This window comes from Schistocerca gregaria, chromosome 11 (assembly GCF_023897955.1).
Source record: "Schistocerca gregaria isolate iqSchGreg1 chromosome 11, iqSchGreg1.2, whole genome shotgun sequence".
NCBI lineage: Eukaryota > Metazoa > Arthropoda > Insecta > Orthoptera > Acrididae > Schistocerca > Schistocerca gregaria.
Genome location: NC_064930.1, coordinates 6029564 through 6291263, shown reverse-complemented (window position 1 = coordinate 6291263; position 261700 = coordinate 6029564). Strand labels below are relative to the sequence as shown.

General features: G+C 49.6%; 89 non-coding genes across 89 annotated transcripts; all 89 read left to right on the top strand.

Moving 5' to 3' along the window:
• Nucleotides 1-44236: 44236 nt before the first annotated feature.
• On the top strand, nucleotides 44237-44312 carry Trnaa-agc (transfer RNA alanine (anticodon AGC)). The gene has a single exon. It is a non-coding gene; the product is annotated as a tRNA-Ala (tRNA).
• A 4588-nt stretch (nucleotides 44313-48900) lies between these two features.
• Nucleotides 48901-48974, top strand: Trnaa-agc (transfer RNA alanine (anticodon AGC)). Its single transcript has one exon. It is a non-coding gene; the product is annotated as a tRNA-Ala (tRNA).
• Nucleotides 48975-52030: 3056 nt separating this feature from the next.
• Nucleotides 52031-52104, top strand: Trnaa-agc (transfer RNA alanine (anticodon AGC)). The gene has a single exon. It is a non-coding gene; the product is annotated as a tRNA-Ala (tRNA).
• A 1493-nt stretch (nucleotides 52105-53597) lies between these two features.
• On the top strand, nucleotides 53598-53671 carry Trnaa-agc (transfer RNA alanine (anticodon AGC)). Its single transcript has one exon. It is a non-coding gene; the product is annotated as a tRNA-Ala (tRNA).
• Nucleotides 53672-55153: 1482 nt separating this feature from the next.
• Nucleotides 55154-55227, top strand: Trnaa-agc (transfer RNA alanine (anticodon AGC)). The gene has a single exon. It is a non-coding gene; the product is annotated as a tRNA-Ala (tRNA).
• A 1487-nt stretch (nucleotides 55228-56714) lies between these two features.
• Trnaa-agc (transfer RNA alanine (anticodon AGC)) lies at nucleotides 56715-56788 on the top strand. The gene has a single exon. It is a non-coding gene; the product is annotated as a tRNA-Ala (tRNA).
• A 3054-nt stretch (nucleotides 56789-59842) lies between these two features.
• On the top strand, nucleotides 59843-59916 carry Trnaa-agc (transfer RNA alanine (anticodon AGC)). Its single transcript has one exon. It is a non-coding gene; the product is annotated as a tRNA-Ala (tRNA).
• A 3046-nt stretch (nucleotides 59917-62962) lies between these two features.
• On the top strand, nucleotides 62963-63036 carry Trnaa-agc (transfer RNA alanine (anticodon AGC)). The gene has a single exon. It is a non-coding gene; the product is annotated as a tRNA-Ala (tRNA).
• Nucleotides 63037-69222: 6186 nt separating this feature from the next.
• Trnaa-agc (transfer RNA alanine (anticodon AGC)) lies at nucleotides 69223-69296 on the top strand. The gene has a single exon. It is a non-coding gene; the product is annotated as a tRNA-Ala (tRNA).
• Nucleotides 69297-72347: 3051 nt separating this feature from the next.
• Nucleotides 72348-72421, top strand: Trnas-aga (transfer RNA serine (anticodon AGA)). The gene has a single exon. It is a non-coding gene; the product is annotated as a tRNA-Ser (tRNA).
• A 9309-nt stretch (nucleotides 72422-81730) lies between these two features.
• Nucleotides 81731-81804, top strand: Trnaa-agc (transfer RNA alanine (anticodon AGC)). Its single transcript has one exon. It is a non-coding gene; the product is annotated as a tRNA-Ala (tRNA).
• A 1490-nt stretch (nucleotides 81805-83294) lies between these two features.
• Nucleotides 83295-83368, top strand: Trnaa-agc (transfer RNA alanine (anticodon AGC)). The gene has a single exon. It is a non-coding gene; the product is annotated as a tRNA-Ala (tRNA).
• A 1491-nt stretch (nucleotides 83369-84859) lies between these two features.
• Trnaa-agc (transfer RNA alanine (anticodon AGC)) lies at nucleotides 84860-84933 on the top strand. The gene has a single exon. It is a non-coding gene; the product is annotated as a tRNA-Ala (tRNA).
• A 4608-nt stretch (nucleotides 84934-89541) lies between these two features.
• Nucleotides 89542-89615, top strand: Trnaa-agc (transfer RNA alanine (anticodon AGC)). Its single transcript has one exon. It is a non-coding gene; the product is annotated as a tRNA-Ala (tRNA).
• A 3061-nt stretch (nucleotides 89616-92676) lies between these two features.
• On the top strand, nucleotides 92677-92750 carry Trnaa-agc (transfer RNA alanine (anticodon AGC)). The gene has a single exon. It is a non-coding gene; the product is annotated as a tRNA-Ala (tRNA).
• Nucleotides 92751-94235: 1485 nt separating this feature from the next.
• Trnaa-agc (transfer RNA alanine (anticodon AGC)) lies at nucleotides 94236-94309 on the top strand. The gene has a single exon. It is a non-coding gene; the product is annotated as a tRNA-Ala (tRNA).
• Nucleotides 94310-95800: 1491 nt separating this feature from the next.
• Trnaa-agc (transfer RNA alanine (anticodon AGC)) lies at nucleotides 95801-95874 on the top strand. The gene has a single exon. It is a non-coding gene; the product is annotated as a tRNA-Ala (tRNA).
• Nucleotides 95875-98952: 3078 nt separating this feature from the next.
• On the top strand, nucleotides 98953-99026 carry Trnaa-agc (transfer RNA alanine (anticodon AGC)). Its single transcript has one exon. It is a non-coding gene; the product is annotated as a tRNA-Ala (tRNA).
• A 1502-nt stretch (nucleotides 99027-100528) lies between these two features.
• Nucleotides 100529-100602, top strand: Trnaa-agc (transfer RNA alanine (anticodon AGC)). The gene has a single exon. It is a non-coding gene; the product is annotated as a tRNA-Ala (tRNA).
• A 1502-nt stretch (nucleotides 100603-102104) lies between these two features.
• Nucleotides 102105-102178, top strand: Trnaa-agc (transfer RNA alanine (anticodon AGC)). Its single transcript has one exon. It is a non-coding gene; the product is annotated as a tRNA-Ala (tRNA).
• Nucleotides 102179-103680: 1502 nt separating this feature from the next.
• On the top strand, nucleotides 103681-103754 carry Trnaa-agc (transfer RNA alanine (anticodon AGC)). The gene has a single exon. It is a non-coding gene; the product is annotated as a tRNA-Ala (tRNA).
• Nucleotides 103755-105256: 1502 nt separating this feature from the next.
• Nucleotides 105257-105330, top strand: Trnaa-agc (transfer RNA alanine (anticodon AGC)). The gene has a single exon. It is a non-coding gene; the product is annotated as a tRNA-Ala (tRNA).
• Nucleotides 105331-106832: 1502 nt separating this feature from the next.
• On the top strand, nucleotides 106833-106906 carry Trnaa-agc (transfer RNA alanine (anticodon AGC)). The gene has a single exon. It is a non-coding gene; the product is annotated as a tRNA-Ala (tRNA).
• A 1502-nt stretch (nucleotides 106907-108408) lies between these two features.
• On the top strand, nucleotides 108409-108482 carry Trnaa-agc (transfer RNA alanine (anticodon AGC)). Its single transcript has one exon. It is a non-coding gene; the product is annotated as a tRNA-Ala (tRNA).
• Nucleotides 108483-109983: 1501 nt separating this feature from the next.
• On the top strand, nucleotides 109984-110057 carry Trnaa-agc (transfer RNA alanine (anticodon AGC)). Its single transcript has one exon. It is a non-coding gene; the product is annotated as a tRNA-Ala (tRNA).
• Nucleotides 110058-111559: 1502 nt separating this feature from the next.
• On the top strand, nucleotides 111560-111633 carry Trnaa-agc (transfer RNA alanine (anticodon AGC)). Its single transcript has one exon. It is a non-coding gene; the product is annotated as a tRNA-Ala (tRNA).
• Nucleotides 111634-113124: 1491 nt separating this feature from the next.
• Nucleotides 113125-113198, top strand: Trnaa-agc (transfer RNA alanine (anticodon AGC)). The gene has a single exon. It is a non-coding gene; the product is annotated as a tRNA-Ala (tRNA).
• A 1502-nt stretch (nucleotides 113199-114700) lies between these two features.
• On the top strand, nucleotides 114701-114774 carry Trnaa-agc (transfer RNA alanine (anticodon AGC)). Its single transcript has one exon. It is a non-coding gene; the product is annotated as a tRNA-Ala (tRNA).
• A 1502-nt stretch (nucleotides 114775-116276) lies between these two features.
• On the top strand, nucleotides 116277-116350 carry Trnaa-agc (transfer RNA alanine (anticodon AGC)). The gene has a single exon. It is a non-coding gene; the product is annotated as a tRNA-Ala (tRNA).
• A 1502-nt stretch (nucleotides 116351-117852) lies between these two features.
• On the top strand, nucleotides 117853-117926 carry Trnaa-agc (transfer RNA alanine (anticodon AGC)). Its single transcript has one exon. It is a non-coding gene; the product is annotated as a tRNA-Ala (tRNA).
• A 1487-nt stretch (nucleotides 117927-119413) lies between these two features.
• Nucleotides 119414-119490, top strand: Trnaa-agc (transfer RNA alanine (anticodon AGC)). Its single transcript has one exon. It is a non-coding gene; the product is annotated as a tRNA-Ala (tRNA).
• A 1491-nt stretch (nucleotides 119491-120981) lies between these two features.
• On the top strand, nucleotides 120982-121055 carry Trnaa-agc (transfer RNA alanine (anticodon AGC)). The gene has a single exon. It is a non-coding gene; the product is annotated as a tRNA-Ala (tRNA).
• A 1501-nt stretch (nucleotides 121056-122556) lies between these two features.
• Nucleotides 122557-122631, top strand: Trnaa-agc (transfer RNA alanine (anticodon AGC)). The gene has a single exon. It is a non-coding gene; the product is annotated as a tRNA-Ala (tRNA).
• Nucleotides 122632-124122: 1491 nt separating this feature from the next.
• Trnaa-agc (transfer RNA alanine (anticodon AGC)) lies at nucleotides 124123-124196 on the top strand. Its single transcript has one exon. It is a non-coding gene; the product is annotated as a tRNA-Ala (tRNA).
• Nucleotides 124197-125687: 1491 nt separating this feature from the next.
• Trnaa-agc (transfer RNA alanine (anticodon AGC)) lies at nucleotides 125688-125761 on the top strand. Its single transcript has one exon. It is a non-coding gene; the product is annotated as a tRNA-Ala (tRNA).
• Nucleotides 125762-127252: 1491 nt separating this feature from the next.
• Trnaa-agc (transfer RNA alanine (anticodon AGC)) lies at nucleotides 127253-127326 on the top strand. The gene has a single exon. It is a non-coding gene; the product is annotated as a tRNA-Ala (tRNA).
• Nucleotides 127327-128819: 1493 nt separating this feature from the next.
• Nucleotides 128820-128893, top strand: Trnaa-agc (transfer RNA alanine (anticodon AGC)). Its single transcript has one exon. It is a non-coding gene; the product is annotated as a tRNA-Ala (tRNA).
• A 1493-nt stretch (nucleotides 128894-130386) lies between these two features.
• Nucleotides 130387-130460, top strand: Trnaa-agc (transfer RNA alanine (anticodon AGC)). Its single transcript has one exon. It is a non-coding gene; the product is annotated as a tRNA-Ala (tRNA).
• A 7754-nt stretch (nucleotides 130461-138214) lies between these two features.
• Nucleotides 138215-138288, top strand: Trnaa-agc (transfer RNA alanine (anticodon AGC)). Its single transcript has one exon. It is a non-coding gene; the product is annotated as a tRNA-Ala (tRNA).
• A 1479-nt stretch (nucleotides 138289-139767) lies between these two features.
• Trnaa-agc (transfer RNA alanine (anticodon AGC)) lies at nucleotides 139768-139841 on the top strand. Its single transcript has one exon. It is a non-coding gene; the product is annotated as a tRNA-Ala (tRNA).
• A 1491-nt stretch (nucleotides 139842-141332) lies between these two features.
• Trnaa-agc (transfer RNA alanine (anticodon AGC)) lies at nucleotides 141333-141406 on the top strand. Its single transcript has one exon. It is a non-coding gene; the product is annotated as a tRNA-Ala (tRNA).
• Nucleotides 141407-142898: 1492 nt separating this feature from the next.
• Trnaa-agc (transfer RNA alanine (anticodon AGC)) lies at nucleotides 142899-142972 on the top strand. Its single transcript has one exon. It is a non-coding gene; the product is annotated as a tRNA-Ala (tRNA).
• A 1492-nt stretch (nucleotides 142973-144464) lies between these two features.
• Nucleotides 144465-144538, top strand: Trnaa-agc (transfer RNA alanine (anticodon AGC)). The gene has a single exon. It is a non-coding gene; the product is annotated as a tRNA-Ala (tRNA).
• A 1480-nt stretch (nucleotides 144539-146018) lies between these two features.
• Trnaa-agc (transfer RNA alanine (anticodon AGC)) lies at nucleotides 146019-146092 on the top strand. Its single transcript has one exon. It is a non-coding gene; the product is annotated as a tRNA-Ala (tRNA).
• A 1492-nt stretch (nucleotides 146093-147584) lies between these two features.
• Nucleotides 147585-147658, top strand: Trnaa-agc (transfer RNA alanine (anticodon AGC)). The gene has a single exon. It is a non-coding gene; the product is annotated as a tRNA-Ala (tRNA).
• Nucleotides 147659-149138: 1480 nt separating this feature from the next.
• Nucleotides 149139-149212, top strand: Trnaa-agc (transfer RNA alanine (anticodon AGC)). Its single transcript has one exon. It is a non-coding gene; the product is annotated as a tRNA-Ala (tRNA).
• Nucleotides 149213-150714: 1502 nt separating this feature from the next.
• Trnaa-agc (transfer RNA alanine (anticodon AGC)) lies at nucleotides 150715-150788 on the top strand. The gene has a single exon. It is a non-coding gene; the product is annotated as a tRNA-Ala (tRNA).
• A 1467-nt stretch (nucleotides 150789-152255) lies between these two features.
• On the top strand, nucleotides 152256-152329 carry Trnaa-agc (transfer RNA alanine (anticodon AGC)). The gene has a single exon. It is a non-coding gene; the product is annotated as a tRNA-Ala (tRNA).
• A 1476-nt stretch (nucleotides 152330-153805) lies between these two features.
• Trnaa-agc (transfer RNA alanine (anticodon AGC)) lies at nucleotides 153806-153881 on the top strand. Its single transcript has one exon. It is a non-coding gene; the product is annotated as a tRNA-Ala (tRNA).
• A 1490-nt stretch (nucleotides 153882-155371) lies between these two features.
• Trnaa-agc (transfer RNA alanine (anticodon AGC)) lies at nucleotides 155372-155445 on the top strand. Its single transcript has one exon. It is a non-coding gene; the product is annotated as a tRNA-Ala (tRNA).
• A 3055-nt stretch (nucleotides 155446-158500) lies between these two features.
• Nucleotides 158501-158574, top strand: Trnaa-agc (transfer RNA alanine (anticodon AGC)). The gene has a single exon. It is a non-coding gene; the product is annotated as a tRNA-Ala (tRNA).
• A 1489-nt stretch (nucleotides 158575-160063) lies between these two features.
• On the top strand, nucleotides 160064-160137 carry Trnaa-agc (transfer RNA alanine (anticodon AGC)). Its single transcript has one exon. It is a non-coding gene; the product is annotated as a tRNA-Ala (tRNA).
• A 1489-nt stretch (nucleotides 160138-161626) lies between these two features.
• Nucleotides 161627-161700, top strand: Trnaa-agc (transfer RNA alanine (anticodon AGC)). Its single transcript has one exon. It is a non-coding gene; the product is annotated as a tRNA-Ala (tRNA).
• A 1489-nt stretch (nucleotides 161701-163189) lies between these two features.
• Trnaa-agc (transfer RNA alanine (anticodon AGC)) lies at nucleotides 163190-163263 on the top strand. Its single transcript has one exon. It is a non-coding gene; the product is annotated as a tRNA-Ala (tRNA).
• Nucleotides 163264-164752: 1489 nt separating this feature from the next.
• Nucleotides 164753-164826, top strand: Trnaa-agc (transfer RNA alanine (anticodon AGC)). Its single transcript has one exon. It is a non-coding gene; the product is annotated as a tRNA-Ala (tRNA).
• A 1489-nt stretch (nucleotides 164827-166315) lies between these two features.
• Nucleotides 166316-166389, top strand: Trnaa-agc (transfer RNA alanine (anticodon AGC)). The gene has a single exon. It is a non-coding gene; the product is annotated as a tRNA-Ala (tRNA).
• A 1502-nt stretch (nucleotides 166390-167891) lies between these two features.
• Nucleotides 167892-167965, top strand: Trnaa-agc (transfer RNA alanine (anticodon AGC)). Its single transcript has one exon. It is a non-coding gene; the product is annotated as a tRNA-Ala (tRNA).
• A 1489-nt stretch (nucleotides 167966-169454) lies between these two features.
• Nucleotides 169455-169528, top strand: Trnaa-agc (transfer RNA alanine (anticodon AGC)). The gene has a single exon. It is a non-coding gene; the product is annotated as a tRNA-Ala (tRNA).
• Nucleotides 169529-171030: 1502 nt separating this feature from the next.
• On the top strand, nucleotides 171031-171104 carry Trnaa-agc (transfer RNA alanine (anticodon AGC)). The gene has a single exon. It is a non-coding gene; the product is annotated as a tRNA-Ala (tRNA).
• Nucleotides 171105-172594: 1490 nt separating this feature from the next.
• Trnaa-agc (transfer RNA alanine (anticodon AGC)) lies at nucleotides 172595-172668 on the top strand. The gene has a single exon. It is a non-coding gene; the product is annotated as a tRNA-Ala (tRNA).
• A 1491-nt stretch (nucleotides 172669-174159) lies between these two features.
• On the top strand, nucleotides 174160-174233 carry Trnaa-agc (transfer RNA alanine (anticodon AGC)). Its single transcript has one exon. It is a non-coding gene; the product is annotated as a tRNA-Ala (tRNA).
• A 1489-nt stretch (nucleotides 174234-175722) lies between these two features.
• Nucleotides 175723-175796, top strand: Trnaa-agc (transfer RNA alanine (anticodon AGC)). The gene has a single exon. It is a non-coding gene; the product is annotated as a tRNA-Ala (tRNA).
• Nucleotides 175797-177288: 1492 nt separating this feature from the next.
• On the top strand, nucleotides 177289-177362 carry Trnaa-agc (transfer RNA alanine (anticodon AGC)). Its single transcript has one exon. It is a non-coding gene; the product is annotated as a tRNA-Ala (tRNA).
• A 1489-nt stretch (nucleotides 177363-178851) lies between these two features.
• Nucleotides 178852-178925, top strand: Trnaa-agc (transfer RNA alanine (anticodon AGC)). Its single transcript has one exon. It is a non-coding gene; the product is annotated as a tRNA-Ala (tRNA).
• A 1489-nt stretch (nucleotides 178926-180414) lies between these two features.
• Nucleotides 180415-180488, top strand: Trnaa-agc (transfer RNA alanine (anticodon AGC)). Its single transcript has one exon. It is a non-coding gene; the product is annotated as a tRNA-Ala (tRNA).
• Nucleotides 180489-183542: 3054 nt separating this feature from the next.
• Trnaa-agc (transfer RNA alanine (anticodon AGC)) lies at nucleotides 183543-183616 on the top strand. The gene has a single exon. It is a non-coding gene; the product is annotated as a tRNA-Ala (tRNA).
• Nucleotides 183617-185109: 1493 nt separating this feature from the next.
• On the top strand, nucleotides 185110-185183 carry Trnaa-agc (transfer RNA alanine (anticodon AGC)). Its single transcript has one exon. It is a non-coding gene; the product is annotated as a tRNA-Ala (tRNA).
• Nucleotides 185184-186673: 1490 nt separating this feature from the next.
• Nucleotides 186674-186747, top strand: Trnaa-agc (transfer RNA alanine (anticodon AGC)). The gene has a single exon. It is a non-coding gene; the product is annotated as a tRNA-Ala (tRNA).
• A 1492-nt stretch (nucleotides 186748-188239) lies between these two features.
• On the top strand, nucleotides 188240-188313 carry Trnaa-agc (transfer RNA alanine (anticodon AGC)). The gene has a single exon. It is a non-coding gene; the product is annotated as a tRNA-Ala (tRNA).
• A 1491-nt stretch (nucleotides 188314-189804) lies between these two features.
• On the top strand, nucleotides 189805-189878 carry Trnaa-agc (transfer RNA alanine (anticodon AGC)). The gene has a single exon. It is a non-coding gene; the product is annotated as a tRNA-Ala (tRNA).
• A 1491-nt stretch (nucleotides 189879-191369) lies between these two features.
• Trnaa-agc (transfer RNA alanine (anticodon AGC)) lies at nucleotides 191370-191443 on the top strand. The gene has a single exon. It is a non-coding gene; the product is annotated as a tRNA-Ala (tRNA).
• Nucleotides 191444-196064: 4621 nt separating this feature from the next.
• On the top strand, nucleotides 196065-196138 carry Trnaa-agc (transfer RNA alanine (anticodon AGC)). Its single transcript has one exon. It is a non-coding gene; the product is annotated as a tRNA-Ala (tRNA).
• Nucleotides 196139-197639: 1501 nt separating this feature from the next.
• Nucleotides 197640-197713, top strand: Trnaa-agc (transfer RNA alanine (anticodon AGC)). Its single transcript has one exon. It is a non-coding gene; the product is annotated as a tRNA-Ala (tRNA).
• A 1491-nt stretch (nucleotides 197714-199204) lies between these two features.
• Trnaa-agc (transfer RNA alanine (anticodon AGC)) lies at nucleotides 199205-199278 on the top strand. Its single transcript has one exon. It is a non-coding gene; the product is annotated as a tRNA-Ala (tRNA).
• Nucleotides 199279-205468: 6190 nt separating this feature from the next.
• Nucleotides 205469-205542, top strand: Trnaa-agc (transfer RNA alanine (anticodon AGC)). Its single transcript has one exon. It is a non-coding gene; the product is annotated as a tRNA-Ala (tRNA).
• A 1491-nt stretch (nucleotides 205543-207033) lies between these two features.
• On the top strand, nucleotides 207034-207107 carry Trnaa-agc (transfer RNA alanine (anticodon AGC)). Its single transcript has one exon. It is a non-coding gene; the product is annotated as a tRNA-Ala (tRNA).
• Nucleotides 207108-208598: 1491 nt separating this feature from the next.
• On the top strand, nucleotides 208599-208672 carry Trnaa-agc (transfer RNA alanine (anticodon AGC)). Its single transcript has one exon. It is a non-coding gene; the product is annotated as a tRNA-Ala (tRNA).
• Nucleotides 208673-210163: 1491 nt separating this feature from the next.
• Trnaa-agc (transfer RNA alanine (anticodon AGC)) lies at nucleotides 210164-210237 on the top strand. The gene has a single exon. It is a non-coding gene; the product is annotated as a tRNA-Ala (tRNA).
• A 1491-nt stretch (nucleotides 210238-211728) lies between these two features.
• On the top strand, nucleotides 211729-211802 carry Trnaa-agc (transfer RNA alanine (anticodon AGC)). The gene has a single exon. It is a non-coding gene; the product is annotated as a tRNA-Ala (tRNA).
• A 1496-nt stretch (nucleotides 211803-213298) lies between these two features.
• On the top strand, nucleotides 213299-213372 carry Trnaa-agc (transfer RNA alanine (anticodon AGC)). Its single transcript has one exon. It is a non-coding gene; the product is annotated as a tRNA-Ala (tRNA).
• A 1491-nt stretch (nucleotides 213373-214863) lies between these two features.
• On the top strand, nucleotides 214864-214937 carry Trnaa-agc (transfer RNA alanine (anticodon AGC)). Its single transcript has one exon. It is a non-coding gene; the product is annotated as a tRNA-Ala (tRNA).
• A 4619-nt stretch (nucleotides 214938-219556) lies between these two features.
• On the top strand, nucleotides 219557-219630 carry Trnaa-agc (transfer RNA alanine (anticodon AGC)). Its single transcript has one exon. It is a non-coding gene; the product is annotated as a tRNA-Ala (tRNA).
• Nucleotides 219631-221121: 1491 nt separating this feature from the next.
• On the top strand, nucleotides 221122-221195 carry Trnaa-agc (transfer RNA alanine (anticodon AGC)). Its single transcript has one exon. It is a non-coding gene; the product is annotated as a tRNA-Ala (tRNA).
• A 1491-nt stretch (nucleotides 221196-222686) lies between these two features.
• Nucleotides 222687-222760, top strand: Trnaa-agc (transfer RNA alanine (anticodon AGC)). Its single transcript has one exon. It is a non-coding gene; the product is annotated as a tRNA-Ala (tRNA).
• Nucleotides 222761-228946: 6186 nt separating this feature from the next.
• Trnaa-agc (transfer RNA alanine (anticodon AGC)) lies at nucleotides 228947-229020 on the top strand. Its single transcript has one exon. It is a non-coding gene; the product is annotated as a tRNA-Ala (tRNA).
• Nucleotides 229021-230510: 1490 nt separating this feature from the next.
• Trnaa-agc (transfer RNA alanine (anticodon AGC)) lies at nucleotides 230511-230584 on the top strand. Its single transcript has one exon. It is a non-coding gene; the product is annotated as a tRNA-Ala (tRNA).
• A 3055-nt stretch (nucleotides 230585-233639) lies between these two features.
• On the top strand, nucleotides 233640-233713 carry Trnaa-agc (transfer RNA alanine (anticodon AGC)). Its single transcript has one exon. It is a non-coding gene; the product is annotated as a tRNA-Ala (tRNA).
• Nucleotides 233714-241455: 7742 nt separating this feature from the next.
• Nucleotides 241456-241529, top strand: Trnaa-agc (transfer RNA alanine (anticodon AGC)). Its single transcript has one exon. It is a non-coding gene; the product is annotated as a tRNA-Ala (tRNA).
• Nucleotides 241530-252434: 10905 nt separating this feature from the next.
• Nucleotides 252435-252508, top strand: Trnat-agu (transfer RNA threonine (anticodon AGU)). The gene has a single exon. It is a non-coding gene; the product is annotated as a tRNA-Thr (tRNA).
• Nucleotides 252509-261700: the final 9192 nt, after the last annotated feature.

Genomic DNA, 261700 nt, shown 5'->3' with positions numbered 1-261700 from the left:
TAAGTGTTGGTCGCGGCGAACATAAAGGCACGCAAGAAGTTGCAAAATCAGCGTCACAGACTGATATGATGTATAGTGTCATCAGGAGTGCCAGATGTAAGTGTGGGGACCGGCTGTTATCGAGGTGTCATCGAGTGCAGATCTGTCTTAGGTATCACGGCATAACGTCATTGAAGTCTAGAGAGTGGACAACACGTTCGTCTTACTCAGAGCGGTGTCCGAACTCTATTTTCGACGTTATGCGTGCCACTTTCATTGTGGCCAACTACGATTCGATACAGAATGCACGAAACCTGAAAGACACCCTCACTGATACATAGAAAGTGTCGTTTGTCTGCGGAATAATGGGAGTGCAAGGGTCTGTGACGTTGATATGGCTGTATGTAGCACTATTAGTCAACGGGGGGGTGGGCGTAGCTCAGATGGTAGTAGAGCTTAGCGTGCGAGAGTTACTGTGATCGATACCCAGCGCCTCCAGAATTTTTAACACACCTACAAGCGCACCTTGCCATGCAAGTGGAATAATTCCCAACCAGCAGAGGTGTCTAGGCAGATACAAGCGAACGATTAGCATCCACAATTGTCAAGCGTGCTTTTATTCGTGCGCAGGAAGCACCCTCCTCCCACACCTACACTTAATTTAGAAACAGTACAAATGTTCCCATAAGATTCTCAAGCCTACGTCGGAAAGATCTGCCTTGCGCCGAGTTCACGTAAATCCCACTGCACGTTCCCATTCTTTGCGTGCAGTCGGCTGCTACTGGTGTTGCTGGTTGTGACTGCTGATAACAGATGCCGTAGCAATCAATTCATGGAGTGAGTTGTATGTTTTGCGATAGTCTGTCTCTGACAAGCAAGCACAGGTGATATAGGTGCGAACACAGGAAGCTTGCAGCCCCTCGTTGCCTGCAGACACAGAGCAGCCACACTAGGAGAGCGGCCTAAGCCGTAGGCGAAATGTGCTCATTCGCTTTGGTGCGAGGTCGAACTATAAATAAGGCTGTCACTACCGTGAGCGTCGTGTAAAGTCGGAAAAGTTGGCTGCAGGGGTGATTGCCAAGTTTGGGCAGCGTTTCGTAGTATATCAGTGCAATGAAGACGTGTCCCAGTGTTTCGCAGTTGGACGACAAGAGTTTTACACAGTAGCAAAGAGCGAGGCACTGAGTTGGCATGAGCAATGGAGAGCACAATGGGGCTCGAGATGTGCTTGTTACCTCAGGTGCTGTGTGATTGTCGACAAGGAGTGAAATGGACCAATTTGTGACCGCCCTTTCAATTTAAGACGTTAAAAACAGACGGAATTTGCATTCGTAATACCAGAGCATCGGAACTACTTGGAACTCTTGTGTATATGAACGTGTCCGCGCCTTTGTACTCTGGTACCTTCGCCGCTACAAACCAACCAACCATCGTGCCCGTGCACAACAGAGTCGCAAAGAATGGAGAATAGCCAGGCTTGGTCGTGTGTGCAGCCGTAGCTCAATTGGCAGATCGTTCGCTTAGCGTATGAATGGTCTCGGCTTCAATCCCCGGCTCCTCCATGTTTTGTGGTCAGTGCATGGTAAGTGTTGGTCGCGGCGATCATAAAGGCACGCAAGAAGTTGCAAAATCAGCGTCACAGACTGATATGATGTATAGTGTCATCAGGAGTGCCAGATGTAAGTGTGGGGACCGGCTGTTATCGAGGTGTCATCGAGTGCAGATCTGTCTTAGGTATCACGGCATAACGTCATTGAAGTCTAGAGAGTGGACAACACGTTCGTCTTACTCAGAGTGGTGCCCGAACTCTATTTTCGACGTTATGCGTGCCACTTTCATTGTGGCCAACTACGATTCGATACAGAATGCACGAAACCTGAAAGACACCCTCACTGATACATAGAAAGTGTCGTTTGTCTGCGGAATAATGGGAGTGCAAGGGTCTGTGACGTTGATATGGCTGTATGTAGCACTATTACTCAACGGGGGGGTGGGCGTAGCTCAGATGGTAGAGCTTAGCGTGCCAGAGGTACTGGGATCGATACCCAGCGCCTCCAGAGTTTTTAACACACCTACAAGCGCACCTTGCCATGCAAGTGGAATAATTCCCAACCAGTAGAGGTGTCTAGGCAGATACAAGCGAACGATTAGCATCCACAATTGTCAAGCGTGCTTTTATTCGTGCGCGGGAAGCACCCTCCTCCCACACCTACACTTAATTTAGAAACAGTACAAATGTTCCCCTAAGATTCTCAAGCCTACGTCGGAAAGATCTGCCTTGCGCCGAGTTCACGTAAATCCCACTGCACGTTCCCATTCTTTGCGTGCAGTCGGCTGCTACTGGTGTTGCTGGTTGTGACTGCTGATAACAGATGCCGTAGCAACCAATACATGGAGTGAGTTGTATGTTTTGCGATAGTCTGTCTCTGACAAGCAAGCACAGGTGATATAGGTGCGAACACAGGAAGCTTGCAGCCCCTCGTTGCCTGCAGACACAGAGCAGCCACACTAGGCGAGCGGCCTAAGCCGTAGGCGAAATGTGCTCATTCGCTTTGGCGCGAGGTCGAACTATAGATAAGGCTGTCACTAGCGTGAGCGTCGTGTAAAGTCGGAAAAGTCGGCTGCAGGGGTGATTGCCAAGTTTGGGCAGCGTTTCGTAGTATATCAGTGCAATGAAGACGTGTCCCAGTGTTTCGCAGTTGGACGACAAGAGTTTTACACAGTAGCAAAGAGCGAGGCACTGAGTTGGCATGAACAATGGAGAGCACAATGGGGCTCGAGATGTGCTTGTTACCTCAGGTGCTGTGTGATTGTCGACAAGGAGTGAAATGGACCAATTTGTGACCGCCCTTTCAATTTAAGACGTTAAAAACAGACGGAATTTGCATTCGTAATACCAGAGCATCGGAACTACTTGGAACTCTTGTGTATATGAACGTGTCCGCGCCTTTGTACTCTGGTACCTTCGCCGCTACAAACCAACCATCGTGCCCGTGCACAACAGAGTCGCAAAGAATGGAGAATAGCCAGGCTTGGTCGTGTGTGCAGCCGTAGCTCAGTTGGCAGATCGTTCGCTTAGCGTATGAATGGTCTCGGGTTCAATCCCCGGCTCCTCCATGTTTTGTGGTCAGTGCATGGTAAGTGTTGGTCGCGGCGAACATAAAGGCACGCAAGAAGTTGCAAAATCAGCGTCACAGACTGATATGATGTATAGTGTCATCAGGAGTGCCAGATGTAAGTGTGGGGACCGGCTGTTATCGAGGTGTCATCGAGTGCAGATCTGTCTTAGGTATCACGGCATAACGTCATTGAAGTCTAGAGAGTGGACAACACGTTCGTCTTACTCAGAGCGGTGTCCGAACTCTATTTTCGACGTTATGCGTGCCACTTTCATTGTGGCCAACTACGATTCGATACAGAATGCACGAAACCTGAAAGACACCCTCACTGATACATAGAAAGTGTCGTTTGTCTGCGGAATAATGGGAGTGCAAGGGTCTGTGACGTTGATATGGCTGTATGTAGCACTATTAGTCAACGGGGGGGTGGGCGTAGCTCAGATGGTAGTAGAGCTTAGCGTGCGAGAGGTACTGGGATCGATACCCAGCGCCTCCAGAATTTTTAACACACCTACAAGCGCACCTTGCCATGCAAGTGGAATAATTCCCAACCAGCAGAGGTGTCTAGGCAGATACAAGCGAACGATTAGCATCCACAATTGTCAAGCGTGCTTTTATTCGTGCGCAGGAAGCACCCTCCTCCCACACCTACACTTAATTTAGAAACAGTACAAATGTTCCCATAAGATTCTCAAGCCTACGTCGGAAAGATCTGCCTTGCGCCGAGTTCACGTAAATCCCACTGCACGTTCCCATTCTTTGCGTGCAGTCGGCTGCTACTGGTGTTGCTGGTTGTGACTGCTGATAACAGATGCCGTAGCAATCAATTCATGGAGTGAGTTGTATGTTTTGCGATAGTCTGTCTCTGACAAGCAAGCACAGGTGATATAGGTGCGAACACAGGAAGCTTGCAGCCCCTCGTTGCCTGCAGACACAGAGCAGCCACACTAGGCGAGCGGCCTAAGCCGTAGGCGAAATGTGCTCATTCGCTTTGGCGCGAGGTCGAACTATAAATAAGGCTGTCACTAGCGTGAGCGTCGTGTAAAGTCGGAAAAGTCGGCTGCAGGGGTGATTGCCAAGTTTGGGCAGCGTTTCGTAGTATATCAGTGCAATGAAGACGTGTCCCAGTGTTTCGCAGTTGGACGACAAGAGTTTTACACAGTAGCAAAGAGCGAGGCACTGAGTTGGCATGAACAATGGAGAGCACAATGGGGCTCGAGATGTGCTTGTTACCTCAGGTGCTGTGTGATTGTCGACAAGGAGTGAAATGGACCAATTTGTGACCGCCCTTTCAATTTAAGACGTTAAAAACAGACGGAATTTGCATTCGTAATACCAGAGCATCGGAACTACTTGGAACTCTTGTGTATATGAACGTGTCCGCGCCTTTGTAGTCTGGTACCTTCGCCGCTACAAACCAACCATCGTGCCCGTGCACAACAGAGTCGCAAAGAATGGAGAATAGCCAGGCTTGGTCGTGTGTGCAGCCGTAGCTCAGTTGGCAGATCGTTCGCTTAGCGTATGAATGGTCTCGGGTTCAATCCCCGGCTCCTCCATGTTTTGTGGTCAGTGCATGGTAAGTGTTGGTCGCGGCGAACATAAAGGCACGCAAGAAGTTGCAAAATCAGCGTCACAGACTGATATGATGTATAGTGTCATCAGGAGTGCCAGATGTAAGTGTGGGGACCGGCTGTTATCGAGGTGTCATCGAGTGCAGATCTGTCTTAGGTATCACGGCATAACGTCATTGAAGTCTAGAGAGTGGACAACACGTTCGTCTTACTCAGAGCGGTGTCCGAACTCTATTTTCGACGTTATGCGTGCCACTTTCATTGTGGCCAACTACGATTCGATACAGAATGCACGAAACCTGAAAGACACCCTCACTGATACATAGAAAGTGTCGTTTGTCTGCGGAATAATGGGAGTGCAAGGGTCTGTGACGTTGATATGGCTGTATGTAGCACTATTAGTCAACGGGGGGGGGGGGGGGGGGGGTGGGCGTAGCTCAGATGGTAGTAGAGCTTAGCGCGTGCGAGAGGTACTGGGATCGATACCCAGCGCCTCCAGAATTTTTAACACACCTACAAGCGCACCTTGCCATGCAAGTGGAATAATTCCCAACCAGCAGAGGTGTCTAGGCAGATACAAGCGAACGATTAGCATCCACAATTGTCAAGCGTGCTTTTATTCGTGCGCAGGAAGCACCCTCCTCCCACACCTACACTTAATTTAGAAACAGTACAAATGTTCCCATAAGATTCTCAAGCCTACGTCGGAAAGATCTGCCTTGCGCCGAGTTCACGTAAATCCCACTGCACGTTCCCATTCTTTGCGTGCAGTCGGCTGCTACTAGTGTTGCTGGTTGTGACTGCTGATAACAGATGCCGTAGCAATCAATTCATGGAGTGAGTTGTATGTTTTGCGATAGTCTGTCTCTGACAAGCAAGCACAGGTGATATAGGTGCGAACACAGGAAGCTTGCAGCCCCTCGTTGCCTGCAGACACAGAGCAGCCACACTAGGAGAGCGGCCTAAGCCGTAGGCGAAATGTGCTCATTCGCTTTGGCGCGACGTCGAACTATAAATAAGGCTGTCACTAGCGTGAGCGTCGTGTAAAGTCGGAAAAGTCGGCTGCAGGGGTGATTGCCAAGTTTGGGCAGCGTTTCGTAGTATATGAGTGCAATGAAGACGTGTCCCAGTGTTTCGCAGTTGGACGACAAGAGTTTTACACAGTAGCAAAGAGCGAGGCACTGAGTTGGCATGAGCAATGGAGAGCACAATGGGGCTCGAGATGTGCTTGTTACCTCAGGTGCTGTGTGATTGTCGACAAGGAGTGAAATGGACCAATTTGTGACCGCCCTTTCAATTTAAGACGTTAAAAACAGACGGAATTTGCATTCGTAATACCAGAGCATCGGAACTACTTGGAACTCTTGTGTATATGAACGTGTCCGCGCCTTTGTACTCTGGTACCTTCGCCGCTACAAACCAACCAACCATCGTGCCAGTGCACAACAGAGTCGCAAAGAATGGAGTATAGCCAGGCTTGGTCGTGTGTGCAGCCGTAGCCCAGTTGGCAGATGGATCGCTTAGCGTGTGAATGGTCTCGGGTTCAATCCCCGGCTCCCCCATGTTTTGTGGTCAGTGCATGGTAAGTGTTGGTCGCGGCGAACATAAAGGCACGCAAGAAGTTGCAAAATCAGCGTCACAGACTGATATGATGTATAGTGTCATCAGGAGTGCCAGATGTAAGTGTGGGGACCGGCTGTTATCGAGGTGTCATCGAGTGCAGATCTGTCTTAGGTATCACGGCATAACGTCATTGAAGTCTAGAGAGTGGACAACACGTTCGTCTTACTCAGAGTGGTGTCCGAACTCTATTTTCGACGTTATGCGTGCCACTTTCATTGTGGCCAACTACGATTCGATACAGAATGCACGAAACCTGAAAGACACCCTCACTGATACATAGAAAGTGTCGTTTGTCTGCGGAATAATGCGAGTGCAAGGGTCTGTGACGTTGATATGGCTGTATGTAGCACTATTACTCAACGGGGGGGTGGGCGTAGCTCAGATGGTAGAGCTTAGCGTGCGAGAGGTACTGGGATCGATACCCAGCGCCACCAGAGTTTTTAACACACCTACAAGCGCACCTTGCCATGCAAGTGGAATAATTCCCAACCAGTAGAGGTGTCTAGGCAGATACAAGCGAACGATTAGCATCCACAATTGTCAAGCGTGCTTTTATTCGTGCGCGGGAAGCACCCTCCTCCCACACCTACACTTAATTTAGAAACAGTACAAATGTTCCCATAAGATTCTCAAGCCTACGTCGGAAAGATCTGCCTTGCGCCGAGTTCACGTAAATCCCACTGCACGTTCCCATTCTTTGCGTGCAGTCGGCTGCTACTGGTGTTGCTGGTTGTGACTGCTGATAACAGATGCCGTAGCAATCAATTCATGGAGTGAGTTGTATGTTTTGCGATAGTCTGTCTCTGACAAGCAAGCACAGGTGATATAGGTGCGAACACAGGAAGCTTGCAGCCCCTCGTTGCCTGCAGACACAGAGCAGCCACACTAGGAGAGCGGCCTAAGCCGTAGGCGAAATGTGCTCATTCGCTTTGGCGCGAGGTCGAACTATAAATAAGGCTGTCACTAGCGTGAGCGTCGTGTAAAGTCGGAAAAGTCGGCTGCAGGGGTGATTGCCAAGTTTGGGCAGCGTTTCGTAGTATATGAGTGCAATGAAGACGTGTCCCAGTGTTTCGCAGTTGGACGACAAGAGTTTTACACAGTAGCAAAGAGCGAGGCACTGAGTTGGCATGAACAATGGAGAGCACAATGGGGCTCGAGATGTGCTTGTTACCTCAGGTGCTGTGTGATTGTCGACAAGGAGTGAAATGGACCAATTTGTGACCGCCCTTTCAATTTAAGACGTTAAAAACAGACGGAATTTGCATTCGTAATACCAGAGCATCGGAACTACTTGGAACTCTTGTGTATATGAACGTGTCCGCGCCTTTGTACTCTGGTACCTTCGCCGCTACAAACCAACCAACCATCGTGCCCGTGCACAACAGAGTCGCAAAGAATGGAGAATAGCCAGGCTTGGTCGTGTGTGCAGCCGTAGCTCAGTTGGCAGATCGTTCGCTTAGCGTATGAATGGTCTCGGGTTCAATCCCCGGCTCCTCCATGTTTTGTGGTCAGTGCATGGTAAGTGTTGGTCGCGGCGATCATAAAGGCACGCAAGAAGTTGCAAAATCAGCGTCACAGACTGATATGATGTATAGTGTCATCAGGAGTGCCAGATGTAAGTGTGGGGACCGGCTGTTATCGAGGTGTCATCGAGTGCAGATCTGTCTTAGGTATCACGGCATAACGTCATTGAAGTCTAGAGAGTGGACAACACGTTCGTCTTACTCAGAGTGGTGCCCGAACTCTATTTTCGACGTTATGCGTGCCACTTTCATTGTGGCCAACTACGATTCGATACAGAATGCACGAAACCTGAAAGACACCCTCACTGATACATAGAAAGTGTCGTTTGTCTGCGGAATAATGGGAGTGCAAGGGTCTGTGACGTTGATATGGCTGTATGTAGCACTATTACTCAACGGGGGGGTGGGCGTAGCTCAGATGGTAGAGCTTAGCGTGCGAGAGGTACTGGGATCGATACCCAGCGCCTCCAGAGTTTTTAACACACCTACAAGCGCACCTTGCCATGCAAGTGGAATAATTCCCAACCAGTAGAGGTGTCTAGGCAGATACAAGCGAACGATTAGCATCCACAATTGTCAAGCGTGCTTTTATTCGTGCGCGGGAAGCACCCTCCTCCCACACCTACACTTAATTTAGAAACAGTACAAATGTTCCCCTAAGATTCTCAAGCCTACGTCGGAAAGATCTGCCTTGCGCCGAGTTCACGTAAATCCCACTGCACGTTCCCATTCTTTGCGTGCAGTCGGCTGCTACTGGTGTTGCTGGTTGTGACTGCTGATAACAGATGCCGTAGCAATCAATTCATGGAGTGAGTTGTATGTTTTGCGATAGTCTGTCTCTGACAAGCAAGCACAGGTGATATAGGTGCGAACACAGGAAGCTTGCAGCCGCTCGTTGCCTGCAGACACAGAGCAGCCACACTAGGAGAGCGGCCTAAGCCGTAGGCGAAATGTGCTCATTCGCTTTGGTGCGAGGTCGAACTATAGATAAGGCTGTCACTAGCGTGAGCGTCGTGTAAAGTCGGAAAAGTCGGCTGCAGGGGTGATTGCCAAGTTTGGGCAGCGTTTCGTAGTATATCAGTGCAATGAAGACGTGTCCCAGTGTTTCGCAGTTGGACGACAAGAGTTTTACACAGTAGCAAAGAGCGAGGCACTGAGTTGGCATGAACAATGGAGAGCACAATGGGGCTCGAGATGTGCTTGTTACCTCAGGTGCTGTGTGATTGTCGACAAGGAGTGAAATGGACCAATTTGTGACCGCCCTTTCAATTTAAGACGTTAAAAACAGACGGAATTTGCATTCGTAATACCAGAGCATCGGAACTACTTGGAACTCTTGTGTATATGAACGTGTCCGCGCCTTTGTACTCTGGTACCTTCGCCGCTACAAACCAACCATCGTGCCCGTGCACAACAGAGTCGCAAAGAATGGAGAATAGCCAGGCTTGGTCGTGTGTGCAGCCGTAGCTCAGTTGGCAGATCGTTCGCTTAGCGTATGAATGGTCTCGGGTTCAATCCCCGGCTCCTCCATGTTTTGTGGTCAGTGCATGGTAAGTGTTGGTCGCGGCGAACATAAAGGCACGCAAGAAGTTGCAAAATCAGCGTCACAGACTGATATGATGTATAGTGTCATCAGGAGTGCCAGATGTAAGTGTGGGGACCGGCTGTTATCGAGGTGTCATCGAGTGCAGATCTGTCTTAGGTATCACGGCATAACGTCATTGAAGTCTAGAGAGTGGACAACACGTTCGTCTTACTCAGAGTGGTGCCCGAACTCTATTTTCGACGTTATGCGTGCCACTTTCATTGTGGCCAACTACGATTCGATACAGAATGCACGAAACCTGAAAGACACCCTCACTGATACATAGAAAGTGTCGTTTGTCTGCGGAATAATGGGAGTGCAAGGGTCTGTGACGTTGATATGGCTGTATGTAGCACTATTAGTCAACGGGGGGGTGGGCGTAGCTCAGATGGTAGTAGAGCTTAGCGTGCGAGAGGTACTGGGATCGATACCCAGCGCCTCCAGAATTTTTAACACACCTACAAGCGCACCTTGCCATGCAAGTGGAATAATTCCCAACCAGCAGAGGTGTCTAGGCAGATACAAGCGAACGATTAGCATCCACAATTGTCAAGCGTGCTTTTATTCGTGCGCAGGAAGCACCCTCCTCCCACACCTACACTTAATTTAGAAACAGTACAAATGTTCCCATAAGATTCTCAAGCCTACGTCGGAAAGATCTGCCTTGCGCCGAGTTCACGTAAATCCCACTGCACGTTCCCATTCTTTGCGTGCAGTCGGCTGCTACTGGTGTTACTGGTTGTGACTGCTGATAACAGATGCCGTAGCAATCAATTCATGGAGTGAGTTGTATGTTTTGCGATAGTCTGTCTCTGACAAGCAAGCACAGGTGATATAGGTGCGAACACAGGAAGCTTGCAGCCCCTCGTTGCCTACAGACACAGAGCAGCCACACTAGGAGAGCGGCCTAAGCCGTAGGCGAAATGTGCTCATTCGCTTTGGCGCGAGGTCGAACTATAAATAAGGCTGTCACTAGCGTGAGCGTCGTGTAAAGTCGGAAAAGTCGGCTGCAGGGGTGATTGCCAAGTTTGGGCAGCGTTTCGTAGTATATGAGTGCAATGAAGACGTGTCCCAGTGTTTCGCAGTTGGACGACAAGAGTTTTACACAGTAGCAAAGAGCGAGGCACTGAGTTGGCATGAACAATGGAGAGCACAATGGGGCTCGAGATGTGCTTGTTACCTCAGGTGCTGTGTGATTGTCGACAAGGAGTGAAATGGACCAATTTGTGACCGCCCTTTCAATTTAAGACGTTAAAAACAGACGGAATTTGCATTCGTAATACCAGAGCATCGGAACTACTTGGAACTCTTGTGTATATGAACGTGTCCGCGCCTTTGTACTCTGGTACCTTCGCCGCTACAAACCAACCAACCATCGTGCCCGTGCACAACAGAGTCGCAAAGAATGGAGAATAGCCAGGCTTGGTCGTGTGTGCAGCCGTAGCTCAGTTGGCAGATCGTTCGCTTAGCGTATGAATGGTCTCGGGTTCAATCCCCGGCTCCTCCATGTTTTGTGGTCAGTGCATGGTAAGTGTTGGTCGCGGCGAACATAAAGGCACGCAAGAAGTTGCAAAATCAGCGTCACAGACTGATATGATGTATAGTGTCATCAGGAGTGCCAGATGTAAGTGTGGGGACCGGCTGTTATCGAGGTGTCATCGAGTGCAGATCTGTCTTAGGTATCACAGCATAACGTCATTGAAGTCTAGAGAGTGGACAACACGTTCGTCTTACTCAGAGCGGTGTCCGAACTCTATTTTCGACGTTATGCGTGCCACTTTCATTGTGGCCAACTACGATTCGATACAGAATGCACGAAACCTGAAAGACACCCTCACTGATACATAGAAAGTGTCTTTTGTCTGCGGAATAATGGGAGTGCAAGGGTCTGTGACGTTGATATGGCTGTATGTAGCACTATTAGTCAACGGGGGGGTGGGCGTAGCTCAGATGGTAGTAGAGCTTAGCGTGCGAGAGGTACTGGGATCGATACCCAGCGCCTCCAGAATTTTTAACACACCTACAAGCGCACCTTGCCATGCAAGTGGAATAATTCCCAACCAGCAGAGGTGTCTAGGCAGATACAAGCGAACGATTAGCATCCACAATTGTCAAGCGTGCTTTTATTCGTGCGCAGGAAGCACCCTCCTCCCACACCTACACTTAATTTAGAAACAGTACAAATGTTCCCATAAGATTCTCAAGCCTACGTCGGAAAGATCTGCCTTGCGCCGAGTTGACGTAAATCCCACTGCACGTTCCCATTCTTTGCGTGCAGTCGGCTGCTACTGGTGTTGCTGGTTGTGACTGCTGATAACAGATGCCGTAGCAATCAATTCATGGAGTGAGTTGTATGTTTTGCGATAGTCTGTCTCTGACAAGCAAGCACAGGTGATATAGGTGCGAACACAGGAAGCTTGCAGCCCCTCGTTGCCTGCAGACACAGAGCAGCCACACTAGGAGAGCGGCCTAAGCCGTAGGCGAAATGTGCTCATTCGCTTTGGCGCGAGGTCGAACTATAAATAAGGCTGTCACTAGCGTGAGCGTCGTGTAAAGTCGGAAAAGTCGGCTGCAGGGGTGATTGCCAAGTTTGGGCAGCGTTTCGTAGTATATCAGTGCAATGAAGACGTGTCCCAGTGTTTTGCAGTTGGACGACAAGAGTTTTACACAGTAGCAAAGAGCGAGGCACTGAGTTGGCATGAACAATGGAGAGCACAATGGGGCTCGAGATGTGCTTGTTACCTCAGGTGCTGTGTGATTGTCGACAAGGAGTGAAATGGACCAATTTGTGACCGCCCTTTCAATTTAAGACGTTAAAAACAGACGGAATTTGCATTCGTAATACCAGAGCATCGGAACTACTTGGAACTCAAGTGTATATGAACGTGTCCGCGCCTTTGTACTCTGGTACCTTCGCCACTACAAACCAACCAACCATCGTGCCCGTGCACAACAGAGTCGCAAAGAATGGAGAATAGCCAGGCTTGGTCGTGTGTGCAGCCGTAGCTCAGTTCGCAGATCGTTCGCTTAGCGTATGAATGGTCTCGGGTTCAATCCCCGGCTCCTCCATGTTTTGTGGTCAGTGCATGGTAAGTGTTGGTCGCGGCGAACATAAAGGCACGCAAGAAGTTGCAAAATCAGCGTCACAGACTGATATGATGTATAGTGTCATCAGGAGTGCCAGATGTAAGTGTGGGGACCGGCTGTTATCGAGGTGTCATCGAGTGCAGATCTGTCTTAGGTATCACGGCATAACGTCATTGAAGTCTAGAGAGTGGACAACCCCTTCGTCTTACTCAGAGCGGTGTCCGAACTCTATTTTCGACGTTATGCGTGCCACTTTCATTGTGGCCAACTACGATTCGATACAGAATGCACGAAACCTGAAAGACACCCTCACTGATACATAGAAAGTGTCTTTTGTCTGCGGAATAATGGGAGTGCAAGGGTCTGTGACGTTGATATGGCTGTATGTAGCACTATTAGTCAACGGGGGGGTGGGCGTAGCTCAGATGGTAGTAGAGCTTAGCGTGCGAGAGGTACTGGGATCGATACCCAGCGCCTCCAGAATTTTTAACACACCTACAAGCGCACCTTGCCATGCAAGTGGAATAATTCCCAACCAGCAGAGGTGTCTAGGCAGATACAAGCGAACGATTAGCATCCACAATTGTCAAGCGTGCTTTTATTCGTGCGCGGGAAGCACCCTCCTCCCACACCTACACTTAATTTAGAAACAGTACAAATGTTCCCATAAGATTCTCAAGCCTACGTCGGAAAGATCTGCCTTGCGCCGAGTTCACGTAAATCCCACTGCACGTTCCCATTCTTTGCGTGCAGTCGGCTGCTACTGGTGTTGCTGGTTGTGACTGCTGATAACAGATGCCGTAGCAATCAATTCATGGAGTGAGTTGTATGTTTTGCGATAGTCTGTCTCTGACAAGCAAGCACAGGTGATATAGGTGCGAACACAGGAAGCTTGCAGCCCCTCGTTGCCTGCAGACACAGAGCAGCCACACTAGGAGAGCGGCCTAAGCCGTAGGCGAAATGTGCTCATTCGCTTTGGCGCGAGGTCGAACTATAAATAAGGCTGTCACTAGCGTGAGCGTCGTGTAAAGTCGGAAAAGTCGGCTGCAGGGGTGATTGCCAAGTTTGGGCAGCGTTTCGTAGTATATGAGTGCAATGAAGACGTGTCCCAGTGTTTCGCAGTTGGACGACAAGAGTTTTACACAGTAGCAAAGAGCGAGGCACTGAGTTGGCATGAACAATGGAGAGCACAATGGGGCTCGAGATGTGCTTGTTACCTCAGGTGCTGTGTGATTGTCGACAAGGAGTGAAATGGACCAATTTGTGACCGCCCTTTCAATTTAAGACGTTAAAAACAGACGGAATTTGCATTCGTAATACCAGAGCATCGGAACTACTTGGAACTCTTGTGTATATGAACGTGTCCGCGCCTTTGTACTCTGGTACCTTCGCCGCTACAAACCAACCAACCATCGTGCCCGTGCACAACAGAGTCGCAAAGAATGGAGAATAGCCAGGCTGGGTCGTGTGTGCAGCCGTAGCTCAGTTGGCAGATCGTTCGCTTAGCGTATGAATGGTCTCGGGTTCAATCCCCGGCTCCTCCATGTTTTGTGGTCAGTGCATGGTAAGTGTTGGTCGCGGCGAACATAAAGGCACGCAAGAAGTTGCAAAACCACCGTCACAGACTGATATGATGTATAGTGTCATCAGGAGTGCCAGATGTAAGAGTGGGGACCGGCTGTTATCGAGGTGTCATCGAGTGCAGATCTGTCTTAGGTATCACGGCATAACGTCATTGAAGTCTAGAGAGTGGACAACACGTTCGTCTTACTCAGAGCGGTGTCCGAACTCTATTTTCGACGTTATGCGTGCCACTTTCATTGTGGCCAACTACGATTCGATACAGAATGCACGAAACCTGAAAGACACCCTCACTGATACATAGAAAGTGTCTTTTGTCTGCGGAATAATGGGAGTGCAAGGGTCTGTGACGTTGATATGGCTGTATGTAGCACTATTAGTCAACGGGGGGGTGGGCGTAGCTCAGATGGTAGTAGAGCTTAGCGTGCGAGAGGTACTGGGATCGATACCCAGCGCCTCCAGAATTTTTAACACACCTACAAGCGCACCTTGCCATGCAAGTGGAATAATTCCCAACCAGCAGAGGTGTCTAGGCAGATACAAGCGAACGATTAGCATCCACAATTGTCAAGCGTGCTTTTATTCGTGCGCGGGAAGCACCCTCCTCCCACACCTACACTTAATTTAGAAACAGTACAAATGTTCCCATAAGATTCTCAAGCCTACGTCGGAAAGATCTGCCTTGCGCCGAGTTCACGTAAATCCCACTGCACGTTCCCATTCTTTGCGTGCAGTCGGCTGCTACTGGTGTTGCTGGTTGTGACTGCTGATAACAGATGCCGTAGCAATCAATTCATGGAGTGAGTTGTATGTTTTGCGATAGTCTGTCTCTGACAAGCAAGCACAGGTGATATAGGTGCGAACACAGGAAGCTTGCAGCCCCTCGTTGCCTGCAGACACAGAGCAGCCACACTAGGAGAGCGGCCTAAGCCGTAGGCGAAATGTGCTCATTCGCTTTGGCGCGAGGTCGAACTATAAATAAGGCTTTCACTAGCGTGAGCGTCGTGTAAAGTCGGAAAAGTCGGCTGCAGGGGTGATTGCCAAGTTTGGGCAGCGTTTCGTAGTATATCAGTGCAATGAAGACGTGTCCCAGTGTTTCGCAGTTGGACGACAAGAGTTTTACACAGTAGCAAAGAGCGAGGCACTGAGTTGGCATGAACAATGGAGAGCACAATGGGGCTCGAGATGTGCTTGTTACCTCAGGTGCTGTGTGATTGTCGACAAGGAGTGAAATGGACCAATTTGTGACCGCCCTTTCAATTTAAGACGTTAAAAACAGACGGAATTTGCATTCGTAATACCAGAGCATCGGAACTACTTGGAACTCTTGTGTATATGAACGTGTCCGCGCCTTTGTACTCTGGTACCTTCGCCGCTACAAACCAACCAACCATCGTGCCCGTGCACAACAGAGTCGCAAAGAATGGAGAATAGCCAGGCTTGGTCGTGTGTGCAGCCGTAGCTCAGTTGGCAGATCGTTCGCTTAGCGTATGAATGGTCTCGGGTTCAATCCCCGGCTCCTCCATGTTTTGTGGTCAGTGCATGGTAAGTGTTGGTCGCGGCGAACATAAAGGCACGCAAGAAGTTGCAAAATCAGCGTCACAGACTGATATGATGTATAGTGTCATCAGGAGTGCCAGATGTAAGTGTGGGGACCGGCTGTTATCGAGGTATCATCGAGTGCAGATCTGTCTTAGGTATCACGGCATAACGTCATTGAAGTCTAGAGAGTGGACAACCCCTTCGTCTTACTCAGAGCGGTGTCCGAACTCTATTTTCGACGTTATGCGTGCCACTTTCATTGTGGCCAACTACGATTCGATACAGAATGCACGAAACCTGAAAGACACCCTCACTGATACATAGAAAGTGTCTTTTGTCTGCGGAATAATGGGAGTGCAAGGGTCTGTGACGTTGATATGGCTGTATGTAGCACTATTAGTCAACGGGGGGGTGGGCGTAGCTCAGATGGTAGTAGAGCTTAGCGTGCGAGAGGTACTGGGATCGATACCCAGCGCCTCCAGAATTTTTAACACACCTACAAGCGCACCTTGCCATGCAAGTGGAATAATTCCCAACCAGCAGAGGTGTCTAGGCAGATACAAGCGAACGATTAGCATCCACAATTGTCAAGCGTGCTTTTATTCGTGCGCAGGAAGCACCCTCCTCCCACACCTACACTTAATTTAGAAACAGTACAAATGTTCCCATAAGATTCTCAAGCCTACGTCGGAAAGATCTGCCTTGCGCCGAGTTGACGTAAATCCCACTGCACGTTCCCATTCTTTGCGTGCAGTCGGCTGCTACTGGTGTTGCTGGTTGTGACTGCTGATAACAGATGCCGTAGCAATCAATTCATGGAGTGAGTTGTATGTTTTGCGATAGTCTGTCTCTGACAAGCAAGCACAGGTGATATAGGTGCGAACACAGGAAGCTTGCAGCCCCTCGTTGCCTGCAGACACAGAGCAGCCACACTAGGAGAGCGGCCTAAGCCGTAGGCGAAATGTGCTCATTCGCTTTGGCGCGAGGTCGAACTATAAATAAGGCTGTCACTAGCGTGAGCGTCGTGTAAAGTCGGAAAAGTCGGCTGCAGGGGTGATTGCCAAGTTTGGGCAGCGTTTCGTAGTATATGAGTGCAATGAAGACGTGTCCCAGTGTTTCGCAGTTGGACGACAAGAGTTTTACACAGTAGCAAAGAGCGAGGCACTGAGTTGGCATGAACAATGGAGAGCACAATGGGGCTCGAGATGTGCTTGTTACCTCAGGTGCTGTGTGATTGTCGACAAGGAGTGAAATGGACCAATTTGTGACCGCCCTTTCAATTTAAGACGTTAAAAACAGACGGAATTTGCATTCGTAATACCAGAGCATCGGAACTACTTGGAACTCTTGTGTATATGAACGTGTCCGCGCCTTTGTACTCTGGTACCTTCGCCGCTACAAACCAACCAACCATCGTGCCCGTGCACAACAGAGTCGCAAAGAATGGAGAATAGCCAGGCTGGGTCGTGTGTGCAGCCGTAGCTCAGTTGGCAGATCGTTCGCTTAGCGTATGAATGGTCTCGGGTTCAATCCCCGGCTCCTCCATGTTTTGTGGTCAGTGCATGGTAAGTGTTGGTCGCGGCGAACATAAAGGCACGCAAGAAGTTGCAAAACCACCGTCACAGACTGATATGATGTATAGTGTCATCAGGAGTGCCAGATGTAAGAGTGGGGACCGGCTGTTATCGAGGTGTCATCGAGTGCAGATCTGTCTTAGGTATCACGGCATAACGTCATTGAAGTCTAGAGAGTGGACAACACGTTCGTCTTACTCAGAGCGGTGTCCGAACTCTATTTTCGACGTTATGCGTGCCACTTTCATTGTGGCCAACTACGATTCGATACAGAATGCACGAAACCTGAAAGACACCCTCACTGATACATAGAAAGTGTCTTTTGTCTGCGGAATAATGGGAGTGCAAGGGTCTGTGACGTTGATATGGCTGTATGTAGCACTATTAGTCAACGGGGTGGTGGGCGTAGCTCAGATGGTAGAGCTTAGCGTGCGAGAGGTACTGGGATCGATACCCAGCGCCTCCAGAATTTTTAACACACCTACAAGCGCACCTTGCCATGCAAGTGGAATAATTCCCAACCAGCAGAGGTGTCTAGGCAGATACAAGCGAACGATTAGCATCCACAATTGTCAAGCGTGCTTTTATTCGTGCGCGGGAAGCACCCTCCTCCCATACCTACACTTAATTTAGAAACAGTACAAATGTTCCCATAAGATTCTCAAGCCTACGTCGGAAAGATCTGCCTTGCGCCGAGTTCACGTAAATCCCACTGCACGTTCCCATTCTTTGCGTGCAGTCGGCTGCTACTGGTGTTGCTGGTTGTGACTGCTGATAACAGATGCCGTAGCAATCAATTCATGGAGTGAGTTGTATGTTTTGCGATAGTCTGTCTCTGACAAGCAAGCACAGGTGATATAGGTGCGAACACAGGAAGCTTGCAGCCCCTCGTTGCCTGCAGACACAGAGCAGCCACACTAGGAGAGCGGCCTAAGCCGTAGGCGAAATGTGCTCATTCGCTTTGGCGCGAGGTCGGACTATAAATAAGGCTGTCACTAGCGTGAGCGTCGTGTAAAGTCGGAAAAGTCGGCTGCAGGGGTGATTGCCAAGTTTGGGCAGCGTTTCGTAGTATATGAGTGCAATGAAGACGTGTCCCAGTGTTTCGCAGTTGGACGACAAGAGTTTTACACAGTAGCAAAGAGCGAGGCACTGAGTTGGCATGAACAATGGAGAGCACAATGGGGCTCGAGATGTGCTTGTTACCTCAGGTGCTGTGTGATTGTCGACAAGGAGTGAAATGGACCAATTTGTGACCGCCCTTTCAATTTAAGACGTTAAAAACAGACGGAATTTGCATTCGTAATACCAGAGCATCGGAACTACTTGGAACTCTTGTGTATATGAACGTGTCCGCGCCTTTGTACTCTGGTACCTTCGCCGCTACAAACCAACCAACCATCGTGCCCGTGCACAACAGAGTCGCAAAGAATGGAGAATAGCCAGGCTTGGTCGTGTGTGCAGCCGTAGCTCAGTTGGCAGATCGTTCGCTTAGCGTATGAATGGTCTCGGGTTCAATCCCCGGCTCCTCCATGTTTTGTGGTCAGTGCATGGTAAGTGTTGGTCGCGGCGAACATAAAGGCACGCAAGAAGTTGCAAAATCAGCGTCACGGACTGATATGATGTATAGTGTCATCAGGAGTGCCAGATGTAAGTGTGGGGACCGGCTGTTATCGAGGTGTCATCGAGTGCAGATCTGTCTTAGGTATCACGGCATAACGTCATTGAAGTCTAGAGAGTGGACAACACGTTCGTCTTACTCAGAGCGGTGTCCGAACTCTATTTTCGACGTTATGCGTGCCACTTTCATTGTGGCCAACTACGATTCGATACAGAATGCACGAAACCTGAAAGACACCCTCACTGATACATAGAAAGTGTCTTTTGTCTGCGGAATAATGGGAGTGCAAGGGTCTGTGACGTTGATATGGCTGTATGTAGCACTATTAGTCAACGGGGGGGGTGGGCGTAGCTCAGATGGTAGAGCTTAGCGTGCGAGAGGTACTGGGATCGATACCCAGCGCCTCCAGAATTTTTAACACACCTACAAGCGCACCTTGCCATGCAAGTGGAATAATTCCCAACCAGCAGAGGTGTCTAGGCAGATACAAGCGAACGATTAGCATCCACAATTGTCAAGCGTGCTTTTATTCGTGCGCGGGAAGCACCCTCCTCCCACACCTACACTTAATTTAGAAACAGTACAAATGTTCCCATAAGATTCTCAAGCCTACGTCGGAAAGATCTGCCTTGCGCCGAGTTCACGTAAATCCCACTGCACGTTCCCATTCTTTGCGTGCAGTCGGCTGCTACTGGTGTTGCTGGTTGTGACTGCTGATAACAGATGCCGTAGCAATCAATTCATGGAGTGAGTTGTATGTTTTGCGATAGTCTGTCTCTGACAAGCAAGCACAGGTGATATAGGTGCGAACACAGGAAGCTTGCAGCCCCTCGTTGCCTGCAGACACAGAGCAGCCACACTAGGAGAGCGGCCTAAGCCGTAGGCGAAATGTGCTCATTCGCTTTGGCGCGAGGTCGAACTATAAATAAGGCTGTCACTAGCGTGAGCGTCGTGTAAAGTCGGAAAAGTCGGCTGCAGGGGTGATTGCCAAGTTTGGGCAGCGTTTCGTAGTATATCAGTGCAATGAAGACGTGTCCCAGTGTTTCGCAGTTGGACGACAAGAGTTTTACACAGTAGCAAAGAGCGAGGCACTGAGTTGGCATGAACAATGGAGAGCACAATGGGGCTCGAGATGTGCTTGTTACCTCAGGTGCTGTGTGATTGTCGACAAGGAGTGAAATGGACCAATTTGTGACCGCCCTTTCAATTTAAGACGTTAAAAACAGACGGAATTTGCATTCGTAATACCAGAGCATCGGAACTACTTGGAACTCTTGTGTATATGAACGTGTCCGCGTCTTTGTACTCTGGTACCTTCGCCGCTACAAACCAACCAACCATCGTGCCCGTGCACAACAGAGTCGCAAAGAATGGAGAATAGCCAGGCTTGGTCGTGTGTGCAGCCGTAGCTCAGTTGGCAGATCGTTCGCTTAGCGTATGAATGGTCTCGGGTTCAATCCCCGGCTCCTCCATGTTTTGTGGTCAGTGCATGGTAAGTGTTGGTCGCGGCGAACATAAAGGCACGCAAGAAGTTGCAAAATCAGCGTCACAGACTGATATGATGTATAGTGTCATCAGGAGTGCCAGATGTAAGTGTGGGGACCGGCTGTTATCGAGGTATCATCGAGTGCAGATCTGTCTTAGGTATCACGGCATAACGTCATTGAAGTCTAGAGAGTGGACAACCCCTTCGTCTTACTCAGAGCGGTGTCCGAACTCTATTTTCGACGTTATGCGTGCCACTTTCATTGTGGCCAACTACGATTCGATACAGAATGCACGAAACCTGAAAGACACCCTCACTGATACATAGAAAGTGTCTTTTGTCTGCGGAATAATGGGAGTGCAAGGGTCTGTGACGTTGATATGGCTGTATGTAGCACTATTAGTCAACGAGGGGGTGGGCGTAGCTCAGATGGTAGTAGAGCTTAGCGTGCGAGAGGTACTGGGATCGATACCCAGCGCCTCCAGAATTTTTAACACACCTACAAGCGCACCTTGCCATGCAAGTGGAATAATTCGCAACCAGCAGAGGTGTCTAGGCAGATACAAGCGAACGATTAGCATCCACAATTGTCAAGCGTGCTTTTATTCGTGCGCAGGAAGCACCCTCCTCCCACACCTACACTTAATTTAGAAACAGTACAAATGTTCCCATAAGATTCTCAAGCCTACGTCGGAAAGATCTGCCTTGCGCCGAGTTCACGTAAATCCCACTGCACGTTCCCATTCTTTGCGTGCAGTCGGCTGCTACTGGTGTTGCTGGTTGTGACTGCTGATAACAGATGCCGTAGCAATCAATTCATGGAGTGAGTTGTATGTTTTGCGATAGTCTGTCTCTGACAAGCAAGCACAGGTGATATAGGTGCGAACACAGGAAGCTTGCAGCCCCTCGTTGCCTGCAGACACAGAGCAGCCACACTAGGAGAGCGGCCTAAGCCGTAGGCGAAATGTGCTCTTTCGCTTTGGCGCGACGTCGAACTATAAATAAGGCTGTCACTAGCGTGAGCGTCGTGTAAAGTCGGAAAAGTCGGCTGCAGGGGTGATTGCCAAGTTTGGGCAGCGTTTCGTAGTATATCAGTGCAATGAAGACGTGTCCCAGTGTTTCGCAGTTGGACGACAAGAGTTTTACACAGTAGCAAAGAGCGAGGCACTGAGTTGGCATGAACAATGGAGAGCACAATGGGGCTCGAGATGTGCTTGTTACCTCAGGTGCTGTGTGATTGTCGACAAGGAGTGAAATGGACCAATTTGTGACCGCCCTTTCAATTTAAGACGTTAAAAACAGACGGAATTTGCATTCGTAATACCAGAGCATCGAACTACTTGGAACTCTTGTGTATATGAACGTGTCCGCGCCTTTGTACTCTGGTACCTTCGCCGCTACAAACCAACCAACCATCGTGCCCGTGCACAACAGAGTCGCAAAGAATGGAGAATAGCCAGGCTTGGTCGTGTGTGCAGCCGTAGCTCAGTTGGCAGATCGTTCGCTTAGCGTATGAATGGTCTCGGGTTCAATCCCCGGCTCCTCCATGTTTTGTGGTCAGTGCATGGTAAGTGTTGGTCGCGGCGAACATAAAGGCACGCAAGAAGTTGCAAAATCAGCGTCACGGACTGATATGATGTATAGTGTCATCAGGAGTGCCAGATGTAAGTGTGGGGACCGGCTGTTATCGAGGTGTCATCGAGTGCAGATCTGTCTTAGGTATCACGGCATAACGTCATTGAAGTCTAGAGAGTGGACAACACGTTCGTCTTACTCAGAGCGGTGTCCGAACTCTATTTTCGACGTTATGCGTGCCACTTTCATTGTGGCCAACTACGATTCGATACAGAATGCACGAAACCTGAAAGACACCCTCACTGATACATAGAAAGTGTCGTTTGTCTGCGGAATAAGGGGAGTGCAAGGGTCTGTGAAGTTGATATGGCTGTATGTAGCACTATTAGTCAACGGGGGGGTGGGCGTAGCTCAGATGGTAGAGCTTAGCGTGCGAGAGGTACTGGGATCGATACCCAGCGCCTCCAGAATTTTTAACACACCTACAAGCGCACCTTGCCATGCAAGTGGAATAATTCCCAACCAGCAGAGGTGTCTAGGCAGATACAAGCGAACGATTAGCATCCACAATTGTCAAGCGTGCTTTTATTCGTGCGCGGGAAGCACCCTCCTCCCACACCTACACTTAATTTAGAAACAGTACAAATGTTCCCATAAGATTCTCAAGCCTACGTCGGAAAGATCTGCCTTGCGCCGAGTTCACGTAAATCCGACTGCACGTTCCCATTCTTTGCGTGCAGTCGGCTGCTACTGGTGTTGCTGGTTGTGACTGCTGATAACAGATGCCGTAGCAATCAATTCATGGAGTGAGTTGTATGTTTTGCGATAGTCTGTCTCTGACAAGCAAGCACAGGTGATATAGGTGCGAACACAGGAAGCTTGCAGCCCCTCGTTGCCTGCAGACACAGAGCAGCCACACTAGGAGAGCGGCCTAAGCCGTAGGCGAAATGTGCTCATTCGCTTTGGCGCGAGGTCGAACTATAAATAAGGCTGTCACTAGCGTGAGCGTCGTGTAAAGTCGGAAAAGTCGGCTGCAGGGGTGATTGCCAAGTTTGGGCAGCGTTTCGTAGTATATCAGTGCAATGAAGACGTGTCCCAGTGTTTCGCAGTTGGACGACAAGAGTTTTACACAGTAGCAAAGAGCGAGGCACTGAGTTGGCATGAGCAATGGAGAGCACAATGGGGCTCGAGATGTGCTTGTTACCTCAGGTGCTGTGTGATTGTCGAAAAGGAGTGAAATGGACCAATTTGTGACCGCCCTTTCAATTTAAGACGTTAAAAACAGACGGAATTTGCATTCGTAATACCAGAGCATCGGAACTACTTGGAACTCTTGTGTATATGAACGTGTCCGCGCCTTTGTACTCTGGTACCTTCGCCGCTACAAACCAACCAACCATCGTGCCTGTGCACAACAGAGTCGCAAAGAATGGAGTATAGCCAGGCTTGGTCGTGTGTGCAGCCGTAGCTCAGTTGGCAGATCGTTCGCTTAGCGTGTGAATGGTCTCGGGTTCAATCCCCGGCTCCTCCATGTTTTGTGGTCAGTGCATGGTAAGTGTTGGTCGCGGCGAACATAAAGGCACGCAAGAAGTTGCAAAATCAGCGTCACAGACTGATATGATGTATAGTGTCATCAGGAGTGCCAGATGTAAGTGTGGGGACCGGCTGTTATCGAGGTGTCATCGAGTGCAGATCTGTCTTAGGTATCACGGCATAACGTCATTGAAGTCTAGAGAGTGGACAACACGTTCGTCTTACTCAGAGCGGTGTCCGAACTCTATTTTCGACGTTATGCGTGCCACTTTCATTGTGGCCAACTACGATTCGATACAGAATGCACGAAACCTGAAAGACACCCTCACTGATACATAGAAAGTGTCGTTTGTCTGCGGAATAATGGGAGTGCAAGGGTCTGTGACGTTGATATGGCTGTATGTAGCACTATTAGTCAACGGGGGGGTGGGCGTAGCTCAGATGGTAGTAGAGCTTAGCGTGCGAGAGGTACTGGGATCGATACCCAGCGCCTCCAGAATTTTTAACACACCTACAAGCGCACCTTGCCATGCAAGTGGAATAATTCGCAACCAGCAGAGGTGTCTAGGCAGATACAAGCGAACGATTAGCATCCACAATTGTCAAGCGTGCTTTTATTCGTGCGCAGGAAGCACCCTCCTCCCACACCTACACTTAATTTAGAAACAGTACAAATGTTCCCATAAGATTCTCAAGCCTACGTCGGAAAGATCTGCCTTGCGCCGAGTTCACGTAAATCCCACTGCACGTTCCCATTCTTTGCGTGCAGTCGGCTGCTACTGGTGTTGCTGGTTGTGACTGCTGATAACAGATGCCGTAGCAATCAATTCATGGAGTGAGTTGTATGTTTTGCGATAGTCTGTCTCTGACAAGCAAGCACAGGTGATATAGGTGCGAACACAGGAAGCTTGCAGCCCCTCGTTGCCTGCAGACACAGAGCAGCCACACTAGGAGAGCGGCCTAAGCCGTAGGCGAAATGTGCTCATTCGCTTTGGCGCGAGGTCGAACTATAAATAAGGCTGTCACTAGCGTGAGCGTCGTGTAAAGTCGGAAAAGTCGGCTGCAGGGGTGATTGCCAAGTTTGGGCAGCGTTTCGTAGTATATCAGTGCAATGAAGACGTGTCCCAGTGTTTCGCAGTTGGACGACAAGAGTTTTACACAGTAGCAAAGAGCGAGGCACTGAGTTGGCATGAACAATGGAGAGCTCAATGGGGCTCGAGATGTGCTTGTTACCTCAGGTGCTGTGTGATTGTCGACAAGGAGTGAAATGGACCAATTTGTGACCGCCCTTTCAATTTAAGACGTTAAAAACAGACGGAATTTGCATTCGTAATACCAGAGCATCGAACTACTTGGAACTCTTGTGTATATGAACGGGTCCGCGCCTTTGTACTCTGGTACCTTCGCCGCTACAAACCAACCAACCATCGTGCCCGTGCACAACAGAGTCGCAAAGAATGGAGAATAGCCAGGCTTGGTCGTGTGTGCAGCCGTAGCTCAGTTGGCAGATCGTTCGCTTAGCGTATGAATGGTCTCGGGTTCAATCCCCGGCTCCTCCATGTTTTGTGGTCAGTGCATGGTAAGTGTTGGTCGCGGCGAACATAAAGGCACGCAAGAAGTTGCAAAATCAGCGTCACAGACTGATATGATGTATAGTGTCATCAGGAGTGCCAGATGTAAGTGTGGGGACCGGCTGTTATCGAGGTGTCATCGAGTGCAGATCTGTCTTAGGTATCACGGCATAACGTCATTGAAGTCTAGAGAGTGGACAACACGTTCGTCTTACTCAGAGCGGTGTCCGAACTCTATTTTCGACGTTATGCGTGCCACTTTCATTGTGGCCAACTACGATTCGATACAGAATGCACGAAACCTGAAAGACACCCTCACTGATACATAGAAAGTGTCGTTTGTCTGCGGAATAATGGGAGTTCAAGGGTCTGTGACGTTGATATGGCTGTATGTAGCACTATTACTCAACGGGGGGGTGGGCGTAGCTCAGATGGTAGAGCTTAGCGTGCGAGAGGTACTGGGATCGATACCCAGCGCCTCCAGAATTTTTAACACACCTACAAGCGCACCTTGCCATGCAAGTGGAATAATTCCCAACCAGCAGAGGTGTCTAGGCAGATACAAGCGAACGATTAGCATCCACAATTGTCAAGCGTGCTTTTATTCGTGCGCGGGAAGCACCCTCCTCCCACACCTACACTTAATTTAGAAACAGTACAAATGTTCCCATAAGATTCTCAAGCCTACGTCGGAAAGATCTGCCTTGCGCCGAGTTCACGTAAATCCGACTGCACGTTCCCATTCTTTGCGTGCAGTCGGCTGCTACTGGTGTTGCTGGTTGTGACTGCTGATAACAGATGCCGTAGCAATCAATTCATGGAGTGAGTTGTATGTTTTGCGATAGTCTGTCTCTGACAAGCAAGCACAGGTGATATAGGTGCGAACACAGGAAGCTTGCAGCCCCTCGTTGCCTGCAGACACAGAGCAGCCACACTAGGAGAGCGGCCTAAGCCGTAGGCGAAATGTGCTCATTCGCTTTGGCGCGAGGTCGAACTATAAATAAGGCTGTCACTAGCGTGAGCGTCGTGTAAAGTCGGAAAAGTCGGCTGCAGGGGTGATTGCCAAGTTTGGGCAGCGTTTCGTAGTATATCAGTGCAATGAAGACGTGTCCCAGTGTTTCGCAGTTGGACGACAAGAGTTTTACACAGTAGCAAAGAGCGAGGCACTGAGTTGGCATGAACAATGGAGAGCACAATGGGGCTCGAGATGTGCTTGTTACCTCAGGTGCTGTGTGATTGTCGACAAGGAGTGAAATGGACCAATTTGTGACCGCCCTTTCAATTTAAGACGTTAAAAACAGACGGAATTTGCATTCGTAATACCAGAGCATCGGAACTACTTGTAACTCTTGTGTATATGAACGTGTCCGCGCCTTTGTACTCTGGTACCTTCGCCGCTACAAACCAACCATCGTGCCCGTGCACAACAGAGTCGCAAAGAATTGAGAATAGCCAGGCTTGGTCGTGTGTGCAGCCGTAGCTCAGTTGGCAGATCGTTCGCTTAGCGTATGAATGGTCTCGGGTTCAATCCCCGGCTCCTCCATGTTTTGTGGTCAGTGCATGGTAAGTGTTGGTCGCGGCGAACATAAAGGCACGCAAGAAGTTGCAAAATCAGCGTCACAGACTGATATGATGTATAGTGTCATCAGGAGTGCCAGATGTAAGTGTGGGGACCGGCTGTTATCGAGGTGTCATCGAGTGCAGATCTGTCTTAGGTATCACTGCATAACGTCATTGAAGTCTAGAGAGTGGACAACACGTTCGTCTTACTCAGAGCGGTGTCCGAACTCTATTTTCGACGTTATGCGGGCCACTTTCATTGTGGCCAACTACGATTCGATACAGAATGCACGAAACCTGAAAGACACCCTCACTGATACATAGAAAGTGTCGTTTGTCTGCGGAATAATGGGAGTGCAAGGGTCTGTGACGTTGATATGGCTGTATGTAGCACTATTAGTCAACGGGGGGGTGGGCGTAGCTCAGATGGTAGTAGAGCTTAGCGTGCGAGAGGTACTGGGATCGATACCCAGCGCCTCCAGAATTTTTAACACACCTACAAGCGCACCTTGCCATGCAAGTGGAATAATTCCCAACCAGCAGAGGTGTCTAGGCAGATACAAGCGAACGATTAGCATCCACAATTGTCAAGCGTGCTTTTATTCGTGCGCAGGAAGCACCCTCCTCCCACACCTACACTTAATTTAGAAACAGTACAAATGTTCCCATAAGATTCTCAAGCCTACGTCGGAAAGATCTGCCTTGCGCCGAGTTCACGTAAATCCCACTGCACGTTCCCATTCTTTGCGTGCAGTCGGCTGCTACTGGTGTTGCTGGTTGTGACTGCTGATAACAGATGCCGTAGCAATCAATTCATGGAGTGAGTTGTATGTTTTGCGATAGTCTGTCTCTGACAAGCAAGCACAGGTGATATAGGTGCGAACACAGGAAGCTTGCAGCCCCTCGTTGCCTGCAGACACAGAGCAGCCACACTAGGAGAGCGGCCTAAGCCGTAGGCGAAATGTGCTCATTCGCTTTGGCGCGAGGTCGAACTATAAATAAGGCTGTCACTAGCGTGAGCGTCGTGTAAAGTCGGAAAAGTCGGCTGCAGGGGTGATTGCCAAGTTTGGGCAGCGTTTCGTAGTATATGAGTGCAATGAAGACGTGTCCCAGTGTTTCGCAGTTGGACGACAAGAGTTTTACACAGTAGCAAAGAGCGAGGCACTGAGTTGGCATGAGCAATGGAGAGCACAATGGGGCTCGAGATGTGCTTGTTACCTCAGGTGCTGTGTGATTGTCGACAAGGAGTGAAATGGACCAATTTGTGACCGCCCTTTCAATTTAAGACGTTAAAAACAGACGGAATTTGCATTCGTAATACCAGAGCATCGGAACTACTTGGAACTCTTGTGTATATGAACGTGTCCGCGCCTTTGTACTCTGGTACCTTCGCCGCTACAAACCAACCAACCATCGTGCCCGTGCACAACAGAGTCGCAAAGAATGGAGTATAGCCAGGCTTGGTCGTGTGTGCAGCCGTAGCTCAGTTGGCAGATCGTTCGCTTAGCGTGTGAATGGTCTCGGGTTCAATCCCCGGCTCCTCCATGTTTTGTGGTCAGTGCATGGTAAGTGTTGGTCGCGGCGAACATAAAGGCACGCAAGAAGTTGCAAAATCAGCGTCACAGACTGATATGATGTATAGTGTCATCAGGAGTGCCAGATGTAAGTGTGGGGACCGGCTGTTATCGAGGTGTCATCGAGTGCAGATCTCTCTTAGGTATCACGGCATAACGTCATTGAAGTCTAGAGAGTGGACAACACGTTCGTCTTACTCAGAGTGGTGTCCGAACTCTATTTTCGACGTTATGCGTGCCACTTTCATTGTGGCCAACTACGATTCGATACAGAATGCACGAAACCTGAAAGACACCCTCACTGATACATAGAAAGTGTCGTTTGTCTGCGGAATAATGGGAGTGCAAGGGTCTGTGACGTTGATATGGCTGTATGTAGCACTATTACTCAACGGGGGGGTGGGCGTAGCTCAGATGGTAGAGCTTAGCGTGCGAGAGGTACTGGGATCGATACCCAGCGCCTCCAGAATTTTTAACACACCTACAAGCGCACCTTGCCATGCAAGTGGAATAATTCCCAACCAGCAGAGGTGTCTAGGCAGATACAAGCGAACGATTAGCATCCACAATTGTCAAGCGTGCTTTTATTCGTGCGCGGGAAGCACCCTCCTCCCACACCTACACTTAATTTAGAAACAGTACAAATGTTCCCATAAGATTCTCAAGCCTACGTCGGAAAGATCTGCCTTGCGCCGAGTTCACGTAAATCCCACTGCACGTTCCCATTCTTTGCGTGCTGTCGGCTGCTACTGGTGTTGCTGGTTGTGACTGCTGATAACAGATGCCGTAGCAATCAATTCATGGAGTGAGTTGTATGTTTTGCGATAGTCTGTCTCTGACAAGCAAGCACAGGTGATATAGGTGCGAACACAGGAAGCTTGCAGCCCCTCGTTGCCTGCAGACACAGAGCAGCCACACTAGGAGAGCGGCCTAAGCCGTAGGCGAAATGTGCTCTTTCGCTTTGGCGCGACGTCGAACTATAAATAAGGCTGTCACTAGCGTGAGCGTCGTGTAAAGTCGGAAAAGTCGGTTGCAGGGGTGATTGCCAAGTTTGGGCAGCGTTTCGTAGTATATGAGTGCAATGAAGACGTGTCCCAGTGTTTCGCAGTTGGACGACAAGAGTTTTACACAGTAGCAAAGAGCGAGGCACTGAGTTGGCATGAACAATGGAGAGCACAATGGGGCTCGAGATGTGCTTGTTACCTCAGGTGCTGTGTGATTGTCGACAAGGAGTGAAATGGACCAATTTGTGACCGCCCTTTCAATTTAAGACGTTAAAAACAGACGGAATTTGCATTCGTAATACCAGAGCATCGGAACTACTTGGAACTCTTGTGTATATGAACGTGTCCGCGCCTTTGTACTCTGGTACCTTCGCCGCTACAAACCAACCAACCATCGTGCCCGTGCACAACAGAGTCGCAAAGAATGGAGAATAGCCAGGCTTGGTCGTGTGTGCAGCCGTAGCTCAGTTGGCAGATCGTTCGCTTAGCGTATGAATGGTCTCGGGTTCAATCCCCGGGTCCTCCATGTTTTGTGGTCAGTGCATGGTAAGTGTTGGTCGCGGCGAACATAAAGGCACGCAAGAAGTTGCAAAATCAGCGTCACAGACTGATATGATGTATAGTGTCATCAGGAGTGCCAGATGTAAGTGTGGGGACCGGCTGTTATCGAGGTGTCATCGAGTGCAGATCTGTCTTAGGTATCACTGCATAACGTCATTGAAGTCTAGAGAGTGGACAACACGTTCGTCTTACTCAGAGCGGTGTCCGAACTCTATTTTCGACGTTATGCGTGCCACTTTCATTGTGGCCAACTACGATTCGATACAGAATGCACGAAACCTGAAAGACACCCTCACTGATACATAGAAAGTGTCGTTTGTCTGCGGAATAATGGGAGTGCAAGGGTCTGTGACGTTGATATGGCTGTATGTAGCACTATTAGTCAACGGGGGGGTGGGCGTAGCTCAGATGGTAGTAGAGCTTAGCGTGCGAGAGGTACTGGGATCGATACCCAGCGCCTCCAGAATTCTTAACACACCTACAAGCGCACCTTGCCATGCAAGTGGAATAATTCCCAACCAGCAGAGGTGTCTAGGCAGATACAAGCGAACGATTAGCATCCACAATTGTCAAGCGTGCTTTTATTCGTGCGCAGGAAGCACCCTCCTCCCACACCTACACTTAATTTAGAAACAGTACAAATGTTCCCATAAGATTCTCAAGCCTACGTCGGAAAGATCTGCCTTGCGCCGAGTTCACGTAAATCCCACTGCACGTTCCCATTCTTTGCGTGCAGTCGGCTGCTACTGGTGTTGCTGGTTGTGACTGCTGATAACAGATGCCGTAGCAATCAATTCATGGAGTGAGTTGTATGTTTTGCGATAGTCTGTCTCTGACAAGCAAGCACAGGTGATATAGGTGCGAACACAGGAAGCTTGCAGCCCCTCGTTGCCTGCAGACACAGAGCAGCCACACTAGGAGAGCGGCCTAAGCCGTAGGCGAAATGTGCTCATTCGCTTTGGCGCGACGTCGAACTATAAATAAGGCTGTCACTAGCGTGAGCGTCGTGTAAAGTCGGAAAAGTCGGCTGCAGGGGTGATTGCCAAGTTTGGGCAGCGTTTCGTAGTATATCAGTGCAATGAAGACGTGTCCCAGTGTTTCGCAGTTGGACGACAAGAGTTTTACACAGTAGCAAAGAGCGAGGCACTGAGTTGGCATGAACAATGGAGAGCACAATGGGGCTCGAGATGTGCTTGTTACCTCAGGTGCTTTGTGATTGTCGACAAGGAGTGAAATGGACCAATTTGTGACCGCCCTTTCAATTTAAGACGTTAAAAACAGACGGAATTTGCATTCGTAATACCAGAGCATCGGAACTACTTGGAACTCTTGTGTATATGAACGTGTCCGCGCCTTTGTACTCTGGTACCTTCGCCGCTACAAACCAACCATCGTGCCCGTGCACAACAGAGTCGCAAAGAATGGAGAATAGCCAGGCTTGGTCGTGTGTGCAGCCGTAGCTCAGTTGGCAGATCGTTCGCTTAGCGTATGAATGGTCTCGGGTTCAATCCCCGGCTCCTCCATGTTTTGTGGTCAGTGCATGGTAAGTGTTGGTCGCGGCGAACATAAAGGCACGCAAGAAGTTGCAAAATCAGCGTCACAGACTGATATGATGTATAGTGTCATCAGGAGTGCCAGATGTAAGTGTGGGGACCGGCTGTTATCGAGGTGTCATCGAGTGCAGATCTGTCTTAGGTATCACTGCATAACGTCATTGAAGTCTAGAGAGTGGACAACACGTTCGTCTTACTCAGAGCGGTGTCCGAACTCTATTTTCGACGTTATGCGTGCCACTTTCATTGTGGCCAACTACGATTCGATACAGAATGCACGAAACCTGAAAGACACCCTCACTGATACATAGAAAGTGTCGTTTGTCTGCGGAATAATGGGAGTGCAAGGGTCTGTGACGTTGATATGGCTGTATGTAGCACTATTAGTCAACGGGGGGGTGGGCGTAGCTCAGATGGTAGTAGAGCTTAGCGTGCGAGAGGTACTGGGATCGATACCCAGCGCCTCCAGAATTCTTAACACACCTACAAGCGCACCTTGCCATGCAAGTGGAATAATTCGCAACCAGCAGAGGTGTCTAGGCAGATACAAGCGAACGATTAGCATCCACAATTGTCAAGCGTGCTTTTATTCGTGCGCAGGAAGCACCCTCCTCCCACACCTACACTTAATTTAGAAACAGTACAAATGTTCCCATAAGATTCTCAAGCCTACGTCGGAAAGATCTGCCTTGCGCCGAGTTCACGTAAATCCCACTGCACGTTCCCATTCTTTGCGTGCAGTCGGCTGCTACTGGTGTTGCTGGTTGTGACTGCTGATAACAGATGCCGTAGCAATCAATTCATGGAGTGAGTTGTATGTTTTGCGATAGTCTGTCTCTGACAAGCAAGCACAGGTGATATAGGTGCGAACACAGGAAGCTTGCAGCCCCTCGTTGCCTGCAGACACAGAGCAGCCACACTAGGAGAGCGGCCTAAGCCGTAGGCGAAATGTGCTCATTCGCTTTGGCGCGAGGTCGAACTATAAATAAGGCTGTCACTAGCGTGAGCGTCGTGTAAAGTCGGAAAAGTCGGCTGCAGGGGTGATTGCCAAGTTTGGGCAGCGTTTCGTAGTATATCAGTGCAATGAAGACGTGTCCCAGTGTTTCGCAGTTGGACGACAAGAGTTTTACACAGTAGCAAAGAGCGAGGCACTGAGTTGGCATGAACAATGGAGAGCACAATGGGGCTCGAGATGTGCTTGTTACCTCAGGTGCTGTGTGATTGTCGACAAGGAGTGAAATGGACCAATTTGTGACCGCCCTTTCAATTTAAGACGTTAAAAACAGACGGAATTTGCATTCGTAATACCAGAGCATCGGAACTACTTGGAACTCTTGTGTATATGAACGTGTCCGCGCCTTTGTACTCTGGTACCTTCGCCGCTACAAACCAACCATCGTGCCCGTGCACAACAGAGTCGCAAAGAATGGAGAATAGCCAGGCTTGGTCGTGTGTGCAGCCGTAGCTCAGTTGGCAGATCGTTCGCTTAGCGTATGAATGGTCTCGGGTTCAATCCCCGGCTCCTCCATGTTTTGTGGTCAGTGCATGGTAAGTGTTGGTCGCGGCGAACATAAAGGCACGCAAGAAGTTGCAAAATCAGCGTCACAGACTGATATGATGTATAGTGTCATCAGGAGTGCCAGATGTAAGTGTGGGGACCGGCTGTTATCGAGGTGTCATCGAGTGCAGATCTGTCTTAGGTATCACTGCATAACGTCATTGAAGTCTAGAGAGTGGACAACACGTTCGTCTTACTCAGAGCGGTGTCCGAACTCTATTTTCGACGTTATGCGTGCCACTTTCATTGTGGCCAACTACGATTCGATACAGAATGCACGAAACCTGAAAGACACCCTCACTGATACATAGAAAGTGTCGTTTGTCTGCGGAATAATGGGAGTGCAAGGGTCTGTGACGTTGATATGGCTGTATGTAGCACTATTAGTCAACGGGGGGGTGGGCGTAGCTCAGATGGTAGTAGAGCTTAGCGTGCGAGAGGTACTGGGATCGATACCCAGCGCCTCCAGAATTTTTAACACACCTACAAGCGCACCTTGCCATGCAAGTGGAATAATTCCCAACCAGCAGAGGTGTCTAGGCAGATACAAGCGAACGATTAGCATCCACAATTGTCAAGCGTGCTTTTATTCGTGCGCAGGAAGCACCCTCCTCCCACACCTACACTTAATTTAGAAACAGTACAAATGTTCCCATAAGATTCTCAAGCCTACGTCGGAAAGATCTGCCTTGCGCCGAGTTCACGTAAATCCCACTGCACGTTCCCATTCTTTGCGTGCAGTCGGCTGCTACTGGTGTTGCTGGTTGTGACTGCTGATAACAGATGCCGTAGCAATCAATTCATGGAGTGAGTTGTATGTTTTGCGATAGTCTGTCTCTGACAAGCAAGCACAGGTGATATAGGTGCGAACACAGGAAGCTTGCAGCCCCTCGTTGCCTGCAGACACAGAGCAGCCACACTAGGAGAGCGGCCTAAGCCGTAGGCGAAATGTGCTCTTTCGCTTTGGCGCGACGTCGAACTATAAATAAGGCTGTCACTAGCGTGAGCGTCGTGTAAAGTCGGAAAAGTCGGCTGCAGGGGTGATTGCCAAGTTTGGGCAGCGTTTCGTAGTATATCAGTGCAATGAAGACGTGTCCCAGTGTTTCGCAGTTGGACGACAAGAGTTTTACACAGTAGCAAAGAGCGAGGCACTGAGTTGGCATGAACAATGGAGAGCACAATGGGGCTCGAGATGTGCTTGTTACCTCAGGTGCTGTGTGATTGTCGACAAGGAGTGAAATGGACCAATTTGTGACCGCCCTTTCAATTTAAGACGTTAAAAACAGACGGAATTTGCATTCGTAATACCAGAGCATCGGAACTACTTGGAACTCTAGTGTATATGAACGTGTCCGCGCATTTGTACTCTGGTACCTTCGCCGCTACAAACTAACCAACCATCGTGCCCGTGCACAACAGAGTCGCAAAGAATGGAGAATAGCCAGGCTTGGTCGTGTGTGCAGCCGTAGCTCAGTTGGCAGATCGTTCGCTTAGCGTGTGAAAGGTCTCGGGTTCAAACCCCGGCTCCTCCGTGTTTTGTGGTCAGTGCATGGTAAGTGTTGGTCGCGGCGAACATAAAGGCACGCAAGAAGTTGCAAAACCAGCGTCACAGACTGATATAATGTATACTGTCATCAGGAGAGCCAGATGTAAGTGTGGGGACCGGCTGTTATCGAGGTGTTATCGAGTGCAGATCTGTCTTAGGTATCACGGCATAACGTCATTGACGTCTAGACAGTGGACAACACGTTCGTCTTACTCAGAGCGGTGTCCGAACTCTATTTTCGACGTTATGCGTGCCACTTTCATTGCGGCCAACTACGATTCGATACAGAATGCACGAAACCTGAAAGACACCCTCACTGATACATAGAAAGTGTCGTTTGTCTGCGGAATAATGGGAGTGCAAGGGTCTGTGACGTTGATATGGCTGTATGTAGCACTATTAGCCAACGGGGGGGTGGGCGTAGCTCACATGGTAGAGCGCTCGCTTAGCGTGCGAGAGGTACTGGGATCGATACCCAGCGCTTCCAGAATTTTATACACACCTACAAGCGCACTTTGCCATGCAAGTGGAATAATTCAAATCCAGCAGAGGTGTCTAGGCAGATACAAGCGAACGATTAGCATCCACAATTGTCAAGCGTGCTTCTATTCGTGCGCAGGAAGCACCCTCCTCCCACACCTACACTTAATTTAGAAACAGTACAAATGTTCCCATAAGATTCTCAAGCCTACGTCGGAAAGATCTGCCTTGCGCCGAGTTCACGTAAATCCCACTGCACGTTCCCATTCTTTGCGTGCAGTCGGCTGCTACTGGTGTTGCTGGTTGTGACTGCTGATAACAGATGCCGTAGCAATCAATTCATGGAGTGAGTTGTATGTTTTGCGATAGTCTGTCTCTGACAAGCAAGCACAGGTGATATAGGTGCGAACACAGGAAGCTTGCAGCCCCTCGTTGCCTGCAGACACAGAGCAGCCACACTAGGAGAGCGGCCTAAGCCGTAGGCGAAATGTGCTCATTCGCTTTGGCGCGACGTCGAACTACAAATAAGGCTGTCAATAGCGTGAGCGTTGCTAGAGCGTCGTGTAAAGTCGGCTGCAGGGGTGATTGCCAAGTTTGGGCAGCGTTTCGTAGTATATCCGTGCGATGAAGACGTGTCCCAGTGTTTCGCAGTTGGACGACAAGAGTTTTACACAGTAGCAAAGAGCGAGGCACTGAGTTGGCATGAACAATGGAGAGCACAATGGGGCTCGAGATGTGCTTGTTACCTCAGGTGCTGTGTGATTGTCGACAAGGAGTGAAATGGACCAATTTGTGACCGCCCTTTCAATTTAAGACGTTAAAAACAGACGGAATTTGCATTCGTAATACCAGAGCATCGGAACTACTTGTAACTCTTGTGTATATGAACGTGTCCGCGCCTTTGTACTCTGGTACCTTCGCCGCTACAAACCAACCAACCATCGTGCAAGTGCACATCAGAGTCGCAAAGAATGGAGAATAGCCAGGCTTGGTCGTGTGTGCAGCCGTAGCTTAGTTGGCAGATCGTTCGCTTAGCGTGTGAAAGGTCTCGGGTTAAATCCCCGGCTCCTCCATGTTTTGTGGTCAGTGTATGGTAAGTGTTGGTCGCGGCGAACATAAAGGCACGCAAGAAGTTGCAAAACCAGCGTCACAGACTGATATGATGTATACTGTCATCAGGAGAGCCAGATGTAAGTGTGGGGACCGGCTGTTATCGAGGTGTTATCGAGTGCAGATCTGTCTTAGGTATCACGGCATAACGTCATTGAAGTCTAGACAGTGGACAACACGTTCGTCTTACTCAGAGCGGTGTTCGAACTCTATTTTCGACGTTATGCGTGCCACTTTCATTGTGGCCGACTACGATTCGATACAGAATGCACGAAACCTGAAAGACACCCTCACTGATACATAGAGAGTAGTGTTTGTCTGCGGAATAATGGGAGTGCAAGGGTCTGTGACGTTGATATGGCTGTATGTAGCACTACTAGTCAACGGGGGGGTGGGCGTAGCTCAGATGGTAGTGCGCTCGCTTAGCGTGCGAGAGGTACTGGGATCGATACCCAGCGCCTCCAGAATTTTTAACACACCTACAAGCGCACCTTGCCATGCAAGTGGAATAATTCCCAACCAGCAGAGGTGTCTAGGCAGATACAAGCGAACGATTAGCATCCACAATTGTCAAGCGTGCTTTTATTCGTGCGCAGGAAGCACCCTCCTCCCACACCTACACTTAATTTAGAAACAGTACAAATGTTCCCATAAGATTCTCAAGCCTACGTCGGAAAGATCTGCCTTGCGCCGAGTTCACGTAAATCCCACTGCACGTTCCCATTCTTTGCGTGCAGTCGGCTGCTACTGGTGTTGCTGGTTGTGACTGCTGATAACAGATGCCGTAGCAATCAATTCATGGAGTGAGTTGTATGTTTTGCGATAGTCTGTCTCTGACAAGCAAGCACAGGTGATATAGGTGCGAACACAGGAAGCTTGCAGCCCCTCGTTGCCTGCTGACACAGAGCAGCCACACTAGGAGAGCGGCCTAAGCCGTAGGCGAAATGTGCCCATTCGCTTTGGCGCGACGTCGAACTATAAATAAGGCTGTCACTAGCGTGAGCGTCGTGTAAAGTCAGAAAAGTCGGCTGCATGGGTGATTGCCAAGTTTGGGCAGCGTTTCGTAGTATATCAGTGCAATGAAGACGTGTCCCAGTGTTTCGCAGTTGGACGACAAGAGTTTTACACAGTAGCAAAGAGCGAGGCACTGAGTTGGCATGAACAATGGAGAGCACAATGGGGCTCGAGATGTGCTTGTTACCTCAGGTGCTGTGTGATTGTCGACAAGGAGTGAAATGGACCAATTTGTGACCGCCCTTTCAATTTAAGACGTTAAAAACAGACGGAATTTGCATTCGTAATACCAGAGCATCGGAACTACTTGGAACTCTTGTGTATATGAACGTGTCTGCGCCTTTGTACTCTGGTACCTTCGCCGCTACAAACCAACCAACCATCGTGCCCGTGCACATCAGAGTCGCAAAGAATGGAGAATAGCCAGGCTTGGTCGTGTGTGCAGCCGTTGCTCAGTTGGCAGATCGTTCGCTTAGCGTGTGAAAGGTCTCGGCTTCAATCCCCGGCTCCTCCATGTTTTGTGGTCAGTGCATGGTAAGTGTTGGTCGCGGCGAACATAAAGGCACGCAAGAAGTTGCAAAACCAGCGTCACAGACTGATATGATGTATACTGTCATCAGGAGAGCCAGATGTAAGTGTGGGGACCGGCTGTTATCGAGGTGTTATCGAGTGCAGATCTGTCTTAGGTATCACGGCATAACGTCATTGACGTCTAGACAGTGGACAACACGTTCGTCTTACTCAGAGCGGTGTCCGAACTCTATTTTCGACGTTATGCGTGCCACTTTCATTGTGGCCGACTACGATTCGATACAGAATGCACGAAACCTGAAAGACACCCTCACTGATACATAGAGAGTAGTGTTTGTCTGCGGAATAATGGGAGTGCAATGGTCTGTGACGTTGATATGGCTGTATGTAGCACTATTAGTCAACGGGGGGGTGGGCGTAGCTCACATGGTAGAGCGCTCGCTTAGCGTGCGAGAGGTACTGGGATCGATACCCAGCGCCTCCAGAATTTTTAACACACCTACAAGCGCACCTTGCCATGCAAGTGGAATAATTCCCAACCAGCAGAGGTGTCTAGGCAGATACAAGCGAACGATTAGCATCCACAATTGTCAAGCGTGCTTTTATTCGTGCGCAGGAAGCACCCTCCTCCCACACCTACACTTAATTTAGAAACAGTACAAATGTTCCCATAAGATTCTCAAGCCTACGTCGGAAAGATCTGCCTTGCGCCGAGTTCACGTAAATCCCACTGCACGTTCCCATTCTTTGCGTGCAGTCGGCTGCTACTGGTGTTGCTGGTTGTGACTGCTGATAACAGATGCCGTAGCAATCAATTCATGGAGTGAGTTGTATGTTTTGCGATAGTCTGTCTCTGACAAGCAAGCACAGGTGATATAGGTGCGAACACAGGAAGCTTGCAGCCCCTCGTTGCCTGCAGACACAGAGCAGCCACACTAGGAGAGCGGCCTAAGCCGTAGGCGAAATGTGCCCATTCACTTTGGCGCGACGTCGAACTATAAATAAGGCTGTCACTAGCGTGAGCGTCGTGTAAAGTCAGAAAAGTCGGCTGCATGGGTGATTGCCAAGTTTGGGCAGCGTTTCGTAGTATATCAGTGCAATGAAGACGTGTCCCAGTGTTTCGCAGTTGGACGACAAGAGTTTTACACAGTAGCAAAGAGCGAGGCACTGAGTTGGCATGAACAATGGAGAGCTCAATGGGGCTCGAGATGTGCTTGTTACCTCAGGTGCTGTGTGATGGTCGACAAGGAGTGAAATGGACCAATTTGTGACCGCCCTTGCAATTTAAGACGTTAAAAACAGACGGAATTTGCATTCGTAATACCAGAGCATCGGAACTACTTGGAACTCTTGTGTATATGAACGTGTCCGCGCCTTTGTACTCTGGTACCTTCGCCGCTACAAACCAACCAACCATCGTGCCCGTGCACATCAGAGTCGCAAAGAATGGAGAATAGCCAGGCTTGGTCGTGTGTGCAGCCGTAGCTCAGTTAGCAGATCGTTCGCTTAGCGTGTGAAAGGTCTCGGGTTCAATCCCCGGCTCCTCCATGTTTTGTGGTCAGTGCATGGTAACTGTTGGTCGCGGCGAACATAAAGGCACGCAAGAAGTTGCAAAACCAGCGTCACAGACTGATATGATGTATACTGTTATCAGGAAAGCCAGATGTAAGTGTGGGGACCGGCTGTTATCGAGATGTCATCGAGTGCAGATCTGTCTTAGGTATCACGGCATAACGTCATTGAAGTCTAGAGAGTGGACAACACGTTCGTCTTACTCAGAGCGGTGTCCGAACTCTATTTTCGACGTTATGCGTGCCACTTTCATTGTGGCCAACTACGATTCGATACAGAATGCACGAAACCTGAAAGACACCCTCACTGATACATAGAAAGTGTCGTTTGTCTGCGGAATAATGGGAGTGCAAGGGTCTGTGACGTTGATATGGCTGTATGTAGCACTATTAGTCAACGGGGGGGGTGGGCGTAGCTCAGATGGTAGAGCGCTCGCTTAGCGTGCGAGAGGTACTGGGATCGATACCCTGCGCCTCCAGAATTTTTAACACACCTTCAAGCGCACCTTGCCATGCAAGTGGAATAATTCCCAACCAGCAGAGGTGTCTAGGCAGATACAAGCGAACGATTAGCATCCACAATTGTCAAGCGTGCTTTTATTCGTGCGCAGGAAGCACCCTCCTCCCACACCTACACTTAATTTAGAAACAGTACAAATGTTCCCATAAGATTCTCAAGCCTACGTCGGAAAGCTCTGCCTTGCGCCGAGTTCACGTAAATCCCACTGCACGTTCCCATTCTTTGCGTGCAGTCGGCAGCTACTGGTGTTGCTGGTTGTGACTGCTGATAACAGATGCCGTAGCAATCAATTCATGGAGTGAGTTGTATGTTTTGCGATAGTCTGTCTCTGACAAGCAAGCACAGGTGATATAGGTGCGAACACAGGAAGCTTGCAGCCCCTCGTTGCCTGCAGACACAGAGCAGCCACACTAGGAGAGCGGCCTAAGCCGTAGGCGAAATGTGCTCATTCGCTTTGGCGCGACGTCGAACTATAAATAAGGCTGTCACTAGCGTGAGCGTTGCTTGAGCGTCGTGTAAAGTCGGCTGCAGGGGTGATTGCCATGTTTGGGCAGCGTTTCGTAGTATATCAGTGCAATGAAGACGTGTCCCAGTGTTTCGCAGTTGGACGACAAGAGTTTTACACAGTAGCAAAGAGCGAGGCACTGAGTTGGCATGAACAATGGAGAGCACAATGGGGCTCGAGATGTGCTTGTTACCTCAGGTGCTGTGTGATTGTCGACAAGGAGTGAAATGGACCAATTTGTGACCGCCCTTTCACTTTAAGACGTTAAAAACAGACGGAATTTGCATTCGTAATACCAGAGCATCGGAACTACTTGGAACTCTTGTGTATATGAACGTGTCCGCGCCTTTGTACTCTGGTACCTTCGCCGCTACAAACCAACCAACCATCGTGCCCGTGCACAACAGAGTCGCAAAGAATGGAGAATAGCCAGGCTTAGTCGTGTGTGCAGCCGTAGCTCAGTTGGCAGATCGTTCGCTTAGCGTGTGAAAGGTCTCGGTTTCAATCCCCGGCTCCTCCGTGTTTTGTGGTCAGTGCATGGTAAGTGTTGGTCGCGGCGAACATAAAGGCACGCAAGAAGTTGCAAAACCAGCGTCACAGACTGATATGATGTATACTGTCATCAGGAGAGCCAGATGTAAGTGTGGGGACCGGCTGTTATCGAGGTGTCATCGAGTGCAGATCTGTCTTAGGTATCACGGCATAACGTCATTGAAGTCTAGAGAGTGGACAACACGTTCGTCTTACTCAGAGCGGTGTCCAAACTCTATTTTCGACGTTATGCGTGCCACTTTCATTGTGGCCAACTACGATTCGATACAGAATGCACGAAACCTGAAAGACACCCTCACTGATACATAGAAAGTGTCGTTTGTCTGCGGAATAATGGGAGTGCAAGGGTCTGTGACGTTGATATGGCTGTATGTAGCACTATTAGTCAACGGGGGGGTGGGCGTAGCTCAGATGGTAGAGCGCTCGCTTAGCGTGCGAGAGGTACTGGGATCGATACCCTGCGCCTCCAGAATTTTTAACACACCTTCAAGCGCACCTTGCCATGCAAGTGGAATAATTCCCAACCAGCAGAGGTGTCTAGGCAGATACAAGCGAACGAGGTACTGGGATCGATACCCTGCGCCTCCAGAATTTTTAACACACCTTCAAGCGCACCTTGCCATGCAAGTGGAATAATTCCCAACCAGCAGAGGTGTCTAGGCAGATACAAGCGAACGATTAGCATCCACAATTGTCAAGCGTGCTTTTATTCGTGCGCAGGAAGCACCCTCCTCCCACACCTACACTTAATTTAGAAACAGTACAAATGTTCCCATAAGATTCTCAAGCCTACGTCGGAAAGATCTGCCTTGCGCCGAGTTCACGTAAATCCCACTGCACGTTCCCATTCTTTGCGTGCAGTCGGCAGCTACTGGTGTTGCTGGTTGTGACTGCTGATAACAGATGCCGTAACAATCAATTCATGGAGTGAGTTGTATGTTTTGCGATAGTCTGTCTCTGACAAGCAAGCACAGGTGATATAGGTGCGAACACAGGAAGCTTGCAGCCCCTCGTTGCCTGCAGACACAGAGCAGCCACACTAGGAGAGCGGCCTAAGCCGTAGGCGAAATGTGCTCATTCGCTTTGGCGCGACGTCGAACTATAAATAAGGCTGTCACTAGCGTGAGCGTTGCTTGAGCGTCGTGTAAAGTCGGCTGCAGGGGTGATTGCCAAGTTTGGGCAGCGTTTCGTAGTATATCAGTGCAATGAAGACGTGTCCCAGTGTTTCGCAGTTGGACGAAAAGAGTTTTACACAGTAGCAAAGAGCGAGGCACTGAGTTGGCATGAACAATGGAGAGCACAATGGGGCTCGAGATGTGCTTGTTACCTCAGGTGCTGTGTGATTGTCGACAAGGAGTGAAATGGACCAATTTGTGACCGCCCTTTCAATTTAAGACGTTAAAAACAGACGGAATTTGCATTCGTAATACCAGAGCATCGGAACTACTTGGAACTCTTGTGTATATGAACGTGTCCGCGCCTTTGTACTCTGGTACCTTCGCCGCTACAAACCAACCAACCATCGTGCCCGTGCACATCAGAGTCGCAAAGAATGGAGAATAGCCAGGCTTGGTCGTGTGTGCAGCCGTAGCTCAGTTGGCAGGTCGTTCGCTTAGCGTGTGAAAGGTCTCGGGTTCAATCCCCGGCTCCTCCATGTTGCATGGTAAGTGTTGGTCGCGGCGAACATAAAGGCACGCAAGAAGTTGCAAAACCAGCGTCACAGACTGATATGATGTATAGTGTCATCAGGAGAGCCAGATGTAAGTGTGGGGACCGGCTGTTATCGAGGTGTCATCGAGTGCAGATCTGTCTTAGGTATCACGGCATAACGTCATTGAAGTCTAGAGAGTGGACAACACGTTCGTCTTACTCAGAGCGGTGTCCGAACTCTATTTTCGACGTTATGCGTGCCACTTTCATTGTGGCCAACTACGATTCGATACAGAATGCACGAAACCTGAAAGACACCCTCACTGATACATAGAAAGTGTCGTTTGTCTGCGGAATAATGGGAGTGCAAGGGTCTGTGACGTTGATATGGCTGTATGTAGCACTATTAGTCAACGGGGGGGTGGGCGTAGCTCAGATGGTAGTAGAGCTTAGCGTGCGAGAGGTACTGGGATCGATACCCAGCGCCTCCAGAATTTTTAACACACCTTCAAGCGCACCTTGCCATGCAAGTGGAATAATTCCCAACCAGCAGAGGTGTCTAGGCAGATACAAGCGAACGATTAGCATCCACAATTGTCAAGCGTGCTTTTATTCGTGCGCAGGAAGCACCCTCCTCCAACACCTACACTTAATTTAGAAACAGTACAAATGTTCCCATAAGATTCTCAAGCCTACGTCAGAAAGATCTGCCTTGCGCCGAGTTCACGTAAATCCCACTGCACGTTCCCATTCTTTGCGTGCAGTCGGCTGCTACTGGTGTTGCTGGTTGTGACTGCTGATAACAGATGCCGTAGCAATCAATTCATGGAGTGAGTTGTATGTTTTGCGATAGTCTGTCTCTGACAAGCAAGCACAGGTGATATAGGTGCGAACACAGGAAGCTTGCAGCCCCTCGTTGCCTGCAGACACAGAGCAGCCACACTAGGAGAGCGGCCTAAGCCGTAGGCGAAATGTGCTCATTCGCTTTGGCGCGACGTCGAACTATAAATAAGGCTGTCACTAGCGTGAGCGTCGTGTAAAGTCGGAAAAGTCGGCTGCAGGGGTGATTGCCAAGTTTGGGCAGCGTTTCGTAGTATATGAGTGCAATGAAGACGTGTCCCAGTGTTTCGCAGTTGGACGACAAGAGTTTTACACAGTAGCAAAGAGCGAGGCACTGAGTTGGCATGAACAATGGAGAGCACAATGGGGCTCGAGATGTGCTTGTTACCTCAGGTGCTGTGTGATTGTCGACAAGGAGTGAAATGGACCAATTTGTGACCGCCCTTTCAATTTAAGACGTTAAAAACAGACGGAATTTGCATTCGTAATACCAGAGCATCGGAACTACTTGGAACTCTTGTGTATATGAACGGGTCCGCGCCTTTGTACTCTGGTACCTTCGCCGCTACAAACCAACCAACCATCGTGCCCGTGCACAACAGAGTCGCAAAGAATGGAGAATAGCCAGGCTTGGTCGTGTGTGCAGCCGTAGCTCAGTTGGCAGATCGTTCGCTTAGCGTGAGAAAGGTCTCGGGTTCAATCCCCGGCTCCTCCATGTTTTGTGGTCAGTGCATGGTAAGTGTTGGTCGCGGCGAACATAAAGGCACGCAAGAAGTTACTAAACCAGCGTCACAGACTGATATGATTTATACTGTCATCAGGAGAGCCAGATGTAAGTGTGGGGACCGGCTGTTATCGAGGTGTCATCGAGTGCAGATCTGTCTTAGGTATCACGGCATAATGTCATTGAAGTCTAGAGAGTGGACAACACGTTCGTCTTACTCAGAGCGGTGTCCGAACTCTATTTTCGACGTTATGCGTGCCACTTTCATTGTGGCCAACTACGATTCGATACAGAATGCACGAAACCTGAAAGACACCCTCACTGATACATAGAAAGTGTCGTTTGTCTGCGGAATAATGGGAGTGCAAGGGTCTGTGACGTTGATATGGCTGTATGTAGCACTATTAGTCAAGGGGGGAGTGGGCGTAGCTCAGATGGTAGAGCGCTCGCTTAGCGTGCGAGAGGTACTGGGATCGATACCCAGCGCCTCCAGAATTTTTAACACACCTACAAGCGCACCTTGCCATGCAAGTGGAATAATTCCCAAGCAGCAGAGGTGTCTAGGCAGATACAAGCGAACGATTAGCATCCACAATTGTCAAGGAAGCACCCTCCTCCCACACCTACACTTAATTTAGGAACAGTACAAATGTTCCCATAAGATTCTCAAGCCTACGTCGGAAAGATCTGCCTTGCGCCGAGTTGACGTAAATCCCACTGCACGTTCCCATTCTTTGCGTGCAGTCGGCTGCTACTGGTGTTGCTGGTTGTGACTGCTGATAACAGATGCCGTAGCAATCAATTCATGGAGTGAGTTGTATGTTTTGCGATAGTCTGTCTCTGACAAGCAAGCACAGGTTATATAGGTGCGAACACAGGAAGCTTGCAGCCCCTCGTTGCCTGCAGACACAGAGCAGCCACACTAGGAGAGCGGCCTAAGCCGTAGGCGAAATGTGCTCATTCGCTTTGGCGCGACGTCGAACTATAAATAAGGCTGTCACTAGCGTGAGCGTCGTGTAAAGTCGGAAAAGTCGGCTGCATGGGTGATTGCCAAGTTTGGGGAGCGTTTCGTAGTATATCAGTGCAATGAAGACGTGTCCCAGTGTTTCGCAGTTGGACGACAAGAGTTTTACACAGTAGCAAAGAGCGATGCACTGAGTTGGCATGAACAATGGAGAGCACAATGGGGCTCGAGATGTGCTTGTTACCTCAGGTGCTGTGTGATTGTCGACAAGGAGTGAAATGGACCAATTTGTGACAGCCCTTTCAATTTAAGACGTTAAAAACAGACGGAATTTGCATTCGTAATACCAGAGCATCGGAACTACTTGGAACTCTTGTGTATATGAACGTGTCCGCGCCTTTGTACTCTGGTACCTTCGCCGCTACAAACCAACCAACCATCGTGCCCGTGCACATCAGAGTCGCAAAGAATGGAGAATAGCCAGGCTTGGTCGTGTGTGCAGCCGTAGCTCAGTTGGCAGATCGTTCGCTTAGCGTGTGAAAGGTCTCGGGTTCAATCCCCGTCTCCTCCATGTTTTGTGGTCAGTGCATGGTAAGTGTTGGTCGCGGCGAACATAAAGGCACGCAAGAAGTTGCAAAACCAGCGTCACAGACTGATATGATGTATACTGTCATCAGGAGAGCCAGATGTAAGTGTGGGGACCGGCTGTTATCGAGGTGTCATCGAGTGCAGATCTGTCTTAGGTATCACGGCATAACGTCATTGAAGTCTAGAGAGTGGACAACACGTTCGTCTTACTCAGAGCGGTGTCCGAACTCTATTTTCGACGTTATGCGTGCCACTTTCATTGTGGCCAACTACGATTCGATACAGAATGCACGAAACCTGAAAGACACCCTCACTGATACATAGAAAGTGTCGTTTGTCTGCGGAATAATGGGAGTGCAAGGGTCTGTGACGTTGATATGGCTGTATGTAGCACTATTAGTCAACGGACGGGTGGGCGTTGCTCAGATGGTAGAGCGCTCGCTTAGCGTGAGAGAGGTACTGGGATCGATACCCAGCGCCTCCAGAATTTTATACACACCTACAAGCGAACCTTGCCATGCAAGTGGAATAATTCCCAACCAGCAGAGGTGTCTAGGCAGATACAAGCGAACGATTAGCATCCACAATTGTCAAGCGTGCTTTTATTCGTGCGCAGGAAGCACCCTCCTCCCACACCTACACTTAATTTAGAAACAGTACAAATGTTCCCATAAGATTCTCAAGCCTACGTCGGAAAGATCTGCCTTGCGCCGAGTTGACGTAAATCCCACTGCACGTTCCCATTCTTTGCGTGCAGTCGGCTGCTACTGGTGTTGCTGGTTGTGACTGCTGATAACAGATGCCGTAGCAATCAATTCATGGAGTGAGTTGTATGTTTTGCGATAGTCTGTCTCTGACAAGCAAGCACAGGTGATATAGGTGCGAACACAGGAAGCTTGCAGCCCCTCGTTGCCTGCAGACACAGAGCAGCCACACTAGGAGAGCGGCCTAAGCCGTAGGCGAAATGTGCTCATTCGCTTTGGCGCGACGTCGAACTATAAATAAGGCTGTCACTAGCGTGAGCGTTGCTTGAGCGTCGTGTAAAGTCGGCTGCAGGGGTGATTGCCAAGTTTGGGCAGCGTTTCGTAGTATATCAGTGCAATGAAGACGTGTCCCAGTGTTTCGCAGTTGGACGACAAGAGTTTTACACAGTAGCAAAGAGCGATGCACTGAGTTGGCATGAACAATGGAGAGCACAATGGGGCTCGAGATGTGCTTGTTACCTCAGGTGCTGTGTGATTGTCGACAAGGAGTGAAATGGACCAATTTGTGACCGCCCTTTCAATTTAAGACGTTAAAAACAGACGGAATTTGCATTCGTAATACCAGAGCATCGGAACTACTTGGAACTCTTGTGTATATGAACGTGTCCGCGCCTTTGTACTCTGGTACCTTCGCCGCTACAAACCAACCAACCATCGTGCCCGTGCACAACAGAGACGCAAAGAATGGAGAATAGCCAGGCTTGGTCGTGTGTGCAGCCGTAGCTCAGTTGGCAGGTCGTTCGCTTAGCGTGTGAAAGGTCTCGGGTTCAATCCCCGGCTCCTCCATGTTGCATGGTAAGTGTTGGTCGCGGCGAACATAAAGGCACGCAAGAAGTTGCAAAACCAGCGTCACAGACTGATATGATGTATAGTGTCATCAGGAGAGCCAGATGTAAGTGTGGGGACCGGCTGTTATCGAGGTGTCATCGAGTGCAGATCTGTCTTAGGTATCACGGCATAACGTCATTGAAGTCTAGAGAGTGGACAACACGTTCGTCTTACTCAGAGCGGTGTCCGAACTCTATTTTCGACGTTATGCGTGCCACTTTCATTGTGGCCAACTACGATTCGATACAGAATGCACGAAACCTGAAAGACACCCTCACTGATACATAGAAAGTGTCGTTTGTCTGCGGAATAATGGGAGTGCAAGGGTCTGTGACGTTGATATGGCTGTATGTAGCACTATTAGTCAACGGGGGGGTGGGCGTAGCTCAGATGGTAGTAGAGCTTAGCGTGCGAGAGGTACTGGGATCGATACCCAGCGCCTCCAGAATTTTTAACACACCTACAAGCGCACCTTGCCATGCAAGTGGAATAATTCCCAACCAGCAGAGGTGTCTAGGCAGATACAAGCGAACGATTAGCATCCACAATTGTCAAGCGTGCTTTTATTCGTGCGCAGGAAGCACCCTCCTCCCACACCTACACTTAATTTAGAAACAGTACAAATGTTCCCATAAGATTCTCAAGCCTACGTCGGAAAGATCTGCCTTGCGCCGAGTTCACGTAAATCCCACTGCACGTACCCATTCTTTGCGTGCAGTCGGCTGCTACTGGTGTTGCTGGTTGTGACTGCTGATAACAGATGCCGTAGCAATCAATTCATGGAGTGAGTTGTATGTTTTGCGATAGTCTGTCTCTGACAAGCAAGCACAGGTGATATAGGTGCGAACACAGGAAGCTTGCAGCCCCTCGTTGCCTGCAGACACAGAGCAGCCACACTAGGAGAGCGGCCTAAGCCGTAGGCGAAATGTGCTCATTCGCTTTGGCGCGACGTCGAACTATAAATAAGGCTGTCACTAGCGTGAGCGTCGTGTAAAGTCGGAAAAGTCGGCTGCAGGGGTGATTGCCAAGTTTGGGCAGCGTTTCGTAGTATATCAGTGCAATGAAGACGTGTCCCAGTGTTTCGCAGTTGGACGACAAGAGTTTTACACAGTAGCAAAGAGCGATGCACTGAGTTGGCATGAACAATGGAGAGCACAATGGGGCTCGAGATGTGCTTGTTACCTCAGGTGCTGTGTGATTGTCGACAAGGAGTGAAATGGACCAATTTGTGACCGCCCTTTCAATTTAAGACGTTAAAAACAGACGGAATTTGCATTCGTAATACCAGAGCATCGGAACTACTTGGAACTCTTGTGTATATGAACGTGTCCGCGCCTTTGTACTCTGGTACGTTCGCCGCTACAAACCAACCAACCATCGTGCCCGTGCACATCAGAGTCGCAAAGAATGGAGAATAGCCAGGTTTGGTCATGTGTGCAGCCGTAGCTCAGTTGGCAGATCGTTCGCATAGCGTGTGAAAGGTCTCGGGTTCAATCCCCGGCTCCTCCATGTTTTGTGGTCAGTGCATGGTAAGTGTTGGTCGCGGCGAACATAAAGGCACGCAAGAAGTTGCAAAACCAGCGCCACAGACTGATATGATGTATACTGTCATCAGGAGAGCCAGATGTAAGTGTGGGGACCGACTGTTATCGAGGTGTCATCGAGTGCAGATCTGTCTTACGTATCACGGCATAACGTCATTGAAGTCTAGAGAGTGGACAACACGTTCGTCTTACTCAGAGCGGTGTCCGAACTCTATTTTCGACGTTATGCGTGCCACTTTCATTGTGGCCAACTACGATTCGATACAGAATGCACGAAACCTGAAAGACACCCTCACTGATACATAGAAAGTGTCGTTTGTCTGCGGAATAATGGGAGTGCAAGGGTCTGTGACGTTGATATGGCTGTATGTAGCACTATTAGTCAACGGGGGGGTGGGCGTAGCTCAGATGGTAGAGCTCTCGCTTAGCGTGCGAGAGGTACTGGGATCGATACCCAGCGCCTCCAGAATTTTTAACACACCTACAAGCGCACCTTGCCATGCAAGTGGAATAATTCCCAACCAGCAGAGGTGTCTAGGCAGATACAAGCGAACGATTAGCATCCACAATTGTCAAGCGTGCTTTTATTCGTGCGCAGGAAGCACCCTCCTCCCACACCTACACTTAATTTAGAAACAGTACAAATGTTCCCATAAGATTCTCAAGCCTACGTCGGAAAGATCTGCCTTGCGCCGAGTTCACGTAAATCCCACTGCACGTCCCATTCTTTGCGTGCAGTCGGCTGCTACTGGTGTTGCTGGTTGTGACTGCTGATAACAGATGCCGTAGCAATCAATTCATGGAGTGAGTTGTATGTTTTGCGATAGTCTGTCTCTGACAAGCAAGCACAGGTGATATAGGTGCGAACACAGGAAGCTTGCAGCCCCTCGTTGCCTGCGACACAGAGCAGCCACACTAGGAGAGCGGCCTAAGCCGTAGGCGAAATGTGCTCATTCGCTTTGGCGCGACGTCGAACTATAAATAAGGCTGTCACTAGCGTAAGCGTTGCTTGAGCGTCGTGTAAAGTCGGCTGCAGGGGTGATTGCCAAGTTTGGGCAGCGTTTCGTAGTATATCAGTGCAATGAAGACGTGTCCCAGTGTTTCGCAGTTGGACGACAAGAGTTTTACACAGTAGCAAAGAGCGATGCACTGAGTTGGCATGAACAATGGAGAGCACAATGGGGCTCGAGATGTGCTTGTTACCTCAGGTGCTGTGTGATTGTCGACAAGGAGTGAAATGGACCAATTTGTGACCGCCCTTTCAATTTAAGACGTTAATAACAGACGGAATTTGCATTCGTAATACCAGAGCATCGGAACTACTTGGAACTCTTGTGTATATGAACGTGTCCGCGCCTTTGTACTCTGGTACCTTCGCCGCTACAAACCAACCAACCATCGTGCCCGTGCACAACAGAGTCGCAAAGAATGGAGAATAGCCAGGCTTGGTTGTGTGTGCAGCCGTAGCTCAGTTGGCAGATCGTTCGCTTAGCGTGTGAAAGGTCTCGGGTTCAATCCCCGGCTCCTCCATGTTTTGTGGTCAGTGCATGGTATGTGTTGGTCGCGGCGAACATAAAGGCACGCAAGAAGTTGCAAAACCAGCGTCACAGACTGATATGATGTATACTGTCATCAGGAGAGCCAGATGTAAGTGTGGGGACCGGCTGTTATCGAGGTGTCATCGAGTGCAGATCTGTCTTAGGTATCACGGCATAACGTCATTGAAGTCTAGAGAGTGGACAACACGTTCGTCTTACTCAGAGCGGAGTCCGAACTCTATTTTCGACGTTATGCGTGCCACTTTCATGTGGCCAACTACGATTCGATACAGAATGCACGAAACCTGAAAGACACCCTCACTGATACATAGAACGTGTCGTTTGTCTGCGGAATAATGGGAGTGCAAGGGTCTGTGACGTTGATATGGCTGTATGTAGCACTATTAGTCAACGGGGGGGTGGGCGTAGCTCAGATGGTAGAGCGGTCGCTTAGCGTGCGAGAGGTACTGGGATCGATACCCAGCGCCTCCAGAATTTTATACACACCTACAAGCGAACCTTATCATGCAAGTGGAATAATTCCCAACCAGCAGAGGTGTCTAGGCAGATACAAGCGAACGATTAGCATCCACAATTGTCAAGCGTGCTTTTATTCGTGCGCAGGAAGCACCCTCCTCCCACACCTACACTTAATTTAGAAACAGTACAAATGTTCCCATAAGATTCTCAAGCCTACGTCGGAAAGATCTGCCTTGCGCCGAGTTGACGTAAATCCCACTGCACGTTCCCATTCTTTGCGTGCAGTCGGCTGCTACTGGTGTTGCTGGTTGTGACTGCTGATAACAGATGCCGTAGCAATCAATTCATGGAGTGAGTTGTATGTTTTGCGATAGTCTGTCTCTGACAAGCAAGCACAGGTGATATAGGTGCGAACACAGGAAGCTTGCAGCCCCTCGTTGCCTGCAGACACAGAGCAGCCACACTAGGAGAGCGGCCTAAGCCGTAGGCGAAATGTGCTCATTCGCTTTGGCGCGACGTCGAACTATAAATAAGGCTGTCACTAGCGTGAGCGTTGCTTGAGCGTCGTGTAAAGTCGGCTGCAGGGGTGATTGCCAAGTTTGGGCAGCGTTTCGTAGTATATCAGTGCAATGAAGACGTGTCCCAGTGTTTCGCAGTTGGACGACAAGAGTTTTACACAGTAGCAAAGAGCGAGGCACTGAGTTGGCATGAGCAATGGAGAGCACAATGGGGCTCGAGATGTGCTTGTTACCTCAGGTGCTGTGTGATTGTCGACAAGGAGTGAAATGGACCAATTTGTGACCGCCCTTTCAATTTAAGACGTTAGAAACAGACGGAATTTGCATTCGTAATACCAGAGCATCGGAACTACTTGGAACTCTTGTGTATATGAACGTGTCCGCGCCTTTGTACTCTGGTACCTTCGCCGCTACAAACCAACCAACCATCGTGCCCGTGCACAACAGAGTTGCAAATAATGGAGAATAGCCAGGCTCGATCGTGTGTGCAGCCGTAGCTCAGTTGGCAGATCGTTCGCTTAGCGTGTGAAAGGTCTCGGGTTCAATCCCCGGCTCCTCCATGTTTTGTGGTCAGTGCATGGTAAGTGTTGGTCGCGGCGAACATAAAGGCACGCAAGAAGTTGCAAAACCAGCGTCACAGACTGATATGATGTATACTGTCATCAGGAGAGCCAGATGTAAGTGTGGGGACCGGCTGTTATCGAGGTGTCATCGAGTGCAGATCTGTCTTAGGTATCACGGCATAACGTCATTGAAGTCTAGAGAGTGGACAACACGTTCGTCTTACTCAGAGCGGTGTCCGAACTCTATTTTCGACGTTATGCGTGCCACTTTCATTGTGGCCAACTACGATTCGATACAGAATGCACGAAACCTGAAAGACACCCTCACTGATACATAGAAAGTGTCGTTTGTCTGCGGAATAATGGGAGTGCAAGGGTCTGTGACGTTGATATGGCTGTATGTAGCACTATTAGTCAACGGGGGGTGGGCGTAGCTCAGATGGTAGAGCGCTCGCTTAGCGTGCGAGAGGTACTGGGATCGATACCCAGCGCCTCCAGAATTTTTAACACACCTACAAGCGCACCTTGCCATGCAAGTGGAATAATTCCCAACCAGCAGAGGTGTCTAGGCAGATACAAGCGAACGATTAGCATCCACAATTGTCAAGCGTGCTTTTATTCGTGCGCAGGAAGCACCCTCCTCCCACACCTACACTTAATTTAGAAACAGTACAAATGTTCCCATAAGATTCTCAAGCCTACGTCGGAAAGGTCTGCCTTGCGCCGAGTTCACGTAAATCCCACTGCACGTTCCCATTCTTTGCGTGCAGTCGGCTGCTACTGGTGTTGCTGGTTGTGACTGCTGATAACAGATGCCATAGCAATCAATTCATGGAGTGAGTTGTATGTTTTGCGATAGTCTGTCTCTGACAAGCAAGCACAGGTTATATAGGTGCGAACACAGGAAGCTTGCAGCCCCTCGTTGCCTGCAGACACAGAGCAGCCACACTAGGAGAGCGGCCTAAGCCGTAGGCGAAATGTGCTCATTCGCTTTGGCGCGACGTCGAACTATAAATAAGGCTGTCACTAGCGTGAGCGTTGCTTGAGCGTCGTGTAAAGTCGGCTGCAGGGGTGATTGCCAAGTTTGGGCAGCGTTTCGTAGTATATCAGTGCAATGAAGACGTGTCCCAGTGTTTCGCAGTTGGACGACAAGAGTTTTACACAGTAGCAAAGAGCGATGCACTGAGTTGGCATGAACAATGGAGAGCACAATGGGGCTCGAGATGTGCTTGTTACCTCAGGTGCTGTGTGATTGTCGACAAGGAGTGAAATGGACCAATTTGTGACCGCCCTTTCAATTTAAGACGTTAAAAACAGACGGAATTTGCATTCGTAATACCAGAGCATCGGAACTACTTGGAACTCTTGTGTATATGAACGTGTCCGCGCCTTTGTACTCTGGTACCTTCGCCGCTACAAACCAACCAACCATCGTGCCCGTGCACAACAGAGTCGCAAATAATGGAGAAAAGCCAGGCTTGGTCGTGTGTGCAGCCGTAGCTCAGTTGGCAGATCGTTCGCTTAGCGTGTGAAAGGTCTCGGGTTCAATCCCCGGCTCCTCCATGTTTTGTGGTCAGTGCATGGTAAGTGTTGGTCGCGGCGAACATAAAGGCACGCAAGAAGTTGCAAAACCAGCGTCACAGACTGATATGATGTATACTGTCATCAGGAGAGCCAGATGTAAGTGTGGGGACCGGCTGTTATCGAGGTGTCATCGAGTGCAGATCTGTCTTAGGTATCACGGCATAACGTCATTGAAGTCTAGAGAGTGGACAACACGTTCGTCTTACTCAGAGCGGTGTCCGAACTCTATTTTCGACGTTATGCGTGCCACTTTCATTGTGGCCAACTACGATTCGATACAGAATGCACGAAACCTGAAAGACACCCTCACTGATACATAGAAAGTGTCGTTTGTCTGCGGAATAATGGGAGTGCAAGGGTCTGTGACGTTGATATGGCTGTATGTAGCACTATTAGTCAACGGGGGGGTGGGCGTAGCTCAGATGGTAGAGCGCTCGCTTAGCGTGCGAGAGGTACTGGGATCGATACCCAGCGCCTCCAGAATTTTTAACACACCTACAAGCGCACCTTGCCATGCAAGTGGAATAATTCCCAACCAGCAGAGGTGTCTAAGCAGATACAAGCGAATGATTAGCATCCACAATTGTCAAGCGTGCTTTTATTCGTGCTCAGGAAGCACCCTCCTCCCATACCTACACTTAATTTAGAAACAGTACAAATGTTCCCATAAGATTCTCAAGCCTACGTCGGAAAGATCTGCCTTGCGCCGAGTTCACGTAAATCCCACTGCTCGTTCCCATTCTTTGCGTGCAGTCGGCAGCTACTGGTGTTGCTGGTTGTGACTGCTGATAACAGATGCCGTAGCAATCAATTCATGGAGTGAGTTGTATGTTTTGCGATAGTCCGTCTCTGACAAGCAAGCACAGGTGATATAGGTGCGAACACAGGAAGCTTGCAGCCCCTCGTTGCCTGCAGACACAGAGCAGCCACACTAGGAGAGCGGCCTAAGCCGTAGGCGAAATGTGCTCATTCGCTTTGGCGCGACGTCGAACTATAAATAAGGTTGTCACTAGCGTGAGCGTCGTGGAAAGTCGGCTACAGGGGTGATTGCCAAGTTTGGGCAGCGTTTCGTAGTATATCAGTGCAATGAAGACGTGTCCCAGTGTTTCGCAGTTGGACGACAAGAGTTTTACACAGTAGCAAAGAGCGAGGCACTGAGTTGGCATGAGCAATGGAGAGCACAATGTGGCTCGAGATGTGCTTGTTACCTCAGGTGCTGTGTGATTGTCGACAAGGAGTGAAATGGACCAATTTGTGACCGCCCTTTCAATTTAAGACGTTAAAAACACACGGAATTTGCATTCGTAATACCAGAGCATCGGAACTACTTGGAACTCTTGTGTATATGAACGTGTCCGCGCCTTTGTACTCTGGTACCTTCGCCGCTACAAACCAACCAACCATCGTGCCCGTGCACATCAGAGTCGCAAAGAATGGAGAATAGCCAGGCTTGGTCGTGTGTGCAGCCGTAGCTCAGCTGGCAGATCGTTCGCTTAGCTTGTGAAAGGTCTCGGGTTCAATCCCCGGCTCCTCCATGTTTTGTGGTCAGTGCATGGTAAGTGTTGGTCGCGGCGAACATAAAGGCACGCAAGAAGTTGCAAAACCAGCGTCACAGACTGATATGATGTATAGTGTCATCAGGAGAGCCAGATGTAAGTGTGGGGACCGGCTGTTATCGAGGTGTCATCGAGTGCAGATCTGTCTTAGGTATCACGGCACAACGTCATTGAAGTCTACAGAGTGGACAACACGTTCGTCTTACTCAGAGCGGTGTCCGAACTCTATTTTCGACGTTATGCGTGCCACTTTCATTGTGGCCAACTACGATTCGATACAGAATGCACCAAACCTGAAAGACACCCTCACTGATACATAGAAAGTGTCGTTTGTCTGCGGAATAATGGGAGTGCAAGGGTCTGTGACGTTGATATGGCTGTATGTAGCACTGTTAGTCAACGAGGGGGTGGGCGTAGCTCAGATGGTAGAGCGCTCGCTTAGCGTGCGAGAGGTACTGGGATCGATACCCAGCGCCTCCAGAATTTTTAACACACCTACAAGCAAACCTTGCCATGCAAGTGGAATAATTCCCAACCAGCAGAGGTGTCTAGGCAGATACAAGCGAACGATTAGCATCCACAATTGTCAAGCGTGCTTTTATTCGTGCTCAGGAAGCACCCTCCTCCCACACCTACACTTAATTTAGAAACAGTACAAATGTTCCCCTAAGATTCTCAAGCCTACGTCGGAAAGATCTGCCTTGCGCCGAGTTCACGTAAATCCCACTGCACGTTCCCATTCTTTGCGTGCAGTCGGCTGCTACTGGTGTTGCTGGTTGTGACTGCTGATAACAGATGCCGTAGCAACCAATACATGGAGTGAGTTGTATGTTTTGCGATAGTCTGTCTCTGACAAGCAAGCACAGGTGATATAGGTGCGAACACAGGAAGCTTGCAGCCCCTCGTTGCCTGCAGACACAGAGCAGCCACACTAGGCGAGCGGCCTAAGCCGTAGGCGAAATGTGCTCATTCGCTTTGGCGCGAGGTCGAACTATAGATAAGGCTGTCACTAGCGTGAGCGTCGTGTAAAGTCGGAAAAGTCGGCTGCAGGGGTGATTGCCAAGTTTGGGCAGCGTTTCGTAGTATATCAGTGCAATGAAGACGTGTCCCAGTGTTTCGCAGTTGGACGACAAGAGTTTTACACAGTAGCAAAGAGCGAGGCACTGAGTTGGCATGAACAATGGAGAGCACAATGGGGCTCGAGATGTGCTTGTTACCTCAGGTGCTGTGTGATTGTCGACAAGGAGTGAAATGGACCAATTTGTGACCGCCCTTTCAATTTAAGACGTTAAAAACAGACGGAATTTGCATTCGTAATACCAGAGCATCGGAACTACTTGGAACTCTTGTGTATATGAACGTGTCCGCGCCTTTGTACTCTGGTACCTTCGCCGCTACAAACCAACCATCGTGCCCGTGCACAACAGAGTCGCAAAGAATGGAGAATAGCCAGGCTTGGTCGTGTGTGCAGCCGTAGCTCAGTTGGCAGATCGTTCGCTTAGCGTATGAATGGTCTCGGGTTCAATCCCCGGCTCCTCCATGTTTTGTGGTCAGTGCATGGTAAGTGTTGGTCGCGGCGAACATAAAGGCACGCAAGAAGTTGCAAAATCAGCGTCACAGACTGATATGATGTATAGTGTCATCAGGAGTGCCAGATGTAAGTGTGGGGACCGGCTGTTATCGAGGTGTCATCGAGTGCAGATCTGTCTTAGGTATCACGGCATAACGTCATTGAAGTCTAGAGAGTGGACAACACGTTCGTCTTACTCAGAGCGGTGTCCGAACTCTATTTTCGACGTTATGCGTGCCACTTTCATTGTGGCCAACTACGATTCGATACAGAATGCACGAAACCTGAAAGACACCCTCACTGATACATAGAAAGTGTCGTTTGTCTGCGGAATAATGGGAGTGCAAGGGTCTGTGACGTTGATATGGCTGTATGTAGCACTATTAGTCAACGGGGGGGTGGGCGTAGCTCAGATGGTAGAGCGCTCGCTTAGCGTGCGAGAGGTACTGGGATCGATACCCAGCGCCTCCAGAATTTTTAACACACCTACAAGCGCACCTTGCCATGCAAGTGGAATAATTCCCAACCAGCAGAGGTGTCTAGGCAGATACAAGCGAACGATTAGCATCCACAATTGTCAAGCGTGCTTTTATTCGTGCGCAGGAAGCACCCTCCTCCCACACCTACACTTAATTTAGAAACAGTACAAATGTTCCCATAAGATTCTCAAGCCTACGTCGGAAAGATCTGCCTTGCGCCGAGTTCACGTAAATCCCACTGCACGTTCCCATTCTTTGCGTGCAGTCGGCTGCTACTGGTGTTGCTGGTTGTGACTGCTGATAACAGATGCCGTAGCAATCAATTCATGGAGTGAGTTGTATGTTTTGCGATAGTCTGTCTCTGACAAGCAAGCACAGGTGATATAGGTGCGAACACAGGAAGCTTGCAGCCCCTCGTTGCCTGCAGACACAGAGCAGCCACACTAGGAGAGCGGCCTAAGCCGTAGGCGAAATGTGCTCATTCGCTTTGGCGCGACGTCAAACTATAAATAAGGCTGTCACTAGCGTGAGCGTCGTGTAAAGTCGGAAAAGTCGGCTGCATGGGTGATTGCCAAGTTTGGGCAGCGTTTCGTAGTATATCAGTGCAATGAAGACGTGTCCCAGTGTTTCGCAGTTGGACGACAAGAGTTTTACACAGTAGCAAAGAGCGAGGCACTGAGTTGGCATGAACAATGGAGAGCACAATGGGGCTCGAGATGTGCTTGTTACCTCAGGTGCTGTGTGATTGTCGACAAGGAGTGAAATGGACCAATTTGTGACCGCCCTTTCAATTTAAGACGTTAAAAACAGACGGAATTTGCATTCATAATACCAGAGCATCGGAACTACTTGGAACTCTTGTGTATATGAACGTGTCCGCGCCTTTGTACTCTGGTACCTTCGCCGCTACAAACCAACCAACCGTCGTGCCCGTCCACATCAGAGTCGCAAAGAATGGAGAATAGCCATGCTTGGTTGTGTGTGCAGCCGTAGCTCAGTTGGCAGATCGTTCGCTTAGCGTGTGAAAGGTCTCGGGTTCAATCCCCGGCTCCTCAATGTTTTTTGGTCAGTGCATGGTAAGTGTTGGTCGCGGCGAACATAAAGGCACGCAAGAAGTTGCAAAACCAGCGTCACAGACTGATATGATGTATACTGTCATCAGGAGAGCCACATGTAAGTGTGGGGACCGGCTGTTACCGAGGTGTCATCGAGTGCAGATCTGTCTTAGGTATCACGGCATAACGTCATTGAAGTCTAGAGAGTGGACAACACGTTCGTCTTACTCAGAGCGGTGTCCGAACTCTATTTTCGACGTTATGCGTGCCACTTTCATTGTGGCCAACTACGATTCGATACTGAATGCACGAAACCTGAAAGACACCCTCACTGATACATAGAAAGTGTCGTTTGTCTGCGGAATAATGGGAGTGCAAGGGTCTGTGACGTTGATATGGCTGTATGTAGCACTATTATTCAACGGGGGGTGGGCGTAGCTCACATGGTAGAGCGCTCGCTTAGCGTGCGAGAGGTACTGGGATCGATACCCAGCGCCTCCAGAATTTTTAACACACCTACAAGCGCACCTTGCCATGCAAGTGGAATAATTCCCAACCAGCAGAGGTGTCTAGGCAGATACAAGCGAACGATTAGCATCCACAATTGTCAAGCGTGCTTTTATTCGTGCGCAGGAAGCACCCTCCTCCCACACCTACACTTAATTTAGAAACAGTACAAATGTTCCCATAAGATTCTCAAGCCTACGTCGGAAAGATCTGCCTTGCGCCGAGTTCACGTAAATCCCACTGCACGTTCCCATTCTTTGCGTGCAGTCGGCTGCTACTGGTGTTGCTGGTTGTGACTGCTGATAACAGATGCCGTAGCAATCAATTCATGGAGTGAGTTGTATGTTTTGCGATAGTCTGTCTCTGACAAGCAAGCACAGGTGATATAGGTGCGAACACAGGAAGCTTGCAGCCCCTCGTTGCCTGCAGACACAGAGCAGCCACACTAGGAGAGCGGCCTAAGCCGTAGGCGAAATGTGCTCATTCGCTTTGGCGCGACGTCAAACTATAAATAAGGCTGTCACTAGCGTGAGCGTCGTGTAAAGTCGGAAAAGTCGGCTGCATGGGTGATTGCCAAGTTTGGGCAGCGTTTCGTAGTATATCAGTGCAATGAAGACGTGTCCCAGTGTTTCGCAGTTGGACGACAAGAGTTTTACACAGTAGCAAAGAGCGAGGCACTGAGTTGGCATGAACAATGGAGAGCACAATGGGGCTCGAGATGTGCTTGTTACCTCAGGTGCTGTGTGATTGTCGACAAGGAGTGAAATGGACCAATTTGTGACCGCCCTTTCAATTTAAGACGTTAAAAACAGACGGAATTTGCATTCATAATACCAGAGCATCGGAACTACTTGGAACTCTTGTGTATATGAACGTGTCCGCGCCTTTGTACTCTGGTACCTTCGCCGCTACAAACCAACCAACCGTCGTGCCCGTCCACATCAGAGTCGCAAAGAATGGAGAATAGCCATGCTTGGTTGTGTGTGCAGCCGTAGCTCAGTTGGCAGATCGTTCGCTTAGCGTGTGAAAGGTCTCGGGTTCAATCCCCGGCTCCTCAATGTTTTTTGGTCAGTGCATGGTAAGTGTTGGTCGCGGCGAACATAAAGGCACGCAAGAAGTTGCAAAACCAGCGTCACAGACTGATATGATGTATACTGTCATCAGGAGAGCCACATGTAAGTGTGGGGACCGGCTGTTACCGAGGTGTCATCGAGTGCAGATCTGTCTTAGGTATCACGGCATAACGTCATTGAAGTCTAGAGAGTGGACAACACGTTCGTCTTACTCAGAGCGGTGTCCGAACTCTATTTTCGACGTTATGCGTGCCACTTTCATTGTGGCCAACTACGATTCGATACTGAATGCACGAAACCTGAAAGACACCCTCACTGATACATAGAAAGTGTCGTTTGTCTGCGGAATAATGGGAGTGCATGGGTCTGTGACGTTGATATGGCTGTATGTAGCACTGTTATTCAACGGGGGGTGGGCGTAGCTCAGATGGTAGAGCGCTCGCTTAGCGTGCGAGAGGTACTGGGATCGATACCCAGCGCCTCCAGAATTTTTAACACACCTACAAGCGCACCTTGCCATGCAAGTGGAATAATTCCCAACCAGCAGAGGTGTCTAGGCAGATACAAGCGAACGATTAGCATCCACAATTGTCAAGCGTGCTTTTATTCGTGCTCAGGAAGCCCCCTCTCCCACACCTACACTTAATTTAGAAACAGTACAAATGTTCCCATAAGATTCTCAAGCCTACGTCGGAAAGATCTGCCTTGCGCCGAGTTCACGTAAATCCCACTGCACGTTCCCATTCTTTTTGTGCAGTCGGCTGCTACTGGTGTTGCTGGTTGTGACTGCTGATAACAGATGCCGTAGCAATCAATTCATGGTGTGAGTTGTATGTTTTGCGATAGTCTGTCTCTGACAAGCAAGCACAGGTGATATAGGTGCGAACACAGGAAGCTTGCAGCCCCTCGTTGCCTGCAGACACAGAGCAGCCACACTAGGAGAGCGGCCTAAGCCGTAGGCGAAATGTGCTCATTCGTTTGGCGCGACGTCGAACTATAAATAAGGCTGTCACTAGCGTGAGCGTCGCGTAAAGTCGGCTGCAGGGGTGATTGCCAAGTTTGGGCAGCGTTTCGTAGTATATCAGTGCAATGAAGACGTGTCCCAGTGTTTCGCAGTTGGACGACAAGAGTTTTACACAGTAGCAAAGAGCGAGGCACTGAGTTGGCATGAACAATGGAGAGCACAATGGGGCTCGAGATGTGCTTGTTACCTCAGGTGCTGTGTGATTGTCGACAAGGAGTGAAGTGGACCAATTTGTGACCGCCCTTTCAATTTAAGACGTTAAAAACAGACGGAATTTGCATTCGTAATACCAGAGCATCGGAACTACTTGGAACTCTTGTGTATATGAACGTGTCCGCGCCTTTGTACTCTGGTACCTTCGCCGCTACAAACCAACCAACCATCGTGCCCGTGCACATCAGATTCGCAAAGAATGGAGAATAGCCAGGCTTGGTCGTGTGTGCAGCCGTAGCTCAGTTGGCAGATCGTTCGCTTAGCGTGTGAAAGCCTCGGGTTCAATCCCCGGCTCCTCCATGTTTTGTGGTCAGTGCATGGTAAGTGTTGGTCGCGGCGAACATAAAGACACGCAAGAAGTTGCAAAACCAGCGTCACAGACTGATATGATGTATACTGTCATCAGGAGAGCCACATGTAAGTGTGGGGACCGGCTGTTACCGAGGTGTCATCGAGTGCAGATCTGTCTTAGGTATCACGGCATAACGTCATTGAAGTCTAGAGAGTGGACAACACGTTCGTCTTACTCAGAGCGGTGTCCGAACTCTATTTTCGACGTTATGCGTGCCACTTTCATTGTGGCCAACTACGATTCGATACAGAATGCACGAAACCTGAAAGACACCCTCACTGATACATAGAAAGTGTCGTTTGTCTGCGGAATAATGGGAGTGCAAGGGTCTGTGACGTTGATATGGCTGTATGTAGCACTATTAGTCAACGGGGGGGTGGGCGTAGCTTACATGATAGAGCGCTCGCTTAGCGTGCGAGAGGTACTGGGATCGATACCCAGCGCCTCCAGAATTTTTAACACACCTACAAGCGCACCTTGCCATGCAAGTGGAATAATTCCCAACCAGCAGAGGTGTCTAGGCAGATACAAGCGAACGATTAGCATCCACAATTGTCAAGCGTGCTTTTATCCATGCGCAGGAAGCACCCTCCTCCCACACCTACACTTAATTTAGAAACAGTACAAATGTTCCCATAAGATTCTCAAGCCTACGTCGGAAAGATCTGCCTTGCGCCGAGTTCACGTAAATCCCACTGCACGTTCCCATTCTTTGCGTGCAGTCGGCTGCTACTGGTGTTGCTGGTTGTGACTGCTGATAACAGATGCCGTAGCAATCAATTCATGGAGTGAGTTGTATGTTTTGCGATAGTCTGTCTCTGACAAGCAAGCACAGGTGATATAGGTGCGATCACAGGAAGCTTGCAGCCCCTCGTTGCCTGCAGACACAGAGCAGCCACACTAGGAGAGCGGCCTAAGCCGTAGGCGAAATGTGCTCATTCGCTTTGGCGCGACGTCGAACTATAAATAAGGCTGTCACTAGCGTGAGCGTTGCGTGAGCGTCGTGTAAAGTCGGCTGCAGGGGTGATTGCCAAGTTTGGGCAGCGTTTCGTAGTATATCAGTGCAATGAAGACGTGTCCCAGTGTTTCGCAGTTGGACGACAAGAGTTTTACACAGTAGCAAAGAGCGAGGCACTGAGTTGGCATGAACAATGGAGAGCACAATGGGGCTCGAGATGTGCTAGTTACCTCAGGTGCTGTGTGATTGTCGACAAGGAGTGAAATGGACCAATTTGTGACCGCCCTTTCAATTTAAGACGTTAAAAACAGACGGAATTTGCATTCGTAATACCAGAGCATAGGAACTACTTGGAACTCTTGTGTATATGAACGTGTCCGCGCCTTTGTACTCTGGTACCTTCGCCGCTACAAACCAACCAACCATCGTGCCCGTGCACATCAGAGTCGCAAAGAATGGAGAATAGCCAGGCTTGGTCGTGTGTGCAGCCGTAGCTCAGTTGGCAGATCGTTCGCTTAGCGTGTGAAAGGTCTCGGGTTCAATTCCCGGCACCTCCATGTTCTATGGTCAGTGCATGGTAAGTGTTGTTCGCGGCGAACATAAAGGCACGCAAGAAGTTGCAAAACCAGCGTCACAGACTGATATGATGTATACTGTCATCAGGAGAGCCAGATGTAAGTGTGGGGACCGGCTGTTATCGAGGTGTCATCGAGTGCAGATCTGTCTTAGGTATCACGGCATAACGTCATTGAAGTCTAGAGAGTGGACAACACGTTCGTCTTACTCAGAGCTGTGTCCGAACTCTATTTTCGACGTTATGCGTGCCACTTTCATTGTGGCCAACTACGATTCGATACAGAATGCACGAAACCTGAAAGACACCCTCACTGATACATAGAAAGTGTCGTTTGTCTGCGGAATAATGGGAGTGCAAGGGTCTGTGACGTTGATATGGCTGTATGTAGCACTATTAGTCAACGGGGGGGTGGGCGTAGCTCAGATGGTAGAGCGCTCGCTTAGCGTGCGAGAGGTACTGGGATCGATACCCAGCGCCTCCAGAATTTTTAACACACCTACAAGCGCACCTTGCCATGCAAGTGGAATAATTCCCAACCAGCAGAGGTGTCTAGGCAGATACAAGCGAACGATTAGCATCCACAATTGTCAAGCGTGCTTTTATTCGTGCGCAGGAAGCACCCTCCTCCCACACCTACACTTAATTTAGAAACAGTACAAATGTTCCCATAAGATTCTCAAGCCTACGTCGGAAAGATCTGCCTTGCGCCGAGTTCACGTAAATCCCACTGCACGTTCCCATTCTTTGCGTGCAGTCGGCTGCTACTGGTGTTGCTGGTTGTGACTGCTGATAACAGATGCCGTAGCAATCAATTCATGGAGTGAGTTGTATGTTTTGCGATAGTCTGTCTCTGACAAGCAGGCCCAGGTGATATAGGTGCGAACACAGGAAGCTTGCAGCCCCTCGTTGCCTGCAGACACAGAGCAGCCACACTAGGAGAGCGGCCTAAGCCGTAGGCGAAATGTGCTCATTCGCTTTGGCGCGACGTCGAACTATAAATAAGGCTGTCACTAGCGTGAGCGTCGTGTAAAGTAGGAAAAGTCGGCTGCAGGGGTGATTGCCAAGTTTGGGCAGCGTTTCGTAGTATATCAGTGCAATGAAGACGTGTCCCAGTGTTTCGCAGTTGGACGACAAGAGTTTTACACAGTAGCAAAGAGCGAGGCACTGAGTTGGCATGAACAATGGAGAGCACAATGGGGCTCGAGATGTGCTTGTTACCTCAGGTGCTGTGTGATTGTCGACAAGGAGTGAAATGGACCAATTTGTGAACGCCCTTTCAATTTAAGACGTTAAAAACAGACGGAATTTGCAATCGTAATACCAGAGCATCGGAACTACTTGGAACTCTTGTGTATATGAACGTGTCCGCGCCTTTGTACTCTGGTACCTTCGCCGCTACAAACCAACCAACCATCGTGCCCGTGCACATCGGAGTCGCAAAGAATGGAGAATAGCCAGGCTTGGTCGTGTGTGCAGCCGTAGCTCAGTTGGCAGATCGTTCGCTTAGTCTGTGAAAGGTCTCGGGTTCAATCCCCGGCTCCTCCATGTTTTGTGGTCAGTGCATGGTAAGTGTTGGACAAGGCGAACGTAAAGGCACGCAAGAAGTTGCAAAACCAGCGTCACAGACTGATATGATGTATACTGTCATCAGGAGAGCCAGATGTAAGTGTGGGGACCGGCTGTTATCGAGGTGTCATCGAGTGCAGATCTGTCTTAGTTATCACGGCATAACGTCATTGAAGTCTAGAGAGTGGACAACACGTTCGTCTTACTCAGAGCGGTGTCCGAACTCTATTTTCGACGTTATGCGTGCCACTTTCATTGTGGCCAACTACGATTCGATACAGAATGCACGAAACCTGAAAGACACCCTCACTGATACATAGAAAGTGTCGTTTGTCTGCGGAATAATGGGAGTGCAAGGGTCTGTGACGTTGATATGGCTGTATGTAGCACTATTAGTCAACGGGGGGGTGGGCGTAGCTCAGATGGTAGAGCGGTCGCTTAGCGTGCGAGAGGTACTGGGATCGATACCCAGCGCCTCCAGAATTTTTAACACACCTACAAGCGCACCTTGCCATGCAAGTGGATTAATTCCCAAGCAGCAGAGGTGTCTAGGCAGATACAAGCGAACGATTAGCATCCACAATTGTCAAGCGTGCTTTTATTCGTGCGCAGGAAGCACCCTCCTCCCACACCTACACTTAATTTAGAAACAGTACAAATGTTCCCATAAGATTCTAAAGCCTACGTCGGAAAGATCTGCCTTGCGCCGAGTTCACGTAAATCCCACTGCACGTTCCCATTCTTTGCGTGCAGTCGGCTGCTACTGGTGTTGCTGGTTGTGACTGCTGATAACAGATGCCGTAGCAATCAATTCATGGAGTGAGTTGTATGTTTTGCGATAGTCTGTCTCTGACAAGCAAGCACAGGTGATATAGGTGCGAACACAGGAAGCTTGCAGCCCCTCCTTGCCTGCAGACACAGAGCAGCCACACTAGGTGAGCGGCCTAAGCCGTAGGCGAAATGTGCTCATTTGCTTTGGCGCGACGTCAAACTATAAATAAGGCTGTCACTAGCGTGAGCGTCGTGGAAAGTCGGAAAAGTCGGCTGCAGGGGTGATTGCCAAGTTTGGGCAGCGTTTCGTAGTATATCAGTGCAATGAAGACGTGTCCCAGTGTTTCGCAGTTGGACGACAAGAGTTTTACACAGTAGCAAAGAGCGAGGCACTGAGTTGGCATGAACAATGGAGAGCACAATGGGGCTCGAGATGTGCTTGTTACCTCAGGTGCTGTGTGATTGTCGACAAGGAGTGAAATGGACCAATTTGTGACCGCCCTTTCAATTTAAGACGTTAAAAACAGACGGAATTTGCATTCGTAATACCAGAGCATCGGAACTACTTGGAACTCTTGTGTATATGAACGTGTCCGCGCCTTTGTACTCTGGTACGTTCGCCGCTACAAACCAACCAACCATCGTGCCCGTGCACAACAGAGTCGCAAAGAATGGACAATAGCCAGACTTGGTCGTGTGTGCAGCCGTAGCTCAGTTGGCAGATCGTTCGCTTAGCGTGTGAAAGGTCTCGAGTTCAATCCCCGGCTCCTCCATGTTTTGTGGTCAGTGCATGGTAAGTGTTGGTCGCGGCGAACATAAAGGCACGCAAGAAGTTGCAAAACCAGCGTCACAGACTGATATGATGTATACTGTCATCAGGAGAGCCAGATGTAAGTGTGGGGACCGGCTGTTATCGAGGTGTCATCGAGTGCAGATCTGTCTTAGTTATCACGGCATAACGTCATTGAAGTCTAGAGAGTGGACAACACGTTCGTCTTACTCAGAGCGGTGTCCGAACTCTATTTTCGACGTTATGCGTGCCACTTTCATTGTGGCCAACTACGATTCGATACAGAATGCACGAAACCTGAAAGACACCCTCACTGATACATAGAAAGTGTCGTTTGTCTGCGGAATAATGGGAGTGCAAGGGTCTGTGACGTTGATATGGCTGTATGTAGCACTATTAGTCAACGGGGGGGTGGGCGTAGCTCACATGGTAGAGCGCTCGCTTAGCGTGCGAGAGGTACTGGGATCGATACCCAGCGCCTCCAGAATTTTTAACACACCTACAAGCGCACCTTGCCATGCAAGTGGAATAATTCCCAACCAGCAGAGGTGTCTAGGCAGATACAAGCGAACGATTAGCATCCACAATTGTCAAGCGTGCTTTTATTCGTGCGCAGGAAGCACCCTCCTCCCATACCTACACTTAATTAAGAAACAGTACAAATGTTCCCATAAGATTCTCAAGCCTACGTCGGAAAGATCTGCCTTGCGCCGAGTTCACGTAAATCCCACTGCACGTTCCCATTCTTTGCGTGCAGTCGGCTGCTTCTGGTGTTGCTGGTTGTGACTGCTGATAACAGATGCCGTAGCAATCAATTCATGGAGTGAGTTGTATGTTTTGCGATAGTCTGTCTCTGACAAGCAAGCACAGGTGATATAGGTGCGAACACAGGAAGCTTGCAGCCCCTCGTTGCCTGCAGACACAGAGCAGCCACACTAGGAGAGCGGCCTAAGCCGTAGGCGAAATGTGCTCATTCGCTTTGGCGCGACGTCGAACTATAAATAAGGCTGTCACTAGCGTGAGCGTCGTGGAAAGTCGGAAAAGTCGGCTGCAGGGGTGATTGCCAAGTTTGGGCAGCGTTTCGTAGTATATCAGTGCAATGAAGACGTGTCCCAGTGTTTCGCAGTTGGACGACAAGAGTTTTACACAGTAGCAAAGAGCGAGGCACTGAGTTGGCATGAACAATGGAGAGCACAATGGGGCTCGAGATGTGCTTGTTACCTCAGGTGCTGTGTGATTGTCGACAAGGAGTGAAATGGACCAATTTGTGACCGCCCTTTCAATTTAAGACGTTAAAAACAGACGGAATTTGCATTCGTAATACCAGAGCATCGGAACTACTTGGAACTCTTGTGTATATGAACGTGTCCGCGCCTTTGTACTCTGGTACGTTCGCCGCTACAAACCAACCAACCATCGTGCCCGTGCACAACAGAGTCGCAAAGAATGGAGAATAGCCAGGCTTGGTCGTGTGTGCAGCCGTAGCTCAGTTGGCAGATCGTTCGCTTAGCGTGTGAAAGGTCTCGGGTTCAATCCCCGGCTCCTCCATGTTTTGTGGTCAGTGCATGGTAAGTGTTGGTCGCGGCGAACATAAAGGCACGCAAGAAGTTGCAAAACCAGCGTCACAGACTGATATGATGTATACTGTCATCAGGAGAGCCAGATGTAAGTGTGGGGACCGGCTGTTATCGAGGTGTTATCGAGTGCAGATCTGTCTTAGGTATCACGGCATAACGTCATTGAAGTCTAGAGAGTGGACAACACGTTCGTCTTACTCAGAGCGGTGTCCGAACTCTATTTTCGACGTTATGCGTGCCACTTTCATTGTGGCCAACTACGATTCGATACAGAATGCACGAAACCTGAAAGACACCCTCACTGATACATACAAAGTGTCGTTTGTCTGCGGAATAATGGGAGTGCAAGGGTCTGTGACGTTGATATGGCTGTATGTAGCACTATTAGTCAACGGGGGGGTGGGCGTAGCTCACATGGTAGAGCGCTCGCTTAGCGTGCGAGAGGTACTGGGATCGATACCCAGCGCCTCCAGAATTTTTAACACACCTACAAGCGCACCTTGCCATGCAAGTGGAATAATTCCCAACCAGCGGAGGTGTCTAGGCAGATACAAGCGAACGATTAGCATCCACAATTGGCAAGCGTACTTTTAACCGTGCGCAGGAAGCACCCTCCTCCCACACCTACTCTTAATTTAGAAACAGTACAAATGTTCCCATAAGATTCTCAAGCCTACGTCGGAAAGATCTGCCTTGCGCCGAGTTCACGTAAATCCCACTGCACGTTCCCATTCTTTGCGTGCAGTCGGCTGCTACTGGTGTTGCTGGTTGTGACTGCTGATAACAGATGCCGTAGCAATCAATTCATGGAGTGAGTTGTATGTTTTGCGATAGTCTGTCTCTGACAAGCAAGCACAGGTGATATAGGTGCGAACACAGGAAGCTTGCAGCCCCTCGTTGCCTGCAGACACAGAGCAGCCACACTAGGAGAGCGGCCTAAGCCGTAGGCGAAATGTGCTCATTCGCTTTGGCGCGACGTCGAACTATAAATAAGGCTGTCACTAGCGTGAGCGTCGTGTAAAGTAGGAAAAGTCGGCTGCAGGGGTGATTGCCAAGTTTGCGCAGCGTTTCGTAGTATATCAGTGCAATGAAGACGTGTCCCAGTGTTTCGCAGTTGGACGACAAGAGTTTTACACAGTAGCAAAGAGCGAGGCACTGAGTTGGCATGAACAATGGAGAGCACAATGGGGCTCGAGATGTGCTAGTTACCTCAGGTGCTGTGTGATTGTCGACAAGGAGTGAAATGGACCAATTTGTGACCGCCCTTTCAATTTAAGACGTTAAAAACAGACGGAATTTGCATTCGTAATACCAGAGCATAGGAACTACTTGGAACTCTTGTGTATATGAACGTGTCCGCGCCTTTGTACTCTGGTACCTTCGCCGCTACAAACCAACCAACCATCGTGCCCGTGCACATCAGAGTCGCAAAGAATGGAGAATAGCCAGGCTTGGTCGTGTGTGCAGCCGTAGCTCAGTTGGCAGATCGTTCGCTTAGCGTGTGAAAGGTCTCGGGTTCAATTCCCGGCACCTCCATGTTCTATGGTCAGTGCATGGTAAGTGTTGTTCGCGGCGAACATAAAGGCACGCAAGAAGTTGCAAAACCAGCGTCACAGACTGATATGATGTATACTGTCATCAGGAGAGCCAGATGTAAGTGTGGGGACCGGCTGTTATCGAGGTGTCATCGAGTGCAGATCTGTCTTAGGTATCACGGCATAACGTCATTGAAGTCTAGAGAGTGGACAACACGTTCGTCTTACTCAGAGCGGTGTCCGAACTCTATTTTCGACGTTATGCGTGCCACTTTCATTGTGGCCAACTACGATTCGATACAGAATGCACGAAACCTGAAAGACACCCTCACTGATACATAGAAAGTGTCGTTTGTCTGCGGAATAATGGGAGTGCAAGGGTCTGTGACGTTGATATGGCTGTATGTAGCACTATTAGTCAACGGGGGGGTGGGCGTAGCTCAGATGGTAGAGCGCTCGCTTAGCGTGCGAGAGGTACTGGGATCGATACCCAGCGCCTCCAGAATTTTTAACACACCTACAAGCGCACCTTGCCATGCAAGTGGAATAATTCCCAACCAGCAGAGGTGTCTAGGCAGATACAAGCGAACGATTAGCATCGACAATTGTCAAGCGTGCTTTTATTCGTGCGCAGGAAGCACCCTCCTCCCACACCTACACTTAATTTAGAAACAGTACAAATGTTCCCATAAGATTCTCAAGCCTACGTCGGAAAGATCTGTCTTGCGCCGAGTTCACGTAAATCCCACTGCACGTTCCCATTCTTTGCGTGCAGTCGGCTGCTACTGGTGTTGCTGGTTGTGACTGCTGATAACAGATGCCGTAGCAATCAATTCATGGAGTGAGTTGTATGTTTTGCGATAGTCTGTCTCTGACAAGCAGGCACAGGTGATATAGGTGCGAACACAGGAAGCTTGCAGCCCCTCGTTGCCTGCAGACACAGAGCAGCCACACTAGGAGAGCGGCCTAAGCCGTAGGCGAAATGTGCTCATTCGCTTTGGCGCGACGTCGAACTATAAATAAGGCTGTCACTAGCGTGAGCGTTGCGTGAGCGTCGTGTAAAGTCGGCTGCAGGGGTGATTGCCAAGTTTGGGCAGCGTTTCGTAGTATATCAGTGCAATGAAGACGTGTCCCAGTGTTTCGCAGTTGGACGACAAGAGTTTTACACAGTAGCAAAGAGCGAGGCACTGAGTTGGCATGAACAATGGAGAGCACAATGGGGCTCGAGATGTGCTTGTTACCTCAGGTGCTGTGTGATTGTCGACAAGGAGTGAAATGGACCAATTTGTGACCGCCCTTTCAATTTAAGACGTTAAAAACAGACGGAATTTGCATTCGTAATACCAAGGCATCGGAACTACTTGGAACTCTTGTGTATATGAACGTGTCCGCGCCTTTGTACTCTGGTACCTTCGCCGCTACAAACCAACCAACCATCGTGCCCGTGCACATCAGAGTCGCAAAGAATGGAGAATAGCCAGGCTTGGTCTTGTGTGCAGCCGTAGCTCAGTTGGCAGATCGTTCGCTTAGCGTGTGAAAGGTCTCGGGTTCAATCCCCGGCTCCTCCATGTGTTTTGGTCAGTGCATGGTAAGTGTTGGTCGCGGCGAACATAAAGGCACGCAAGAAGTTGCAAAACCAGTGTCACAGACTGATATGATGTATAGTGTCATCAGGAGAGCCAGATGTAAGTGTGGGGACCGGCTGTTATCGAGGTGTCATCGAGTGCAGATCTGTCTTAGGTATCACGGCATAACGTCATTGAAGTCTAGAGAGTGGACAACACGTTCGTCTTACTCAGAGCGGTGTCCGAACTCTATTTTCGACGTTATGCGTGCCACTTTCATTGTGGCCAAGTACGATTCGATACAGAATGCACGAAACCTGAAAGACACCCTCACTGATACATACAAAGTGTCGTTTGTCTGCGGAATAATGGGAGTGCAAGGGTCTGTGACGTTGATATGGCTGTATGTAGCACTATTAGTCAACGGGCGGGTGGGCGTAGCTCAGATGGTAAAGCGCTCACTTAGCGTGCGAGAGGTACTGGGATCGATACCCAGCGCCTCCAGAATTTTTAACACACCTACAAGCGCACCTTGCCATGCAAGTGGAATAATTCCCAACCAGCAGAGGTGTCTAGGCAGATACAAGCGAACGATTAGCAACCACAATTGTCAAGCGTGCTTCTATTCGTGCGCAGGAAGCACCCTCCTCCAACACCTACACTTAATTTAGAAACAGTACAAATGTTCCCATAAGATTCTCAAGCCTACGTCGGAAAGATCTGCCTTGCGCCGAGTTCACGTAAATCCCACTGCACGTTCCCATTCTTTGCGTGCAGTCGGCTGCTACTGGTGTTGCTGGTTGTGACTGCTGATAACAGATGCCGTAGCAATCAATTCATGGAGTGAGTTGTATGTTTTGCGATAGTCTGTCTCTGACAAGCAAGCACAGGTGATATAGGTGCGAACACAGGAAGCTTGCAGCCCCTCGTTGCCTGCAGACACAGAGCAGCCACACTAGGAGAGCGGCCTAAGCCGTAGGCGAAATGTGCTCATTCGCTTTGGCGCGACCTCGAACTATAAATATGGCTGTCACTAGCGTGAGCGTTGCGTGAGCGTCGTGTAAAGTCGGCTGCAGGGGTGATTGCCAAGTTTGGGCAGCGTTTCGTAGTATATCAGTGCAATGAAGACGTGTCCCAGTGTTTCGCAGGTGGACGACAAGAGTTTTACACAGTAGCAAAGAGCGAGGCACTGAGTTGGCATGAACAATGGAGAGCACAATGGGGCTCGAGATGTGCTTGTTACCTCAGGTGCTGTATGATTGTCGACAAGGAGTGAAAAGGACCAATTTGTGACCGCCCTTTCAATTCAAAACAGACGGAATTTGCATTCGTAATACCAGAGCATCGAAACTACTTGGAACTCTTGTGTATATGAACGTGTCCGCGCCTTTGTACTCTGGTACGTTCGCCGCTACAAACCAACCAACCATCGTGCCCGTGCACATCAGAGTCGCAAAGAATGGAGAATAGCCAGGCTTGGTCGTGTGTGCAGCCGTAGCTCAGTTGGCAGATCGTTCGCTTAGCGTGTGAAAGGTCTCGGGTTCAATCCCCGGCTCTTCCATGTTTTGTGGTCAGTGCATGGTAAGTGTTGGTCGCGGCGAACATAAAGGCACGCAAGAAGTTGCAAAACCAGCGTCACAGACTGATATGATGTATACTGTCATCAGGAGAGCCAGATGTAAGTGTGGGGACCGGCTGTTACCGAGGTGTCATCGAGTGCAGATCTGTCTTAGGTATCACGGCATAACGTCATTGAAGTCTAGAGAGTGGACAACACGTTCGTCTTACTCAGAGCGGTGTCCGAACTCTATTTTCGACGTTATGCGTGCCACTTTCATTGTGGCCAACTACGATTCGATACAGAATGCACGAAACCTAAAAGACACCCTCACTGATACATAGAAAGTGTCGTTTGTCTGCGGAATAATGGGAGTGCAAGGGTCTGTGACGTTGATATGGCTGTATGTAGCACTATTGGTCAACGGGGGGGTGGGCGTAGCTCAGATGGTAGAGCGTTCGCTTAGAGTGCGAGAGGTACTGGGATCGATACCCAGCGCCTCCAGAATTTTTAACACACCTACAAGCGCACCTTGCCATGCAAGTGGAATAATTCCCAACCAGCAGAGGTGTCTAGGCAGATACAAGCGAACGATTAGCATCCACAATTGTCAAGCGTGCTTTTATCCGTGCGCAGGAAGCACCATCCTCCCACACCTACTCTTAATTTAGAAACAGTACAAATGTTCCCATAAGATTCTCAAGCCTACGTCGGAAAGAACTGCCTTGCGCCGAGTTCACGTAAATCCCACTGCACGTTCCCATTCTTTGCGTGCAGTCGGCTGCTACTGGTGTTGCTGGTTGTGACTGCTGATAACAGATGCCGTAGCAATCAATTCATGGAGTGAGTTGTATGTTTTGCGATAGTCTGTCTCTGACAAGCAAGCACAGGTGATATAGGTGCGAACACAGGAAGCTTGCAGCCCCTCGTTGCCTGCAGACACAGAGCAGCCACACTAGGAGAGCGGCCTAAGCCGTAAGCGAAATGTGCTCATTCGCTTTGGCGCGACGTCGAACTATAAATAAGGCTGTCACTAGCGTGAGCGTCGTGTAAAGTAGGAAAAGTCGGCTGCAGGGGTGATTGCCAAGTTTGGGCAGCGTTTCGTAGTATATCAGTGCAATGAAGACGTGTCCCAGTGTTTCGCAGTTGGACGACAAGAGTTTTACACAGTAGCAAAGAGCGAGGCACTGAGTTGGCATGAACAATGGAGAGCACAATGGGGCTCGAGATGTGCTTGTTACCTCAGGTGCTGTGTGATTGTCGACAAGGAGTGAAATGGACCAATTTGTGACCGCCCTTTCAATTTAAGACGTTAAAAACAGACGGAATTTGCATTCGTAATACCAAGGCATCGGAACTACTTGGAACTCTTGTGTATATGAACGTGTCCGCGCCTTTGTACTCTGGTACGTTCGCCGCTACAAACCAACCAACCATCGTGCCCGTGTACATCAGAGTCGCAAAGAATGGAGATTAGCTAGGCTTGTCGTGTGTGCAGCCGTAGATCAGTTGGCAGATCGTTCGCTTAGCGTGTGAAAGGTCTCGGGTTCAATCCCCGGCTCCTCCATGTTTTGTGGTCAGTGCATGGTAAGTGTTGGTCGCGGCGAACATAAAGGCACGCAAGAAGTTGCAAAACCAGCGTCACAGACTGATATGATGTATACTGTCATCAGGAGAGCCAGATGTAAGTGTGGGGACCGGCTGTTATCGAGGTGTCATCGAGTGCAGATCTGTCTTAGGTATCACGGCATAACGTCATTAAAGTCTAGAGAGTGGACAACACGTTCGTCTTACTCAGAGCGGTGTCCGAACTCTATTTTCGACGTTATGCGTGCCACTTTCATTGTGGCCAACTACGATTCGATACAGAATGCACGAAACCTGAAAGACATCCTCACTGATACATAGAAAGTGTCGTTTGTCTGCGGAATAATGGGAGTGCAAGGGTCTGTGACGTTGATATGGCTGTATGTAGCACTATTAGTCAACGGGGGGGTGGGCGTAGCTCAGATGGTAGAGCGCTCGCTTAGCGTGAGAGAGGTACTGGGATCGATACCCAGCGCCTCCAGAATTTTTAACACACCTACAAGCGCACCTTGCCATGCAAGTGGAATAATTCCCAACCAGCAGAGGTGTCTAGGCAGATACAAGCGAACGATTAGCATCCACAATTGTCAAGCGTGCTTTTATCAGTGCGCAGGAAGCACCCTCCTCCCACACCTACACTTAATTTAGAAACAGTACAAATGTTCCCATAAGATTCTCAAGCCTACGTCGGAAAGATCTGCCTTGCGCCGAGTTCACGTAAATCCCACCGCACGTTCCCATTCTTTGCGTGCAGTCGGCTGCTACTGGTGTTGCTGGTTGTGACTGCTGATAACAGATGCCGTAGCAATCAATTCATGGAGTGAGTTGTATGTTTTGCGATAGTCTGTCTCTGACAAGCAAGCACATGTGATATAGGTGCGAACACAGGAAGCTTGCAGCCCCTCGTTGCCTGCAGACACAGAGCAGCCATACTAGGAGAGCGGCTTAAGCCGTAGGCGAAATGTGCTCATTCGCTTTGGTGCGACGTCGAACTATAAATAAGGCTGTCACTAGCGTGAGCGTCGTGTAAAGTCGGCTGCAGGGGTGATTGCCAAGTTTGGGCAGCGTTTCGTAGTATATCAGTGCAACGAAGACGTGTCCCAGTGTTTCGCAGTTGGCCGACAAGAGTTTTACACAGTAGCAAAGAGCGGGGCACTGAGTTGGCATGAACAATGGAGAGCACAATGGGGCTCGAGATGTGCTTGTTACCTCAGGTGCTGTGTGATTGTGGACAAGGAGTGAAATGGACCAATTTGTGAACGCCCTTTCAATTTAAGACGTTAAAAACAGACGGAATTTGCATTCGTAATACCAGAGCATCGGAACTACTTGGAACTCTTGTGTATATGAACGTGTCCGCGCCTTTGTACTCTGGTACCTTCGCCGCTACAAACCAACCAACCATCGTGCCCGTGCACATCACACTCGCAAACAATGGAGAATAGCCAGGCTTGGTCGTGTGTGCAGCCGTAGCTCAGTTGGCAGATCGTTCGCTTAGCGTGTGAAAGGTCTCGGGTTCAATCCCCGGCTTCTCCATGTTTTGTGGTCAGTGCATGGTAAGTGTTGGTCGCGGCGAACATAAAGGCACGCAAGAAGTTGCAAAACCAGCGTCACAGACTGATATGATGTATACTGTCATCAGGAGAGCCAGATGTAAGTGTGGGGACCGGCTGTTATCGAGGTGTCATCGAGTGCAGATCTGTCTTAGGTATCACGGCATAACGTCATTGAAGTCTAGAGAGTGGACTACACGTTCGTCTTACTCAGAGCGGTGTCCGAACTCTATTTTCGACGTTATGCGTGCCACTTTCATTGTGGCCAACTACGATTCGATACAGAATGCACGAAACCTGAAAGACACCCTCACTGATACATAGAAAGTGTCGTTTGTCTGCGGAATAATGGGAGTGCAAGGGTCTGTGACGTTGATATGGCTGTATGTAGCACTATTATTCAACAGGGGGGTGGGCGTAGCTCAGATGGTAGAGCGCTCGCTTAGAGTGCGAGAGGTACTGGAATCGATACCCAGCGCCTCCAGAATTTTTAACACACCTACAAGCGCACCTTGCCATGCAAGTGGAATAATTCCCAACCAGCAGAGGTGTCTAGGCAGATACAAGCGAACGATTAGCATCCACAATTGGCAAGCGTGCTTTTATCCGTGCGCAGGAAGCACCCTCCTCCCACACCTACTCTTAATTTAGAAACAGTACAAATGTTCCCATAAGATTCTCAAGCCTACGTCGGAAAGATCTGCCTTGCGCCGAGTTCACGTAAATCCCACTGCACGTTCCCATTCTTTGCGTGCAGTCGGCTGCTACTGGTGTTGCTGGTTGTGACTGCTGATAACAGATGCCGTAGCAATCAATTCATGGAGTGAGTTGTATGTTTTGCGATAGTCTGTCTCTGACAAGCAAGCACATGTGATATAGGTGCGAACACAGGAAGCTTGCAGCCCCTCGTTGCCTGCAGACACAGAGCAGCCATACTAGGAGAGCGGCTTAAGCCGTAGGCGAAATGTGCTCATTCGCTTTGGTGCGACGTCGAACTATAAATAAGGCTGTCACTAGCGTGAGCGTCGTGTAAAGTCGGAAAAGTCGGCTGCAGGGGTGATTGCCAAGTTTGGGCAGCGTTTCGTAGTATATCAGTGCAATGAAGACGTGTCCCAGTGTTTCGCAGTTGGCCGACAAGAGTTTTACACAGTAGCAAAGAGCGGGGCACTGAGTTGGCATGAACAATGGAGAGCACAATGGGGCTCGAGATGTGCTTGTTACCTCAGGTGCTGTGTGATTGTCGACAAGGAGTGAAATGGACCAATTTGTGAACGCCCTTTCAATTTAAGACGTTAAAAACAGACGGAATTTGCATTCGTAATACCAGAGCATCGGAACTACTTGGAACTCTTGTGTATATGAACGTGTCCGCGCCTTTGTACTCTGGTACCTTCGCCGCTACAAACCAACCAACCATCGTGCCCGTGCACAACAGAGTCGCAAAGAATGGAGAATAGCCAGGCTTGGTCGTGTGTGCAGCCGTAGCTCAGTTGGCAGATCGTTCGCTTAGCGTGTGAAAGGTCTCGGGTTCAATCCCCGGCTGCTCCATGTTTTGTGGTCAGTGCATGGTAAGTGTTGGTCGCGGCGAACATAAAGGCACGCAAGAAGTTGCAAAACCAGCGTCACAGACTGATATGATGTATACTGTCATCAGGAGAGCCAGATGTAAGTGTGGGGACCGGCTGTTATCGAGGTGTCATCGAGTGCAGATCTGTCTTAGGTATCACGGCATAACGTCATTGAAGTCTAGAGAGTGGACTACACGTTCGTCTTACTCAGAGCGGTGTCCGAACTCTATTTTCGACGTTATGCGTGCCACTTTCATTGTGGCCAACTACGATTCGATACAGAATGCACGAAACCTGAAAGACACCCTCACTGATACATAGAAAGTGTCGTTTGTCTGCGGAATAATGGGAGTGCAAGGGTCTGTGACGTTGATATGGCTGTATGTAGCACTATTATTCAACAGGGGGGTGGGCGTAGCTCAGATGGTAGAGCGCTCACTTAGAGTGCGAGAGGTACTGGGATCGATACCCAGCGCCTCCAGAATTTTTAACACACCTACAAGCGCACCTTGCCATGCAAGTGGAATAATTCCCAACCAGCAGAGGTGTCTAGGCAGATACAAGCGAACGATTAGCATCCACAATTGGCAAGCGTGCTTTTATCCGTGCGCAGGAAGCACCCTCCTCCCACACCTACTCTTAATTTAGAAACAGTACAAATGTTCCCATAAGATTCTCAAGCCTACGTCGGAAAGATCTGCCTTGCGCCGAGTTCACGTAAATCCCACTGCACGTTCCCATTCTTTGCGTGCAGTCGGCTGCTACTGGTGTTGCTGGTTGTGACTGCTGATAACAGATGCCGTAGCAATCAATTCATGGAGTGAGTTGTATGTTTTGCGATGGTCTGTCTCTGACAAGCAAGCACAGGTGATATAGGTGCGAACACAGGAAGCTTGCAGCCCCTCGTTGCCTGCAGACACAGAGCAGCCACACTAGGAGAGCGGCCTAAGCCGTAGGCGAAATGTGCTCATTCGCTTTGGCGCGACGTCGAACTATAAATAAGGCTGTCACTAGCGTGAGCGTTGCGTGAGCGTCGTGTAAAGTCGGCTGCAGGGGTGGGTGCCAAGTTTGGGCAGCGTTTCGTAGTATATCAGTGCAATGAAGACGTGTCCCAGTGTTTCGCAGTTGGACGACAAGAGTTTTACACAGTAGCAAAGAGCGAGGCACTGAGTTGGCATGAACAATGGAGAGCACAATGGGGCTCGAGATGTGCTTGTTACCTCAGGTGCTGTGTGATTGTCGACAAGGAGTGAAATGGACCAATTTGTGACCGCCCTTTCAATTTAAGATGTTAAAAACAGACGGAATTTGCATTCGTAATACCAGAGCATCGGAACTACTTGGAACTCTTGTGTATATGAACGTGTCCGCGCCTTTGTACTCTGGTACCTTCGCCGCTACAAACCAACCAACCATCGTGCCCGTGCACATCAGAGTCGCAAAGAATGGAGAATAGCCAGGCTTGGTCGTGTGTGCAGCCGTAGCTCAGTTGGCAGATCGTTCGCTTAGCGTGTGGAAGGTCTCGGGTTCAATCCCCGGCTCCTCCACGTTTTGTGGTCAGTGCATGGTAAGTGTTGGTCGCGGCGAACATAAAGGCACGCAAGAAGTTGCAAAACCAGCGTCACAGACTGATATGATGTATACTGTCATCAGGAGAGCCAGATGTAAGTGTGGGGACTGGCTGTTATCGAGGTGTCATCGAGTGCAGATCTGTCTTAGGTATCACGGCATAACGTCATTGAAGTCTAGAGAGTGGACAACACGTTCGTCTTACTCAGAGCGGTGTCCGAACTCTATTTTCGACGTTATGCGTGCCACTTTCATTGTGGCCGACTACGATTCGATACAGAATGCACGAAACCTGAAAGACACCCTCACTGATACATAGAAAGTGTCGTTTGTCTGCGGAATAATGGGAGTGCAAGGGTCTGTGACGTTGATATGGCTGTATGTAGCACTATTAGTCAACGGGGGGGTGGGCGTAGCTCAGATGGTAGAGCGCTCGCTTAGCGTGCGAGAGGTACTGGGATCGATACTCAGCGCCTCCAGAATTTTTAACACACCTACAAGCGCACCTTGCCATGCAAGTGGAATAATTCCCAACCAGCAGAGGTGTCTAGGCAGATACAAGCGAACGATTAGCAACCACAATTGTCAAGCGTGCTTTTATTCGTGCGCAGGAAGCACCCTCCTCCCACACCTACACTTAATTAAGAAACAGTACAAATGTTCCCATAAGATTCTCAAGCCTACGTCGGAAAGATCTGCCTTGCGCCGAGTTCACGTAAATCCCACTGCACGTTCCCATTCTTTGCGTGCAGTCGGCTGCTACTGGTGTTGGTGGTTGTGACTGCTGATAACAGATGCCGTAGCAATCAATTCATGGAGTGAGTTGTATGTTTTGCGATAGTCTGTCTCTGACAAGCAAGCACAGGTGATATAGGTGCGAACACAGGAAGCTTGCAGCCCCTCGTTGCCTGCAGACACAGAGCAGCCACACTAGGAGAGCGGCCTAAGCCGTAGGCGAAATGTGCTCATTCGCTTTGGCGCGACGTCGAACTATAAATAAGGCTGTCACTAGCGTGAGCGTCGTGTAAAGTCGGAAAAGTCGGCTGCAGGGGTGATTGCCAAGTTTGGGCAGCGTTTCGTAGTATATCAGTGCAATGAAGACGTGTCCCAGTGTTTCGCAGTTGGACGACAAGAGTTTTACACAGTAGCAAAGAGAGAGGCACTGAGTTGGCATGAACAATGGAGAGCACAATGGGGCTCGAGACGTGCTTGTTACCTCAGGTGCTGTGTGATTGTCGACAAGGAGTGAAATGGACCAATTTGTGACCGCCCTTTCAATTTAAGACGTTAAAAACAGACGGAATTTGCATTCGTAATACCAGAGCATCGGAACTACTTGGAACTCTTGTGTATATGAACGTGTCCGCGCCTTTGTACTCTGGTACGTTCGCCGCTACAAACCAACCAACCATCGTGCCCGTGCACATCAGAGTCGCAAAGAATGGAGAATAGCCAGGCTTGGTCGTGTGTGCAGCCGTAGCTCAGTTGGCAGATCGTACGCTTAGCGTGTGAAAGGTCTCGGGTTCAATCCCCGGCTCCTCCATGTTTCGTGGTCAGTGCATGGTAAGTGTTGGTCGCGGCGAACATAAAGGCACGCAAGAAGTTGCAAAACCAGCGTCACAGACTGATATGATGTATACTGTCATCAGGAGAGCCAGATGTAAGTGTGGGGACCGGCTGTTATCGAGGTGTTATCGAGTGCAAATCTGTCTTAGGTATCACGGCATAACGTCATTGAAGTCTAGAGAGTGGACAACACGTTCGTCTTAATCAGAGCGGTGTCCGAACTCTATTTTCGACGTTATGCGTGCCACTTTCATTGTGGCCAACTACGATTCGATACAGAATGCACGAAACCTGAAAGACACCCTCACTGATACATAGAAAGTGTCGTTTGTCTGCGGAATAATGGGAGTGCAAGGGTCTGTGACGTTGATATGGCTGTATGTAGCACTATTAGTCAACGGGGGGGGTGGGCGTAGCTCAGATGGTAGAGCGCTCGCTTAGCGTGCGAGAGGTACTGAGATCGATACTCAGCGCCTCCAGAATTTTTAACACACCTACAAGCGCACCTTGCCATGCAAGTGGAATAATTCCCAACCAGCAGAGGTGTCTAGGCAGATACAAGCGAACGATTAGCAACCACAATTGTCAAGCGTGCTTTTATTCGTGCGCAGGAAGCACCCTCCTCCCACACCTACACTTAATTAAGAAACAGTACAAATGTTCCCATAAGATTCTCAAGCCTACGTCGGAAAGATCTGCCTTGCGCCGAGTTCACGTAAATCCCACTGCACGTTCCCATTCTTTGCGTGCAGTCGGCTGCTACTGGTGTTGCTGGTTGTGACTGCTGATAACAGATGCCGTAGCAATCAATTCATGGAGTGAGTTGTATGTTTTGCGATAGTCTGTCTCTGACAAGCAAGCACAGGTGATATAGGTGCGAACACAGGAAGCTTGCAGCCCCTCGTTGCCTGCAGACACAGAGCAGCCACACTAGGAGAGCGGCCTAAGCCGTAGGCGAAATGTGCTCATTCGCTTTGGCGCGACGTCGAACTATAAATAAGGCTGTCACTAGCGTGAGCTTCGTGTAAAGTCGGAAAAGTCGGCTGCAGGGGTGATTGCCAAGTTTGGGCAGCGTTTCGTAGTATATCAGTGCAATGAAGACGTGTCCCAGTGTTTCGCAGTTGGACGACAAGTGTTTTACACAGTAGCAAAGAGAGAGGCACTGAGTTGGCATGAACAATGGAGAGCACAATGGGGCTCGAGACGTGCTTGTTACCTCAGGTGCTGTGTGATTGTCGACAAGGAGTGAAATGGACCAATTTGTGAGCGCCCTTTCAATTTAAGACGTTAAAAACAGACGGAATTTGCATTCGTAATACCGGAGCATCGGAACTACTTGGAACTCTTGTGTATATGAACGTGTCCGCGCCTTTGTACTCTGGTACGTTCGCCGCTACAAACCAACCAACCATCGTGCCCGTGCACATCAGAGTCGCAAAGAATGGAGAATAGCCAGGCTTGGTCGTGTGTGCAGCCGTAGCTCAGTTGGCAGATCGTACGCTTAGCGTGTGAAAGGTCTCGGGTTCAATCCCCGGCTCCTCCATGTTTCGTGGTCAGTGCATGGTAAGTGTTGGTCGCGGCGAACATAAAGGCACGCAAGAAGTTGCAAAACCAGCGTCACAGACTGATATGATGTATACTGTCATCAGGAGAGCCAGATGTAAGTGTGGGGACCGGCTGTTATCGAGGTGTTATCGAGTGCAAATCTGTCTTAGGTATCACGGCATAACGTCATTGAAGTCTAGAGAGTGGACAACACGTTCGTCTTAATCAGAGCGGTGTCCGAACTCTATTTTCGACGTTATGCGTGCCACTCTCATTGTGGCCGACTACGATTCGATACAGAATGCACGAAACCTGAAAGACACCCTCACTGATACATAGAAAGTGTCGTTTGTCTGCGGAATAATGGGAGTGCAAGGGTCTGTGACGTTGATATGGCTGTATGTAGCACTATTAGTCAACGGGGGGGTGGGCGTAGCTCAGATGGTAGAGCGCTCGCTTAGCGTGCGAGAGGTACTGGGATCGATACCCAGCGCCTCCAGAATTTTTAACACACCTACAAGCGCACCTTGCCATGCAAGTGGAATAATTCCCAACCAGCAGAGGTGTCTAGGCAGATACAAGCGAACGATTAGCAACCACAATTGTCAAGCGTGCTTTTATTCGTGCGCAGGAAGCACCCTCCTCCCACACCTACACTTAATTAAGAAACAGTACAAATGTTCCCATAAGATTCTCAAGCCTACGTCGGAAAGATCTGCCTTGCGCCGAGTTCACGTAAATCCCACTGCACGTTCCCATTCTTTGCGTGCAGTCGGCTGCTACTGGTGTTGCTGGTTGTGACTGCTGATAACAGATGCCGTAGCAATCAATTCATGGAGTGAGTTGTATGTTTTGCGATAGTCTGTCTCTGACAAGCAAGCACAGGTGATATAGGTGCGAACACAGGAAGCTTGCAGCCCCTCGTTGCCTGCAGACACAGAGCAGCCACACTAGGAGAGCGGCCTAAGCCGTAGGCGAAATGTGCTCATTCGCTTTGGCGCGACGTCGAACTATAAATAAGGCTGTCACTAGCGTGAGCGTCGTGTAAAGTCGGATAAGTCAGCTGCAGGGGTGATTGCCAAGTTTGGGCAGCGTTTCGTAGTATATCAGTGCAATGAAGACGTGTCCAAGTGTTTCGCAGTTGGACGACAAGAGTTTTACACAGTAGCAAAGAGAGAGGCACTGAGTTGGCATGAACAATGGAGAGCACAATGGGGCTCGAGATGTGCTTGTTACCTCAGGTGCTGTGTGATTGTCGACAAGGAGTGAAATGGACCAATTTGTGACCGCCCTTTCAATTTAAGACGTTAAAAACAGACGGAATTTGCATTCGTAATACCAGAGCATCGGAACTACTTGGAACTCTTGTGTATATGAACGTGTCCGCGCCTTTGTACTCTGGTACGTTCGCCGCTACAAACCAACCAACCATCGTGCCCGTGCACATCAGAGTCGCAAAGAATGGAGAAAAGCCAGGCTTGGTCGTGTGTGCAGCCGTAGCTCAGTTGGCAGATCGTTCGCTTAGCGTGTGAAAGGTCTCGGGTTCAATCCCCGGCTCCTCCATGTTTTGTGGTCAGTGCATGGTAAGTGTTGGTCGCGGCGAACATAAAGGCACGCAAGAAGTTGCAAAACCAGCGTCACAGACTGATATGATGTATACTGTCATCAGGAGAGCCAGATGTAAGTGTGGGGACCGGCTGTTATCGAGGTGTTATCGAGTGCAGATCTGTCTTAGGTATCACGGCATAACGTCATTGAAGTCTAGAGAGTGGACAACACGTTCGTCTTACTCAGAGCGGTGTCCGAACTCTATTTTCGACGTTATGCGTGCCACTTTCATTGTGGCCGACTACGATTCGATACAGAATGCACGAAACCTGAAAGACACCCTCACTGATACATAGAAAGTGTCGTTTGTCTGCGGAATAATGGGAGTGCAAGGGTCTGTGACGTTGATATGGCTGTATGTAGCACTATTAGTCAACGGGGGGTGGGCGTAGCTTAGATGGTAGAGCGCTCGCTTAGCGTGCGAGAGGTACTGGGATCGATACCCAGCGCCTCCAGAATCTTTAACACACCTACAAGCGCACCTTGCCATGCAAGTGGAATAATTCCCAACCAGCAGAGGTGTCTAGGCAGATACAAGCGAACGATTAGCAACCACAATTGTCAAGCGTGCTTTTATTCGTGCGCAGGAAGCACCCTCCTCCCACACCTACACTTAATTAAGAAACAGTACAAATGTTCCCATAAGATTCTCAAGCCTACGTCGGAAAGATCTGCCTTGCGCCGAGTTCACGTAAATCCCACTGCACGTTCCCATTATTTGCGTGCAGTCGGCTGCTACAGGTGTTGCTGGTTGTGACTGCTGATAACAGATGCCGTAGCAATCAATTCATGGAGTGAGTTGTATGTTTTGCGATAGTCTGTCTCTGACAAGCAAGCACAGGTGATATAGGTGCGAACACAGGAAGCTTGCAGCCCCTCGTTGCCTGCAGACACAGAGCAGCCACACTAGGAGAGCGGCCTAAGCCGTAGGCGAAATGTGCTCATTCGCTTTGGCGCGACGTCGAACTATAAATAAGGCTGTCACTAGCGTGAGCGTCGTGTAAAGTCGGAAAAGTCGGCTGCAGGGGTGATTGCCAAGTTTGGGCAGCGTTTCGTAGTATATCAGTGCAATGAAGACGTGTCCCAGTGTATCGCAGTTGGACGACAAGAGTTTTACACAGTAGCAAAGAGCGAGGCACTGAGTTGGCATGAACAATGGAGAGCACAATGGGGCTCGAGATGTGCTTGTTACCTCAGGTGCTGTGTGATTGTCGACAAGGAGTGAAATGGACCAATTTGTGACCGCCCTTTCAATTTAAGACGTTAAAAACAGACGGAATTTGCATTCGTAATACCAGAGCATCGGAACTACTTGGAACTCTTGTGTATATGAACGTGTCCGCGCCTTTGTACTCTGGTACGTTCGCCGCTACAAACCAACCAACCATCGTGCCCGTGCACATCAGAGTCGCAAAGAATGGAGAATAGCCAGGCTTGGTCGTGTGTGCAGCCGTAGTTCAGTTGGCAGATCGTTCGCTTAGCGTGTTAAAGGTCTCGGGTTCAATCCCCGGCTCCTCCATGTTTTGTGGTCAGTGCATGGTAAGTGTTGGTCGCGGCGAACATAAAGGCACGCAAGAAATTGCAAAACCAGCGTCACAGACTGATATGATGTATACTGTCATCAGGAGAGCCAGATGTAAGTGTGGGGACCGGCTGTTATCGAGGTGTTATCGAGTGTAGATCTGTCTTAGGTATCACGGCATAACGTCATTGAAGTCTAGAGAGTGGACAACACGTTCGTCTTACTCAGAGCGGTGTCCGAACTCTATTTTCGACGTTATGCGTGCCACTTTCATTGTGGCTGACTACGATTCGACACAGAATGCACGAAACCTGAAAGACACCCTCACTGATACATAGAAAGTGTCGTTTGTCTGCGGAATAATGGGAGTGCAAGGGTCTGTGACGTTGATATGGCTGTATGTAGCACTATTAGTCAGCGGGGGGGTGGGCGTAGCTCAGATGGTAGAGCGCTCGCTTAGCGTGCGAGAGGTACTGGGATCGATACCCAGCGCCTCCAGAATTTTTAACACACCTACAAGCGCACCTTGCCATGCAAGTGGAATAATTCCCAACCAGCAGAGGTGTCTAGGCAGATACAAGCGAACGATTAGCAACCACAATTGTCAAGCGTGCTTTTATTCGTGCGCAGGAAGCACCCTCCTCCCACACCTACACTTAATTAAGAAACAGTACAAGTGTTCCCATAAGATTCTCAAGCCTACGTCGGAAAGATCTGCCTTGCGCCGAGTTCACGTAAATCCCACTGCACGTTCCCATTCTTTGCGTGCAGTCGGCTGCTACTGGTGTTGCTGGTTGTGACTGCTGATAACAGATGCCGTAGCAATCAATTCATGGAGTGAGTTGTATGTTTTGCGATAGTCTGTCTCTGACAAGCAAGCACAGGTGATATAGGTGCGAACACAGGAAGCTTGCAGCCCCTCGTTGCCTGCAGACACAGAGCAGCCACACTAGGAGAGCGGCCTAAGCCGTAGGCGAAATGTGCTCATTCGCTTTGGCGCGACGTCGAACTATAAATAAGGCTGTCACTAGCGTGAGCGTCGTGTAAAGTCGGAAAAGTCGGCTGCAGGGGTGATTGCCAAGTTTGGGCAGCGTTTCGTAGTATATCAGTGCAATGAAGACGTGTCCCAGTGTTTCGCAGTTGGACGACAAGATTTTTACACAGTAGCAAAGAGCGAGGCACTGAGTTGGCATGAACAATGGAGAGCACAATGGGGCTCGAGACGTGCTTGTTACCTCAGGTGCTGTGTGATTGTCGACAAGGAGTGAAATGGACCAATTTGTGACCGCCCTTTCAATTTAAGACGTTAAAAACAGACGGAATTTGCATTCGTAATACCAGAGCATCGGAACTACTTGGAACTCTTGTGTATATGAACGTGTCCGCGCCTTTGTACTCTGGTACGTTCGCCGCTACAAACCAACCAACCATCGTGCCCGTGCACATCAGAGTCGCAAAGAATGGAGAATAGCCAGGCTTGGTCGTGTGTGCAGCCGTAGCTCAGTTGGCAGATCGTTCGCTTAGCGTGTGAAAGGTCTCGGGTTCAATCCCCGGCTCCTCCATGTTTTGTGGTCAGTGCATGGTAAGTGTTGGTCGCGGCGAACATAAAGGCACGCAAGAAGTTGCAAAACCAGCGTCACAGACTGATATGATGTATACTGTCATCAGGAGAGCCAGATGTAAGTGTGGGGACCGGCTGTTATCGAGGTGTTATCGAGTGCAGATCTGTCTTAGGTATCACGGCATAACGTCATTGAAGTCTAGAGAGTGGACAACACGTTCGTCTTACTCAGAGCGGTGTCCGAACTCTATTTTCGACGTTGTGCGTGCCACTTTCATTGTGGCTGACTACGATTCGACACAGAATGCACGAAACCTGAAAGACACCCTCACTGATGCATAGAAAGTGTCGTTTGTCTGCGGAATAATGGGAGTGCAAGGGTCTGTGACGTTGATATGGCTGTATGTAGCATTGTTAGCCAACGGGGGGGTGGGCGTAGCTCAGATGGTAGAGCGCTCGCTTAGCGTGCGAGGGGTACTATGATCGATACCCACCGCCTCCAGAATTTTTAACACACCTACAAGCGCACCTTGCCATGCAAGAGGAATAATTCCCAACCAGCAGAGGTGTCTAGGCAGATACAAGCGAACGATTAGCAACCACAATTGTCAAGCGTGCTTTTATTCGTGCGCAGGAAGCACCCTCCTCCCACACCTACACTTAATTAAGAAACAGTACAAATGTTCCCATAAGATTCTCAAGCCTACGTCGGAAAGATCTGCCTTGCGCCGAGTTCACGTAAATCCCACTGCACGTTCCCATTCTTTGCGTGCAGTCGGCTGCTACTGGTGTTGCTGGTTGTGACTGCTGATAACAGATGCCGTAGCAATCATTTCATGGAGTGAGTTGTATGTTTTGCGATAGTCTGTCTCTGACAAGCAAGCACAGGTGATATAGGTGCGAACACAGGAAGCTTGCAGCCCCTCGTTGCCTGCAGACACAGAGCAGCCACACTAGGAGAGCGGCCTAAGCCGTAGGCGAAATGTGCTCATTCGCTTTGGCGCGACGTCGAACTATAAATAAGGCTGTCACTAGCGTGAGCGTCGTGTAAAGTCGGAAAAGTCGGCTGCAGGGGTGATTGCCAAGTTTGGGCAGCGTTTCGTAGTATATCAGTGCAATGAAGACGTGTCCCAGTGTTTCGCAGTTGGACGACAAGAGTTTTACACAGTAGCAAAGAGCGAGGCACTGAGTTGGCATGAACAATGGAGAGCACAATGGGGCTCGAGATGTGCTTGTTACCTCAGGTGCTGTGTGATTGTCGACAAGGAGTGAAATGGACCAATTTGTGACCGCCCTTTCAATTTAAGACGTTAAAAACAGACGGAATTTGCATTCGTAATACCAGAGCATCGGAACTACTTGGAACTCTTGTGTATATGAACGTGTCCGCGCCTTTGTACTCTGGTACGTTCGCCGCTACAAACCAACCAACCATCGTGCCCGTGCACATCAGAGTCGCAAAGAATAGAGAATAGCCAGGCTTGCTCGTGTGTGCAGCCGTAGCTCAGTTGGCAGATCGTTCGCTTAGCGTGTTAAAGGTCTCGGGTTCAATCCCCGGCTCCTCCATGTTTTGTGGTCAGTGCATGGTAAGTGTTGGTCGCGGCGAACATAAAGGCACGCAAGAAGTTGCAAAACCAGCGTCACAGACTGATATGATGTATACTGTCATCAGGAGAGCCAGATGTAAGTGTGGGGACCGGGTGTTATCGAGTGCAGATCTGTCTTAGGTATCACGGCATAACGTCATTGAAGTCTAGAGAGTGGACAACACGTTCGTCTTACTCAGAGCGGTGTCCGAACTCTATTTTCGACGTTATGCGTACCACTTTCATTGTGGCCGACTACGATTCGATACAGAATGCACGAAACCTGAAAGACACCCTCACTGATACATAGAAAGTGTCGTTTGTCTGCGGAATAATGGGAGTGCAAGGGTCTGTGACGTTGATATGGCTGTATGTAGCACTATTATTCAACGGGGGGTGGCCGTAGCTCAGATGGTAGAGCGCTCGCTTAGCGTGGGAGAGGTTCTGGGATCGATACCCAGCGCCTCCAGAATTTTTAACACACCTACAAGCGCACCTTGCCATGCAAGTGGAATAATTCCCTACCAGCAGAGGTGTCTAGGCAGATACAAGCGAACGATTAGCAACCACAATTGTCAAGCGTGCTTTTATTCGTGAGCAGGAAGCACCCTCCTCCCACACCTACACTTAATTAAGAAACAGTACAAATGTTCCCATAAGATTCTCAAGCCTACGTCGGAAAGATCTGCCTTGCGCCGAGTTCACGTAAATCCCACTGCACGTTCCCATTCTTTGCGTGCAGTCGGCTGCTACTGGTGTTGCTGGTTGTGACTGCTGATAACAGATGCCGTAGCAATCAATTCATGGAGTGAGTTGTATGTTTTGCGATAGTCTGTCTCTGACAAGCAAGCACAGGTGATATAGGTGCGAACACAGGAAGCTTGCAGCCCCTCGTTGCCTGCACACACAGAGCAGCCACACTAGGAGAGCGGCCTAAGCCGTAGGCGAAATGTGCTCATTCGCTTTGGCGCGACGTCGAACTATAAATAAGGCTGTCACTAGCGTGAGCGTCGTGTAAAGTCGGAAAAGTCGGCTGCAGGGGTGATTGCCAAGTTTGGGCAGCGTTTCGTAGTATATCAGTGCAATGAAGACGTGTCCCAGTGTTTCGCAGTTGGACGACAAGAGTTTTACACAGTAGCAAAGAGCGAGGCACTGAGTTGGCATGAACAATGGAGAGCACAATGGGGCTCGAGACGTGCTTGTTACCTCAGGTGCTGTGTGATTGTCGACAAGGAGTGAAATGGACCAATTTGTGACCGCCCTTTCAATTTAAGACGTTAAAAACAGACGGAATTTGCATTCGTAATACCAGAGCATCGGAACTACTTGGAACTCTTGTGTATATGAACGTGTCCGCGCCTTTGTACTCTGGTACGTTCGCCGCTACAAACCAACCAACCATCGTGCCCGTGCACATCAGAGTCGCAAAGAATGGAGAATAGCCAGGCTTGGTCGTGTGTGCAGCCGTAGCTCAGTTGGCAGATCGTTCGCTTAGCGTGTGAAAGGTCTCGGGTTCTATCCCCGGCTGCTCCATGTTTTGTGGTCAGTGCATGGTAAGTGTTGGTCGCGGCGAACATAAAGGCACGCAAGAAGTTGCAAAACCAGCGTCACAGACTGATATGATGTATACTGTCATCAGGAGAGCCAGATGTAAGTGTGGGGACCGGCTGTTATCGAGGTGTTATCGAGTGCAGATCTGTCTTAGGTATCACGGCATAACGTCATTGAAGTCTAGAGAGTGGACAACACGTTCGTCTTACTCAGAGCGGTGTCCGAACTCTATTTTCGACGTTATGCGTACCACTTTCAATGTGGCCGACTACGATTCGATACAGAATGCACGAAACCTGAAAGACACCCTCACTGATACATAGAAAGTGTCGTTTGTCTGCGGAATAATGGGAGTGCAAGGGTCTGTGACGTTGATATGGCTGCATGTAGCACTATTATTCAACGGGGGGTGGACGTAGCTCAGATGGTAGAGCGCTCGCTTAGCGTGCGAGAGGTACTGGGATCGATACCCAGCGCCTCCAGAATTTTTAACACACCTACAAGCGCACCTTGCCATGCAAGTGGAATAATTCCCTACCAGCAGAGGTGTCTAGGCAGATACAAGCGAACGATTAGCAACCACAATTGTCAAGCGTGCTTTTATTCGTGCGCAGGAAGCACCCTCCTCCCACACCTACACTTAATTAAGAAACAGTACAAATGTTCCCATAAGATTCTCAAGCCTACGTCGGAAAGATCTGCCTTGCGCCGAGTTCACGTAAATCCCACTGCACGTTCCCATTCTTTGCGTGCAGTCGGCTGCTACTGGTGTTGCTGGTTGTGACTGCTGATAACAGATGCCGTAGCAATCAATTCATGGAGTGAGTTGTATGTTTTGCGATAGTCTGTCTCTGACAAGCAAGCACAGGTGATATAGGTGCGAACACAGGAAGCTTGCAGCCCCTCGTTGCCTGCAGACACAGAGCAACCACACTAGGAGAGCGGCCTAAGCCGTAGGCGAAATGTGCTCATTCGCTTTGGCGCGACGTCGAACTATAAATAAGGCTGTCACTAGCGTGAGCGTCGTGTAAAGTCGGAAAAGTCGGCTGCAGGGGTGATTGCCAAGTTTGGGCAGCGTTTCGTAGTATATCAGTGCAATGAAGACGTGTCCCAGTGTTTCGCAGTTGGACGACAAGAGTTTTACACAGTAGCAAAGAGCGAGGCACTGAGTTGGCATGAACAATGGAGAGCACAATGGGGCTCGAGACGTGCTTGTTACCTCAGGTGCTGTGTGATTGTCGACAAGGAGTGAAATGGACCAATTTGTGACCGCCCTTTCAATTTAAGACGTTAAAAACAGACGGAATTTGCATTCGTAATACCAGAGCATCGGAACTACTTGGAACTCTTGTGTATATGAACGTGTCCGCGCCTTTGTACTCTGGTACCTTCGCCGCTACAAACCAACCAACCATCGTGAACGTGCACATCACAGTCGCAAAGAATGGAGAATAGCCAGGCTTGGTCGTGTGTGCAGCCGTAGCTCAGTTGGCAGATCGTTCGCTTAGCGTGTGAAAAGTCTCGGGTTCAATCCCCGGATCCTCCATGTTCTATGGTCAGTGCATGGTAAGTGTTGGTCGCGGCGAACATAAAGGCACGCAAGAAGTTGCAAAACCAGCGTCACAGACTGATATGATGTATACTGTCATCAGGAGAGCCAGATGTAAGTGTGGGGACCGGCTGTTATCGAGGTGTTATCGAGTGCAGATCTGTCTTAGGTATCACGGCATAACGTCATTGAAGTCTAGAGAGTGGACAACACGTTCGTCTTACTCAGAGCGGTGTCCGAACTCTATTTTCGACGTTATGCGTGCCACTTTCATTGTGGCTGACTACGATTCGACACAGAATGCACGAAACCTGAAAGACACCCTCACTGATACATAGAAAGTGTCGTTTGTCTGCGGAATAATGGGAGTGCAAGGGTCTGTGACGTTGATATGGCTGTATGTAGCACTATTAGTCAACGGGGGGGGGGGGTGGGAGTAGCTCAGATGGTAGAGCGCTCGCTTAGCGTGCGAGGGGTACTGGGATCGATACCCAGCGCCTCCAGAATTTTTAACACACCTACAAGCGCACCTTGCCATGCAAGAGGAATAATTCCCAACCAGCAGAGGTGTCTAGGCAGATACAAGCGAACGATTAGCAACCACAATTGTCAAGCGTGCTTTTATTCGTGCGCAGGAAGCACCCTCCTCCCACACCTACACTTAATTAAGAAACAGTACAAGTTTTCCCATAAGATTCTCAAGCCTACGTCGGAAAGATCTGCCTTGCGCCGAGTTCACGTAAATCCCACTGCACGTTCCCATTCTTTGCGTGCAGTCGGCTGCTACTGGTGTTGCTGGTTGTGACTGCTGATAACAGATGCCGTAGCAATCAATTCATGGAGTGAGTTGTATGTTTTGCGATAGTCTGTCTCTGACAAGCAAGCACAGGTGATATAGGTGCGAACACAGGAAGCTTGCAGCCCCTCGTTGCCTGCAGACACAGAGCAACCACACTAGGAGAGCGGCCTAAGCCGTAGGCGAAATGTGCTCATTCGCTTTGGCGCGACGTCGAACTATAAATAAGGCTGTCACTAGCGTGAGCGTCGTGTAAACTCGGAAAAGTCGGCTGCAGGGGTGATTGCCAAGTTTGGGCAGCGTTTCGTAGTATATCAGTGCAATGAAGACGTGTCCCAGTGTTTCGCAGTTGGACGACAAGAGTTTTACACAGTAGCAAAGAGCGAGGCACTGAGTTGGCATGAACAATGGAGAGCACAATGGGGCTCGAGACGTGCTTGTTACCTCAGGTGCTGTGTGATTGTCGACAAGGAGTGAAATGGACCAATTTGTGACCGCCCTTTCAATTTAAGACGTTAAAAACAGACGGAATTTGCATTCGTAATACCAGAGCATCGGAACTACTTGGAACTCTTGTGTATATGAACGTGTCCGCGCCTTTGTACTCTGGTACCTTCGCCGCTACAAACCAACCAACCATCGTGCCCGTGCACATCAGAGTCGCAAAGAATGGAGAATAGCCAGGCTTCGTCGTGTGTGCAGCCGTAGCTCAGTTGGCAGATCGTTCGCTTAGCGTGTGAAAGGTCTCGGGTTCAATCCCCGGCTCCTCCATGTTTTGTGGTCAGTGCATGGTAAGTGTTGGTCGCGGCGAACATAAAGGCACGCAAGAAGTTGCAAAACCAGCGTCACAGACTGATATGATGTATACTGTCATCAGGAGAGCCAGATGTAAGTGTGGGGACCGGCTGTTATCGAGGTGTTATCGAGTGCAGATCTGTCTTAGGTATCACGGCATAACGTCATTGAAGTCTAGAGAGTGGACAACACGTTCGTCTTACTCAGAGCGGTGTCCGAACTCTATTTTCGACGTTATGCGTGCCACTTTCATTGTGGCCGACTACGATTCGATACAGAATGCACGAAACCTGAAAGACACCCTCACTGATACATAGGAAGTGTCGTTTGTCTGCGGAATAATGGGAGTGCAAGGGTCTGTGACGTTGATATGGCTGTATGTAGCACTATTAGTCAACGGGGGGGTGGGCGTAGCTCAGATGGTAGAGCGCTCGCTTAGCGTGCGAGAGGTACTGGGATCGATACCCAGCGCCTCCAGAATTTTTAACACACCTACAAGCGCACCTTGCCATGCAAGTGGAATAATTCCCAACCAGCAGAGGTGTCTAGGCAGATACAAGCGAACGATTAGCAACCACAATTGTCAAGCGTGCTTTTATTCGTGCGCAGGAAGCACCCTCCTCCCACACCTACACTTAATTAAGAAACAGTACAAATGTTCCCATAAGATTCTCAAGCCTACGTCGGAAAGATCTGCCTTGCGCCGAGTTCACGTAAATCCCACTGCACGTTCCCATTCTTTGCGTGCAGTCGGCTGCTACTGGTGTTGCTGGTTGTGACTGCTGATAACAGATGCCGTAGCAATCAATTCATGGAGTGAGTTGTATGTTTTGCGATAGTCTGTCTCTGACAAGCAAGCACAGGTGATATAGGTGCGAACACAGGAAGCTTGCAGCCCCTCGTTGCCTGCAGACACAGAGCAGCCACACTAGGAGAGCGGCCTAAGCCGTAGGCGAAATGTGCTCATTCGCTTTGGCGCGACATCGAACTATAAATAAGGCTGTCACTAGCGTGAGCGTCGTGTAAAGTCGGAAAAGTCGGCTGCAGGGGTGATTGCCAAGTTTGGGCAGCGTTTCGTAGTATATCAGTGCAATGAAGACGTGTCCCAGTGTTTCGCAGTTGGACGACAAGAGTTTTACACAGTAGCAAAGAGCGAGGCACTGAGTTGGCATGAACAATGGAGAGCACAATGGGGCTCGAGATGTGCTTGTTACCTCAGGTGCTGTGTGATTGTCGACAAGGAGTGAAATGGACCAATTTGTGACCGCCCTTTCAATTTAAGACGTTAAAAACAGACGGAATTTGCATTCGTAATACCAGAGCATCGGAACTACTTGGAACTCTTGTGTATATGAACGTGTCCGCGCCTTTGTACTCTGGTACCTTCGCCGCTACAAACCAACCAACCATCGTGCCCGTGCACATCAGAGTCGCAAAGAATGGAGAATAGCCAGGCTTGCTCGTGTGTGCAGCCGTAGCTCAGTTGGCAGATCGTTCGCTTAGCGTGTTAAAGGTCTCGGGTTCAATCCCCGGCTCCTCCATGTTTTGTGGTCAGTGCATGGTAAGTGTTGGTCGCGGCGAACATAAAGGCACGCAAGAAGTTGCAAAACCAGCGTCACAGACTGATATGATGTATACTGTCATCAGGAGAGCCAGATGTAAGTGTGGGGACCGGGTGTTATCGAGTGCAGATCTGTCTTATGTATCACGGCATAACGTCATTGAAGTCTAGAGAGTGGACAACACGTTCGTCTTACTCAGAGCGGTGTCCGAACTCTATTTTCGACGTTATGCGTACCACTTTCATTGTGGCCGACTACGATTCGATACAGAATGCACGAAACCTGAAAGACACCCTCACTGATACATAGAAAGTGTCGTTTGTCTGCGGAATAATGGGAGTGCAAGGGTCTGTGACGTTGATATGGCTGTATGTAGCACTATTAGTCAACGGGGGGGGGGGGTGGGCGTAGCTCAGATGGTAGAGCGCTCGCTTAGCGTGCGAGGGGTACTGGGATCGATACCCAGCGCCTCCAGAATTTTTAACACACCTACAAGCGCACCTTGCCATGCAAGAGGAATAATTCCCAACCAGCAGAGGTGTCTAGGCAGATACAAGCGAACGATTAGCAACCACAATTGTCAAGCGTGCTTTTATTCGTGCGCAGGAAGCACCCTCCTCCCACACCTACACTTAATTAAGAAACAGTACAAGTTTTCCCATAAGATTCTCAAGCCTACGTCGGAAAGATCTGCCTTGCGCCGAGTTCACGTAAATCACACTGCACGTTCCCATTCTTTGCGTGCAGTCGGCTGCTACTGGTGTTGCTGGTTGTGACTGCTGATAACAGATGCCGTAGCAATCAATTCATGGAGTGAGTTGTATGTTTTGCGATAGTCTGTCTCTGACAAGCAAGCACAGGTGATATAGGTGCGAACACAGGAAGCTTGCAGCCCCTCGTTGCCTGCAGACACAGAGCAACCACACTAGGAGAGCGGCCTAAGCCGTAGGCGAAATGTGCTCATTCGCTTTGGCGCGACGTCGAACTATAAATAAGGCTGTCACTAGCGTGAGCGTCGTGTAAACTCGGAAAAGTCGGCTGCAGGGGTGATTGCCAAGTTTGGGCAGCGTTTCGTAGTATATCAGTGCAATGAAGACGTGTCCCAGTGTTTCGCAGTTGGACGACAAGAGTTTTACACAGTAGCAAAGAGCGAGGCACTGAGTTGGCATGAACAATGGAGAGCACAATGGGGCTCGAGACGTGCTTGTTACCTCAGGTGCTGTGTGATTGTCGACAAGGAGTGAAATGGACCAATTTGTGACCGCCCTTTCAATTTAAGACGTTAAAAACAGACGGAATTTGCATTCGTAATACCAGAGCATCGGAACTACTTGGAACTCTTGTGTATATGAACGTGTCCGCGCCTTTGTACTCTGGTACGTTCGCCGCTACAAACCAACCAACCATCGTGCCCGTGCACATCAGAGTCGCAAAGAATGGAGAATAGCCAGGCTTGGTCGTGTGTGCAGCCGTAGCTCAGTTGGCAGATCGTTCGTTTAGCGTGTGAAAGGTCTCGGGTTCAATCCCCGGCTCCTCCATGTTTTGTGGTCAGTGCATGGTAAGTGTTGGTCGCGGCGAACATAAAGGCACGCAAGAAGTTGCAAAACCAGCGTCACAGACTGATATGATGTATACTGTCATCAGGAGAGCCAGATGTAAGTGTGGGGACCGGCTGTTATCGAGGTGTTATCGAGTGCAGATCTGTCTTAGGTATCACGGCATAACGTCATTGAAGTCTAGAGAGTGGACAACACGTTCGTCTTACTCAGAGCGGTGTCCGAACTCTATTTTCGACGTTATGCGTGCCACTTTCATTGTGGCCGACTACGATTCGATACAGAATGCACGAAACCTGAAAGACACCCTCACTGATACATAGAAAGTGTCGTTTGTCTGCGGAATAATGGGAGTGCAAGGGTCTGTGACGTTGATATGGCTGTATGTAGCACTATTAGTCAACGGGGGGGTGGGCGTAGCTCAGATGGTAGAGCGCTCGCTTAGCGTGCGAGAGGTACTGGGATCGATACCCAGCGCCTCCAGAATTTTTAACACACCTACAAGCGCACCTTGCCATGCAAGTGGAATAATTCCCAAGCAGCAGAGGTGTCTAGGCAGATACAAGCGAACGATTAGCAACCACAATTGTCAAGCGTGCTTTTATTCGTGCGCAGGAAGCACCCTCCTCCCACACCTACACTTAATTAAGAAACAGTACAAGTGTTCCCATAAGATTCTCAAGCCTACGTCGGAAAGATCTGCCTTGCGCCGAGTTCACGTAAATCCCACTGCACGTTCCCATTCTTTGCGTGCAGTCGGCTGCTACTGGTGTTGCTGGTTGTGACTGCTGATAACAGATGCCGTAGCAATCAATTCATGGAGTGAGTTGTATGTTTTGCGATAGTCTGTCTCTGACAAGCAAGCACAGGTGATATAGGTGCGAACACAGGAAGCTTGCAGCCCCTCGTTGCCTGCAGACACAGAGCAGCCACACTAGGAGAGCGGCCTAAGCCGTAGGCGAAATGTGCTCATTCGCTTTGGCGCGACGTCGAACTATAAATAAGGCTGTCACTAGCGTGAGCGTTGCGTGAGCGTCGTGTAAAGTCGGAAAAGTCGGCTGCAGGGGTGATTGCCAAGTTTGGGCAGCGTTTCGTAGTATATCAGTGCAATGAAGACGTGTCCCAGTGTTTCGCAGTTGGACGACAAGATTTTTACACAGTAGCAAAGAGCGAGGCACTGAGTTGGCATGAACAATGGAGAGCACAATGGGGCTCGAGACGTGCTTGTTACCTCAGGTGCTGTGTGATTGTCGACAAGGAGTGAAATGGACCAATTTGTGACCGCCCTTTCAATTTAAGACGTTAAAAACAGACGGAATTTGCATTCGTAATACCAGAGCATCGGAACTACTTGGAACTCTTGTGTATATGAACGTGTCCGCGCCTTTGTACTCTGGTACGTTCGCCGCTACAAACCAACCAACCATCGTGCCCGTGCACATCAGAGTCGCAAAGAATGGAGAATAGCCAGGCTTGGTCGTGTGTGCAGCCGTAGCTCAGTTGGCAGATCGTTCGCTTAGCGTGTGAAAGGTCTCGGGTTCAATCCCCGGCTCCTCCAAGTTTTGTGGTCAGTGCATGGTAAGTGTTGGTCGCGGCGAACATAAAGGCACGCAAGAAGTTGCAAAACCAGCGTCACAGACTGATATGATGTATACTGTCATCAGGAGAGCCAGATGTAAGTCTGGGGACGAGGTGTTATCGAGTGCAGATCTGTCTTAGGTATCACGGCATAACGTCATTGAAGTCTAGAGAGTGGACAACACGTTCGTCTTACTCAGAGCGGTGTCCGAACTCTATTTTCGACGTTATGCGTGCCACTTTCATTGTGGCTGACTACGATTCGACACAGAATGCACGAAACCTGAAAGACACCCTCACTGATACATAGAAAGTGTCGTTTGTCTGCGGAATAATGGGAGTGCAAGGGTCTGTGACGTTGATATGGCTGTATGTAGCACTATTAGCCAAGGGGGGGGGGGGGGGGGGGTGGGCGTAGCTCAGATGGTAGAGCGCTCGCTTAGCGTGCAAGGGGTACTGGGATCGATACCCAGCGCCTCCAGAATTTTTAACACACCTACAAGCGCACCTTGCCATGCAAGAGGAATAATTCCCAACCAGCAGAGGTGTCTAGGCAGATACAAGCGAACGATTAGCAACCACAATTGTCAAGCGTGCTTTTATTCGTGCGCAGGAAGCATCCTCCTCCCACACCTACACTTAATTAAGAAACAGTACAAGTTTTCCCATAAGATTCTCAAGCCTACGTCGGAAAGATCTGCCTTGCGCCGAGTTCACGTAAATCCCACTGCACGTTCCCATTCTTTGCGTGCAGTCGGCTGCTACTGGTGTTGCTGGTTGTGACTGCTGATAACAGATGCCGTAGCAATCAATTCATGGAGTGAGTTGTATGTTTTGCGATAGTCTGTCTCTGACAAGGAAGCACAGGTGATATAGGTGCGAACACAGGAAGCTTGCAGCCCCTCGTTGCCTGCAGACACAGAGCAGCCACACTAGGAGAGCGGCCTAAGCCGTAGGCGAAATGTGCTCATTCGCTTTGGCGCGACGTCGAACTATAAATAAGGCTGTCACTAGCGTGAGCGTTGCGTGAGCGTCGTGTGAGGTCGGAAAAGTCGGCTGCAGGGGTGATTGCCAAGTTTGGGCAGCGTTTCGTAGTATATCAGTGCAATGAAGACGTGTCCCAGTGTTTCGCAGTTGGACGACAAGAGTTTTACACAGTAGCAAAGAGCGAGGCACTGAGTTGGCATGAACAATGGAGAGCACAATGGGGCTCGAGACGTGCTTGTTACCTCAGGTGCTGTGTGATTGTCGACAAGGAGTGAAATGGACCAATTTGTGACCGCCCTTTCAATTTAAGACGTTAAAAACAGACGGAATTTGCATTCGTAATACTAGAGCATCGGAACTACTTGGAACTCTTGTGTATATGAACGTGTCCGCGCCTTTGTACTCTGGTACGTTCGCCGCTACAAACCAACCAACCATCGTGCCCGTGCACATCAGAGTCGCAAAGAATGGAGAACAGCCAGGCTTGGTCGTGTGTGCAGCCGTAGCTCAGTTGGCAGATCGTTCGCTTAGCGTGTGAAAGGTCTCGGGTTCAATCCCCGGCTCCTCCATGTTTTGTGGTCAGTGCATGGTAAGTGTTGGTCGCGGCGAACATAAAGGCACGCAAGAAGTTGCAAAACCAGCGTCACAGACTGATATGATGTATACTGTCATCAGGAGAGCCACATGTAAGTGTGGGGACCGGCTGTTATCGAGGTGTTATCGAGTGCAGATCTGTCTTAGGTATCACGGCATAACGTCATTGAAGTCTAGAGAGTGGACAACACGTTCGTCTTACTCAGAGCGGTGTCCGAACTCTATTTTCGACGTTATGCGTGCCACTTTCATTGTGGCCGACTACGATTCGATACAGAATGCACGAAACCTGAAAGACACCCTCACTGATACATAGAAAGTGTCGTTTGTCTGCGGAATAATGGGAGTGCAAGGGTCTGTGACGTTGATATGGCTGTATGTAGCACTATTAGTCAACGAGGGGGTGGGCGTAGCTCAGATGGTAGAGCGCTCGCTTAGCGTGCGAGAGGTACTGGGATCGATACCCAGCGCCTCCAGAATTTTTAACACACCTACAAGCGCACCTTGCCATGCAAGTGGAATAATTCCCTACCAGCAGAGGTGTCTAGGCAGATACAAGCGAACGATTAGCAACCACAATTGTCAAGCGTGCTTTTATTCGTGCGCAGGAAGCACCCTCCTCCCACACCTACACTTAATTAAGAAACAGTACAAATGTTCCCATAAGATTCTCAAGCCTACGTCGGAAAGATCTGCCTTGCGCCGAGTTCACGTAAATCCCACTGCACGTTCCCATTCTTTGCGTGCAGTCGGCTGCTACTGGTGTTGCTGGTTGTGACTGCTGATAACAGATGCCGTAGCAATCAATTCATGGAGTGAGTTGTATGTTTTGCGATAGTCTGTCTCTGACAAGCAAGCACAGGTGATATAGGTGCGAACACAGGAAGCTTGCAGCCCCTCGTTGCCTGCAGACACAGAGCAGCCACACTAGGAGAGCGGCCTAAGCCGTAGGCGAAATGTGCTCATTCGCTTTGGCGCGACGTCGAACTATAAATAAGGCTGTCACTAGCGTGAGCGTTGCGTGAGCGTCGTGTAAAGTCGGAAAAGTCGGCTGCAGGGGTGATTGCCAAGTTTGGGCAGCGTTTCGTAGTATATCAGTGCAATGAAGACGTGTCCCAGTGTTTCGCAGTTGGACGACAAGATTTTTACACAGTAGCAAAGAGCGAGGCACTGAGTTGGCATGAACAATGGAGAGCACAATGGGGCTCGAGACGTGCTTGTTACCTCAGGTGCTGTGTGATTGTCGACAAGGAGTGAAATGGACGAATTTGTGACCGCCCTTTCAATTTAAGACGTTAAAAACAGACGGAATTTGCATTCGTAATACCAGAGCATAGGAACTACTTGGAACTCTTGTGTATATGAACGTGTCCGCGCCTTTGTACTCTGGTACGTTCGCCGCTACAAACCAACCAACCATCGTGCCCGTGCACATCAGAGTCGCAAAGAATGGAGAATAGCCAGGCTTGGTCGTGTGTGCAGCCGTAGCTCAGTTGGCAGATCGTTCGCTTAGCGTGTGAAAGGTCTCGGGTTCAATCCCCGGCTCCTCCATGTTTTGTGGTCAGTGCATGGTAAGTGTTGGTCGCGGCGAACATAAAGGCACGCAAGAAGTTGCAAAACCAGCGTCACAGACTGATATGATGTATACTGTCATCAGGAGAGCCAGATGTAAGTGTGGGGACCGGCTGTTATCGAGGTGTTATCGAGTGCAGATCTGTCTTAGGTATCACTGCATAACGTCATTGAAGTCTAGAGAGTGGACAACACGTTCGTCTTACTCAGAGCGGTGTCCGAACTCTATTTTCGACGTTATGCGTGCCACTTTCATTGTGGCTGACTACGATTCGACACAGAATGCACGAAACCTGAAAGACACCCTCACTGATACATAGAAAGTGTCGTTTGTCTGCGGAATAATGGGAGTGCAAGGGTCTGTGACGTTGATATGGCTGTATGTAGCACTATTAGTCAACGGGGGGGTGGGCGTAGCTCAGATGGTAGAGCGCTCGCTTAGCGTGCGAGAGGTACTGGGATCGATACCCAGCGCCTCCAGAATTTTTAACACACCTACAAGCGCACCTTGCCATGCAAGTGGAATAATTCCCTACCAGCAGAGGTGTCTAGGCAGATACAAGCGAACGATTAGCAACCACAATTGTCAAGCGTGCTTTTATTCGTGCGCAGGAAGCATCCTCCTCCCACACCTACACTTAATTAAGAAACAGTACAAGTTTTCCCATAAGATTCTCAAGCCTACGTCGGAAAGATCTGCCTTGCGCCGAGTTCACGTAAATCCCACTGCACGTTCCCATTCTTTGCGTGCAGTCGGCTGCTACTGGTGTTGCTGGTTGTGACTGCTGATAACAGATGCCGTAGCAATCAATTCATGGAGTGAGTTGTATGTTTTGCGATAGTCTGTCTCTGACAAGGAAGCACAGGTGATATAGGTGCGAACACAGGAAGCTTGCAGCCCCTCGTTGCCTGCAGACACAGAGCAGCCACACTAGGAGAGCGGCCTAAGCCGTAGGCGAAATGTGCTCATTCGCTTTGGCGCGACGTCGAACTATAAATAAGGCTGTCACTAGCGTGAGCGTTGCGTGAGCGTCGTGTGAGGTCGGAAAAGTCGGCTGCAGGGGTGATTGCCAAGTTTGGGCAGCGTTTCGTAGTATATCAGTGCAATGAAGACGTGTCCCAGTGTTTCGCAGTTGGACGACAAGAGTTTTACACAGTAGCAAAGAGCGAGGCACTGAGTTGGCATGAACAATGGAGAGCACAATGGGGCTCGAGACGTGCTTGTTACCTCAGGTGCTGTGTGATTGTCGACAAGGAGTGAAATGGACCAATTTGTGACCGCCCTTTCAATTTAAGACGTTAAAAACAGACGGAATTTGCATTCGTAATACTAGAGCATCGGAACTACTTGGAACTCTTGTGTATATGAACGTGTCCGCGCCTTTGTACTCTGGTACGTTCGCCGCTACAAACCAACCAACCATCGTGCCCGTGCACATCAGAGTCGCAAAGAATGGAGAATAGCCAGGCTTGGTCGTGTGTGCAGCCGTAGCTCAGTTGGCAGATCGTTCGCTTAGCGTGTGAAAGGTCTCGGGTTCAATCCCCGGCTCCTCCATGTTTTGTGGTCAGTGCATGGTAAGTGTTGGTCGCGGCGAACATAAAGGCACGCAAGAAGTTGCAAAACCAGCGTCACAGACTGATATGATGTATACTGTCATCAGGAGAGCCAGATGTAAGTGTGGGGACCGGCTGTTATCGAGGTGTTATCGAGTGCAGATCTGTCTTAGGTATCACGGCATAACGTCATTGAAGTCTAGAGAGTGGACAACACGTTCGTCTTACTCAGAGCGGTGTCCGAACTCTATTTTCGACGTTATGCGTGCCACTTTCATTGTGGCCGACTACGATTCGATACAGAATGCACGAAACCTGAAAGACACCCTCACTGATACATAGAAAGTGTCGTTTGTCTGCGGAATAATGGGAGTGCAAGGGTCTGTGACGTTGATATGGCTGTATGTAGCACTATTAGTCAACGGGGGGGTGGGCGTAGCTCAGATGGTAGAGCGCTCGCTTAGCGTGCGAGAGGTACTGGGATCGATACCCAGCGCCTCCAGAATTTTTAACACACCTACAAGCGCACCTTGCCATGCAAGTGGAATAATTCCCTACCAGCAGAGGTGTCTAGGCAGATACAAGCGAACGATTAGCAACCACAATTGTCAAGCGTGCTTTTATTCGTGCGCAGGAAGCACCCTCCTCCCACACCTACACTTAATTAAGAAACAGTACAAATGTTCCCATAAGATTCTCAAGCCTACGTCGGAAAGATCTGCCTTGCGCCGAGTTCACGTAAATCCCACTGCACGTTCCCATTCTTTGCGTGCAGTCGGCTGCTACTGGTGTTGCTGGTTGTGACTGCTGATAACAGATGCCGTAGCAATCAATTCATGGAGTGAGTTGTATGTTTTGCGATAGTCTGTCTCTGACAAGCAAGCACAGGTGATATAGGTGCGAACACAGGAAGCTTGCAGCCCCTCGTTGCCTGCAGACACAGAGCAGCCACACTAGGAGAGCGGCCTAAGCCGTAGGCGAAATGTGCTCATTCGCTTTGGCGCGACGTCGAACTATAAATAAGGCTGTCACTAGCGTGAGCGTTGCGTAAGCGTCGTGTAAAGTCGGAAAAGTCGACTGCACGGGTGACTGCCAAGTTTGGGCAGCGTTTCGTAGTATATCAGTGCAATGAAGACGTGTCCCAGTGTTTCGCAGTTGGACGACAAGAGTTTTACACAGTAGCAAAGAGCGAGGCACTGAGTTGGCATGAACGATGGAGAGCACAATGGGGCTCGAGATGTGCTTGTTACCTCAGGTGCTGTGTGATTGTCGACAAGGAGTGAAATGGACCAATTTGTGACCGCCCTTTCAATTTAAGACGTTAAAAACAGACGGAATTTGCATTCGTAATACCAGAGCATCGGAACTACTTGGAACTCTTGTGTATATGAACGTGTCCGCGCCTTTGTACTCTGGTACGTTCGCCGCTACAAACCAACCAACCAGCGTGCTCGTGCACATCAGAGTCGCAAAGAATGGAGAATAGCCGGGCTTGGTCGTGTGTGCAGCCGTAGCTCAGTTGGCAGATCGTTCGCTTAGCGTGTGAAAGGTCTCGTGTTCAATCTCCGGCTCCTCCATGTTTTGTGGTCAGTGCATGGTAAGTGTTGGTCGCGGCGAACATAAAGGCACGCAAGAAGTTGCAAAACCAGCGTCACAGACTGATATGATGTATACTGTCATCAGGAGAGCCAGATGTAAGTGTGGGGACCGGCTGTTATCGAGGTGTTATCGAGTGCAGATCTGTCTTAGGTATCACGGCATAACGTCATTGAAGTCTAGAGAGTGGACAACACGTTCGTCTTACTCAGAGCGGTGTCCGAACTCTATTTTCGACGTTATGCGTGCCACTTTCATTGTGGCTGACTACGATTCGACACAGAATGCACGAAACCTGAAAGACACCCTCACTGATACATAGAAAGTGTCGTTTGTCTGCGGAATAATGGGAGTGCAAGGGTCTGTGACGTTGATATGGCTGTATGTAGCACTATTAGTCAACGGGGGGGTGGGCGTAGCTCAGATGGTAGAGCGCTCGCTTAGCGTGCGAGAGGTACTGGGATCGATACCCAGCGCCTCCAGAATTTTTAACACACCTACAAGCGCACCTTGCCATGCAAGTGGAATAATTCCCTACCAGCAGAGGTGTCTAGGCAGATACAAGCGAACGATTAGCAACCACAATTGTCAAGCGTGCTTTTATTCGTGCGCAGGAAGCACCCTCCTCCCACACCTACACTTAATTAAGAAACAGTACAAATGTTCCCATAAGATTCTCAAGCCTACGTCGGAAAGATCTGCCTTGCGCCGAGTTCACGTAAATCCCACTGCACGTTCCCATTCTTTGCGTGCAGTCGGCTGCTACTGGTGTTGCTGGTTGTGAATGCTGATAACAGATGCCGTAGCAATCAATTCATGGAGTGAGTTGTATGTTTTGCGATAGTCTGTCTCTGTCAAGAAAGCACAGGTGATATAGGTGCGAACACAGGAAGCTTGCAGCCCCTCGTTACCTGCAGACACAGAGCAGCCACACTAGGAGAGCGGCCTAAGCCGTAGGCGAAATGTGCTCATTCGCTTTGGCGCGACGTCGAACTATAAATAAGGCTGTCACTAGCGTGAGCGTTGCGTAAGCGTCGTGTAAAGTCGGAAAAGTCGGCTGCACGGGTGACTGCCAAGTTTGGGCAGCGTTTCGTAGTATATCAGTGCAATGAAGACGTGTCCCAGTGTTTCGCAGTTGGACGACAAGAGTTTTACACAGTAGCAAAGAGCGAGGCACTGAGTTGGCATGAACGATGGAGAGCACAATGGGGCTCGAGATGTGCTTGTTACCTCAGGTGCTGTGTGATTGTCGACAAGGAGTGAAATGGACCAATTTGTGACCGCCCTTTCAATTTAAGACGTTAAAAACAGACGGAATTTGCATTCGTAATACCAGAGCATCGGAACTACTTGGAACTCTTGTGTATATGAACGTGTCCGCGCCTTTGTACTCTGGTACGTTCGCCGCTACAAACCAACCAACCATCGTGCCCGTGCACATCAGAGTCGCAAAGAATGGAGAATAGCCGGGCTTGGTCGTGTGTGCAACCGTAGCTCAGTTGGCAGATCGTTCGCTTAGCGTGTGAAAGGTCTCGGGTTCAATCTCCGGCTCCTCCATGTTTTGTGGTCAGTGCATGGTAAGTGTTGGTCGCGGCGAACATAAAGGCACGCAAGAAGTTGCAAAACCAGCGTCACAGACTGATATGATGTATACTGTCATCAGGAGAGCCAGATGTAAGTGTGGGGACCGGCTGTTATCGAGGTGTTATCGAGTGCAGATCTGTCTTAGGTATCACGGCATAACGTCATTGAAGTCTAGAGAGTGGACAACACGTTCGTCTTACTCAGAGCGGTGTCCGAACTCTATTTTCGACGTTATGCGTGCCACTTTCATTGTGGCTGACTACGATTCGACACAGAATGCACGAAACCTGAAAGACACCCTCACTGATACATAGAAAGTGTCGTTTGTCTGCGGAATAATGGGAGTGCAAGGGTCTGTGACGTTGATATGGCTGTATGTAGCACTATTAGTCAACGGGGGGGTGGGCGTAGCTCAGATGGTAGAGCGCTCGCTTAGCGTGCGAGAGGTACTGGGATCGATACCCAGCGCCTCCAGAATTTTTAACACACCTACAAGCGCACCTTGCCATGCAAGTGGAATAATTCCCTACCAGCAGAGGTGTCTAGGCAGATACAAGCGAACGATTAGCAACCACAATTGTCAAGCGTGCTTTTATTCGTGCGCAGGAAGCACCCTCCTCCCACACCTACACTTAATTAAGAAACAGTACAAATGTTCCCATAAGATTCTCAAGCCTACGTCGGAAAGATCTGCCTTGCGCCGAGTTCACGTAAATCCCACTGCACGTTCCCATTCTTTGCGTGCAGTCGGCTGCTACTGGTGTTGCTGGTTGTGAATGCTGATAACAGATGCCGTAGCAATCAATTCATGGAGTGAGTTGTATGTTTTGCGATAGTCTGTCTCTGTCAAGAAAGCACAGGTGATATAGGTGCGAACACAGGAAGCTTGCAGCCCCTCGTTGCCTGCAGACACAGAGCAGCCACACTAGGAGAGCGGCCTAAGCCGTAGGCGAAATGTGCTCATTCGCTTTGGCGCGACGTCGAACTATAAATAAGGCTGTCACTAGCGTGAGCGTTGCGTAAGCGTCGTGTAAAGTCGGAAAAGTCGACTGCACGGGTGACTGCCAAGTTTGGGCAGCGTTTCGTAGTATATCAGTGCAATGAAGACGTGTCCCAGTGTTTCGCAGTTGGACGACAAGAGTTTTACACAGTAGCAAAGAGCGAGGCACTGAGTTGGCATGAACGATGGAGAGCACAATGGGGCTCGAGATGTGCTTGTTACCTCAGGTGCTGTGTGATTGTCGACAAGGAGTGAAATGGACCAATTTGTGACCGCCCTTTCAATTTAAGACGTTAAAAACAGACGGAATTTGCATTCGTAATACCAGAGCATCGGAACTACTTGGAACTCTTGTGTATATGAACGTGTCCGCGCCTTTGTACTCTGGTACGTTCGCCGCTACAAACCAACCAACCAGCGTGCTCGTGCACATCAGAGTCGCAAAGAATGGAGAATAGCCGGGCTTGGTCGTGTGTGCAGCCGTAGCTCAGTTGGCAGATCGTTCGCTTAGCGTGTGAAAGGTCTCGGGTTCAATCTCCGGCTCCTCCATGTTTTGTGGTCAGTGCATGGTAAGTGTTGGTCGCGGCGAACATAAAGGCACGCAAGAAGTTGCAAAACCAGCGTCACAGACTGATATGATGTATACTGTCATCAGGAGAGCCAGATGTAAGTGTGGGGACCGGCTGTTATCGAGGTGTTATCGAGTGCAGATCTGTCTTAGGTATCACGGCATAACGTCATTGAAGTCTAGAGAGTGGACAACACGTTCGTCTTACTCAGAGCGGTGTCCGAACTCTATTTTCGACGTTATGCGTGCCACTTTCATTGTGGCTGACTACGATTCGACACAGAATGCACGAAACCTGAAAGACACCCTCACTGATACATAGAAAGTGTCGTTTGTCTGCGGAATAATGGGAGTGCAAGGGTCTGTGACGTTGATATGGCTGTATGTAGCACTATTAGTCAACGGGGGGGTGGGCGTAGCTCAGATGGTAGAGCGCTCGCTTAGCGTGCGAGAGGTACTGGGATCGATACCCAGCGCCTCCAGAATTTTTAACACACCTACAAGCGCACCTTGCCATGCAAGTGGAATAATTCCCTACCAGCAGAGGTGTCTAGGCAGATACAAGCGAACGATTAGCAACCACAATTGTCAAGCGTGCTTTTATTCGTGCGCAGGAAGCACCCTCCTCCCACACCTACACTTAATTAAGAAACAGTACAAATGTTCCCATAAGATTCTCAAGCCTACGTCGGAAAGATCTGCCTTGCGCCGAGTTCACGTAAATCCCACTGCACGTTCCCATTCTTTGCGTGCAGTCGGCTGCTACTGGTGTTGCTGGTTGTGAATGCTGATAACAGATGCCGTAGCAATCAATTCATGGAGTGAGTTGTATGTTTTGCGATAGACTGTCTCTGTCAAGAAAGCACAGGTGATATAGGTGCGAACACAGGAAGCTTGCAGCCCCTCGTTGCCTGCAGACACAGAGCAGCCACACTAGGAGAGCGGCCTAAGCCGTAGGCGAAATGTGCTCATTCGCTTTGGCGCGACGTCGAACTATAAATAAGGCTTTCACTAGCGTGAGCGTTGCGTAAGCGTCGTGTAAAGTCGGAAAAGTCGGCTGCACGGGTGACTGCCAAGTTTGGGCAGCGTTTCGTAGTATATCAGTGCAATGAAGACGTGTCCCAGTGTTTCGCAGTTGGACGACAAGAGTTTTACACAGTAGCAAAGAGCGAGGCACTGAGTTGGCATGAACGATGGAGAGCACAATGGGGCTCGAGATGTGCTTGTTACCTCAGGTGCTGTGTGATTGTCGACAAGGAGTGAAATGGACCAATTTGTGACCGCCCTTTCAATTTAAGACGTTAAAAACAGACGGAATTTGCATTCGTAATACCAGAGCATCGGAACTACTTGGAACTCTTGTGTATATGAACGTGTCCGCGCCTTTGTACTCTGGTACGTTCGCCGCTACAAACCAACCAACCATCGTGCCCGTGCACATCAGAGTCGCAAAGAATGGAGAATAGCCGGGCTTGGTCGTGTGTGCAACCGTAGCTCAGTTGGCAGATCGTTCGCTTAGCGTGTGAAAGGTCTCGGGTTCAATCTCCGGCTCCTCCATGTTTTGTGGTCAGTGCATGGTAAGTGTTGGTCGCGGCGAACATAAAGGCACGCAAGAAGTTGCAAAACCAGCGTCACAGACTGATATGATGTATACTGTCATCAGGAGAGCCAGATGTAAGTGTGGGGACCGGCTGTTATCGAGGTGTTATCGAGTGCAGATCTGTCTTAGGTATCACGGCATAACGTCATTGAAGTCTAGAGAGTGGACAACACGTTCGTCTTACTCAGAGCGGTGTCCGAACTCTATTTTCGACGTTATGCGTGCCACTTTCATTGTGGCTGACTACGATTCGACACAGAATGCACGAAACCTGAAAGACACCCTCACTGATACATAGAAAGTGTCGTTTGTCTGCGGAATAATGGGAGTGCAAGGGTCTGTGACGTTGATATGGCTGTATGTAGCACTATTAGTCAACGGGGGGGTGGGCGTAGCTCAGATGGTAGAGCGCTCGCTTAGCGTGCGAGAGGTACTGGGATCGATACCCAGCGCCTCCAGAATTTTTAACACACCTACAAGCGCACCTTGCCATGCAAGTGGAATAATTCCCTACCAGCAGAGGTGTCTAGGCAGATACAAGCGAACGATTAGCAACCACAATTGTCAAGCGTGCTTTTATTCGTGCGCAGGAAGCACCCTCCTCCCACACCTACACTTAATTAAGAAACAGTACAAATGTTCCCATAAGATTCTCAAGCCTACGTCGGAAAGATCTGCCTTGCGCCGAGTTCACGTAAATCCCACTGCACGTTCCCATTCTTTGCGTGCAGTCGGCTGCTACTGGTGTTGCTGGTTGTGAATGCTGATAACAGATGCCGTAGCAATCAATTCATGGAGTGAGTTGTATGTTTTGCGATAGTCTGTCTCTGTCAAGAAAGCACAGGTGATATAGGTGCGAACACAGGAAGCTTGCAGCCCCTCGTTGCCTGCAGACACAGAGCAGCCACACTAGGAGAGCGGCCTAAGCCGTAGGCGAAATGTGCTCATTCGCTTTGGCGCGACGTCGAACTATAAATAAGGCTGTCACTAGCGTGAGCGTTGCGTAAGCGTCGTGTAAAGTCGGAAAAGTCGGCTGCACGGGTGACTGCCAAGTTTGGGCAGCGTTTCGTAGTATATCAGTGCAATGAAGACGTGTCCCAGTGTTTCGCAGTTGGACGACAAGAGTTTTACACAGTAGCAAAGAGCGAGGCACTGAGTTGGCATGACGATGGAGAGCACAATGGGGCTCGAGATGTGCTTGTTACCTCAGGTGCTGTGTGATTGTCGACAAGGAGTGAAATGGACCAATTTGTGACCGCCCTTTCAATTTAAGACGTTAAAAACAGACGGAATTTGCATTCGTAATACCAGAGCATCGGAACTACTTGGAACTCTTGTGTATATGAACGTGTCCGCGCCTTTGTACTCTGGTACGTTCGCCGCTACAAACCAACCAACCATCGTGCCCGTGCACATCAGAGTCGCAAAGAATGGAGAATAGCCGGGCTTGGTCGTGTGTGCAACCGTAGCTCAGTTGGCAGATCGTTCGCTTAGCGTGTGAAAGGTCTCGGGTTCAATCTCCGGCTCCTCCATGTTTTGTGGTCAGTGCATGGTAAGTGTTGGTCGCGGCGAACATAAAGGCACGCAAGAAGTTGCAAAACCAGCGTCACAGACTGATATGATGTATACTGTCATCAGGAGAGCCAGATGTAAGTGTGGGGACCGGCTGTTATCGAGGTGTTATCGAGTGCAGATCTGTCTTAGGTATCACGGCATAACGTCATTGAAGTCTAGAGAGTGGACAACACGTTCGTCTTACTCAGAGCGGTGTCCGAACTCTATTTTCGACGTTATGCGTGCCACTTTCATTGTGGCCGACTACGATTCGATAGAGAATGCACGAAACCTGAAAGACACCCTCACTGATACATAGAAAGTGTCGTTTGTCTGCGGAATAATGGGAGTGCAAGGGTCTGTGACGTTGATATGGCTGTATGTAGCACTATTAGTCAACGGGGGGGTGGGCGTAGCTCAGATGGTAGAGCGCTCGCTTAGCGTGCGAGAGGTACTGGGATCGATACCCAGCGCCTCCAGAATTTTTAACACACCTACAAGCGCACCTTGCCATGCAAGTGGAATAATTCCCTACCAGCAGAGGTGTCTAGGCAGATACAAGCGAACGATTAGCAACCACAATTGTCAAGCGTGCTTTTATTCGTGCGCAGGAAGCACCCTCCTCCAACACCTACACTTAATTAAGAAACAGTACAAATGTTCCCATAAGATTCTCAAGCCTACGTCGGAAAGATCTGCCTTGCGCCGAGTTCACGTAAATCCCACTGCACGTTCCCATTCTTTGCGTGCAGTCGGCTGCTACTGGTGTTGCTGGTTGTGACTGCTGATAACAGATGCCGTAGCAATCAATTCATGGAGTGAGTTGTATGTTTTGCGATAGTCTGTCTCTGACAAGCAAGCACAGGTGATATAGGTGCGAACACAGGAAGCTTGCAGCCCCTCGTTGCCTGCAGACACAGAGCAGCCACACTAGGAGAGCGGCCTAAGCCGTAGGCGAAATGTGCTCATTCGCTTTGGCGCGACGTCGAACTATAAATAAGGCTGTCACTAGCGTGAGCGTTGCGTGAGCGTCGTGTGAGGTCGGAAAAGTCGGCTGCAGGGGTGATTGCCAAGTTTGGGCAGCGTTTCGTAGTATATCAGTGCAATGAAGACGTGTCCCAGTGTTTCGCAGTTGGACGACAAGAGTTTTACACAGTAGCAAAGAGCGAGGCACTGAGTTGGCATGAACAATGGAGAGTACAATGGGGCTCGAGATGTGCTTGTTACCTCAGGTGCTGTGTGATTGTCAACAAGGAGTGAAATGGACCAATTTGTGACCGCCCTTTCAATTTAAGACGTTAAAAACAGACGGAATTTGCATTCGTAATACCAGAGTATCGGAACTACTTGGAACTCTTGTGTATATGAACGTGTCCGCGCCTTTGTACTCTGGTACGTTCGCCGCTACAAACCAACCAACCATCGTGCCCGTGCACATCAGAGTCACAAAGAATGGAGAATAGCCGGGCTTGGTCGTGTGTGCAGCCGTAGCTCAGTTGGCAGATCGTTCGCTTAGCGTGTGAAAGGTCTCGGGTTCAATCTCCGGCTCCTCCATATTTTGTGGTCAGTGCATGGTAAGTGTTGGTCGCGGCGAACATAAAGGCACGCAAGAAGTTGCAAAACCAGCGTCACAGACTGATATGATGTATACTGTCATCAGGAGAGCCAGATGTAAGTGTGGGGACCGGCTGTTATCGAGGTGTTATCGAGTGCAGATCTGTCTTAGGTATCACGGCATAACGTCATTGAAGTCTAGAGAGTGGACAACACGTTCGTCTTACTCAGAGCGGTGTCCGAACTCTATTTTCGACGTTATGCGTGCCACTTTCATTGTGGCCGACTACGATTCGATAGAGAATGCACGAAACCTGAAAGACACCCTCACTGATACATAGAAAGTGTCGTTTGTCTGCGGAATAATGGGAGTGCAAGGGTCTGTGACGTTGATATGGCTGTATGTAGCACTATTAGTCAACGGGGGGGTGGGCGTAGCTCAGATGGTAGAGCGCTCGCTTAGCGTGCGAGAGGTACTGGGATCGATACCCAGCGCCTCCAGAATTTTTAACACACCTACAAGCGCACCTTGCCATGCAAGTGGAATAATTCCCTACCAGCAGAGGTGTCTAGGCAGATACAAGCGAACGATTAGCAACCACAATTGTCAAGCGTGCTTTTATTCGTGCGCAGGAAGCACCCTCCTCCCACACCTACACTTAATTAAGAAACAGTACAAATGTTCCCATAAGATTCTCAAGCCTACGTCGGAAAGATCTGCCTTGCGCCGAGTTCACGTAAATCCCACTGCACGTTCCCATTCTTTGCGTGCAGTCGGCTGCTACTGGTGTTGCTGGTTGTGAATGCTGATAACAGATGCCGTAGCAATCAATTCATGGAGTGAGTTGTATGTTTTGCGATAGTCTGTCTCTGACAAGAAAGCACAGGTGATATAGGTGCGAACACAGGAAGCTTGCAGCCCCTCGTTGCCTGCAGACACAGAGCAGCCACACTAGGAGAGCGGCCTAAGCCGTAGGCGAAATGTGCTCATTCGCTTTGGCGCGACGTTGAACTATAAATAAGGCTGTCACTAGCGTGAGCGTCGTGTAAAGTCGGAAAAGTCGGCTGCAGGGGTGATTGCCAAGTTTGGGCAGCGTTTCGTAGTATATCAGTGCAATGAAGACGTGTCCCAGTGTTTCGCAGTTGGACGACAAGAGTTTTACACAGTAGCAAAGAGCGAGGCACTGAGTTGGCATGAACGATGGAGAGCACAATGGGGCTCGAGATGTGCTTGTTACCTCAGGTGCTGTGTGATTGTCGACAAGGAGTGAAATGGACCAATTTGTGACCGCCCTTTCAATTTAAGACGTTAAAAACAGACGGAATTTGCATTCGTAATACCAGAGCATCGGAACTACTTGGAACTCTTGTGTATATGAACGTGTCCGCGCCTTTGTACTCTGGTACGTTCGCCGCTACAAACCAACCAACCATCGTGCCCGTGCACATCAGAGTCGCAAAGAATGGAGAATAGCCGGGCTTGGTCGTGTGTGCAGCCAAAGCTCAGTTGGCAGATCGTTCGCTTAGCGTGTGAAAGGTCTCGGGTTCAATCTCCGGCTCCTCCATGTTTTGTGGTCAGTGCATGGTAAGTGTTGGTCGCGGCGAACATAAAGGCACGCAAGAAGTTGCAAAACCAGCGTCACAGACTGATATGATGTATACTGTCATCAGGAGAGCCAGATGTAAGTGTGGGGACCGGCTGTTATCGAGGTGTTATCGAGTGCATATCTGTCTTAGGTATCACGGCATAACGTCATTGAAGTCTAGAGAGTGGACAACACGTTCGTCTTACTCAGAGCGGTGTCCGAACTCTATTTTCGACGTTATGCGTGCCACTTTCATTGTGGCCGACTACGATTCGATAGAGAATGCACGAAACCTGAAAGACACCCTCACTGATACATAGAAAGTGTCGTTTGTCTGCGGAATAATGGGAGTGCAAGGGTCTGTGACGTTGATATGGCTGTATGTAGCACCATTAGTCAACGGGGGGGTGGGCGTAGCTCAGATGGTAGAGCGCTCGCTTAGCGTGCGAGAGGTACTGGGATCGATACCCAGCGCCTCCAAAATTTTTAACACACCTACAAGCGCACCTTGCCATGCAAGTGGAATAATTCCCTACCAGCAGAGGTGTCTAGGCAGATACAAGCGAACGATTAGCAACCACAATTGTCAAGCGTGCTTTTATTCGTGCGCAGGAAGCACCCTCCTCCAACACCTACACTTAATTAAGAAACATTACAAATGTTCCCATAAGATTCTCAAGCCTACGTCGGAAAGATCTGCCTTGCGCCGAGTTCACGTAAATCCCACTGCACTTTCCCATTCTTTGCGTGCAGTCGGCTGCTACTGGTGTTGCTGGTTGTGACTGCTGATAACAGATGCCGTAGCAATCAATTCATGGAGTGAGTTGTATGTTTTGCGATAGTCTGTCTCTGACAAGCAAGCACAGGTGATATAGGTGCGAACACAGGAAGCTTGCAGCCCCTCGTTGCCTGCAGACACAGAGCAGCCACACTAGGAGAGCGGCCTAAGCCGTAGGCGAAATGTGCTCATTCGCTTTGGCGCGACGTCGAACTATAAATAAGGCTGTCACTAGCGAGAGCGTTGCGTAAGCGTCGTGTAAAGTCGGAAAAGTCGGCTGCACGGGTGACTGCCAAGTTTGGGCAGCGTTTCGTAGTATATCAGTGCAATGAAGACGTGTCCCAGTGTTTCGCAGTTGGACGACAAGAGTTTTACACAGTAGCAAAGAGCGAGGCACTGAGTTGGCATGAACAATGGAGAGTACAATGGGGCTCGAGATGTGATTGTTACCTCAGGTGCTGTGTGATTGTCGACAAGGAGTGAAATGGACCAATTTGTGACCGCCCTTTCAATTTAAGACGTTAAAAACAGACGGAATTTGCATTCGTAATACCAGAGCATCGGAACTACTTGGAACTCTTGTGTATATGAACGTGTCCGCGCCTTTGTACTCTGGTACGTTCGCCGCTACAAACCAACCAACCATCGTGCCCGTGCACATCAGAGTCGCAAAGAATGGAGAATAGCCGGGCTTGGTCGTGTGTGCAGCCAAAGCTCAGTTGGCAGATCGTTCGCTTAGCGTGTGAAAGGTCTCGGGTTCAATCTCCGGCTCCTCCATGTTTTGTGGTCAGTGCATGGTAAGTGTTGGTCGCGGCGAACATAAAGGCACGCAAGAAGTTGCAAAACCAGCGTCACAGACTGATATGATGTATACTGTCATCAGGAGAGCCAGATGTAAGTGTGGGGACCGGCTGTTATCGAGGTGTTATCGAGTGCAGATCTGTCTTAGGTATCACGGCATAACGTCATTGAAGTCTAGAGAGTGGACAACACGTTCGTCTTACTCAGAGCGGTGTCCGAACTCTATTTTCGACGTTATGCGTGCCACTTTCATTGTGGCCGACTACGATTCGATAGAGAATGCACGAAACCTGAAAGACACCCTCACTGATACATAGAAAGTGTCGTTTGTCTGCGGAATAATGGGAGTGCAAGGGTCTGTGACGTTGATATGGCTGTATGTAGCACTATTAGTTAACGGGGGGGTGGGCGTAGCTCAGATGGTAGAGCGCTCGCTTAGCGTGCGAGAGGTACTGGGATCGATACCCAGCGCCTCCAGAATTTTTAACACACCTACAAGCGCACCTTGCCATGCAAGTGGAATAATTCCCTACCAGCAGAGGTGTCTAGGCAGATACAAGCGAACGATTAGCAACCACAATTGTCAAGCGTGCTTTTATTCGTGCGCAGGAAGCACCCTCCTCCCACACCTACACTTAATTAAGAAACAGTACAAATGTTCCCATAAGATTCTCAAGCCTACGTCGGAAAGATCTGCCTTGCGCCGAGTTCACGTAAATCCCACTGCACGTTCCCATTCTTTGCGTGCAGTGTGCTGCTACTGGTGTTGCTGGATGTGAATGCTGATAACAGATGCCGTAGCAATCAATTCATGGAGTGAGTTGTATGTTTTGCGATAGTCTGTCTCTGACAAGAAAGCACAGGTGATATAGGTGCGAACACAGGAAGCTTGCAGTCCCTCGTTGCCTGCAGACACAGAGCAGCCACACTAGGAGAGCGGCCTAAGCCGTAGGCGAAATGTGCTCATTCGCTTTGGCGCGACGTCGAACTATAAATAAGGCTGTCACTAGCGTGAGCGTTGCGTAAGCGTCGTGTAAAGTCGGAAAAGTCGGCTGCACGGGTGACTGCCAAGTTTGGGCAGCGTTTCGTAGTATATCAGTGCAATGAAGACGTGTCCCAGTGTTTCGCAGTTGGACGACAAGAGTTTTACACAGTAGCAAAGAGCGAGGCACTGAGTTGGCATGAACGATGGAGAGCACAATGGGGCTCGAGATGTGCTTGTTACCTCAGGTGCTGTGTGATTGTCGACAAGGAGTGAAATGGACCAATTTGTGACCGCCCTTTCAATTTAAGACGTTAAAAACAGACGGAATTTGCATTCGTAATACCAGAGCATCGGAACTACTTGGAACTCTTGTGTATATGAACGTGTCCGCGCCTTTGTACTCTGGTACGTTCGCCGCTACAAACCAACCAACCATCGTGCCCGTGCACATCAGAGTCGCAAAGAATGGAGAATAGCCGGGCTTGGTCGTGTGTGCAGCCAAAGCTCAGTTGGCAGATCGTTCGCTTAGCGTGTGAAAGGTCTCGGGTTCAATCTCCGGCTCCTCCATGTTTTGTGGTCAGTGCATGGTAAGTGTTGGTCGCGGCGAACATAAAGGCACGCAAGAAGTTGCAAAACCAGCGTCACAGACTGATATGATGTATACTGTCATCAGGAGAGCAAGGTGTAAGTGTGGGGACCGGCTGTTATCGAGGTGTTATCGAGTGCATATCTGTCTTAGGTATCACGGCATAACGTCATTGAAGTCTAGAGAGTGGACAACACGTTCGTCTTACTCAGAGCGGTGTCCGAACTCTATTTTCGACGTTATGCGTGCCACTTTCATTGTGGCCGACTACGATTCGATAGAGAATGCACGAAACCTGAAAGACACCCTCACTGATACATAGAAAGTGTCGTTTGTCTGCGGAATAATGGGAGTGCAAGGGTCTGTGACGTTGATATGGCTGTATGTAGCACCATTAGTCAACGGGGGGGTGGGCGTAGCTCAGATGGTAGAGCGCTCGCTTAGCGTGCGAGAGGTACTGGGATCGATACCCAGCGCCTCCAAAATTTTTAACACACCTACAAGCGCACCTTGCCATGCAAGTGGAATAATTCCCTACCAGCAGAGGTGTCTAGGCAGATACAAGCGAACGATTAGCAACCACAATTGTCAAGCGTGCTTTTATTCGTGCGCAGGAAGCACCCTCCTCCAACACCTACACTTAATTAAGAAACATTACAAATGTTCCCATAAGATTCTCAAGCCTACGTCGGAAAGATCTGCCTTGCGCCGAGTTCACGTAAATCCCACTGCACTTTCCCATTCTTTGCGTGCAGTCGGCTGCTACTGGTGTTGCTGGTTGTGACTGCTGATAACAGATGCCGTAGCAATCAATTCATGGAGTGAGTTGTATGTTTTGCGATAGTCTGTCTCTGACAAGCAAGCACAGGTGATATAGGTGCGAACACAGGAAGCTTGCAGCCCCTCGTTGCCTGCAGACACAGAGCAGCCACACTAGGAGAGCGGCCTAAGCCGTAGGCGAAATGTGCTCATTCGCTTTGGCGCGACGTCGAACTATAAATAAGGCTGTCACTAGCGAGAGCGTTGCGTAAGCGTCGTGTAAAGTCGGAAAAGTCGGCTGCACGGGTGACTGCCAAGTTTGGGCAGCGTTTCGTAGTATATCAGTGCAATGAAGACGTGTCCCAGTGTTTCGCAGTTGGACGACAAGAGTTTTACACAGTAGCAAAGAGCGAGGCACTGAGTTGGCATGAACAATGGAGAGTACAATGGGGCTCGAGATGTGCTTGTTACCTCAGGTGCTGTGTGATTGTCGACAAGGAGTGAAATGGACCAATTTGTGACCGCCCTTTCAATTTAAGACGTTAAAAACAGACGGAATTTGCATTCGTAATACCAGAGCATCGGAACTACTTGGAACTCTTGTGTATATGAACGTGTCCGCGCCTTTGTACTCTGGTACGTTCGCCGCTACAAACCAACCAACCATCGTGCCCGTGCACATCAGAGTCGCAAAGAATGGAGAATAGCCGGGCTTGGTCGTGTGTGCAGCCAAAGCTCAGTTGGCAGATCGTTCGCTTAGCGTGTGAAAGGTCTCGGGTTCAATCTCCGGCTCCTCCATGTTTTGTGGTCAGTGCATGGTAAGTGTTGGTCGCGGCGAACATAAAGGCACGCAAGAAGTTGCAAAACCAGCGTCACAGACTGATATGATGTATACTGTCATCAGGAGAGCCAGATGTAAGTGTGGGGACCGGCTGTTATCGAGGTGTTATCGAGTGCAGATCTGTCTTAGGTATCACGGCATAACGTCATTGAAGTCTAGAGAGTGGACAACACGTTCGTCTTACTCAGAGCGGTGTCCGAACTCTATTTTCGACGTTATGCGTGCCACTTTCATTGTGGCCGACTACGATTCGATAGAGAATGCACGAAACCTGAAAGACACCCTTACTGATACATAGAAAGTGTCGTTTGTCTGCGGAATAATGGGAGTGCAAGGGTCTGTGACGTTGATATGGCTGTATGTAGCACTATTAGTTAACGGGGGGGTGGGCGTAGCTCAGATGGTAGAGCGCTCGCTTAGCGTGCGAGAGGTACTGGGATCGATACCCAGCGCCTCCAGAATTTTTAACACACCTACAAGCGCACCTTGCCATGCAAGTGGAATAATTCCCTACCAGCAGAGGTGTCTAGGCAGATACAAGCGAACGATTAGCAACCACAATTGTCAAGCGTGCTTTTATTCGTGCGCAGGAAGCACCCTCCTCCCACACCTACACTTAATTAAGAAACAGTACAAATGTTCCCATAAGATTCTCAAGCCTACGTCGGAAAGATCTGCCTTGCGCCGAGTTCACGTAAATCCCACTGCACGTTCCCATTCTTTGCGTGCAGTCGGCTGCTACTGGTGTTGCTGGTTGTGAATGCTGATAACAGATGCCGTAGCAATCAATTCATGGAGTGAGTTGTATGTTTTGCGATAGTCTGTCTCTGACAAGCAAGCACAGGTGATATAGGTGCGAACACAGGAAGCTTGCAGCCCCTCGTTGCCTGCAGACACAGAGCAGCCACACTAGGAGAGCGGCCTAAGCCGTAGGCGAAATGTGCTCATTCGCTTTGGCGCGACGTCGAACTATAAATAAGGCTGTCACTAGCGTGAGCGTCGTGTAAAGTCGGAAAAGTCGGCTGCAGGGTGATTGCCAAGTTTGGGCAGCGTTTCGTAGTATATCAGTGCAATGAAGACGTGTCCCAGTGTTTCGCAGTTGGACGACAAGAGTTTTACACAGTAGCAAAGAGCGAGGCACTGAGTTGGCATGAACAATGGAGAGTACAATGGGGCTCGAGATGTGCTTGTTACCTCAGGTGCTGTGTGATTGTCGACAAGGAGTGAAATGGACCAATTTGTGACCGCCCTTTCAATTTAAGACGTTAAAAACAGACGGAATTTGCATTCGTAATACCAGAGCATCGGAACTACTTGGAACTCTTGTGTATATGAACGTGTCCGCGCCTTTGTACTCTGGTACGTTCGCCGCTATAAACCAACCAACCATCGTGCCCGTGCACATCAGAGTCGCAAAGAATGGAGAATAGCCAGGCTTGGTCGTGTGTGCAGCTGTAGCTCAGTTGGCAGATCGTTCGCTTAGCGTGTGAAAGGTCTCGGGTTCAATCCCCGGCTCCTCCATGTTTTGTGGTCAGTGCATGGTAAGTGTTGGTCGCGGCGAACATAAAGGCACGCAAGAAGTTGCAAAACCAGCGTCACAGACTGATATGATGTATACTGTCATCAGGAGAGCCACATGTAAGTGTGGGGACCGGCTGTTATCGAGGTGTTATCGAGTGCAGATCTGTCTTAGGTATCACGGCATAACGTCATTGAAGTCTAGAGAGTGGACAACACGTTCGTCTTACTCAGAGCGGTGTCCGAACTCTATTTTCGACGTTATGCGTGCCACTTTCATTGTGGCCGACTACGATTCGATAGAGAATGCACGAAACCTGAAAGACACCCTCACTGATACATAGAAAGTGTCATTTGTCTGCGGAATAATGGGAGTGCAAGGGTCTGTGACGTTGATATGGCTGTATGTAGCACTATTAGTCAACAGGGGGTTGGGCGTAGCTCAGATGGTAGAGCGCTCGCTTAGCGTGCGAGAGGTACTGGGATCGATACCCAGCGCCTCCAGAATTTTTAACACACCTACAAGCGCACCTTGCCATGCAAGTGGAATAATTCCCAACCAGCAGAGGTGTCTAGGCAGATACAAGCGAACGATTAGCAACCACAATTGTCAAGCGTGCTTTTATTCGTGCGCAGGAAGCACCCTCCTCCAACACCTACACTTAATTAAGAAACAGTACAAATGTTCCCATAAGATTCTCAAGCCTACGTCGGAAAGATCTGCCTTGCGCCGAGTTCACGTAAATCCCACTGCACGTTCCCATTCTTTGCGTGCAGTCGGCTGCTACTGGTGTTGCTGGTTGTGACTGCTGATAACAGATGCCGTAGCAATCAATTCATGGAGTGAGTTGTATGTTTTGCGATAGTCTGTCTCTGACAAGCAAGCACAGGTGATATAGGTGCGAACACAGGAAGCTTGCAGCCCCTCGTTGCCTGCAGACACAGAGCAGCCACACTAGGAGAGCGGCCTAAGCCGTAGGCGAAATGTGCTCATTCGCTTTGGCGCGACGTCGAACTATAAATAAGGCTGTCACTAGCGTGAGCGTCGTGTAAAGTCGGAAAAGTCGGCTGCAGGGGTGATTGCCAAGTTTGGGCAGCGTTTCGTAGTATATCAGTGCAATGAAGACGTGTCCCAGTGTTTCGCAGTTGTACGACAAGAGTTTTACACAGTAGCAAAGAGCGAGGCACTGAGTTGGCATGAACAATGGAGAGCACAATGGAGCTCGAGATGTGCTTGTTACCTCAGGTGCTGTGTGATTGTCGACAAGGAGTGAAATGGACCAATTTGTGACCGCCCTTTCAATTTAAGACGTTAAAAACAGACGGAATTTGCATTCGTAATACCAGAGCATCGGAACTACTTGGAACTCTTGTGTATATGAACGTGTCCGCGCCTTTGTACTCTGGTACGTTCGCCGCTACAAACCAACCAACCATCGTGCCCGTGAACATCAGAGTCGCAAAGAATGGAGAATATCCGGGCTTGGTCGTGTGTGCAGCCGTAGCTCAGTTGGCAGATCGTTCGCTTAACGTGTGAAAGGTCTCGGGTTCAATCCCCGGCTCCTCCATGTTTTGTGGTCAGTGCATGGTAAGTGTTGGTCGCGGCGAACATAAAGGCACGCAAGAAGTTGCAAAACCAGCGTCACAGACTGATATGATGTATACTGTCATCAGGAGAGCCAGATGTAAGTGTGGGGACCGGCTGTTATCGAGGTGTTATCGAGTGCAGATCTGTCTTAGGTATCACGGCATAACGTCATTGAAGTCTAGAGAGTGGACAACACGTTCGTCTTACTCAGAGCGGTGTCCGAACTCTATTTTCGACGTTATGCGTGCCACTTTCATTGTGGCCGACTACGATTCGATACAGAATGCACGAAACCTGAAAGACACCCTCACTGATACATAGAAAGTGTCGTTTGTCTGCGGAATAATGGGAGTGCAAGGGTCTGTGACGTTGATATGGCTGTATGTAGCACTATTAGCCAACGGGGGGGTGGGCGTAGCTCAGATGGTAGAGCGCTCGCTTAGCGTGCGAGAGGTACTGGGATCGATACCCAGCGCCTCCAGAATTTTTAACACACCTACAAGCGCAACTTGCCATGCAAGTGGAATAATTCCCAACCAGCAGGGGTGTCTAGGCAGATACAAGCGAACGATTAGCAACCACAATTGGCAAGCGTGCTTTTATTCGTGCGCAGGAAGCACCCTCCTCCCACACCTACACTTAATTAAGAAACAGTACAAATGTTCCCATAAGATTCTCAAGCCTACGTCGGAAAGATCTGCCTTGCGCCGAGTTCACGTAAATCCCACTGCACGTTCCCATTCTTTGCGTGCAGTCGGCTGCTACTGGTGTTGCTGGTTGTGAATGCTGATAACAGATGCCGTAGCAATCAATTCATGGAGTGAGTTGTATGTTTTGCGATAGTCTGTCTCTGACAAGCAAGCACAGGTGATATAAGTGCGAACACAGGAAGCTTGCAGCCCCTCGTTGCCTGCAGACACAGAGCAGCCACACTAGGAGAGCGGCCTAAGCCGTATACGAAATGTGCTCATTCGCTTTGGCGCGACGTCGAACTATAAATAAGGCTGTCACTAGCGTGAGCGTTGCGTAAGCGACGTGTAAAGTCGGAAAAGTCGGCTGCACGGGTGACTGCCAAGTTTGGGCAGCGTTTCGTAGTATATCAGTGCAATGAAGACGTGTCCCAGTCTTTCGCAGTTGGACGACAAGAGTTTTACACAGTAGCAAAGAGCGAGGCACTGAGTTGGCATGAACGATGGAGAGCACAATGGGGCTCGAGATGTGCTTGTTACCTCAGGTGCTGTGTGATTGTCGACAAGGAGTGAAATGGACCAATTTGTGACCGCCCTTTCAATTTAAGACGTTAAAAACAGACGGAATTTGCATTCGTAATACCAGAGCATCGGAACTACTTGGAACTCTTGTGTATATGAACGTGTCCGCGCCTTTGTACTCTGGTACGTTCGCCGCTACAAACCAACCAACCATCGTGCCCGTGCACATCAGAGTCGCAAAGAATGGAGAATAGCCGGGCTTGGTCGTGTGTGCAGCCGTAGCTCAGTTGGCAGATCGTTCGCTTAGCGTGTGAAAGGTCTCGGGTTCAATCTCCGGCTCCTCCATGTTTTGTGGTCAGTGCATGGTAAGTGTTGGTCGCGGCGAACATAAAGGCACGCAAGAAGTTGCAAAACCAGCGTCACAGACTGATATGATGTATACTGTCATCAGGAGAGCCAGATGTAAGTGTGGGGACCGGCTGTTATCGAGGTGTTATCGAGTGCAGATCTGTCTTAGGTATCACGGCATAACGTCATTGAAGTCTAGAGAGTGGACAACACGTTCGTCTTACTCAGAGCGGTGTCCGAACCCTATTTTCGACGTTATGCGTGCCACTTTCATTGTGGCCGACTACGATTCGATACAGAATGCACGAAACCTGAAAGACACCCTCACTGATACATAGAAAGTGTCGTTTGTCTGCGGAATAATGGGAGTGCAAGGGTCTGTGACGTTGATATGGCTGTATGTAGCACTATTAGTCAACGGGGGGATGGGCGTAGCTCAGATGGTAGAGCGCTCGCTTAGCGTGCGAGAGGTACTGGGATCGATACCCAGCGCCTCCAGAATTTTTAACACACCTACAAGCGCACCTTGCCATGCAAGTGGAATAATTCCCTACCAGCAGAGGTGTCTAGGCAGATACAAGCGAACGATTAGCAACCACAATTGTCAAGCGTGCTTTTATTCGTGCGCAGGAAGCACCCTCGTCCCACACCTACACTTAATTAAGAAACAGTACAAATGTTCCCATAAGATTCTCAAGCCTACGTCGGAAAGATCTGCCTTGCGCCGAGTTCACGTAAATCCCACTGCACATTCCCATTCTTTGCGTGCAGTCGGCTGCTACTGGTGTTGCTGGTTGTGAATGCTGATAACAGATGCCGTAGCAATCAATTCATGGAGTGAGTTGTATGTTTTGCGATAGTGTGTCTCTGACAAGCAAGCACAGGTGATATAGGTGCGAACACAGGAAGCTTGCAGCCCCTCGTTGCCTGCAGACACAGAGCAGCCACACTAGGAGAGCGGCCTAAGCCGTAGGCGAAATGTGCTCATTCGCTTTGGCGCGACGTTGAACTATAAATAAGGCTGTCACTAGCGTGAGCGTCGTGTAAAGTCGGAAAAGTCGGCTGCAGGGGTGATTGCCAAGTTTGGGCAGCGTTTCGTAGTATATCAGTGCAATGAAGACGTGTCCCAGTGTTTCGCAGTTGGACGACAAGAGTTTTACACAGTAGCAAAGAGCGAGGCACTGAGTTGGCATGAACAATGGAGAGCACAATGGGGCTCGAGATGTGCTTGTTACCTCAGGTGCTGTGTGATTGTCGACAAGGAGTGAAATGGACCAATTTGTGACCGCCCTTTCAATTTAAGACGTTAAAAACAGACGGAATTTGCATTCGTAATGCCAGAGCATCGGAACTACTTGGAACTCTTGTGTATATGAACGTGTCCGCGCCTTTGTACTCTGGTACGTTCGCCGCTACAAACCAACCAACCATCGTGCCCGTGAACATTAGAGTCGCAAAGAATGGAGAAGAGCCAGGCTTGGTCGTGTGTGCAGCCGTAGCTCAGTTGGCAGATCGTTCGCTTAGCGTGTGAAAGGTCTCGGGTTCAATCCCCGGCTCCTCCATGTTTTGTGGTCAGTGCATGGTAAGTGTTGGTCGCGGCGAACATAAAGGCACGCAAGAAGTTGCAAAACCAGCGTCACAGACTGATATGATGTATACTGTCATCAGGAGAGCCAGATGTAAGTGTGGGGACCGGCTGTTATCGAGGTGTTATCGAGTGCAGATCTGTCTTAGGTATCACGGCATAACGTCATTGAAGTCTAGAGAGTGGACAACACGTTCGTCTTACTCAGAGCGGTGTCCGAACTCTATTTTCGACGTTATGCGTGCCACTTTCATTGTGGCCGACTACGATTCGATACAGAATGCACGAAACCTGAAAGACACCCTCACTGATACATAGAAAGTGTCGTTTGTCTGCGGAATAATGGGAGTGCAAGGGTCTGTGACGTTGATATGGCTGTATGTAGCACTATTAGCCAGCGGGGGGGTGGGCGTAGCTCAGATGGTAGAGCGCTCGCTTAGCGTGCGAGAGGTACTGGGATCGATACCCAGCGCCTCCAGAATTCTTAACACACCTAAAAGCGCAACTTGCCATGCAAGTGGAATAATTCCCAACCAGCAGAGGTGTCTAGGCAGATACAAGCGAACGATTAGCAACCACAATTGTCAAGCGTGCTTTTATTCGTGCACAGGAAGCACCCTCCTCCCACACCTACACTTAATTAAGAAACAGTACAAATGTTCCCATAAGATTCTCTAGCCTACGTCGGAAAGATCTGCCTTGCGCCGAGTTCACGTAAATCCCACTGCACGTTCCCATTCTTTGCGTGCAGTCGGCTGCTACTGGTGTTGCTGGTTGTGACTGCTGATAACAGATGCCGTAGCAATCAATTCATGGAGTGAGTTGTATGTTTTGCGATAGTGTGTCTCTGACAAGCAAGCACAGGTGATATAGGTGCGAACACAGGAAGCTTGCAGCCCCTCGTTGCCTGCAGACACAGAGCAGCCACACTAGGAGAGCGGCCTAAGCCGTAGGCGAAATGTGCTCATTCGCTTTGGCGCGACGTCGAACTATAAATAAGGCTGTCACTAGCGTGAGCGTCGTGTAAAGTCGGAAAAGTCGGCTGCAGGGGTGATTGCCAAGTTTGGGCAGCGTTTCGTAGTATATCAGTGCAATGAAGACGTGTCCCAGTGTTTCGCAGTTGCACGACAAGGGTTTTACACAGTAGCAAAGAGCGAGGCACTGAGTTGGCATGAACAATGGAGAGCACAATGGGGCTCGAGATGTGCTTGTTACCTCAGGTGCTGTGTGATTGTCGACAAGGAGTGAAATGGACCAATTTGTGACCGCCCTTTCAATTTAAGACGTTAAAAACAGACGGAATTTGCATTCGTAATGCCAGAGCATCGGAACTACTTGGAACTCTTGTGTATATGAACGTGTCCGCGCCTTTGTACTCTGGTACGTTCGCCGCTACAAACCAACCAACCATCGTGCCCGTGCACATTAGAGTCGCAAAGAATGGAGAAGAGCCAGGCTTGGTCGTGTGTGCAGCCGTAGCTCAGTTGGCAGATCGTTCGCTTAGCGTGTGAAAGGTCTCGGGTTCAATCCCCGGCTCCTCCATGTTTTGTGGTCAGTGCATGGTAAGTGTTGGTCGCGGCGAACATAAAGGCACGCAAGAAGTTGCAAAACCAGCGTCACAGACTGATATGATGTATACTGTCATCAGGAGAGCCAGATGTAAGTGTGGGGACCGGCTGTTATCGAGGTGTTATCGAGTGCAGATCTGTCTTAGGTATCACGGCATAACGTCATTGAAGTCTAGAGAGTGGACAACACGTTCGTCTTACTCAGAGCGGTGTCCGAACTCTATTTTCGACGTTATGCGTGCCACTTTCATTGTGGCCGACTACGATTCGATAGAGAATGCACGAAACCTGAAAGACACCCTCACTGATACATAGAAAGTGTCGTTTGTCTGCGGAATAATGGGAGTGCAAGGGTCTGTGACGTTGATATGGCTGTATGTAGCACTATTAGCCAGCGGGGGGGTGGGCGTAGCTCAGATGGTAGAGCGCTCGCTTAGCGTGCGAGAGGTACTGGGATCGATACCCAGCGCCTCCAGAATTCTTAACACACCTAAAAGCGCAACTTGCCATGCAAGTGGAATAATTCCCAACCAGCAGAGGTGTCTAGGCAGATACAAGCGAACGATTAGCAACCACAATTGTCAAGCGTGCTTTTATTCGTGCGCAGGAAGCACCCTCGTCCCACACCTACACTTAATTAAGAAACAGTACAAATGTTCCCATAAGATTCTCAAGCCTACGTCGGAAAGATCTGCCTTGCGCCGAGTTCACGTAAATCCCACTGCACGTTCCCATTCTTTGCGTGCAGTCGGCTGCTACTGGTGTTGCTGGTTGTGACTGCTGATAACAGATGCCGTAGCAATCAATTCATGGAGTGAGTTGTATGTTTTGCGATAGTCTGTCTCTGACAAGCAAGCACAGGTGATATAGGTGCGAACACAGGAAGCTTGCAGCCCCTCGTTGCCTGCAGACACAGAGCAGCCACACTAGGAGAGCGGCCTAAGCCGTAGGCGAAATGTGCTCATTCGCTTTGGCGCGACGTCGAACTATAAATAAGGCTGTCACTAGCGTGAGCGTCGTGTAAAGTCGGAAAAGTCGGCTGCAGGGGTGATTGCCAAGTTTGGGCAACGTTTCGTAGTATATCAGTGCAATGAAGACGTGTCCCAGTGTTTCGCAGTTGGACGACAAGGGTTTTACACAGTAGCAAAGAGCGAGGCACTGAGTTGGCATGAACAATGGAGAGCACAATGGGGCTCGAGATGTGCTTGTTACCTCAGGTGCTGTGTGATTGTCGACAAGGAGTGAAATGGACCAATTTGTGACCGCCCTTTCAATTTAAGACGTTAAAAACAGACGGAATTTGCATTCGTAATGCCAGAGCATCGGAACTACTTGGAACTCTTGTGTATATGAACGTGTCCGCGCCTTTGTACTCTGGTACGTTCGCCGCTACAAACCAACCAACCATCGTGCCCGTGCACATTAGAGTCGCAAAGAATGGAGAAGAGCCAGGCTTGGTCGTGTGTGCAGCCGTAGCTCAGTTGGCAGATCGTTCGCTTAGCGTGTGAAAGGTCTCGGGTTCAATCCCCGGCTCCTCCATGTTTTGTGGTCAGTGCATGGTAAGTGTTGGTCGCGGCGAACATAAAGGCACGCAAGAAGTTGCAAAACCAGCGTCACAGACTGATATGATGTATACTGTCATCAGGAGAGCCAGATGTAAGTGTGGGGACCGGCTGTTATCGAGGTGTTATCGAGTGCAGATCTGTCTTAGGTATCACGGCATAACGTCATTGAAGTCTAGAGAGTGGACAACACGTTCGTCTTACTCAGAGCGGTGTCCGAACTCTATTTTCGACGTTATGCGTGCCACTTTCATTGTGGCCGACTACGATTCGATACAGAATGCACGAAACCTGAAAGACACCCTCACTGATACATAGAAAGTGTCGTTTGTCTGCGGAATAATGGGAGTGCAAGGGTCTGTGACGTTGATATGGCTGTATGTAGCACTATTAGCCAGCGGGTGGGTGGGCGTAGCTCAGATGGTAGAGCGCTCGCTTAGCGTGCGAGAGGTACTGGGATCGATACCCAGCGCCTCCAGAATTCTTAACACACCTAAAAGCACAACTTGCCATGCAAGTGGAATAATTCCCAACCAGCAGAGGTGTCTAGGCAGATACAAGCGAACGATTAGCAACCACAATTGTCAAGCGTGCTTTTATTCGTGCGCAGGAAGCACCCTCGTCCCACACCTACACTTAATTAAGAAACAGTACAAATGTTCCCATAAGATTCTCAAGCCTACGTCGGAAAGATCTGCCTTGCGCCGAGTTCACGTAAATCCCACTGCACGTTCCCATTCTTTGCGTGCAGTCGGCTGCTACTGGTGTTGCTGGTTGTGACTGCTGATAACAGATGCCGTAGCAATCAATTCATGGAGTGAGTTGTATGTTTTGCGATAGTCTGTCTCTGACAAGCAAGCACAGGTGATATAGGTGCGAACACAGGAAGCTTGCAGCCCCTCGTTGCCTGCAGACACAGAGCAGCCACACTAGGAGAGCGGCCTAAGCCGTAGGCGAAATGTGCTCATTCGCTTTGGCGCGACGTCGAACTATAAATAAGGCTGTCACTAGCGTGAGCGTTGCGTGAGCGTCGTGTAAAGTCGGCTGCAGGGGTGATTGCCAAGTTTGGGCAGCGTTTAGTAGTATATCAGTGCAATGAAGACGTGTCCCAGTGTTTCGCAGTTGGACGACAAGAGTTTTACACAGTAGCAAAGAGCGAGGCACTGAGTTGGCATGAACAATGGAGAGCACAATGGGGCTCGAGATGTGCTTGTTACCTCAGGTGCTGTGTGATTGTCGACAAGGAGTGAAATGGACCAATTTGTGACCGCCCTTTCAATTTAAGACGTTAAAAACAGACGGAATTTGCATTCGTAATGCCAGAGCATCGGAACTACTTGGAACTCTTGTGTATATGAACGTGTCCGCGCCTTTGTACTCTGGTACGTTCGCCGCTACAAACCAACCAACCATCGTGCCCGTGCACATTAGAGTCGCAAAGAATGGAGAAGAGCCAGGCTTGGTCGTGTGTGCAGCCGTAGCTCAGTTGGCAGATCGTTCGCTTAGCGTGTGAAAGGTCTCGGGTTCAATCCCCGGCTCCTCCATGTTTTGTGGTCAGTGCATGGTAAGTGTTGGTCGCGGCGAACATAAAGGCACGCAAGAAGTTGCAAAACCAGCGTCACAGACTGATATGATGGATACTGTCATCAGGAGAGCCAGATGTAAGTGTGGGGACCGGCTGTTATCGAGGTGTTATCGAGTGCAGATCTGTCTTAGGTATCACGGCATAACGTCATTGAAGTCTAGAGAGTGGACAACACGTTCGTCTTACTCAGAGCGGTGTCCGAACTCTACTTTCGACGTTATGCGTGCCACTTTCATTGTGGCCGACTACGATTCGATACAGAATGCACGAAACCTGAAAGACACCCTCACTGATACATAGAAAGTGTCGTTTGTCTGCGGAATAATGGGAGTGCAAGGGTCTGTGACGTTGATATGGCTGTATGTAGCACTATTAGCCAGCGGGTGGGTGGGCGTAGCTCAGATGGTAGAGCGCTCGCTTAGCGTGCGAGAGGTACTGGGATCGATACCCAGCGCCTCCAGAATTCTTAACACACCTAAAAGCACAACTTGCCATGCAAGTGGAATAATTCCCAACCAGCAGAGGTGTCTAGGCAGATACAAGCGAACGATTAGCAACCACAATTGTCAAGCGTGCTTTTATTCGTGCGCAGGAAGCACCCTCGTCCCACACCTACACTTAATTAAGAAACAGTACAAATGTTCCCATAAGATTCTCAAGCCTACGTCGGAAAGATCTGCCTTGCGCCGAGTTCACGTAAATCCCACTGCACGTTCCCATTCTTTGCGTGCAGTCGGCTGCTACTGGTGTTGCTGGTTGTGACTGCTGATAACAGATGCCGTAGCAATCAATTCATGGAGTGAGTTGTATGTTTTGCGATAGTCTGTCTCTGACAAGCAAGCACAGGTGATATAGGTGCGAACACAGGAAGCTTGCAGCCCCTCGTTGCCTGCAGACACAGAGCAGCCACACTAGGAGAGCGGCCTAAGCCGTAGGCGAAATGTGCTCATTCGCTTTGGCGCGACGTCGAACTATAAATAAGGCTGTCACTAGCGTGAGCGTTGCGTGAGCGTCGTGTAAAGTCGGCTGCAGGGGTGATTGCCAAGTTTGGGCAGCGTTTAGTAGTATATCAGTGCAATGAAGACGTGTCCCAGTGTTTCGCAGTTGGACGACAAGAGTTTTACACAGTAGCAAAGAGCGAGGCACTGAGTTGGCATGAACAATGGAGAGCACAATGGGGCTCGAGATGTGCTTGTTACCTCAGGTGCTGTGTGATTGTCGACAAGGAGTGAAATGGACCAATTTGTGACCGCCCTTTCAATTTAAGACGTTAAAAACAGACGGAATTTGCATTCGTAATGCCAGAGCATCGGAACTACTTGGAACTCTTGTGTATATGAACGTGTCCGCGCCTTTGTACTCTGGTACGTTCGCCGCTACAAACCAACCAACCATCGTGCCCGTGCACATTAGAGTCGCAAAGAATGGAGAAGAGCCAGGCTTGGTCGTGTGTGCAGCCGTAGCTCAGTTGGCAGATCGTTCGCTTAGCGTGTGAAAGGTCTCGGGTTCAATCCCCGGCTCCTCCATGTTTTGTGGTCAGTGCATGGTAAGTGTTGGTCGCGGCGAACATAAAGGCACGCAAGAAGTTGCAAAACCAGCGTCACAGACTGATATGATGGATACTGTCATCAGGAGAGCCAGATGTAAGTGTGGGGACCGGCTGTTATCGAGGTGTTATCGAGTGCAGATCTGTCTTAGGTATCACGGCATAACGTCATTGAAGTCTAGAGAGTGGACAACACGTTCGTCTTACTCAGAGCGGTGTCCGAACTCTATTTTCGACGTTATGCGTGCCACTTTCATTGTGGCCGACTACGATTCGATACAGAATGCACGAAACCTGAAAGACACCCTCACTGATACATAGAAAGTGTCGTTTGTCTGCGGAATAATGGGAGTGCAAGGGTCTGTGACGTTGATATGGCTGTATGTAGCACTATTAGCCAGCGGGTGGGTGGGCGTAGCTCAGATGGTAGAGCGCTCGCTTAGCGTGCGAGAGGTACTGGGATCGATACCCAGCGCCTCCAGAATTCTTAACACACCTAAAAGCGCAACTTGCCATGCAAGTGGAATAATTCCCAACCAGCAGAGGTGTCTAGGCAGATACAAGCGAACGATTAGCAACCACAATTGTCAAGCGTGCTTTTATTCGTGCGCAGGAAGCACCCTCCTCCCACACCTACACTTAATTAAGAAACAGTACAAATGTTCCCATAAGATTCTCAAGCCTACGTCGGAAAGATCTGCCTTGCGCCGAGTTCACGTAAATCCCACTGCACGTTCCCATTCTTCGCGTGCAGTCGGCTGCTACTGGTGTTGCTGGTTGTGACTGCTGATAACAGATGCCGTAGCAATCAATTCATGGAGTGAGTTGTATGTTTTGCGGTAATCTGTCTCTGACAAGCAAGCACAGGTGATATAGGTGCGAACACAGGAAGCTTGCAGCCCCTCGTTGCCTGCAGACACAGAGCAGCCACACTAGGAGAGCGGCCTAAGCCGTAGGCGAAATGTGCTCATTCGCTTTGGCGCGACGTCGAACTATAAATAAGGCTGTCACTAGCGTGAGCGTCGTGTAAAGTCGGAAAAGTCGGCTGCAGGGGTGATTGCCAAGTTTGGGCAGCGTTTCGTAGTATATCAGTGCAATGAAGACGTGTCCCAGTGTTTCGCAGTTGGACGACAAGAGTTTTACACAGTAGCAAAGAGCGAGGCACTGAGTTGGCATGAACAATGGAGAGCACAATGGGGCTCGAGATGTGCTTGTTACCTCAGGTGCTGTGTGATTGTCGACAAGGAGTGAAATGGACCAATTTGTGACCGCCCTTTCAATTTAAGACGTTAAAAACAGACGGAATTTGCATTCGTAATGCCAGAGCATCGGAACTACTTGGAACTCTTGTGTATATGAACGTGTCCGCGCCTTTGTACTCTGGTACGTTCGCCGCTACAAACCAACCAACCATCGTGCCCGTGCACATTAGAGTCGCAAAGAATGGAGAATAGCCAGGCTTGGTCGTGTGTGCAGCCGTAGCTCAGTTGGCAGATCGTTCGCTTAGCGTGTGAAAGGTCTCGGGTTCAATCCCCGGCTCCTCCATGTTTTGTGGTCAGTGCATGGTAAGTGTTGGTCGCGGCGAACATAAAGGCACGCAAGAAGTTGCAAAACCAGCGTCACAGACTGATATGATGTATACTGTCATCAGGAGAGCCAGATGTAAGTGTGGGGACCGGCTGTTATCGAGGTGTTATCGAGTGCAGATCTGTCTTAGGTATCACGGCATAACGTCATTGAAGTCTAGAGAGTGGACAACACGTTCGTCTTACTGAGAGCGGTGTCCGAACTCTATTTTCGACGTTATGCGTGCCACTTTCATTGTGGCCAACTACGATTCGATACAGATTGCACGAAACCTGAAAGACACCCTCACTGATACATAGAGAGTAGTGTTTGTCTGCGGAATATTGGGAGTGCAAGGGTCTGTGACGTTGATATGGCTGTATGTAGCACTACTAGTCAACGGGGGGGCGGTGGGCGTAGCTCAGATGGTAGAGCGCTCGCTTAGTGTGTGAGAGGTACTGGGATCGATACCCAGCGCCTCCAGAATTTTTAACACACCTACAAGCGCACCTTGCCATGCAAGTGGAATAATTCCCAACCAGCAGAGGTGTCTAGGCAGATACAAGCGAACGATTAGCAACCACAATTGTCAAGCGTGCTTTTATTCGTGCGCAGGAAGCACCCTCCTCCCACACCTACACTTAATTAAGAAACAGTACAAGTTTTCCCATAAGATTCTCAAGCCTACGTCGGAAAGATCTGCCTTGCGCCGAGTTCACGTAAATCACACTGCACGTTCCCATTCTTTGCGTGCAGTCGGCTGCTACTGGTGTTGCTGGTTGTGACTGCTGATAACAGATGCCGTAGCAATCAATTCATGGAGTGAGTTGTATGTTTTGCGGTAATCTGTCTCTGACAAGCAAGCACAGGTGATATAGGTGCGAACACAGGAAGCTTGCAGCCCCTCGTTGCCTGCAGACACAGAGCAGCCACACTAGGAGAGCGGCCTAAGCCGTAGGCGAAATGTGCTCATTCGCTTTGGCGCGACGTCGAACTATAAATAAGGCTGTCACTAGCGTGAGCGTCGTGTAAAGTCGGAAAAGTCGGCTGCAGGGGTGATTGCCAAGTTTGGGCAGCGTTTCGTAGTATATCAGTGCAATGAAGACGTGTCCCAGTGTTTCGCAGTTGGACGACAAGAGTTTTACACAGTAGCAAAGAGCGAGGCACTGAGTTGGCATGAACAATGGAGAGCACAATGGGGCTCGAGATGTGCTTGTTACCTCAGGTGCTGTGTGATTGTCGACAAGGAGTGAAATGGACCAATTTGTGACCGCCCTTTCAATTTAAGACGTTAAAAACAGACGGAATTGGCATTCGTAATGCCAGAGCATCGGAACTACTTGGAACTCTTGTGTATATGGACGTGTCCGCGCCTTTGTACTCTGGTACCTTCGCCGCTACAAACCAACCAACCATCGTGCCCGTGCACATTAGAGTCGCAAAGAATGGAGAATAGCCAAACTTGGTCGTGTGTGCAGCCGTAGCTCAGTTGGCAGATCGTTCGCTTAGCGTGTGAAAGGTCTCGGGTTCTATCCCCGGCTCCTCCATGTTTTGTGGTCAGTTTATGGTAAGTGTTGGTCGCGGCGAACATAAAGGCACGCAAGAAGTTGCAAAACCAGCGTCACAGACTGATATGATGTATACTGTCATCAGGAGAGCCAGATGTAAGTGTGGGGACCGGCTGTTATCGAGGTGTTATCGAGTGCAGATCTGTCTTAGGTATCACGGCATAACGTCATTGAAGTCTAGAGAGTGGACAACACGTTCGTCTTACTCAGAGCGGTGTCCGAACTCTATTTTCGACGTTATGCGTGCCACTTTCATTGTGGCCGACTACGATTCGATAGAGAATGCACGAAACCTGAAAGACACCCTCACTGATACATAGAAAGTGTCGTTTGTCTGCGGAATAATGGGAGTGCAAGGGTCTGTGACGTTGATATGGCTGTATGTAGCACTATTAGTCAACGGGGGGGTGGGCGTAGCTCAGATGGTAGAGCGCTCGCTTAGCGTGCGAGAGGTACTGGGATTGATACCCAGCGCCTCCAGAATTTATAACACACCTACAAGCGCACCTTGCCATGCAAGTGGAATAATTCCCAACCAGCAGAGGTGTCTAGGCAGATACAAGCGAACGATTAGCAACCACAATTGTCAAGCGTGCTTTTATTCGTGCGCAGGAAGCACCCTCCTCCCACACCTACACTTAATTAAGAAACAGTACAAATGTTCCCATAAGATTCTCAAGCCTACGTCGGAAAGATCTGCCTTGCGCCGAGTTCACGTAAATCCCACTGCACGTTCCCATTCTTCGCGTGCAGTCGGCTGCTACTGGTGTTGCTGGTTGTGACTGCTGATAACAGATGCCGTAGCAATCAATTCATGGAGTGAGTTGTATGTTTTGCGATAGTCTGTCTCTGACAAGCAAGCACAGGTGATATAGGTGCGAACACAGGAAGCTTGCAGCCCCTCGTTGCCTGCAGACACAGAGCAGCCACACTAGGAGAGCGGCCTAAGCCGTAGGCGAAATGTGCTCATTCGCTTTGGCGCGACGTCGAACTATAAATAAGGCTGTCACTAGCGTGAGCGTCGTGTAAAGTCGGAAAAGTCGGCTGCAGGGGTGATTGCCAAGTTTGGGCAGCGTTTCGTAGTATATCAGTGCAATGAAGACGTGTCCCAGTGTTTCGCAGTTGGACGACAAGAGTTTTACACAGTAGCAAAGAGCGAGGCACTGAGTTGGCATGAACAATGGAGAGCACAATGGGGCTCGAGATGTGCTTGTTACCTCAGGTGCTGTGTGATTGTCGACAAGGAGTGAAATGGACCAATTTGTGACCGCCCTTTCAATTTAAGACGTTAAAAACAGACGGAATTGGCATTCGTAATGCCAGAGCATCGGAACTACTTGGAACTCTTGTGTATATGAACGTGTCCGCGCCTTTGTACTCTGGTACGTTCGCCGCTACAAACCAACCAACCATCGTGCCCGTGCACATTAGAGTCGCAAAGAATGGAGAATAGCCAGGCTTGGTCGTGTGTGCAGCCGTAGCTCAGTTGGCAGATCGTTCGCTTAGCGTGTGAAAGGTCTCGGGTTCAATCCCCGGCTCCTCCATGTTTTGTGGTCAGTGCATGGTAAGTGTTGGTCGCGGCGAACATAAAGGCACGCAAGAAGTTGCAAAACCAGCGTCACAGACTGATATGATGTATACTGTCATCAGGAGAGCCAGATGTAAGTGTGGGGACCGGCTGTTATCGAGGTGTTATCGAGTGCAGATCTGTCTTAGGTATCACGGCATAACGTCATTGAAGTCTAGAGAGTGGACAACACGTTCGTCTTACTCAGAGCGGTGTCCGAACTCTATTTTCGACGTTATGCGTGCCACTTTCATTGTGGCCGACTACGATTCGATAGAGAATGCACGAAACCTGAAAGACACCCTCACTGATACATAGAAAGTGTCGTTTGTCTGCGGAATAATGGGAGTGCAAGGGTCTGTGACGTTGATATGGCTGTATGTAGCACTATTAGTCAACGGGGTGGTGGGCGTAGCTCAGATGGTAGAGCGCTCGCTTAGCTTGCGAGAGGTACTGGGATCGATACCCAGCGCCTCCAGAATTTTTAACACACCTACAAGCGCACCTTGCCATGCAAGTGGAATAATTCCCAACCAGCAGAGGTGTCTAGGCAGATACAAGCGAACGATTAGCAACCACAATTGTCAAGCGTGCTTTTATTCGTGCGCAGGAAGCACCCTCCTCCCACACCTACACTTAATTAAGAAACAGTACAAGTTTTCCCATAAGATTCTCAAGCCTACGTCGGAAAGATCTGCCTTGCGCCGAGTTCACGTAAATCACACTGCACGTTCCCATTCTTTGCGTGCAGTCGGCTGCTACTGGTGTTGCTGGTTGTGACTGCTGATAACAGATGCCGTAGCAATCAATTCATGGAGTGAGTTGTATGTTTTGCGGTAATCTGTCTCTGACAAGCAAGCACAGGTGATATAGGTGCGAACACAGGAAGCTTGCAGCCCCTCGTTGCCTGCAGACACAGAGCAGCCACACTAGGAGAGCGGCCTAAGCCGTAGGCGAAATGTGCTCATTCGCTTTGGCGCGACGTCGAACTATAAATAAGGCTGTCACTAGCGTGAGCGTCGTGTAAAGTCGGAAAAGTCGGCTGCAGGGGTGATTGCCAAGTTTGGGCAGCGTTTCGTAGTATATCAGTGCAATGAAGACGTGTCCCAGTGTTTCGCAGTTGGACGACAAGAGTTTTACACAGTAGCAAAGAGCGAGGCACTGAGTTGGCATGAACAATGGAGAGCACAATGGGGCTCGAGATGTGCTTGTTACCTCAGGTGCTGTGTGATTGTCGACAAGGAGTGAAATGGACCAATTTGTGACCGCCCTTTCAATTTAAGACGTTAAAAACAGACGGAATTGGCATTCGTAATGCCAGAGCATCGGAACTACTTGGAACTCTTGTGTATATGGACGTGTCCGCGCCTTTGTACTCTGGTACCTTCGCCGCTACAAACCAACCAACCATCGTGCCCGTGCACATTAGAGTCGCAAAGAATGGAGAATAGCCAAACTTGGTCGTGTGTGCAGCCGTAGCTCAGTTGGCAGATCGTTCGCTTAGCGTGTGAAAGGTCTCGGGTTCTATCCCCGGCTCCTCCATGTTTTGTGGTCAGTTTATGGTAAGTGTTGGTCGCGGCGAACATAAAGGCACGCAAGAAGTTGCAAAACCAGCGTCACAGACTGATATGATGTATACTGTCATCAGGAGAGCCAGATGTAAGTGTGGGGACCGGCTGTTATCGAGGTGTTATCGAGTGCAGATCTGTCTTAGGTATCACGGCATAACGTCATTGAAGTCTAGAGAGTGGACAACACGTTCGTCTTACTCAGAGCGGTGTCCGAACTCTATTTTCGACGTTATGCGTGCCACTTTCATTGTGGCCGACTACGATTCGATAGAGAATGCACGAAACCTGAAAGACACCCTCACTGATACATAGAAAGTGTCGTTTGTCTGCGGAATAATGGGAGTGCAAGGGTCTGTGACGTTGATATGGCTGTATGTAGCACTATTAGTCAACGGGGGGGTGGGCGTAGCTCAGATGGTAGAGCGCTCGCTTAGCGTGCGAGAGGTACTGGGATTGATACCCAGCGCCTCCAGAATTTATAACACACCTACAAGCGCACCTTGCCATGCAAGTGGAATAATTCCCAACCAGCAGAGGTGTCTAGGCAGATACAAGCGAACGATTAGCAACCACAATTGTCAAGCGTGCTTTTATTCGTGCGCAGGAAGCACCCTCCTCCCACACCTACACTTAATTAAGAAACAGTACAAATGTTCCCATAAGATTCTCAAGCCTACGTCGGAAAGATCTACCTTGCGCCGAGTTCACGTAAATCCCACTGCACGTTCCCATTCTTTGCGTGCAGTCGGCTGCTACTGGTGTTGCTGGTTGTGACTGCTGATAACAGATGCCGTAGCAATCAATTCATGGAGTGAGTTGTATGTTTTGCGATAGTCTGTCTCTGACAAGCAAGCACAGGTGATATAGGTGCGAACACAGGAAGCTTGCAGCCCCTCGTTGCCTGCAGACACAGAGCAGCCACACTAGGAGAGCGGCCTAAGCCGTAGGCGAAATGTGCTCATTCGCTTTGGCGCGACGTCGAACTATAAATAAGGCTGTCACTAGCGTGAGCGTCGTGTAAAGTCGGAAAAGTCGGCTGCAGGGGTGATTGCCAAGTTTGGGCAACGTTTCGTAGTATATCAGTGCAATGAAGACGTGTCCCAGTGTTTCGCAGTTGGACGACAAGAGTTTTACACAGTAGCAAAGAGCGAGGCACTGAGTTGGCATGAACAATGGAGAGCACAATGGGGCTCGAGATGTGCTTGTTACCTCAGGTGCTGTGTGATTGTCGACAAGGAGTGAAATGGACCAATTTGTGACCGCCCTTTCAATTTAAGACGTTAAAAACAGACGGAATTTGCATTCGTAATGCCAGAGCATCGGAACTACTTGGAACTCTTGTGTATATGAACGTGTCCGCGCCTTTGTACTCTGGTACCTTCGCCGCTACAAACCAACCAACCATCGTGCCCGTGCACATCAGAGTCGCAAAGAATGGAGAATAGCCAGGCTTGGTCGTGTGTGCAGCCGTAGCTCAGTTGGCAGATCGTTCGCTTAGCGTGTGAAAGGTCTCGGGTTCAATCCCCGGCTCCTCCATGTTTTGTGGTCAGTGCATGGTAAGTGTTGGTCGCGGCGAACATAAAGGAACGCAAGAAGTTGCAAAACCAGCGTCACAGACTGATATGATGTATACTGTCATCAGGAGAGCCAGATGTAAGTGTGGGGACCGGCTGTTATCGAGGTGTTATCGAGTGCAGATCTGTCTTAGGTATCACGGCATAACGTCATTGAAGTCTAGAGAGTGGACAACACGTTCGTCTTACTCAGAGCGGTGTCCGAACTCTATTTTCGACGTTATGCGTGCCACTTTCATTGTGGCCGACTACGATTCGATAGAGAATGCACGAAACCTGAAAGACACCCTCACTGATACATAGAAAGTGTCGTTTGTCTGCGGAATAATGGGAGTGCAAGGGTCTGTGACGTTGATATGGCTGTATGTAGCACTATTAGTCAACGGGGGGGTGGGCGTAGCTCAGATGGTAGAGCGCTCGCTTAGCGTGCGAGAGGTACTGGGATCGATACCCAGCGCCTCCAGAATTTTTAACACACCTACAAGCGCCCCTTGCCATGCAAGTGGAATAATTCCCAACCAGCAGAGGTGTCTAGGCAGATACAAGCGAACGATTACCAACCACAATTGCCAAGCGTGCTTTTATTCGTGCGCAGGAAGCACCCTCCTCCCACACCTCCACTTAATTAAGAAACAGTACAAATGTTCCCATAAGATTCTCAAGCCTACGTCGGAACGATCTGCCTTGCGCCGAGATCACGTAAATCCCACTGCACGTTCCCATTCTTTGCGTGCAGTCGGCTGCTACTGGTGTTGCTGGTTGTGACTGCTGATAACAGATGCCGTAGCAATCAATTCATGGAGTGAGTTGTATGTTTTGCGATAGTCTGTCTCTGACAAGCAAGCACAGGTGATATAGGTGCGAACACAGGAAGCTTGCAGCCCCTCGTTGCCTGCAGACACAGAGCAGCCACACTAGGAGAGCGGCCTAAGCCGTAGGCGAAATGTGCTCATTCGCTTTGGCGCGACGTCGAACTATAAATAAGGCTGTCACTAGCGTGAGCGTCGTGTAAAGTTGGAAAAGTCGGCTGCAGGGGTGATTGCCAAGTTTGGGCAGCGTTTAGTAGTATATCAGTGCAATTAAGACGTGTCCCAGTGTTTCGCAGTTGGACGACAAGAGTTTTACACAGTAGCAAAGAGCGAGGCACTGAGTTGGCATGAACAACGGAGAGCACAATGGGGCTCGAGATGTGCTTGTTACCTCAGGTGCTGTGTGATTGTCGACAAGGAGTGAAATGGACCAATTTGTGACCGCCCTTTCAATTTAAGACGTTAAAAACAGACGGAATTTGCATTCGTAATACCAGAGCATCGGAACTACTTGGAACTCTTGTGTATATGAACGTGTCCGCGCCTTTGTACTCTGGTACCTTCGCCGCTACAAACCAACCAACCATCGTGCCCGTGCACATCAGAGTCGCAAAGAATGGAGAATAGCCAGGCTTGGTCGTGTGTGCAGCCGTAGCTCAGTTGGCAGATCGTTCGCTTAGCGTGTGAAAGGTCTCGGGTTCAATCCCCGGCTCCTCCATGTTTTGTGGTCAGTGCATGGTAAGTGTTGGTCGCGGCGAACATAAAGGCACGCAAGAAGTTGCAAAACCAGCGTCACAGACTGATATGATGTATACTGTCATCAGGAGAGCCAGATGTAAGTGTGGGGACCGGCTGTTATCGAGTGCAGATCTGTCTTAGGTATCACGGCATAACGTCATTGAAGTCTAGAGAGTGGACAACACGTTCGTCTTACTCAGAGCGGTGTCCGAACACTATTTTCGACGTTATGCGTGCCACTTTCATTGTGGCCGACTACGATTCGATACAGAATGCACGAAACCTGAAAGACACCCTCACTGATACATAGAAAGTGTCGTTTGTCTGCGGAATAATGGGAGTGCAAGGGTCTGTGACGTTGATATGGCTGTATGTAGCACTATTAGTCAACGGGGGGTGGGCGTAGCTCAGATGGTAGAGCGCTCGCTTAGCGTGCGAGAGGTACTGGGATCGATACCCAGCGCCTCCAGAATTTTTAACACACCTACAAGAGCCCCTTGCCATGCAAGTGGAATAATTCCCAACCAGCAGAGGTGTCTAGGCAGATACAAGCGAACGATTAGCAACCACAATTGTCAAGCGTGCTTTTATTCGTGCGCAGGAAGCACCCTCCTCCCACACCTACACTTAATTAAGAAACAGTACAAATGTTCCCATAAGATTCTCAAGCCTACGTCGGAAAGATCTGCCTTGCGCCGAGTTCACGTAAATCCCACTGCACGTTCCCATTCTTTGCGTGCAGTCGGCTGCTACTGGTGTTGCTGGTTGTGACTGCTGATAACAGATGCCGTAGCAATCAATTCATGGAGTGAGTTGTATGTTTTGCGATAGTCTGTCTCTGACAAGCAAGCACAGGTGATATAGGTGCGAACACAGGAAGCTTGCAGCCCCTCGTTGCCTGCAGACACAGAGCAGCCACACTAGGAGAGCGGCCTAAGCCGTAGGCGAAATGTGCTCATTCGCTTTGGCGCGACGTCGAACTATAAATAAGGCTGTCACTAGCGTGAGCGTCGTGTAAAGTCGGAAAAGTCGGCTGCAGGGGTGATTGCCAAGTTTGGGCAGCGTTTCGTAGTATATCAGTGCAATGAAGACGTGTCCCAGTGTTTCGCAGTTGGACGACAAGAGTTTTACACAGTAGCAAAGAGCGAGGCACTGAGTTGGCATGAACAACGGAGAGCACAATGGGGCTCGAGATGTGCTTGTTACCTCAGGTGCTGTGTGATTGTCGACAAGGAGTGAAATGGACCAATTTGTGACCGCCCTTTCAATTTAAGACGTTAAAAACAGACGGAATTTGCATTCGTAAAACCAGAGCATCGGAAATACTTGGAACTCTTGTGTATATGAACGTGTCCGCGCCTTTGTACTCTGGTACCTTCGCCGCTACAAACCAAACAACCATCGTGCCCGTGCAGATCAGAGTCGCAAAGAATGGAGAATAGCCAGGCTTGGTCGTGTGTGCAGCCGTAGCTCAGTTGGCAGATCGTTCGCTTAGCGTGTGAAAGGTCTCGGGTTCAATCCCCGGCTCCTCCATGTTTTGTCGTCAGTGCATGGTATGTGTTGGTCGCGGCGAACATAAAGGCACGCAAGAAGTTGCAAAACCAGCGTCACAGACTGATATGATGTATACTGTCATCAGGAGAGCCAGATGTAAGTGTGGGGACCGGCTGTTATCGAGGTGTTATCGAGTGCAGATCTGTCTTAGGTATCACGGCATAACGTCATTGAAGTCTAGAGAGTGGACAACACGTTCGTCTTACTCAGAGCGGTGTCCGAACTCTATTTTCGACGTTATGCGTGCCACTTTCATTGTGGCCGACTACGATTCGATAGAGAATGCACGAAACCTGAAAGACACCCTCACTGATACATAGAAAGTGTCGTTTGTCTGCGGAATAATGGGAGTGCAAGGGTCTGTGACGTTGATATGGCTGTATGTAGCACTATTAGTCAACGGGGGGGTGGGCGTAGCTCAGATGGTAGAGCGCTCGCTTAGCGTGCGAGAGGTACTGGGATCGATACCCAGCGCCTCCAGAATTTTTAACACACCTATAAGCGCACCTTGCCATGCAAGTGGAATAATTCCCAACCAGCAGAGGTGTCTAGGCAGATACAAGCGAACGATTAGCAACCACAATTGTCAAGCGTGCTTTTATTCGTGCGCAGGAAGCACCCTCCTCCCACACCTACACTTAATTAAGAAACAGTACAAATGTTCCCATAAGATTCTCAAGCCTACGTCGGAAAGATCTACCTTGCGCCGAGTTCACGTAAATCCCACTGCACGTTTCCATTCTTTGCGTGCAGTCGGCTGCGACTGGTGTTTCTGGTTGTGACTGCTGATAACAGATGCCGTAGCAATCAATTCATGGAGTGAGTTGTATGTTTTGCGATAGTCTGTCTCTGACAAGCAAGCACAGGTGATATAGGTGCGAACACAGGAAGCTTGCAGCCCCTCGTTGCCTGCAGACACAGAGCAGCCACACTAGGAGAGCGGCCTAAGCCGTAGGCGAAATGTGCTCATTCGCTTTGGCGCGACGTCGAACTATAAATAAGGCTGTCACTAGCGTGAGCGTCGTGTAAAGTCGGAAAAGTCGGCTGCAGGGGTGATTGCCAAGTTTGGGCAACGTTTCGTAGTATATCAGTGCAATGAAGACGTGTCCCAGTGTTTCGCAGTTGGACGACAAGAGTTTTACACAGTAGCAAAGAGCGAGGCACTGAGTTGGCATGAACAATGGAGAGCACAATGGGGCTCGAGATGTGCTTGTTACCTCAGGTGCTGTGTGATTGTCGACAAGGAGTGAAATGGACCAATTTGTGACCGCCCTTTCAATTTAAGACGTTAAAAACAGACGGAATTTGCATTCGTAATGCCAGAGCATCGGAACTACTTGGAACTCTTGTGTATATGAACGTGTCCGCGCCTTTGTACTCTGGTACCTTCGCCGCTACAAACCAACCAACCATCGTGCCCGTGCACATCAGAGTCGCAAAGAATGGAGAATAGCCAGGCTTGGTCGTGTGTGCAGCCGTAGCTCAGTTGGCAGATCGTTCGCTTAGCGTGTGAAAGGTCTCGGGTTCAATCCCCGGCTCCTCCATGTTTTGTGGTCAGTGCATGGTAAGTGTTGGTCGCGGCGAACATAAAGGCACGCAAGAAGTTGCAAAACCAGCGTCACAGACTGATATGATGTATACTGTCATCAGGAGAGCCAGATGTAAGTGTGGGGACCGGCTGTTATCGAGGTGTTATCGAGTGCAGATCTGTCTTAGGTATCACGGCATAACGTCATTGAAGTCTAGAGAGTGGACAACACGTTCGTCTTACTCAGAGCGGTGTCCGAACTCTATTTTCGACGTTATGCGTGCCACTTTCATTGTGGCCGACTACGATTCGATAGAGAATGCACGAAACCTGAAAGACACCCTCACTGATACATAGAAAGTGTCGTTTGTCTGCGGAATAATGGGAGTGCAAGGGTCTGTGACGTTGATATGGCTGTATGTAGCACTATTAGTCAACGGGGGGGGTGGGCGTAGCTCAGATGGTAGAGCGCTCGCTTAGCGTGCGAGAGGTACTGGGATCGATACCCAGCGCCTCCAGAATTTTTAACACACCTATAAGCGCACCTTGCCATGCAAGTGGAATAATTCCCAACCAGCAGAGGTGTCTAGGCAGATACAAGCGAACGATTAGCAACCACAATTGTCAAGCGTGCTTTTATTCGTGCGCAGGAAGCACCCTCCTCCCACACCTACACTTAATTAAGAAACAGTACAAATGTTCCCATAAGATTCTCAAGCCTACGTCGGAAAGATCTACCTTGCGCCGAGTTCACGTAAATCCCACTGCACGTTTCCATTCTTTGCGTGCAGTCGGCTGCTACTGGTGTTTCTGGTTGTGACTGCTGATAACAGATGCCGTAGCAATCAATTCATGGAGTGAGTTGTATGTTTTGCGATAGTCTGTCTCTGACAAGCAAGCACAGGTGATATAGGTGCGAACACAGGAAGCTTGCAGCCCCTCGTTGCCTGCAGACACAGAGCAGCCACACTAGGAGAGCGGCCTAAGCCGTAGGCGAAATGTGCTCATTCGCTTTGGCGCGACGTCGAACTATAAATAAGGCTGTCACTAGCGTGAGCGTCGTGTAAAGTCGGAAAAGTCGGCTGCAGGGGTGATTGCCAAGTTTGGGCAACGTTTCGTAGTATATCAGTGCAATGAAGACGTGTCCCAGTGTTTCGCAGTTGGACGACAAGAGTTTTACACAGTAGCAAAGAGCGAGGCACTGAGTTGGCATGAACAATGGAGAGCACAATGGGGCTCGAGATGTGCTTGTTACCTCAGGTGCTGTGTGATTGTCGACAAGGAGTGAAATGGACCAATTTGTGACCGCCCTTTCAATTTAAGACGTTAAAAACAGACGGAATTTGCATTCGTAATGCCAGAGCATCGGAACTACTTGGAACTCTTGTGTATATGAACGTGTCCGCGCCTTTGTACTCTGGTACCTTCGCCGCTACAAACCAACCAACCATCGTGCCCGTGCACATCAGAGTCGCAAAGAATGGAGAATAGCCAGGCTTGGTCGTGTGTGCAGCCGTAGCTCAGTTGGCAGATCGTTCGCTTAGCGTGTGAAAGGTCTCGGGTTCAATCCCCGGCTCCTCCATGTTTTGTGGTCAGTGCATGGTAAGTGTTGGTCGCGGCGAACATAAAGGCACGCAAGAAGTTGCAAAACCAGCGTCACAGACTGATATGATGTATACTGTCATCAGGAGAGCCAGATGTAAGTGTGGGGACCGGCTGTTATCGAGGTGTTATCGAGTGCAGATCTGTCTTAGGTATCACGGCATAACGTCATTGAAGTCTAGAGAGTGGACAACACGTTCGTCTTACTCAGAGCGGTGTCCGAACTCTATTTTCGACGTTATGCGTGCCACTTTCATTGTGGCCGACTACGATTCGATAGAGAATGCACGAAACCTGAAAGACACCCTCACTGATACATAGAAAGTGTCGTTTGTCTGCGGAATAATGGGAGTGCAAGGGTCTGTGACGTTGATATGGCTGTATGTAGCACTATTAGTCAACGGGGGGGGTGGGCGTAGCTCAGATGGTAGAGCGCTCGCTTAGCGTGCGAGAGGTACTGGGATCGATACCCAGCGCCTCCAGAATTTTTAACACACCTATAAGCGCACCTTGCCATGCAAGTGGAATAATTCCCAACCAGCAGAGGTGTCTAGGCAGATACAAGCGAACGATTAGCAACCACAATTGTCAAGCGTGCTTTTATTCGTGCGCAGGAAGCACCCTCCTCCCACACCTACACTTAATTAAGAAACAGTACAAATGTTCCCATAAGATTCTCAAGCCTACGTCGGAAAGATCTACCTTGCGCCGAGTTCACGTAAATCCCACTGCACGTTTCCATTCTTTGCGTGCAGTCGGCTGCTACTGGTGTTTCTGGTTGTGACTGCTGATAACAGATGCCGTAGCAATCAATTCATGGAGTGAGTTGTATGTTTTGCGATAGTCTGTCTCTGACAAGCAAGCACAGGTGATATAGGTGCGAACACAGGAAGCTTGCAGCCCCTCGTTGCCTGCAGACACAGAGCAGCCACACTAGGAGAGCGGCCTAAGCCGTAGGCGAAATGTGCTCATTCGCTTTGGCGCGACGTCGAACTATAAATAAGGCTGTCACTAGCGTGAGCGTCGTGTAAAGTCGGAAAAGTCGGCTGCAGGGGTGATTGCCAAGTTTGGGCAACGTTTCGTAGTATATCAGTGCAATGAAGACGTGTCCCAGTGTTTCGCAGTTGGACGACAAGAGTTTTACACAGTAGCAAAGAGCGAGGCACTGAGTTGGCATGAACAATGGAGAGCACAATGGGGCTCGAGATGTGCTTGTTACCTCAGGTGCTGTGTGATTGTCGACAAGGAGTGAAATGGACCAATTTGTGACCGCCCTTTCAATTTAAGACGTTAAAAACAGACGGAATTTGCATTCGTAATGCCAGAGCATCGGAACTACTTGGAACTCTTGTGTATATGAACGTGTCCGCGCCTTTGTACTCTGGTACCTTCGCCGCTACAAACCAACCAACCATCGTGCCCGTGCACATCAGAGTCGCAAAGAATGGAGAATAGCCAGGCTTGGTCGTGTGTGCAGCCGTAGCTCAGTTGGCAGATCGTTCGCTTAGCGTGTGAAAGGTCTCGGGTTCAATCCCCGGCTCCTCCATGTTTTGTGGTCAGTGCATGGTAAGTGTTGGTCGCGGCGAACATAAAGGCACGCAAGAAGTTGCAAAACCAGCGTCACAGACTGATATGATGTATACTGTCATCAGGAGAGCCAGATGTAAGTGTGGGGACCGGCTGTTATCGAGTGCAGATCTGTCTTAGGTATCACGGCATAACGTCATTGAAGTCTAGAGAGTGGACAACACGTTCGTCTTACTCAGAGCGGTGTCCGAACTCTATTTTCGACGTTATGCGTGCCACTTTCATTGTGGCCGACTACGACTCGATAGAGAATGCACGAAACCTGAAAGACACCCTCACTGATACATAGAAAGTGTCGTTTGTCTGCGGAATAATGGGAGTGCAAGGGTCTGTGACGTTGATATGGCTGTATGTAGCACTATTAGTCAACGGGGGGGTGGGCGTAGCTCAGATGGTAGAGCGCTCGCTTAGCGTGCGAGAGGTACTGGGATCGATACCCAGCGCCTCCAGAATTTTTAACACACCTACAAGCGCCCCTTGCCATGCAAGTGGAATAATTCCCAACCAGCAGAGGTGTCTAGGCAGATACAAGCGAACGATTAGCAACCACAATTGCCAAGCGTGCATTTATTCGTGCGCAGGAAGCACCCTCCTCCCACACCTACACTTAATTAAGAAACAGTACAAATGTTCCCATAAGATTCTCAAGCCTACGTCGGAAAGATCTGCCTTGCGCCGAGATCACGTAAATCCCACTGCACGTTCCCATTCTTTGCGTGCAGTCGGCTGCTACTGGTGTTGCTGGTTGTGACTGCTGATAACAGATGCCGTAGCAATCAATTCATGGAGTGAGTTGTATGTTTTGCGATAGTGTGTCTCTGACAAGCAAGCACAGGTGATATAGGTGCGAACACAGGAAGCTTGCAGCCCCTCGTTGCCTGCAGACACAGAGCAGCCACACTAGGAGAGCGGCCTAAGCCGTAGGCGAAATGTGCTCATTCGCTTTGGCGCGACGTCGAACTATAAATAAGGCTGTCACTAGCGTGAGCGTCGTGTAAAGTCGGAAAAGTCGGCTGCAGGGGTGATTGCCAAGTTTGGGCAACGTTTCGTAGTATATCAGTGCAATGAAGACGTGTCCCAGTGTTTCGCAGTTGGACGACAAGAGTTTTACACAGTAGCAAAGAGCGAGGCACTGAGTTGGCATGAACAATGGAGAGCACAATGGGGCTCGAGATGTGCTTGTTACCTCAGGTGCTGTGTGATTGTCGACAAGGAGTGAAATGGACCAATTTGTGACCGCCCTTTCAATTTAAGACGTTAAAAACAGACGGAATTTGCATTCGTAATGCCAGAGCATCGGAACTACTTGGAACTCTTGTGTATATGAACGTGTCCGCGCCTTTGTACTCTGGTACCTTCGCCGCTACAAACCAACCAACCATCGTGCCCGTGCACATCAGAGTCGCAAAGAATGGAGAATAGCCAGGCTTGGTCGTGTGTGCAGCCGTAGCTCAGTTGGCAGATCGTTCGCTTAGCGTGTGAAAGGTCTCGGGTTCAATCCCCGGCTCCTCCATGTTTTGTGGTCAGTGCATGGTAAGTGTTGGTCGCGGCGAACATAAAGGCACGCAAGAAGTTGCAAAACCAGCGTCACAGACTGATATGATGTATACTGTCATCAGGAGAGCCAGATGTAAGTGTGGGGACCGGCTGTTATCGAGGTGTTATCGAGTGCAGATCTGTCTTAGGTATCACGGCATAACGTCATTGAAGTCTAGAGAGTGGACAACACGTTCGTCTTACTCAGAGCGGTGTCCGAACTCTATTTTCGACGTTATGCGTGCCACTTTCATTGTGGCCGACTACGATTCGATAGAGAATGCACGAAACCTGAAAGACACCCTCACTGATACATAGAAAGTGTCGTTTGTCTGCGGAATAATGGGAGTGCAAGGGTCTGTGACGTTGATATGGCTGTATGTAGCACTATTAGTCAACGGGGGGGGTGGGCGTAGCTCAGATGGTAGAGCGCTCGCTTAGCGTGCGAGAGGTACTGGGATCGATACCCAGCGCCTCCAGAATTTTTAACACACCTATAAGCGCACCTTGCCATGCAAGTGGAATAATTCCCAACCAGCAGAGGTGTCTAGGCAGATACAAGCGAACGATTAGCAACCACAATTGTCAAGCGTGCTTTTATTCGTGCGCAGGAAGCACCCTCCTCCCACACCTACACTTAATTAAGAAACAGTACAAATGTTCCCATAAGATTCTCAAGCCTACGTCGGAAAGATCTACCTTGCGCCGAGTTCACGTAAATCCCACTGCACGTTTCCATTCTTTGCGTGCAGTCGGCTGCTACTGGTGTTTCTGGTTGTGACTGCTGATAACAGATGCCGTAGCAATCAATTCATGGAGTGAGTTGTATGTTTTGCGATAGTCTGTCTCTGACAAGCAAGCACAGGTGATATAGGTGCGAACACAGGAAGCTTGCAGCCCCTCGTTGCCTGCAGACACAGAGCAGCCACACTAGGAGAGCGGCCTAAGCCGTAGGCGAAATGTGCTCATTCGCTTTGGCGCGACGTCGAACTATAAATAAGGCTGTCACTAGCGTGAGCGTCGTGTAAAGTCGGAAAAGTCGGCTGCAGGGGTGATTGCCAAGTTTGGGCAACGTTTCGTAGTATATCAGTGCAATGAAGACGTGTCCCAGTGTTTCGCAGTTGGACGACAAGAGTTTTACACAGTAGCAAAGAGCGAGGCACTGAGTTGGCATGAACAATGGAGAGCACAATGGGGCTCGAGATGTGCTTGTTACCTCAGGTGCTGTGTGATTGTCGACAAGGAGTGAAATGGACCAATTTGTGACCGCCCTTTCAATTTAAGACGTTAAAAACAGACGGAATTTGCATTCGTAATGCCAGAGCATCGGAACTACTTGGAACTCTTGTGTATATGAACGTGTCCGCGCCTTTGTACTCTGGTACCTTCGCCGCTACAAACCAACCAACCATCGTGCCCGTGCACATCAGAGTCGCAAAGAATGGAGAATAGCCAGGCTTGGTCGTGTGTGCAGCCGTAGCTCAGTTGGCAGATCGTTCGCTTAGCGTGTGAAAGGTCTCGGGTTCAATCCCCGGCTCCTCCATGTTTTGTGGTCAGTGCATGGTAAGTGTTGGTCGCGGCGAACATAAAGGCACGCAAGAAGTTGCAAAACCAGCGTCACAGACTGATATGATGTATACTGTCATCAGGAGAGCCAGATGTAAGTGTGGGGACCGGCTGTTATCGAGTGCAGATCTGTCTTAGGTATCACGGCATAACGTCATTGAAGTCTAGAGAGTGGACAACACGTTCGTCTTACTCAGAGCGGTGTCCGAACTCTATTTTCGACGTTATGCGTGCCACTTTCATTGTGGCCGACTACGACTCGATAGAGAATGCACGAAACCTGAAAGACACCCTCACTGATACATAGAAAGTGTCGTTTGTCTGCGGAATAATGGGAGTGCAAGGGTCTGTGACGTTGATATGGCTGTATGTAGCACTATTAGTCAACGGGGGGGTGGGCGTAGCTCAGATGGTAGAGCGCTCGCTTAGCGTGCGAGAGGTACTGGGATCGATACCCAGCGCCTCCAGAATTTTTAACACACCTACAAGCGCCCCTTGCCATGCAAGTGGAATAATTCCCAACCAGCAGAGGTGTCTAGGCAGATACAAGCGAACGATTAGCAACCACAATTGCCAAGCGTGCATTTATTCGTGCGCAGGAAGCACCCTCCTCCCACACCTACACTTAATTAAGAAACAGTACAAATGTTCCCATAAGATTCTCAAGCCTACGTCGGAAAGATCTGCCTTGCGCCGAGATCACGTAAATCCCACTGCACGTTCCCATTCTTTGCGTGCAGTCGGCTGCTACTGGTGTTGCTGGTTGTGACTGCTGATAACAGATGCCGTAGCAATCAATTCATGGAGTGAGTTGTATGTTTTGCGATAGTGTGTCTCTGACAAGCAAGCACAGGTGATATAGGTGCGAACACAGGAAGCTTGCAGCCCCTCGTTGCCTGCAGACACAGAGCAGCCACACTAGGAGAGCGGCCTAAGCCGTAGGCGAAATGTGCTCATTCGCTTTGGCGCGACGTCGAACTATAAATAAGGCTGTCACTAGCGTGAGCGTTGCGTGAGCGTCGTGTAAAGTCGGAAAAGTCGGCTGCAGGGGTGATTGCCAAGTTTGGGCAGCGTTTCGTAGTATATCAGTGCAATGAAGACGTGTCCCAGTGTTTCGCAGTTGGACGACAAGAGTTTTACACAGTAGCAAAGAGCGAGGCACTGAGTTGGCATGAACAATGGAGAGCACAATGGGGCTCGAGATGTGCTTGTTACCTCAGGTGCTGTGTGATTGTCGACAAGGAGTGAAATGGACCAATTTGTGACCGCCCTTTCAATTTAAGACGTTAAAAACAGACGGAATTTGCATTCGTAATGCCAGAGCATCGGAACTACTTGGAACTCTTGTGTATATGGACGTGTCCGCGCCTTTGTACTCTGGTACCTTCGCCGCTACAAACCAACCAACCATCGTGCCCGTGCACATCAGAGTCGCAAAGAATGGAGAATAGCCAGGCTTGGTCGTGTGTGCAGCCGTAGCTCAGTTGGCAGATCGTTCGCTTAGCGTGTGAAAGGTCTCGGGTTCAATCCCCGGCTCCTCCATGTTTTGTGGTCAGTGCATGGTAAGTGTTGGTCGCGGCGAACATAAAGGCACGCAAGAAGTTGCAAAACCAGCGTCACAGACTGATATGATGTATACTGTCATCAGGAGAGCCAGATGTAAGTGTGGGGACCGGCTGTTATCGAGGTGTTATCGAGTGCAGATCTGTCTTAGGTATCACGGCATAACGTCATTGAAGTCTAGAGAGTGGACAACACGTTCGTCTTACTCAGAGCGGTGTCCGAACTCTATTTTCGACGTTATGCGTGCCACTTTCATTGTGGCCGACTACGACTCGATAGAGAATGCACGAAACCTGAAAGACACCCTCACTGATACATAGAAAGTGTCGTTTGTCTGCGGAATAATGGGAGTGCAAGGGTCTGTGACGTTGATATGGCTGTATGTAGCACTATTAGTCAACGGGGGGGTGGGCGTAGCTCAGATGGTAGAGCGCTCGCTTAGCGTGCGAGAGGTACTGGGATCGATACCCAGCGCCTCCAGAATTTTTAACACACCTACAAGCGCCCCTTGCCATGCAAGTGGAATAATTCCCAACCAGCAGAGGTGTCTAGGCAGATACAAGCGAACGATTAGCAACCACAATTGCCAAGCGTGCTTTTATTCGTGCGCAGGAAGCACCCTCCTCCCACACCTACACTTAATTAAGAAACAGTACAAATGTTCCCATAAGATTCTCAAGCCTACGTCGGAAAGATCTGCCTTGCGCCGAGATCACGTAAATCCCACTGCACGTTCCCATTCTTTGCGTGCAGTCGGCTGCTACTGGTGTTGCTGGTTGTGACTGCTGATAACAGATGCCGTAGCAATCAATTCATGGAGTGAGTTGTATGTTTTGCGATAGTGTGTCTCTAACAAGCAAGCACAGGTGATATAGGTGCGAACACAGGAAGCTTGCAGCCCCTCGTTGCCTGCAGACACAGAGCAGCCACACTAGGAGAGCGGCCTAAGCCGTAGGCGAAATGTGCTCATTCGCTTTGGCGCGACGTCGAACTATAAATAAGGCTGTCACTAGCGTGAGCGTCGTGTAAAGTCGGAAAAGTCGGCTGCAGGGGTGATTGCCAACTTTGGGCAGCGTTTCGTAGTATATCAGTGCAATGAAGACGTGTCCCAGTGTTTCGCAGTTGGACGACAAGAGTTTTACACAGTAGCAAAGAGCGAGGCACTGAGTTGGCATGAACAATGGAGAGCACAATGGGGCTCGAGATGTGCTTGTTACCTCAGGTGCTGTGTGATTGTCGACAAGGAGTGAAATGGACCAATTTGTGACCGCCCTTTCAATTTAAGACGTTAAAAACAGACGGAATTTGCATTCGTAATGCCAGAGCATCGGAACTACTTGGAACTCTTGTGTATATGAACGTGTCCGCGCCTTTGTACTCTGGTACCTTCGCCGCTACAAACCAACCAACCATCGTGCCCGTGCACAACAGAGTCGCAAAGAATGGAGAATAGCCAGGCTTGGTTGGCAGATCGTTCGCTTAGCGTGTGAAAGGTCTCGGGTTCAATCCCCGGCTCCTCCATGTTTTGTGGTCAGTGCATTGTAAGTGTTGGTCGCGGCGAACATAAAGGCACGCAAGAAGTTGCAAAACCAGCGTCACAGACTGATATGATGTATACTGTCATCAGGAGAGCCAGATGTAAGTGTGGGGACCGGCTGTTATCGAGGTGTTATCGAGTGCAGATCTGTCTTAGGTATCACGGCATAACGTCATTGAAGTCTAGAGAGTGGACAACACGTTCGTCTTACTCAGAGCGGTGTCCGAACTCTATTTTCGACGTTATGCGTGCCACTTTCATTGTGGCCGACTACGACTCGATAGAGAATGCACGAAGCCTGAAAGACACCCTCACTGATACATAGAAAGTGTCGTTTGTCTGCGGAATAATGGGAGTGCAAGGGTCTGTGACGTTGATATGGCTGTATGTAGCACTATTAGTCAAGGGGGGGTGGGCGTAGCTTAGATGGTAGAGCGCTCGCTTAGCGTGCGAGAGGTACTGGGATCGATACCCAGCGCCTCCAGAATTTTTAACACACCTACAAGCGCCCCTTGCCATGCAAGTGGAATAATTCCCAACCAGCAGAGGTGTCTAGGCAGATACAAGCGAACGATTAGCAACCACAATTGTCAAGCGTGCTTTTATTCGTGCGCAGGATGCACCCTCCTCCCACACCTACACTTAATTAAGAAACAGTACAAATGTTCCCATAAGATTCTCAAGCCTACGTCGGAAAGATCTGCCTTGCGCCGAGTTCACGTAAATCCCACTGCACGTTCCCATTCTTTGCGTGCAGTCGGATGCTACTGGTGTTGCTGGTTGTGACTGCTGATAACAGATGACGTAGCAATCAATTCATGGAGTGAGTTGTATGTTTTGCGATAGTCTGTCTCTGACAAGCAAGCACAGGTGATATAGGTGCGAACACAGGAAGCTTGCAGCCCCTCGTTGCCTGCAGACACAGAGCAGCCACACTAGGAGAGCGGCCTAAGCCGTAGGCGAAATGTGCTCATTCGCTTTGGCGCGACGTCGAACTATAAATAAGGCCTTCACTAGCGTGAGCGTCGTGTAAAGTCGGAAAAGTCGGCTGCAGGGGTGATTGCCAAGTTTGGGCAGCGTTTCGTAGTATATCAGTGCAATGAAGACGTGTCCCAGTGTTTCGCAGTTGGACGACAAGAGTTTTACACAGTAGCAAAGAGCGAGGCACTGAGTTGGCATGAACAATGGAGAGCACAATGGGGCTCGAGATGTGCTTGTTACCTCAGGTGCTGTGTGATTGTCGACAAGGAGTGAAATGGACGAATTTGTGACCGCCCTTTCAATTTAAGACGTTAAAAACAGACGGAATTTGCATTCGTAATGCCAGAGCATCGGAACTACTTGGAACTCTTGTGTATATGAACGTGTCCGCGCCTTTGTACTCTGGTACCTTCGCCGCTACAAACCAACCAACCATCGTGCCCGTGCACATTAGAGTCGCAAAGAATGGAGAATAGCCAGGCTTAAGTGTGTGCAGCCGTAGCTCAGTTGGCAGATCGTTCGCTTAGCGTGTGAAAGGTCTCGGGTTCAATCCCCGGCTCCTCCATGTTTTGTGGTCAGTGCATGGTAAGTGTTGGTCGCGGCGAACATAAAGGCACGCAAGAAGTTGCAAAACCAGCGTCACAGACTGATATGATGTATACTGTCATCAGGAGAGCCAGATGTAAGTGTGGGGATCGGCTGTTATCGAGTGCAGATCTGTCTTAGGTATCACGGCATAACGTCATTGAAGTCTAGAGAGTGGACAACACGTTCGTCTTACTCAGAGCGGTGTCCGAACTCTATTTTCGACGTTATGCGTGCCACTTTCATTGTGGCCGACTACGATTCGATACAGAATGCACGAAACCTGAAAGACACCCTCACTGATACATAGAAAGTGTCGTTTGTCTGCGGAATAATGGGAGTGCAAGGGTCTGTGACGTTGATATGGCTGTATGTAGCACTATTAGTCAACGGGGGGGTGTGCGTAGCTCAGATGGTAGAGCGCTCGCTTAGCGTGCGAGAGGTACTGGGATCGATACCCAGCGCCTCCAGAATTTTTAACACACCTACAAGCGCCCCTTGCCATGCAAGTGGAATAATTCCCAACCAGCAGAGGTGTCTAGGCAGATACAAGCGAACGATTAGCAACCACAATTGCCAAGCGTGCTTTTATTCGTGCGCAGGAAGCACCCTCCTCCCACACCTACACTTAATTAAGAAACAGTACAAATGTTCCCATAAGATTCTCAAGCCTGCGTCGGAAAGATCTGCCTTGCGCCGAGTTCACGTAAATCCCACTGCACGTTCCCATTCTTTGCGTGCAGTCGGCTGCTACTGGTGTTGCTGGTTGTGACTGCTGATAACAGATGCCGTAGCAATCAATTCATGGAGTGAGTTGTATGTTTTGCGATAGTCTGTCTCTGACAAGCAAGCACAGGTGATATAGGTGCGAACACAGGAAGCTTGCAGCCCCTCGTTGCCTGCAGACACAGAGCAGCCACACTAGGAGAGCGGCCTAAGCCGTAGGCGAAATGTGCTCATTCGCTTTGGCGCGACGTCGAACTATAAATAAGGCTGTCACTAGCGTGAGCGTCGTGTAAAGTCGGAAAAGTCGGCTGCAGGGGTGATTGCCAAGTTTGGGCAGCGTTTCGTAGTATATCAGTGCAATGAAGACGTGTCCCAGTGTTTCGCAGTTGGACGACAAGAGTTTTACACAGTAGCAAAGAGCGAGGCACTGAGTTGGCATGAACAATGGAGAGCACAATGGGGCTCGAGATGTGCTTGTTACCTCAGGTGCTGTGTGATTGTCGACAAGGAGTGAAATGGACCAATTTGTGACCGCCCTTTCAATTTAAGACGTTAAAAACAGACGGAATTTGCATTCGTAATGCCAGAGCATCGGAACTACTTGGAACTCTTGTGTATATGGACGTGTCCGCGCCTTTGTACTCTGGTACCTTCGCCGCTACAAACCAACCAACCATCGTGCCCGTGCACATAAGAGTCGCAAAGAATGGAGAATAGCCAGGTTTAAGTGTGTGCAGCCGTAGCTCAGTTGGCAGATCGTTCGCTTAGCGTGTGAAAGGTCTCGGGTTCAATCCCCGGCTCCTCCATGTTTTGTGGTCAGTGCATGGTAAGTGTTGGTCGCGGCGAACATAAAGGCACGCAAGAAGTTGCAAAACCAGCGTCACAGACTGATATGATGTATACTGTCATCAGGAGAGCCAGATGTAAGTGTGGGGACCGGCTGTTATCGAGGTGTTATCGAGTGCAGATCTGTCTTAGGTATCACGGCATAACGTCATTGAAGTCTAGAGAGTGGACAACACGTTCGTCTTACTCAGAGCGGTGTCCGAACTCTATTTTCGACGTTATGCGTGCCACATTCATTGTGGCCGACTACGATTCGATAGAGAATGCACGAAACCAAAAAGACACCCTCACTGATACATAGAAAGTGTCGTTTGTCTGCGGAATAATGGGAGTGCAAGGGTCTGTGACGTTGATATGGCTGTATGTAGCACTGTTAGTCAACGGGGGGGGTGGGCGTAGCTCAGATGGTAGAGCGCTCGCTTAGCGTGCGAGAGGTACTGGGATCGATACCCAGCGTCTCCAGAACTTTTAACACACCTACAAGCGCCCCTTGCCATGCAAGTGGAATAATTCCCAACCAGCAGAGGTGTCTAGGCAGATACAAGCGAACGATTAGCAACCACATTTGCCAATCGTGCTTTTATTCGTGCGCAGGAAGCACCCTCCTCCAACACCTACACTTAATTAAGAAACAGTACAAATGTTCCCATAAGATTCTCAAGCCTACGTCGGAAAGATCTGCCTTGCGCCGAGTTCACGTAAATCCCACTGCACGTTCCCATTCTTTGCGTGCAGTCGGCTGCTACTGGTGTTGCTGGTTGTGACTGCTGATAACAGATGCCGTAGCAATCAATTCATGGAGTGAGTTGTATGTTTTGCGATAGTCTGTCCCTGACAAGCAAGCACAGGTGATATAGGTGCGAACACAGGAAGCTTGCAGCCCCTCGTTGCCTGCAGACACAGAGCAGCCACACTAGGAGAGCGGCCTAAGCCGTAGGCGAAATGTGCTCATTCGCTTTGGCGCGACGTCGAACTATAAATAAGGCTGTCACTAGCGTGAGCGTCGTGTAAAGTCGGAAAAGTCGGCTGCAGGGGTGATTGCCAAGTTTGGGCAGCGTTTCGTAGTATATCAGTGCAATGAAGACGTGTCCCAGTGTTTCGCAGTTGGACGACAAGAGTTTTTTCACAGTAGCAAAGAGCGAGGCACTGAGTTGGCATGAACAATGGAGAGCACAATGGGGCTCGAGATGTGCTTGTTACCTCAGGTGCTGTGTGATTGTCGACAAGGAGTGAAATGGACCAATTTGTGACCGCCCTTTCAATTTAAGACGTTAAAAACAGACGGAATTTGCATTCGTAATGCCAGAGCATCGGAACTACTTGGAACTCTTGTGTATATGAACGTGTCCGCGCCTTTGTACTCTGGTACGTTCGCCGCTACAAACCAACCAACCATCGTGCCCGTGCACATTAGAGTCGCAAAGAATGGAGAATAGCCAGGCTTGGTCGTGTGTGCAGCCGTAGCTCAGTTGGCAGATCGTTCGCTTAGCGTGTGAAAGGTCTCGGGTTCAATCCCCGGCTCCTCCATGTTTTGTCGTCAGTGCATGGTAAGTGTTGGTCGCGGCGAACATAAAGGCACGCAAGAAGTTGCAAAACCAGCGTCACAGACTGATATGATGTATACTGTCATCAGGAGAGCCAGATGTAAGTGTGGGGACCGGCTGTTATCGAGTGCAGATCTGTCTTAGGTATCACGGCATAACGTCATTGAAGTCTAGAGAGTGGACAACACGTTCGTCTTACTCAGAGCGGTGTCCGAACTCTATTTTTGACGTTATGCGTGCCACTTTCATTGTGGCCGACTACGATTCGATAGAGAATGCACGAAACCAAAAAGACACCCTCACTGATACATAGAAAGTGTCGTTTGTCTGCGGAATAATGGGAGTGCAAGGGTCTGTGACGTTGATATGGCTGTATGTAGCACTATTAGTCAACGGGCGGGTGGGCGTAGCTCAGATGGTAGAGCGCTCGCTTAGCGTGCGAGAGGTACTGGGATCGGTACCCAGCGCCTCCAGAATTTTTAACACACCTACAAGCGCCCCTTGCCATGCAAGTGGAATAATTCCCAACCAGCAGAGGTGTCTAGGCAGATACAAGCGAACGATTAGCAACCACAATTGCCAAGCGTGCTTTTATTCGTGCGCAGGAAGCACCCTCCTCCCACACCTACACTTAATTAAGAAACAGTACAAATGTTCCCATAAGATTCTCAAGCCTACGTCGGAAAGATCTGCCTTGCGCCGAGTTCACGTAAATCCCACTGCACGTTCCCATTCTTTGCGTGCAGTCGGCTGCTACTAGTGTTGCTGGTTGTGACTGCTGATAACAGATGCCGTAGCAATCAATTCATGGAGTGAGTTGTATGTTTTGCGATAGTCTGTCCCTGACAAGCAAGCACAGGTGATATAGGTGCGAACACAGGAAGCTTGCAGCCCCTCGTTGCCTGAAGACACAGAGCAGCCACACTAGGAGAGCGGCCTAAGCCGTAGGCGAAATGTGCTCATTCGCTTTGGCGCGACGTCGAACTATAAATAAGGCTGTCACTAGCGTGAGCGTTGCGTGAGCGTCGTGTAAAGTCGGAAAAGTCGGCTGCAGGGGTGATTGCCAAGTTTGGGCAGCGTTTCGTAGTATATCAGTGCAATGAAGACGTGTCCCAGTGTTTCGCAGTTGGACGACAAGAGTTTTACACAGTAGCAAAGAGCGAGGCACTGAGTTGGCATGAACAATGGAGAGCACAATGGGGCTCGAGATGTGCTTGTTACCTCAGGTGCTGTGTGATTGTCGACAAGGAGTGAAATGGACCAATTTGTGACCGCCCTTTCAATTTAAGACGTTAAAAACAGACGGAATTTGCATTCGTAATGCCAGAGCATCGGAACTACTTGGAACTCTTGTGTATATGAACGTGTCCGCGCCTTTGTACTCTGGTACCTTCGCCGCTACAAACCAACCAACCATCGTGCCCGTGCACATTAGAGTCGCAAAGAATGGAGAATAGCCAGGCTTAAGTGTGTGCAGCCGTAGCTCAGTTGGCAGATCGTTCGCTTAGCGTGTGAAAGGTCTCGGGTTCAATCCCCGGCTCCTCCATGTTTTGTGGTCAGTGCATGGTAAGTGTTGGTCGCGGCGAACATAAAGGCACGCAAGAAGTTGCAAAACCAGCGTCACAGACTGATATGATGTATACTGTCATCAGGAGAGCCAGATGTAAGTGTGGGGATCGGCTGTTATCGAGGTGTTATCGAGTGCAGATCTGTCTTAGGTATCACGGCATAACGTCATTGAAGTCTAGAGAGTGGACAACACGTTCGTCTTACTCAGAGCGGTGTCCGAACTCTATTTTCGACGTTATGCGTGCCACTTTCATTGTGGCCGACTACGATTCGATACAGAATGCACGAAACCTGAAAGACACCCTCACTGATACATAGAAAGTGTCGTTTGTCTGCGGAATAATGGGAGTGCAAGGGTCTGTGACGTTGATATGGCTGTATGTAGCACTATTAGTCAACGGGGGGGTGGGCGTAGCTCAGATGGTAGAGCGCTCGCTTAGCGTGCGAGAGGTACTGGGATCGATACCCAGCGCCTCCAGAATTTTTAACACACCTACAAGCGCCCCTTGCCATGCAAGTGGAATAATTCCCAACCAGCAGAGGTGTCTAGGCGGATACAAGCGAACGATTAGCAACCACAATTGCCAAGCGTGCTTTTATTCGTGCGCAGGAAGCACCCTCCTCCCACACCTACACTTAATTAAGAAACAGTACAAATGTTCCCATAAGATTCTCAAGCCTGCGTCGGAAAGATCTGCCTTGCGCCGAGTTCACGTAAATCCCACTGCACGTTCCCATTCTTTGCGTGCAGTCGGCTGCTACTGGTGTTGCTGGTGGTGACTGCTGATAACAGATGCCGTAGCAATCAATTCATGGAGTGAGTTGTATGTTTTGCGATAGTCTGTCTCTGACAAGCAAGCACAGGTGATATAGGTGCGAACACAGGAAGCTTGCAGCCCCTCGTTGCCTGCAGACGCAGAGCAGCCACACTAGGAGAGCGGCCTAAGCCGTAGGCGAAATGTGCTCATTCGCTTTGGCGCGACGTCGAACTATAAATAAGGCTGTCACTAGCGTGAGCGTCGTGTAAAGTCGGAAAAGTCGGCTGCAGGGGTGATTGCCAAGTTTGGGCAGCGTTTCGTAGTATATCAGTGCAATGAAGACGTGTCCCAGTGTTTCGCAGTTGGACGACAAGAGTTTTACACAGTAGCAAAGAGCGAGGCACTGAGTTGGCATGAACAATGGAGAGCACAATGGGGCTCGAGATGTGCTTGTTACCTCAGGTGCTGTGTGATTGTCGACAAGGAGTGAAATGGACCAATTTGTGACCGCCCTTTCAATTTAAGACGTTAAAAACAGACGGAATTTGCATTCGTAATGCCAGAGCATCGGAACTACTTGGAACTCTTGTGTATATGAACGTGTCCGCGCCTTTGTACTCTGGTACCTTCGCCGCTACAAACCAACCAACCATCGTGCCCGTGCACATTAGAGTCGCAAAGAATGGAGAAGAGCCAGGCTTAAGTGTGTGCAGCCGTAGCTCAGTTGGCAGATCGTTCGCTTAGCGTGTGAAAGGTCTCGGGTTCAATCCCCGGCTCCTCCATGTTTTGTGGTCAGTGCATGGTAAGTGTTGGTCGCGGCGAACATAAAGGCACGCAAGAAGTTGCAAAGCCAGCGTCACAGACTGATATGATGTATACTGTCATCAGGAGAGCCAGATGTAAGTGTGGGGACCGGCTGTTATCGAGGTGTTATCGAGTGCAGATCTGTCTTAGGTATCACGGCATAACGTCATTGAAGTCTAGAGAGTGGACAACACGTTCGTCTTACTCAGAGCGGTGTCCGAACTCTATTTTCGACGTTATGCGTGCCACTTTCATTGTGGCCGACTACGATTCTATACAGAATGCACGAAACCTGAAAGACACCCTCACTGATACATAGAAAGTGTCGTTTGTCTGCGGAATAATGGGAGTGCAAGGGTCTGTGACGTTGATATGGCTGTATGTAGCACTATTAGTCAACGGGGGGGTGGGCGTAGCTCAGATGGTAGAGCGCTCGCTTAGCGTGCGAGAGGTACTGGGATCGATACCCAGCGCCTCCAGAATTTTTAACACACCTACAAGCGCCCCTTGCCATGCAAGTGGAATAATTCCCAACCAGCAGAGGTGTCTAGGCAGATACAAGCGAACGATTAGCAACCACAATTGCCAAGCGTGCTTTTATTCGTGCGCAGGAAGCACCCTCCTCCCACACCTACACTTAATTAAGAAACAGTACAAATGTTCCCATAAGATTCTCAAGCCTGCGTCGGAAAGATCTGCCTTGCGCCGAGTTCACGTAAATCCCACTGCACGTTCCCATTCTTTGCGTGCAGTCGGCTGCTACTGGTGTTGCTGGTTGTGACTGCTGATAACAGATGCCGTAGCAATCAATTCATGGAGTGAGTTGTATGTTTTGCGATAGTCTGTCTCTGACAAGCAAGCACAGGTGATATAGGTGCGAACACAGGAAGCTTGCAGCCCCTCGTTGCCTGCAGACACAGAGCAGCCACACTAGGAGAGCGGCCTAAGCCGTAGGCGAAATGTGCTCATTCGCTTTGGCGCGACGTCGAACTATAAATAAGGCTGTCACTAGCGTGAGCGTCGTGTAAAGTCGGAAAAGTCGGCTGCAGGGGTGATTGCCAAGTTTGGGCAGCGTTTCGTAGTATATCAGTGCAATGAAGACGTGTCCCAGTGTTTCGCAGTTGGACGACAAGAGTTTTACACAGTAGCAAAGAGCGAGGCACTGAGTTGGCATGAACAATGGAGAGCACAATGGGGCTCGAGATGTGCTTGTTACCTCAGGTGCTGTGTGATTGTCGACAAGGAGTGAAATGGACCAATTTGTGACCGCCCTTTCAATTTAAGACGTTAAAAACAGACGGAATTGGCATTCGTAATGCCAGAGCATCGGAACTACTTGGAACTCTTGTGTATATGGACGTGTCCGCGCCTTTGTACTCTGGTACCTTCGCCGCTACAAACCAACCAACCATCGTGCCCGTGCACATTAGAGTCGCAAAGAATGGAGAATAGCCAGGCTTAAGTGTGTGCAGCCGTAGCTCAGTTGGCAGATCGTTCGCTTAGCGTGTGAAAGGTCTCGGGTTCAATCCCCGGCTCCTCCATGTTTTGTCGTCAGTGCATGGTAAGTGTTGGTCGCGGCGAACATAAAGGCACGCAAGAAGTTGCAAAACCAGCGTCACAGACTGATATGATGTATACTGTCATCAGGAGAGCCAGATGTAAGTGTGGGGACCGGCTGTTATCGAGGTGTTATCGAGTGCAGATCTGTCTTAGGTATCACGGCATAACGTCATTGAAGTCTAGAGAGTGGACAACACGTTCGTCTTACTCAGAGCGGTGTCCGAACTCTATTTTCGACGTTATGCGTGCCACTTTCATTGTGGCCGACTACGATTCGATAGAGAATGCACGAAACCTGAAAGACACCCTCACTGATACATAGAAAGTGTCGTTTGTCTGCGGAATAATGGGAGTGCAAGGGTCTGTGACGTTGATATGGCTGTATGTAGCACTATTAGTCAACGGGGGGGTGGGCGTAGCTCAGATGGTAGAGCGCTCGCTTAGCGTGCGAGAGGTACTGGGATCGATACCCAGCGCCTCCAGAATTTTTAACACACCTACAAGCGCCCCTTGCCATGCAAGTGGAATAATTCCCAACCAGCAGAGGTGTCTAGGCAGATACAAGCGAACGATTAGCAACCACAATTGCCAAGCGTGCTTTTATTCGTGCGCAGGAAGCACCCTCCTCCCACACCTACACTTAATTAAGAAACAGTACAAATGTTCCCATAAGATTCTCAAGCCTGCGTCGGAAAGATCTGCCTTGCGCCGAGTTCACGTAAATCCCACTGCACGTTCCCATTCTTTGCGTGCAGTCGGCTGCTACTGGTGTTGCTGGTTGTGACTGCTGATAACAGATGCCGTAGCAATCAATTCATGGAGTGAGTTGTATGTTTTGCGATAGTCTGTCTCTGACAAGCAAGCACAGGTGATATAGGTGCGAACACAGGAAGCTTGCAGCCCCTCGTTGCCTGCAGACACATAGCAGCCACACTAGGAGAGCGGCCTAAGCCGTAGGCGAAATGTGCTCATTCGCTTTGGCGCGACGTCGAACTATAAATAAGGCTGTCACTAGCGTGAGCGTCGTGTAAAGTCGGAAAAGTCGGCTGCAGGGGTGATTGCCAAGTTTGGGCAGCGTTTCGTAGTATATCAGTGCAATGAAGACGTGTCCCAGTGTTTCGCAGTTGGACGACAAGAGTTTTACACAGTAGCAAAGAGCGAGGCACTGAGTTGGCATGAACAATGGAGAGCACAATGGGGCTCGAGATGTGCTTGTTACCTCAGGTGCTGTGTGATTGTCGACAAGGAGTGAAATGGACCAATTTGTGACCGCCCTTTCAATTTAAGACGTTAAAAACAGACGGAATTGGCATTCGTAATGCCAGAGCATCGGAACTACTTGGAACTCTTGTGTATATGGACGTGTCCGCGCCTTTGTACTCTGGTACCTTCGCCGCTACAAACCAACCAACCATCGTGCCCGTGCACATTAGAGTCGCAAAGAATGGAGAATAGCCAGGCTGAAGTGTGTGCAGCCGTAGCTCAGTTGGCAGATCGTTCGCTTAGCGTGTGAAAGGTCTCGGGTTCAATCCCCGGCTCCTCCATGTTTTGTCGTCAGTGCATGGTAAGTGTTGGTCGCGGCGAACATAAAGGCACGCAAGAAGTTGCAAAACCAGCGTCACAGACTGATATGATGTATACTGTCATCAGGAGAGCCAGATGTAAGTGTGGGGACCGGCTGTTATCGAGGTGTTATCGAGTGCAGATCTGTCTTAGGTATCACGGCATAACGTCATTGAAGTCTAGAGAGTGGACAACACGTTCGTCTTACTCAGAGCGGTGTCCGAACTCTATTTTCGACGTTATGCGTGCCACTTTCATTGTGGCCGACTACGATTCGATAGAGAATGCACGAAACCTGAAAGACACCCTCACTGATACATAGAAAGTGTCGTTTGTCTGCGGAATAATGGGAGTGCAAGGGTCTGTGACGTTGATATGGCTGTATGTAGCACTATTAGTCAACGGGGGGGTGGGCGTAGCTCAGATGGTAGAGCGCTCGCTTAGCGTGCGAGAGGTACTGGGATCGATACCCAGCGCCTCCAGAATTTTTAACACACCTACAAGCGCCCCTTGCCATGCAAGTGGAATAATTCCCAACCAGCAGAGGTGTCTAGGCAGATACAAGCGAACGATTAGCAACCACAATTGCCAAGCGTGCTTTTATTCGTGCGCAGGAAGCACCCTCCTCCCACACCTACACTTAATTAAGAAACAGTACAAATGTTCCCATAAGATTCTCAAGCCTGCGTCGGAAAGATCTGCCTTGCGCCGAGTTCACGTAAATCCCACTGCACGTTCCCATTCTTTGCGTGCAGTCGGCTGCTACTGGTGTTGCTGGTTGTGACTGCTGATAACAGATGCCGTAGCAATCAATTCATGGAGTGAGTTGTATGTTTTGCGATAGTCTGTCTCTGACAAGCAAGCACAGGTGATATAGGTGCGAACACAGGAAGCTTGCAGCCCCTCGTTGCCTGCAGACACAGAGCAGCCACACTAGGAGAGCGGCCTAAGCCGTAGGCGAAATGTGCTCATTCGCTTTGGCGCGACGTCGAACTATAAATAAGGCTGTCACTAGCGTGAGCGTCGTGTAAAGTCGGAAAAGTCGGCTGCAGGGGTGATTGCCAAGTTTGGGCAGCGTTTCGTAGTATATCAGTGCAATGAAGACGTGTCCCAGTGTTTCGCAGTTGGACGACAAGAGTTTTACACAGTAGCAAAGAGCGAGGCACTGAGTTGGCATGAACAATGGAGAGCACAATGGGGCTCGAGATGTGCTTGTTACCTCAGGTGCTGTGTGATTGTCGACAAGGAGTGAAATGGACCAATTTGTGACCGCCCTTTCAATTTAAGACGTTAAAAACAGACGGAATTGGCATTCGTAATGCCAGAGCATCGGAACTACTTGGAACTCTTGTGTATATGGACGTGTCCGCGCCTTTGTACTCTGGTACCTTCGCCGCTACAAACCAACCAACCATCGTGCCCGTGCACATTAGAGTCGCAAAGAATGGAGAATAGCCAGGCTTAAGTGTGTGCAGCCGTAGCTCAGTTGGCAGATCGTTCGCTTAGCGTGTGAAAGGTCTCGGGTTCAATCCCCGGCTCCTCCATGTTTTGTCGTCAGTGCATGGTAAGTGTTGGTCGCGGCGAACATAAAGGCACGCAAGAAGTTGCAAAACCAGCGTCACAGACTGATATGATGTATACTGTCATCAGGAGAGCCAGATGTAAGTGTGGGGACCGGCTGTTATCGAGGTGTTATCGAGTGCAGATCTGTCTTAGGTATCACGGCATAACGTCATTGAAGTCTAGAGAGTGGACAACACGTTCGTCTTACTCAGAGCGGTGTCCGAACTCTATTTTCGACGTTATGCGTGCCACTTTCATTGTGGCCGACTACGATTCGATAGAGAATGCACGAAACCTGAAAGACACCCTCACTGATACATAGAAAGTGTCGTTTGTCTGCGGAATAATGGGAGTGCAAGGGTCTGTGACGTTGATATGGCTGTATGTAGCACTATTAGTCAACGGGGGGGTGGGCGTAGCTCAGATGGTAGAGCGCTCGCTTAGCGTGCGAGAGGTACTGGGATCGATACCCAGCGCCTCCAGAATTTTTAACACACCTACAAGCGCCCCTTGCCATGCAAGTGGAATAATTCCCAACCAGCAGAGGTGTCTAGGCAGATACAAGCGAACGATTAGCAACCACAATTGCCAAGCGTGCTTTTATTCGTGCGCAGGAAGCACCCTCCTCCCACACCTACACTTAATTAAGAAACAGTACAAATGTTCCCATAAGATTCTCAAGCCTGCGTCGGAAAGATCTGCCTTGCGCCGAGTTCACGTAAATCCCACTGCACGTTCCCATTCTTTGCGTGCAGTCGGCTGCTACTGGTGTTGCTGGTTGTGACTGCTGATAACAGATGCCGTAGCAATCAATTCATGGAGTGAGTTGTATGTTTTGCGATAGTCTGTCTCTGACAAGCAAGCACAGGTGATATAGGTGCGAACACAGGAAGCTTGCAGCCCCTCGTTGCCTGCAGACACATAGCAGCCACACTAGGAGAGCGGCCTAAGCCGTAGGCGAAATGTGCTCATTCGCTTTGGCGCGACGTCGAACTATAAATAAGGCTGTCACTAGCGTGAGCGTCGTGTAAAGTCGGAAAAGTCGGCTGCAGGGGTGATTGCCAAGTTTGGGCAGCGTTTCGTAGTATATCAGTGCAATGAAGACGTGTCCCAGTGTTTCGCAGTTGGACGACAAGAGTTTTACACAGTAGCAAAGAGCGAGGCACTGAGTTGGCATGAACAATGGAGAGCACAATGGGGCTCGAGATGTGCTTGTTACCTCAGGTGCTGTGTGATTGTCGACAAGGAGTGAAATGGACCAATTTGTGACCGCCCTTTCAATTTAAGACGTTAAAAACAGACGGAATTGGCATTCGTAATGCCAGAGCATCGGAACTACTTGGAACTCTTGTGTATATGGACGTGTCCGCGCCTTTGTACTCTGGTACCTTCGCCGCTACAAACCAACCAACCATCGTGCCCGTGCACATTAGAGTCGCAAAGAATGGAGAATAGCCAGGCTGAAGTGTGTGCAGCCGTAGCTCAGTTGGCAGATCGTTCGCTTAGCGTGTGAAAGGTCTCGGGTTCAATCCCCGGCTCCTCCATGTTTTGTCGTCAGTGCATGGTAAGTGTTGGTCGCGGCGAACATAAAGGCACGCAAGAAGTTGCAAAACCAGCGTCACAGACTGATATGATGTATACTGTCATCAGGAGAGCCAGATGTAAGTGTGGGGACCGGCTGTTATCGAGGTGTTATCGAGTGCAGATCTGTCTTAGGTATCACGGCATAACGTCATTGAAGTCTAGAGAGTGGACAACACGTTCGTCTTACTCAGAGCGGTGTCCGAACTCTATTTTCGACGTTATGCGTGCCACTTTCATTGTGGCCGACTACGATTCGATAGAGAATGCACGAAACCTGAAAGACACCCTCACTGATACATAGAAAGTGTCGTTTGTCTGCGGAATAATGGGAGTGCAAGGGTCTGTGACGTTGATATGGCTGTATGTAGCACTATTAGTCAACGGGGGGGTGGGCGTAGCTCAGATGGTAGAGCGCTCGCTTAGCGTGCGAGAGGTACTGGGATCGATACCCAGCGCCTCCAGAATTTTTAACACACCTACAAGCGCCCCTTGCCATGCAAGTGGAATAATTCCCAACCAGCAGAGGTGTCTAGGCAGATACAAGCGAACGATTAGCAACCACAATTGCCAAGCGTGCTTTTATTCGTGCGCAGGAAGCACCCTCCTCCCACACCTACACTTAATTAAGAAACAGTACAAATGTTCCCATAAGATTCTCAAGCCTGCGTCGGAAAGATCTGCCTTGCGCCGAGTTCACGTAAATCCCACTGCACGTTCCCATTCTTTGCGTGCAGTCGGCTGCTACTGGTGTTGCTGGTTGTGACTGCTGATAACAGATGCCGTAGCAATCAATTCATGGAGTGAGTTGTATGTTTTGCGATAGTCTGTCTCTGACAAGCAAGCACAGGTGATATAGGTGCGAACACAGGAAGCTTGCAGCCCCTCGTTGCCTGCAGACACAGAGCAGCCACACTAGGAGAGCGGCCTAAGCCGTAGGCGAAATGTGCTCATTCGCTTTGGCGCGACGTCGAACTATAAATAAGGCTGTCACTAGCGTGAGCGTTGCGTGAGCGTCGTGTAAAGTCGGAAAAGTCGGCTGCAGGGGTGATTGCCAAGTTTGGGCAGCGTTTCGTAGTATATCAGTGCAATGAAGACGTGTCCCAGTGTTTCGCAGTTGGACGACAAGAGTTTTACACAGTAGCAAAGAGCGAGGCACTGAGTTGGCATGAACAATGGAGAGCACAATGGGGCTCGAGATGTGCTTGTTACCTCAGGTGCTGTGTGATTGTCGACAAGGAGTGAAATGGACCAATTTGTGACCGCCCTTTCAATTTAAGACGTTAAAAACAGACGGAATTTGCATTCGTAATGCCAGAGCATCGGAACTACTTGGAACTCTTGTGTATATGAACGTGTCCGCGCCTTTGTACTCTGGTACGTTCGCCGCTACAAACCAACCAACCATCGTGCCCGTGCACATCAGAGTCGCAATGAATGGAGAATAGCCAGGCTTGGTCGTGTGTGCAGCCGTAGCTCAGTTGGCAGATCGTTCGCTTAGCGTGTGAAAGGTCTCGGGTTCAATCCCCGGCTTCTCCATGTTTTGTGGTCAGTGCATGGTAAGTGTTGGTCGCGGCGAACATAAAGGCACGCAAGAAGTTGCAAAACCAGCGTCACAGAGTGATATGATGTATACTGTCATCAGGAGAGCCAGATGTAAGTGTGGGGACCGGCTGTTATCGAGGTGTTATCGAGTGCAGATCTGTCTTAGGTATCACGGCATAACGTCATTGAAGTCTAGAGAGTGGACAACACGTTCGTCTTACTCAGAGCGGTGTCCGAACTCTATTTTCGACGTTATGCGTGCCACTTTCATTGTGGCCGACTACGATTCGATAGAGAATGAACGAAACCTGAAAGACACCCTCACTGATACATAGAAAGTGTCGTTTGTCTGCGGAATAATGGGAGTGCAAGGGTCTGTGACGTTGATATGGCTGTATGTAGCACTATTAGTCAACGGGGGGGTGGGCGTAGCTCAGATGGTAGAGCGCTCGCTTAGCGTGCGAGAGGTACTGGGATCGATACCCAGCGCCTCCAGAATTTTTAACACACCTACAAGCGCCCCTTGCCATGCAAGTGGAATAATTCCCAACCAGCAGAGGTGTCTAGGCAGATACAAGCGAACGATTAGCAACCACAATTGCCAAGCGTGCTTTTATTCGTGCGCAGGAAGCACCCTCCTCCCACACCTACACTTAATTAAGAAACAGTACAAATGTTCCCATAAGATTCTCAAGCCTGCGTCGGAAAGATCTGCCTTGCGCCGAGTTCACGTAAATCCCACTGCACGTTCCCATTCTTTGCGTGCAGTCGGCTGCTACTGGTGTTGCTGGTTGTGACTGCTGATAACAGATGCCGTAGCAATCAATTCATGGAGTGAGTTGTATGTTTTGCGATAGTCTGTCTCTGACAAGCAAGCACAGGTGATATAGGTGCGAACACAGGAAGCTTGCAGCCCCTCGTTGCCTGCAGACACATAGCAGCCACACTAGGAGAGCGGCCTAAGCCGTAGGCGAAATGTGCTCATTCGCTTTGGCGCGACGTCGAACTATAAATAAGGCTGTCACTAGCGTGAGCGTCGTGTAAAGTCGGAAAAGTCGGCTGCAGGGGTGATTGCCAAGTTTGGGCAGCGTTTCGTAGTATATCAGTGCAATGAAGACGTGTCCCAGTGTTTCGCAGTTGGACGACAAGAGTTTTACACAGTAGCAAAGAGCGAGGCACTGAGTTGGCATGAACAATGGAGAGCACAATGGGGCTCGAGATGTGCTTGTTACCTCAGGTGCTGTGTGATTGTCGACAAGGAGTGAAATGGACCAATTTGTGACCGCCCTTTCAATTTAAGACGTTAAAAACAGACGGAATTGGCATTCGTAATGCCAGAGCATCGGAACTACTTGGAACTCTTGTGTATATGGACGTGTCCGCGCCTTTGTACTCTGGTACCTTCGCCGCTACAAACCAACCAACCATCGTGCCCGTGCACATTAGAGTCGCAAAGAATGGAGAATAGCCAGGCTGAAGTGTGTGCAGCCGTAGCTCAGTTGGCAGATCGTTCGCTTAGCGTGTGAAAGGTCTCGGGTTCAATCCCCGGCTCCTCCATGTTTTGTCGTCAGTGCATGGTAAGTGTTGGTCGCGGCGAACATAAAGGCACGCAAGAAGTTGCAAAACCAGCGTCACAGACTGATATGATGTATACTGTCATCAGGAGAGCCAGATGTAAGTGTGGGGACCGGCTGTTATCGAGGTGTTATCGAGTGCAGATCTGTCTTAGGTATCACGGCATAACGTCATTGAAGTCTAGAGAGTGGACAACACGTTCGTCTTACTCAGAGCGGTGTCCGAACTCTATTTTCGACGTTATGCGTGCCACTTTCATTGTGGCCGACTACGATTCGATAGAGAATGCACGAAACCTGAAAGACACCCTCACTGATACATAGAAAGTGTCGTTTGTCTGCGGAATAATGGGAGTGCAAGGGTCTGTGACGTTGATATGGCTGTATGTAGCACTATTAGTCAACGGGGGGGTGGGCGTAGCTCAGATGGTAGAGCGCTCGCTTAGCGTGCGAGAGGTACTGGGATCGATACCCAGCGCCTCCAGAATTTTTAACACACCTACAAGCGCCCCTTGCCATGCAAGTGGAATAATTCCCAACCAGCAGAGGTGTCTAGGCAGATACAAGCGAACGATTAGCAACCACAATTGCCAAGCGTGCTTTTATTCGTGCGCAGGAAGCACCCTCCTCCCACACCTACACTTAATTAAGAAACAGTACAAATGTTCCCATAAGATTCTCAAGCCTGCGTCGGAAAGATCTGCCTTGCGCCGAGTTCACGTAAATCCCACTGCACGTTCCCATTCTTTGCGTGCAGTCGGCTGCTACTGGTGTTGCTGGTTGTGACTGCTGATAACAGATGCCGTAGCAATCAATTCATGGAGTGAGTTGTATGTTTTGCGATAGTCTGTCTCTGACAAGCAAGCACAGGTGATATAGGTGCGAACACAGGAAGCTTGCAGCCCCTCGTTGCCTGCAGACACAGAGCAGCCACACTAGGAGAGCGGCCTAAGCCGTAGGCGAAATGTGCTCATTCGCTTTGGCGCGACGTCGAACTATAAATAAGGCTGTCACTAGCGTGAGCGTTGCGTGAGCGTCGTGTAAAGTCGGAAAAGTCGGCTGCAGGGGTGATTGCCAAGTTTGGGCAGCGTTTCGTAGTATATCAGTGCAATGAAGACGTGTCCCAGTGTTTCGCAGTTGGACGACAAGAGTTTTACACAGTAGCAAAGAGCGAGGCACTGAGTTGGCATGAACAATGGAGAGCACAATGGGGCTCGAGATGTGCTTGTTACCTCAGGTGCTGTGTGATTGTCGACAAGGAGTGAAATGGACCAATTTGTGACCGCCCTTTCAATTTAAGACGTTAAAAACAGACGGAATTTGCATTCGTAATGCCAGAGCATCGGAACTACTTGGAACTCTTGTGTATATGAACGTGTCCGCGCCTTTGTACTCTGGTACGTTCGCCGCTACAAACCAACCAACCATCGTGCCCGTGCACATCAGAGTCGCAATGAATGGAGAATAGCCAGGCTTGGTCGTGTGTGCAGCCGTAGCTCAGTTGGCAGATCGTTCGCTTAGCGTGTGAAAGGTCTCGGGTTCAATCCCCGGCTTCTCCATGTTTTGTGGTCAGTGCATGGTAAGTGTTGGTCGCGGCGAACATAAAGGCACGCAAGAAGTTGCAAAACCAGCGTCACAGAGTGATATGATGTATACTGTCATCAGGAGAGCCAGATGTAAGTGTGGGGACCGGCTGTTATCGAGGTGTTATCGAGTGCAGATCTGTCTTAGGTATCACGGCATAACGTCATTGAAGTCTAGAGAGTGGACAACACGTTCGTCTTACTCAGAGCGGTGTCCGAACTCTATTTTCGACGTTATGCGTGCCACTTTCATTGTGGCCGACTACGATTCGATAGAGAATGAACGAAACCTGAAAGACACCCTCACTGATACATAGAAAGTGTCGTTTGTCTGCGGAATAATGGGAGTGCAAGGGTCTGTGACGTTGATATGGCTGTATGTAGCACTATTAGTCAACGGGGGGGTGGGCGTAGCTCAGATGGTAGAGCGCTCGCTTAGCGTGCGAGAGGTACTGGGATCGATACCCAGCGCCTCCAGAATTTTTAACACACCTACAAGCGCCCCTTGCCATGCAAGTGGAATAATTCCCAACCAGCAGAGGTGTCTAGGCAGATACAAGCGAACGATTAGCAACCACAATTGCCAAGCGTGCTTTTATTCGTGCGCAGGAAGCACCCTCCTCCCACACCTACACTTAATTAAGAAACAGTACAAATGTTCCCATAAGATTCTCAAGCCTGCGTCGGAAAGATCTGCCTTGCGCCGAGTTCACGTAAATCCCACTGCACGTTCCCATTCTTTGCGTGCAGTCGGCTGCTACTGGTGTTGCTGGTTGTGACTGCTGATAACAGATGCCGTAGCAATCAATTCATGGAGTGAGTTGTATGTTTTGCGATAGTCTGTCTCTGACAAGCAAGCACAGGTGATATAGGTGCGAACACAGGAAGCTTGCAGCCCCTCGTTGCCTGCAGACACAGAGCAGCCACACTAGGAGAGCGGCCTAAGCCGTAGGCGAAATGTGCTCATTCGCTTTGGCGCGACGTCGAACTATAAATAAGGCTGTCACTAGCGTGAGCGTCGTGTAAAGTCGGAAAAGTCGGCTGCAGGGGTGATTGCCAAGTTTGGGCAGCGTTTCGTAGTATATCAGTGCAATGAAGACGTGTCCCAGTGTTTCGCAGTTGGACGACAAGAGTTTTACACAGTAGCAAAGAGCGAGGCACTGAGTTGGCATGAACAATGGAGAGCACAATGGGGCTCGAGATGTGCTTGTTACCTCAGGTGCTGTGTGATTGTCGACAAGGAGTGAAATGGACCAATTTGTGACCGCCCTTTCAATTTAAGACGTTAAAAACAGACGGAATTTGCATTCGTAATGCCAGAGCATCGGAACTACTTGGAACTCTTGTGTATATGGACGTGTCCGCGCCTTTGTACTCTGGTACCTTCGCCGCTACAAACCAACCAACCATCGTGCCCGTGCACATTAGAGTCGCAAAGAATGGAGAATAGCCAGGCTTAAGTGTGTGCAGCCCGTAGCTCAGTTGGCAGATCGTTCGCTTAGCGTGTGAAAGGTCTCGGGTTCAATCCCCGGCTCCTCCATGTTTTGTGGTCAGTGCATGGTAAGTGTTGGTCGCGGCGAACATAAAGGCACGCAAGAAGTTGCAAAACCAGCGTCACAGAGTGATATGATGTATACTGTCATCAGGAGAGCCAGATGTAAGTGTGGGGACCGGCTGTTATCGAGGTGTTATCGAGTGCAGATCTGTCTTAGGTATCACGGCATAACGTCATTGAAGTCTAGAGAGTGGACAACACGTTCGTCTTACTCAGAGCGGTGTCCGAACTCTATTTTCGACGTTATGCGTGCCACTTTCATTGTGGCCGACTACGATTCGATACAGAATGCACGAAACCTGAAAGACACCCTCACTGATACAATAGAAAGTGTCGTTTGTCTGCGGAATAATGGGAGTGCAAGGGTCTGTAACACGCGATCTAGTGTTGTAGCACTATTAGTCAACGGGGGGGTGGGCGTAGCTCAGATGGTAGAGCGCTCGCTTAGCGTGCGAGAGGTACTGGGATCGATACCCAGCGCCTCCAGAATTTTTAACACACCTACAAGCGCCCCTTGCCATGCAAGTGGAATAATTCCCAACCAGCAGGGGTGTCTAGGCAGATACAAGCGAACGATTAGCAACCACAATTGTCAAGCGTGCTTTTATTCGTGCGCAGGAAGCACCCTCCTCCCACACCTACACTTAATTAAGAAACAGTACAAATGTTCCCATAAGATTCTCAAGCCTACGTCGGAAAGATCTGCCTTGCGCCGAGTTCACGTAAATCCCACTGCACGTTCCCATTCTTTGCGTGCAGTCGGCTGCTACTGGTGTTGCTGGTTGTGACTGCTGATAACAGATGCCGTAGCAATCAATTCATGGAGTGAGTTGTATGTTTTGCGATAGTCTGTCCCTGACAAGCAAGCACAGGTGATATAGGTGCGAACACAGGAAGCTTGCAGCCCCTCGTTGCCTGCAGACACAGAGCAGCCACACTAGGAGAGCGGCCTAAGCCGTAGGCGAAATGTGCTCATTCGCTTTGGCACGACGTCGAACTATAAATAAGGCTGTCACTAGCGTGAGCGTCGTGTAAAGTCGGAAAAGTCGGCTGCAGGGGTGATTGCCAAGTTTGGGCAGCGTTTCGTAGTATATCAGTGCAATGAAGACGTGTCCCAGTGTTTCGCAGTTGGACGACAAGAGTTTTACACAGTAGCAAAGAGCGAGGCACTGAGTTGGCATGAACAATGGAGAGCACAATGGGGCTCGAGATGTGCTTGTTACCTCAGGTGCTGTGTGATTGTCGACAAGGAGTGAAATGGACCAATTTGTGACCGCCCTTTCAATTTAAGACGTTAAAAACAGACGGAATTTGCATTCGTAATGCCAGAGCATCGGAACTACTTGGAACTCTTGTGTATATGAACGTGTCCGCGCCTTTGTACTCTGGTACGTTCGCCGCTACAAACCAACCAACCATCGTGCCCGTGCACATCAGAGTCGCAATGAATGGAGAATAGCCAGGCTTGGTCGTGTGTGCAGCCGTAGCTCAGTTGGCAGATCGTTCGCTTAGCGTGTGAAAGGTCTCGGGTTCAATCCCCGGCTCCTCCATGTTTTGTGGTCAGTGCATGGTAAGTGTTGGTCGCGGCGAACATAAAGGCACGCAAGAAGTTGCAAAACCAGCGTCACAGAGTGATATGATGTATACTGTCATCAGGAGAGCCAGATGTAAGTGTGGGGACCGGCTGTTATCGAGGTGTTATCGAGTGCAGATCTGTCTTAGGTATCACGGCATAACGTCATTGAAGTCTAGAGAGTGGACAACACGTTCGTCTTACTCAGAGCGGTGTCCGAACTCTATTTTCGACGTTATGCGTGCCACTTTCATTGTGGCCGACTACGATTCGATAGAGAATGCACGAAACCTGAAAGACACCCTCACTGATACATGGAAAGTGTCGTTTGTCTGCGGAATAATGGGAGTGCAAGGGTCTGTGACGTTGATATGGCTGTATGTAGCACTATTAGTCAACGGGGGGGTGGGCGTAGCTCAGATGGTAGAGCGCTCGCTTAGCGTGCGAGAGGTACTGGGATCGATACCCAGCGCCTCCAGAATTTTTAACACACCTACAAGCGCCCCTTGCCATGCAAGTGGAATAATTCCCAACCAGCAGAGGTGTCTAGGCAGATACAAGCGAACGATTAGCAACCACAATTGCCAAGCGTGCTTTTATTCGTGCGCAGGAAGCACCCTCCTCCCACACCTACACTTAATTAAGAAACAGTACAAATGTTCCCATAAGATTCTCAAGCCTGCGTCGGAAAGATCTGCCTTGCGCCGAGTTCACGTAAATCCCACTGCACGTTCCCATTCTTTGCGTGCAGTCGGCTGCTACTGGTGTTGCTGGTTGTGACTGCTGATAACAGATGCCGTAGCAATCAATTCATGGAGTGAGTTGTATGTTTTGCGATAGTCTGTCTCTGACAAGCAAGCACAGGTGATATAGGTGCGAACACAGGAAGCTTGCAGCCCCTCGTTGCCTGCAGACACAGAGCAGCCACACTAGGAGAGCGGCCTAAGCCGTAGGCGAAATGTGCTCATTCGCTTTGGCGCGACGTCGAACTATAAATAAGGCTGTCACTAGCGTGAGCGTCGTGTAAAGTCGGAAAAGTCGGCTGCAGGGGTGATTGCCAAGTTTGGGCAGCGTTTCGTAGTATATAAGTGCAATGAAGACGTGTCCCAGTGTTTCGCAGTTGGACGACAAGAGTTTTACACAGTAGCAAAGAGCGAGGCACTGAGTTGGCATGAACAATGGAGAGCACAATGGGGCTCGAGATGTGCTTGTTACCTCAGGTGCTGTGTGATTGTCGACAAGGAGTGAAATGGACCAATTTGTGACCGCCCTTTCAATTTAAGACGTTAAAAACAGACGGAATTTGCATTCGTAATGCCAGAGCATCGGAACTACTTGGAACTCTTGTGTATATGGACGTGTCCGCGCCTTTGTACTCTGGTACCTTCGCCGCTACAAACCAACCAACCATCGTGCCCGTGCACATTAGAGTCGCAAAGAATGGAGAATAGCCAGGCTTAAGTGTGTGCAGCCGTAGCTCAGTTGGCAGATCGTTCGCTTAGCGTGTGAAAGGTCTCGGGTTCAATCCCCGGCTCCTCCATGTTTTGTGGTCAGTGCATGGTAAGTGTTGGTCGCGGCGAACATAAAGGCACGCAAGAAGTTGCAAAACCAGCGTCACAGACTGATATGATGTATACTGTCATCAGGAGAGCCAGATGTAAGTGTGGGGACCGGCTGTTATCGAGGTGTTATCGAGTGCAGATCTGTCTTAGGTATCACGGCATAACGTCATTGAAGTCTAGAGAGTGGACAACACGTTCGTCTTACTCAGAGCGGTGTCCGAACTCTATTTTCGACGTTATGCGTGCCACTTTCATTGTGGCCGACTACGATTCGATAGAGAATGCACGAAACCAAAAAGACACCCTCACTGATACATAGAAAGTGTCGTTTGTCTGCGGAATAATGGGAGTGCAAGGGTCTGTGACGTTGATATGGCTGTATGTAGCACTATTAGTCAACGGGGGGGTGGGCGTAGCTCAGATGGTAGAGCGCTCGCTTAGCGTGCGAGAGGTACTGGGATCGATACCCAGCGCCTCCAGAATTTTTAACACACCTACAAGCGCCCCTTGCCATGCAAGTGGAATAATTCCCAACCAGCAGGGGTGTCTAGGCAGATACAAGCGAACGATTAGCAACCACAATTGTCAAGCGTGCTTTTATTCGTGCGCAGGAAGCACCCTCCTCCCACACCTACACTTAATTAAGAAACAGTACAAATGTTCCCATAAGATTCTCAAGCCTACGTCGGAAAGATCTGCCTTGCGCCGAGTTCACGTAAATCCCACTGCACGTTCCCATTCTTTGCGTGCAGTCGGCTGCTACTGGTGTTGCTGGTTGTGACTGCTGATAACAGATGCCGTAGCAATCAATTCATGGAGTGAGTTGTATGTTTTGCGATAGTCTGTCCCTGACAAGCAAGCACAGGTGATATAGGTGCGAACACAGGAAGCTTGCAGCCCCTCGTTGCCTGCAGACACAGAGCAGCCACACTAGGAGAGCGGCCTAAGCCGTAGGCGAAATGTGCTCATTCGCTTTGGCACGACGTCGAACTATAAATAAGGCTGTCACTAGCGTGAGCGTCGTGTAAAGTCGGAAAAGTCGGCTGCAGGGGTGATTGCCAAGTTTGGGCAGCGTTTCGTAGTATATAAGTGCAATGAAGACGTGTCCCAGTGTTTCGCAGTTGGACGACAAGAGTTTTACACAGTAGCAAAGAGCGAGGCACTGAGTTGGCATGAACAATGGAGAGCACAATGGGGCTCGAGATGTGCTTGTTACCTCAGGTGCTGTGTGATTGTCGACAAGGAGTGAAATGGACCAATTTGTGACCGCCCTTTCAATTTAAGACGTTAAAAACAGACGGAATTTGCATTCGTAATGCCAGAGCATCGGAACTACTTGGAACTCTTGTGTATATGAACGTGTCCGCGCCTTTGTACTCTGGTACGTTCGCCGCTACAAACCAACCAACCATCGTGCCCGTGCACATCAGAGTCGCAATGAATGGAGAATAGCCAGGCTTGGTCGTGTGTGCAGCCGTAGCTCAGTTGGCAGATCGTTCGCTTAGCGTGTGAAAGGTCTCGGGTTCAATCCCCGGCTCCTCCATTTTTTTGTGGTCAGTGCATGGTAAGTGTTGGTCGCGGCGAACATAAAGGCACGCAAGAAGTTGCAAAACCAGCGTCACAGACTGATATGATGTATACTGTCATCAGGAGAGCCAGATGTAAGTGTGGGGACCGGCTGTTATCGAGGTGTTATCGAGTGCAGATCTGTCTTAGGTATCACGGCATAACGTCATTGAAGTCTAGAGAGTGGACAACACGTTCGTCTTACTCAGAGCGGTGTCCGAACTCTATTTTCGACGTTATGCGTGCCACTTTCATTGTGGCCGACTACGATTCGATACAGAATGCACGAAACCTGAAAGACACCCTCACTGATACATAGAAAGTGTCGTTTGTCTGCGGAATAATGGGAGTGCAAGGGTCTGTGACGTTGATATGGCTGTATGTAGCACTATTGGTCAACGGGGGGGTGGGCGTAGCTCAGATGGTAGAGCGCTCGCTTAGCGTGCGAGAGGTACTGGGATCGATACCCAGCGCCTCCAGAATTTTTAACACACCTACAAGCGCCCCTTGCCATGCAAGTGGAATAATTCCCAACCAGCAGAGGTGTCTAGGCAGATACAAGCGAACGATTAGCAACCACAATTGCCAAGCGTGCTTTTATTCGTGCGCAGGAAGCACCCTCCTCCCACACCTACACTTAATTAAGAAACAGTACAAATGTTCCCATAAGATTCTCAAGCCTGCGTCGGAAAGATCTGCCTTGCGCCGAGTTCACGTAAATCCCACTGCACGTTCCCATTCTTTGCGTGCAGTCGGCTGCTACTGGTGTTGCTGGTTGTGACTGCTGATAACAGATGCCGTAGCAATCAATTCATGGAGTGAGTTGTATGTTTTGCGATAGTCTGTCTCTGACAAGCAAGCACAGGTGATATAGGTGCGAACACAGGAAGCTTGCAGCCCCTCGTTGCCTGCAGACACAGAGCAGCCACACTAGGAGAGCGGCCTAAGCCGTAGGCGAAATGTGCTCATTCGCTTTGGCGCGACGTCGAACTATAAATAAGGCTGTCACTAGCGTGAGCGTCGTGTAAAGTCGGAAAAGTCGGCTGCAGGGGTGATTGCCAAGTTTGGGCAGCGTTTCGTAGTATATAAGTGCAATGAAGACGTGTCCCAGTGTTTCGCAGTTGGACGACAAGAGTTTTACACAGTAGCAAAGAGCGAGGCACTGAGTTGGCATGAACAATGGAGAGCACAATGGGGCTCGAGATGTGCTTGTTACCTCAGGTGCTGTGTGATTGTCGACAAGGAGTGAAATGGACCAATTTGTGACCGCCCTTTCAATTTAAGACGTTAAAAACACACGGAATTTGCATTCGTAATACCAGAGCATCGGAACTACTTGGAACTCTTGTGTATATGGACGTGTCCGCGCCTTTGTACTCTGGTACCTTCGCCGCTACAAACCAACCAACCATCGTGCCCGTGCACATTAGAGTCGCAAAGAATGGAGAATAGCCAGGCTTAAGTGTGTGCAGCCGAAGCTCAGTTGGCAGATCGTTCGCTTAGCGTATGAAAGGTCTCGGGTTCAATCCCCGGCTCCTCCATGTTTTGTGGTCAGTGCATGGTAAGTGTTGGTCGCGGCGAACATAAAGGCACGCAAGAAGTTGCAAAACCAGCGTCACAGACTGATATGATGTATACTGTCATCAGGAGAGCCAGATGTAAGTGTGGGGACCGGCTGTTATCGAGGTGTTATCGAGTGCAGATCTGTCTTAGGTATCACGGCATAACGTCATTGAAGTCTAGAGAGTGGACAACACGTTCGTCTTACTCAGAGCGGTGTCCGAACTCTATTTTCGACGTTATGCGTGCCACTTTCATTGTGGCCGACTACGATTCGATAGAGAATACACGAAACCAAAAAGACACCCTCACTGATACATAGAAAGTGTCGTTTGTCTGCGGAATAATGGGAGTGCAAGGGTCTGTGACGTTGATATGGCTGTATGTAGCACTATTAGTCAACGGGGGGGTGGGCGTAGCTCAGATGGTAGAGCGCTCGCTTAGCGTGCGAGAGGTACTGGGATCGATACCCAGCGCCTCCAGAATTTTTAACACACCTACAAGCGCCCCTTGCCATGCAAGTGGAATAATTCCCAACCAGCAGGGGTGTCTAGGCAGATACAAGCGAACGATTAGCAACCACAATTGTCAAGCGTGCTTTTATTCGTGCGCAGGAAGCACCCTCCTCCCACACCTACACTTAATTAAGAAACAGTACAAATGTTCCCATAAGATTCTCAAGCCTACGTCGGAAAGATCTGCCTTGCGCCGAGTTCACGTAAATCCCACTGCACGTTCCCATTCTTTGCGTGCAGTCGGCTGCTACTGGTGTTGCTGGTTGTGACTGCTGATAACAGATGCCGTAGCAATCAATTCATGGAGTGAGTTGTATGTTTTGCGATAGTCTGTCCCTGACAAGCAAGCACAGGTGATATAGGTGCGAACACAGGAAGCTTGCAGCCCCTCGTTGCCTGCAGACACAGAGCAGCCACACTAGGAGAGCGGCCTAAGCCGTAGGCGAAATGTGCTCATTCGCTTTGGCGCGACGTCGAACTATAAATAAGGCTGTCACTAGCGTGAGCGTCGTGTAAAGTCGGAAAAGTCGGCTGCAGGGGTGATTGCCAAGTTTGGGCAGCGTTTCGTAGTATATCAGTGCAATGAAGACGTGTCCCAGTGTTTCGCAGTTGGACGACAAGAGTTTTACACAGTAGCAAAGAGCGAGGCACTGAGTTGGCATGAACAATGGAGAGCACAATGGGGCTCGAGATGTGCTTGTTACCTCAGGTGCTGTGTGATTGTCGACAAGGAGTGAAATGGACCAATTTGTGACCGCCCTTTCAATTTAAGACGTTAAAAACAGACGGAATTTGCATTCGTAATGCCAGAGCATCGGAACTACTTGGAACTCTTGTGTATATGGACGTGTCCGCGCCTTTGTACTCTGGTACCTTCGCCGCTACAAACCAACCAACCATCGTGCCCGTGCACATTAGAGTCGCAAAGAATGGAGAAAAGCCAGGCTTAAGTGTGTGCAGCCGTAGCTCAGTTGGCAGATCGTTCGCTTAGCGTGTGAAAGGTCTCGGGTTCAATCCCCGGCTCCTCCATGTTTTGTGGTCAGTGCATGGTAAGTGTTGGTTGCGGCGAACATAAAGGCACGCAAGAAGTTGCAAAACCAGCGTCACAGACTGATATGATGTATACTGTCATCAGGAGAGCCAGATGTAAGTGTGGGGACCGGCTGTTATCGAGGTGTTATCGAGTGCAGATCTGTCTTAGGTATCACGGCATAACGTCATTGAAGTCTAGAGAGTGGACAACACGTTCGTCTTACTCAGAGCGGTGTCCGAACTCTATTTTCGACGTTATGCGTGCCACTTTCATTGTGGCCGACTACGATTCGATACAGAATGCACGAAACCTGAAAGACACCCTCACTGATACATAGAAAGTGTCGTTTGTCTGCGGAATAATGGGAGTGCAAGGGTCTGTGACGTTGATATGGCTGTATGTAGCACTATTAGTCAACGGGGGGGTGGGCGTAGCTCAGATGGTAGAGCGCTCGCTTAGCGTGCGAGAGGTACTGGGATCGATACCCAGCGCCTCCAGAATTTTTAACACACCTACAAGCGCCCCTTGCCATGCAAGTGGAATAATTCCCAACCAGCAGAGGTGTCTAGGCAGATACAAGCGAACGATTAGCAACCACAATTGGCAAGCGTGCTTTTATTCGTGCGCAGGAAGCACCCTCCTCCCACACCTACACTTAATTAAGAAACAGTACAAATGTTCCCATAAGATTCTCAAGCCTGCGTCGGAAAGATCTGCCTTGCGCCGAGTTCACGTAAATCCCACTGCACGTTCCCATTCTTTGCGTGCAGTCGGCTGCTACTGGTGTTGCTGGTTGTGACTGCTGATAACAGATGCCGTAGCAATCAATTCATGGAGTGAGTTGTATGTTTTGCGATAGTCTGTCTCTGACAAGCAAGCACAGGTGATATAGGTGCGAACACAGGAAGCTTGCAGCCCCTCGTTGCCTGCAGACACAGAGCAGCCACACTAGGAGAGCGGCCTAAGCCGTAGGCGAAATGTGCTCATTCGCTTTGGCGCGACGTCGAACTATAAATAAGGCTGTCACTAGCGTGAGCGTCGTGTAAAGTCGGAAAAGTCGGCTGCAGGGGTGATTGCCAAGTTTGGGCAGCGTTTCGTAGTATATAAGTGCAATGAAGACGTGTCCCAGTGTTTCGCAGTTGGACGACAAGAGTTTTACACAGTAGCAAAGAGCGAGGCACTGAGTTGGCATGAACAATGGAGAGCACAATGGGGCTCGAGATGTGCTTGTTACCTCAGGTGCTGTGTGATTGTCGACAAGGAGTGAAATGGACCAATTTGTGACCGCCCTTTCAATTTAAGACGTTGAAAACAGACGGAATTTGCATTCGTAATGCCAGAGCATCGGAACTACTTGGAACTCTTGTGTATATGGACGTGTCCGCGCCTTTGTACTCTGGTACCTTCGCCGCTACAAACCAACCAACCATCGTGCCCGTGCACATTAGAGTCGCAAAGAATGGAGAATAGCCAGGCTTAAGTGTGTGCAGCCGTAGCTCAGTTGGCAGATCGTTCGCTTAGCGTGTGAAAGGTCTCGGGTTCAATCCCCGGCTCCTCCATGTTTTGTGGTCAGTGCATGGTAAGTGTTGGTCGCGGCGAACATAAAGGCACGCAAGAAGTTGCAAAACCAGCGTCACAGACTGATATGATGTATACTGTCATCAGGAGAGCCAGATGTAAGTGTGGGGACCGGCTGTTATCGAGGTGTTATCGAGTGCAGATCTGTCTTAGGTATCACGGCATAACGTCATTGAAGTCTAGAGAGTGGACAACACGTTCGTCTTACTCAGAGCGGTGTCCGAACTCTATTTTCGACGTTATGCGTGCCACTTTCATTGTGGCCGACTACGATTCGATACAGAATGCACGAAACCTGAAAGACACCCTCACTGATACATAGAAAGTGTCGTTTGTCTGCGGAATAATGGGAGTGCAAGGGTCTGTGACGTTGATATGGCTGTATGTAGCACTATTAGTCAACGGGGGGGTGGGCGTAGCTCAGATGGTAGAGCGCTCGTTTAGCGTGCGAGAGGTACTGGGATCGATACCCAGCGCCTCCAGAATTTTTAACACACCTACAAGCGCCCCTTGCCATGCAAGTGGAATAATTCCCAACCAGCAGAGGTGTCTAGGCAGATACAAGCGAACGATTAGCAACCACAATTGCCAAGCGTGCTTTTATTCGTGCGCAGGAAGCACCCTCCTCCCACACCTACACTTAATTAAGAAACAGTACAAATGTTCCCATAAGATTCTCAAGCCTGCGTCGGAAAGATCTGCCTTGCGCCGAGTTCACGTAAATCCCACTGCACGTTCCCATTCTTTGCGTGCAGTCGGCTGCTACTGGTGTTGCTGGTTGTGACTGCTGATAACAGATGCCGTAGCAATCAATTCATGGAGTGAGTTGTATGTTTTGCGATAGTCTGTCTCTGACAAGCAAGCACAGGTGATATAGGTGCGAACACAGGAAGCTTGCAGCCCCTCGTTGCCTGCAGACACAGAGCAGCCACACTAGGAGAGCGGCCTAAGCCGTAGGCGAAATGTGCTCATTCGCTTTGGCGCGACGTCGAACTATAAATAAGGCTGTCACTAGCGTGAGCGTCGTGTAAAGTCGGAAAAGTCGGCTGCAGGGGTGATTGCCAAGTTTGGGCAGCGTTTCGTAGTATATAAGTGCAATGAAGACGTGTCCCAGTGTTTCGCAGTTGGACGACAAGAGTTTTACACAGTAGCAAAGAGCGAGGCACTGAGTTGGCATGAACAATGGAGAGCACAATGGGGCTCGAGATGTGCTTGTTACCTCAGGTGCTGTGTGATTGTCGACAAGGAGTGAAATGGACCAATTTGTGACCGCCCTTTCAATTTAAGACGTTAAAAACAGACGGAATTTGCATTCGTAATGCCAGAGCATCGGAACTACTTGGAACTCTTGTGTATATGGACGTGTCCGCGCCTTTGTACTCTGGTACCTTCGCCGCTACAAACCAACCAACCATCGTGCCCGTGCACATCAGAGTCGCAATGAATGGAGAATAGCCAGGCTTGGTCGTGTGTGCAGCCGTAGCTCAGTTGGCAGATCGTTCGCTTAGCGTGTGAAAGGTCTCGGGTTCAATCCCCGGCTCCTCCATGTTTTGTGGTCAGTGCATGGTAAGTGTTGGTCGCGGCGAACATAAAGGCACGCAAGAAGTTGCAAAACCAGCGTCACAGACTGATATGATGTATACTGTCATCAGGAGAGCCAGATGTAAGTGTGGGGACCGGCTGTTATCGAGGTGTTATCGAGTGCAGATCTGTCTTAGGTATCACGGCATAACGTCATTGAAGTCTAGAGAGTGGACAACACGTTCGTCTTACTCAGAGCGGTGTCCGAACTCTATTTTCGACGTTATGCGTGCCACTTTCATTGTGGCCGACTACGATTCGATAGAGAATGCACGAAACCTGAAAGACACCCTCACTGATACATAGAAAGTGTCGTTTGTCTGCGGAATAATGGGAGTGCAAGGGTCTGTGACGTTGATATGGCTGTATGTAGCACTATTAGTCAACGGGGGGGTGGGCGTAGCTCAGATGGTAGAGCGCTCGCTTAGCGTGCGAGAGGTACTGGGATCGATACCCAGCGCCTCCAGAATTTTTAACACACCTACAAGCGCCCCTTGCCATGCAAGTGGAATAATTCCCAACCAGCAGAGGTGTCTAGGCAGATACAAGCGAACGATTAGCAACCACAATTGCCAAGCGTGCTTTTATTCGTGCGCAGGAAGCACCCTCCTCCCACACCTACACTTAATTAAGAAACAGTACAAATGTTCCCATAAGATTCTCAAGCCTGCGTCGGAAAGATCTGCCTTGCGCCGAGTTCACGTAAATCCCACTGCACGTTCCCATTCTTTGCGTGCAGTCGGCTGCTACTGGTGTTGCTGGTTGTGACTGCTGATAACAGATGCCGTAGCAATCAATTCATGGAGTGAGTTGTATGTTTTGCGATAGTCTGTCCCTGACAAGCAAGCACAGGTGATATAGGTGCGAACACAGGAAGCTTGCAGCCCCTCGTTGCCTGCAGACACAGAGCAGCCACACTAGGAGAGCGGCCTAAGCCGTAGGCGAAATGTGCTCATTCGCTTTGGCGCGACGTCGAACTATAAATAAGGCTGTCACTAGCGTGAGCGTTGCGTGAGCGTCGTGTAAAGTCGGCTGCAGGGGTGATTGCCAAGTTTGGGCAGCGTTTAGTAGTATATCAGTGCAATGAAGACGTGTCCCAGTGTTTCGCAGTTGGACGACAAGAGTTTTACACAGTAGCAAAGAGCGAGGCACTGAGTTGGCATGAACAATGGAGAGCACAATGGGGCTCGAGATGTGCTTGTTACCTCAGGTGCTGTGTGATTGTCGACAAGGAGTGAAATGGACCAATTTGTGACCGCCCTTTCAATTTAAGACGTTAAAAACAGACGGAATTTGCATTCGTAATGCCAGAGCATCGGAACTACTTGGAACTCTTGTGTATATGAACGTGTCCGCGCCTTTGTACTCTGGTACGTTCGCCGCTACAAACCAACCAACCATCGTGCCCGTGCACATTAGAGTCGCAAAGAATGGAGAATAGCCAGGCTTGGTCGTGTGTGCAGCCGTAGCTCAGTTGGCAGATCGTTCGCTTAGCGTGTGAAAGGTCTCGGGTTCAATCTCCGGCTCCTCCATGTTTTGTGGTCAGTGCATGGTAAGTGTTGGTCGCGGCGAACATAAAGGCACGCAAGAAGTTGCAAAACCAGCGTCACAGAGTGATATGATGTATACTGTCATCAGGAGAGCCAGATGTAAGTGTGGGGACCGGCTGTTATCGAGGTGTTATCGAGTGCAGATCTGTCTTAGGTATCACGGCATAACGTCATTGAAGTCTAGAGAGTGGACAACACGTTCGTCTTACTCAGAGCGGTGTCCGAACTCTATTTTCGACGTTATGCGTGCCACTTTCATTGTGGCCGACTACGATTCGATAGAGAATGCACGAAACCTGAAAGACACCCTCACTGATACATAGAAAGTGTCGTTTGTCTGCGGAATAATGGGAGTGCAAGGGTCTGTGACGTTGATATGGCTGTATGTAGCACTATTAGTCAACGGGGGGGTGGGCGTAGCTCAGATGGTAGAGCGCTCGCTTAGCGTGCGAGAGGTACTGGGATCGATACCCAGCGCCTCCAGAATTTTTAACACACCTACAAGCGCCCCTTGCCATGCAAGTGGAATAATTCCCAACCAGCAGAGGTGTCTAGGCAGATACAAGCGAACGATTAGCAACCACAATTGCCAAGCGTGCTTTTATTCGTGCGCAGGAAGCACCCTCCTCCCACACCTACACTTAATTAAGAAACAGTACAAATGTTCCCATAAGATTCTCAAGCCTGCGTCGGAAAGATCTGCCTTGCGCCGAGTTCACGTAAATCCCACTGCACGTTCCCATTCTTTGCGTGCAGTCGGCTGCTACTGGTGTTGCTGGTTGTGACTGCTGATAACAGATGCCGTAGCAATCAATTCATGGAGTGAGTTGTATGTTTTGCGATAGTCTGTCTCTGACAAGCAAGCACAGGTGATATAGGTGCGAACACAGGAAGCTTGCAGCCCCTCGTTGCCTGCAGACACAGAGCAGCCACACTAGGAGAGCGGCCTAAGCCGTAGGCGAAATGTGCTCATTCGCTTTGGCGCGACGTCGAACTATAAATAAGGCTGTCACTAGCGTGAGCGTCGTGTAAAGTCGGAAAAGTCGGCTGCAGGGGTGATTGCCAAGTTTGGGCAGCGTTTCGTAGTATATCAGTGCAATGAAGACGTGTCCCAGTGTTTCGCAGTTGGACGACAAGAGTTTTACACAGTAGCAAAGAGCGAGGCACTGAGTTGGCATGAACAATGGAGAGCACAATGGGGCTCGAGATGTGCTTGTTACCTCAGGTGCTGTGTGATTGTCGACAAGGAGTGAAATGGACCAATTTGTGACCGCCCTTTCAATTTAAGACGTTAAAAACAGACGGAATTTGCATTCGTAATGCCAGAGCATCGGAACTACTTGGAACTCTTGTGTATATGAACGTGTCCGCGCCTTTGTACTCTGGTACCTTCGCCGCTACAAACCAACCAACCATCGTGCCCGTGCACATCAGAGTCGCAATGAATGGAGAATAGCCAGGCTTGGTCGTGTGTGCAGCCGTAGCTCAGTTGGCAGATCGTTCGCTTAGCGTGTGAAAGGTCTCGGGTTCAATCCCCGGCTCCTCCATGTTTTGTGGTCAGTGCATGGTAAGTGTTGGTCGCGGCGAACATAAAGGCACGCAAGAAGTTGCAAAACCAGCGTCACAGACTGATATGATGTATACTGTCATCAGGAGAGCCAGATGTAAGTGTGGGGACCGGCTGTTATCGAGGTGTTATCGAGTGCAGATCTGTCTTAGGTATCACGGCATAACGTCATTGAAGTCTAGAGAGTGGACAACACGTTCGTCTTACTCAGAGCGGTGTCCGAACTCTATTTTCGACGTTATGCGTGCCACTTTCATTGTGGACGACTACGATTCGATAGAGAATGCACGAAACCTGAAAGACACCCTCACTGATACATAGAAAGTGTCGTTTGTCTGCGGAATAATGGGAGTGCAAGGGTCTGTGACGTTGATATGGCTGTATGTAGCACTATTAGTCAACGGGGGGTGGGCGTAGCTCAGATGGTAGAGCGCTCGCTTAGCGTGCGAGAGGTACTGGGATCGATACCCAGCGCCTCCAGAATTTTTAACACACCTACAAGCGCCCCTTGCCATGCAAGTGGAATAATTCCCAACCAGCAGAGGTGTCTAGGCAGATACAAGCGAACGATTAGCAACCACAATTGTCAAGCGTGCTTTTATTCGTGCACAGGAAGCACCCTCCTCCCACACCTACACTTAATTAAGAAACAGTACAAATGTTCCCATAAGATTCTCAAGCCTACGTCGGAAAGATCTGCCTTGCGCCGAGTTCACGTAAATCCCACTGCACGTTCCCATTCTTTGCGTGCAGTCGGCTGCTACTGGTGTTGCTGGTTGTGACTGCTGATAACAGATGCCGTAGCAATCAATTCATGGAGTGAGTTGTATGTTTTGCGATAGTCTGTCTCTGACAAGCAAGCACAGGTGATATAGGTGCGAACACAGGAAGCTTGCAGCCCCTCGTTGCCTGCAGACACAGAGCAGCCACACTAGGAGAGCGGCCTAAGCCGTAGGCGAAATGTGCTCATTCGCTTTGGCGCGACGTCGAACTATAAATAAGGCTGTCACTAGCGTGAGCGTCGTGTAAAGTCGGAAAAGTCGGCTGCAGGGGTGATTGCCAAGTTTGGGCAGCGTTTCGTAGTATATCAGTGCAATGAAGACGTGTCCCAGTGTTTCGCAGTTGGACGACAAGAGTTTTACACAGTAGCAAAGAGCGAGGCACTGAGTTGGCATGAACAATGGAGAGCACAATGGGGCTCGAGATGTGCTTGTTACCTCAGGTGCTGTGTGATTGTCGACAAGGAGTGAAATGGACCAATTTGTGACCGCCCTTTCAATTTAAGACGTTAAAAACAGACGGAATTTGCATTCGTTATGCCAGAGCATCGGAACTACTTGGAACTCTTGTGTATATGAACGTGTCCGCGCCTTTGTACTCTGGTACCTTCGCCGCTACAAACCAACCAACCATCGTGCCCGTGCACATCAGAGTCGCAATGAATGGAGAATAGCCAGGCTTGGTCGTGTGTGCAGCCGTAGCTCAGTTGGCAGATCGTTCGCTTAGCGTGTGAAAGGTCTCGGGTTCAATCCCCGGCTCCTCCATGTTTTGTGGTCAGTGCATGGTAAGTGTTGGTCGCGGCGAACATAAAGGCACGCAAGAAGTTGCAAAACCAGCGTCACAGACTGATATGATGTATACTGTCATCAGGAGAGCCAGATGTAAGTGTGGGGACCGGCTGTTATCGAGGTGTTATCGAGTGCAGATCTGTCTTAGGTATCACGGCATAACGTCATTGAAGTCTAGAGAGTGGACAACACGTTCGTCTTACTCAGAGCGGTGTCCGAACTCTATTTTCGACGTTATGCGTGCCACTTTCATTGTGGCCGAATACGATTCGATAGAGAATGCACGAAACCTGAAAGACACCCTCACTGATACATAGAAAGTGTCGTTTGTCTGCGGCATAATGGGAGTGCAAGGGTCTGTGACGTTGATATGGCTGTATGTAGCACTATTAGTCAACGGGGGGGGTGGGCGTAGCTCAGATGGTAGAGCGCTCGCTTAGCGTGCGAGAGGTACTGGGATCGATACCCAGCGCCTCCAGAATTTTTAACACACCTACAAGCGCCCCTTGCCATGCAAGTGGAATAATTCCCAACCAGCAGAGGTGTCTAGGCAGATACAAGCGAACGATTAGCAACCACAATTGTCAAGCGTGCTTTTATTCGTGCGCAGGAAGCACCCTCCTCCCACACCTACACTTAATTAAGAAACAGTACAAATGTTCCCATAAGATTCTCAAGCCTACGTCGGAAAGATCTGCCTTGCGCCGAGTTCACGTAAATCCCACTGCACGTTCCCATTCTTTGCGTGCAGTCGGCTGCTACTGGTGTTGCTGGTTGTGACTGCTGATAACAGATGCCGTAGCAATCAATTCATGGAGTGAGTTGTATGTTTTGCGATAGTCTGTCTCTGACAAGCAAGCACAGGTGATATAGGTGCGAAAACAGGAAGCTTGCAGCCCCTCGTTGCCTGCAGACACAGAGCAGCCACACTAGGAGAGCGGCCTAAGCCGTAGGCGAAATGTGCTCATTCGCTTTGGCGCGACGTCGAACTATAAATAAGGCTGTCACTAGCGTGAGCGTCGTGTAAAGTCGGAAAAGTCGGCTGCAGGGGTGATTGCCAAGTTTGGGCAGCGTTTCGTAGTATATCAGTGCAATGAAGACGTGTCCCAGTGTTTCGCAGTTGGACGATAAGAGTTTTACACAGTAGCAAAGAGCGAGGCACTGAGTTGGCATGAACAATGGAGAGCACAATGGGGCTCGAGATGTGCTTGTTACCTCAGGTGCTGTGTGATTGTCGACAAGGAGTGAAATGGACCAATTTGTGACCGCCCTTTCAATTTAAGACGTTAAAAACAGACGGAATTTGCATTCGTAATACCAGAGCATCGGAACTACTTGGAACTCTTGTGTATATGAACGTGTCCGCGCCTTTGTACTCTGGTACCTTCGCCGCTACAAACCAACCAACCATCGTGCCCGTGCACATCAGAGTCGCAAAGAATGGAGAATAGCCAGGCTTGGTCGTGTGTGCAGCCGTAGCTCAGTTGGCAGATCGTTCGCTTAGCGTGTGAAAGGTGTCGTGTTCAATCCCCGGCTCCTCCATGTTTTGTGGTCAGTGCATGGTAAGTGCTGGTCGCGGCGAACATAAAGGCACGCAAGAAGTTGCAAAACCAGCGTCACAGACTGATATGATGTATACTGTCATCAGGAGAGCCAGATGTAAGTGTGGGGACCGGCTGTTATCGAGGTGTTATCGAGTGCAGATCTGTCTTAGGTATCACGGCATAACGTCATTGAAGTCTAGAGAGTGGACAACACGTTCGTCTTACTCAGAGCGGTGTCCGAACTCTATTTTAGACGTTATGCGTGCCACTTTCATTGTTGCCGACTACGATTCGATACAGAATGCACGAAACCTGAAAGACACCCTCACTGATATATAGAAAGTGTCGTTTGTCTGCGGAATAATGGGAGTGCAAGGGTCTGTGACGTTGATATGGCTGTATGTAGCACTATTAGTCAACGGGGGGGTGGGCGTAGCTCAGATGGTAGAGCGCTCGCTTAGCGTGCGAGAGGTACTGGGATCGATACCCAGCGCCTCCAGAATTTTTAACACACCTACAAGCGCCCCTTGCCATGCAAGTGGAATAATTCCCAACCAGCAGAGGTGTCTAGGCAGATACAAGCGAACGATTAGCAACCACAATTGTCAAGCGTGCTTTTATTCGTGCGCAGGAAGCACCCTCCTCCCACACCTACACTTAATTAAGAAACAGTACAAATGTTCCCATAAGATTCTCAAGCCTACGTCGGAAAGATCTGCCTTGCGCCGAGTTCACGTAAATCCCACTGCACGTTCCCATTCTTTGCGTGCAGTCGGCTGCTACTGGTGTTGCTGGTTGTGACTGCTGATAACAGATGCCGTAGCAATCAATTCATGGAGTGAGTTGTATGTTTTGCGATAGTCTGTCTCTGACAAGCAAGCACAGGTGATATAGGTGCGAACACAGGAAGCTTGCAGCCCCTCGTTGCCTGCAGACACAGAGCAGCCACACTAGGAGAGCGGCCTAAGCTGTAGGCGAAATGTGCTCATTCGCTTTGGCGCGACGTCGAACTATAAATAAGGCTGTCACTAGCGTGAGTGTCGTGTAAAGTCGGAAAAGTCGGCTGCAGGGGTGATTGCCAAGTTTGGGCAGCGTTTCGTAGTATATCAGTGCAATGAAGACGTGTCCCTGTGTTTCGCAGTTGGACGACAAGAGTTTTACACAGTAGCAAAGAGCGAGGCACTGAGTTGGCATGAACAATGGAGAGCACAATGGGGCTCGAGATGTGCTTGTTACCTCAGGTGCTGTGTGATTGTCGACAAGGAGTGAAATGGACCAATTTGTGACCGCCCTTTCAATTTAAGACGTTAAAAACAGACGGAATTTGCATTCGTAATGCCAGAGCATCGGAACTACTTGGAACTCTTGTGTATATGAACGTGTCCGCGCCTTTGTACTCTGGTACCTTCGCCGCTACAAACCAACCAACCATCGTGCCCGTGCACATCAGAGTCGCAAAGAATGGAGAATAGCCAGGCTTGGTCGTGTGTGCAGCCGTAGCTCAGTTGGCAGATCGTTCGCTTAGCGTGTGAAAGGTCTCGGGTTCAATCCCCGGCTCCTCCATGTTTTGTGGTCAGTGCATGGTAAGTGTTGGTCGCGGCGAACATAAAGGCACGCAAGAAGTTGCAAAACCAGCGTCACAGACTGATATGATGTATACTGTCATCAGGAGAGCCAGATGTAAGTGTGGGGACCGGCTGTTATCGAGGTGTTATCGAGTGCAGATCTGTCTTAGGTATCACGGCATAACGTCATTGAAGTCTGGAGAGTGGACAACACGTTCGTCTTACTCAGAGCGGTGTCCGAACTCTATTTTCGACGTTATGCGTGCCACTTTCATTGTTGCCGACTACGATTCGATAGAGAATGCACGAAACCTGAAAGACACCCTCACTGATACATAGAAAGTGTCGTTTGTCTGCGGAATAATGGGAGTGCAAGGGTCTGTGACGTTGATATGGCTGTATGTAGCACTATTAGTCAACGGGGGGGTGGGCGTAGCTCAGATGGTAGAGCGCTCGCTTAGCGTGCGAGAGGTACTGGGATCGATACCCAGCGCCTCCAGAATTTTTAACACACCTACAAGCGCCCCTTGCCATGCAAGTGGAATAATTCCCAACCAGCAGAGGTGTCTAGGCAGATACAAGCGAACGATTAGCAACCACAATTGTCAAGCGTGCTTTTATTCATGCGCAGGAAGCACCCTCCTCCCACACCTACACTTAATTAAGAAACAGTACAAATGTTCCCATAAGATTCTCAAGCCTACGTCGGAAAGATCTGCCTTGCGCCGAGTTCACGTAAATCCCACTGCACGTTCCCATTCTTTGCGTGCATTCGGCTGCTACTGGTGTTGCTGGTTGTGACTGCTGATAACAGATGCCGTAGCAATCAATTCATGGAGTGAGTTGTATGTTTTGCGATAGTCTGTCTCTGACAAGCAAGCACAGGTGATATAGGTGCGAACACAGGAAGCTTGCAGCCCCTCGTTGCCTGCAGACACAGAGCAGCCACACTAGGAGAGCGGCCTAAGCCGTAGGCGAAATGTGCTCATTCGCTTTGGCGCGACGTCGAACTATAAATAAGGCTGTCACTAGCGTGAGCGTCGTGTAAAGTCGGAAAAGTCGGCTGCAGGGGTGATTGCCAAGTTTGGGCAGCGTTTCGTAGTATATCAGTGCAATGAAGACGTGTCCCAGTGTTTCGCAGTTGGACGACAAGAGTTTTACACAGTAGCAAAGAGCGAGGCACTGAGTTGGCATGAACAATGGAGAGCACAATGGGGCTCGAGATGTGCTTGTTACCTCAGGTGCTGTGTGATTGTCGAGAAGGAGTGAAATGGACCAATTTGTGACCGCCCTTTCAATTTAAGACGTTAAAAACAGACGGAATTTGCATTCGTAATGCCAGAGCATCGGAACTACTTGGAACTCTTGTGTATATGAACGTGTCCGCGCCTTTGTACTCTGGTACCTTCGCCGCTACAAACCAACCAACCATCGTGCCCGTGCACATCAGAGTCGCAAAGAATGGAGAATAGCCAGGCTTGGTCGTGTGTGCAGCCGTAGCTCAGTTGGCAGATCGTTTGCTTAGCGTGTGAAAGGTCTCGGGTTCAATCCCCGGCTCCTCCATGTTTTGTGGTCAGTGCATGGTAAGTGTTGGTCGCGGCGAACATAAAGGCACGCAAGAAGTTGCAAAACCAGCGTCACAGACTGATATGATGTATACTGTCATCAGGAGAGCCAGATGTAAGTGTGGGGACCGGCTGTTATCGAGGTGTTATCGAGTGCAGATCTGTCTTAGGTATCACGGCATAACGTCATTGAAGTCTAGAGAGTGGACAACACGTTCGTCTTACTCAGAGCGGTGTCCGAACTCTATTTTCGACGTTATGCGTGACACTTTCATTGTGGCCGACTACGATTCTATACAGAATGCACGAAACCTGAAAGACACCCTCACTGATACATAGAAAGTGTCGTTTGTCTGCGGAATAATGGGAGTGCAAGGGTCTGTGACGTTGATATGGCTGTATGTAGCACTATTACTCAACGGGGGGGTGGGCGTGGCTCTGATGGTAGAGCGCTCGCTTAGCGTGCGAGATGTATTGGGATCGATACCCAGCGCCTCCAGAATTTTTAACACACCTACAAGCGCCCCTTGCCATGCAAGTGGAATAATTCCCAACCAGCAGAGGTGTCTAGGCAGATACAAGCGAACGATTAGCAACCACAATTGTCAAGCGTGCTTTTATTCGTGCGCAGGAAGCACCCTCCTCCCACACCTACACTTAATTAAGAAACAGTACAAATGTTCTCATAAGATTCTCAAGCCTACGTCGGAAAGATCTGCCTTGCGCCCAGTTCACGTAAATCCCACTGCACGTTCCCATTCTTTGCGTGCAGTCGGCTGCTACTGGTGTTGCTGGTTGTGACTGCTGATAACAGATGCCGTAGCAATCAATTCATGGAGTGAGTTGTATGTTTTGCGATAGTCTGTCCCTGACAAGCAAGCACAGGTGATATAGGTGCGAACACAGGAAGCTTGCAGCCCCTCGTTGCCTGCAGACACAGAGCAGCCACACTAGGAGAGCGGCCTAAGCCGTAGGCGAAATGTGCTCATTCGCTTTGGCGCGACGTCGAACTATAAATAAGGCTGTCACTAGCGTGAGCGTCGTGTAAAGTCGGAAAAGTCGGCTGCAGGGGTGATTGCCAAGTTTGGGCAGCGTTTCGTAGTATATCAGTGCAATGAAGACGTGTCCCAGTGTTTCGCAGTTGGACGACAAGAGTTTTACACAGTAGCAAAGAGCGAGGCACTGAGTTGGCATGAACAACGGAGAGCACAATGGGGCTCGAGATGTGCTTGTTACCTCAGGTGCTGTGTGATTGTCGACAAGGAGTGAAATGGACCAATTTGTGACCGCCCTTTCAATTTAAGACGTTAAAAACAGACGGAATTTGCATTCGTAATACCAGAGCATCGGAACTACTTGGAACTCTTGTGTATATGAACGTGTCCGCGCCTTTGTACTCTGGTACCTTCGCCGCTACAAACCAACCAACCATCGTGCCCGTGCACATCAGAGTCGCAAAGAATGGAGAATAGCCAGGCTTGGTCGTGTGTGCAGCCGTAGCTCAGTTGGCAGATCGTTTGCTTAGCGTGTGAAAGGTCTCGGGTTCAATCCCCGGCTCCTCCATGTTTTGTGGTCAGTGCATGGTAAGTGTTGGTCGCGGCGAACATAAAGGCACGCAAGAAGTTGCAAAACCAGCGTCACAGACTGATATGATGTATACTGTCATCAGGAGAGCCAGATGTAAGTGTGGGGACCGGCTGTTATCGAGGTGTTATCGAGTGCAGATCTGTCTTAGGTATCACGGCATAACGTCATTGAAGTCTAGAGAGTGGACAACACGTTCGTCTTACTCAGAGCGGTGTCCGAACTCTATTTTCGACGTTATGCGTGACACTTTCATTGTGGCCGACTACGATTCTATACAGAATGCACGAAACCTGAAAGACACCCTCACTGATACATAGAAAGTGTCGTTTGTCTGCGGAATAATGGGAGTGCAAGGGTCTGTGACGTTGATATGGCTGTATGTAGCACTATTACTCAACGGGGGGGTGGGCGTGGCTCTGATGGTAGAGCGCTCGCTTAGCGTGCGAGAGGTATTGGGATCGATACCCAGCGCCTCCAGAATTTTTAACACACCTACAAGCGCCCCTTGCCATGCAAGTGGAATAATTCCCAACCAGCAGAGGTGTCTAGGCAGATACAAGCGAACGATTAGCAACCACAATTGCCAAGCGTGCTTTTATTCGTGCGCAGGAATCACCCTCCTCCCACACCTACACTTAATTAAGAAACAGTACAAATGTTCCCATAAGATTCTCAAGCCTACGTCGGAAAGATCTGCCTTGCGCCCAGTTCACGTAAATCCAACTGCACGTTCCCATTCTTTGCGTGCAGTCGGCTGCTACTGGTGTTGCTGGTTGTGACTGCTGATAACAGATGCCGTAGCAATCAATTCATGGAGTGAGTTGTATGTTTTGCGATAGTCTGTCCCTGACAAGCAAGCACAGGTGATATAGGTGCGAACACAGGAAGCTTGCAGCCCCTCGTTGCCTGCAGACACAGAGCAGCCACACTAGGAGAGCGGCCTAAGCCGTAGGCGAAATGTGCTCATTCGCTTTGGCGCGACGTCGAACTATAAATAAGGCTGTCACTAGCGTGAGCGTCGTGTAAAGTCGGAAAAGTCGGCTGCAGGGGTGATTGCCAAGTTTGGGCAGCGTTTCGTAGTATATCAGTGCAATGAAGACGTGTCCCAGTGTTTCGCAGTTGGACGACAAGAGTTTTACACAGTAGCAAAGAGCGAGGCACTGAGTTGGCATGAACAACGGAGAGCACAATGGGGCTCGAGATGTGCTTGTTACCTCAGGTGCTGTGTGATTGTCGACAAGGAGTGAAATGGACCAATTTGTGACCGCCCTTTCAATTTAAGACGTTAAAAACAGACGGAATTTGCATTCGTAATACCAGAGCATCGGAACTACTTGGAACTCTTGTGTATATGAACGTGTCCGCGCCTTTGTACTCTGGTACCTTCGCCGCTACAAACCAACCAACCATCGTGCCCGTGCACATCAGAGTCGCAAAGAATGGAGAATAGCCAGGCTTGGTCGTGTGTGCAGCCGTAGCTCAGTTGGCAGATCGTTCGCTTAGCGTGTGAAAGGTGTCGTGTTCAATCCCCGGCTCCTCCATGTTTTGTGGTCAGTGCATGGTAAGTGCTGGTCGCGGCGAACATAAAGGCAAGCAAGAAGTTGCAAAACCAGCGTCACAGACTGATATGATGTATACTGTCATCAGGAGAGCCAGATGTAAGTGTGGGGACCGGCTGTTATCGAGGTGTTATCGAGTGCAGATCTGTCTTAGGTATCACGGCATAACGTCATTGAAGTCTAGAGAGTGGACAACACGTTCGTCTTACTCAGAGCGGTGTCCGAACTCTATTTTCGACGTTATGCGTGCCACTTTCATTGTTGCCGACTACGATTCGATAGAAAATGCACGAAACCTGAAAGACACCCTCACTGATACATAGAAAGTGTCGTTTGTCTGCGGAATAATGGGAGTGCAAGGGTCTGTGACGTTGATATGGCTGTATGTAGCACTATTAGTCAACGGGGGGGTGGGCGTAGCTCAGATGGTAGAGCGCTCGCTTAGCGTGCGAGAGGTACTGGGATCGATACCCAGCGCCTCCAGAATTTTTAACACACCTACAAGCGCCCCTTGCCATGCAAGTGGAATAATTCCCAACCAGCAGAGGTGTCTAGGCAGATACAAGCGAACGATTAGCAACCACAATTGTCAAGCGTGCTTTTATTCGTGCGCAGGAAGCACCCTCCTCCCACACCTACACTTAATTAAGAAACAGTACAAATGTTCCCATAAGATTCTCAAGCCTACGTCGGAAAGATCTGCCTTGCGCCGAGTTCACGTAAATCCCACTGCACGTTCCCATTCTTTGCGTGCAGTCGGCTGCTACTGGTGTTGCTGGTTGTGACTGCTGATAACAGATGCCGTAGCAATCAATTCATGGAGTGAGTTGTATGTTTTGCGATAGTCTGTCTCTGACAAGCAAGCACAGGTGATATAGGTGCGAACACAGGAAGCTTGCAGCCCCTCGTTGCCTGCAGACACAGAGCAGCCACACTAGGAGAGCGGCCTAAGCCGTAGGCGAAATGTGCTCATTCGCTTTGGCGCGACGTCGAACTATAAATAAGGCTTTCACTAGCGTGAGCGTTGCGTGAGCGTCGTGTAAAGTCGGAAAAGTCGGCTGCAGGGGTGATTGCCAAGTTTGGGCAGCGTTTCGTAGTATATCAGTGCAATGAAGACGTGTCCCAGTGTTTCGCAGTTGGACGACAAGAGTTTTACACAGTAGCAAAGAGCGAGGCACTGAGTTGGCATGAACAATGGAGAGCACAATGGGGCTCGAGATGTGCTTGTTACCTCAGGTGCTGTGTGATTGTCGAGAAGGAGTGAAATGGACCAATTTGTGACCGCCCTTTCAATTTAAGACGTTAAAAACAGAAGGAATTTGCATTCGTAATGCCAGAGCATCGGAACTACTTGGAACTCTTGTGTATATGAACGTGTCCGCGCCTTTGTACTCTGGTACGTTCGCCGCTACAAACCAACCAACCATCGTGCCCGTGCACATTAGAGTCGCAAAGAATGGAGAATAGCCAGGCTTGGTCGTGTGTGCAGCCGTAGCTCAGTTGGCAGATCGTTCGCTTAGCGTGTGAAAGGTCTCGGGTTCAATCCCCGGCTCCTCCATGTTTTGTGGTCAGTGCATGTAAGTGTTGGTCGCGGCGAACATAAAGGCACGCAAGAAGTTGCAAAACCAGCGTCACAGACTGATATGATGTATACTGTCATCAGGAGAGCCAGATGTAAGTGTGGGGACCGGCTGTTATCGAGGTGTTATCGAGTGCAGATCTGTCTTAGGTATCACGGCATAACGTCATTGAAGTCTAGAGAGTGGACAACACGTTCGTCTTACTCAGAGCGGTGTCCGAACTCTATTTTCGACGTTATGCGTGCCACTTTCATTGTGGCCGACTACGATTCGATACAGAATGCACGAAACCTGAAAGACACCCTCACTGATACATAGAAAGTGTCGTTTGTCTGCGGAATAATGGGAGTGCAAGGGTCTGTGACGTTGATATGGCTGTATGTAGCACTATTAGTCAACGGGGGGGTGGGCGTAGCTCAGATGGTAGAGCGCTCGCTTAGCGTGCGAGAGGTACTGGGATCGATACCCAGCGCCTCCAGAATTTTTAACACACCTACAAGCGCCCCTTGCCGTGCAAGTGGAATAATTCCCAACCAGCAGAGGTGTCTAGGCAGATACAAGCGAACGATTAGCAACCACAATTGTCAAGCGTGCTTTTATTCGTGCGCAGGAAGCACCCTCCTCCCACACCTACACTTAATTAAGAAACAGTACAAATGTTCCCATAAGATTCTCAAGCCTACGTCGGAAAGATCTGCCTTGCGCCGAGTTCACGTAAATCCCACTGCACGTTCCCATTCTTTGCGTGCAGTCGGCTGCTACTGGTGTTGCTGGTTGTGACTGCTGATAACAGATGCCGTAGCAATCAATTCATGGAGTGAGTTGTATGTTTTGCGATAGTCTGTCCCTGACAAGCAAGCACAGGTGATATAGGTGGGAACACAGGAAGCTTGCAGCCCCTCGTTGCCTGCAGACACAGAGCAGCCACACTAGGAGAGCGGCCTAAGCCGTAGGCGAAATGTGCTCATTCGCTTTGGCGCGACGTCGAACTATAAATAAGGCTGTCACTAGCGTGAGCGTCGTGTAAAGTCGGAAAAGTCGGCTGCAGGGGTGATTGCCAAGTTTGGGCAGCGTTTCGTAGTATATCAGTGCAATGAAGACGTGTCCCAGTGTTTCGCAGTTGGACGACAAGAGTTTTACACAGTAGCAAAGAGCGAGGCACTGAGTTGGCATGAACAACGGAGAGCACAATGGGGCTCGAGATGTGCTTGTTACCTCAGGTGCTGTGTGATTGTCGACAAGGAGTGAAATGGACCAATATGTGACCGCCCTTTCAATTTAAGACGTTAAAAACAGACGGAATTTGCATTCGTAATACCAGAGCATCGGAACTACTTGGAACTCTTGTGTATATGAACGTGTCCGCGCCTTTGTACTCTGGTACCTTCGCCGCTACAAACCAACCAACCATCGTGCCCGTGCACATCAGAGTCGCAAAGAATGGAGAATAGCCAGGCTTGGTCGTGTGCGCAGCCGTAGCTCAGTTGGCAGATCGTTCGCTTAGCGTGTGAAAGGTCTCGTGTTCAATCCCCGGCTCCTCCATGTTTTGTGGTCAGTGCATGGTAAGTGTTGGTCGCGGCGAACATAAAGGCACGCAAGAAGTTGCAAAACCAGCGTCACAGACTGATATGATGTATACTGTCATCAGGAGAGCCAGATGTAAGTGTGGGGACCGGCTGTTATCGAGGTGTTATCGAGTGCAGATCTGTCTTAGGTATCACGGCATAACGTCATTGAAGTCTAGAGAGTGGACAACACGTTCGTCTTACTCAGAGCGGTGTCCGAACTCTATTTTCGACGTTATGCGTGACACTTTCATTGTGGCCGACTACGATTCGATACAGAATGCACGAAACCTGAAAGACACCCTCACTGATACATAGAAAGTGTCGTTTGTCTGCGGAATAATGGGAGTGCAAGGGTCTGTGACGTTGATATGGCTGTATGTAGCACTATTAGTCAACGGGGGGGTGGGCGTAGCTCAGATGGTAGAGCGCTCGCTTAGCGTGCGAGAGGTACTGGGATCGATACCCAGCGCCTCCAGAATTTTTAACACACCTACAAGCGCCCCTTGCCATGCAAGTGGAATAATTCCCAACCAGCAGAGGTGTCTAGGCAGATACAAGCGAACGATTAGCAACCACAATTGTCAAGCGTGCTTTTATTCGTGCGCAGGAAGCACCCTCCTCCCACACCTACACTTAATTAAGAAACAGTACAAATGTTCCCATAAGATTCTCAAGCCTGCGTCGGAAAGATCTGCCTTGCGCCGAGTTCACGTAAATCCCACTGCACGTTCCCATTCTTTGCGTGCAGTCGGCTGCTACTGGTGTAGCTGGTTGTGACTGCTGATAAGAGATGCCGTAGCAATCAATTCATGGAGTGAGTTGTATGTTTTGCGATAGTCTGTCTCTGACAAGCAAGCACAGGTGATATAGGTGCGAACACAGGAAGCTTGCAGCCCCTCGTTGCCTGCAGACACAGAGCAGCCACACTAGGAGAGCGGCCTAAGCCGTAGGCGAAATGTGCTCATTCGCTTTGGCGCGACGTCGAACTATAAATAAGGCTGTCACTAGCGTGAGCGTCGTGTAAAGTCGGAAAAGTCGGCTGCAGGGGTGATTGCCAAGTTTGGGCAGCGTTTCGTAGTATATCAGTGCAATGAAGACGTGTCCCAGTGTTTCGCAGTTGGACGACAAGAGTTTTACACAGTAGCAAAGAGCGAGGCACTGAGTTGGCATGAACAATGGAGAGCACAATGGGGCTCGAGATGTGCTTGTTACCTCAGGTGCTGTGTGATTGTCGACAAGGAGTGAAATGGACCAATTTGTGACCGCCCTTTCAATTTAAGACGTTAAAAACAGACGGAATTTGCATTCGTAATGCCAGAGCATCGGAACTACTTGGAACTCTTGTGTATATGAACGTGTCCGCGCCTTTGTACTCTGGTACCTTCGCCGCTACAAACCAACCAACCATCGTGCCCGTGCACATCAGAGTCGCAAAGAATGGAGAATAGCCAGGCTTGGTCGTGTGTGCAGCCGTAGCTCAGTTGGCAAATCGTTCGCTTAGCGTGTGAAAGGTCTCGGGTTCAATCCCCGGCTCCTCCATTTTTTTGTGGTCAGTGCATGGTAAGTGTTGGTCGCGGCGAACATAAAGGCACGCAAGAAGTTGCCAAAACCAGCGTCACAGACTGATATGATGTATACTGTCATCAGGAGAGCCAGATGTAAGTGTGGGGACCGGCTGTTATCGAGGTGTTATCGAGTGCAGATCTGTCTTAGGTATCACGGCATAACGTCATTGAAGTCTAGAGAGTGGACAACACGTTCGTCTTACTCAGAGCGGTGTCCGAACTCTATTTTCGACGTTATGCGTGCCACTTTCATTGTGGCCGACTACGATTCGATACAGAATGCACGAAACCTGAAAGACACCCTCACTGATACATAGAAAGTGTCGTTTGTCTGCGGAATAATGGGAGTGCAAGGGTCTGTGACGTTGATATGGCTGTATGTAGCACTATTAGTCAACGGGGGGGTGGGCGTAGCTCAGATGGTAGAGCGCTCGCTTAGCGTGCGAGAGGTACTGGGACCGATACCCAGCGCCTCCAGAATTTTTAACACACCTACAAGCGCCCCTTGCCATGCAAGTGGAATAATTCCCAACCAGCAGAGGTGTCTAGGCAGATACAAGCGAACGATTAGCAACCACAATTGTCAAGCGTGCTTTCATTCGTGCACAGGAAGCACCCTCCTCCCACACCTACACTTAATTAAGAAACAGTACAAATGTTCCCATAAGATTCTCAAGCCTACGTCGGAAAGATCTGCCTTGCGCCGAGTTCACGTAAATCCCACTGCACGTTCCCATTCTTTGCGTGCAGTCGGCTGCTACTGGTGTTGCTGGTTGTGACTGCTGATAACAGATGCCGTAGCAATCAATTCATGGAGTGAGTTGTATGTTTTGCGATAGTCTGTCTCTGACAAGCAAGCACAGGTGATATAGGTGCGAACACAGGAAGCTTGCAGCCCCTCGTTGCCTGCAGACACAGAGCAGCCACACTAGGAGAGCGGCCTAAGCCGTAGGCGAAATGTGCTCATTCGCTTTGGCGCGACGTCGAACTATAAATAAGGCTGTCACTAGCGTGAGCGTCGTGTAAAGTCGGAAAAGTCGGCTGCAGGGGTGATTGCCAAGTTTGGGCAGCGTTTCGTAGTATATCAGTGCAATGAAGACGTGTCCCAGTGTTTCGCAGTTGGACGACAAGAGTTTTACACAGTAGCAAAGAGCGAGGCACTGAGTTGGCATGAACAACGGAGAGCACAATGGGGCTCGAGATGTGCTTGTTACCTCAGGTGCTGTGTGATTGTCGACAAGGAGTGAAATGGACCAATTTGTGACCGCCCTTTCAATTTAAGACGTTAAAAACAGACGGAATTTGCATTCGTAATGCCAGAGCATCGGAACTACTTGGACCTCTTGTGTATATGAACGTGTCCGCGCCTTTGTACTCTGGTACCTTCGCCGCTACAAACCAACCAACCATCGTGCCCGTGCACATCAGAGTCGCAAAGAATGGAGAATAGCCAGGCTTGGTCGTGTGTGCAGCCGTAGCTCAGTTGGCAAATCGTTCGCTTAGCGTGTGAAAGGTCTCGGGTTCAATCCCCGGCTCCTCCATTTTTTTGTGGTCAGTGCATGGAAAGTGTTGGTCGCGGCGAACATAAAGGCACGCAAGAAGTTGCCAAAACCAGCGTCACAGACTGATATGATGTATACTGTCATCAGGAGAGCCAGATGTAAGTGTGGGGACCGGCTGTTATCGAGGTGTTATCGAGTGCAGATCTGTCTTAGGTATCACGGCATAACGTCATTGAAGTCTAGAGAGTGGACAACACGTTCGTCTTACTCAGAGAGGTGTCCGAACTCTATTTTCGACGTTATGCGTGCCACTTTCATTGTGGCCGACTACGATTCGATACAGAATGCACAAAACCTGAAAGACACCCTCACTGATACATAGAAAGTGTCGTTTGTCTGCGGAATAATGGGAGTGCAAGGGTCTGTGACGTTGATATGACTGTATGTAGCACTATTAGTCAACGGGGGGGTGGGCGTAGCTCAGATGGTAGAGCGCTCGCTTAGCGTGCCAGAGGTACTGGGACCGATACCCAGCGCCTCCAGAATTTTTAACACACCTACAAGCGCCCCTTGCCATGCAAGTGGAATAATTCCCAACCAGCAGAGGTGTCTAGGCAGATACAAGCGAACGATTAGCAACCACAATTGTCAAGCGTGCTTTTATTCGTGCACAGGAAGCACCCTCCTCCCACACCTACACTTAATTAAGAAACAGTACAAATGTTCCCATAAGATTCTGAAGCCTACGTCGGAAAGATCTGCCTTGCGCCGAGTTCACGTAAATCCCACTGCACGTTCCCATTCTTTGCGTGCAGTCGGCTGCTACTGGTGTTGCTGGTTGTGACTGCTGATAACAGATGCCGTAGCAATCAATTCATGGAGTGAGTTGTATGTTTTGCGATAGTCTGTCTCTGACAAGCAAGCACAGGTGATATAGGTGCGAACACAGGAAGCTTGCAGCCCCTCGTTGCCTGCAGACACAGAGCAGCCACACTAGGAGAGCGGCCTAAGCCGTAGGCGAAATGTGCTCATTCGCTTTGGCGCGACGTCGAACTATAAATAAGGCTGTCACTAGCGTGAGCGTCGTGTAAAGTCCTAAAAGTCGGCTGCAGGGGTGATTGCCAAGTTTGGGCAGCGTTTCGTAGTATATCAGTGCAATGAAGACGTGTCCCAGTGTTTCGCAGTTGGACGACAAGAGTTTTACACAGTAGCAAAGAGCGAGGCACTGAGTTGGCATGAACAACGGAGAGCACAATGGGGCTCGAGATGTGCTTGTTACCTCAGGTGCTGTGTGGTTGTCGACAAGGAGTGAAATGGACCAATTTGTGACCGCCCTTTCAATTTAAGACGTTAAAAACAGACGGAATTTGCATTCGTAATACCAGAGCATCGGAACTACTTGGAACTCTTGTGTATATAAACGTGTCCGCGCCTTTGTACTCTGGTACGTTCGCCGCTACAAACCAACCAACCATCGTGCCCGTGCACATCAGAGTCGTAAAGAATGGAGAATAGCCAGGCTTAGTCGTGTGTGCAGCCGTAGCTCAGTTGGCAGATCGTTCGCTTAGCGTGTGAAAGGTCTCGGGTTCAATCCCCGGCTCCTCCATGTTTTGTGGTCAGTGCATGGTAAGTGTTGGTGGCGGCGAACATAAAGGCACGCAAGAAGTTGCAAAACCAGCGTCACAGACTGATATGATGTATGCTGTCATCAGGAGAGCCAGATGTAAGTGTAGGGACCGGCTGTTATCGAGGTGTTATCGAGTGCAGATCTGTCTTAGGTATCACGGCATAACGTCATTGAAGTCTAGAGAGTGGACAACACGTTCGTCTTACTCAGAGAGGTGTCCGAACTCTATTTTCGACGTTATGCGTGCCACTTTCATTGTGGCCGACTACGATTCGATACAGAATGCACAAAACCTGAAAGACACCCTCACTGATACATAGAAAGTGTCGTTTGTCTGCGGAATAATGGGAGTGCAAGGGTCTGTGACGTTGATATGACTGTATGTAGCACTATTAGTCAACGGGGGGGTGGGCGTAGCTCAGATGGTAGAGCGCTCGCTTAGCGTGCGAGAGGTACTGGGACCGATACCCAGCGCCTCCAGAATTTTTAACACACCTACAAGCGCACCTTGCCATGCAAGTGGAATAATTCCCAACCAGCAGAGGTGTATAGGCAGATACAAGCGAACGATTAGCAACCACAATTGTCAAGCGTGCTTTTATTCGTGCACAGGAAGCACCCTCCTCCCACACCTACACTTAATTAAGAAACAGTACAAATGTTCCCATAAGATTCTGAAGCCTACGTCGGAAAGATCTGCCTTGCGCCGAGTTCACGTAAATCCCACTGCACGTTCCCATTCTTTGCGTGCAGTCGGCTGCTACTGGTGTTGCTGGTTGTGACTGCTGATAACAGATGCCGTAGCAATCAATTCATGGAGTGAGTTGTATGTTTTGCGATAGTCTGTCTCTGACAAGCAAGCACAGGTGATATAGGTGCGAACACAGGAAGCTTGCAGCCCCTCGTTGCCTGCAGACACAGAGCAGCCACACTAGGAGAGCGGCCTAAGCCGTAGGCGAAATGTGCTCATTCGCTTTGGCGCGACGTCGAACTATAAATAAGGCTGTCACTAGCGTGAGCGTCGTGTAAAGTCGGAAAAGTCGGCTGCAGGGGTGATTGCCAAGTTTGGGCAGCGTTTCGTAGTATATCAGTGCAATGAAGACTTGTCCCAGTGTTTCGCAGTTGGACGACAAGAGTTTTACACAGTAGCAAAGAGCGAGGCACTGAGTTGGCATGAACAATGGAGAGCACAATGGGGCTCGAGATGTGCTTGTTACCTCAGGTGCTGTGTGATTGTCGACAAGGAGTGAAATGGACCAATTTGTGACCGCCCTTTCAATTTAAGACGTTAAAAACAGACGGAATTTGCATTCGTAATGCCAGAGCATCGGAACTACTTGGAACTCTTGTGTATATGAACGTGTCCGCGCCTTTGTACTCTGGTACCTTCGCCGCTACAAACCAACCAACCATCGTGCCCGTGCACATCAGAGTCGCAAAGAATGGAGAATAGCCAGGCTTGGTCGTGTGTGCTGCCGTAGCTCAGTTGGCAGAGCGTTCGCTTAGCGTGTGAAAGGTCTCGGGTTCAATCCCCGGCTCCTCCATGTTTTGTGGTTAGTGCATGGTAAGTGTTGGTCGCGGCGAACATAAAGGCACGCAAGAAGTTGCAAAACCAGCGTCACAGACTGATATGATGTATACTGTCATCAGGAGAGCAAGATGTAAGTGTGGGGACCGACTGTTATCGAGGTGTTATCGAGTGCAGATCTGTCTTAGGTATCACGGCATAACGTCATTGAAGTCTAGAGAGTGGACAACACGTTCGTCTTACTCAGAGCGGTGTCCGAACTCTATTTTCGACGTTATGCGTGCCACTTTCATTGTGGCCGACTACGATTCGATACAGAATGCACGAAACCTGAAAGACACCCTCACTGATACATAGAAAGTGTCGTTTGTCTGCGGAATAATGGGAGTGCAAGGGTCTGTGACGTTGATATGGCTGTATGTAGCACTATTAGTCAACGGGGGGGTGGGCGTAGCTCAGATGGTAGAGCGCTCGCTTAGCGTGCGAGAGGTACTGGGATCGATACCCAGCGCCTCCAGAATTTTTAACACACCTACAAGCGCCCCTTGCCATGCAAGTGGAATAATTCCAAACCAGCAGAGGTGTCTAGGCAGATACAAGCGAACGATTAGCAACCACAATTGTCAAGCGTGCTTTTATTCGTGCACAGGAAGCACCCTCCTCCCACACCTACACTTAATTAAGAAACAGTACAAATGTTCCCATAAGATTCTCAAGCCTACGTCGGAAAGATCTGCCTTGCGCCGAGTTCACGTAAATCCCACTGCACGTTCCCATTCTTTGCGTGCAGTCGGCTGCTACTGGTGTTGCTGGTTGTGACTGCTGATAACAGATGCCGTAGCAATCAATTCATGGAGTGAGTTGTATGTTTTGCGATAGTCTGTCTCTGACAAGCAAGCACAGGTGATATAGGTGCGAACACAGGAAGCTTGCAGCCCCTCGTTGCCTGCAGACACAGAGCAGCCACACTAGGAGAGCGGCCTAAGCCGTAGGCGAAATGTGCTCATTCGCTTTGGCGCGACGTCGAACTATAAATAAGGCTGTCACTAGCGTGAGCGTCGTGTAAAGTCCTAAAAGTCGGCTGCAGGGGTGATTGCCAAGTTTGGGCAGCGTTTCGTAGTATATCAGTGCAATGAAGACGTGTCCCAGTGTTTCGCAGTTGGACGACAAGAGTTTTACACAGTAGCAAAGAGCGAGGCACTGAGTTGGCATGAACAACGGAGAGCACAATGGGGCTCGAGATGTGCTTGTTACCTCAGGTGCTGTGTGATTGTCGACAAGGAGTGAAATGGACCAATTTGTGACCGCCCTTTCAATTTAAGACGTTAAAAACAGACGGAATTTGCATTCGTAATACCAGAGCATCGGAACTACTTGGAACTCTTGTGTATATGAACGTGTCCGCGCCTTTGTACTCTGGTACCTTCGCCGCTACAAACCAACCAACCATCGTGCCCGTGCACATCAGAGTCGCAAAGAATGGAGAATAGCCAGGCTTAGACGTGTGTGCAGCCGTAGCTCAGTTGGCAGATCGTTCGCTTAGCGTGTGAAAGGTCTCGGGTTCAATCCCCGGCTCCTCCATGTTTTGTGGTCAGTGCATGGTAAGTGTTGGTGGCGGCGAACATAAAGGCACGCAAGAAGTTGCAAAACCAGCGTCACAGACTGATATGATGTATACTGTCATCAGGAGAGCCAGATGTAAGTGTGGGGACCGGCTGTTATCGAGGTGTTATCGAGTGCAGATCTGTCTTAGGTATCACGGCATAACGTCATTGAAGTCTAGAGAGTGGACAACACGTTCGTCTTACTCAGAGCGGTGTCCGAACTCTATTTTCGACGTTATTCGTGCCACTTTCATTGTGGCCGACTACGATTCGATAGAGAATGCACGAAACCTGAAAGACACCCTCACTGATACATAGAAAGTGTCGTTTGTCTGCGGAATAATGGGAGTGCAAGGGTCTGTGACGTTGATATGGCTGTATGTAGCACTATTAGTCAACGGGGGGGTGGGCGTAGCTCAGATGGTAGAGCGCTCGCTTAGCGTGCGAGAGGTACTGGGATCGATACCCAGCGCCTCCAGAATTTTTAACACACCTACAAGCGCACCTTGCCATGCAAGTGGAATAATTCCCAACCAGCAGAGGTGTCTAGGCAGATACAAGCGAACGATTAGCAACCACAATTGTCAAGCGTGCTTTTATTCGTGCGCAGGAAGCACCCTCCTCCCACACCTACACTTAATTAAGAAACAGTACAAATGTTCCCATAAGATTCTCAAGCCTACGTCGGATAGATCTGCCTTGCGCCGAGTTCACGTAAATCCCACTGCACGTTCCCATTCTTTGCGTGCAGTCGGCTGCTACTGGTGTTGCTGGTTGTGACTGCTGATAACAGATGCCGTAGCAATCAATTCATGGAGTGAGTTGTATGTTTTGCGATAGTCTGTCTCTGACAAGCAAGCACAGGTGATATAGGTGCGAACACAGGAAGCTTGCAGCCCCTCTTTGCCTGCAGACACAGAGCAGCCACACTAGGAGAGCGGCCTAAGCCGTAGGCGAAATGTGCTCATTCGCTTTGGCGCGACGTCGAACTATAAATAAGGCTGTCACTAGCGTGAGCGTCGTGTAAAGTCGGAAAAGTCGGCTGCAGGGGTGATTGCCAAGTTTGGGCAGCGTTTCGTAGTATATCAGTGCAATGAAGACTTGTCCCAGTGTTTCGCAGTTGGACGACAAGAGTTTTACACAGTAGCAAAGAGCGAGGCACTGAGTTGGCATGAACAATGGAGAGCACAATGGGGCTCGAGATGTGCTTGTTACCTCAGGTGCTGTGTGATTGTCGACAAGGAGTGAAATGGACCAATTTGTGACCGCCCTTTCAATTTAAGACGTTAAAAACAGACGGAATTTGCATTCGTAATGCCAGAGCATCGGAACTACTTGGAACTCTTGTGTATATGAACGTGTCCGCGCCTTTGTACTCTGGTACCTTCGCCGCTACAAACCAACCAACCATCGTGCCCGTGCACATCAGAGTCGCAAAGAATGGAGAATAGCCAGGCTTGGACGTGTGTGCAGCCGTAGCTCAGTTGGCAGATCGTTCGCTTAGCGTGTGAAAGGTCTCGGGTTCAATCCCCGGCTCCTCCATGTTTTGTGGTTAGTGCATGGTAAGTGTTGGTCGCGGCGAACATAAAGGCACGCAAGAAGTTGCAAAACCAGCGTCACAGACTGATATGATGTATACTGTCATCAGGAGAGCCAGTTGTAAGTGTGGGGACCGACTGTTTTCGAGGTGTTATCGAGTGCAGATCTGTCTTAGGTATCACGGCATAACGTCATTGAAGTCTAGAGAGTGGACAACACGTTCGTCTTACTCAGAGCGGTGTCCGAACTCTATTTTCGACGTTATGCGTGCCACTTTCATTGTGGCCGACTACGATTCGATACAGAATGCACGAAACCTGAAAGACACCCTCACTGATACATAGAAAGTGTCGTTTGTCTGCGGAATAATGGGAGTGCAAGGGTCTGTGACGTTGATATGGCTGTATGTAGCACTATTAGTCAACGGGGGGGTGGGCGTAGCTCAGATGGTAGAGCGCTCGCTTAGCGTGCGAGAGGTACTGGGATCGATACCCAGCGCCTCCAGAATTTTTAACACACCTACAAGCGCCCCTTGCCATGCAAGTGGAATAATTCCCAACCAGCAGAGGTGTCTAGGCAGATACAAGCGAACGATTAGCAACCACAATTGTCAAGCGTGCTTTTACTCGTGCGCAGGAAGCACCCTCCTCCCACACCTACACTTAATTAAGAAACAGTACAAATGTTCCCATAAGATTCCCAAGCCTACGTCGGAAAGATCTGCCTTGCGCCGAGTTCACGTAAATCCCACTGCACGTTCCCATTCTTTGCGTGCAGTCGGCTGCTACTTGTGTTGCTGGTTGTGACTGCTGATAACAGATGCCGTAGCAATCAATTCATGGAGTGAGTTGTATGTTTTGCGATAGTCTGTCTCTGACAAGCAAGCACAGGTGATATTGGTGCGAACACAGGAAGCTTGCAGCCCCTCGTTGCCTGCAGACACAGAGCAGCCACACTAGGAGAGCGGCCTAAGCCGTAGGCGAAATGTGCTCATTCGCTTTGGCGCGACGTCGAACTATAAATAAGGCTTTCACTAGCGTGAGCGTCGTGTAAAGTCGGAAAAGTCGGCTGCAGGGGTGATTGCCAAGTTTGGGCAGCGTTTCGTAGTATATCAGTGCAATGAAGACGTGTCCCAGTGTTTCGCAGTTGGACGACAAGAGTTTTACACAGTAGCAAAGAGCGAGGCACTGAGTTGGCATGAACAATGGAGAGCACAATGGGGCTCGAGATGTGCTTGTTACCTCAGGTGCTGTGTGATTGTCGACAAGGAGTGAAATGGACCAATTTGTGACCGCCCTTTCAATTTAAGACGTTAAAAACAGACGGAATTTGCATTCGTAATGCCAGAGCATCGGAACTACTTGGAACTCTTGTGTATATGAACGTGTCCGCGCCTTTGTACTCTGGTACGTTCGCCGCTACAAACCAACCAACCATCGTGCCCGTGCACATCAGAGTCGCAAAGAATGGAGAATAGCCAGGCTTGGTCGTGTGTGCAGCCGTAGCTCAGTTGGCACATCGTTCGCTTAGCGTGTGAAAGGTCTCGGGTTCAATCCCCGGCTCCTCCATGTTTTGTGGTCAGTGCATGGTAAGTGTTGGTCGCGGCGAACATAAAGGCACGCAAGAAGTTGCAAAACCAGCGTCACAGACTGATATGATGTATACTGTCATCAGGAGAGCCAGATGTAAGTGTGGGGACCGGCTGTTATCGAGGTGTTATCGAGTGCAGATCTGTCTTAGGTATCACGGCATAACGTCATTGAAGTCTAGAGAGTGGACAACACGTTCGTCTTACTCAGAGCGGTGTCCGAACTCTATTTTCGACGTTATGCGTGCCACTTTCATTGTGGCCGACTACGATTCGATAGAGAATGCACGAAACCTGAAAGACACCCTCACTGATACATTGAAAGTGTCGTTTGTCTGCGGAATAATGGGAGTGCAAGGGTCTGTGACGTTGATATGGCTGTATGTAGCACTATTAGTCAACGGGGGGGTGGGCGTAGCTCAGATGGTAGAGCGCTCGCTTAGCGTGCGAGAGGTACTGGGATCGATACCCAGCGCCTCCAGAATTTTTAACACACCTACAAGCGCCCCTTGCCATGCAAGTGGAATAATTCCCAACCAGCAGAGGTGTCTAGGCAGATACAAGCGAACGATTAGCAACCACAATTGTCAAGCGTGCTTTTATTCGTGCGCAGGAAGCACCCTCCTCCCACACCTACACTTAATTAAGAAACAGTACAAATGTTCCCATAAGATTCTCAAGCCTACGTCGGAAAGATCTGCCTTGCGCCGAGTTCACGTAAATCCCACTGCACGTTCCCATTCTTTGCGTGCAGTCGGCTGCTACTGGTGTTGCTGGTTGTGACTGCTGATAACAGATGCCGTAGCAATCAATTCATGGAGTGAGTTGTATGTTTTGCGATAGTGTGTCTCTGACAAGCAAGCACAGGTGATATAAGTGCGATCACAGGAAGCTTGCAGCCCCTCGTTGCCTGCAGACACAGAGCAGCCACACTAGGAGAGCGGCCTAAGCCGTAGGCGAAATGTGCTCATTCGCTTTGGCGCGACGTCGAACTATAAATAAGGCTGTCACTAGCGTGAGCGTCGTGTAAAGTCCTAAAAGTCGGCTGCAGGGGTGATTGCCAAGTTTGGGCAGCGTTTCGTAGTATATCAGTGCAATGAAGACGTGTCACAGTGTTTCGCAGTTGGACGACAAGAGTTTTACACAGTAGCAAAGAGCGAGGCACTGAGTTGGCATGAACAACGGAGAGCACAATGGGGCTCGAGATGTGCTTGTTACCTCAGGTGCTGTGTGATTGTCGACAAGGAGTGAAATGGACCAATTTGTGACCGCCCTTTAAATTTAAGACGTTAAAAACAGACGGAATTTGCATTCGTAATACCAGAGCATCGGAACTACTTGGAACTCTTGTGTATATGAACGTGTCCGCGCCTTTGTACTCTGGTACCTTCGCCGCTACAAACCAACCAACCATCGTGCCCGTGCACATCAGAGTCGCAAAGAATGGAGAATAGCCAGGCTTGGTCGTGTGTGCAGCCGTAGCTCAGTTGGCAGATCGTTCGCTTAGCGTGTGAAAGGTCTCGGGTTCAATCCCCGGCTCCTCCATGTTTTGTGGTCAGTGCATGGTAAGTGTTGGTGGCGGCGAACATAAAGGCACGCAAGAAGTTGCAAAACCAGCGTCACAGACTGATATGATGTATACTGTCATCAGGAGAGCCAGATGTAAGTGTGGGGACCGGCTGTTATCGAGGTGTTATCGAGTGCAGATCTGTCTTAGGTATCACGGCATAACGTCATTGAAGTCTAGAGAGTGGACAACACGTTCGTCTTACTCAGAGCGGTGTCCGAACTCTATTTTCGACGTTATGCGTGCCACTTTCATTGTGGCCGACTACGATTCGATACAGAATGCACGAAACCTGAAAGACACCCTCACTGATACATTGAAAGTGTCGTTTGTCTGCGGAATAATGGGAGTGCAAGGGTCTGTGACGTTGATATGGCTGTATGTAGCACTATTAGTCAACGGGGGGGTGGGCGTAGCTCAGATGGTAGAGCGCTCGCTTAGCGTGCGAGAGGTACTGGGATCGATACCCAGCGCCTCCAGAATTTTTAACACACCTACAAGCGCCCCTTGCCATGCAAGTGGAATAATTCCCAACCAGCAGAGGTGTCTAGGCAGATACAAGCGAACGATTAGCAACCACAATTGCCAAGCGTGCTTTTATTCGTGCGCAGGAAGCACCCTCCTCCCACACCTACACTTAATTAAGAAACAGTACAAATGTTCCCATAAGATTCTCAAGCCTGCGTCGGAAAGATCTGCCTTGCGCCGAGTTCACGTAAATCCCACTGCACGTTCCCATTCTTTGCGTGCAGTCGGCTGCTACTGGTGTTGCTGGTTGTGACTGCTGATAACAGATGCCGTAGCAATCAATTCATGGAGTGAGTTGTATGTTTTGCGATAGTCTGTCTCTGACAAGCAAGCACAGGTGATATAGGTGCGAACACAGGAAGCTTGCAGCCCCTCGCTGCCTGCAGACACAGAGCAGCCACACTAGGAGAGCGGCCTAAGCCGTAGGCGAAATGTGCTCATTCGCTTTGGCGCGACGTCGAACTATAAATAAGGCTGTCACTAGCGTGAGCGTCGTGTAAAGTCCTAAAAGTCGGCTGCAGGGGTGATTGCCAAGTTTGGGCAGCGTTTCGTAGTATATCAGTGCAATGAAGACGTGTCACAGTGTTTCGCAGTTGGACGACAAGAGTTTTACACAGTAGCAAAGAGCGAGGCACTGAGTTGGCATGAACAACGGAGAGCACAATGGGGCTCGAGATGTGCTTGTTACCTCAGGTGCTGTGTGATTGTCGACAAGGAGTGAAATGGACCAATTTGTGACCGCCCTTTAAATTTAAGACGTTAAAAACAGACGGAATTTGCATTCGTAATACCAGAGCATCGGAACTACTTGGAACTCTTGTGTATATGAACGTGTCCGCGCCTTTGTACTCTGGTACCTTCGCCGCTACAAACCAACCAACCATCGTGCCCGTGCACATCAGAGTCGCAAAGAATGGAGAATAGCCAGGCTTGGTCGTGTGTGCAGCCGTAGCTCAGTTGGCAGATCGTTCGCTTAGCGTGTGAAAGGTCTCGGGTTCAATCCCCGGCTCCTCCATGTTTTGTGGTCAGTGCATGGTAAGTGTTGGTGGCGGCGAACATAAAGGCACGCAAGAAGTTGCAAAACCAGCGTCACAGACTGATATGATGTATACTGTCATCAGGAGAGCCAGATGTAAGTGTGGGGACCGGCTGTTATCGAGGTGTTATCGAGTGCAGATCTGTCTTAGGTATCACGGCATAACGTCATTGAAGTCTAGAGAGTGGACAACACGTTCGTCTTACTCAGAGCGGTGTCCGAACTCTATTTTCGACGTTATGCGTGCCACTTTCATTGTGGCCGACTACGATTCGATACAGAATGCACGAAACCTGAAAGACACCCTCACTGATACATTGAAAGTGTCGTTTGTCTGCGGAATAATGGGAGTGCAAGGGTCTGTGAAGTTGATATGGCTGTATGTAGCACGATTAGTCAACGGGGGGGGGGGGTGGGCGTAGCTCAGATGGTAGAGCGCTCGCTTAGCGTGCGAGAGGTACTGGGATCGATACCCAGCGCCTCCAGAATTTTTAACACACCTACAAGCGCCCCTTGCCATGCAAGTGGAATAATTCCCAACCAGCAGAGGTGTCTAGGCAGATACAAGCGAACGATTAGCAACCACAATTGTCAAGCGTGCTTTTATTCGTGCGCAGGAAGCACCCTCCTCCCACACCTACACTTAATTAAGAAACAGTACAAATGTTCCCATAAGATTCTCAAGCCTACGTCGGAAAGATCTGCCTTGCGCCGAGTTCACGTAAATCCCACTGCACGTTCCCATTCTTTGCGTGCAGTCGGCTGCTACTGGTGTTGCTGGTTGTGACTGCTGATAACAGATGCCGTAGCAATCAATTCATGGAGTGAGTTGTATGTTTTGCGATAGTCTGTCTCTGACAAGCAAGCACAGGTGATATAGGTGCGAACACAGGAAGCTTGCAGCCCCTCGCTGCCTGCAGACACAGAGCAGCCACACTAGGAGAGCGGCCTAAGCCGTAGGCGAAATGTGCTCATTCGCTTTGGCGCGACGTCGAACTATAAATAAGGCTGTCACTAGCGTGAGCGTCGTGTAAAGTCCTAAAAGTCGGCTGCAGGGGTGATTGCCAAGTTTGGGCAGCGTTTCGTAGTATATCAGTGCAATGAAGACGTGTCCCAGTGTTTCGCAGTTGGACGACAAGAGTTTTACACAGTAGCAAAGAGCGAGGCACTGAGTTGGCATGAACAACGGAGAGCACAATGGGGCTCGAGATGTGCTTGTTACCTCAGGTGCTGTGTGATTGTCGACAAGGAGTGAAATGGACCAATTTGTGACCGCCCTTTAAATTTAAGACGTTAAAAACAGACGGAATTTGCATTCGTAATACCAGAGCATCGGAACTACTTGGAACTCTTGTGTATATGAACGTGTCCGCGCCTTTGTACTCTGGTACCTTCGCCGCTACAAACCAACCAACCATCGTGCCCGTGCACATCAGAGTCGCAAAGAATGGAGAATAGCCAGGCTTGGTCGTGTGTGCAGCCGTAGCTCAGTTGGCACATCGTTCGCTTAGCGTGTGAAAGGTCTCGGGTTCAATCCCCGGCTCCTCCATGTTTTGTGGTCAGTGCATGGTAAGTGTTGGTCGCGGCGAACATAAAGGCACGCAAGAAGTTGCAAAACCAGCGTCACAGACTGATATGATGTATACTGTCATCAGGAGAGCCAGATGTAAGTGTGGGGACCGGCTGTTATCGAGGTGTTATCGAGTGCAGATCTGTCTTAGGTATCACGGCATAACGTCATTGAAGTCTAGAGAGTGGACAACACGTTCGTCTTACTCAGAGCGGTGTCCGAACTCTATTTTCGACGTTATGCGTGCCACTTTCATTGTGGCCGACTACGATTCGATACAGAATGCACGAAACCTGAAAGACACCCTCACTGATACATTGAAAGTGTCGTTTGTCTGCGGAATAATGGGAGTGCAAGGGTCTGTGAAGTTGATATGGCTGTATGTAGCACTATTAGTCAACGGGGGGGTGGGCGTAGCTCAGATGGTAGAGCGCTCGCTTAGCGTGCGAGAGGTACTGGGATCGATACCCAGCGCCTCCAGAATTTTTAACACACCTACAAGCGCCCCTTGCCATGCAAGTGGAATAATTCCCAACCAGCAGAGGTGTCTAGGCAGATACAAGCGAACGATTAGCAACCACAATTGTCAAGCGTGCTTTTATTCGTGCGCAGGAAGCACCCTCCTCCCACACCTACACTTAATTAAGAAACAGTACAAATGTTCCCATAAGATTCTCAAGCCTACGTCGGAAAGATCTGCCTTGCGCCGAGTTCACGTAAATCCCACTGCACGTTCCCATTCTTTGCGTGCAGTCGGCTGCTACTGGTGTTGCTGGTTGTGACTGCTGATAACAGATGCCGTAGCAATCAATTCATGGAGTGAGTTGTATGTTTTGCGATAGTCTGTCTCTGACAAGCAAGCACAGGTGATATAGGTGCGAACACAGGAAGCTTGCAGCCCCTCGTTGCCTGCAGACACAGAGCAGCCACACTAGGAGAGCGGCCTAAGCCGTAGGCGAAATGTGCTCATTCGCTTTGGCGCGACGTCGAACTATAAATAAGGCTGTCACTAGCGTGAGCGTCGTGTAAAGTCCTAAAAGTCGGCTGCAGGGGTGATTGCCAAGTTTGGGCAGCGTTTCGTAGTATATCAGTGCAATGAAGACGTGTCCCAGTGTTTCGCAGTTGGACGACAAGAGTTTTACACAGTAGCAAAGAGCGAGGCACTGAGTTGGCATGAACAACGGAGAGCACAATGGGGCTCGAGATGTGCTTGTTACCTCAGGTGCTGTGTGATTGTCGACAAGGAGTGAAATGGACCAATTTGTGACCGCCCTTTAAATTTAAGACGTTAAAAACAGACGGAATTTGCATTCGTAATACCAGAGCATCGGAACTACTTGGAACTCTTGTGTATATGAACGTGTCCGCGCCTTTGTACTCTGGTACGTTCGCCGCTACAAACCAACCAACCATCGTGCCCGTGCACATCAGAGTCGCAAAGAATGGAGAATAGCCAGGCTTGGTCGTGTGTGCAGCCGTAGCTCAGTTGGCACATCGTTCGCTTAGCGTGTGAAAGGTCTCGGGTTCAATCCCCGGCTCCTCCATGTTTTGTGGTCAGTGCATGGTAAGTGTTGGTCGCGGCGAACATAAAGGCACGCAAGAAGTTGCAAAACCAGCGTCACAGACTGATATGATGTATACTGTCATCAGGAGAGCCAGATGTAAGTGTGGGGACCGGCTGTTATCGAGGTGTTATCGAGTGCAGATCTGTCTTAGGTATCACGGCATAACGTCATTGAAGTCTAGAGAGTGGACAACACGTTCGTCTTACTCAGAGCGGTGTCCGAACTCTATTTTCGACGTTATGCGTGCCACTTTCATTGTGGCCGACTACGATTCGATAGAGAATGCACGAAACCTGAAAGACACCCTCACTGATACATAGAAAGTGTCGTTTGTCTGCGGAATAATGGGAGTGCAAGGGTCTGTGACGTTGATATGGCTGTATGTAGCACTATCAGTCAACGGGGGTTGGGCGTAGCTCAGATGGTAGAGCGCTCGCTTAGCGTGCGAGAGGTACTGGGATCGATACCCAACGCCTCCAGAATTTTTAACACACCCACAAGCGCCCCTTGCCATGCAAGTGGAATAATTCCCAACCAGCAGAGGTGTCTAGGCAGATACAAGCGAACGATTAGCAACCACAATTGCCAAGCGTGCTTTTATTCGTGCGCAGGAAGCACCCTCCTCCCACACCTACACTTAATTAAGAAACAGTACAAATGTTCCCATAAGATTCTCAAGCCTACGTCGGAAAGATCTGCCTTGCGCCGAGTTCACGTAAATCCCACTGCACGTTCCCATTCTTTGCGTGCAGTCGGCTGCTACTGGTGTTGCTGGTTGTGACTGCTGATAACAGATGCCGTAGCAATCAATTCATGGAGTGAGTTGTATGTTTTGCGATAGTCTGTCTCTGACAAGCAAGCACAGGTGATATAGGTGCGAACACAGGAAGCTTGCAGCCCCTCGTTGCCTGCAGACACAGAGCAGCCACACTAGTAGAGCGGCCTAAGCCGTAGGCGAAATGTGCTCATTCGCTTTGGCGCGACGTCGAACTATAAATAAGGCTGTCACTAGCGTGAGCGTCGTGTAAAGTCCTAAAAGTCGGCTGCAGGGGTGATTGCCAAGTTTGGGCAGCGTTTCGTAGTATATCAGTGCAATGAAGACGTGTCCCAGTGTTTCGCAGTTGGACGACAAGAGTTTTACACAGTAGCAAAGAGCGAGGCACTGAGTTGGCATGAACAACGGAGAGCACAATGGGGCTCGAGATGTGCTTGTTACCTCAGGTGCTGTGTGATTGTCGACAAGGAGTGAAATGGACCAATTTGTGACCGCCCTTTAAATTTAAGACGTTAAAAACAGACGGAATTTGCATTCGTAATACCAGAGCATCGGAACTACTTGGAACTCTTGTGTATATGAACGTGTCCGCGCCTTTGTACTCTGGTACCTTCGCCGCTACAAACCAACCAACCATCGTGCCCGTGCACATCAGAGTCGCAAAGAATGGAGAATAGCCAGGCTTGGTCGTGTGTGCAGCCGTAGCTCAGTTGGCAGATCGTTCGCTTAGCCTGTGAAAGGTCTCGGGTTCAATCCCCGGCTCCTCCATGTTTTGTGGTCAGTGCATGGTAAGTGTTGGTCGCGGCGAACATAAAGGCACGCAAGAAGTTGCAAACCCAGCGTCACAGACTGATATGATGTATACTGTCATCAGGAGAGCCAGATGTAAGTGTGGGGACCGGCTGTTATCGAGGTGTTATCGAGTGCAGATCTGTCTTAGGTATCACGGCATAACGTCATTGAAGTCTAGAGAGTGGACAACACGTTCGTCTTACTCAGAGCGGTGTCCGAACTCTATTTTCGACGTTATGCGTGCCACTTTCATTGTGGCCGACTACGATTCGATAGAGAATGCACGAAACCTGAAAGACACCCTCACTGATACATAGAAAGTGTCGTTTGTCTGCGGAATAATGGGAGTGCAAGGGTCTGTGACGTTGATATGGCTGTATGTAGCACTATCAGTCAACGGGGGTTGGGCGTAGCTCAGATGGTAGAGCGCTCGCTTAGCGTGCGAGAGGTACTGGGATCGATACCCAACGCCTCCAGAATTTTTAACACACCTACAAGCGCCCCTTGCCATGCAAGTGGAATAATTCCCAACCAGCAGAGGTGTCTAGGCAGATACAAGCGAACGATTAGCAACCACAATTGCCAAGCGTGCTTTTATTCGTGCGCAGGAAGCACCCTCCTCCCACACCTACACTTAATTAAGAAACAGTACAAATGTTCCCATAAGATTCTCAAGCCTACGTCGGAAAGATCTGCCTTGCGCCGAGTTCACGTAAATCCCACTGCACGTTCCCATTCTTTGCGTGCAGTCGGCTGCTACTGGTGTTGCTGGTTGTGACTGCTGATAACAGATGCCGTAGCAATCAATTCATGGAGTGAGTTGTATGTTTTGCGATAGTCTGTCTCTGACAAGCAAGCACAGGTGATATAGGTGCGAACACAGGAAGCTTGCAGCCCCTCGTTGCCTGCAGACACAGAGCAGCCACACTAGGAGAGCGGCCTAAGCCGTAGGCGAAATGTGCTCATTCGCTTTGGCGCGACGTCGAACTATAAATAAGGCTGTCACTAGCGTGAGCGTCGTGTAAAGTCGGAAAAGTCGGCTGCAGGGGTGATTGCCAAGTTTGGGCAGCGTTTCGTAGTATATCAGTGCAATGAAGACGTGTCCCAGTGTTTCGCAGTTGGACGACAAGAGTTTTACACAGTAGCAAAGAGCGAGGCACTGAGTTGGCATCAACAATGGAGAGCACAATGGGGCTCGAGATGTGCTTGTTACCTCAGGTGCTGTGTGATTGTCGACAAGGAGTGAAATGGACCAATTTGTGACCGCCCTTTCAATTTAAGACGTTAAAAACAGACGGAATTTGCATTCGTAATGCCAGAGCATCGGAACTACTTGGAACTCTTGTGTATATGAACGTGTCCGCGCCTTTGTACTCTGGTACCTTCGCCGCTACAAACCAACCAACCATCGTGCCCGTGCACATCAGAGTCGCAAAGAATGGAGAATAGCCAGGCTTGGTCGTGTGTGCAGCCGTAGCTCAGTTGGCAGATCGTTCGCTTAGCGTGTGAAAGGTCTCGGGTTCAATCCCCGGCTCCTCCATGTTTTGTGGTCAGTGCATGGTAAGTGTTGGTCGCGGCGAACATAAAGGCACGCAAGAAGTTGCAAAACCAGCGTCACAGACTGATATGATGTATACTGTCATAAGGAGAGCAAGGTGTAAGAGTGGGGACCGGCTGTTATCGTGGTGTCATCGAGTGCAGACCTGTCTTAGGTATGACGCCTTAACGTCATTGAAGTCTAGAGAGTGGACAACACGTTCGTCTTACTCAGAGCGGTGTCCGAACTCTATTTTCGACGTTATGCGTGCCACTTTCATTGTGGCCAACTACGATTCGATACAGATTGCACGAAACCTGAAAGACACCCTCACTGATACATACAGAGTAGTGTTTGTCTGCGGAATATTGGGAGTGCAAGGGTCTGTGACGTTGATATGGCTGTATGTAGCACTATTAGTCAACGGGGGGGTGGGCGTAGCTCAGATGGTAGAGCGCTCGCTTAGCGTGCGAGAGGTACTGGGATCGATACCCAGCGCCTCCAGAATTTTTAACACACCTACAAGCGCCCCTTGCCATGCAAGTGGAATAATTCCCAACCAGCAGAGGTGTCTAGGCAGATACAAGCGAACGATTAGCAACCACAATTGTCAAGCGTGCTTTTATTCGTGCGCAGGAAGCACCCTCCTCCCACACCTACACTTAATTAAGAAACAGTACAAATGTTCCCATAAGATTCTCAAGCCTACGTCGGAAAGATCTGCATTGCGCCGAGTTCACGTAAATCCCACTGCACGTTCCCATTCTTTGCGTGCAGTCGGCTGCTACTGGTGTTGCTGGTTGTGACTGCTGATAACAGATGCCGTAGCAATCAATTCATGGAGTGAGTTGTATGTTTTGCGATAGTCTGTCTCTCACAAGCAAGCACAGGTGATATAGGTGCGAACACAGGAAGCTTGCAGCCCCTCGTTGCCTGCAGACACAGAGCAGCCACACTAGGAGAGCGGCCTAAGCCGTAGGCGAAATGTGCTCATTCGCTTTGGCGCGACGTCGAACTATAAATAAGGCTGTCACTAGCGTGAGCGTCGTGTAAAGTCGGAAAAGTCGGCTGCAGGGGTGATTGCCAAGTTTGGGCAGCGTTTCGTAGTATATCAGTGCAATGAAGACGTGTCCCAGTGTTTCGCAGTTGGACGACAAGAGTTTTACACAGTAGCAAAGAGCGAGGCACTGAGTTGGCATGAACAATGGAGAGCACAATGGGGCTCGAGATGTGCTTGTTACCTCAGGTGCTGTGTGATTGTCGACAAGGAGTGAAATGGACCAATTTGTGACCGCCCTTTCAATTTAAGACGTTAAAAACAGACGGAATTTGCATTCGTAATGCCAGAGCATCGGAACTACTTGGAACTCTTGTGTATATGAACGTGTCCGCGCCTTTGTACTCTGGTACGTTCGCCGCTACAAACCAACCAACCATCGTGCCCGTGCACATCAGAGTCGCAAAGAATGGAGAATAGCCAGGCTTGGTCGTGTGTGCAGCCGTAGCTCAGTTGGCAGATCGTTCGCTTAGCGTGTGAAAGGTCTCGGGTTCAATCCCCAGCTCCTCCATGTTTTGTGGTCAGTGCATGGTAAGTGTTGGTCGCGGCGAACATAAAGGCACGCAAGAAGTTGCAAAACCAGCGTCACAGTCTGATATGATGTATACTGTCATCAGGAGAGCCAGATGTAAGTGTGGGGACCGGCTGTTATCGAGGTGTTATCGAGTGCAGATCTGTCTTAGGTATCACGGCATAACGTCATTGAAGTCTAGAGAGTGGACAACACGTTCGTCTTACTCAGAGCGGTGTCCGAACTCTATTTTCGACGTTATGCGTGCCACTTTCATTGTGGCCGACTACGATTCGATACAGAATGCACGAAACCTGAAAGACACCCTCACTGATACATAGAAAGTGTCGTTTGTCTGCGGAATAATGGGAGTGCAAGGGTCTGTGACGTTGATATGGCTGTATGTAGCACTATTAGTCAACGGGGGGGTGGGCGTAGCTCAGATGGTAGAGCGCTCGCTTAGCGTGCGAGAGGTACTGGGATCGATACCCAGCGCCTCCAGAATTTTTAACACACCTACAAGCGCAACTTGCCATGCAAGTGGAATAATTCCCAACCAGCAGAGGTGTCTAGGCAGATACAAGCGAACGATTAGCAACCACAATTGTCAAGCGTGCTTTTATTCGTGCGCAGGAAGCACCCTCCTCCCACACCTACACTTAATTAAGAAACAGTACAAATGTTCCCATAAGATTCTCAAGCCTACGTCGGAAAGATCTGCCTTGCGCCGAGTTCACGTAAATCCCACTGCACGTTCCCATTCTTTGCGTGCAGTCGGCTGTTACTGGTGTTGCTGGTTGTGACTGCTGATAACAGATGCCGTAGCAATCAATTCATGGAGTGAGTTGTATGTTTTGCGATAGTCTGTCTCTGACAAGCAAGCACAGGTGATATAGGTGAGAACACAGGAAGCTTGCAGCCCCTCGTTGCCTGCAGACACAGAGCAGCCACACTAGGAGAGCGGCCTAAGCCGTAGGCGAAATGTGCTCATTCGCTTTGGCGCGACGTCGAACTATAAATAAGGCTGTCACTAGCGTGAGCGTCGTGTAAAGTCGGAAAAGTCGGCTGCAGGGGTGATTGCCAAGTTTGGGCAGCGTTTCGTATTATATCAGTGCAATGAAGACGTGTCCCAGTGTTTCGCAGTTGGACGACAAGAGTTTTACACAGTAGCAAAGAGCGAGGCACTGAGTTGGCATGAACAATGGAGAGCACAATGGGGCTCGAGATGTGCTTGTTACCTCAGGTGCTGTGTGATTGTCGACAAGGAGTGAAATGGACCAATTTGTGACCGCCCTTTCAATTTAAGACGTTAAAAACAGACGGAATTTGCATTCGTAATACCAGAGCATCGGAACTACTTGGAACTCTTGTGTATATGAACGTGTCCGCGCCTTTGTACTCTGGTACCTTCGCCGCTACAAACCAACCAACCATCGTGCCCGTGCACATCAGAGTCGCAAAGAATGGAGAATAGCCAGGCTTGGTCGTGTGTGCAGCCGTAGCTCAGTTGGCAGATCGTTCGCTTAGCGTGTGAAAGGTCTCGGGTTCAATCCCCGGCTCCTCCATGTTTTGTGGTCAGTGCATGGTAAGTGTTGGTCGCGGCGAACATAAAGGCACGCAAGAAGTTGCAAAACCAGCGTCACAGACTGATATGATGTATACTGTCATAAGGAGAGCAAGGTGTAAGAGTGGGGACCGGCTGTTATCGTGGTGTCATCGAGTGCAGACCTGTCTTAGGTATGACGCCTTAACGTCATTGAAGTCTAGAGGGTGGACAACACGTTCGTCTTACTCAGAGCGGTGTCCGAACTCTATTTTCGACGTTATGCGTGCCACTTTCATTGTGGCCAACTACGATTCGATACAGATTGCACGAAACCTGAAAGACACCCTCACTGATACATACAGAGTAGTGTTTGTCTGCGGAATATTGGGAGTGCAAGGGTCTGTGACGTTGATATGGCTGTATGTAGCACTATTAGTCAACGGGGGGGTGGGCGTAGCTCAGATGGTAGAGCGCTCGCTTAGCGTGCGAGAGGTACTGGGATCGATACCCAGCGCCTCCAGAATTTTTAACACACCTACAAGCGCACCTTGCCATGCAAGTGGAATAATTCCCTACCAGCAGAGGTGTCTAGGCAGATACAAGCGAACGATTAGCAACCACAATTGTCAAGCGTGCTTTTATTCGTGCGCAGGAAGCACCCTCCTCCCACACCTACACTTAATTAAGAAACAGTACAAATGTTCCCATAAGATTCTCAAGCCTACGTCGGAAAGATCTGCCTTGCGCCGAGTTCACGTAAATCCCACTGCACGTTCCCATTCTTTGCGTGCAGTCGGCTGCTACTGGTGTTGCTGGTTGTGACTGCTGATAACAGATGTCGTAGCAATCAATTCATGGAGTGAGTTGTATGTTTTGCGATAGTCTGTCTCTGACAAGCAAGCACAGGTGATATAGGTGCGAACACAGGAAGCTTGCAGCCCCTCGTTGCCTGCAGACACAGAGCAGCCACACTAGGAGAGCGGCCTAAGCCGTAGGCGAAATGTGCTCATTCGCTTTGGCGCGACGTCGAACTATAAATAAGGCTGTCACTAGCGTGAGCGTTGCGTGAAGTCGGAAAAGTCGGCTGCAGGGGTGATTGCCAAGTTTGGGCAGCGTTTCGTAGTATATCAGTGCAATGAAGACGTGTCCCAGTGTTTCGCAGTTGGACGACAAGAGTTTTACACAGTAGCAAAGAGCGAGGCACTGAGTTGGCATGAACAATGGAGAGCACAATGGGGCTCGAGATGTGCTTGTTACCTCAGGTGCTGTGTGATTTTCGACAAGGAGTGAAATGGACCAATTTGTGACCGCCCTTTCAATTTAAGACGTTAAAAACAGACGGAATTTGCATTCGTAATACCAGAGCATTGGAACTACTTGGAACTCTTGTGTATATGAACGTGTCCGCGCCTTTGTACTCTGGTACCTTCGCCGCTACAAACCAACCAACCATCGTGCCCGTGCACATCAGAGTCGCAAAGAATGGAGAATAGCCAGGCTTGGTCGTGTGTGCAGCCGTAGCTCAGTTGGCAGATCGTTCGCTTAGCGTGTGAAAGGTCTCGGGTTCAATCCCTGGCTCCTCCATGTTTTGTGGTCAGTGCATGGTAAGTGTTGGTCGCGGCGAACATAAAGGCACGCAAGAAGTTGCAAAACCAGCGTCACTGACTGATATGATGTATACTGTCATCAGGAGAGCCAGATGTAAGTGTGGGGACCGGCTGTTATCGAGGTGTTATCGAGTGCAGATCTGTCTTAGGTATCACGGCATAACGTCATTGAAGTCTAGAGAGTGGACAACACGTTCGTCTTACTCAGAGCGGTGTCCGAACTCTATTTTCGACGTTATGCGTGCCACTTTCATTGTGGCCGACTACGATTCGATACAGAATGCACGAAACCTGAAAGACACCCTCACTGATACATAGAAAGTGTCGTTTGTCTGCGGAATAATGGGAGTGCAAGGGTCTGTGACGTTGATATGGCTGTATGTAGCACTATTAGTCAACGGGGGGGTGGGCGTAACTCAGATGGTAGAGCGCTCGCTTAGCGTGCGAGAGGTACTGGGATCGATACCCAGCGCCTCCAGAATTTTTAACACACCTACAAGCGCACCTTGCCATGCAAGTGGAATAATTCCCTACCAGCAGAGGTGTCTAGGCAGATACAAGCGAACGATTAGCAACCACAATTGTCAAGCGTGCTTTTATTCGTGCGCAGGAAGCACCCTCCTCCCACACCTACACTTAATTAAGAAACAGTACAAATGTTCCCATAAGATTCTCAAGCCTACGTCGGAAAGATCTGCCTTGCGCCGAGTTCACGTAAATCCCACTGCACGTTCCCATTCTTTGCGTGCAGTCGGCTGCTACTGGTGTTGCTGGTTGTGACTGCTGATAACAGATGCCGTAGCAATCAATTCATGGAGTGAGTTGTATGTTTTGCGATAGTCTGTCTCTGACAAGCAAGCACAGGTGATATAGGTGCGAACACAGGAAGCTTGCAGCCCCTCGTTGCCTGCAGACACAGAGCAGCCACACTAGGAGAGCGGCCTAAGCCGTAGGCGAAATGTGCTCATTCGCTTTGGCGCGACGTCGAACTATAAATAAGGCTGTCACTAGCGTGAGCGTCGTGTAAAGTCGGAAAAGTCGGCTGCAGGGGTGATTGCCAAGTTTGGGCAGCGTTTCGTAGTATATCAGGGCAATGAAGACGTGTCCCAGTGTTTCGCAGTTGGACGACAAGAGTTTTACACAGTAGCAAAGAGCGAGGCACTGAGTTGGCATGAACAATGGAGAGCACAATGGGGCTCGAGATGTGCTTGTTACCTCAGGTGCTGTGTGATTGTCGACAAGGAGTGAAATGGACCAATTTGTGACCGCCCTTTCAATTTAAGACGTTAAAAACAGACGGAATTTGCATTCGTAATACCAGAGCATCGGAACTACTTGGAACTCTTGTGTATATGAACGTGTCCGCGCCTTTGTACTCTGGTACCTTCGCCGCTACAAACCAACCAACCATCGTGCCCGTGCACATCAGAGTCGCAAAGAATGGAGAATAGCCAGGCTTGCTCGTGTGTGCAGCCGTAGCTCAGTTAGCAGATCGTTCGCTTAGCGTGTGGAAGGTCTCGGGTTCAATCCCCGGCTCCTCCATGTTTTGTGGTCAGTGCATGGTAAGTGTTGGTAGCGGCGAACATAAAGGCACGCAAGAAGTTGCAAAACCAGCGTCACAGACTGATATGATGTATACTGTCATCAGGAGAGCCAGATGTAAGTGTGGGGACCGGCTGTTATCGAGGTGTTATCGAGTGCAGATCTGTCTTAGGTATCACGGCATAACGTCATTGAAGTCTAGAGAGTGGACAACACGTTCGTCTTACTCAGAGCGGTGTCCGAACTCTATTTTCGACGTTATGCGTGCCACTTTCATTGTGGCCGACTACGATTCGATACAGAATGCACGAAACCTGAAAGACACCCTCACTGATACATAGAAAGTGTCGTTTGTTTGCGGAATAATGGGAGTGCAAGGGTCTGTGACGTTGATATGGCTGTATGTAGCACTATTAGTCAACGGGGGGGTGGGCGTAGCTCAGATGGTATAGCGCTCGCTTAGCATGCGACAAGTACTGGGATCGATACCCAGCGCCTCCAGAATTTTTAACACACCTACAAGCGCACCTTGCCATGCAAGTGGAATAATTCCCTACCAGCAGAGGTGTCTAGGCAGATACAAGCGAACGATTAGCAACCACAATTGTCAAGCGTGCTTTTATTCGTGCGCAGGAAGCACCCTCCTCCCACACCTACACTTAATTAAGAAACAGTACAAATGTTCCCATAAGATTCTCAAGCCTACGTCGGAAAGATCTGCCTTGCGCCGAGTTCACGTAAATCCCACTGCACGTTCCCATTCTTTGCGTGCAGTCGGCTGCTACTGGTGTTGCTGGTTGTGACTGCTGATAACAGATGCCGTAGCAATCAATTCATGGAGTGAGTTGTATGTTTTGCGATAGTCTGTCTCTGACAAGCAAGCACAGGTGATATAGGTGCGAACACAGGAAGCTTGCAGCCCCTCGTTGCCTGCAGACACAGAGCAGCCACACTAGGAGAGCGGCCTAAGCCGTAGGCGAAATGTGCTCATTCGCTTTGGCGCGACGTCGTACTATAAATAAGGCTGTCACTAGCGTGAGCGTTGCGTGAAGTCGGAAAAGTTGGCTGCAGGGGTGATTGCCAAGTTTGGGCAGCGTTTCGTAGTATATCAGTGCAATGAAGACGTGTCCCAGTGTTTCGCAGTTGGACGACAAGAGTTTTACACAGTAGCAAAGAGCGAGGCACTGAGTTGGCATGAACAATGGAGAGCACAATGGGGCTCGAGATGTGCTTGTTACCTCAGGTGCTGTGTGATTGTCGACAAGGAGTGAAATGGACCAATTTGTGACCGCCCTTTCAATTTAAGACGTTAAAAACAGACGGAATTTGCATTCGTAATACCAGAGCATCGGAACTACTTGGAACTCTTGTGTATATGTACGTGTCCGCGCCTTTGTACTCTGGTCCGTTCGCCGCTACAAACCAACCAACCATCGTGCCCGTGCACATCAGAGTCGCAAAGAATGGAGAATAGCCAGGCTTGGTCGTGTGTGCAGCCGTAGCTCAGTTGGCAGATCGTTCGCTTAGTGTGTGAAAGGTCTCGGATTCAATCCCCGGCTCCTCCATGTTTTGTGGTCAGTGCATGGTGAGTGTTGGTCGCGGCGAACATAAAGGCACGCAAGAAGTTGCAAAACCAGCGTCACAGACTGATATGATGTATACTGTCATCAGGAGAGCCAGATGTAAGTGTGGGGACCGGCTGTTATCGAGGTGTTATCGAGTGCAGATCTGTCTTAGGTATCACGGCATAACGTCATTGAAGTCTAGAGAGTGGACAACACGTTCGTCTTACTCAGAGCGGTGTCCGAACTCTATTTTCGACGTTATGCGTGCCACTTTCATTGTGGCCGACTACGATTCGATACAGAATGCACGAAACCTGAAAGACACCCTCACTGATACATAGAAAGTGTCGTTTGTCTGCGGAATAATGGGAGTGCAAGGGTCTGTGACGTTGATATGGCTGTATGTAGCACTATTAGTCAACGGGGGGGTGGGCGTAGCTCAGATGGTATAGCGCTCGCTTAGCATGCGAGAAGTACTGGGATCGATACCCAGCGCCTCCAGAATTTTTAACACACCTACAAGCGCACCTTGCCATGCAAGTGGAATAATTCCCTACCAGCAGAGGTGTCTAGGCAGATACAAGCGAACGATTAGCAACCACAATTGTCAAGCGTGCTTTTATTCGTGCGCAGGAAGCACCCTCCTCCCACACCTACACTTAATTAAGAAACAGTACAAATGTTCCCATAAGATTCTCAAGCCTACGTCGGAAAGATCTGCCTTGCGCCGAGTTCACGTAAATCCCACTGCACGTTCCCATTCTTTGCGTGCAGTCGGCTGCTACTGGTGTTGCTGGTTGTGACTGCTGATAACAGATGCCGTAGCAATCAATTCATGGAGTGAGTTGTATGTTTTGCGATAGTCTGTCTCTGACAAGCAAGCACAGGTGATATAGGTGCGAACACAGGAAGCTTGCAGCCCCTCGTTGCCTGCAGACACAGAGCAGCCACACTAGGAGAGCGGCCTAAGCCGTAGGCGAAATGTGCTCATTCGCTTTGGCGCGACGTCGAACTATAAATAAGGCTGTCACTAGCGTGAGCGTCGTGTAAAGTCGGAAAAGTCGGCTGCAGGGGTGATTGCCAAGTTTGGGCAGCGTTTCGTAGTATATCAGTGCAATGAAGACGTGTCCCAGTGTTTCGCAGTTGGACGACAAGAGTTTTACACAGTAGCAAAGAGCGAGGCACTGAGTTGGCATGAACAATGGAGAGCACAATGGGGCTCGAGATGTGCTTGTTACCTCAGGTGCTGTGTGATTGTCGACAAGGAGTGAAATGGACCAATTAGTGACCGCCCTTTCAATTTAAGACGTTAAAAACAGACGGAATTTGCATTCGTAATACCAGAGCATCGGAACTACTTGGAACTCTTGTGTATATGAACGTGTCCGCGCCTTTGTACTCTGGTACCTTCGCCGCTACAAACCAACCAACCATCGTGCCCGTGCACATCAGAGTCGCAAAGAATGGAGAATAGCCAGGCTTGGTCGTGTGTGCAGCCGTAGCTCAGTTGGCAGATCGTTCGCTTAGCGTGTGAAAGGTCTCAGGTTCAATCCCCGGCTCCTCCATGTTTTGTGGTCAGTGCATGGTAAGTGTTGGTCGCGGCGAACATAAAGGCACGCAAGAAGTTGCAAAACCAGCGTCACAGACTGATATGATGTATACTGTCATCAGGAGAGCCAGATGTAAGTGTGGGGACCGGCTGTTATCGAGGTGTTATCGAGTGCAGATCTGTCTTAGGTATCACGGCATAACGTCATTGAAGTCTAGAGAGTGGACAACACGTTCGTCTTACTCAGAGCGGTGTCCGAACTCTATTTTCGACGTTATGCGTGCCACTTTCATTGTGGCCGACTACGATTCGAAACAGAATGCACGAAACCTGAAAGACACCCTCACTGATACATAGAAAGTGTCGTTTGTCTGCGGAATAATGGGAGTGCAAGGGTCTGTGACGTTGATATGGCTGTATGTAGCACTATTAGTCAACGGGGGGGTGGGCGTAGCTCAGATGGTAGAGCGCTCGCTTAGCGTGCGAGAGGTACTGGGATCGATACCCAGCGCCTCCAGAATTTTTAACACACCTACAAGCGCACCTTGCCATGCAAGTGGAATAATTCCCAACCAGCAGAGGTGTCTAGGCAGATACAAGCGAACGATTAGCAACCACATTTGGCAAGCGTGCTTTTATTCGTGCGCAGGAAGCACCCTCCTCCCACACCTACACTTAATTAAGAAACAGTACAAATGTTCCCATAAGATTCTCAAGCCTACGTCGGAAAGATCTGCCTTGCGCCGAGTTCACGTAAATCCCACTGCACGTTCCCATTCTTTGCGTGCAGTCGGCTGCTACTGGTGTTGCTGGTTGTGACTGCTGATAACAGATGCCGTAGCAATCAATTCATGGAGTGAGTTGTATGTTTTGCGATAGTCTGTCTCTGACAAGCAAGCACAGGTGATATAGGTGCGAACACAGGAAGCTTGCAGCCCCTCGTTGCCTGCAGACACAGAGCAGCCACACTAGGAGAGCGGCCTAAGCCGTAGGCGAAATGTGCTCATTCGCTTTGGCGCGACGTCGAACTATAAATAAGGCTGTCACTAGCGTGAGCGTCGTGTAAAGTCGGAAAAGTCCGCTGCAGGGGTGATTGCCAAGTTTGGGCAGCGTTTCGTAGTATATCAGTGCAATGATGACGTGTCCCAGTGTTTCGCAGTTGGACGACAAGAGTTTTACACAGTAGCAAAGGGCGAGGCACTGAGTTGGCATGAACAATGGAGAGCACAATGGGGCTCGAGATGTGCTTGTTACCTCAGGTGCTGTGTGATTGTCGACAAGGAGTGAAATGGACCAATTTGTGAGCGCCCTTTCAATTTAAGACGTTAAAAACAGACGGAATTTGCATTCGTAATACCAGAGCATCGGAACTACTTGGAACTCTTGTGTATATGAACGTGTCCGCGCCTTTGTACTCTGGTACCTTCGCCGCTACAAACCAACCAACCATCGTGCCCGTGCACATCAGAGTCGCAAAGAATGGAGAATAGCCAGGCTTGGTCGTGCGTGCAGCCGTAGCTCAGTTAGCAGATCGTTCGCTTAGCGTGTGAAAGGTCTCGGGTTCAATCCCCGGCTCCTCCATGTTTTGTGGTCAGTGCATGGTAAGTGTTGGTAGCGGCGAACATAAAGGCACGCAAGAAGTTGCAAAACCAGCGTCACAGACTGATATGATGTATACTGTCATCAGGAGAGCCAGATGTAAGTGTGGGGACCGGCTGTTATCGAGGTGTTATCGAGTGCAGATCTGTCTTAGGTATCACGGCATAACGTCATTGAAGTCTAGAGAGTGGACAACACGTTCGTCTTACTCAGAGCGGTGTCCGAACTCTATTTTCGACGTTATGCGTGCCACTTTCATTGTGGCCGACTACGATTCGATACAGAATGCACGAAACCTGAAAGACACCCTCACTGATACATAGAAAGTGTCGTTTGTCTGCGGAATAATGGGAGTGCAAGGGTCTGTGACGTTGATATGGCTGTATGTAGCACTATTAGTCAATGGAGGGTGGGCGTAGCTCAGATGGTAGAGCGCTCGCTTAGCGTGCGAGAGGTACTGGGATCGATACCCAGCGCCTCCAGAATTTTTAACACACCTACAAGCGCACCTTGCCATGCAAGTGGAATAATTCCCAACCAGCAGAGGTGTCTAGGCAGATACAAGCGAACGATTAGCAACCACAATTGGCAAGCGTGCTTTTATTCGTGCGCAGGAAGCACCCTCCTCCCACACCTACACTTAATTAAGAAACAGTACAAATGTTCCCATAAGATTCTCAAGCCTACGTCGGAAAGATCTGCCTTGCGCCGAGTTCACGTAAATCCCACTGCACGTTCCCATTCTTTGCGTGCAGTCGGCTGCTACTGGTGTTGCTGGTTGTGACTGCTGATAACAGATGCCGTAGCAATCAATTCATGGAGTGAGTTGTATGTTTTGCGATAGTCTGTCTCTGACAAGCAAGCACAGGTGATATAGGTGCGAACACAGGAAGCTTGCAGCCCCTCGTTGCCTGCAGACACAGAGAAGCCACACTAGGAGAGCGGCCTAAGCCGTAGGCGAAATGTGCTCATTCGCTTTGGCGCGACGTCGAACTATAAATAAGGCTGTCACTAGCGTGAGCGTCGTGTAAAGTCGGAAAAGTCGGCTGCAGGGGTGATTGCCAAGTTTGGGCAGCGTTTCGTAGTATATCAGTGCAATGAAGACGTGTCCCAGTGTTTCGCAGTTGGACGACAAGAGTTTTACACAGTAGCAAAGAGCGAGGCACTGAGTTGGCATGAACAATGGAGAGCACAATGGGGCTCGAGATGTGCTTGTTACCTCAGGTGCTGTGTGATTGTCGACAAGGAGTGAAATGGACCAATTTGTGACCGCCCTTTCAATTTAAGACGTTAAAAACAGACGGCATTTGCATTCGTAATACCAGAGCATCGGAACTACTTGGAACTCTTGTGCATATGAACGTGTCCGCGCCTTTGTACTCTGGTACCTTCGCCGCTACAAACCAACCAACCATCGTGCCCGTGCACATCAGAGTCGCAAAGAATGGAGAACAGCCAGGCTTGGTCGTGTGTGCAGCCGTAGCTCAGTTGGCAGATCGTTCGCTTAGCGTGTGAAAGGTCTCGGGTTCAATCCCCGGCTCCTCCATGTTTTGTGGTCAGTGCATGGTAAGTGTTGGTCGCGGCGAACATAAAGGAACGCAAGAAGTTGCAAAACCAGCGTCACAGACTGATATGACGTATACTGTCATCAGGAGAGCCAGATGTAAGTGTGGGGACCGGCTGTTATCGAGGTGTTATCGAGTGCAGATCTGTCTTAGGTATCACGGCATAACGTCATTGAAGTCTAGAGAGTGGACAACACGTTCGTCTTACTCAGAGCGGTGTCCGAACTCTATTTTCGACGTTATGCGTGCCACTTTCATTGTGGCCGACTACGATTCGATAGAGAATGCACGAAACCTGAAAGACACCGTCACTGATACATAGAAAGTGTCGTTTGACTGCGGAATAATGGGAGTGCAAGGGTCTGTGACGTTGATATGGCTGTATGCAGCACGATTAGTCAACGGGGTGGTGGGCGTAGCTCAGATGGTACAGCGCTCGCTTAGCGTGCGAGAGGTACTGGGATCGATACCCAGCGCCTCCAGAATTTTTAACACACCTACAAGCGCACCTTGCCATGCAAGTGGAATAATTCCCTACCAGCAGAGGTGTCTAGGCAGATACAAGCGAACGATTAGCAACCACAATTGTCAAGCGTGCTTTTATTCGTGCGCAGGAAGCACCCTCCTCCCACACCTACACTTAATTAAGAAACAGTACAAATGTTCCCATAAGATTCTCAAGCCTACGTCGGAAAGATCTGCCTTGCGCCGAGTTCACGTAAATCCCATTGCACGTTCCCATTCTTTGCGTGCAGTCGGCTGCTACTGGTGTTGCTGGTTGTGACTGCTGATAACAGATGCCGTAGCAATCAATTGATGGAGTGAGTTGTATGTTTTGCGATAGTCTGTCTCTGACAAGCAAGCACAGGTGATATAGGTGCGAACACAGGAAGCTTGCAGCCCCTCGTTGCCTGCAGACACAGAGCAGCCACACTAGGAGAGCGGCCTAAGCCGTAGGCGAAATGTGCTCATTCGCTTTGGCGCGACGTCGAACTATAAATAAGGCTGTCACTAGCGTGAGCGTCGTGTAAAGTCGGAAAAGTCCGCTGCAGGGGTGATTGCCAAGTTTGGGCAGCGTTTCGTAGTATATCAGTGCAATGATGACGTGTCCCAGTGTTTCGCAGTTGGACGACAAGTGTTTTACACAGTAGCAAAGAGCGAGGCACTGAGTTGGCATGAACAATGGAGAGCACAATGGGGCTCGAGATGTGCTTGTTACCTCAGGTGCTGTGTGATTGTCGACAAGGAGTGAAATGGACCAATTACTGACCGCCCTTTCAATTTAAGACGTTAAAAACAGACGGAATTTGCATTCGTAATACCAGAGCATCGGAACTACTTGGAACTCTTGTGTATATGAACGTGTCCGCGCCTTTGTACTCTGGTACCTTCGCCGCTACAAACCAACCAACCATCGTGCCCGTGCACATCAGAGTCGCAAAGAATGGAGAATAGCCAGGCTTGGTCGTGTGTGCTGCCGTAGCTCAGTTAGCAGATCGTTCGCTTAGCGTGTGAAAGGTCTCGGGTTCAATCCCCGGCTCCTCCATGTTTTGTGGTCAGTGCATGGTAAGTGTTGGTAGCGGCGAACATAAAGGCACGCAAGAAGTTGCAAAACCAGCGTCACAGACTGATATGATGTATACTGTCATCAGGAGAGCCAGATGTAAGTGTGGGGACCGGCTGTTATCGAGGTGTTATCGAGTGCAGATCTGTCTTAGGTATCACGGCATAACGTCATTGAAGTCTAGAGAGTGGACAACACGTTCGTCTTACTCAGAGCGGTGTCCGAACTCTATTTTCGACGTTATGCGTGCCACTTTCATTGTGGCCGACTACGATTCGATACAGAATGCACGAAACCTGAAAGACACCCTCACTGATACATAGAAACTGTCGTTTGTCTGCGGAATAATGGGAGTGCAAGGGTCTGTGACGTTGATATGGCTGTATGTAGCACTATTAGTCAATGGAGGGTGGGCGTAGCTCAGATGGTAGAGCGCTCGCTTAGCGTGCGAGAGGTACTGGGATCGATACCCAGCGCCTCCAGAATTTTTAACACACCTACAAGCGCACCTTGCCATGCAAGTGGAATAATTCCCAACCAGCAGAGGTGTCTAGGCAGATACAAGCGAACGATTAGCAACCACAATTGGCAAGCGTGCTTTTATTCGTGCGCAGGAAGCACCCTCCTCCCACACCTACACTTAATTAAGAAACAGTACAAATGTTCCCATAAGATTCTCAAGCCTACGTCGGAAAGATCTGCCTTGCGCCGAGTTCACGTAAATCCCACTGCACGTTCCCATTCTTTGCGTGCAGTCGGCTGATACTGGTGTTGCTGGTTGTGACTGCTGATAACAGATGCCGTAGCAATCAATTCATGGAGTGAGTTGTATGTTTTGCGATAGTCTGTCTCTGACAAGCAAGCACAGGTGATATAGGTGCGAACACAGGAAGCTTGCAGCCCCTCGTTGCCTGCAGACACAGAGCAGCCGCACTAGGAGAGCGGCCTAAGCCGTAGGCGAAATGTGCTCATTCGCTTTGGCGCGACGTCGAACTATAAATAAGGCTGTCACTAGCGTGAGCGTCGTGTAAAGTCGGAAAAGTCGGCTGCAGGGGTGATTGCCAAGTTTGGGCAGCGTTTCGTAGTATATCAGTGCAATGAAGACGTGTCCCAGTGTTTCGCAGTTGGACGACAAGAGTTTTACACAGTAGCAAAGAGCGAGGCACTGAGTTGGCATGAACAATGGAGAGCACAATGGGGCTCGAGATGTGCTTGTTACCTCAGGTGCTGTGTGATTGTCGACAAGGAGTGAAATGGACCAATTAGTGACCGCCCTTTCAATTTGAGACGTAAAAAACAGACGGAATTTGCATTCGTAATACCAGAGCATCGGAACTACTTGGAACCCTTGTGTATATGAACGTGTCCGCGCCTTTGTACTCTGGTACCTTCGCCGCTACAAACCAACCAACCATCGTGCCCTTGCACATCTGAGTCGCAAAGAATGGAGAATAGCCAGGCTTGGTCGTGTGTGCAGCCGTAGCTCAGTTGGCAGATCGTTCGCTTAGCGTGTGAAAGGTCTCGGGTTCAATCCCCGGCTCCTCCATGTTTTGTGGTCAGTGCATGGTAAGTGTTGGTCGCGGCGAACATAAAGGCACGCAAGAAGTTGCAAAACCAGCTTCACAGACTGATATGATGTATACTGTCATCAGGAGAGCCAGATGTAAGTGTGGGGACCGGCTGTTATCGAGGTGTTATCGAGTGCAGATCTGTCTTAGGTATCACGGCATAACGTCATTGAAGTCTAGAGAGTGGACAACACGTTCGTCTTACTCAGAGCGGTGTCCGAACTCTATTTTCGACGTTATGCGTGCCACTTTCATTGTGGCCGACTACGATTCGATACAGAATGCACGAAACCTGAAAGACACCCTCACTGATACATAGAAAGTGTCGTTTGTCTGCGGAATAATGGGAGTGCAAGGGTCTGTGACGTTGATATGGCTGTATGTAGCACTATTAGTCAACGGGGGGGTGGGCGTAGCTCAGATGGCAGAGCGCTCGCTTAGCGTGCGAGAGGTACTGGGATCGATACCCAGCGCCTCCAGAATTTTTAACACACCTACAAGCGCCCCTTGCCATGCAAGTGGAATAATTCCCAACCAGCAGAGGTGTCTAGGCAGATACAAGCGAACGATTAGCAACCACAATTGTCAAGCGTGCTTTTATTCGTGCGCAGGAAGCACCCTCCTCCCACACCTACACTTAATTAAGAAACAGTACAAATGTTCCCATAAGATTCTCAAGCCTACGTCGGAAAGATCTGCCTTGCGCCGAGTTCACGTAAATCCCATTGCACGTTCCCATTCTTTGCGTGCAGTCGGCTGCTACTGGTGTTGCTGGTTGTGACTGCTGATAACAGATGCCGTAGCAATCAATTGATGGAGTGAGTTGTATGTTTTGCGATAGTCTGTCTCTGACAAGCAAGCACAGGTGATATAGGTGCGAACACAGGAAGCTTGCAGCCCCTCGTTGCCTGCAGACACAGAGCAGCCACACTAGGAGAGCGGCCTAAGCCGTAGGCGAAATGTGCTCATTCGCTTTGGCGCGACGTCGAACTATAAATAAGGCTGTCACTAGCGTGAGCGTCGTGTAAAGTCGGAAAAGTCGGCTGCAGGGGTGATTGCCAAGTTTGGGCAGCGTTTCGTAGTATATCAGTGCAATGAAGACGTGTCCCAGTGTTTCGCAGTTGGACGACAAGTGTTTTACACAGTAGCAAAGAGCGAGGCACTGAGTTGGCATGAACAATGGAGAGCACAATGGGGCTCGAGATGTGCTTGTTACCTCAGGTGCTGTGTGATTGTCGACAAGGAGTGAAATGGACCAATTTGTGACCGCCCTTTCAATTTAAGACGTTAAAAACAGACGGAATTTGCATTCGTAATACCAGAGCATCGGAACTACTTGGAACTCTTGTGTATATGAACGTGTCCGCGCCTTTGTACTCTGGTACCTTCGCCGCTACAAACCAACCAACCATCGTGCCCGTGCACATCAGAGTCGCAAAGAATGTAGAATAGCCAGGCTTGGTCGTGTGTGCAGCCGTAGCTCAGTTAGCAGATCGTTCGCTTAGCGTGTGAAAGGTCTCGGGTTCAATCCCCAGCTCCTCCATGTTTTGTGGTCAGTGCATGGTAAGTCTTGGTAGCGGCGAACATAAAGGCACGCAAGAAGTTGCAAAACCAGCGTCACAGACTGATATGATGTATACTGTCATCAGGAGAGCCAGATGTAAGTGTGGGGACCGGCTGTTATCGAGGTGTTATCGAGTGCAGATCTGTCTTAGGTATCACGGCATAACGTCATTGAAGTCTAGAGAGTGGACAACACGTTCGTCTTACTCAGAGCGGTGTCCGAACTCTATTTTCGACGTTATGCGTGCCACTTTCATTGTGGCCGACTACGATTCGATACAGAATGCACGAAACCTGAAAGACACCCTCACTGATACATAGAAAGTGTCGTTTGTCTGCGGAATAATGGGAGTGCAAGGGTCTGTGACGTTGATATGGCTGTATGTAGCACTATTAGTCAACGGGGGGGTGGGCGTAGCTCAGATGGCAGAGCGCTCGCTTAGCGTGCGAGAGGTACTGGGATCGATACCCAGCGCCTCCAGAATTTTTAACACACCTACAAGCGCCCCTTGCCATGCAAGTGGAATAATTCCCAACCAGCAGAGGTGTCTAGGCAGATACAAGCGAACGATTAGCAACCACAATTGTCAAGCGTGCTTTTATTCGTGCGCAGGAAGCACCCTCCTCCCACACCTACACTTAATTAAGAAACTGTACAAATGTTCCCATAAGATTCTCAAGCCTACGTCGGAAAGATCTGCCTTGCGCCGAGTTCACGTAAATCCCATTGCACGTTCCCATTCTTTGCGTGCAGTCGGCTGCTACTGGTGTTGCTGGTTGTGACTGCTGATAACAGATGCCGTAGCAATCAATTCATGGAGTGAGTTGTATGTTTTGCGATAGTCTGTCTCTGACAAGCAAGCACAGGTTATATAGGTGCGAACACAGGAAGCTTGCAGCCCCTCGTTGCCTGCAGACACAGAGCAGCCACACTAGGAGAGCGGCCTAAGCCGTAGGCGAAATGTGCTCATTCGCTTTGACGCGACGTCGAACTATAAATAAGGCTGTCACTAGCGTGAGCGTCGTGTAAAGTCGGAAAAGTCGGCTGCAGGGGTGATTGCCAAGTTTGGGCAGCGTTTCGTAGTATATCAGTGCAATGAAGGCGTGTCCCAGTGTTTCGCAGTTGGACGACAAGAGTTTTACACAGTAGCAAAGAGCGAGGCACTGAGTTGGCATGAACAATGGAGAGCACAATGGGGCTCGAGATGTGCTTGTTACCTCAGGTGCTGTGTGATTGTCGACAAGGAGTGAAATGGACCAATTTGTGACCGCCCTTTCAATTTAAGACGTTAAAAACAGACGGAATTTGCATTCGTAATACCAGAGCATCGGAACTACTTGGAACTCTTGTGTATATGAACGTGTCCGCGCCTTTGTACTCTGGTACGTTCGCCGCTTCAAACCAACCAACCATCGTGCCCGTGCACATCTGAGACGCAAAGAATGTAGAATAGCCAGGCTTGGTCGTGTGTGCAGCCGTAGCTCAGTTGGCAGATCGTTCGCTTAGCGTGTGAAAGGTCTCGGGTTGAAGACCCGGCTCCTCCATGTTTTGTGGTCAGTGCATGGTAAGTGTTGGTCGCGGCGAACATAAAGGCACGCAAGAAGTTGCAAAACCAGCGTCACAGACTGATATGATGTATACTGTCATCAGGAGAGCCAGATGTAAGTGTGGGGACCGGCTGTTATCGAGGTGTTATCGAGTGCAGATCTGTCTTAGGTATCACGGCATAACGTCATTGAAGTCTAGAGAGTGGACAACACGTTCGTCTTACTCATAGCGGTGTCCGAACTCTATTTTCGACGTTATGCGTGCCACTTTCATTGTGGCCGACTACGATTCGATACAGAATGCACGAAACCTGAAAGACACCCTCACTGATACATAGAAAGTGTCGTTTGTCTGCGGAATAATGGGAGTGCAAGGGTCTGTGACGTTGATATGGCTGTATGTAGCACTATTAGTCAACGGGGGGGTGGGCGTAGCTCAGATGGCAGAGCGCTCGCTTAGCGTGCGAGAGGTACTGGGATCGATACCCAGCGCCTCCAGAATTTTTAACACACCTACAAGCGCCCCTTGCCATGCAAGTGGAATAATTCCCAACCAGCAGAGGTGTCTAGGCAGATACAAGCGAACGATTAGCAACCACAATTGTCAAGCGTGCTTTTATTCGTGCGCAGGAAGAACCCTCCTCCCACACCTACACTTAATTAAGAAACAGTACAAATGTTCCCATAAGATTCTCAAGCCTACGTCGGAAAGATCTGCCTTGCGCCGAGTTCACGTAAATCCCATTGCACGTTCCCATTCTTTGCGTGCAGTCGGCTGCTACTGGTGTTGCTGGTTGTGACTGCTGATAACAGATGCCGTAGCAATCAATTCATGGAGTGAGTTGTATGTTTTGCGATAGTCTGTCTCTGACAAGCAAGCACAGGTGATATAGGTGCGAACACAGGAAGCTTGCAGCCCCTCGTTGCCTGCAGACACAGAGCAGCCACACTAGGAGAGCGGCCTAAGCCGTAGGCGAAATGTGCTCATTCGCTTTGACGCGACGTCGAACTATAAATAAGGCTGTCACTAGCGTGAGCGTCGTGTAAAGTCGGAAAATTCGGCTGCAGGGGTGATTGCCAAGTTTGGGCAGCGTTTCGTAGTATATCAGTGCAATGAAGGCGTGTCCCAGTGTTTCGCAGTTGGACGACAAGAGTTTTACACAGTAGCAAAGAGCGAGGCACTGAGTTGGCATGAACAATGGAGAGCACAATGGGGCTCGAGATGTGCTTGTTACCTCAGGTGCTGTGTGATTGTCGACAAGGAGTGAAATGGACCAATTTGTGACCGCCCTTTCAATTTAAGACGTTAAAAACAGACGGAATTTGCATTCGTAATACCAGAGCATCGGAACTACTTGGAACTCTTGTGTATATGAACGTGTCCGCGCCTTTGTACGCTGGTACGTTCGCCGCTTCAAACCAACCAACCATCGTGCCCGTGCACATCTGAGATGCAAAGAATGTAGAATAGCCAGGTTTGGTCGTGTGTGCAGCCGTAGCTCAGTTGGCAGATCGTTCGCTTAGCGTGTGAAAGGTCTCGGGTTCAATCCCCGGCTCCTCCATGTTTTGTGGTCAGTGCATGGTAAGTGTTGGTCGCGGCGAACATAAAGGCACGCAAGAAGTTGCAAAACCAGCGTCACAGACTGATATGATGTATACTGTCATCAGGAGAGCCAGATGTAAGTGTGGGGACCGGCTGTTATCGAGGTGTTATCGAGTGCAGATCTGTCTTAGGTATCACGGTATAACGTCATTGAAGTCTAGAGAGTGGACAACACGTTCGTCTTACTCAGAGCGGTGTCCGAACTCTATTTTCGACGTTATGCGTGCCACTTTCATTGTGGCCGACTACGATTCGATACAGAATGCACGAAACCTGAAAGACACCCTCACTGATACATAGAAAGTGTCGTTTGTCTGCGGAATAATGGGAGTGCAAGGGTCTGTGACGTTGATATGGCTGTATGTAGCACTATTAGTCAACGGGGGGGTGGGCGTAGCTCAGATGGCAGAGCGCTCGTTTAGCGTGCGAGAGGTACTGGGATCGATACCAAGCGCCTCCAGAATTTTTAACACACCTACAAGCGCCCCTTGCCATGCAAGTGGAATAATTCCCAACCAGCAGAGGTGTCTAGGCAGATGCAAGCGAACGATTAGCAACCACAATTGTCAAGCGTGCTTTTATTCGTGCGCAGGAAGCACCCTCCTCCCACACCTACACTTAATTAAGAAACAGAACAAATGTTCCCATAAGATTCTCAAGCCTTCGTCGGAAAGATCTGCCTTGCGCCGAGTTCACGTAAATCCCACTGCACGTTCCCATTCTTTGCGTGCAGTCGGCTGCTGCTGGTGTTGCTGGTTGTGACTGCTGATAACAGATGCCGTAGCAATCAATTCATGGAGTGAGTTGTATGTTTTGCGATAGTCTGTCTCTGACAAGCAAGCACAGGTGATATAGGTGCGAACACAGGAAGCTTGCAGCCCCTCGTTGCCTGCAGACACAGAGCAGCCACACTAGGAGAACGGCCTAAGCCGTAGGCGAAATGTGCTCATTCGCTTTGGCGCGACGTCGAACTATAAATAAGGCTGTCACTAGCGTGAGCGTCGTGTAAAGTCGGAAAAGTCGGCTGCAGGGGTGATTGCCAAGTTTGGGCAGCGTTTCGTAGTATATCAGTGCAATGAAGACGTGTCCCAGTGTTTCGCAGTTGGACGACAAGAGTTTTACACAGTAACAAAGAGCGAGGCACTGAGTTGGCATGAACAATGGAGAGCACAATGGGGCTCGAGATGTGCTTGTTACCTCAGGTGCTGTGTGATTGTCGACAAGGAGTGAAATGGACCAATTTGTGACCGCCCTTTCAATTCAAAACAGACGGAATTTGCATTCGTAATACCAGAGCATCGAAACTACTTGGAACTCTTGTGTATATGAACGTGTCCGCGCCTTTGTACTCTGGTACCTTCGCCGCTACAAACCAACCAACCATCGTGTCCATGCACATCACACTCGCAAAGAATGGAGAATAGCCAGGCTTGGTCGTGTGTGTAGCCGTAGCTCAGATGGCAGATCGTTCGCTTAGCGTGTGGAAGGTCTCGGGTTCAAGACCCGGCTTCTCCATGTTTTTTGGTCAGTGTATGGTTAGTGTTGGTCGCGGCGAACATAAAGGCACGCAAGAAGTTGCCAAACCAGCGTCACAGACTGATATGATGTATACTGTCATCAGGAGAGCCAGATGTAAGTGTGGGGACCGGCTGTTATCGAGGTGTTATCGAGTGCAGATCTGTCTTAGGTATCACGGCATAACGTCATTGAAGTCTAGAGAGTGGACAACACGTTCGTCTTACTCAGAGCGGTGTCCGAACTCTATTTTCGACGTTATGCGTGCCACTTTCATTGTGGCCGACTGCGATTCGATACAGAATGCACGAAACCTGAAAGACACCCTCACTGATACATAGAAAGTGTCGTTTGTCTGCGGAATAATGGGAGTGCTAGGGTCTGTGACGTTGATATGGCTGTATGTAGCACTATTAGTCAACGGGGGGGTGGGCGTAGCTCAGATGGTAGAGCGCTCGCTTAGCGTGCGAGAGGTACTGGGATCGATACCCAGCGCCTCCAGAAATTTTAACACACCTACAAGCGCACCTTGCCATGCAAGTGGAATAATTCCCAACCAGCAGAGGTGTCTAGGCAGATACAAGCGAACGATTAGCAACCACAATTGTCAAGCGTGCTTTTATTCGTGCGCAGGAAGCACCCTCCTCCCACACCTACACTTAATTAAGAAACAGTACAAATGTTCCCATAAGATTCTCAAGCCTACGTCGGAAAGATCTGCCTTGCGCCGAGTTCACGTAAATCCCACTGCACGTTCCCATTCTTTGCGTGCAGTCGGCTGCTACTGGTGTTGCTGGTTGTGACTGCTGATAACAGATGCCGTAGCAATCAATTCATGGAGTGAGTTGTAAGTTTTGCGATATTCTGTCTCTGACAAGCAAGCACAGGTGATATAGGTGCGAACACAGGAAGCTTGCAGCCCCTCGTTGCCTGCAGACACAGAGCAGCCACACTAGGAGAGCGGCCTAAGCCGTAGGCGAAATGTGCTCATTCGCTTTGGCGCGACGTCGAACTATAAATAAGGCTGTCACTAGCGTGAGCGTCGTGTAAAGTCGGAAAAGTCGGCTGCAGGGGTGATTGCCAAGTTTGGGCAGCGTTTCGTAGTATATCAGTGCAATGAAGACGTGTCCCAGTGTTTCGCAGTTGGACGACAAGAGTTTTACACAGTAGCAAAGAGCGAGGCACTGAGTTGGTATGAACAATGGAGAGCACAATGGGGCTCGAGATGTGCTTGTTACCTCAGGTGCTGTGTGATTGTCGACAAGGAGTGAAATGGACCAATTTGTGACCGCCCTTTCAATTTAAGACGTTAAAAACAGACGGAATTTGCATTCGTAATACCAGAGCATCGGAACTACTTGGAACTCTTGTGTATATGAACGTGTCCGCGCCTTTGTACTCTGGTACCTTCGCCGCTACAAACCAACCAACCATCGTGCCCGTGCACATCAGAGTCGCAAAGAATGGAGAATAGCCAGTCTTGGTCGTGTGTGCAGCCGTAGCTCAGTTGGCAGATCGTTCGCTTAGCGTGTGAAAGGTCTCGGGTTCAATCCCCGGCTCGTCCATGTTTTGTGGTCAGTGCATGGTAAGTGTTGGTCGCGGCGAACATAAAGGCACGCAAGAAGTTGCAAAACCAGCGTCACAGACTGATATGATGTATACTGTCATCAGGAGAGCCAGATGTAAGTGTGGGGACCGGCTGTTATCGAGGTGTTATCGAGTGCAGATCTGTCTTAGGTATCACGGCATAACGTCATTGAAGTCTAGAGAGTGGACAACACGTTCGTCTTACTCAGAGCGGTGTCCGAACTCTATATTCGACGTTATGCGTGCCACTTTCATTGTGGCCGACTACGATTCGATACAGAATGCACGAAACCTGAAAGACACCCTCACTGATACATAGAAAGTGCCGTTTCTCTGCGGAATAATGGGAGTGCAAGGGTCTGTGACGTTGATATGGCTGTATGTAGCACTATTAGTCAACGGGGGGGTGGGCGTAGCTCAGATGGTAGAGCGCTCGCTTAGCGTGCGAGAGGTACTGGGATTGATACCCAGCGCCTCCAGAATTTTTAACACACCTACAAGCGCACCTTGCCATGCAAGTGGAATAATTCCCAACCAGCAGAGGTGTCTAGGCAGATACAAGCGAACGATTAGCAACCACAATTGTCAAGCGTGCTTTTATTCGTGCGCAGGAAGAACCCTCCTCCCACACCTACACTTAATTAAGAAACAGTACAAATGTTCCCATAAGATTCTCAAGCCTACGTCGGAAAGATCTGACTTGCGCCGAGTTCACGTAAATCCCACTGCACGTTCCCATTCTTTGCGTGCAGTCGGCTGCTACTGGTGTTGCTGGTTGTGACTGCTGATAACAGAAGCCGTAGCAATCAATTCATGGAGTGAGTTGTATGTTTTGCGATACTCTGTCTCTGACAAGCAAGCACAGGTGATATAGGTGCGAACACAGGAAGCTTGCAGCCGCTCGTTGCCTGCAGACACAGAGCAGCCACACTAGGAGAACGGCCTAAGCCGTAGGCGAAATGTGCTCATTCGCTTTGGCGTGACGTCGAACTATAAATAAGGCTTTCACTAGCGTGAGCGTTGCGTGAGCGTCGTGTAATGTCGGAAAAGTCGGCTGCAGGGGTGATTGCCAAGTTTGGGCAGCGTTTCGTAGTATATCAGTGCAATGAAGACGTGTCCCAGTGTTTCGCAGTTGGACGACAAGAGTTTTACACAGTAGCAAAGAGCGAGGCACTGAGTTGGCATGAACAATGGAGAGCACAATGGGGCTCGAGATGTGCTTGTTACCTCAGGTGCTGTGTGATTGTCGACAAGGAGTGAAAAGGACCAATTTGTGACCGCCCTTTCAATTCAAAACAGACGGAATTTGCATTCGTAATACCAGAGCATCGAAACTACTTGGAACTCTTGTGTATATGAACGTGTCCGCGCCTTTGTACTCTGGTACCTTCGCCGCTACAAACCAACCAACCATCGTGTCCATGCACATCACACTCGCAAAGAATGGAGAATAGCCAGGCTTGGTCGTGTGTGTAGCCGTAGCTCAGATGGCAGATCGTTCGCTTAGCGTGTGGAAGGTCTCGGGTTCAAGACCCGGCTTCTCCATGTTTTTTGGTCAGTGTATGGTTAGTGTTGGTCGCGGCGAACATAAAGGCACGCAAGAAGTTGCCAAACCAGCGTCACAGACTGATATGATGTATACTGTCATAAGGAAAGCAAGGTGTATGTGTGGGGACCGGCTGTTATCGTGGTGTCATCGAGTGCAGACCTGTCTTAGGTATGACGGCTTAACGTCATTGAAGTCTAGAGAGTGGACAACACGTTCGTCTTACTCAGAGCGGTGTCCGAACTCTATTTTCGACGTTATGCGTGCCACTTTCATTGTGGCCAACTACGATTCGATACAGATTGCACGAAACCTGAAAGACACCCTCACTGATACATAGAGAGTAGTGTTTGTCTGCGGAATATTGGGAGTGCAAGGGTCTGTGACGTTGATATGGCTGTATGTAGCACTACTAGTCAACGGGGGGGTGGGCGTAGCTCAGATGGTAGAGCGCTCGCTTAGTGTGTGAGAGGTACTGGGATCTATACCCAGCGCCTCCAGAACTTTTAACACACCTACATGCGCACCTTGCCATGCAAGTGGAATAATTCCCAACCAGCAGAGGTGTCTAGGCAGATACAAGCGAACGATTAGCATCCACAATTGGCGAGCGTGATTTTATTCGTGCGCAGGAAGCACCCTCCTCCCACAACTACACTTAATTTAGATACAGTTCAAATGTTCCCATAAGATTCTCAAGCCTACGTCGGAAAGATCTGCCTTGCGCCGAGTTCACGTAAATCCCACTGCACGTTCCCATTCTTTGCGTGCAGTCGGCTGCTACTGGTGTTGCTGGTTGTGACTGCTGATAACAGATGCCGTAGCAATCAATTCATGGAGTGAGTTGTATGTTTTGCGATAGTCTGTCTCTGACAAGCAAGCACAGGTGATATAGGTGCGAACACAGGAAGCTTGCAGCCCCTCGCTGCCTGCAGACACAGAGCAGCCACACTAGGAGAGCGGCCTAAGCCCTAGGCGAAATGTGCTCATTCGCTTTGGCGCCATGTGGAACTATAAATAAGGCTGTCACTAGCGTGAGCGTCGTGTGAAGTCGGAAAAGTCGGCTGCATGGGTGATTGCCAAGTTTGGGGAGCGTTTCGTAGTATGATCAGTGCAGTGGAGACGCGGAAACTTGTTGTGTCCCAGTTTTTTGCAGTTGGACGACAAGAGTTTTACACAGTAGCAAAGAGCGAGGCACTGAGTTGGCATGAACAATGGAGAGCACAATGGGGCTCGAGATGTGCTTGTTACCTCAGGTGCTGTGTGATTGTCGACAAGGAGTGAAAAGGACCAATTTCTGAACGCCCTTTCAATTAGAAACAGACGGAATTTGCATTCGTAATACCAGAGCATCGAAACTACTTGGAAATCTTGTGTATATGAACGTGTCCGCGCCTTTGTACTCTGGTACCTTCGCCGCTACAAACCAACCAACCATCATGTCTGTGCACATCAGAGTAGCAAAGAATTGAGAATAGCCAGGCTTAGTCGTGTGTGCAGCCGTAGCTCAGATGGCAGATCGTTCGCTTAGTGTGTGGAAGGTCTCGGGTTCAAGACCCGGCTCCTCCATGTTTTTTGGTCAGTGCATGGTAAGTGTTGGTCGCGGCGAACATAAAGGCACGCAAGAAGTTGCAAAACCAGCGCCACAGACTGATATGATGTATACTGTCATAAGGAGAGCAAGGTGTAAGTGTGGGGACCGGCTGTTGTCGTGGTGTCATCGAGTGCAGACCTGTCTTAGGTATGACGGCTTAACGTCATTGAAGTCTAGAGAGTGTTCAACACGTTCGTCTTACTCAGAGCGGTGTCCGAACTCTATTTTCGACGTTATGCGTGCCACTTTCATTGTGGCCAACAACGATTCGATACAGATTGCACGAAACCTGAAAGACACCCTCACTGATACAAAGAGAGTAGTGTTTGTCTGCGGAATATTGGGAGTGCAAGGGTCTGTGACGTTGATATGGCTGTATGTAGCACTACTAGTCAACGGGAGGGTGGGCGTAGCTCAGATGGTAGAGCGCTCGCTTAGCGTGTGAGAGGTACTGGGATCGATACCGAACGCCTCCAGAATTTTTAACACACCTACATGCGCACCTTGCCATGCAAGTGGAATAATTCCCAACCAGCAGAGGTGTCTAGGCAGATACAAGCGAACGATTAGCATCCACAATTGGCGAGCGTGATTTTATTCGTGCGCAGGAAGCACCATCCTCCCACAACTACACTTAATTTAGATACATTACAAATGTTCCCATAAGATTCTCAAGCCTACGTCGGAAAGATCTGCCTTGCGCCGAGTTCACGTAAATCCCACTGCACGTTCCCATTCTTTGCGTGCAGTCGGCTGCTACTGGTGTTGCTGGTTGTGACTGCTGATAACAGATGCCGTAGCAATCAATTCATGGAGTGAGTTGTATGTTTTGCGATAGTCTGTCTCTGACAAGCAAGCACAGGTGATATAGGTGCGAACACAGGAAGCTTGCAGCCCCTCGCTGCCTGCAGACACAGAGCAGCCACACTAGGAGAGCAGCCTAAGCCGTAGGCGAAATGTGCTCATTCGCTTTGGCGCCACGTCGAACTATAAATAAGGCTGTCACAGCGTGAGCGTCGTGTTAAGTCGGAAAAGTCGGCTGCATGGGTGATTGCCAAGTTCGGGGAGCGTTTCGTAGTATGATCAGTGCAGTGGAGACGCGGAAACTTGTTGTGTCCCAGTTTTTTGCAGTTGGACGACAAGAGTTTTACACAGTAGCAAAGAGCGAGGCACTGAGTTGGCATGAACAATGGAGAGCACAATGGGGCTCGAGATGTGCTTGTTACCTCAGGTGCTGTGTGATTGTCGACAAGGAGTGAAAAGGACCAATTTCTGAACGCCCTTTCAATTAGAAACAGACGGAATTTGCATTCGTAATACCAGAGCATCGAAACTACTTGGAAATCTTGTGTATATGAACGTGTCCGCGCCTTTGTACTCTGGTACCTTCGCCGCTACAAACCAACCAACCATCATGTCTGTGCACATCAGAGTAGCAAAGAATGGAGAATAGCCAGGCTTAGTCGTGTGTGCAGCCGTAGCTCAGATGGCAGATCGTTCGCTTAGTGTGTGGAAGGTCTCGGGTTCAAGACCCGGCTCCTCCATGTTTTTTGGTCAGTGCATGGTAAGTGTTGGTCGCGGCGAACATAAAGGCACGCAAGAAGTTGCAAAACCAGCGCCACAGACTGATATGATGTATACTGTCATAAGGAGAGCAAGGTGTAAGTGTGGGGACCGGCTGTTGTCGTGGTGTCATCGAGTGCAGACCTGTCTTAGGTATGACGGCTTAACGTCATTGAAGTCTAGAGAGTGTTCAACACGTTCGTCTTACTCAGAGCGGTGTCCGAACTCTATTTTCGACGTTATGCGTGCCACTTTCATTGTGGCCAACAACGATTCGATACAGATTGCACGAAACCTGAAAGACACCCTCACTGATACATAGAGAGTAGTGTTTGTCTGCGGAATATTGGGAGTGCAAGGGTCTGTGACGTTGATATGGCTGTATGTAGCACTACTAGTCAACGGGGGGGTGGGCGTAGCTCAGATGGTAGAGCGCTCGCTTAGCGTGTGAGAGGTAGTGGGATCGATACCGAACGCCTCCAGAATTTTTAACACACCTACATGCGCACCTTGCCATGCAAGTGGAATAATTCCCAACCAGCAGAGGTGTCTAGGCAGATACAAGCGAACGATTAGCATCCACAATTGGCGAGCGTGATTTTATTCGTGCGCAGGAAGCACCATCCTCCCACAACTACACTTAATTTAGATACATTACAAAATTTCCCATAAGATTCTCAAGCCTACGTCGGAAAGATCTGCCTTGCGCCGAGTTCACGTAAATCCCACTGCACGTTCCCATTCTTTGCGTGCAGTCGGCTGCTACTGGTGTTGCTGGTTGTGACTGCTGATAACAGATGCCGTAGCAATCAATTCATGGAGTGAGTTGTATGTTTTGCGATAGTCTGTCTCTGACAAGCAAGCACAGGTGATATAGGTGCGAACACAGGAAGCTTGCAGCCCCTCGCTGCCTGCAGACACAGAGCAGCCACACTAGGAGAGCAGCCTAAGCCGTAGGCGAAATGTGCTCATTCGCTTTGGCGCCACGTCGAACTATAAATAAGGCTGTCACAGCGTGAGCGTCGTGTTAAGTCGGAAAAGTCGGCTGCATGGGTGATTGCCAAGTTCGGGGAGCGTTTCGTAGTATGATCAGTGCAGTGGAGACGCGGAAACTTGTTGTGTGCCAGTGTTTTGCAGTTGGACGACAAGAGTTTTACACAGTAGCAAAGAGCGAGGCACTGAGTTGGCATGAACAATGGAGAGCACAATGGGGCTCGAGATGTGCTTGTTACCTCAGGTGCTGTGTGATTGTCGACAAGGAGTGAAAAGGACCAATTTGTGACCGCCCTTTCAATTCAAAACAGACGGAATTTGCATTCGTAATACCAGAGCATCGAAACTACTTGGAACTCTTGTGTATATGAACGTGTCCGCGCCTTTGTACTCTGGTACCTTCGCCGCTACAAACCAACCAACCATCGTGTCCATGCACATCACACTCGCAAAGAATGGAGAATAGCCAGGCTTGGTCGTGTGTGTAGCCGTAGCTCAGATGGCAGATCGTTCGCTTAGCGTGTGGAAGGTCTCGGGTTCAAGACCCGGCTTCTCCATGTTTTTTGGTCAGTGTATGGTTAGTGTTGGTCGCGGCGAACATAAAGGCACGCAAGAAGTTGCCAAACCAGCGTCACAGACTGATATGATGTATACTGTCATAAGGAAAGCAAGGTGTAAGTGTGGGGACCGGCTGTTATCGTGGTGTCATCGAGTGCAGACCTGTCTTAGGTATGACGGCTTAACGTCATTGAAGTCTAGAGAGTGGACAACACGTTCGTCTTACTCAGAGCGGTGTCCGAACTCTATTTTCGACGTTATGCGTGCCACTTTCATTGTGGCCAACTACGATTCGATACAGATTGCACGAAACCTGAAAGACACCCTCACTGATACATAGAGAGTAGTGTTTGTCTGCGGAATATTGGGAGTGCAAGGGTCTGTGACGTTGATATGGCTGTATGTAGCACTACTAGTCAACGGGGGGGTGGGCGTAGCTCAGATGGTAGAGCGCTCGCTTAGTGTGTGAGAGGTACTGGGATCGATACCCAGCGCCTCCAGAACTTTTAACACACCTACATGCGCACCTTGCCATGCAAGTGGAATAATTCCCAACCAGCAGAGGTGTCTAGGCAGATACAAGCGAACGATTAGCATCCACAATTGGCGAGCGTGATTTTATTCGTGCGCAGGAAGCACCCTCCTCCCACAACTACACTTAATTTAGATACAGTTCAAATGTTCCCATAAGATTCTCAAGCCTACGTCGGAAAGATCTGCCTTGCGCCGAGTTCACGTAAATCCCACTGCACGTTCCCATTCTTTGCGTGCAGTCGGCTGCTACTGGTGTTGCTGGTTGTGACTGCTGATAACAGATGCCGTAGCAATCAATTCATGGAGTGAGTTGTATGTTTTGCGATAGTCTGTCTCTGACAAGCAAGCACAGGTGATATAGGTGCGAACACAGGAAGCTTGCAGCCCCTCGCTGCCTGCAGACACAGAGCAGCCACACTAGGAGAGCGGCCTAAGCCCTAGGCGAAATGTGCTCATTCGCTTTGGCGCCATGTGGAACTATAAATAAGGCTGTCACTAGCGTGAGCGTCGTGTGAAGTCGGAAAAGTCGGCTGCATGGGTGATTGCCAAGTTTGGGGAGCGTTTCGTAGTATGATCAGTGCAGTGGAGACGCGGAAACTTGTTGTGTCCCAGTTTTTTGCAGTTGGACGACAAGAGTTTTACACAGTAGCAAAGAGCGAGGCACTGAGTTGGCATGAACAATGGAGAGCACAATGGGGCTCGAGATGTGCTTGTTACCTCAGGTGCTGTGTGATTGTCGACAAGGAGTGAAAAGGACCAATTTCTGAACGACCTTTCAATTAGAAACAGACGGAATTTGCATTCGTAATACCAGAGCATCGAAACTACTTGGAAATCTTGTGTATATGAACGTGTCCGCGCCTTTGTACTCTGGTACCTTCGCCGCTACAAACCAACCAACCATCATGTCTGTGCACATCAGAGTAGCAAAGAATTGAGAATAGCCAGGCTTAGTCGTGTGTGCAGCCGTAGCTCAGATGGCAGATCGTTCGCTTAGTGTGTGGAAGGTCTCGGGTTCAAGACCCGGCTCCTCCATGTTTTTTGGTCAGTGCATGGTAAGTGTTGGTCGCGGCGAACATAAAGGCACGCAAGAAGTTGCAAAACCAGCGCCACAGACTGATATGATGTATACTGTCATAAGGAGAGCAAGGTGTAAGTGTGGGGACCGGCTGTTGTCGTGGTGTCATCGAGTGCAGACCTGTCTTAGGTATGACGGCTTAACGTCATTGAAGTCTAGAGAGTGTTCAACACGTTCGTCTTACTCAGAGCGGTGTCCGAACTCTATTTTCGACGTTATGCGTGCCACTTTCATTGTGGCCAACAACGATTCGATACAGATTGCACGAAACCTGAAAGACACCCTCACTGATACATAGAGAGTAGTGTTTGTCTGCGGAATATTGGGAGTGCAAGGGTCTGTGACGTTGATATGGCTGTATGTAGCACTACTAGTCAACGGGGGGGTGGGCGTAGCTCAGATGGTAGAGCGCTCGCTTAGCGTGTGAGAGGTACTGGGATCGATACCGAACGCCTCCAGAATTCTTAACACACCTACATGCGCACCTTGCCATGCAAGTGGAATAATTCCCAACCAGCAGAGGTGTCTAGGCAGATACAAGCGAACGATTAGCATCCACAATTGGCGAGCGTGATTTTATTCGTGCGCAGGAAGCACCATCCTCCCACAACTACACTTAATTTAGATACATTACAAATGTTCCCATAAGATTCTCAAGCCTACGTCGGAAAGATCTGCCTTGCGCCGAGTTCACGTAAATCCCACTGCACGTTCCCATTCTTTGCGTGCAGTCGGCTGCTACTGGTGTTGCTGGTTGTGACTGCTGATAACAGATGCCGTAGCAATCAATTCATGGAGTGAGTTGTATGTTTTGCGATAGTCTGTCTCTGACAAGCAAGCACAGGTGATATAGGTGCGAACACAGGAAGCTTGCAGCCCCTCGCTGCCTGCAGACACAGAGCAGCCACACTAGGAGAGCAGCCTAAGCCGTAGGCGAAATGTGCTCATTCGCTTTGGCGCCACGTCGAACTATAAATAAGGCTGTCACAGCGTGAGCGTCGTGTTAAGTCGGAAAAGTCGGCTGCATGGGTGATTGCCAAGTTCGGGGAGCGTTTCGTAGTATGATCAGTGCAGTGGAGACGCGGAAACTTGTTGTGTGCCAGTGTTTTGCAGTTGGACGACAAGAGTTTTACACAGTAGCAAAGAGCGAGGCACTGAGTTGGCATGAACAATGGAGAGCACAATGGGGCTCGAGATGTGCTTGTTACCTCAGGTGCTGTGTGATTGTCGACAAGGAGTGAAAAGGACCAATTTGTGACCGCCCTTTCAATTCAAAACAGACGGAATTTGCATTCGTAATACCAGAGCATCGAAACTACTTGGAACTCTTGTGTATATGAACGTGTCCGCGCCTTTGTACTCTGGTACCTTCGCCGCTACAAACCAACCAACCATCGTGTCCATGCACATCACACTCGCAAAGAATGGAGAATAGCCAGGCTTGGTCGTGTGTGTAGCCGTAGCTCAGATGGCAGATCGTTCGCTTAGCGTGTGGAAGGTCTCGGGTTCAAGACCCGGCTTCTCCATGTTTTTTGGTCAGTGTATGGTTAGTGTTGGTCGCGGCGAACATAAAGGCACGCAAGAAGTTGCCAAACCAGCGTCACAGACTGATATGATGTATACTGTCATAAGGAAAGCAAGGTGTATGTGTGGGGACCGGCTATTATCGTGGTGTCATCGAGTGCAGACCTGTCTTAGGTATGACGGCTTAACGTCATTGAAGTCTAGAGAGTGGACAACACGTTCGTCTTACTCAGAGCGGTGTCCGAACTCTATTTTCGACGTTATGCGTGCCACTTTCATTGTGGCCAACTACGATTCGATACAGATTGCACGAAACCTGAAAGACACCCTCACTGATACATAGAGAGTAGTGTTTGTCTGCGGAATATTGGGAGTGCAAGGGTCTGTGACGTTGATATGGCTGTATGTAGCACTATTAGTAAACGGGGGGGTGGGCGTAGCTCAGATGGTAGAGCGCTCGCTTAGTGTGTGAGAGGTACTGGGTTCGATACCCAGCGCCTCCAGAACTTTTAACACACCTACATGCGCACCTTGCCATGCAAGTGGAATAATTCCCAACCAGCAGAGGTGTCTAGGCAGATACAAGCGGACGATTAGCATCCACAATTGGCAAACGTGATTTTATTCATGCGCAGGAAGCACCCTCCTCCCACAACTACACTTAATTTAGATACAGTACAAATGTTCCCATAAGATTCTCAAGCCTACGTCGGAAAGATCTGCCTTGCGCCGAGTTCACGTAAATCCCACTGCACGTTCCCATTCTTTGCGTGCAGTCGGCTGCTACTGGTGTTGCTAGTTGTGACTGCTGATAACAGATGCCGTAGCAATCAATTCATGGAGTGAGTTGTATGTTTTGCGATAGTCTGTCTCTGACAAGGAAGCACAGGTGATATAGGTGCGAACACAGGAAGCTTGCAGCCCCTCGCTGCCTGCAGACACAGAGCAGCCACACTAGGAGAGCGGCCTAAGCCCTAGGCGAAATGTGCTCATTCGCTTTGGCGCCACGTGGAACTATAAATAAGGCTGTCACTAGCGTGAGCGTTGCGTGAGCGTCGTGTGAAGTCGGAAAAGTCGGCTGCATGGGTGATTGCCAAGTTTGGGGAGCGTTTCGTAGTATGATCAGTGCAGTGGAGTCGCGGAAACTTGTTGTGTCCCAGTTTTTTGCAGTTGGACGACAAGAGTTTTACACAGTAGCAAAGAGCGAGGCACTGAGTTGGCATGAACAATGGAGAGCACAATGGGGCTCGAGATGTGCTTGTTACCTCAGGTGCTGTGTGATTGTCGACAAGGAGTGAAAAGGACCAATTTCTGACCGCCCTTTCAATTAGAAACAGACGGAATTTGCATTCGTAATACCAGAGCATCGAAACTACTTGGAACTCTTGTGTATATGAACGTGTCCGCGCCTTTGTACTCTGGTACCTTCGCCGCTACAAACCAACCAACCATCGTGTCTGTGCACATCAGAGTCGCAAAGAATGGAGAATAGCCAGGCTTAGTCGTGTGTGCAGCCGTAGCTCAGATGGCAGATCGTTCGCTTAGTGTGTGGAAGGTCTCGGGTTCAAGACCCGGCTCCTCCATGTTTTTTGGTCAGTGCATGGTAAGTGTTGGTCGCGGCGAACATAAAGGCACGCAAGAAGTTGCAAAACCAGCGCCACAGACTGATATGATGTATACTGTCATAAGGAGAGCAAGGTGTAAGTGTGGGGACCGGCTGTTGTCGTGGTGTCATCGAGTGCAGACCTGTCTTAGGTATGACGGCTTAACGTCATTGAAGTCTAGAGAGTGTTCAACACGTTCGTCTTACTCAGAGCGGTGTCCGAACTCTATTTTCGACGTTATGCGTGCCACTTTCATTGTGGCCAACAACGATTCGATACAGATTGCACGAAACCTGAAAGACACCCTCACTGATACATAGAGAGTAGTGTTTGTCTGCGGAATATTGGGAGTGCAAGGGTCTGTGACGTTGATATGGCTGTATGTAGCACTACTAGTCAACGGGGGGGTGGGCGTAGCTCAGATGGTAGAGCGCTCGCTTAGCGTGTGAGAGGTACTGGGATCGATACCGAACGCCTCCAGAATTCTTAACACACCTACATGCGCACCTTGCCATGCAAGTGGAATAATTCCCAACCAGCAGAGGTGTCTAGGCAGATACAAGCGAACGATTAGCATCCACAATTGGCGAGCGTGATTTTATTCGTGCGCAGGAAGCACCATCCTCCCACAACTACACTTAATTTAGATACATTACAAATGTTCCCATAAGATTCTCAAGCCTACGTCGGAAAGATCTGCCTTGCGCCGAGTTCACGTAAATCCCACTGCACGTTCCCATTCTTTGCGTGCAGTCGGCTGCTACTGGTGTTGCTGGTTGTGACTGCTGATAACAGATGCCGTAGCAATCAATTCATGGAGTGAGTTGTATGTTTTGCGATAGTCTGTCTCTGACAAGCAAGCACAGGTGATATAGGTGCGAACACAGGAAGCTTGCAGCCCCTCGCTGCCTGCAGACACAGAGCAGCCACACTAGGAGAGCAGCCTAAGCCGTAGGCGAAATGTGCTCATTCGCTTTGGCGCCACGTCGAACTATAAATAAGGCTGTCACAGCGTGAGCGTCGTGTTAAGTCGGAAAAGTCGGCTGCATGGGTGATTGCCAAGTTCGGGGAGCGTTTCGTAGTATGATCAGTGCAGTGGAGACGCGGAAACTTGTTGTGTGCCAGTGTTTTGCAGTTGGACGACAAGAGTTTTACACAGTAGCAAAGAGCGAGGCACTGAGTTGGCATGAACAATGGAGAGCACAATGGGGCTCGAGATGTGCTTGTTACCTCAGGTGCTGTGTGATTGTCGACAAGGAGTGAAAAGGACCAATTTGTGACCGCCCTTTCAATTCAAAACAGACGGAATTTGCATTCGTAATACCAGAGCATCGAAACTACTTGGAACTCTTGTGTATATGAACGTGTCCGCGCCTTTGTACTCTGGTACCTTCGCCGCTACAAACCAACCAACCATCGTGTCCATGCACATCACACTCGCAAAGAATGGAGAATAGCCAGGCTTGGTCGTGTGTGTAGCCGTAGCTCAGATGGCAGATCGTTCGCTTAGCGTGTGGAAGGTCTCGGGTTCAAGACCCGGCTTCTCCATGTTTTTTGGTCAGTGTATGGTTAGTGTTGGTCGCGGCGAACATAAAGGCACGCAAGAAGTTGCCAAACCAGCGTCACAGACTGATATGATGTATACTGTCATAAGGAAAGCAAGGTGTATGTGTGGGGACCGGCTATTATCGTGGTGTCATCGAGTGCAGACCTGTCTTAGGTATGACGGCTTAACGTCATTGAAGTCTAGAGAGTGGACAACACGTTCGTCTTACTCAGAGCGGTGTCCGAACTCTATTTTCGACGTTATGAGTGCCACTTTCATTGTGGCCAACTACGATTCGATACAGATTGCACGAAACCTGAAAGACACCCTCACTGATACATAGAGAGTAGTGTTTGTCTGCGGAATATTGGGAGTGCAAGGGTCTGTGACATTGATATGGCTGTATGTAGCACTACTAGTCAACGGGGGGGTGGGCGTAGCCCAGATGGTAGAGCGCTCGCTTAGCGTGTGAGAGGTACTGGGATCGATACCCAACGCCTCCAGAATTTTTAACACACCTACATGCGCACCTTGCCATGCAAGTGGAACAATTCCCAACCAGCAGAGGTGTCTAGGCAGATACAAGCGAACGATTAGCATCCACAATTGGCGAGCGTGATTTTATTCGTGCGCAGGAAGCACCCTCCTCCCACAACTACACTTAATTTAGATACAGTACAAATGTTCCCATAAGATTCTCAAGCCTACGTCGGAAAGGTCTGCCTTGCGCCGAGTTCACGTAAATCCCACAGCACGTTCCCATTCTTTGCGTGCAGTCGGCTGCTACTGGTGTTGCTGGTTGTGACTGCTGATAACAGATGCCGTAGCAATCAATTCATGGAGTGAGTTGCATGTTTTGCGATAGTCTGTCTCTGACAAGCAAGCACAGGTGATATAGGTGCGAACACAGGAAGCTTGCAGCCCTCGCTGCCTGCAGACACAGAGCAGCCACACTAGGAGAGCGGCCTAAGCCGTAGGCGAAATGTGCTCATTCGCTTTGGCGCCACGTGGAACTATAAATAAGGCTGTCACTAGCGTGAGCGTTGCGTGAGCGTCGTGTGAAGTCGGAAAAGTCGGCTGCATGGGTGATTGCATAGTTTGGGGAGCGTTTCGTAGTATGATCAGTGCAGTGGAGACGCGGAAACTTGTTGTGTCCCAGTTTTTTGCAGTTGGACGACAAGAGTTTTACACGGTAGCAAAGAGCGAGGCACTGAGTTGGCATGAACAATGGAGAGCACAATGGGGCTCGAGATGTGCTTGTTACCTCAGGTGCTGTGTGATTGTCGATAAGGAGTGAAAAGGACCAATTTCTGACCGCCCTTTCAATTAGAAACAGACGGAATTTGCATTCGTAATACCAGAGCATCGAAACTACTTGGAACTCTTGTGTATATGAACGTGTCCGCGCCTTTGTACTCTGGTACCTTCGCCGCTACAAACCAACCAACCATCATGTCTGTGCACATCAGAGTCGCAAAGAATGGAGAATAGCCAGGCTTAGTCGTGTGTGCAGCCGTAGCTCAGATGGCAGATCGTTCGCTTAGTGTGTGGAGGGTCTCGGGTTCAAGACTCGGCTCCTCCATGTTTTTTGGTCAGTGCATGGTAAGTGTTGGTCGCGGCGAACATAAAGGCACGCAAGAAGTTGCAAAACCAGCGTCACAGACTGATATGATGTATACTGTCATAAGGAGAGCAAGGTGTAAGTGTGGGGACCGGCTGTTGTCGTGGTGTCATCGAGTGCAGACCTGTCTTAGGTATGACGGCTTAACGTCATTGAAGTCTAGAGAGTGGACAACACGTTCGTCTTACTCAGAGCGGTGTCCGAAATCTATTTTCGACGTTATGCGTGCCACTTTCATTGTGGCCAACTACGATTCGATACAGATTGCACGAAACCTGAAAGACACCCTCACTGATACATAGAGAGTAGTGTTTGTCTGCGGAATATTGGGAGTGCAAGGGTCTGTGACGTTGATATGGCTGTATGTAGCACTACTAGTCAACGGGGGGGTGGGCGTAACTCAGATGGTAGAGCGCTCGCTTAGCGTGTGAGAGGTACTGGGATCGATACCCAACGCCTCCAGAATTTTTAACACACCTACATGCGCACCTTGCCATGCAAGTGGAACAATTCCCAACCAGCAGAGGTGTCTAGGCAGATACAAGCGAACGATTAGCATCCACAATTGGCGAGCGTGATTTTATTCGTGCGCAGTTAGCACCCTCCTCCCACAACTATACTTAATTTAGATACATTATAAATGTTCCCATAAGATTCTCAAGCCTACGTCGGAAAGATCTGCCTTGCGCCGAGTTCACGTAAATCCCACTGCACGTTCCCATTCTTTGCGTGCAGTCGGCTGCTACTGGTGTTGCTAGTTGTGACTGCTGATAACAGATGCCGTAGCAATCAATTCATGGAGTGAGTTGTATGTTTTGCGATAGTCTGTCTCTGACAAGCAAGCACAGGTGATATAGGTGCGAACACAGGAAGCTTGCAGCCCCTCGCTGCCTGCAGACACAGAGCAGCCACACTAGGAGAGCGGCCTAAGCCGTAGGCGAAATGTGCTCATTCGCTTTGGCGCCACGTCGAACTATAAATAAGGCTGTCACTAGCGTGAGCGTCGTGTAAAGTCGGAAAAGTCGGCTGCATGGGTGATTGCCAAGTTTGGGGAGCGTTTCGTAGTATGATCAGTGCAGTGGAGACGGGGAAACTTGTTGTGTCCCAGTGTTTTGCAGTTGGACGACAAGAGTTTTACACAGTAGCAAAGAGCGAGGCACTGAGTTGGCATGAACAATGGAGAGCACACTGGGGCTCGAGATGTGCTTGTTACCTCAGGTGCTGTGTGATTGTCGACAAGGAGTGAAAAGGACCAATTTGTGACCGCCCTTTCAATTCAAAACAGACGGAATTTGCATTCGTAATACCAGAGCATCGAAACTACTTGGAACTCTTGTGTATATGAACGTGTCCGCGCCTTTGTACTCTGGTACCTTCGCCGCTACAAACCAACCAACCATCGTGTCTGTGCACATCAGAGTCGCAAAGAATGGAGAATAGCCAGGCTTAGTCGTGTGTGTAGCCGTAGCTCAGATGGCAGATCGTTCGCTTAGCGTGTGGAAGGTCTCGGGTTCAAGACCCGGCTCCTCCATGTTTTTTGGTCAGTGTATGGTTAGTGTTGGTCGCGGCGAACATAAAGGCACGCAAGAAGTTGCCAAACCAGCGTCACAGACTGATATGATGTATACTGTCATAAGGAAAGCAAGGTGTATGTGTGGGGACCGGCTGTTATCGTGGTGTCATCGAGTGCAGACCTGTCTTAGGTATGACGGCTTAACGTCATTGAAGTCTAGAGAGTGGACAACACGTTCGTCTTACTCAGAGCGGTGTCCGAACTCTATTTTCGACGTTATGCGTGCCACTTTCATTGTGGCCAACTACGATTCGATACAGGTTGCACGAAACCTGAAAGACACCCTCACTGATACATAGAGAGTAGTGTTTGTCTGCGGAATATTGGGAGTGCAAGGGTCTGTGACGTTGATATGGCTGTATGTAGCACTACTAGTCAACGGGGGGGTGGGCGTAGCTCAGATGGTAGAGCGCTCGCTTAGTGTGTGAGAGGTACTGGGATCGATACCCAGCGCCTCCAGAACTTTTAACACACCTACATGCGCACCTTGCCATGCAAGTGGAATAATTCCCAACCAGCAGAGGTGTCTAGGCAGATACAAGCGAACGATTAGCATCCACAATTGGCGAGCGTGATTTTATTCGTGCGCAGGAAGCACCCTCCTCCCACAACTACACTTAATTTAGATACAGTACAAATGTTCCCATAAGATTCTCAAGCCTACGTCGGAAAGATCTGCCTTGCGCCGAGTTCACGTAAATCCCACTGCACGTTCCCATTCTTTGCGTGCAGTCGGCTGCTACTGGTGTTGCTAGTTGTGACTGCTGATAACAGATGCCGTAGCAATCAATTCATGGAGTGAGTTGTATGTTTTGCGATAGTCTGTCTCTGACAAGCAAGCACAGGTGATATAGGTGCGAACACAGGAAGCTTGCAGCCCCTCGCTGCCTGCAGACACAGAGCAGCCACACTAGGAGAGCGGCCTAAGCCGTAGGCGAAATGTGCTCATTCGCTTTGGCGCCACGTCGAACTATAAATAAGGCTGTCACTAGCGTGAGCGTCGTGTAAAGTCGGAAAAGTCGGCTGCATGGGTGATTGCCAAGTTTGGGGAGCGTTTCGTAGTATGATCAGTGCAGTGGAGACGCGGAAACTTGTTGTGTCCCAGTTTTTTGCAGTTGGACGACAAGAGTTTTACACAATAGCAAAGAGCGAGGCACTGAGTTCGCATGAACAATGGAGAGCACAATGGGGCTCGAGATGTGCTTGTTACCTCAGGTGCTGTGTGATTGTCGACAAGGAGTGAAAAGGACCAATTTCTGACCGCCCTTTCAATTAGAAACAGACGGAATTTGCATTCGTAATACCAGAGCATCGAAACTACTTGGAACTCTTGTGTATATGAACGTGTCCGCGCCTTTGTACTCTGGTACCTTCGCCGCTACAAACCAACCAACCATCGTGTCTGTGCACATCAGAGTCGCAAAGAATGGAGAATAGCCAGGCTTAGTCGTGTGTGCAGCCGTAGCTCAGATGGCAGATCGTTCGCTTAGTGTGTGGAAGGTCTCGGGTTCAAGACCCGGCTCCTCCATGTTTTTTGGTCAGTGCATGGTAAGTGTTGGTCGCGGCGAACATAAAGGCACGCAAGAAGTTGCAAAACCAGCGTCACAGACTGATATGATGTATACTGTCATAAGGAGAGCAAGGTGTAAGTGTGGGGACCGGCTGTTGTCGTGGTGTCATCGAGTGCAGACTTGTCTTAGGTATGACGGCTTAACGTCATTGAAGTCTAGAGAGTGGACAACACGTTCGTCTTACTCAGAGCGGTGTCCGAACTCTATTTTCGACGTTATGCGTGCCACTTTCATTGTGGCCAACTACGATTCGATACAGATTGCACGAAACCTGAAAGACACCCTCACTGATACATAGAGAGTAGTGTTTGTCTGCGGAATATTGGGAGTGCAAGGGTCTGTGACGTTGATATGGCTGTATGTAGCACTACTAGTCAACGGGGGGGTGGGCGTAGCTCAGATGGTAGAGCGCTCGCTTAGTGTGTGAGAGGTACTGGGATCGATACCCAGCGCCTCCAGAACTTTTAACACACCTACATGCGCACCTTGCCATGCAAGTGGAATAATTCCCAACCAGCAGAGGTGTCTAGGCAGATACAAGCGAACGATTAGCATCCACAATTGGCGAGCGTGATTTTATTCGTGCGCAGGAAGCACCCTCCTCCCACAACTACACTTAATTTAGATACAGTACAAATGTTCCCATAAGATTCTCAAGCCTACGTCGGAAAGATCTGCCTTGCGCCGAGTTCACGTAAATCCCACTGCACGTTCCCATTCTTTGCGTGCAGTCGGCTGCTACTTTTGTTGCTAGTTGTGACTGCTGATAACAGATGCCGTAGCAATCAATTCATGGAGTGAGTTGTATGTTTTGCGATAGTCTGTCTCTGACAAGCAAGCACAGGTGATATAGGTGCGAACACAGGAAGCTTGCAGCCCCTCGCTGCCTGCAGACACAGAGCAGCCACACTAGGAGAGCGGCCTAAGCCGTAGGCGAAATGTGCTCATTCGCTTTGGCGCCACGTCGAACTATAAATAAGGCTGTCACTAGCGTGAGCGTCGTGTAAAGTCGGAAAAGTCGGCTGCATGGGTGATTGCCAAGTTTGGGGAGCGTTTCGTAGTATGATCAGTGCAGTGGAGACGCGGAAACTTGTTGTGTCCCAGTGTTTTGCAGTTGGACGACAAGAGTTTTACACAGTAGCAAAGAGCAAGGCACTGAGTTGGCATGAACAATGGAGAGCACAATGGGGCTCGAGATGTGCTTGTTACCTCAGGTGCTGTGTGATTGTCGACAAGGAGTGAAAAGGACCAATTTGTGACCGCCCTTTCAATTCAAAACAGACGGAATTTGCATTCGTAATACCAGAGCATCGAAACTACTTGGAACTCTTGTGTATATGAACGTGTCCGCGCCTTTGTACTCTGGTACCTTCGCCGCTACAAACCAACCAACCATCGTGTCCGTGCACATCACACTCGCAAAGAATGGAGAATTGCCAGGCTTGGTCGTGTGTGTAGCTGTAGCTCAGATGGCAGATCGTTCGCTTAGTGTGTGGAAGGTCTCGGGTTCAAGACCCGGCTCCTCCACGTTTTTTGGTCAGTGCATGGTAAGTGTTGGTCGCGGCGAACATAAAGGCACGCAAGAAGTTGCAAAACCAGCGTCACAGACTGATATGATGTATACTGTCATAAGGAGAGCAAGGTGTAAGTGTGGGGACCGGCTGTTATCGTGGTGTCATCGAGTGCAGACCTGTCTTAGGTATGACGGCTTAACGTCATTGAAGTCTAGAGAGTGGACAACACGTTCGTCTTACTCAGAGCGGTGTCCGAACTCTATTTT